Source organism: Microtus oregoni, unplaced genomic scaffold (genome assembly GCF_018167655.1).
Source record: "Microtus oregoni isolate MIOR12 unplaced genomic scaffold, Mior012 000073F_ref0000255, whole genome shotgun sequence".
Lineage (NCBI taxonomy): Eukaryota > Metazoa > Chordata > Mammalia > Rodentia > Cricetidae > Microtus > Microtus oregoni.
The window spans coordinates 1,060,070-1,348,427 of record NW_024543986.1 but is presented as its reverse complement, the minus strand read 5'-3'; the positions used below and the strand labels follow the sequence as shown (position 1 = coordinate 1,348,427).

General features: G+C 39.3%; 1 protein-coding gene across 1 annotated transcript; it reads left to right on the top strand.

Moving 5' to 3' along the window:
* The first annotated feature begins 91,696 nt into the window (after positions 1–91,696).
* On the top strand, positions 91,697–249,606 carry LOC121441149 (EF-hand domain-containing family member C2-like). Its single transcript, XM_041642281.1, has 15 exons — positions 91,697–91,776; positions 99,736–99,924; positions 135,765–135,915; positions 150,393–150,616; positions 153,744–153,995; positions 156,535–156,648; positions 157,718–157,856; positions 165,994–166,159; positions 173,046–173,188; positions 179,108–179,304; positions 183,881–184,011; positions 224,033–224,230; positions 225,596–225,688; positions 238,373–238,478; positions 249,353–249,606. Exons 1-15 carry the CDS (start codon positions 91,735–91,737, stop codon positions 249,452–249,454), a joined length of 2,247 nt encoding a protein of 748 aa, XP_041498215.1. The 5' UTR covers positions 91,697–91,734; the 3' UTR covers positions 249,455–249,606.
* The last annotated feature ends 38,752 nt before the right edge of the window (positions 249,607–288,358 follow it).

The following is a 288,358-nucleotide window of genomic DNA, read 5'->3' as shown; positions in this document are numbered from 1 at the left end:
CAAAAATATCTACCACTCATGGAAACTTATAGTTCTAGCTATTTAAGAGGCAGCAATAGGAGCTCAGCAGGTTGAGATAAGTCTCTAAACAAGCAAACAAAGAAATAAATGTGCATCCTAGAAATTCTTTGCAATATGACCTTGTTATGCCCCCTCAAGAAATGAAACTGCTTTTTATCCTCGTGGGCTGGTATGACATTCAGGTTTATTTTAACTTCTATTAAGTAGTATAAATGATGCTAGGGACTTCTAAGGATACTAAATGCCAGAACCAGAGATTTCACCTTTTACCACCTGGAAATCTGATTACCCTGAGGAAGTTCAAGGTGACCATATTGTAAGAGACCACTTTGTAGAGCACTGAGGTGCTGCACAGGTTGTACTTTCTAGCTTAGCCCAGTCACCATCTGAGTGCAGTGAGCCCAGTCAGTGTCATGTGAGGCAGAACTGATCAGCTGAACCCCTACCCAATTCCTCATAAGAGAGAACTGAGAGAGACCCTTCTGAGCATTCACAGATGCCCTAGGTTGGGCTGTTACCTATGGACATCTAAGCAAACAAGACAACCTTGAGTAAAGCAGTTCTCGCAGCTCAGGCAGTACCCGAAGTCTTGGGGTGGACTGCTGGCAGCAGCAAGCAGCAGCTGTCACTACAGATTCCGTCTAAAAGGAGAGCTGAGAGATGCTTAGTGTCCACAAATATTTACCTGCAGAAGCACTTGATTATAATGTTTTTGCTGTTGATGGGCATTTGGGTTCCTGAGGTCTGACATTCTTTCATATTTTCTAAATGTGCTAAAATTTTGCAGTTCATATTCAAATCTTTTTTAAAAAATTATTCTTGATGTTATAATATAATTACATTTCTTTTTCCCCTTTCTTCACTCCAAATCATTCAAAATGACCCTCCCCACTATCCTCCAAATTCATGGCCTCTTCTTTTATTAATTATTATTGCATACATGTGTTTGCCTGAGTGTGTGTGCATGTTTTAATTAACGGGAACGTGATTTGGTTTTTCCTTGAAGTAAAGATCCTTTATTTGAATGTGTAAATTATTGCTAGTTTGCAATGATGCCTCTGTAATACATCAACTATTTTGGTGCCTTGCTTGACTGCCAGTTGGCTCCTTTATCTCCCTTTAAAGCAATGTCATACTTCTTTAATCAGCATGAATTTGTATGACTTGAACAGGGCTCCTTTGAGGGCCATTTTCTTTCAAAACAAAATACTTCACTCCCTATCCCTCAAAGGCTTATAGCCATATTATAATGCAAAAAAATGCATTCATTCCAACTTCAAAAGTCCCCATAGACTATAACAGTCTCAAAGTCCAAAGTCTCTTCTGAGATTCATGACAATGACTTAACTGTAATCACCTATAAAAAAATAAAAAAAGCAGATCACATACTTCCAACATATAAAGGCACAGGATATACATTACCATTCAAAATGTAGGGAAGGAAGCATAATACGGAAATACTGGACAAAATCAAGACCAAAAACCAGCTGGGCAAACTCCAAACTCTGGAGGTCCATGTCTGGTGTCAAAACACTGTTCAGATCTCCAATTACACTCAGCTTTGTTGACTGCAGCACACTTCTTTCTCTTGGGCTGGTTCTAATTCCTGTTAGCAGCTCTCCTTGGCAGGAATCCCATGACTCTGGCATCTCTAACATCTTGGGATCTGTATCAGCGTAAATAAATGCAGTGCAGATACTAAAGAATATTTACACTTTAATGATAAACTTACAGAACCGAAGTTCCCGCGTGGCACAGGAGGTAGGAAGAAAAGGGCCGGAGCTGCCTCCCTGCGCCCATTTATCTGTAGGCATTCGCCTGAGGCAAACCCCACCCCCTCAAGGGGCTGTCTTAACCCTACATCTCCCCCTTTTGTCTAAATAAGACAGAACTAAACCAAATATAACTATAAATAATAATAAAAAATGATAAATATAACAAACAATATTGAGAACAAAAGTTTAGTTAGGCATTCTATCTCAAGGAGTCTAAATAATGTAGAGAGTAATTATTATTAAATAATCTTCAACTCCATCAAAGATCTGAGAAGGGAATAAATATTATTTAACAAATGAGAGATATCCAAAATGTGCAATAAATGACAGAGACAACGGACTATCTGGGCAATCACCCAAAGTCTCGTTTGTAATGTTGAGTCAACCAACTTTGGCTAAGGCCTAACATAACTGACATACCATTATCAAATGTAAGGAACTTTTTTAGAATTATCCTACCCTGTCTTGGCAAGATAAGACAATCCTGTTTCATATCTTAGTCAGTAGTTGAGGTATGGGTTTTTCTTAACCCAAAGGCCAGTTCTGCCAAGAATACAAGCTCCCAGTGGAGTGTCTTTGGTGTTCAATGTTCTCCCGGGAGTAGAGTGGTGTTGCCAGGAGTAATTGTGTCTCGATGGCACAGAATTCTAGGTTAGATTAAAGGCCATTTTTTACAGTTCTTCAAAGAGGCTGAAGATTATCCTATCTATACTAAAAATAATCTCTATGTATCTAAAAGACCTGATTAACCTAAAAATAAATATGACAAACATATAATTTTCAATACCTATCTAATTTGAAAACTAAGAGAATAAACAACTGTGCAATATATGAAGACAATGATCTTCACCTGTAAACAATGTCATTACATATCAAAATGTAAACAATGTTATTACATAAATAGTACCAGAGGTAGAAATGTACATTGTGATATGATAGATGTATCCATACAATATAAGCATACTCTTATACAAAAATAGAGGTAGGAACACTCATATTTAATATTCAATATATCAATATACAAGAAACAGTACCAATATAATTTTTTAAAAACAGTAAGTCACAAATACCAATCATCCCATCCAAGGTTATCCAGGCTTCAACTTCACAGATTCACACAATGACCTCTCTACTGGACCACTATTCAAGGACACCCTTGACATATACCTGGCCTCAGCAGTGGAAAGTTCCATGCAGAGGTAAATTCCATAACCCATTTCTTCTATCCTTAACTCTAAAGCCAGAAACATGTGGCCAAAGCTGCCAAGTTCTGCTAGACTGGAACATGGCTCGTTCATGCAACTACATCTTCACTAGCTTTCTCTCCTTCACTATTTAATCATGGCTTTCCTGAAACTTCCTCTGTTTTAGGCTGTTTCAGACAAGGCTGGGATCAAACTCAAAACTCAGAGTTCTGTCTGCCTCTGCCTCCCAAGTGCTAGCATTAAAAATGAGACATCACACTGAGCTCTAAGCTTGACTTTAGTTCCTTTTCACAAATTGAAAAACTTAGCTGGGTGAGATCTTGCCCTGAGGTCACTGTTATGCCCAGATTGCAGAGTCCCCCAAATACCACCAAGGAGTCTGAATTCATCTGCAAAAGCAAAGAGCCTTTATTCAAGCTTGAGCTTGGACCCTCCATGTGCCTGACACAGTGGTACGAGATCCAAGAGTCTTAAACTCAGTTGGGGTGGAGTTATTAACACAGCAGAAGTTGGTGTGAGAGGTTTCTAAGGTTCAGAACTTTGGATTGGCTGACATTTGTCTAGGGGTGTCTTGGTGAAAAAGGGTGGATGTATGCTGGACTAAGGGACATCTGGTGATCCTATTTACAATGGTAGGAACATAAGGCATTTCCTTTGGAACGTTAGATATTTTCCCCTTGGTTGTTGATTGGTCCATTCCTGGGTGGTGCCTAGGTGGTCTCAGTTTGTAGTCTTTCCTGGAATCAGGTGTTGCCTTAGCATAAACCAAAACTCAGGCTTACTTTCTGGCTCGTCTCTATCAAGCCTGTCATGGCAGCAGTACAGCCAATCTGCCCTGGGCTTTACAATCACCACTCCATTTATATTCCATTTCTTAATCTGTTTTTCTCCTTGAAGTCAAGGTTTAGTACTATTCCACTTCCTGGTACTCTTTTTGTCCTCAAAATTTATATTTTGTAATTTACCCTGCATTGTCCCTTTTCATTATAAATCTTCATTAGAGTTACCACTAAAAAAATCACATGACACAGTCTATACTAGTCTGTTTTGAGATTTATTCTGCCAAAAGAATTAATCCAAAACATTTCACTTCAGCCTCAGGCAGACTCTTCAGACAAGGGGGAAAGAGGGCCACTTAAAATATCACAAGAATGATCTCTAGGCAGCACATTTAAATTCATCTCCTCTGAAACCTCTGGAGGTAAACCACCACAGTTTATCAACTCACACTCAGAACCACTGTCTTCCACACTCCTTCCTACTACTATGGCCGACTTCAACAGCACTTAAAATAGTTAACTGCTTTTCTAATCCACAGTCCCAAAGTCCATATTGTGATTACATATACTCTTTCCAAGATGTAGCTTCTTAGCTTCTTAATTTTTAAAATAAATTAATTTTATTATTTTGCTTTTTAAAATGATTTATTTCATTTTTATGTTATGCGTTAGAGTGCTTTGTTCATATGTATGGATGTGTACCATGTGTGTGCCTGTTCCCCACAGAGGTGAAAATGGTGTTGGATTCTCAGGAACTGGAATTACAGATGGTTGTGAGCCACCATTTGGGTTCTTAAAGACAAACCAAAGTCTTCTGCAAGGGCATCTAGTGCTCTTAACTGCTGAACTATGTGTCCAGTCCAGTTTATTTGGGTTTTGAGTCAGAATCTCCTATTGCCACGCAGATAATTGTCAGTGTGACTATCACATCTCAGCCTTAGTGTTTTCCTTTTTTAATACTCTCAGGTAAGGGGATTAACTCTGGTGTGATTGATAAGCCCGTCTATCTGATATTTCTGTTATGATTTGGTTTATTCACAGATGTGGTTGTCATTGGCACACATAAAAGGTTAAATGTTTGTGCTTCCTGGTGTGCTGGCTGATGGTAACTGTTTTACTTGTATAGATGGGATATAGAGTCATTATGCCATGATACTTATACTTAAAAATAGACTACTTCAGGTTAAAACTGTTGTTTTATAAAATAGAATTGCTTCAAGCTAGGCATAATTTAAAGTTGCTACTCTGCACAACGTAAGTTATTCAGAGCATGCCCTTTCTGTGTTCTGTTTTTAATAGTTCTTAAGTTCTTAAGTCTCCATCTGCTACTTTCTATCTTCTGTTTCCTTATTGATGCTTTCTGTTTTGTTGCTTAAACATTTCTATCTTCTCAGTGTGTTTCAATTATCATCATTATTGTTCCTTGAAGTACATTTTTTATTCCTGTTGCTTTAAAATTCTTGTCAGAGAATTCCATTATTGTTAACATCTTATTGCTGGTTTCTGTTAGTTCCTTTTTCTTACTGAAGTTGGTATTTCTCTATGTAGAATGAGTGATTCTCAGTTGTATCCTGAATATTTTCAGTATTTCTGACCAAAGTGGTTTAAATGAGAATGTCACACCACATCATTGACCATTTTAATAGTTGCTCCTCAGTTGATCGTGCTGTTTAGGAAGGTTCAGAAAGTATAATAGCCTTATTGGAACAAGTATGCCATTCAGGGTGGGCTTTGAGAGCTTAAAGACTTTCACTATTTCTAGCTCGTTATCTCTGACTTCTGCTTCTGGTTCAAGATGCGAGCCCTCTGCTTCTCACTCCTGCCGTCATGCCTGGCACTTGCTGCCATTTTTCCTACCATGATGGATTCTTATCCTCCTAGAAATGTAAGGCAAATAAACCTTTCCTTCTATAAATATCCTGTTTGTGGTGTTTTATCACAGCAATAGAAAAGTAAGTAATACAGTGATTAGGTCTTACCTAATTTTCTTTTGTAGTCACCCATGAAATCAAACTTTCAGGCTCTATTGGTTACTTCCCCCATTACTGTTACAAAATACCTTACAAAAATAACTTAGGAACTGATTTACTTCAGCTTACAGTCATCCATACTGCAGCATATATCATTCATTACTTCTTTTCTTTTTTATTCCCAAATAATATTGCAATGTATGATTACACTGAATTAGCTATCAGTTGATGGATGGATGGATATATGGATTGTTTTCACTTTGCAGCTGTTGTAAATAATGCTGCTATGAGCATCCATGACCAAGTTTTTTCTCTGATAATTTTTTATTACTTTATAAATAATAGGAATCAAAATTTCCACTTCCTCCCCTTTTCCTACTTCCGTACCCCTGCCCTCTCTTAGGACTGGAAGGGGAGGGGAGAGGGTACCCTGCCCTGTGGGAAGTCCGAGGCCCTTCCCACTCCATCCGGGCCTAGGAAGGTGTGCATCCAAATAGAATAGGATCCCAAAAAGCCAGTATATGCAGTAGAGACAAGTCCCAGTGCCATTATCATTGGCTTCTCAGACTGTCCCAATTGTCAGCCACATTCAGAGGGTCTGGTTTGATCCCATGCTTGTTCAGTCCCAGTCCAGCTGGCTTTGGTGAGCTCCCATTAGCTCAGGCACACTGTCTCAGTGGGTGGACCAACCCCTCGTGGTCCTGACTTCTTTGGTCATATTCTCCCTCCTTCTGCTCTTCAACTGGACCTTGGGAGCTCAGTCCAGTGCTCCCATGTGGGTCTCTGTCTCTATCTCCATCTGTCGCCCGACGAAGGTTCTATGGTGATATTCAAGATAGTCATCAGTCTGACAACAGAACAAGGACAGTCCATGCACCCTCTCCTCCACTGCCCAGGGTACTAGCTGGGGACATCCCTGTGGACATCTGGGACCCCCTCTAGAGTCAAGCCTCTTGCCAACCTCACAGTGCATCCCTTAATTAAGATATCTTCTTCCCTGCTCCCATATCTGTCCTTTCTCCATCTCAACCATCCCACTCCCCCAAGCTCTCCCCAGCCCTTCCCTTCTCCCTTCTCTCTCCCCATCTCCCCTTCCTCCCACCCCAGCTCCACTCCCATGCTCCCAACTTTTGCCTGGCAATCTTGTCTGCTTCCAATTTCGAGGAGGATCTATATATGTTTTTCTTTGTTTTTTTATGTGACATCTGAGCTGGTTAATATAGGCCAATGGGACTGATTTCTCAGCTGATTAACAGAGTTGGTTCTCCCATGGCAATGGTGAGGGGTGGGGGTCATCTCTACTGAGTGCAGGGGGCAGCTCTCCTTTTGCAATGTCCAGTGAGGGGCATGATCCCAGGGCCAGTGAGGGCCAGAGCTGGCTCAGAACACCCATTATATTTCAACATTCACAGTTCCTATTATTCCCTGTAGTAACATGGGCCATAGACATCATCACCGACCCCAGCTGCAGCAGGAACACAGGCATATACTTGGCAGCAGCTCAGGCACAGATGTTACCATGGCCCTGGTGGCAGCACAGGGCACCCAGATCAATATGGCTTTGGTGGCAGCAGGCCTCCAGACACCAACTTGGTCTCAGATCTCAGGTGGCTTTCCAGAGGGCATCTACTCAGGTCATGGTGACAACAGGATTCACAGACATTAACCCAAACCCTAAATACTGCTGGACCACAGACCCAGACATTGCCCATGGCAGCAGCCTGGGCCAGGATGACACTATGGTTCCATGTGGCAACACAGATTTGCATAGCCCTAGTGGCGGCACAGTCCTCAGACACCAACGTGGCCACAGGTTGTGACCCAAACCTCAGGCATCCATATGGCCTCCGGTGGTATCATGAGCCACAGATCTTGGCTGTGGTGGAAACACAGACCCAGACATGGTCCTTAGTAGCAGCCTGGACTTGGATGTCACCATGATTACAGGTGACAGTGCAAGCCACTCAGATTGGCATGGCCCCCACAGTAAACACCAACATGGCCCTAGGTGGCTCAGATCCCTAGCATCAGCATGGTCTTTGATGGTATCAGTACCCATGAACAGCAATATAGATTCTGGCTGTGGTAGGGTCATGGACTCAGACATGGCCTGTAGCAGCTTCCCTGGCCTGGACAATACCATGGCCCTAGGTGGCACTGTAGACCACTCAGATCACTGTGACCCTGGCAGCAGCATGGTCCTCAGGCACAAAACTGTCTACAGGTTTCAGCTTAGACCATGGACATCCATATGGCCTTTTGGCACCATGGGCATGGACATAAACACAGGTCCTGGCTGTGGTACACCCTGGAGTCAGACATGGCCCTAGGTGGCAGTCTAGGCCAGATGCTATAGATGCTATAACACAGGCTTTTTTGGACTGCTAGACCCAAAATCATGATATGGAGACTTGTTATTACTTATGAATGCTTGACTTTATCTTATGCTTGTCCCACTAACTCTTATAACTTAATTTAACCTGTTTCTCCTCATCTACATTTTGTCTTAGGGATTTTTACCTTTCTATCATTCTGTATGTCCTACTTTTCTGGTTCCTCCATGTCTGGTTGGCTGGCCCCTGCCTGCCTTGCTGGCTCCTCATATCTGACTGGCTCCCCTTTTCTCTATGCCTGTCAGCCTTGCCTGTCTCTCCTTTGCCTAGCTATTGACTGTTCAGCTTTTTTTTTAATAATTTTTTTTATTAAGAAAAGAAGAAAAAAACATAAACAAAAAACAAGTTTCCACCTCCTCCCAGCCTCCCATTTCCCTCCCCCTCCTCCCACCCTTCTCCCCCTCCTCCCACCCTTCTACCCCTCCTCCCACTCCTCTCCCCCTCCCTCTCCAGTCCACAGAGCAGTCCAGGTTCCCTGCCCTGTGGTAAGTCCTAGGTCCTCCCCCCTCCGTCCATATCTAGGAAAGTGAACATCCAAACTGGCTAGGCTTCCACAAAGCCAGCACATTAAGTAGGATCAAAACCCCGTGCCATTGTCCTTGGCCTCTCATCAGCCCTCATTGTTCGCCATGTTCAGAGAGTCCGGTTTTATCCCATGCTTTTTCGGTCACAGTCCAGCTGGCCTTGGTGAGCTCCCAGTAGATCAGCTCCACTGTCTCAGTGGGTGGGTGCACGCATCGTGGTCCCGACTTCTTTGCTCATGTTCTCCCTCCTTCTGCTCCTCATTGGGACCTTGGGAGCTCAGTCCAGTGCTCCAGTGTGGGTCTCTGTCTCTGTCTCCATCCATAACCAGATGAAGGTTCTATGATGATATGCAAGATATTCGTCAGTATTGTTCTCGGATAGGGTCATTTCAGGTTCCCAATCCTCAGCTACCCAAGGAACTAACTGGGAACCTCATGTTGGGCACTTGGGAGCCCCTCTAGGGTCAAATCTCTTGCTCACCCTAAAGTGGTTCCCTTAACTAAGAATTGTGGTTCCGTGCTCCCCTATCCACCTTTCCTTTATCCCAATTCTCCTGATTCCCCAAGTCCCCCCTCCTTCCCTTCTACCTTTTTTCTCCCCATCTCCCCTTACCCCCATCCCACCCCACCCCCAAGATCCTAATTTTCTCCCCGGCAATTGGGTCTACTTCCCTTAGCCAAGAGGATAACTATATGTTTTTCCTTGGGTTCACCTTCTTACTTAGCTTCTTTAGGTTCACCTATTGTAGACTCCGTGGCCCTAATTTATGGCTAGAAACCAATTATGAGTGAGTACATCCCATGTTCATCTTTTTGGGTCTGGGACACCTCACTCAGGATAGTGTTTTCTATTTCCATCCATTTGCCTGCAAAGTTCGAGAAGTCATTGTTTTTTTACCGCAGCGTAGTACTCTAGCGTGTATATATTCCATACTTTCTTCATCCATTCTTCCATTGAAGGGCATCTAGGTTGTTTCCAGGTTCTGGCTATTACAAATAATACTGCTATGAACATAGTTGAACAAATGCTTTTGTCATATGATAGAGCATCTCTTGGGTATATTCCCAGGAGTGGTATTGCTGGGTCCAGGGGTAAGTTGATCCCGAATTTCCTGAGAAACCGAAACACTGACTTCCACAGTGGTTGCACAAGATGGCATTCCCACCAGCAATGGATGAGGGTACCCGTTCCTCCACAGCCTCTCCAGCAAAGGTTATCCTTGGTGTTTTTGACTTTAGCCATTCTGACAGGTGTAAGATGATATCTCAAAGTTGTTTTGATTTGCATTTCCCTGATTGCTAAGGAAGTTGAGCACGACTTTAAGTGTCTTTTGGCCATTTGAACTTCCTCTGCTGAGAATTCTCTGTTCAGTTCAGTGCCCCATTTTTTAATTGGGTTAATTAGCATTTTAAAGTCTAGTTTCTTGAGTTCTTTATATATTTTGGAGATCAGACCTTTGTCTGTTGTGGGGTTGGTGAAGATCTTCTCCCAATCAGTAGGTTGCCTTTGTGTCTTATTGACTATATCCTTTGCTTTACAGAAGCTTCTCAGTTTAAGTAGGTCCCATTTATTCAATGTTGCCCTTAATGTCTGTGCTTCTGGGGTTATACATAGGAAGCGATCTCCTGTGCCCAGCTCCTGTAGGGTACTTCCCACTTTCTCTTCTATCAGGTTCAGTGTGTTCGGGCTGATATTGAGGTCTTTAATCCATTTGGACTTGAGTTTTGTGCACGGTGATAGATAAGGGTCTATTTTCATTCTTCTACAAGATGACATCCAGTTGTGCCAGCACCATTTGTTGAAGATGCTTTCTTTCTTCCATTTTATACTTTTAGCTCCTTTATCGAAAATCAGGTGTTCATAGGTTTGTGGGATAAAATCCGGGTCTTCTATACGATTCCATTGGTCGACTTCTCTGTTTTTATGCCAGTACCACACTGTTTTCATTACTGTAGCTCTGTAATAGAGTTTGAAGTCAGGGATGGTAATGCCTCCAGAAGATCCTTTATTGTATAGGATTGTTTTGGCTATCCTGGGTTTTTTGTTTTTCCATATAAAGTTGATTATTGTCCTCTCCAGATCTGTGAAGAATTTTGATGGGATCTTGATGGGGATTGCATTGAATCTATAAATAGCCTTTGGTAGAATTGCCATTTTTACTATGTTGATCCTCCCAATCCAAGAGCAAGGGAGGTCCATCCATTTTTTGGTATCCTCTTCAATTTCTTTCTTCAATGCCTTAAAGTTCTTGTCAAATAGATCTTTCACTTCCTTGGATAGATGTACCCCAAGATATTTTATGCTGTTTTTGGCTATTGTGAATGGTGAAGCTTCTCTGATTTCCCTCTCTGCTTCATATCCTTTGTGTATAAGAGGGCGACTGATTTTTTGGAGTTGATCTTGTATCCTGCCACATTACTAAAGCTGTTTATCAGCTGTAGGAGTTCTTTGGTGGAGTTTTTGGGGTCGCTTATGTACACTATCATATCATCTGCAAATAACGAAAGTTTAACTTCTTCCTTTCCAATTCGAATCCCCTTGATTCCATTATGTTGTCTTATTGCTATTGCTAGAACTTCAAGCACTATATTGAAGAGGTATGGGGAGAGTGGACAGCCTTGTCGTGTTCCTGAGTTAAGTGGGATGGCTTTGAGTTTCTCTCCGTTTAATTTGATGTTAGCTGTCGGCTTGCTGTATATAGCTTTTATTATATTTAGGTATGACCCTTGTATCCCTAATCTCTCCAAGACTTTTAACATAAATGGATGTTGAATTTTGTCAAATGCTTTTTCAGCATCTAATGAAATGATCATATGGTTTTTTTCTTTCAGTTTATTTATATGCTGGATTACATTGATAGATTTTCGTATGTTGAACCAGCCCTGCATCTCAGGAATGAAGCCTACTTGATCATAATGGATAATTTTTCGGATGTGTTCTTGGATTCGATTTGCCAGTATTTTGTTGAGGATTTTTGCGTCGATATTCATGAGTGAGATTGGCCTGTAGTTCTCTTTCCTGGTTGAGTCTTTGAGTGGTTTTGGTATCAGAGTAATTGTGGCTTCATAAAAGGAGTTTGGTAATGACCCTTCTGTTTCTATCTTGTGGAATACATTAAGGAGTATAGGTATTAGATCTTCTTGGAAGATCTGGTAGAATTCCGCATTGAAACCATCTGGTCCTGGGCTTTTTTTGGTAGGGAGGTTTTTGATAACCTCTTCTAATTCTTCGCGACTAACAGGTCTATTTAGATTGTTCACCAGGTCCTGATTTAACTTTGGTATATGATATTTATCTAAAAAAGTATCCATTTCCTTTACATTTTCCAATTTTGTGGCATATAGGCTTTTGTAGTAAGATCTAATGATTCTCTGAATTTCCTCTGTGTCTGTGGTTATGTCCCCCTTTTCATTTCTGATCTTATTAATTTGCAAATTCTCTCTCTGCCGTTTGATTAGCTTGGATAGTGGTTTGTCAATCTTGTTGATTTTCTCCAGGAACCAGCTTTTTGTTTCATTGATTTTTTGTATTGTTTTCTGTGTTTCTATTTTGTTGATTTCAGCCCTCATTTTGATTATTTCCAGTCTTCTACTACTCCTAGGTGAGTCTGCTTCTTTTTTTTCTAGAGCTTTCAGGTGGGCTGTTAAGTCTCCAATGTGAGCTTTCTCTGTTTTCTTTAAGTGGGCACTTAGTGCTATGAACTTTCCTCTTAGGACTGCTTTCATAGTGTCCCATAAGTTTGAGTATGTTGTTTCTTTATTTTCATTGAATTCCAGGAAGACTTTAATTTCTTTCTTTATTTCTTCCTTAATCCAGCTATGGTTCAATAGTTGACTGTTCAGTTTCCATGACTTTGTATGCTTTCTGGGGGTAGCATTATTGTTGAATTCTAACTTTAATACATGGTGATCTGATAAGACACAGGTGGTTACTAATATTTTTTTGTAACTGTGGATGTTTGCTTTGTTACCGACTATGTGGTCGATTTTCGAGAAGGTTCCATGAGCTGCAGAGAAGAAGGTATATTCTTTCCTATTTGGATGGAATGTTCTATAGATGTCTGTTAAGTCCATTTGATTCATTACCTCCACTAATTCTCTTATTTCTCTGTTAGGTTCCTGTCTGATTGACCTGTCCATTGGTGAGAGAGGAGTGTTGAAGTCTCCTACTATTAGTGTGTGCGGTTTGATGGCTGCCTTGAATTTTAGCAATGTTTCTTTTATGTACGTGGGTGCTTTTATATTAGGGGCATAGATGTTCAGGATTGAGACTTCATCCTGATGAACTGTTCCTGTTATGAGTATAAAATGCCCCTCTCCATCTCTTCTGATTGATTTAAGTTTAAAGTCAACTTTGTTAGAGATTAGTATGGCCACACCTGCCTGTTTCTTAGGTCCATTTGCTTGATAGGCCTTTTCCCAGCCCTTTACTCTGAGTAGGTGCCTGTCTTTGTGGTTGAGGTGTGTTTCTTGTAAACAGCAGAATGTTGGATCCTGTTTTCTTATCCAATCTCTTAGCCTGTGCCTTTTTATAGGTGAGTTGAGTCCATTGACATTAAGTGATATTAATGACCAGTGGTTGTTAACTCCGGTCATTTTTTTTTAGTCGTAGAGTTTGTGTGTTTCCCTTCTTTGTTTTGTGTTGGTGAAGGGTCTCTAGATGTCTGAGTTATTGTGGTCATTGTTGGACTCCTTGGTTAGTGATTTTCCTTCAATTACTTTCTGTAAGGCTGGATTTGTGGCTGCGTATTGTTTAAATTTGTTTTTATCCTGGAAAATTTTATTTTCTCCATTTATAGTGAATGAAAGCTTGGCTGGGTATAGTAATCTGGGCTTGCACCCATGGTCTCTCAGTTTCTGCAGTACATCTATCCAGGACCTTCTGGCTTTCATGGTTTCCATGGAGAAGTCAGGTGTAAGTCTGATAGGTTTACCTTTATAAGTAATTTGGCCTTTTTCCTTTGCAGCTCTTAATATTCTTTCCTTATTCTGTATGCTTTGTGTTTTGATAATTATATGGCGAGGGGATGTTTTTTTTTTTGATCCAGCCTATTCGGTGTTCTGTATGCTTCTTGCACCTTCATAGGAAAATCTTTCCTTAGGTTGGGAAAGTTTTCTTCTATAATTTTATTAAATAGATTTTCTGGACCATGGAGCTGCCCTTCTTCTCCTTCTTCTACTCCTATTATTCTTAGGTTTGGTCTTTTTATTGTGTCCCATATTTCCTGAATGTTTTGTGATGAGAGTTTGTTGGACTTGCTGTTTTCTTTGATCAGTGTGTTTATTTTCTCTATGGTATCTTCAGAATCCGAGAGTCTTTCTTCTATCTCTTGTATTCTGCTGGTTATGCTTGTTTCTGTAGTCTCTATTCGTTTACCTAGATTTTCCATGTCCAGATGGCCCTCTGTTTGTGTTTTCTTCTTTGCCTCCATTTCAGTTTTCATGTCTTGAACTGTTTCCATTATCTGTTTGATTGTTTTTCCTTGGTTTTCTAGGGTATCATTCACTGATTTATTCAATTCTTCAAACTTTCTGTTATATTTCTCATCCATTTCTATAAGGGCGTTTTTTACATGCTGTTTAAGGGTGTCAATCACTTTCATGAAGTCAATCTTTTCTCCTTCCTCTTGATTAAGGGGTTCTTGTCCTCCCGTTGTGAGGTCGCTTGTTTCTGGTAGCTTCATGTTGCTTTTCAGCTTGTTGGGCGAATTCTTGCCTTGACGTCGGCCCATCTCTTCTTCCAAATGCTCCCTATGGATCTTCTTTTACCGGATTAGGTCTCCTTGCCTACCAAACGCTGTCTCTCCCCAATGTTGGCTCTCCCAATGCTGGGTCTCCTGGCGCCGAAAGATCAGGCCTCCGTGCTGGTTGGGCAGCTCGCAGACAAAGCGCCTACCCCGCTTGGTGCAGGCAGGCCACAGAAACAAAGGAACTGCTGCCCGCCCGGGAGCCCCGGATACTCGGACCCTGCGCCCAGATAGGCTGGGCTGGGCGATGCCACGCGCCCCAATGCTGGGTCTCCTGGCGCCGAAAGATCAGGCCTCCGTGCTGGTTGGGCAGCTCGCAGACAAAGCGCCTCGACTGTTCAGCTTTTTATTAGACCAATCAGGTACCTTAGGCAAGGTAAAAGAGCAACACATATTTACATAATTAAACAAATGCAGTATAAACAAATACAACACATTTTTCCATAATTAAACAATTAATTATTCTACAGCACAAACAAATGTAACACATCTTTACATAGTTAAGCTAATATTATGCAGCAGGATACCACACTGGTCCTGGGTGTCAAGCTGTTATCATTTATAAAGGTGTGTGATCCGAGGCCAGTCCCACAAGGGGTCATGGTCCCACGAGGGGCTGCAGTGGACCACCCAAGGCCTTGGAGGGTCCCTTTTCAGGTGGGAGACCATGGCGGGTGAGAGACAGACAGATAAATACACCATGCAGAGAGAGCTGGGATATAGAGTTTATTTAGTGGGTTATGGAAAGGGAATGGAAGGGAGAAGGGGGGATGGAGAGAGAGAGAGAGAGAGAGAGAGAGAGAGAGAGAGAGACTAATTTCCCTAACTGAACTGGAGGTGCAAGGAATAACCAGACACAGCTTACACCATCATCACAGAAAGAAAGGCATCTCAGTCTTCTCCATCTCCTGAAGATCTACCCGCATTTATTATACCAAGTATCTCTTAATCCCCCTGCTCAACCGAGGTGGATATCTCATTAATATTCTCTTTCCAGGGAATGTGTGGCTAGGGACCGCACCTGCCATTAGGTCAACAGCTTCAGCAAACACCTCTCCCCAGGCAATCTACATTTATAACAAAAGAGAAAGGAGCAGCACGTCCTGGCTATTGTTGAGGGCAGTGACAGGCTGTCTGCAGGTCTACATGACCACCTCAGGTGGGCCTATGGCTTCAGAGCCTGGCTGCCACACCATATAGAAATATGGGCCTACAATCCACACTCTTTTAACAACCCCTGTTCTTCTGCAATAGGACAGATGAGTTGTGCCTGGCTTGGGCAAAGTCTTCTTCCTATTACCCAAATTTTCCCGTCTTTGGAAAGGGGCATTTGCCAGTTTTCCTGTCTTAGCCATCTGGGGAGGAGAAGCTTTAAACCCATTATTGACTGCTGACCTCTGTAAAGAAAAGAGATTAGTGGAGAGAAATATACTTTTTAGGCCCTGTGTATCATAGCCATATCTTTTGTTAGGATAAATCATAATGCTTATGAATAATTATGCTCCCAAAGGCTATAGTCTCCTATTTTAAAGGAGAAGAGAATCGCCCAAGTTGAAAATGTTTCTTCCACTGGTTCAGAGCATCACTTAGATCTTACATTCCCAGCATGCGCATCAACTCTCAACATTCGCTGTGGGTCCATGGACCCCAACAAGTTGGGTACTGGTGTGGAGGTGAGAGATCCACCTGCAGAAGGAGGAAGGTTGGGAGTAGGTGGAGGTTGTCTCATAAAGGGAAAGGGCACCCAGATGCTAGATGAGGCCAACAGATTACAACTTTCCCATCTTTTAAAAGGTGGGGAGTTAGGCATAGCAGGTTGAAGGAATTGGGATGGTGGATAGTCAAGACTGGTTCCTGCTTATTTGAGGATGTTGAAGTCTTTATTGGGGGGCCTGAGAAAGCTGGGTGCTGGTCACACCCTGAGGTAGCTGATTGCTTTACTCCTGTCCAGGATTTGTGGTGTGGAACTGTCCAGTGTCTCTTGGACCTGACAAGGTGTTGGCAGAGCAGAGGACAAAGTTAAGTTTGGGGAGAAAAAAAAATCAGGCCTAGGGAATTGAGAGGGGAGTAAGGTGAATGCTTCAATTCAGTTCCCTGGAACTCACAAGAATTCTTTGAGTTTGTGAAAACATAAGTTTTAGACACATACATTGTATAAACAGTAGCATATCTATACCATAATGATTGTGATAGATGTTTTTATTTTTAAGACTATCAAAGGCAATGTAAGAAATTTGATAACTTGTATTTGTCCTCATACCTTTATAACTTGCTGGTACACATTTTAATAATTTGCATTTGTATATCCTAAAACACCCGTTATTTAGAACATGTTAAGAAGTTATACTGAAATTTGTTCAGTGAGGTTGTCCTTTAAAACCGAAAAAATCTCTCAGCTGTCAAACTGTATCAGAAATCTTTGAGAAGGATAAAATTTTACTTGAGTTTTTTATTTAAAAAATGACAGAGAAATTACTTCATTGGCTACCTAGAGCCATTTCTCGGGGTTGTCCATGGTCAATGAGGGCAAGGGCATCAGGACTGTCTTCTGCTGTTAGAAGCAGGGCCTACCAAGCTCCAGGAGATCCTGTGGGTTAGGAAATCTGTAGGAAGACAAGCTTTCTTTGGCCAAAACAGCTAGGCAAGTCGATTCCATTTGATTCTTTGTCCACATCTGGAGAGTTTCAGGAGTTTAGATGAAAGGCAGTTCATTCCAATGGTTAGTGCTTTCACTTGATGAAACAAATTACAGATGGATGTTGTTCTGTTTCGATCTGTCTTTGGTCTTCTTTGGAGGAAATAGAATGCTGCTGTTAGGGGCTAACTTGTCTCTGTTATGAAATGTTTTTCAATAATTAAATGTTTAAATGCCCCAGATCTTTAAGCAGTTGAGGGCTGTTTATTGGGTATAGATAAGTTAAAACTACAGTATAGGATCTGCCTGGATAGCTCAGTCCAAGCTTGACCGTACTGGTTTTTAACTTAACAAGTAAGATTTATACTTGTGAATGACAAACAAGAAAAACCTCTTTGCAATAGAAGCTTAATGGTAGAACTAACAATGGTGGAGAACAGCTTAATACATTTTAAATCAGGATTGGATCACATATACAGTATTTTTGTAAGAGATTTAAAAGTACATATCACTTTGAAATGTAAGACTTATTGCTTTCTTAGTCTGGAATGAGATACAATGAAAGGACTATTTAAAACATGTAACAGTAAGTATATGTACATTTACACACAGCTGAATTTAAGTTTCATATATATATATATATATATATATATATATATATATATATATACAGAGTTAAAGCTAACTTATATTCATACATGAAGTTAACTCAAAAGTCACATCCATGTACACACACATATATTAAAAGGAGATGGGTGAAGTGGATGCTTTGGTGGTCCCTAATGAAAGCATGCCACTGAGCAAAACACACATGTAAGAGTACAGTAAGAGGAATTTAGAGACAAAAACATAAGGACACTGTGAGACTAGGAAAGAAATACCTCAGTAAAGATGGCAACATGGTCACCTAATCTGCCTTTAGTCAAGATGGCGGAACTTGGTCACCTGACCTGCCCTGAGCAAAAATGTTGGTGGTCATGTGTTGTATGGAGAAACCACATTTTCAGAGCCACTGTGGGAATTTTAAACAGATACAAATAACAATAGAGACATAAAGGCTTTATAGAACATATATTTAAAACAGAATTATATCAATGTGGCCACACTATTCACACATTATTTCATATGTGAAATAGACAGGAAAATTACTCAGCAATGCCAGCCACCACCAGCTGCCAGGTGCCCGCTGCCACACTGCCAACCTCCACAGGAAGCAAGGGCTGGGAGTGGAACTCAGATTTGGCCAGTTTTGCCAGTTACTGAGGGACTAGCAGCTTTAGCTGTGGCAGAGACAGAATAGAAGGAATTGGAGTGAGAAAAGGAGAATTTACATGCAGGTGGGAGTGGGGCTGCCCAGGGAAAGCACACCAGCAGAGCAGATCATGGCTGGATAAGAAACTTTTTATCTGTCTGTTTGCTGACAGAAATGAGAAAGTTTTTACTTTGGGTTGTTATTTAAGAGCATGTAGGTCATTTGTTAGTGTAAAGGTGGGGGGGATAAGGTAAGAAGTCTGTAAGGAAGACAGAGGGTCTGTAAAAGACATACCATGGGGAAGATGGACAGACAGTTTTAGGTTTATTCCTCAAGGCAAGAGCGTGAGAAAGGCGAGAACACAATGACCTATGTACCCACGAACATCTTTGGGATAGAGCAAGAGTCAAGAGATAGGAGATTAGAGTCAAGAGTTAGGTCAAGGCTATCCTACCACTTGTCAGCTCAGAGAGTAGGGATTAGGGGCCCTCCAAGTGGCCGAGGAACTACAATCCAGGAACAAGACAAGGACTACATTCTAAGAACAAGAAGACAGATCTCAGTCCTCAGCCATGGGGAATATCCAGAGACAAATGTCAACAAAAGTTGACTTGGAGAAGGGGACCTTAACATATTCAGTGATGAAACAGGCACAGGATGTTGGAAAGTGGTCTGAGTCCAGGGTCCCCATGTGTCCTCAGCTGGCCTACCCATTGGGTGGGAGGGAACATGGAGAGAACCTGGTTGAGTCACACACTAATGTTATAATTTATAAACGTATGTAATCTGAGGCAGGTCCCACAAGGGGCAGTGGCGAGCCTTCCAAGGCCTCAGCAGGTTCCCTTGTGGGTGAGAGACAGGGAGATAGTTACATCATGCAGAGAGAGCTGGGATATAGAGTTTATTTAGTGGGTTGTTGAGGGGGAAGGAAAAGGAAGAAGGAGGGATGGAGAGAAGGGGAGAGAAGAGAAAGAGAGAGGCAGAAGCCTCTCTAGAAGGAAAGCAGACAGAAAGAGGGGGGGCAGCTTCAGCCTCTCTATCTCTCTCTTCTCTTCCCTTCTCTCCATCCCCTCTTCTCTTCTTTGTTTGAGTTAGAAGCACAGCAACCTTGAATAAACTAAAAAACAAATCCCCAACTTTCCGACCTTTGGCCTTTTTGGGCCTCCACAACGAATAACCATGGAGTAACCTGGTCTAGATAGCCAATAAGTCCATGTCACTTTTAATAGATCTAGAAGCTGCTTCACTTCTGTTTACTCAGATATAATTTATCCTTCTCAGAGCTTATGGTGTTTGATCACTAGGGTACTGATAGCATCACCAGTTTAACAGCTCTCCCCACCATAAGGCTATAACCACTTTGGGAGTTCATTAATTAAGCTTCTTATTAAAAAAATACCGACAGATTTGCCTTGCTCACAGGCTTCATACTAAAGGAAAAACAGGTTTCAGTTATAAAGGTATAAATAAATGGTGTAAGGTATGTAAAGATGTTCTGAACTTCTGTCCCCTTTTTATGCTATTGTTACACTGGGATTTCAGAGGCTCCGAGTTTCAGCACTGACAAACGCAATTCTGATAAACTGGCAGAGCACGAACTACTCACCATTCAGTCACAAGCTCAAGATTTTACATTTCCTTTGGTTGTCTTCTAAGTATAGCTTTAAAGGTGCATTTCATTGGACTAATACCAGGCTCTCTAGACTCAGGAAAAATGTTCATGTCTTTTCACCCAAAGCCATAGTCTTTGCTACAACACCAAGGGTAAATCTGTTCCAGCTGTTTCACAGCCGCCTACATCTTCCTGGGGAAAGAGTGCTGCCTCTGTACCAACGAATCTGGCCTGCTGGAAACTAATCTGAGTCACTGCACACACTGTCTGAAGAACTTCATCAATCCAACTAGAGCACATCTCCGTTCCTCTCTTACTGTCAATCATCACTCCTCCCATGGCTAGCTCCGCTCAGAGGGCTGGTGGTAATAATCTGCCTGTTTTCTTCTAACAACTTGCCTTTTCTGCTTCCTCCAGGAACAGATTCCTGAGGTCTCCAGGGTGACAATTAATTAAATGCTTCTTTACCCATGACTCTGACTGAACATGAGCCCACCAACTTCCAACTTCCCCTCCCCAAGTTGTCCCATGCCAACAAAAAGTAGCCAGATTTGAATCAGTGCCTTACACAAGAAGGTAAGGATGGAATCTTCAGCTCAGCCCCATTTCTTTCTCTTTCGAAACCCTATCGTCTCAGAAAAACCACCAAAAAGTCCAGTTCTGCATTCCTGGCAGTTGTAGCAACTTCTCCCCTGAAGCAGATAGCTGCCCAATCCCTGCTTAAAGCATTATAATTGGACAAAAACCTAGCTTGTATAGGACACATCATCACTCTGCACCTATAAGGTACTTAAGCTCGATCCTTTAGACTGGGTGTGTGATTCTATCCTGCCCCTTCTCTTACCTTGATCTCTAGGGCTAGAGGAGTTATCAAAGGAGCTGCTTTGCCCAGAATAGACCTGTTCTTTTACTCTTTAATTCAACTTGATATGGCTTACTGTGTAAGCAGATAAACCTACTATTTGGATATAGAAAACCTATTAGATTTTCATGTTTGTGAACTGTGTCAAGCCTCAGGTACTGTTTTTACTTCTATTATTGTGATATTATAAATTCCTGTCATTAGACAGAATATTGGAAATGAGCAATGATATAGCAGCTATTCCAAACAGAAGAAATAAAATATGAGATAAGTCTAGCTTGTGTTAACAGTTTGAGTTCTTATTTGCTTTTATGTTTAGTTTTACTGTTGTACATTTTGCTGTGTCATAAAGTAGGGTCTCTGGAGCTGAGGATGGCATCTAAATCTCTATATAGTTGCAGATGAACTTGATTTTCTGATCCTCCTGCTTCCAGATCCCAGGTGCCAGGATTACAGGCATGTACTATGACACTCATCTGTTTTTATATTCTATAACAGTGAAGTACAAACTATGTGATTTAATACTTTTGTGGGTAAGTAAAAACATTATTTCATGCATGAAATATTTTAGTGTATGCTGTGGAAACTCCTTCAGTCATTAACTTTTAAGATACCAGCCCACTTTGGTGTGGTCTCTTATACTATAATTGCCTAGGTAAAGTGCATGCTTGCTATCTTGCTTCTGACTGCTGGATTCAGGTCCTGTTCCCCATTCATGAAGAGGACTGTGATCTGTGCATCTACCCCTAAATAAATAACCCTTTATTATATACAATTCTGAGCTAGTGTGGGGTTATTTTGTAACTTCCATCTTCTTTTTGTGCCCATGTGAATCCCAACCCCACACCTACGGGAATAGGCCAAAACAGACCTAAAAGGGTCCACAACCCAGATGGTCTCCCACTGGCACTTGCTTGGCTTGATTTCACCTACTAAGTAGCTTTTTTCCAAGCCCTGCTACAGTCACAGTGGGGCTACCATGCAGCGACTTGGCAATTTTCAAGGTTTGCTTCCCCTGCCTGCCACTTTCCCTGCTGTGCAAGCGAATTACACAGCTTCCAGTTTGTGTTCCTTGCTCATGAGCTCTGGGCTCTTGCTCCACATATGGAATTTATTTAATTGTTCTAAATTTGTCAAGCAAAGCATATTTCTCAGTATTTAACCAGGCTCCAACGTGCAGAACCAAAGTAGTGCAAACAGTCCCATGCACCACTGGTTGTGTCTCTCCACCACATGGCTGCGACACCTGCTGGTCTATAAATATTTTTAAACCTACAACAATTAACTAAAATCTAATGGCAATAAGTAAATTAATAAATTTGAAAGTTATAAAATGGTAGACAATATTACCATTCATGAATTTAATAACCTTTTTGCTTATACTATGGATGATATTCTGTAAGGCTTATTTGATTTTCCTTATACACCCATTTATTTGATTTTAGGAATCAGTTTTGCTTTTCATATTATCTCATTAAGAAAATGGCTTGATAACAGGGCCAAGAATGAGGCACTTTAGAAATTACACAGTCTTTACAGACTAATAAATGAACAGCTTAGTTGAGAAGATCAATACTATGGTTAGGGATAGTATCAATTTGACAGAATTATCTGAAAGAATTTGTGTTGTTGAATTTAACAATAGGAATCTGTTGAAATGTTATTATAGACTAATGGATAAGGTATCTCCCCAGGAAGGTAATATGCACACCATCAAAACTATGTCCAAGGATGAGATGTTATCTTTACTGGAAAAAATTCAGTCCTTGGAATCATCAGTGAGGGCATTAGAACAGAACACTGTACAGAAGATTCAGACTTTACAAAAGGCAGTGGTAAAAAGAATTGAAAAGATTGAGGAAACTTATGAGCAGAGACAGAAGGTAAAGGGGTAGTGTTTAGCCTCATCAGTATGTGCCAGACCCCAGGATGACTTACCCAGAGTTTTAACTACTTATCTGTTAATTTCCTCAGAAAGACCATCTGGCACAAAGTACCCTAAAGTAGTCAAAGAATGCACATTGGAATCAATACATATGAGCAATCTAAAAGAAATTAAACAACTAATAGTATCTTATATACTACATTTGCCTTTTGTCATGGAAATGGTGAAAACATGGGCTTCAAGCAATAAGGCTACACCACACGATTGACTTCATTTAACCTCAACAATCCTGGAAGATGGAACTCAGCTGCTTTGGAAGTGTTATTGGAGAAAAAAGGCAAGAGTTTAGAACAACAGGGGAAAGCAAAAGGGTTTGAGACTTCTCAAGATCAAATTCTTGGCGAGGGTCATTACTCTGATACTCAGGACCAGGCTCTCTATGACCAACACACCTTGTCCCTATGTAGCACAGCAGCTTTAAATACTTGGGACAGAATTTAAGATGTCTAAATATGAAAAGTTAGCCATCCAGAAAGAATCAACAAGCAAAGAAAAATCTGACTTATGATGCTGTATCATCTGCATGGTAAATTTGATTATCTGAACATGTATACATTTCTACTTATTAATCAGAGTTGGCTTTGGAGTTGTACAATGGTTGTCCTTCTCTAAATCCAAGCATGTTTTTAAAAGAAAAATTCAGAATTTCTGTCTCATGTCAACAACCATCTGGTATGGGATAGAAAGAAGATAGATTTTAAGGAAATATTTTACATTTCCCCATGCCCATTTTGTCTATATTGTATCTTTCATTAAATATATGTCTATATAAATAATGGTTAAGTTTTCCACAATGAACAGTAGATTTTTCCTGCAGTAATCTGTAAAGTTTCCAGGAAGTAGACAGGGCCTCAGAACAATGACTCCACCTGGTTGATACAACATCATGATGCTGATAGTGCTACTATGGGACTGGTTTTGGGGTATTAGCTGCTAAAATGGTGCACCTTCTTATAATGTTCTGGCCAGAACTCCAAATAAGAACTTCAGAGAAACCCTATTGACTACTCAGAGACAATTTGCAATTATGCAAAACAGCAGTCTTGAAACTTAACCATCATTTTACTTTTATAGGATCCCATAGAAAGAACATCATTCCCATGACAGCTGAAAGCAATTCTAGAAGACAATGTCCTCTCTCTCAACAAAGTTTGTCCTCAGGGTTAGGGACACCATTTAGGGGTTGATCATTACTTGTATAGGGTTGGGGGTTGGGGTGGAAATTATGTAGGCCCAGAGATCTCATAAAAAAAAAAGAGGGAAAACTGAATGGGATAATAGGTAGATTAGTGTGAACTTACACTAAAGCAATAATAGTGAGTAATAGAATTAATATGTATGAGCTATTATTTATGGACAATTTATATTAGTATAGATTCTTGTATATTGATACAAATTCAAATTATATTTGTTATATTGAATATGCTCATATTTCTGTTTATAATATTTGTACACCTATGCAAAGTGTTACGGGAGGTCCTCCCACTCCTCCAACCTATCGCCACTGAGATACCAGCCCATTGGGGCGTGGTCTCTCTCCCTTTAAAAAAGCGGCCACTTCCCTCTCCTCTCTCTTCACTTCCTGCTCCGCCGGCGACTAGACTCACTTCCTGGTTGCGCAGAGGGCTGACAGTGATCTGTAAGTTTTTTCCCCTTTAAATAAATACCACCCTATTAATCATAATTCCAAACTGGTGTGGCATTGTTTATGACTTACGCCTTCAATTGGCGCCCAACGTTTGGTTTTAGAACCTCTCCTTTCCCTGCTCAGCTGCCGGCCACGAGTTCGGCTTGGTGGGAGCCCTCCCTTCCTCAGCTGCCGTCGGCGGCCTTGGCCTCCCCACGTGGATTTAAACTCCACAGGCCCGCGTAGTCTCTGCCGCGTGGTTTGCTCTTTTCTGAGTCGTTTTTAAATCTCCCTTGCAAGCACAGCTCTTAAGTGGCACAAACCAGAGCACGCAGTTGCTAAAAGCTGCAACCCCTCAGGGTGACTCTGTCACGTGGAGGCATAAGCGGCTTCCAGGTTGCTCTTCCCTCTACGCCTGGATTCTGGGTTTCTGGTTCCGTCTCTGGAATTGATTTAATTACATTTACTTTGTTGAGCAACTTACATTTTCCAGTTTTTAACAAATACTAGGCGGACTCTGAAACAGGACTCTGTTTTCGTCGTGACTTGGCAACAGCGCCACCTGCTGGATAATAGGTAATATGGCAGTTTTCGTTTCCAACGCGAATTTTACTGTTCTGGTTGCCAATACAATGGGTTATATCATGCAAGGTTTATATGACTATGGGGATAACTTAATTTACTGGTTACTAGGCTTCAGTATTCTTTTGAATATTCTATCATTTAGGAAGATCATGGCACTCCTAAGAACCATACAACCTTTACTAGAAACTCATGCAGGTCAGGAGATTCAGGATTCAAAAGAGACAATAATAAAGACAATAATAAAAAGACTTGAAATGATTGAAGAAATGATTGGAGCTAGTGAACAGAGTAATAAGGCACAAGGACAGGATACAATGCCAATACCAGCCATTAGAACTGGCTTACCCAAGGTTTTAGCGGCATACCCTATACTTAATTCTGACAAAGCGTCAACTTCTAAAGGCACAAAGGGAGTCAGAGAAGCTAGATGGACGCCAATAGCAATGAATGATCTAAAAGAAATTAAGCAAGCTGTTGTTAATTTTGGCTTGCACAATGCATATGTAAAGGAAATGATAAGGACTTGGGCGTCTAATGCTAGAGCTACCCCCCATGATTTCCATCAGTTAGTGTCTGCAGTTTTAGATGATGGACCTTCCTTGATGTTTGGAATTTATTTCAGAGAAGAATCCAAACATATGGAACAGCAAGGAAGAGCAAAAGGTATTGAGGTTTCCCAAGATCAAATTCTTGGTGCAGGAGAATATGCTGATCCACAGGTCCAAGCTCTTTATGACGATGAAGTACTGTGTCTATGTCACCAAGCAGCTTTAAATGCTTGGAATAGGATACAAGATCCAGCAAAAAGGGTTGAATCATATACCAGAATTAGGCAGGGACCGAGAGAACCCTTTATTGACTTTTTGCAAAGATTAATTAAGGCTCTGGACATAGGGGTAACAGACCCAGAAGCTAGACGAATACTTCTTGAATCTCTAGCTTTTGAGAATGCAAACATAGAATGCAAAAAGATAATTGGGCCTTTAAAGTCTAGATCAGCACCTATGGATGAATGGATTCAGCATACGATGAATGGTGAAAACGGTCACCAGCCATTCAGGCTGTACAAGAACATACAGCAAATACTAAACGTTTAGAGGTACCAACAGCCCTACCTTTAAAATGGCTAACTGAGAAGCCAATATGGATCAAACAGTGGCCTGTAGCTGAAGATAAACTACAGGCATTGGAACAGCTGTTGCAAGAGCAACTAGATGCTCACCATATTGAAGAATCAACCAGCCCTTGGAATTCTCCTGTGTTTGTTGTAAAAAAGAAATCTGGTAAATGGAGAATGGTGACAGATCTAAGAGCTGTCAACAAAGTAATTCAACCTATGGGCCCACTACAATCTGGAATTCCTTTGCCTTCTCTGTTACCAAAAAGATGGCCTCTTATAGTTATTGATTTGAAAGATTGTTTTTTCACTATACCATTACAAGAAAAGGATAGAGAAAAATTTGCCTTAACAGTGCCTATTTATAATAATTCTCAGCCTAATAGGAGATATCAATGGACTGTCCTCCCACAGGGTATGCTCAATAGTCCTACACTGTGCCAATATTTTGTAAGTAAGCCATTGGAAAGAATTCGTAAACAATTCCCCAAGACCATCATTTATCATTACATGGATGACATCTTGTTATCTGATTCAAATAAAGATACTTTAGAAAGGATGTTTGAAGAAGTAAAGAAAGTCTTGCCTAGGTGGGGATTACAAATTGCCCCTGAAAAGATTCAAAGAGGAAATTCTATTAATTACCTAGGTTACAGAATAGGGTTAGAGAAAATTAAAACGCAAAAGGCACAAATTAGGAGAGACTGCTTAAAGACTCTTAATGACTTCCAAAGATTGTTAGGAGACATTTCCAGTCTACGACCAGCTGTTGGGATAACACCTGATCTAATAGTTCATTTAAACAAAACCTTAGATGGTGATAAAGATTTGAATAGTCCAAGAAAACTGACAGCTGAAGCAGAAAAGGAACTGACAATGATTGAGGAAAAATTACAGGAGGCACATGTGGATAGGGTGAACCCAAATCTTAGCTGCATCCTAGTCATATTGCCTTCCAGAATTTCTCCTACAGGGATTCTAATGCAGAGGGAAGATATTATTTTAGAGTGGATATTTATACCTAATAAACCAAGTAAAAAATTAAAACCTTATGTGGAAAAAGTCTCTGAATTAATTATAAAAGGTAAGCTGAGACTTCGTCAACTAGCAGGTATAGACCGAGCAGAAAAAATAGTGCCTTTTACTACTGAAGAAATAAAAAAGTTATGGGAAGATAATGAACTATGGCAAAGAGCTTGTGCTAATTTTTTGGGAGAAATTAATAGCAACTATCCCAAAAGTGGTAGACTTAACCTCATAAAAAGAACTTCTTGGATTCTTCCTAGAATTGTACGTGATACTCCAATAACTGGAGCCCGTACGTTCTATATTGATACAAATAAATCAGGGAAAGCAGGTTACAAGTCAGATGAATTGAGTAAGGTGGAACAAAGCCCTTATAATTCTGTCCAGAAGGCAGAATTATATGCCATTTTTATGGTGCTAAGGGATTTTAAAGAACCTCTTAATATAGTTACAGATTCACAATATGCAGAAAGAGTTATCTTGCATATTGAAACCGCTGAATTTATACCAGATGACACAGAGATGACTTCATTGTTTATCCAGGTACAAGACATAATCAGGAACAGGATTTGTCCGATGTACATAACACACATCCGGTCCCATACAGGTCTGCCTGGTCCTCTAGCCCAAGGCAACGCTGAGATTGATCAATTATTGATTGGAAGTGTGTTGCAGGCCTCAGAATTTCATAAGAAGCATCATGTCAATAGTAAAGGCCTAAAGAAAGAATTTTCCATTACTTGGCAATATGCTAAGGACATTATAAAGAGATGTCTTACTTGTTTTTTCTATAATCAAACACCGTTGCCTGCAGGGAGTAACCCAAAGGGTACTAAGAGAAATGAAATCTGGCAGATGGATGTGTTCCACTTTATGGAATTTGGTAAATTAAAATATGTACACCACACCATAAACACGTATTCATGTTTTCAATGGGCTACTGCCCTGAGCTCAGAAAAGGCTGATTCAGTAATCACACATTTATTGGAAGTTATGGCCATCATGGGTATACCTTGCGCAAATAAAGACAGATAATGGTAATAATCTGTAGGACAAATAATCCTACAGGTCAGGCAGATATAGAAAGATCAAATCGTACTATAAAGGATATGCTGAACAAACAGAAAGGGACCGAAAATACAGCTAGGAATAGATTACATAATGCATTATTAACCTTGAATTTTCTTAACGCTAATGAGAAAGGAACGACAGCAGCAGAGAGACATTGGATAATGGAAAAGTCTGCTGAACTAAATCAACCGATTTATTTCAAAGATGTGCTGACCTCTCAATGGAAGCCAGGAGATGTGCTACGTTGGGGAAGGGGTTTTGTTCTTGTTTCCACAGGAGAAGAAAAATGGTGGATACCATCAAAATTAATAAAGTTTCGATTTGAAGAGGAGAAACCTCTTGGAAAGGAGAAATGACAACTTATCCACAATGATGATATTCATACAGGTGGTAAGAAAAACATATAGAATGAGGGCAGGGTTCTGTTCTTATCTCCACAGGAAAACACTCATCTTTGAAAAATTCAAGGGACCCTGGATATTTGGATACTGAGAGATGGAAAAATACCTGCCCAATAGGAAATATCAAGAAAACTGAATGGGTTTTGTAAGTAAAATTAAACCATATTTCTAAATTTATAAAGCTGGTTTTGAAGTTGGACTCTGGCTCAGTCCCTCTCCAATTCCAATCCTGTTAGTAAGAGAAAAACCCAGAGTTTCTGTCTCATGTCAAGAGCCATGATGTGGGACAGAGAGAAATATGAGTTTAGAAACCATCTTTGCTTTTCTTCATATCTATCATACTTTTCATTGAATATATCTATCATGTCTTTCATTGAATATATATATATGTGTGTGTGTGTGTGTGTGTGTGTGTCTATATGATTAATGTTTAAGTTTTTCATAATGAACAATGAGTTTTTCCTGAAGTGACATTTGAAGTTTCCAGGAAGAAGATGGGGCCCCATAACAACAACTCCACCTGGTTGATATGACGTCATGATACTGATAGCGCTACTACAAGACCTGCTTTGGATACCAGCTGCACAAGACAGTTCCAACTTGGTTAGCTGAAATGGTGCACATCTTATACAACATTTTGGCCAGACCTGCACAAAATACTCAGAGACTATTGGCAATTTTAAAAGACATTGATCTCGAAATTTAACCATCATTTTACTTTCACAGGATCCCCCAGAAAGAACGTCGCCCCCATGACAGCTAGAAGTAATTCTAGAGGACGAAGTCCCCTCTCCCAGTAAAGTTTGCCCTTGGGTTTAGGGACATCATTTAGGGGTTGATTATAATTAGTATACGATTAAGGGTTGGGGGAGGAATTTTATAAGCTCAGAGATCATTTTGAAAAAAAAAAAGAGGGATGATGGGATAATAGATTTGTATTTGTGAGTTACTGTTTTTAGACAAATATATTGGTATAGATTCTTGTATATTGACACCAAGTTAAATTATATTGACTATTGTAAGCATGCATGTTTCTACCTCTGCTTAAAACATATTTTATGTATTGACATATATTGTATTGATATATATATTGTATATATTTACCATATTGCAGTGTACATTTCTACCTCTGATTAAGATACTTATATAATGTTTGTGTATTGATATATATTTACCTACTGCAATGTATATTTGTACATTGTTTATATTTGGAGGCCATTGTCCTCATTTGTTTCACAGTCGTTTATTGTCTTAGTCTTTAAGTTAGATAGATATTGAGAATTATATAGACTAATAGTCATCTAAGTTTGTCATTTATAATTAGACTAATCAGGTTCTTTAGATATATAGAGATTATACTCAGTATAGATAGATAACCTTCAACTTCTTCAAAGAGCTGTAGAAAATGGCCTTTAATCTAACTCAGAGTTTTGCAGTAGTGAGACACAATTGCTCCTGGCAACACCACTCTATTCCCGAGAGAATGTTGAGCACCAAAGACACTCCACCTGGAGCCTTCTTTTTGGCAGAACTGGCCTTGGGGCAAAGAAATGCCCATACCTCAACCACTGACAAAGATACAGAGCATGCATCAATGGATAAAACAGGGCTGTCATATCCTGCCAAGACAGGCTAAGATAGTTTTGAAAAGTTGCTTGCCTTTGAAAAATGGTATGTCAGTTATGTTAGGCCTTAGCCAATGTTGGTAGCTTCAACACTGCTAATGTGACTTTGGGTGATTGCCTAGGTAGCTAGTTGTCTCTGTGATTTGTTGCATGTTTTGGAAGTTGTTTTACTGAACTTCCTAATTACCCAGGTAACATTATTTCCCTTCTCAGATCTTCGATGGGGTTGAAGACTATATAAATGTAGTTACTTTCTCTCATGACTTGGCCAAGTTATTTATTATACAAGACCTAAGCTAATTAGAATAGGATATTTGTACTTATTGTATATAATTTCATAATAGGTTTAGAACTCTCTTATTTAAACAAAAGGGGGAGGTGTTACGGGAGGTCCTCCCACTCCTCCAGCCTATCGCCGCTGAGATACCAGCCCATTGGGGCGTGGTCTCTCTCCCTTTAAAAAAGCGGCCACTTCCCTCTCCTCTCTCTCTTCACTTCCTGCTCCGCCGGCAACTAGACTCACTTCCTGGTTGCGCAGAGGGCTGACAGTGATCTGTAAGTTTTTTCCCCTTTAAATAAATACCACCCTATTAATCATAATTCCAAACTGGTGTGGCATTGTTTATGACTTACGCCTTCACAAAGTTATTTTGTAAGATTGTATGCATGCATAGTTCTACCTCTGTTTAAGACATTTTGTATATTGATACAATTTTAGGATATATTTATCATTTTACATTATACATTTCTACCTCTGATCAAGATACATTGTTTATATTTTGAGGTCATTGTCTTTATTTACTGTACAGTTGTTTATAGATTGTTTAATATTCTGATATGAAGTCTTAATGTTTAAGTTATATAGGTATTAAGTATTATAGGTCAATAGTCATTCCTGTTTGTTATACTTTTAGTCAGACTAATTAGGTTCTTTAGATACATAGAGATTGTATTCTGCATAGATAGGTAATCTTCCACTACTTCAAAGATCTGTACAACATGGCATTTAAATAACTTAGAGTTCTGTTGATGTGAGACATGAGTGCTCCTGACAATACCAATCTATTCCTGAGAGAATGTTGAGTACTGAAGACATGCCACTTGGGATTTGTTTTCTTCTTGGAACAACTGGCCTTTGGGCAAGGAACTCACCATGCCTTGACCACTGGCAAAGTGCATGGTACCCGGTCTGGACAAGCAGGATACAAGAAAAAAAGACTGCCAAACTTTGCCAAGAAAGGGTAAGATGGTTCTGAAAATTCTTCTGCCTCTGAAAATGGTTTGTCAGTTACTCTATGCGTTAGCCAAAGTTGGTTACTTCAACATTGCAAATGAGACTTTGGGTGGTTGCTCAGGTAGCTAGTTGTCTCTGTCATATACTGCACATTTTGGAAGCTGCTTGATTGTACTTCCTGCCTACTCAAGTAATATTATTTCCCTTCTCAGGCCTTCAATGTGGTTGAAGATTAGATCGTCATAGTTACCTTCCTCTTATGATCTAGCCAAGCCATTACCAATACAAGACTTAGACTTCTTAGGATAGAATGTTTATTAATACATTTAACATAGTGTATATTGTTTCGTATTGGGCTTGGAACTCTCTTATTTAAACAAAAGGAGAGGTGCTGTGGGAACTCCTTCATCTAATAATCTTTAAGATATTAGCCCACTTGGATGTGGCCTCTTATACTATAATTGTCGAGGTAAAATGCATGCTCACTGTCTGGATTCCTCTGTTCCTGTTCCCCATTCCTGCAGAGGACTGTGATCTAGGACTCTGAACTGTGAATCTACCCCTAAATAAATAACCCTTCATTATACTCACTTCTGAGCTAGTGTGGGATTATTTTGCAACTTCCATCTTCAAATGTATTTAAATAACATTGTTTCCTTAGTCCTTGAATTGTATTGATTTTTGTTTGTTTTTGAGACATAGTCTCTCTGTATAGTCCTGACAGTCCAGGAACTAGCTCTATAGATGAAGCTGTCCTTGAACTGATAGAGATCCACCTGCCTCTGTCTTCTGAATGTTGGGAATAAAGGTGTGCACCAACACTGCCCAATGTTATCCTTGAATTGTTATTACAAAATATCATATACTGTATAGTTTATATATATAAAAAAACTTTCTAACAGTTCTAGAAACTGTGAAGTTCTAAGCCCAGGGTACCAATAGATTCCAAGGCCAATTTACTATTTCCTGTTTCAAAGTGACTTTAGTGTCCTCACACAGTGAAAGAGGCAAACAATCTCCTATAGACCTCTTTAATAATAGCACCAATCCCACTCAACCAAGCTCTTGAGCTAATTGTCTCCCAACCCTAAACACCACCAGCTTAGGGATTCAGATCTCAACATGAATTTGGGGAGATAGAAAGACACAGATCATATTAATTGTTAAAGTTTAAACATATTCTTCTAAACTATTAGTTGATTATTTTTAAATTAAATAATCAAGAAAAGAATGACAAATATGTTTTCATATATATGCTCCTTTTCACATCCCTCTTCTTCACCCTATTTATATACTTTTAAAAAATAATAAAAGTAGGGTGTGGTACAATAATTTGGAAGGCTAGAGTAGGAAGGGTTTGACTTCCAAAGAAGTCTGGGCTCATAGCAAGGTTCTGTCTCAGAAAATATCTTATAAACAATTCTGTGACCTTCATATCATGGGCTATGTTCAAGTATGCATGGCATTCACAGCCTTTGAATCCATTATTCTTGCCCAACTGTCACAGCCACTACCATTCACTGATCCCCACATTGAAAAGACTGAAGCAGAGCAAAGGAATGCAGCGTGGAGCCTGAGAGAGAAACAATGTCCATGCAATTGCGTTTAGAGAAAAGCAAAAAGTAAAAGTAAATTGCCAGCTTAAATAATGATTGTACCACAGCGCAAGGAGTTGAGAAATAAATGAAACCATTTCCAAATTCTGAAACTTAATCTGTTTTGTTAATGAGAATTTTAACAGAGACATTCCCATTAAGTAAGCCTAGTTAATTTATAGGATCGATCTTGGGGTCTAAAACCAAAGAGGATATAATTAAAACCTGCTATAATAGGTGATTCATGTATTAGTGTCACTGTCCTACTCCTCTGTGAATATGGAGATGATTCCACTTTATGGCTGCCTGAATATCAGTTTCTCCTGCAACATTAGGGAGAGACAGGTAAGTCCCATCTCTTTCTGTTGCTTGGCTCTCAATAAACAAAAGGCATTTCTTTTTTTGTGTCTTTATCTGACCTTTCAACATTATTTCTCAAATGTAATTATTGTTCACTATCATTCATTATGGCATTTTAAGATTTATTATGGCATTATAATTCTACCTTGAATGGCAGTTATTACAACCTGTCACTTAGAGATCTTTATATAGATTCCCCCCCTCTCAAAAGCAGTGAAAGAATAAAATGTATCAGAGTGTGGGTACTCTGTGCCACATCACAAATCCTGATTTGCCTATGCAGCCTATGAGGCCAGAATCTGCAACTATTTGAGATGACAGTTTGGTATCTAAGATGACCAATCTATTCATTCTTTATACACAGCTATTAGTAAGATGCATGGTCTGCAATAGATAAACTATCAATAAGTGCAACCTCCAAATTTCAGAAAAAGTCATTGTGAAGTGACTCCCTCTTTGGGCCTACTATCATGTGATTCTTTGGATTCTTCTCCCCATCCAGAAAAAAAAATAACATAAAAACATTATTCATTTGCTATAAAACCTTTGGGCATAACATGACATTTACAATATATAAAGTATGCATTTCATGTTTATTTATCATGTATTTCCTCTGGTTAAAAAAACTTGAATATGCAATCTACAACATCCAAATAAACAATTTGACATATTTTATACAACACATGCTCAAGTAATTAATTTTTCTCATGGAAATGTCATACCATTTAACTCATAGCAATGAGCCAAATATTTCTGCAGAAGCATGTAATGAATATATGTATAACCACAGATTCCCCTACTAATTCTGCCCTCGTATATCATTTAAAAGGGACAGAAATAGAGTCTGCTGCACTCTAGCCATCAAATGCTTGGTGCAGAGTAGCCTGTCAATGACATGATTGACCCATTTGGCAGATTTTACCACGTCTTATGAATTTACATTGTTGCCTGGTCTCACTGTATTACTAAATATAACTATGTGTGATATTTTTTGAGAATACTTGGTTGCCAAGAAATGTAGAATAATGATATAAAGCCTAAAGTAGAGTAGAGAGCACCTACATCATTTAGGTTGTTTCTAGCAGCAGGTAACAGAAAAAAGACACAGAGTGACTTAAAAGGTGGAAATCCATTACCATGATTAAAGGCGGATCAAACTTACGCTCTGCATAGGCAAACACTTGTTAAAATCATCAGTTAAGAATTATTCCTGGGGGCTCAGTGGTTAAGAGCGCATCCTGTTCTTGAAGAGAACCTGGGCTCTATTCCCCACACATACATCAAGTGGCCAAGAGTCACCTAAAACTCAAGCTCTAGGAGACTGGACACTGTCTTTTGGCCTTCAGGGACCCTTGAACACATGGTACACATAAACTCATGTAGGTACATACATATAATAAAAAAAGTAAGTGTATTTATTGAAGTTTTTTAAATATAAAGAAGCATTCTGTATCATCATAAAGATTAGGACTCATTACCTCCTAAACAATGAATCATCAGCGAACTCAGGAAATAAGGTCTGTCCTCAACAAGTTTTTGAATTTTTAAACTTTACATTCTCCTTGGTTGGCATACATTAAAACCTCATGAAGGGTAGAGTAGGATATTGTTGCTTGTTACAGTGCTTGCCTAGAGCACTGCCCTGGGTTTGATCTTTAGCCTTGCAAAAGAAGTGAGACCCTGAGTTTTGTTTTTGTTTGTATTTTAAAGAGAACCTTGTTACCTATTCTCTCTCTGTTCTTTTTTTTTTTTTACTTTAATTAATTCCAGAGTCTTGTTGTGTGCATAAATCTGGCCCAGAACTTACTTGGGACTTGAACTTGCAATGTTTCTATCTCCATACCCCCAAATACTGGGAATTTCAGGCATGAACCACCTTGTGCAGACTCTCCTATAGGTTCTGTACCGTCTTCAGTTAAACTTGCTGTGGGAAGGAGGAGGAGCTTTATCTTCCTCATCAGTTGTTATTGAAATTAATGTGGATATATTGGGTGAATCTTACAGGGTTTCTATGTCTTCCCTAATTAACATGTTCTGAAATGACTTAGAAAAGTGACTTAGTGGGGTTGAAGAAACAGTTCAGTTGAGCAAGTACTTACATGAAGCATACATGTAAGCATACGTGAAGTCCTAGGTTAAATCCCCAGCCCCATATAAGACCAGGAGTGGTGGTGCATTCCTATAACTTCAGCATTCAGGTGGTAGAGTGTAGTAATATGGGCGGCGGGGCTGCGTCCCCAGCACCCCGGCTGCCTGGCTAGCTTATGCCCGAAATAACAACACACAAACTATATTCATTTAATCACTGCTTGGCCCATTTCTATCTAGCCTCTTCTAGGCTAATTCTCGCATATTAATTTAGCCTATTTCTAATCATCTGTGTAGCGCCCCTAGGTGCGCTTACCGGGAAGATGCTAGCCTATGTCCATCCTGGGTTGGAGCTTCATTGCGTGCTTCTGCCTGGGAGCTGGGAGCATGGCGTCTCTCTGAGGCATCTGCTCCCGAGAGGAGAGCTGTGGAGTCTGAGCTCACTTCCTCTTCCTCCCAGCGTTCTGTTCTGTTTACTCCTCCCACCTATCTTCTAACCAATGAGGGCCAAGCAGTTTCTTTTTATTTAACCAATGACCTTCCTCCATCAGTAGAGGAAAGAGGATTCTGAGTTCAAGGCTAACCTTGGCCACATAGCAAGTATTAGGCCAGCCTGGACTACATGAACTTTTTTCAAAAGAAAAAAAATACTTGGACAGAAAATCCTGTGTGCGAGCTTGGATATCATGATTGAACACCAGGTTTAAAGGACAAAGAAATGGTGGCTGGGTGGGTCATCTCACTGAGGAAACTTTTTCAAGTCTCACTAGTGCAGGAGGATGAAATAAAAACAAACAAAGGAAATATTGAGTGAAGCAAAGAGTGTAGTTAGAGGAAGAAAATCAAGCAGGCCCCAGGCTCCATGCGCCAGTCACTTTTTTTGCAACACAGTATAAGCCTTTGGGTGAGGCTGGAAGATGAATAACTGTTCTTTACAGCTTTCTGAAGAATGATGCCCTTTGAAAAAGTCCTACTTTCCATAAATTTCAGAACCAAACATCAGGGAAAGAAAAGCCACTCATACAAAACAACCAAACAAAAGAAATGGCATTGTCTTTTTATTTCTTTAGCCACCCTATATTTTCCCATGCATATATGGGAAAAGATATATGCTATATAAAGTTTTTCCTGTGGAAAAAAATGGGTCAATCCTTTGCTGTTGTTTTGGTCAGAATTTGAATTTTTATTAGTTATTTTGTAGATATTTCTCATCAAAAATGGGGTCATTCTTGTGTGTGACTCTGTGTCCTGCTTTTTCCATGGATAAGCATTTCCCCCCGTTATTAAACTCTCCTGAAATAAAAACTCTATATTTACATTTTTGTTCATTAAAGCTTTTTATATTAAATTTTTGTTGTTGTTTTTGAGACAGAGCCTAGCTGTGTAGCCCAGGATGGTCCCTAGCATGTTACAATATCCTTCTACATCAGCATCCCAAATGTTCACATTACAGGTGTGAGCCAAGCTATCTAAGCATGGTTCTTTTATTAACACGTATGAATATCACACATAAAAAGAGTTCAAAACAGTATTTTTATATACTCATATACTGGTCAAATCCACCCTCTGCATTCTCCCCCTGCCCCTACACTCAGATCACAGTACTCACTAGTCTATTGAAAAATGACATCATTATATTCTATAATTGCTACAACTGATTTGACAACCTCTTGCTTCTCATTCTTTTAACATATTTCCTTCAAAATGGATTTTTTCAAAAACAGTCTTTCAAAATTTTCAGATCAAAAATGTACGTATCTACAGAATACAATTTAATGAGTTTTGATAAAAGCAAACATACGCTGATCGAGATGAGTGTTTCTCTTTCCATTCAGGCCTCCAGGTCCCTTGCAACTACTGTTAGCTTTTATCACATAGATTTGTTTGGTCTGTTTTTGAACTTTATGTAAGTGCTATTGTATAGTTATACCTTATGGCTGGCTTCTTTTTTATACAGTTATTTTGAGAGTCACCCATGATGTGTCTGTCAGCAGTCCATGCCTTTTCATGGCTAATAATATTTCCCTGTATAGACAGATAGCAATTTGTCTCTTCGTTCTGTCACCAGCTGTAGGCATTTTCGTTCCTTTCGATCTGAGTCTAGTATGAATAGCGCTAAGCATTTTTCTCTGCAAGTATCACTAAGCATTTTTTTTCTCTTCAAATCAGTTTTAATGGAATGTTTAATAATAGTAAAATAATAGGTGGCTTAGTAATAATCTCTCTCACATACACACACACACACAAACACGCACGCACGCGCACGCATGCACACACACACACACACACACACACACACACACACACTTTCATTCAGTGACAGTGAAACCCAAGGCCCCTAAGCCCAATTTTTTCCTCCTCTTCCTCCTCTGCTTCCCTCTACTTTTCTTCTTTTTTTTGTTTTCACCCTCCTCTTCCTCTTCTTTTCTGAGACAGTGTCAATATGTAGCACTGGCTGGCTTCAAAGGTCTGTTCCTCTTTCCTCAGCCTCTCAAGTTCATGTCTTACAGGTGTTTATCATTGTGCCTGGATTTCTTCTCTTTTTATATGTTTATCAGTATTTTACCTGCATGTAATGACTGTGCACCAGGTGCATGGCTGGTACCTGCAGAGGCTAGAAAGAGACATCAGATCTTGTAGAACTGGAATAGATGGTTTCAAGCCACCACATGGGTGGTCGGAATCAGAAAGAGCAGCCCGTGCTTTCCATTGCTGAGCCCTCTCTTCAGTCCTTTATTTTTCTCTTTGCAGAGAAAATGTAGAAACTGCTTGTATGACTCAGAGGTAGTACACTTCCATTGCAAGGTCCTGAGCAGGATCCACAACAGTGGACACAGGGGAGGAATGGAGTTGACAGGCCAGCCAGGGTAGGGATGGAGAAGATGAAAAATGAGAACAAAGGGTCTTTTGAAGAAGATAACCCAAGGGGAAAATTAGTTTTTAAATGAGTACAGAAAAGAAGAATTAAAATTTGGCAAGGAAGAGGCAGTAAACAAGCAAACATAGAGGTCTGGAGCATAGTAGCCTGTAAGGAGAGCCAGGAGGCCTTCTCACTTAAACACTAAATGTTTTTTTTTCTGTCCCACACTCCCTTAATTGAGGCCCCAGCTGGATCTAGGACATAGATTTGTGGGAGACTGACAACTACATGGTCACACCAAACAAGAACCTGGGGTGCATATGCATCAAAATGCAGGATATGCAGAATGGTCTCTCTCTCTCTCTCTCTCTCTCTCTCTCTCTCTCTCTCTCCTCTCTCTTTCTCCCTCCCCCCCCTCTCTGTCCTTATGTCTGTCTCTCATGTTTCTGTGAGTGTCTGTCTGTCTGTTATATGGAAGTTTTCCCAGTGACAGGACTGCAGACTTAGGATGTCTCCATGGGCCTTGCTTCAGAGAAATAGTTGAATCCACATTAGCATTTTTCTGATCTTTTTTGAAAATTTTCAGGAGGAGTTACATGTCTTTGAACAGAGCTAGGAGGAAGACAGGAAAGGCAAGAGCATCCCAGGTGCTTTAAGTTACTGCTCTAATCCAGAGCCTGGCACAATGTAATGGTCTAAATGAAAATGACTCCCATTCACTCAGGTAGTGGCATAATTGGAGGTATAGCCTTGTTGGAGGAAGTGTGTCACTGGGGTCTTTGAGATTTCAAAAGCTCAAGCTAGGACTACTCACTCACTGTCTTTTCCTGTTACAGATCTGGATGCAGAACTCTCACCTCCTTCTCCAGCACCACGTCTGCCTGTATGCCATGCTCTCTGCCATGATGACAAGGGACTACACCTCTGAACTCTAAGCCAGACCCCAATTAAATGTTGGTCTTTATAGGAGTTGCTGTGGTCGTGGAATTTATTCACAGCAACAAAACCCAAACTAAGACACACACTGAGCCACTTATAGAGCCCTAATGTTTTGTCTTAAAGAGATTTTTCAGGAAGCCAGGTAGAGTGATGCATGCCTCTAATCCCAAAGTGATTGCCATGAGTTTGAGACCAAGCCAAGACTTTGTCTCAAAAACCAAAACAAGTGGAACGTGGGGGAATTAAGTGTACTTACTGTTCTTGAAGGGGTGCAGAGGACCCAGGTTAAGTTCCTAGCATCCACATGGCAGTTCACAACTGCCTACAATTCCACTTCCAGGAGATATGACTCCCTTTTCTGACCTCTGTGAACTGCATGCATATGGTGTGCATAAACTCTCACGGGTTCACACACATTAATTAAATGAAAGAAATTTAAACTGAAATGAGGAAACACACACGGAGAGTGGAGATTCTCAATCTTGGGAAGTCTAATTTTTTTTTTACTTTTGATGATATTACTGCCGTTTAAATATAGAGTATTTCTTTTCTGTTAAAACCAGAGAAGAGTACAAAAATAACCCAAAGAAATTGGAGGAAGGTAGGACCTGGAATTCTGTAAGGCACATGGGAAGACATTATTGGTAAAGTTCTATGGGCTTTATGGCATTCTTACCTCATAATGAGTCTCAAGTTAATTGGATGGTTAAAATTGTAAAAGGAGAGAAGAAAAGAGGCTACAGATGGAAATACTGAAAGATGGAGAATGTTTATTTGGTCATTAAATCCCAGGGGAAAGACTGGGGCTGTAGCTTAAGGGGAAAGCATATATTTAACATTTGCAAAGCCTTGCGTTCAACCTCTATCACAACACACACACACACACACACACACACACACACACACACGCACACCAGAGAACTTAACCTTGAGACAGACAGTGCAGTTTACAAAAATTCTGATTATAAAAGAGGACCGATGTCTTGCTATGAGAACTGTAATCAAATATATCTTGATGCAGTTAGAGGAATAAAAGTGCTATGTACATTCAAAGCATCATTATCATTCATTCCTTAAGGGAAATGGTGCAGCTTCACCATTAAAACACACTTGGACAGAAATCGAGGTAACTAACTCCACAATAACTGTGACTCTCAAAATACAAACCCCAATTCCACTGGAGACAGGATGAGACTTGCATGTGTGGGGCCCACAGGGACATGACATATTCTGCCTTCTTTTTCCAATTCCCCAAAGTTTATACCTTCAATTTACGATTGGGAAAATCTCAAATGGTATGTATGAAGGTACAGTATCTGCTTGGTTTCAGGGCATGAGTTAGGAGACACAATAACCCTTCCAGAGACTAGCTGAAGTCAGAGGTGGTCGTGCAAAGCTAGTATCTCAGCACTTAGCAGACCGAGGCAGAAAGGTTGCTGTGAGTTTAAAGATTCTAGTCTGTCCTATGTAGTGAGTTCAAGGCCAGCCTGAGATACACAACCAACATTTATTTTAAAAAGAATTAAAAGGAAGGGAAGGATCCAGAAGCAGACAGACAAAGAGACAGAGAGACAGACAGACACGCAGAAAAAGCTCAAATTTTCATCTATTCAATACCTTGCAGGAATCCGATTGGAGTAGGGAGTGTTTCAAATTCAGGTGTCTGAGATAAATTGGGAGCATGTGTGTGGCTATGAAAAAGGAATGAGATTATTACAAAGTTCACGGGTAATTATAACCCTGGGGAGGTCAGGACAGGAAGATAGTTAGTTTGAGACCAACCTACAATATTATCTAGACATTTTTAGTTATGTTCATTCCTGTTGTGCTGTTTAACACTCACAACCCTCTGGGATAGGGTGTGATGACTATTCTCAGGCTGTACAACAGAATTAAAAGGAATTAACTAAAACCCAAAAATAGAGGCCGCACCTGTGAGGAATTTCTGCTTAATTTGAAGTGGGAAGATCTACTTCTAATCCAGATCTTTGAGGCAGAAAGACACACCTTTAATTCAGATCTCTAATCCAGATCTAATCTGGTCCACACCTTCTGTTGGAAGCCTATATAAGTACATGGAAGAAGGAAGCTTAATTTGTTCTATATATTCTGTTACTCCACAGAACCCTGACTAATGCATAGGGCTTCGCAAAGGAGTAACGTGATACTTGGAATGTTAATAGAACTTGGCCAGTGTCATACAGTTGGAATAGAGGTAATTTATCTGACTCTATAAGGCTTGAACCAGAAGCACTGGTCACCCACTGTCAATTTTCTTTATACATTTGTGATAAAACATTCTAATTAAAAGCAACTTGAGAGAGAAAAGGGTTTAACTAACATGTACTTCCATGCCATAGTCCATCACTTAAGGGAGATCTGGGCAGGAACTAGAGCAAAGACCATGAAGGAATATTGTTTATTCTTCATGGCTTGTTCAGCCTATTTTCCTATGTAATTCAGGACTGACTTTCCTGGGTTGGCATCACCAACAATAGTCTGCAACCATCGATCAAGAAAATACCCCTACAGGCTTACCCACAGATCAATCTGGTGGGGGAATTTTCTCCATTGAAATTCCCTCTTCTTGGATGACTCAAATTTGTGTCAAGCTGACAAAATCTAACCAACACAACCAATTCCTTGTCAACTTCACACACAAACACATCCCTATTAAATTATAACCTTTATTTGCTTGTTAATCCTCATTATCTCATGTTAATATCACAAGATAAAATGCAGTACAATTTAAGTGTCATGGTCTTTAAAACATTCCAACACTTTAAAATCTTAAAGTATCATTAAAATTTCCAAAGGCTCCTGTAAAATAAAAAACAAGTTAAATATGTTCTTACTCCCAGAGAGAGGAACCAAGGCACAGTCATAATCAAATCAAAGCACACCCAAAAGTCAACAGTGTAAACAACTCAGTGTTCACCATCTTGAACTCATGATCTTCTGGCTTTCAAAGGGCTTATGTAGCCCCATCTCTTTAGCTTTGTCATCTGCAGCACACAAAGCTTGCCTTACAGGCTCAGGTTGGCAGCACTTTATACCTACTGCTGTCCTTGGTGGTCATTCCACAGTTCTGACATCTCTTATATACTGTGCTATCCACTCACTGCACCTTCATCAGTATCCTCTCCTGGTCTCTCTTATATTTTTGGTTGTGAGCCTAGCCTTTAATGGCTAAGCCTTCTCTCCAGTCCCCTTGTCTCTATTAAAGGACTCTTGGCCTACCACATGATGCCAAGTCCCAGCTTCTCTCTATGGCCCCTTCAATTCTTCAGCTTTCATGCTGTCAAAACCAGTACCATGTGGGAGACTCTTACACATTGCCAAGTTCCATTGCCAGTTTGAGATGCCCATCAAATCCCTGTGGACCACAGCTTCTGTGTGATAATCCTGAGGAAATTCTCCACAGAAGATTTCATCCTTGTGATACTCTTCTCATTTCTCAGAACCAGCTGAGCAGCAAAGGTTTTACTTCAGTGGTGCTGGTCTCTTCTTAATTTCAGTTGAGTCTTCAGTCCTATCTAACACAAACCACGGATTCTTTGTAGGCGGTCCTTCTGTTTCTGAGTTGCTTTCATTGGTTAATGAATAAAAAAACTGCTTTGGGCCCCTGATAGGGCAGAACTTAGGTAGGTGGAGAAGATAGAACTGAATGCTGGGAGGAAGAAAGCAGAGTCAGGGAGAAGCCATGGATCTTCCGCCTGAGACAGACACCAGTTAGTATCTTTCCTGGTAAGCCACTGCCATGTGGCAATATACAGATTAATAGAAATGGGTTAAATCAAGATGTGAGAGTTAGCTAATAAGAGACTAGAACTAATGGACCAAGCAGTGATTTAATTAATACATGTCTATGTGGTTATTTCAGGGCTAAGCAAGCTGGGCGGCCAGAACTAACAAACAGGCCCTCATCCTCCAACAATTCTTAATACAAAATATCACATGGATAGTTCTAATATATTGTCTTTATTTCCCTCTGAAACTTCTCAAGCCAGATCTCCATCATCTACTTCTCTCTCAAAATTCCTATTTTCCAAATTCCACTCAATGGCCTTTCCAGTACAAAGATTCCAAACCCTTCTGCAATCTTCCCCCAAACAATATGGCCATGGCCTTTTACTACAATGCTCCATGATTCTGGTACCAGTTTCTGTGCTAGTTTGTTTTCAATGGCTGTGATAATCACCATGACCCTTGGGGCAGGAACTGAAGGTGGGAATCTGGAGGAAAGCACTAAAGCAGAACTATTGGGACCACTGCTTAGTGACTTGGTCACCACGACTTGCTCAGCTTGCTTTATATACATATCAGGACCATCTTCCCAGAGTTGGTGGCTGAGTCCTCCCACTTCAATAATTGATCAATAAAATGCCCCTTCAAGTTGCCTACAGGAAATCTGATGGAGGATTTTTTCAATTTTCTTAATCGAGGATCCATCTTCCCAGATAATCCTGGTTATGTCATTGACAAAATACTAACCATCACACTCACCTTACTGAACCATGTTTACATGTGTATGCTTTCATCTGGATTCTCCCAGAACCAACTCGGAGACAAGGATTGGTTTTTTTTTGTTTTGTTTTGTTTTTTTGTTTTTCGAGACAGGGTTTCTCTGTGGTTTTGGAGCCTGTCCTGGAACTAGCTCTTGTAGACCAGGCTGGTCTCGAACTCACAGAGATCCGCCTGCCTCTGCCTCCTGAGTGCTGGGATTAAAGGCAGAGACAAGGATTGGAAAGAGTAAAGTTCAAAGGTGATTCTAGAAAACACTGATGGGGAAATGGAAAAATAAGGCAAGGAAGGAGAACAGTCACAGGGGGCAGATTATTCATTGTGTGCTCTGTGTGGAAGGGAACTTTAGAAACTGAGTTATCTCACTGGGAGGGTAAGAGGGCTGGTATATTTACACTCTATCTGCTCCTATCATTGGATGAAGGCTGCTGGGTTGAGGTGAGGTGGGGAAGGAAAGGGACACCGATTTCTTGGCCTGACAAAACTTACTCTTATGGTAAAAAGACTGGACTTAACCTAAGAAATGAAGATACTGGAAGTAAAGGGTGGACGCTGACTGAAGTGGATATTGTGAGGACAAATGGCATAAATGGCATACGGAATCTTGTGGACCATGGACCTCTCCTCAGCTGTGGGTTGGCTGGCTAGCATAGTATTTAACACAGAGATTTAAGGGCTTGACCCTGATTCCTGTATCCTCAATCCCATGCAAGATGGGCAGGAGATCCAGATACCATCAGGGGGTCAAAGTAGAGACCACTATAAATGTTGTTAAACTCTTTTAAGCAAAAGAATCTTTGTAGGCCTCACAGCTACCCATAAAACAATTGAGCTCACCATCCAAAAAATGTAGTTTGGAACTATTTTTTCCTTTCAGTAAGATATAAATTTATACACATGTATAAATCCAGCGCCTTTCCCACACTAGACAAGTGTTTTACCACCGAGCTATATCTACCTCTTGTTTGGAGCCTAAATATTCCCCCAAATGCCCATTTGATAGAGGTTTGGGCCCCAGATCATTGTGTTTGGGGGTAGTTTGGTGGATGTTTTGGACATAGGGTCCAGTGGGAGGTCTTCAAGTTACTGAGGATATTCCTTTGAGGGAGACAGTAGAATCCCAGTCTTACTCTCTTGCTCTGAGGTGGGTGGCTTTCTGCCACATACTTTCACCATGGTGTGGTTTTCCAGTATAGCCTCAAAGCCATGGAGTCCATTGATCACCAACCAAAATCCCCAAATTTCTAAACCAGGATAAGCATTCCTATGTATAAGCCGATTTTTCTCAGATGTTTGTTATAAGTGACAGAAAACTGGATAACACAGATGAACAAAACCGATGGCAGGGTTATACCAGAAAGTAAACTGATTCTTCCAGCTGCTGTATTCTAGTCACTTTCTCTGAAGATTGCATAACACAATATGAGGCTCCTAGGTCTCTTAGCAATTAGTATGTATCATTAAAATCTTATCTACAATTACACTCTGCAACCTAAATTCTAGTTGCAAATTTGTTTTCTGTTTTTCCTGGTCTTTACATCCCCAAACACATGAGTACTTCAGAGACCCAGAGACTAGACAAATTCCACAGGGGATGTGCTATCTCAAATCACACTGAATATTTACTGAGAAGGTGAAATTTTAAAATGAATCTTTGAAGGTGATGTTCCTTCTCACTGAAACGCAAATTCGCAGGTTGGAGAATTTTATTGTTAGTTTGGTTAATGTGTCTATTTTACTAATAGAAAATTGGCCTTGAAAAAGAGTCAAGGAAGTAATGGGGGTCCAATAATAGGGTGAATGAGTATGTTGGAAGCCATCAAAGCCATTTCTGAGCCATAAATATAAGGACATTTTCAAGCAAAACAAACTGTTCCTGTATTTCTTAGATTATTTGGAAGCAAATTGAGGGTTCCAGCACTGGAATACAGAGGTCTAAGGGTACCACTTTTTGTCTGGGGATATAGCATAGTTGGAAAGCCCTTTCCAGAGCATGTGTGAGGCACCTGGTCCATGGGTTCTATTGCCATCACTGAAAAATGTGAGAGGAACATACTTATATTCATTGACTCTGACCCTTTCTGGGATTAAACTATTCAGCTATAAAATAGTGTCCTGATAGTTTCTGAAATTCTCCTGTTAATTTAGGGAAATCAGTAAGTCATCTTCTCATGGAACAAGTTTTGATCTGAAAATGGCATGAAAGACATATAAGCAGGAAGTAGCCAATGCCGGAAGAGATCTCTGATTCATTTCATATACTGTGTTCATCTTGTGTGAACAATTTTATACAATAGGGATAATATTTGATTTGTTACCTCAACATATTATATTGATTAAACAGCAGAGGATAGATATTTCAGTGTTCAGCGTGAGCAGTGACATCTTAAGGCTCTGTAGTACAGCAATTGTGTGTATTTTTATCATCTCCCTCCCCTTTTCATAGGCACTGAAGTCATCTTCCACCCCAGCCTCTTCTACCCCCACCCAACCCCTTCCACAGTGCCTCACTATATAGCTCAGGATGTCCTTGGACTCTTGATTTTTCTACCTTAACCTGCCAAGTGTCCGGGTTACAAATACATGCCAACATGACTGGCATTTTATGTTTCATTTTCTCCTGTGGTAAATAATACCCACTACAATTGAGGCCTGTGTTTCCAGCACTATTCTACACTTTATCTTATAATGGTATGTTTTGTAATGGATTTAATTCTCATAGCAAGATTTGTGAATCAAACACTATCATTAGATATTTTGTTGTATAAGCTTTTGTGTTGCTGGTGACTTCACCCAGAGTCTTACACATGCTAGGCAAAATCTCTACCACAGAGCTGCACCCCCAAACAAATGATCTCCTTACGGGGGGGGGGGGGAATTGAGGTGAAAAGGTCGATAACTTGACCGAAATTACTAAACAGCTACACCATGTGTATCGCTTCTAAACTCAGCGCCCTTTCCTAGCCTTCTCTCCTTTGTCCTCCCCCTGCTTTTTGACTGCACTCTTTGCACTAAGAAAAATCAATGTGACATGTGACAAGTAGGGGCATCTACTGAGTGCTTTGCATTTCCTGTATGAAGTCTTGAATACAGAAGAGAACATCATGCCAGACCTGTCAGGTTAAGCTGACAACCCTGTGTCAGGAATCACTTGTTTTTAGGTTTCATGGAGTAAGAGAAAAAGCAATCTCTAGTTTTTGCAGTCACTGCGAGTGTGCCTCTCTGTAACTGTAGCTGAAAGCAGTCCTACTTGTTATGTTCTCCCTTCCCTCTGTTCTTCCTTCCTTTCCTAGTGCTGATGATGGAACCTACGATTTTTTGCATTTTAGGCAAGTACTCTATTATTGAGCTATACCCTTAGCACCAGGGTGGATTTTTGTAGTCCAGTAAATAGGACCCTTGATGGTAAAATGTAGTCTCTGGAGTAGGACATGTGAGCCTCTTCTTCCTCAAAGTCATAGTAAAAATGTATTTTTACATGATCTGAATTTCTGGAACAGGCAAGGGGACTTCATAGTATAAGAAAAAAGGGTAGGCATGTCTTCTGAGAATGAGGCTAGGGCTAACTAGGGAATAGTGGAAAGAAGTTTTCTGATTTTGAGAACGCGGTTCAGTGATCAGGCACTTAACCCATGTGCACCAGGCCGTGATGCAGACCCTTAAATAAACAAACAAAAATTGGCGTCTTAATTGGGATTGGGGTTCCTAAACAGTAGAAATTGCAATCAGGCGGTGCCCTGCTCTAAGTTACTGTATATTCCATAAAGCAGTAGCTCTCAGGATGTATTTTGTCCTTGGTAAGTCCATTTTGTAAGCAATATTTGGCTCTGATTTGAGCATAAATGCAGAAGCAAAATGACTCTACACCATTGTGCACATGAGCATCATCACTTGTCCAGCACCATCCATACCATGCAGACTGATAACTTGTTCTAAGAAGTAAGAAGCACCACCTGGAACTGGAGAGACTGCTTAGTGCTTAAGAGCATTACTGCCTAAAAGCATTGTCTGTTCTTCTGAGGGACTTGGGTTCATTTTCCAGCACCCACATGGTGAATCACAGCCACTTGTAACTCTAGTTCCAGGGACTCTGATATTTTCTCTTGTCCTCTGTTGACACCAGCCACACGGATGGTGTGTAGACATATACAAAGACACTCATACATAACATAAATAACTAAATAATAAAGTATTATTTTAAGAATGATGAAAAAGAAGAGAAGGCAGCCTATAAACTTATCAAAATTGATCGGGACTGTAGGGGTGTATTAAAACCACATCAGAAAAACCAGACCTCCAAAGTTATGAAACACATGAAAAGATGCAAGACTCTCACCTGGATCCCATAAAGAAGAGGGTACCTAACACTGCAGTGGTGACAGCTCCCACCAACCTGTCATCTGATCAGCCAATGTGTATATCAAAGTACCAAACTGTCCCTGGTTTGGCGGGATGGTGGATTACTTTAGCTCAGTTCCCCCTGACTGATGCAGTTCATGCAAACTGCTTTCCATCGACCCACCCAACATTCTGGAGCAGTTTTACAGCTTGTCTCTCCATCATGTGTTTCTTCATGCATTTAGCCTCCATGGCTTTCAGTTTCATGGTCCTACACCTTGTCTCTGAAGCTCAACTCAGCGTTAAGGCCCAGCTTAACCCTGTGACCTTGCAGCCTCTGAGGCTCAACTCTGTAGCTCTGTGCCTCCAGCATTTCTCTAGTAGAATTGATGAATACCTACACACTGCACGGACTCTGTTTATCTCTATAAGCTCTCTATCTCTCCTTCTATTGAAGTGTCTTTGAACTCCCTGACCCGTGATTCAGTCATGCTTGATAATCTTTTTGTAACCTAATATAGCTAGCTAACTAGACATACAGACGTATAGACAGAGAGGCCATGGACAGATTAATTGCTGTGTGATGTGTAATGTGACATGAGAGTTCATATTAATAATCAATATCAGAATAAAAGAACTTGTATTTGCCAATAACCAGTTATCAAGGGAACATGAAGGTACCTGGAAAATTGCTGCCAACAAACATATGACACTTGTGAATTTATTATTATTTAATGAATTTCAACATTGGGAAATGACACAAACAGATGCATCTATGTTTCTGGCATAGTGCTCTCATGACAGTAGGCATTTATCAAAATTCAGTGAGTGGATACTGAAGTTCTGTGCATTTAATTATATATCAGTTTTATGTCAGAATAATTAAACTCTGGAATAAATATGAAACTCTAGTAAATTGCATGCAAACTTACATTAGGGGGAGTCCAGTATACTTTCAAGTGCATTAAAACCTAAGATGGAAGCTCACATCCATTAACACTGCAACTAAGTGTTTTAAAAATGTGGAAACATAGTAATTGGTGTTGATAAGACTGTCAGTGGGACCAGAATTTATCCCTAGTGCTTGAACTGGTATCTATTTTGCTCAACCTAGATATAGGGGGGGAAGGACTTGGTCTTGCCTCGAAGTGAAGTGTCAGACTTTATTGACTCCCCATGGGAAGCCTTAACCTTTCTGAGGAGTGGATGGGGGTGTAGTGGGGGGAAGGTTAAAGGAGCAGGAGGAAGGGAAGGAGTGGGAACTGGGATTGGTATGAGAAAAGATTGCATTATAAAAATCTTAATAAAAACAAAACAAAATACATAGACTTTAAGTTCCTGTGCACTATTGTTGGGAATGGAAGATGATGAAACTGCTATGGAAAACAATATGATGGCTTCTCAAAAAATTTAAAATTGGGCCAGGTATAGTGGCACGCACCTTTAATCACAGCGCTTTAGAGACAGAGGCAGGCAGATCTCTGTGAGTTGTAGGCCAACCTTATCTATATAGTGATGGCTACATAGTGAGACCATGCCTCAACACAAAACAAAACAAAAAAAATTGAAGATCAAATTATAGTGATCTAATTGCTATAATACACCTATGCAAAATTCTGCCTTCTCAGTTAGCTGGTGGAGTTTGTCTCCTACTTGGTCCTTAAGTGATACAAAGACCCCGTTTTAAATTGCAGTAAAAGCTTGTAAGGACCTATATTACAAGTGGTATACCTGGTTAACTGTTTTCTTTCCACCAGAATGAAGGCTGTCTGCAGGCAAGGGTTTTCCATTTTGCTTACAGCTATATCATGGTTGCTTAGGTTAGTGCCTGATAATACTTGTCTAATCATCTCTAATGTGTAGGAAAAGATCCAAAGTATAACAGAAGAATTTAATTCATCCTTGCTAGCACTGAGAATGGAGACTACAGACTGAGAAAGCAAACAAATCTCTCCACATGCTTATAAAAACTTCAGGTAGACTCTTAGGGGATTCAGAGAACAGTCACCAAAACAGTTTAGGTACCTAGAGTTAGGTACATGTTACCAGGTACCAGCGTTCGCACCTTTATTCTTTCCAGCTTCCCTCCCTCCCTTCATCTCTCTCCCTTCCTCCCTCCCTTCCCCCTTTCTTCCTCTCATGCTTTTAGTTTTTTGGAAGGGTTCAGGAATATAGAAATATAAAATTGTAAGTGCAAACCCATTTTGAAAAAATAAATAAAGCTGGCAGCCACTGTTAACCTTAAACAAACACTTTCTGCCTTAAGAGCAGACATCCTGGCAGCCACTGTGTACAGAGGTGAACTTTTAACAATTGTCTCCTGCCCTCCAGCTTCCCAGCTAGGCAGATACTGCAGACAAAGGTTAGCTTCTAAGTATTGAATCTATGGGACCCTCTGCTTGTATTCCTTTAATTTTTAACTGTCCCCGTATGTGACTCTATTCTCTGCTTTGCATTCTGTCAGAGACTGAAGTAATAAGAGCGGCGGGGCTGCGTCCCCAGCACCCCGGCTGTCTGCTCAGCTAGCTTATGCCCTGAAATAACAACACACAAACTGTATTCATTTAAACACTGCCTGGCCCATTCTCTTCTAGGCTAATTCTCACATATTAATTTAGCCCATTTATAATCATCTGTGTGTAGCACCCCAAGGTGCGCTTACCAAGGAGATTCTAGCCTAGTCCATCCTGGGTCGGAGCTTCATCCCGGGAGCGGGGCATGGCGTCTCTCTCTGGCGTCTGTTCCCGAGAGGAGAGCTGTGAGTCTCTGACCTCACTTCCTCTTCCTCCCAGCATTTTGTTCTGTTTACTCCTCCCACCTATCCTCTAACCAATAAAATGGGCCAGGGCAGTGCCTTTATTAGCCAATGACCTTCCTCCATCATTTCCCCTTTTTCGGTTTAAACAAAAAAAAAGGCTTTAACTTTAACATAGCAAAATTACATATAACAAAACAGTTATCAAGTAAAAGTTACAATAATCTTTATCATAACTAAGGAAAACTATAACTATAACTAACTATTCTTAACTCCATCAAAGACACCAGAAAGATATAATATTACCTAAGTAAACAAGAACTAAGAAACTTCAAACTCTAGAAATGACAAAGACATCTCGCTGCCTGGACAGTCACCCAAAGTTCTTTTGTACCGTTGGGTCATCCATCTTCAGCCTTCAGGCCCATGGTATCCAGCAGACATTTCCATAAAGCAGGAAAATTCAAAGTCAGTTCAGTCACTATCTGTTGTGTCCTGCAGAATGTCTCGCAGACTCTTTCAAAATGAATCAGGAACCCCGAAAGATCATCTCACCTTAGGCAAGTTCAGTAGTCCTCTCTCTGCGGGTTCTCTGTGTCCAGTTTATGCAATAGTCCAGGCAAGAGCAGTTTCTTGCCCAAATGGCTATCAAAACTCCATAACGAGCCTCTTCGATGCCCATCTTCCTCTTGAAGTAGATTGGTGCTGCCAGGAGCAGAGTGTCTCATTGTCATGAAAAGTCCTCAGTTATTAAAACATTAAATGTCCTATTCTGTAATCTTTGAAAGACATGAAGAATGTCTATCTAACTGAAATACATCTCTATATATCTAGAAAATCTAACTAACATGACTACAAGCTTTACTATTATTGATGATTATCCATTAACAACCTATATTTCTTAATTATACAGTACATATTTAAATGAACTACACAATCATAATACCTTAATCAAAATCAGAAACACTTATACATATAACAAAATTGACCTTAAAATCCATACCAATGCAAATTATTCATACCTATATCATTTCCCCCTTTAAATGTAAAAGAACATTTATAAACTATATTTTTGGGAACATGGGCGCAGTTTTTTCTCTCCAAACTGCTTCCTGCTGAATGGGGGCGTCGTTAATTAGGTCTTTCATGACCTGTGTGCTAGTTTCATCTCAGTTGGCAGTTGAGCGAAGCAATTTTCTGAAGGTGTTCACACCAACCCTTCAGGAGGGCGTGGTCCATCATACCAAATCGGAGTAGAAGAAATGAACAGCGTCTCATCCTCTGTGAAAACAAAATAAGAAACTCCTTTCCAAAGTATCATGTCCTTAGATCCAAATTTCAAAGTCAAGGCATCAAAATATCTATGTCGGATTAGTTCAGCAGCATTTATAAATAAATATCTTTTAGCAGTTGTTTGTCCTTCCTCAGCATTCAAACAATTCAAAGAGAGCATAATAGCATACAGTATCAAAATTCTTTGTTTATTTTCCATCTTATTACACCTTTGTTTTAACCTCTATTTCATTTATTTTTACTTTTAACTTTTTGCTTTTTGAGACAGGTTCTCTGTATCTTTGACCTGAAGTAACTCTGTAGACCAGGCTGTCTTTGAACTCTCAGAGATCCGCCTGTCTCTGCCTCCCAGGCATTCGGGATTAAAGGTGTACACTGCTACACCTTGAACTCACAGAGATCTGTTTGACTCTGCCTTCTAGGCACTGGGATTAAAGGCGTGTGCTACCACAGACAACAACTCTCTTCTCTTCCTTTTTTTTTGTTTTTTACTTTAAGAACTTCAACTTTTAGTCTGCATATATTTTTAACACACTTTAAACCATTTAAAAATTTTCTTTGTCTTTGAATCTCTCTTTACTGTATATCTCTCTTTTTCTGACCACATGAATCTTTAATTTACCAAGCAATCTCAGTAGGACTAAAGGCATGGCTTTGCCAGCTAGATCCAGTCCATTCCTTAGCTTTCCAGCCTCATGGTGGATATACAGGCTGTAGCCATGTTTACTGCAACAACTGTATGGCATTTCAAGGTCCCTGCCAGCAAGTGAGCTACAACAGACAACACTCTAGTCCTCTCTCGGTAGCTGGCCCTCCTGCCTCAAACAGTCAGAGTTTGCCCTGGAAGGATGGCCCAGAAAGCCGGCATTTTTAAACGGCACAGCTTTTTTCCTGCTATGGCTGAAAACCGAAAAGCATGTGATCAGCTTTTCGTCAACACCATTTAAGTGTTTCGTGGCAGGACCTCTTAATGAGCTGCAGGCTTTGCAGCTAAAGCTGAGTCAGGAAGCCTCTCTTAGATGAGGCGCTTGCTTGCCTCTAGCAAGCAGAGTAGAACCGAGAAATTGCTGCTACCAAGAAACCAGGCACAATGCTTTCATTTTGTTCTAGAATTACTTCCCAAGCTGTCTCAGGCTTTATGTGGAAGCAGTTGTCCACGTGGGCGCCATATGAAGTAATAAGAGCGGTGGGGCTGCGTCCCCAGCACCCCGGCTGTCTGCTCAGCTAGCTTATGCCCTGAAATAACAACACACAAACTGTATTCATTTAAACACTGCCTGGCCCATTCTCTTCTAGGCTAATTCTCACATATTAATTTAGCCCATTTATAATCATCTGTGTGTAGCACCCCAAGGTGCGCTTACCAAGGAGATTCTAGCCTAGTCCATCCTGGGTCGGAGCTTCATCCCGGGAGCGGGGCATGGCGTCTCTCTCTGGCGTCTGTTCCCGAGAGGAGAGCTGTGAGTCTCTGACCTCACTTCCTCTTCCTCCCAGCATTTTGTTCTGTTTACTCCTCCCACCTATCCTCTAACCAATAAAATGGGCCAGGGCAGTGCCTTTATTAGCCAATGACCTTCCTCCATCAAGAGACAGTGAAAAGTGACTGTGTCAGCCACGGGCTTTCACAAACATCCTAACTTAACATCCTATCATCCTATAAGCAAAAGTTATAAAACTTAAAATGTAATGTGACTTTAAGCCTGACCTCAAGGTTGTAAAAGCTCTTTGACCCTCACCTGGTGCTTGATTTTACTATAAGAGGAGGTTCAAATCAACCCCCATTGCCACCATTTCAGAAGCCCAATCTCTGGCTGTGTTCACAGCTATAACTGATAAGCTTTGTTTGCCCCATGGTGATTTTTTTCTTTTTCTGAAATAAAGCTTCCTTCCAGTTTAATAGGCTTCGGTGGTCTGTCACCCATCATTTTGTGAACCTGAACCCAACATTTTGTTTGTGGCTGTTGCTGGGACTTGTGCCTAGGACCTTCTGTATGCAAGGCAAGAAACACCCAATCACTGTACCCCCAGTTCTGTGTGATCCTGTAGAACCAGGAAATACTTAAATATTTAAAAAGTTGGCTGTGGTGGGGCCAAGAGAGGAGTTGCTTCTTGAAGATGATAAAAGTTGTAAACATTCAGCGAATGTTTTTCTCTATCAGATATTGTAGCTACCCTCACTCCCTCCAGTGGGAAGTGATTAGCTGAGAGCATTGATCTTCTATCTAGTAGATCCAACACAATAGTTCTCAGAAGAGGCAGACATGGAATAGCCTTACCCAGTGAACTCAAGTATCGCTTTTCCCAGTCTCTTTGCCCCAGGGCCAGCAAATCAAAATGGACCCGGGGACAGAGTAGATGTCAATGATTTTAACAAGTTTCTGAAGTAAAACAGGAAACTTTCTTTCTTAATTGAGAATCTCTGGACAAAGGAAATATCAAATGTTAATTATTAAAGCTAAAATGTACACTCCTAGCTAGGTGTGGCAGCACATGCCTGTAATGGGTGCACTGGAGAGTGGAATCTGGAAGATCAGGAACAAGATTCATTGAGAAAAGGGCAAAGGAACAAAAGGTCACATATGATGTGAAAATGGAGAAGAAACTACTGGGAGTGGGAAGGCACAAAGGAGGGAGTGGGAATAGAGAATATAGGGAGGGCAAAGAAATAATAAACACTCCCCTTACCCATTGCCACCCGAGACAGGTCCAAGAGTGAGATCAGGAGAGTGAGGAAGCTAGCCCTGCCCCTTACCAGCTGCAGCACACAAGAGAGCAGGCCCTGCACCCTACCTGGACAGCACACTAGAGCTGACCCTGTTGTGTGGGTGGGTGAGAGCAGGAGAGAGAGCTGAATGCCCCGCCCCCATGTCCCTTACAGCAATCAGGATAGCAGGCCCTGTACCTTGCCAGGGCTGCATCTGAAAACATGGCAAACCACATTAAGACTCCTGGAGACATTTGTTTTCTTTTACCAATAAATCTCAATTAACTAATCTGTTAAAGATTGAAGTGTTATTGTACTAGGCACTCAGAAACTGCCTTTGCTAAAAAGCATTGACTTTTCATTTGGGCCCCCAAGGCAACCAAAGGTAGATTAAAAGTTGTGTCTCTGCCTTCATCCCGGGTCTGTCTCCTTAATTTGGGTCAGATGCCTGCTTGTCTCAGCAGCTGCCTGTTAATCACTCAAGGAGTGTCTGTCTAAATTATCTGATTTATCCCTTTAATGCTGAAGGCACAGAGATAAGCCAGTAGTATCTTAAACCTTCAGACACCTTAGGTTCCAGAACATTAAAGCCTCCCAGGGTAGACCATCTCCCACAAGAGGAGAGTTATTCATGAGGCTGAGGTCCCATCTTGGAGCATCAGCAATTGTCTCTTGAGAACCAGCCTGTCTTTTGAAGCAGTAAGGAATTCTTAGTTGTCACATCCTATCGAACGAGAGCTCAGACAATGATTATAGCTTGACCAGCTCTGTTCATTTATGTGTATTTCTTGGTCCTTGTACTAATTTTCTTTCAAATTTAAAGTGAAGATTATGCCAGTATCCTGAAGATGGACTTGCAGTCACCGAACACCTTCCCTTGTTCTTCCCAATAAGGTCACATTGATCAAACGTTCCTTCTTGGCCACTCAACGCTACTCATGAGGCAGCCCGGCAGTCCAGCCTAGTTAGCCTGTTGAGGCTGCAAGACCTGGGTCTTTTAATAGAAATTCTTACTTATAAGCCAATTTGAATTCTCTTTGGGAGGGACTTTGTCATGTAAATATACTGCATAACACATATATCTAAAGGTAATATAAAGAAACATATATACAGATAGATCAAGGTGATGTATATAGCCTTTATAGTAAAATTAGTCATAAGGCAAATTAAAACAAACTTGTCAGTTTTATTTAAAAAAGCAGTGGGAACCTAAATTTATCAAAGAATGAATACATTAAAACCACCTGCTTATTTGGTCACACTCAAAACTTTTACTAGAAAAATTTGGGGATTCCTGCCAGAGTCACCACATGTTACCAGGGGAATTGGAGATCTTCACTGGGGATCATAGTCTCCTCCTTAATAAAGCTATTTAAAAATGGGCTCAAAAAGAAGCCAGAGGATAATTCCATTGGAATTAAAAAAAAATCTCAGTACAGGCAAGCTGCAAATCAAGGTATAGGCTGCTTCCCAGGGGAGGGTGGTAGAAAAAGGAAGAGAAAAAGCCATGCCTTTTGAGTTTAGCCAGCATGTGGAGCCCCCTGCCAGCTAAACAACTATACTATAGAGAGGGAAGCCTTAAAGAAAGTGAAAAATCCCAAGTGTTGTGGAGAACATCTTTGAAAAGAAGTAGAAAACAAGAAAGGAGAGTATAATTATCTAAGGAATTCAGAGAGGTAGGCAAACTTAAGAAGTTGTATGGCTGCCATCTAGATGGCAGGAATTCTGGGAAGGAAAAATACAATATCTTTCTAAATAAATAATTATCCCTTCAGCCAATTTTTCATGGCTTAAGGTGAACATACGTTATTGAGTGGTAGTCACTTAGAGCTCAAGTGGGTTAACTCTTTTATATTTGGTGTGACCTGGGATGTTCAGTTGTCATCCAGGGTCTCTCCACTAACACCAGTCAAGACTACTTTAACAAACCTTCTTGCAGGTGGTGATGGCCCACCCCTTTAATCCCATTATTTGGAAGGCAGAGGCGAGTGGATCTCTGAGATTGTGGTCAACCTTTTCTACAGAGTGAATTCTGGGACAGCCAGGGATACACAGAGAAACCCTGTCTCAAAAAACCCTGAGACAAAGCAAACAAATGAACAAAACTTGTTGTTGTTGCTGCTCTAAGTCTTAAATAAAAGCCCTCATATTTCATTCTTAAAAATAAGAATCACAGACACATGCTAATAGACTAATAGACAAAATAACCCAGAAATTGTGAAATACCAACAAAGTATAAAAGACTTATAACAACTACATTAATGCAGAGGTCATTCAGCAAAATAAGGGTCCCAGTGAAAGAGGGGCAAAAGCTCAAGTTTGTTTTGCAGATTTAGGTTAACGTCTTCCACTGTTTCAAGGGTTAATAAGAAGGGATGGAGATATCCTTATAAATGAAAACTGAATGTCACCCAGGAAACACTGTTCTCAAAGATTTTAGTTCAGGGAGTAGAGCTGGTACCTTCTCCTGATAGGCTCTGTCTTAAAAGAGTCCAGAAAATTCTTTTCTTTGGCTGGAGAATTTTGTTCTGCTGAGAAATTACTAGAGAAAAGTAGGAGAGAATGATAAAGAAGTAAAAGGCAAGGTCAGAGAAGATAGATGAAAGGAAAGGTGAAATGCCGGGCAGTGGTGGTGCACTCCTTTAATCCCAGCACTTGGGAGGCAGAGGCAGGTGGATCTCTGGGAGTTCGAGACCAGCCTAGTCTACAAGAGCTAGTTCCAGGACAGGAACCAAAAGCCACAGAGAAACTCTGTCTCGAAAACAAACCAAAAAAAAAAAAAAAAGGAAGGAAAGGTGAAGAAAAGTTAGACTCCTCAGAATTTATCTTTTGTTCTGTTACAACCTCTAAAATGTTTTTTATTAATTTTCTACTCTTTAGGATCTCGTTCCACTTTTATATAGTTTCCAAAGAATGCTTGTAGTATGATTAATAAAAACCCAAAGAAAGATATTGGGGTTCAACCTGAAGATCAGAAAAGCAAAGCAGCCAGTCACTAGAAAGCTGATGATGCAGAACACGTCCAATGGGGGAAATGCAAGTCAAATAATCCCAAGATAACTCCCAATAGAGTATACTAAGGTTCTTCTTTATTTAAAAAAGGAAACTCATGGAAAAGGAATGGGAGTCCAACATCTAGGTGCACAGGCAGCAAGGGGCACATGGGCGGGACTGTGGCTTTTTGGTACCCCAAAGCCACACCTCAACCTGGTCCAGCCTCTCAAGGCCATTGACTGAAGGAGGTTCCCCCATCACCTCCTTTTTTTAGTCTAAATAAAAGAGATTCAAACCCAACAAAAAACTATGTATAAGAAGAACAGATATCAAGCATAAAAATTAGAATTACAACCAGTATAAACAATATTAAGCAAGAGACATATGCTAAATATTTCAATAATCATTCTACCCTAAGGAATCTAAGTCTCGTATTGAAAATGGCTTGGCTAGATCATAAGAGGAAGGTAACTACTACTATCTAATCTTCAACCACAAGGAAGGCCTGAGAAGGGAGCTAATATTACTTGAGCAGGCTGGCAGTACAATCAAGCAGCTTCCAAAATGTGCAGTAGATGACAGAGACAACTAGCTACCTGGGCAATCATCCAAAGTCTCATTTGCAATGTTGAAGCAACCAACTTTGGCTAAGGCTTAGAATAACTGACAGACCATTTTCAAAGGCAGGAAAAAATTTCAAAACCATCTTACCCTGTCTTGGAAAAGTTTGGCAGTCTTTTTTCTTATATCCTGCCTGTCGAGTCTGGACGCCAAGCATTCTGTCAGTGGTGGAGGCATGGGCAGTGGTGGAGGCATGGGCAGTGGTGGAGGCATGGGCATGTTGTTGAAGGCTGTTCATTTGTTCCTGGCCACTTAGACCTGAAATAATCACTCAGAAACCATATTATTTGCAATACTGTTTAGCCAATAGCTTAAGTGTATTTCTAGCTAGCTCTTATATCCTAAACTAATCCATCTCCACTAATCTGTGCATCACCATAAGGTCGTGGGCCTACTGACATTTTCAGCAGGCTCCAGCGGAGGCGTCTGTTTCCTGTACAGGGCTTGTCCCTTACTCCACCTACTCTCTCTCTCTAGCCTGGCTATATTTTGGTAATACATTGGACGAAAGCAGTTTCTTTGTTAACCAGTAAAAGTAACACATATACAGGACTTCCCACACCAAGCTCTTACCTGTATGAAATCTTCAGACTGAAAAAGAGTGAGTTCTTGTCTCATCCTACCTTATATTCCTCTTTAATGCTGGGATTAAAGGTGTGCACCACCACTTCCCAGCCTCTATGGTAAACTAGTGTGGCTGCTGGGACTAAAGGTGTGAGCCACTGCTTCCTGGCCTCTGTGTCTGCTTTGCACTGACCTTCAGGCAAGCTTTTTTGCTAAAACACAACTAATATACCACTATTGATGCTCTTGTTAATCTCTTGTAGATTAGCAACTTTAGCATTTCTTCTCTTCTTTGTTCCTAAATTCCACTTAATGCAGGCTGTTCACTTGCTATCTTCAGTTCTACTGCCTAGAACGTCTGGTTTAGTGTATTAACCATTCCCCCTCCACCCGCAGAAAAAAAAAAACTATTTGAGAATTTCTAATGTTCCCAATTTTCTCAAATACTTGCACATTGAATTAACATAATTCTCAAACATAAAAGCAGCAGAAGGAGCAAATCCTGACTTTTCTCTGAACGTTTCTGCCTTCTTTGCCATTTCCATTTCTCAATTCCATGCCTCTCTTCCTTAAGGAAAATCTCTACCTCTGTGGGAGTTGCAGGGATGTGGGTTGGGGTGAAATTGATGGTGTGCTGATAGGAGTAGCTCTTGCAGGTCACACCTTAAGATCAGGTTTATCTTGCTTGTCTGCAGAAACATGAGAGATCTCAGAACACGGGGGACTGATCATCTCTTATCTTTTCTTCTCAGCTGAGTCAACAAGGTCCCAGTGAGGGTGTTGCATATCTTGGGAAATTCCTCCTGATGCTTCCATCCTAAGGAGAACAAGTTCCTCTTGCTTTATGATTAAGTGCTTACAGAATTTCTAAACTCTGAATTTTTGAATGTTGGCATTTCTCTAGTGAGTTGATTTTGTATTTCAAAAGTACATTTGGTGGCTCACCTAAATTCTATTTCTCTTGCTTACTCTGTTCTGTACACCTGCTGTTTTACTTGTTACATCATTTTTTTTCTTTTGATTTTCCTATTAGACTTTAGCTCCTTAGAGGGAAGTTTCACTCCCCCTCCCCCCTCTCTCTTTTTCTCTCTCCAGGTCTTTGAAGGTTGCCCTTGAAATCACAGTACGCCAATCTCAGCCTCTTAGATATTGAGATTATAAGTATGCGACATCACATCTGCCTTACTTAATTTTATACCCAATATTTAGAAGGCATATGAAAGATTAATTTTATGTTTAGTGCATGAATAAATAAAAGACAAATCATAATCAATTAAAATCAGTAAAGAAGGCAAGCATTCGAAAAAAAAGACATGCAGAGGCCTTAACTTATCTTCTAGGACTAAACATTGAAAGTAACTGAGCTGTGAGATTTAGGAAAGTGATAACACAGAAGAAATTTCAACAAGAGTCTTAATTGAACAAAAATGTGATTGTCATAAATTTAAACTCTTTCTTTGCCCTAGAAGCTTTGGTTTTGCTTTATATAGGACTGTGTGCTACTGACATATCTGTTACCCAGTAAATAAATGAAGGCAATAGTTAGACCTGGAAGCAAATTTAGAACTAAAAAATATAGTCACTGTTTCATACAGATAAGGTGTGGACCTTAAAGAAAAACTACACCTGAAATAAAGACAAACTCCTGCTTGGAGATCCATTTTATTTTTCATTGTGTTCCTGCATATAGAAAACTGATTTATAAGAGCAGTTAGAGCAAATTCTAATGGTTGTGAAATTATTTTGAAATAGAACATTCACAATAGGCCGCAGCACATCCATCTAATTACTTATCTGGGTAAGAGATTTAAAATGCTCCAGTCATTAAGGAAAGATTCTACACAAGCACCTACAACTCTCCAGTGTTCAGACTGTTTCAGTAATGAGGGCCATTTTGGGTGCACATGCACACATGCATTAGCTTCTCTCTCTCTCTCTCTCTCTCTCTCTCTCTCTCTCTCTCCCCCCCCCTCAGTTCAAGGCTTGGAGTAGGACTATTTACCAGTTTCCCTATCATACTGCAGTGTGGGACACTGAGCATCCTTTCAGAAATGGTGGTTTACTGTAGATGTGGAAAAGCCATTTCCCAACACTCTTGGAGGATCCTGTCTACATCTGGAAATTAACCTGACAAAACAGATCAACATGAGAATAATTGTACAAATTTCTTGTTTTTGAATTTATTCTTTCACAGTGTCATAAATATGTAAAAAAAACTTCATATCATATTTACCCGTGTTATCCTCTCTTCTTCCCCTTCACTCTTGCAAAACTCCTCTTTTCTCACAATTCTTCCTTCTATTTTCCTGTCTTTTTTTGTGTAACTAGAGTTGCTTAATGTCAATTTGACATGGCATGTTAGCCTTCCTGTGGAAATGAAGCCCCCAAGAGATGTTTAGATCTGAATGTTTTTGTTCTAGGATAGATGAAAAGTGCAATAATGGACTAATAAGTTAAGACCAAAGAATATTATGAGTTAGGTGTTCTTGTCTACATGATGCTTGATAACAACTGTTTATTTGACCTCCTCTTGGTGTTCCTCCACCTTGGAAGAAGAGTGTATTCCTGTCTTATAAATATAGATAGGACACCTGCCATGGAAGGTTCTTATGATCTGTTTTAGGGAAAGCCCAGCGAGTCCTTCCTGGCCCTGCAGTTCCTCAGATACCTTTGGCTTAAAATATTTGCTATATCTACATGCTTGATTTTTATATAGTATGTTCTGAACTCTGTCATTCCATGAGATTAAATGAATCACAGGTATTGTGTAACTTTTCCTTATGTATATACAGAAACATCTTTTGAGTCCTGATAGAGAGGGCACCAATAGACCAAAGAAAGTATTTCCATACAAATCTAGATGTGTGAACCAATGAGTTTATTACCAACAAAAGTCATAAGTATTATTACCAACAGCTGAGTCATAAGTAGCTATGCCACCAAGAGTGAACTGAGTGACTTAGAGGTAGTCACACCACCAGGAAGTCCCACCTCAGTCAATTGTTCACCTATTAAATTGGTGATTGAAATTTTGAGGAAGGATTAAACATTTGTTTGGAGGGCCTGTCATTAATTATGGTATTATAAGAAATAATTGGGTAGTTTTTAATTGATAAACATTACATATTACTCTTATTATTTATCATCATCATGATTAGAAGTTTGGAATTTTATTAGTATGTAAAAAATACAAGTTTAGCTCTCACCATGGAGCCAGATGATATCTCATGACATAATATTTCTTTGCATACTGATCAGATGTGATCACCAAAAAAATGGCAAAGAGCCAACTTCAAATAAAACCAGATAAGAGAAAGTATCTACTTATCAAATAAAATTTCCTTTCCTGCCTGGCAGTGGTGGTGCACACCTTTAATCCCAGCACCAAGGAGGCAGAAGCACACAGATCTCTGTGAGTTTGGGGCCAGCCTGGTCTACAAGAGCTAGTTCCAGGACAGGTTCCAAAGCTACAGAGAAACCTGATCTCGAAAAACCCTTTGTGAGATCTGTGGCAATTGCTTACCTTGGTTTTGGTGATATTAGGTAGGAATTTCTGTGAAGGACTTATGTATAATTGTAAGCATGAATATTCTTGCTGAGCTACACCTAAAACCTATTTCTTGAGACCCTTCCCCTGTGTTCTAAGACTCTGTACTCTGCTGAGCACCTTCCAGTTCTCTTGCTTCTTCCCAATTTTCTTTCCTCCCACCTCGACCCATCAAATTGTCTGCTCACTGTTATACTATCCACAATCTTCTCCTTGATAGCTAACCAATAACCACTTATATTCATTTCAATCCTCTAAGTATTGGTGATGGTTAACTTTGATTGTTGATTTGACTGGATTGGGAAAGCACCCCTAAGTATCTGTGAAAGTGTTTCCCAGAGATAATTAGATCATGAAAGCTCTGCTCCAATGAAAAGGTTTAATCTACTAAGGGAATCAAACTTTCAGCAGACTATAGGAATGGTTCAAATTCAGAAGGTAGGACCATTGTGGGTTCCTCATTGAAAGTTATATTTTACTCTAGCCAAAACCTATTACTACTCCACTCTGGTGCCTGGCCACCATGAAGTGAAGACCCTTCTCTCTCACATGCTTCAGCACCATCATGTTCCATCCAAGTGCATGGGGCCAAACAACCATGTATATCTTTAGAGCTTTTTCTGACCACATGAGTCTTTAGATCCACATCTAACTGTGAGCAAAAATGAATCTTTCTTCTGTTAAGTGTTATCACTTGGGTATTTGGTCACAGCAACATTGGGCCAGTGCACTGTTATAAAATTTTACTATATGAGACACAAGAGGTTAAGAAATCACTCCAAAATCACATAGCTTCTAGGGGAGTAATCAGAGTCAAAAGTCAGACAGTCTGGTTGGAGTCTTGGCTCTTAATTGCTCTATAACCTTTTCTAGAAAACACATATAAAGTGAGATTTTTTGGTTTAGGGCCTGAAACCTGGTTGCAGTAGTGTGCTGAGTCTGGAAGAATTAAGGAGCAGCCCTTTTCTCATGAATTTCCCAAACAGAACTTGACATCAGCTTACTGCAGACAGAAACATTTACTCTGAAGCTGTGACCATATGTAGTAGAAACAATCTTGGTCACTCTGATCCCACATGACATCCACTTGTGACTTTCCTGTCTCTGTTATTGGTGTTATCATTGATATTGTCATCAGAAACTAAATCAGAGGTCTTTGGATTGTTCTCCTTCATTTTCCAAATCTAATCAGTTTACTAAACCTGGAGATTCTTTTTCATAATTTTTGTCATTCATATTTACCTCAAATATGCTTTGCTATTTCTGCTGTAACAATTGCTTAACTTGTCTGCTAGCTTCATAACACTCTCCCTGTCCTTACTTATAAGCTCCCTTTCAGTCTGGTGCCAATTTACATTCTAACCATTCCTCCATTCCAGTCCCCAAAACTAGGCCAATCCCTCTGTAAATTTCTGAATGAATTTTGACTGAATAAAATTTTGTGCTCTCCATTTTGTGAGAAATTTCTACTATCACTGCCTATTGGAAGTCTGGTCATTTCCTAAGGTCATTCTTTTCTGCAAAATCCATCTACCACCCACCCTTTCTTTCATTCTCCAAATAAAAACTCCCAGTGTTTGGAAGGTAAAGGGAGGATGATCAAGAGTTAAAGGGCAGTCTCTTCGCTATAGAAGACCTCATCTCAACAAACAAAACAAATATTTACATCACAAACCACTCTGGGTTATCAGTGCAAAGACTAAAGCTTTACCTTACCTTCTAGATATCTATAGGTCCATAGTGATGGAACATGGGTAATACACAATCCATATATGTACATGGTACTAAGGGAAGGGAAAGGAGAGACCACGCCCTTCTTATGGATGGGTCAAAGTGAGAAAAAAAATGACACAGGCTTATTTGAGCTCCAGGACTCTATCAGTCCCAAGTGACCTTATAGCACTTATCCTTGGTGTGACATCCACACAACTATCATACATTGACTAACTAGTACTGGGGAACATTGTAATCATTTTTGAGAAATGTTTGAGAAATGAATGAATGCATTTCTACTAGACTTTTAAGTCCCTGAGAAACAGTGTCAGTGGCTTTCTGACAGCCTATTTTGTAAGGTGCTCAATCTATAATCCTTCAATTAGGTGCATCTATAGACCACAATCAAAAGTTTTGGACAGGCACATCTGAATGTAGTGGAAGGCTCACTTCAGGATTTGTGAATTTTTTTGCATCATTTTTAAGGAGTTTATTAAATTCTAAAAAGATTCCATTTAAAAGCCTTTTTATTGAACAAAGAGTGAAAGTAATGAAAACCAATTTTGCAAAGTTAAAGAAACAGTGAAACTCTTAATAATAATTGTTTTTTAACTCCCCATTGCTTAACTCAATACATTTTGTTTCTGAGTGAAAACCTTTCTATTCTCCTGGGAGCTCCCTTACCAATCCTAAAGTTACAGAGTAAATGAAGTTGCTAACTACTCTGTCAAGTGCAAATCATTTGCCATAGTAATGAATTTCTCCTTAATATCAGCCATTAATGTTTCAGTTCCTACAGAAAGGGACTGAAGCTTATGATCCAAATCAGCTGTTCCCTCTTCCATAGTAATGAATTTCTCCTTAACATCAGCCTGTACCTTTTTTAAGTTTTGCTCAGTTGATCGAATCATGTTAAACAAAGATCTGTTCTCTTGCTGGAGAACTTCAAACTGATTCTTGAGAAGATTGTTGTCATTCTCAATTGTTTTTAAGAGTTCAATCTCTGCCTTAAGAATCCTGGATTCGTCTCGTAAAGACTTTATCATATTTCTATTATCAAACCATTTAGTGCCAATGAAAACTACGAATCCCAAAAGGATCCATAGATTTGGGGTGATAGACACCTCTTATAAAATCTCCCACATGGTACAATTAAAAAAACCATTAAATTCTTGAATAGTAACGTGTTCAGACATTTTATTTATAAAAGAAAACTTTTTTAACTGCAATGATAGGTTCCTGCCAGTGGTGGTCTCTGTATTTTTGGAGTCTGTCCTGGAACTAGCTCTTCTAGACCAGGCTGGCCTCGAACTCACAGAGATCCGCCTGTCTCTGCTTCCCGAGTGCTGGGATTAAAGGCGTGCACCACCACCGCCCAGCCAAGTCACTTTGTATCAGACCAAATCTGCCTCTGTGGCGGCTTTTGTTGCAGAACCGCAGGTACTTGAGCTTCCGCTAATTCAGGCAGTGGGGTTCGGCTGCAAACTTAACCAAGCAGGCAGGGAGGGGTTAATTGCTCTGGTGAGCAGGCGGAGCAGAATGGGCCTGTGTGGCCGAGTGTGTCTCGGACTCTGCACTGGGGCCCGAGTCACGAACTAAAAAACAGTACCCACACGGTGCTGTGTTAGCTAGCAGGCTACGCGCTTGAGTTGGGGGCAAAATAGCCCGACATTGGACGCCAAAATGTAACGGCGTAAACGTAAACGAATGCAGACAGATATATATAAAACTTTAATGAAGAAATAGACTTACTCTTCAAGCAGTTGAGGGAGGGGGACTTGATCGGGGGAGGGGGAGGGAAATGGGAGGGGGTGGCGGGGAGGAGGCAGAAATCCTCAATAAATAAATAAATTTAAAAAAATTAAAAAATAGTTTTTTAGCAGTTTTTTCCTTTCTAGACAGAGATGCAATAGATTTTTTTTCTCTGATTGAACAAAGCCATTTCTGTAACAGGTCAAGAAAAAAGAAAATAACACATTGGTTTTCAGATGTGTACAGACTGTAGTGATCTTGGTTGGGAGGAGAGATTCCAATTTCAGGACAATAGTGTTTGGAAAGGCAGAGGGAGTAAGCCCAAAGGAAGATACAAAGAGGACGTTAATAACATACATAGCTTTTAGCTCTTTTTGAAGCAAATCTGTAAACATATTAACCAATCAAGTACATGAGTGATTGTGTTATTATTGCTTGTGGGTTTTTTTTTTTTGGAAACAGGCTGTAATTTGGAAAGTAAAATACATAGTATTTACTGTGTGCTCAAGATAAATCACATTTACGATGAATGTCCTTAGAATCCATTAATGCTAAATTGGATGCTGTAAATTGGTGGCTGCATGCCAGATCCAAACTTCAGATAGAATTATTCCTTGTGTTGTATGATTTTAAAAATGGAACAGTAAATGCCACTGATTTTGCATTCAAATCTTGACTTCTAAATTCTTTTAAAAGATTAAACCATCCAGGCTGGGGATGTTGCTCAGAGGTGGAATGCTTGTTTAACTTAAGTGAGATCCTATGTTTGGTTGTCAACACTGTAACAAAAACAATAGGCAAATCTTACAAAGGCCGATTTCTGTGGGAGGATTTATAGGTGATGATAGTTCATTAGATAGACATATACAGTAGCCACCTGCTTGCTTTTTATTATGACAGCTTTCAAAGATTTTCAAAGATAGATGAAAATAAACCCCCAGATACCAGTTGAGGACATTTAACAATTATAGATTCAAGATCAGGGTCTTGCTTATATTTGTAAGATTTTTATTAAATATTTTTATCTATTCTTTTATTTATTAAGTGCTAGAGATAGAAGCCCAAGCTCTGCTGATGCCAAGCATGTGTTATCACCCTGAGCTATAGCCATTAAAAGAATTTATGTTTGTGATTCTGATGATAGAGCCCAAATCTTCATGTGTGACATGAAGTGTCCTACCACTAAGTTCCATTCCAGCCCCAATTTTTATTTTGTACTTGACAAACAATGTTGTATATATTTATTGCAGACCACATGTTGCTTTGAAATACATCTACTTTGTGGAATGGTTAGGTAGAGGGAATAACAATATTCATTACCTCGCATATTACTCTTTGTGGTGAGAACACTTAATATTTATTTTGTCATCAGTTGTCAAGAATACATTGTTGGTAGCTATAGTCATCATATCGTACAACTAAGCTCCTGACCTTCTTCCTCCTAATTGAAAATTTATATGTTGATCAACATTTCTTTCTCTCCCGTTCTCAGTCCTGGGAACCACAATTATGTTCTCTGCTACTAAGCATTCAACTAATTTAGATTTCACATGTAAGTGTGAGCATGTGTTATGTGTTGTTCTGTGCTGCTCTCTTACACTTAATTTCTCTAGGTTCATTCATGTTGTCATGAATGACAAGATTTCACTGTTTTCAAAGACTAAATGGTATTCTGTTATGTCTATATATTTTTCTTCTCCAGCCCTCTTTTCCCCCAATAAATTACCCAGCTATATGACTTCTGAGTTTATTGAAAAACAACAACAAAACTGAAATTAGTGTGTTGGAGAGACAACTGCATTCTTATGTTCATTGAAAAATTGTTTACAATGAAAAAGATCAGAATAAAGGTAAATATTTGTTGATGAATGAATGAGTTTTAAAATGTGATATATTGACAGTGGTAGTTTGAATGTAATTGCCCCCCATAATCTCATAGAGAGTGGCACTATTAGATGTAGCTTTGTTGGAGTGGGTATGTCCTTGATGGAGGAAGAGTATCACGGTGGGGGTTGGCTTTGAGTTTTTCTGTGCTCAGGATTCTGCCCAGTGTCTCAGTCCATTTCCTGATGACTACAAGATATAGCCAGTATTATGTCTGCTTATATGCTACCATGCTCTCTGCCATGATGATAATGGACCGATCCTCTGTACTATAAGCCACCACCTCAATTAAATGTTTTTCTTTGTAAGAGTTGCTGTGGACATGGTGTCTCTTCATAGCAATAGAAACCCTAACTAAGACAATTGACTATAGTGATGACTGCCTTTAATGCCAGCATTTGGGAGGCAGAGAGAGGCATATATCTATGAGTTCAAGAATAGCTTGTTCTATATATTGAATGAATTCCAGGCCAGGTGAGGCTACATAGTAAGACCCTGTCTCAAAACACTAATCAGCCCCCACCCCCAAAATAAGAGATATTGGCTGAGCCTTGAGCATGGTATCCAATGTCTTTCTAACATGGTAGGTTTGTTTTAAGTTTCCATAATGGTTGTAACAATTTACACCTTCACAATAGTATGCTCAGATTCCTTTTAATATACTCAATAACACTTGTTATCATTTTTTCAATTATGTTCTTGTTAATAGTCATTATGACACATCCAAGTGCTATCTCATTGAGATGATCAGTAATTCTGAGAATGTTTTCAAATGTTTCCTGAAATTTAATATGTCTCCTTTTGAAAAATATCTATCCAAGCCTTTTGCCAATATTTCAGCTAGATTAATTTCTTTTTTATTAAAATTTATTTTATGCACATGGTTGTTTTGCCTATATGTAACTCTGTGCACCATGTGCATGCATTGTGTCTGCAGAGACCAGAAGAAAGCATTAGATTTACTAGGTGTGGAGTTATAGATGCTTGTGAGCTGACAGGTAGGTGCTGGGAATCAAACCTTTCTCAAGAAGAGCATCCAGTGATATTGACCACTGAGCCATCTCTTCAGTTCCAGACTGTTTTCCTGCTGATGAGATGAGTTCTTTGTATATTCTACATGTTAAACTCTTACCAGATATATGATTCGCAAATAATTTCTCCCCCTCCATATGTTGCATTTTCATTGTTGGTTGTTTGGTCTGCAAAAGACTCATTGGTCAGTTTTGTTGTGTTTAGTGTCTCTACTTTTTGGACTTCTGGATTAGTTTTGAAGCAAATCTTAATCCTTGCATCATTTCATCCACAATAATTGCTCTTTATTTATAAAATGCAGGTGGTTTCTCAGAAGCTTAATCATGGGCTAAAGAGATGAGGCAATAGTTAAGAGTGTGTACTGCAAAAATCTGAATTCAGTTCTCAGCATTCATGTTGAATGTTTCACAACCACCTGTAACTCTAGCTTCAGATGATCTAGCACCTTCTTCTAGCCTCTGCAGGCACTTGCCCTTATATGCACATACCCACAGAGATGTACACATAAAGAAAAAGACTACATTATTATTGGCACACTCAAAAATTTTAACAAAAATTACCTAAAATAATCAAATATATTGTCCCTTTAATATTCAAATTACCACAGATTTCTCATCTTTATTTCATAGTTTGCTTAAATAAGAATTCAAAGATGGGAGATATATGGGGTGGATACCCATAATGCCATCACTTGGGAGGTTGAGGCAATCTTGAGATGGGTGTGACTTACATAGCAAGGAACTGTCTCACCAAAATAAAATAAAATAAAATGCCAAGTAAGGCTGATAAATCATGCATTTCTTAAACCTCTGGGGTCTGCTAATATGGGTTAGTGCCACAATAGAAGTTTCTGTGATAAACTATTAATCATCTATACTGTTTTATGTTGTAACAGTTAGTAGCCATGAGTTGAGTACTTGCAATGAGAATGATACAATTGAAATCCTGGATTTTATTTTTGAGACAGGGTCTCAGGATATAGCTTTCACTTATAACAGGGCCCCAGATCTTAGCACAACTGACTCCATGATGGAAGTTTCATTTGTCTTGCAAAACTCAGCCCATAGATAGCACCACCAGCCAAAATGAAAACAAAGATTTATTCTGTCAAACTTCGTATAGTTCTGGGAAAATCTCAAAATTTCCTAAGATTGCTTTTCAGCTTCTATAGTTCTTCTGCTGACTAACTGTTCTTGTTAACTGAAAGGTGTCAACCCAGGACATGATTTTTGTGCTTCAAAGCTCACCCTAAGAGAGTATCAGGATTACATTGGGATCTCAAAGACCTAGTAAAGTTACTGGCTGGCTAATAAAGACTTTCTTTTGGCTTAAACCCATGTCTGAGCAATCTCTGGTGAATATCCCACAACATTTCTGGAGGGCCTATCTAGATCCCAGGAACCAGATCTTGAGACACCAGGAGTCTCAGAGTCCCTTGGGGTGGAGCAAGGAAGAATGCAATAGTCAGGACTTCTAGGGAGTGCCTAACCTGAGATGTTCCAGGTCCAGAGGATTCCCTTTGATCAATCATGTCTAATGCTTCAGAAGGGTCTGACACCTCCACCCCAAAAGGAAACAAATTAGAAAGTCACCTGGTCTGTCATCTCCAGAGGTAACTTTGGTTAAGGCACCTTCTGTTTGGACACAAAGGAGAGACCCAATGGGGCTGCTGATCCAGAGTCCAGAAACCTTGTGAGATGTCCTTGAATCCTTCTATCTGTTCAGGTGTATGAAAGTGTGGTGGCCACCCCTGGTTGTCCTCTGTCTCTATCTGTCTGTTTCTGTCTCTGTCTCTCTGTCTCTCTCTCTGTCTCTCTCTCTCTCTGTCTCTCTCTCTCTCTCTCTCTCTCTCTCTCTCTCTCTCTCTCTCTGCCTTTGAATGTGTTTCTATCGTTTTTTTTTTACCCTGCATCAACCAGTGGATTTCTCTAGCATAAGACCCTCTCTTCATCCAGTTTAAGGCCTGTGCCCCCTCCTTTTGGGGACCTGAATCCTTTTGGCTCTGCCAAACTACCCAGAGAAACCACAGAACCCTCCACCTGCCCCAGTCCAGGAGCAGGAGAACTTGCTTATTTTGTTGTTTGGCTCCTGCTCAAGGTCACAGTTTGTCCCTGTGTGGAGTTGGGAAGGGGCTCTCATCCAGGGGCCCGTGCCATCTAAGCCTCCAAGAAGAGGGAAATAGTTCCTCCAGGTGAGGATTCTGTCTGCCCTGCTCTAAGCTTCTCCAGGAAAGAGGAGAAGTTCCCCTGGGTTGAGCCTGAAGGGATATCTACTCCATTATCTTTCATAATTTATGTCTCTGTTTCAACCAGTAATCTGTAAAAGTCACCATTCTCTGAAAAAAAGTTAAAAAAAAATAAAGAAAACAAAACAGAAAAACCCCGCCCCTGGGCTGGGCTGGGCAGGGGATCGCTGCCAGGCAATGCAGCTTGGACAGATTCCCTTTCTGTCCAGCACTGACCAAGAAGACCTTCAGCAGTTCCCACTAGATCCTTTTTAGAAAGACCGAAGACCACTGCTAAGATTTTCTTCATCACCCAGTCAGCCCCATATATTTAAAAAAATTGTAAAATTTAAAAGTTCCAGTTGCTGGAGGTAGCTCAAAGGGTGTTTAACAAACAGAGAACTCAGGACGAGAACTTTTGCTTAAACTAAAAGCCTTTGTCACCTTTTCTGATGATGAAATGCAGTTAGCCTTACAGATATCCAGAAATAATTTGGTGTCTCACTCTCAATCAGAAGAAACAAACACCTAGGACTGACCCAACACCAAACTCCTATAATTGTTCAACTAACGAGTTCAGCTACCTTCATCCAGATAAACAATACCCAATAACCCGAGAAATGAAAGGGAAAATTGTGGTCTATATTGCCTGGTTTGAAGAGACATCAACCCACAGGCTTCTGGTGCCCTGCTAATCATCCTAGAACATGCCTTTCCTGCCTGTAAAGAAACCTGAGAGCGCTGGTTCTCATGAGTCTAATTCTTCCAGAGAAAGAGCTGTACACTGTCTTGGACCTGAAAGATGCAATCATCAGCTTCCCATTGGCAGAGGTGAGTTAACCAAACTTTGCTTTAAATGAACAGACCCAGAGGGAGGATACTATGGACAACTTACCTGGACAACCAGGTTGTCCAAAGATTTAAAAATTCACCAACCTTGTTTGATGAGAAACTTAAGAGCTGGCCTCCTGATTTTCTATCAGAGATTTTCTGGGAAAAAAAGATTATAAAAGGGCCATGTACAGCTGCAAGAGTTACAGACCATGTAACTAGAAAGCCCAAGTTTTTACACAACAGGCTACCTATCTTGGCTACCAACCAAGGGGAGGCAAAAGGAGCCTGTCTCAAAATAGGATTACTGCCATCTTTCAAATACCAACTCCAAAGACTAAGAGATGGGATCAAGAGTTCCTAGATACCAGTTATCAGATATTGACTGCTGTGAAAATAGCAAGGCCTTTATACACCAACACAAAGAGGTCACTGAATCCTTAATCTGGACAGAGACTAAACAAAAGGCATCTGAGGTTTTAAAAACAGCTCTGACTTCAGCTCCAGCCCTAGAACTTCCAGATGAATCAAAACCCTTTCATCTGTTTGTCCATGAAACAAAAGACAAAAAGGGTTTTAACTCAAACTTTGAGGTCATGGAAACACCCTGTGACTATCTGCCCAAATGGTTGGACTGTAGCCACAGGATGGCTTGCTGATCTAAGAGTCGGGAGTACCAGAATGCTGCCTGTCTAATGACTGTGTGGCACAGGAGTAGTACCAAATCCTACTCCTGGCCCACCCTCAAGCCCACTTTCACCATCATCATTTTGGCTACCTGTTTGCCTGATGATGCAGGTGCTCATCCACGACTGTCAGGAGATGAGAAATGAAACCAGGTACGTGGAAGCTGCAGTAGTTACATCAACTGAAATAATTTGGGCCCAAGCCAGGCACCTCAACCCAGGAAGCAGAACTGATTGATGTGACCCAGGCTCCCATGTGGAGAAAAGAAAAGTCTATATACATGGACCATCAATCAGTATTCTTTTACTACTAGGCATATTCATGATATGATCTGTAAAAAAGAAGGCTTCTCACCATTAGGGAAAAGAACATTAAAACATCTTGGCCCGCCTAGAGGCTATTTGGCTTCCCCTACGAATTGCTGTTCTCCACTGCCTGGCTGCTGACCTGCCTTCCCAACAATAGCCCTAAGACAAGCAGGGCCTATTGATATTCTGATGACACGCCATGACCTGATGCTGCCTGAGACTCCATGGTAAAGAAGAACTAGACAGCTCAAACCCACAGGGTGATGGAGGACACCAGAGGGAAAGATCATTCTCCCAGAAACAACTGGCCTTTCCCAGGCTACTCAACTGGGGTCCATAGAACTTTCAAAGTTTCTCAGACCAAGGTATGTTATGCATAGACTGGACAGCTTAGTGCAGGATGTCTCAGCCAGATGCCAAGTTTGTGCTTAAGTAAATCCAAAACTGTGAAGGGGTCCAAATGAAAGACCAACATGCCAGCTAACTTTGGGAAAGTGACTTCACCAAGAACTGGGCTGCTGGAGGAGGATAAAAGAACTTGCTAGGTTTAATAGATAGCTTCTCTGGGTGGGTCAAAGTGTCCACCATCTGTACTGAAACTATTCAAATAGTAACTAAAAAACTCCTCCAAAAACTGGTCCACTGATTTAGCCTCTACCTAGAAATAGGGTCCAACAGTGGCCTGGATTTCATAGTCAAAATCTCTTAATAGTTAAAGCTTTAGACATGGATTGAAAACATCATCATTCATATAGACCTCAGAATTCTGGCCAGGTAAAAAGAATAAACAGAACATTAAAATAAACTTTAAAAAACTCTCATTAGAGTGCAGCAAAGAATGGATAGGCTTTCTTCCTTTGCTTTGCTTTGGCTCTCTGCACCCCATTCAGAGAGGGATTTATTTCCTATAAGACTGTGTTTGGAAGAACTCTCCCACTGTTTCCCAGGCTCAGAGAGCAGCAGTTGGCAGGACTTTCTAACCATTCCTTTCTCAAGTCACAACAGGCCCTCCAGTCCTCTATACAAGCTATTCATCAGACTACGTGAGAGTCCCAGCCAATCAGAGTCCACCACCTGTTTCCCTTTGTCCATGTCCAGTGATGCTGTCTGGGTCAAGCGAATAACCAAAGGGGCATTGTAACTAATCTGTAAAGGGTCCTACAAGGTGATTCTCTCCTACTACGATGAAGGTAGCTGGCATTACAACATGGATCCATTACACCCAGATCAAGAAAGCAGAAGCTACTTGGACCCACTGAAATCAAGGTTTCATTGGACCCTGGGCCCTTCCACTTCCTATCCCTCTACCTCCTCCTAAGGCTTGAGTTTCGTATGAAGACAGGGTCATGGTCCAACCCCCATGGTCCTTAGGCCCAGACCTGGGAACTAAAGAAGACAGGTAACAGGGAAGATGTTAGCTAATGTGACTACAGATCAGCAACCCATATCCATCTTGACTTCTGCTCACTGATGCTTACTTTAAAAGTTTGGTTGTATTAGAGAAAGAAAAGATATGGGGGGTTTATCTTTTGAGATAAGAATATGAAGTTTGCAATTTTACACATGTCCTAAGGCTGAGTCCCCTAGTTGTCGGAAGAAGCAAGTAAGTTTCTATTGCAAAAATTGGGATTATGAAATTGAAGCTTCCTTTAAAAAAACTTTCTTTAAAAATATTCTGGGACTGGAGAAATGGCTCAGAGGTTAAGAGCATTGCCTGCTCTTCTAAAGGTCCTGAGTTCAATTCCCAGCAACCACATGGTGGCTCACAACCATTTGTAATGGGGTCTGGTTCCCTCTTCTGGCCTAAAGGCATACACATAGACAGAATATTGTATACATAATAAATAAATAAATAAATAAATAAATAAATAAATATATTCTGACCTTTGAGAAACAGGAAAAACCTGGGGAATCGGACTCTATGCCACAGGAAGGTGACTCTGGGCATAGAGTTAACCACTCACAGCCAGAAATCAGCCAGGATTACTGGTCATGCATAACCACCTGCCGCCTGCTGGCTATGCTTAAACACTCTCACCCCATGCTCCATAGCCCCGCCATACTACATAGGATAGGAACTAACCAGACTGTCAGCTCATTGACTGACAAAACTCATCATGACTAGGGGACTTAACCTAGGCACTTCTCCTTATTCTGATGCCTGCAATTCTGCCTTGGGGGTTAATTCATCTGCAATATTACGGAGCAGCTGAAACTAGTTGGTGGGCATGCACCAATGGTTTGACTAAATGCGCCTTTTTTGATGCTTTCCAATCTAAGTAGAAAGGTTGATCAGGACCTGGAGGCATTAAAACAACACTCAGATTTCCTTGCAGAAATGGTCTTCCAAAATTGCTGAGGCTTAGCTTTATCATGAGATAAAAGAAAACTATGTATGGCTTTTGGAGAAACCCGCTGTTTCTATTGATCAGAAATATTTTTTTTAAAAAAATCTTGCTTTGTTCTCTTAGTTATCCACCCCCCACCACCAGCTCACTCCTTTGCTATCAGCACTGACTGGGCATTTAATTCTCATGCTAACTGGATTAGCGAGAAGGCCCTACATCTTTTTTAAGGGTCCGAAATCTTAAACTAAAACAGGATGAGTTATTTTTTTTTTTTTTTGGTTTTTCGAGACAGGGTTTCTCTGTGGTTTTGGAGCCTGTCCTGGAACTAGCTCTTGTAGACCAGGCTGGTCTCGAACTCACAGAGATCCGCCTGCCTCTGCCTCCCGAGTGCTGGGATTAAAGGCGTGCGCCACCACCGCCCGGCCCTAGGATGAGTTCTTGATTTGACTTGTTCACTAAGATTAACGGGGAATGTAACAGACCTTAGTAGGGCCCCAGACCTTAGCACAACTGCTCCATGATGGAAGTGACATTGAGGCTACAAAACTCAGCACATAGACAACACCACCTGCAAAAACTAAAGCAAAGGCCTAATCCATCAAAGCCCATAGTTCTGAGAACGTCTCTAAATGTATCAGCCTGGCTTTTGGCTTCTGTAGTTCCAATTCCAGCTAACCATTCTTGTCAACTGAAGTATGTCAACCCAGAACATGTGTGTGTGTGTGTGTGTGTGTGTGTGTGTGTGTGTGTGCTTGAAAGCTCACCTGAGAAATGCTTGAGGATATACTGGGATCCTGGAGACCCAGTGGTGTGTGCCACCTTGCCCAGCTGTGAAACAAGAAGTCCTCAATTTTGTTTTATTTTAATTACTTGAAAATGTTTTCTAATATGTTTACTAGAGATTTTTTGTTTTGTCTTTTGTCAACTTGAAACAAACTAGAATCATTGGAAAAGAGGGAACCTTAATTGAGAAAATGCCACCTTCAGATTGGACTATAGGCAAGAGTGTGCAGCATTATTTTTTAGATTGATGATTGATATGAAAGGGCCTAGCCCATTGAGGGTTGTGTCATCCCTGGGCATGTGGGACTGGGTGATATAAGAAAGCAGGATGGGAAATACATGGGAAAGAAGAGAGTAAGCAGTGTTCCTACACAGCTTCTGCATTAGGTCCTCCCTGAAGTTCCTTGCCTGACTTCCCGTCATGATGGACTGTAAAATAAACCTTTATCGCCAAATTTCTTTTGATCATAGTGTTTCTCATAAAAACAGAAACAAAAGACGATTAACATTTATTGAATCACGTACAATGAGGTTCAACTTTTCAAGTAAATAATCCAGTGGCATTCTGGCCAGGAAAGAGGCTAGGCTAACTGCAAATCTTACCTCTACCTCACTTCCCCCAAATCCAATTGCACAGTCTCATCCACAGCTCTGCAGCAGAACACTGCTGTGGCCTCTCTCCCAGACCCATCTCCAGTGTCTCACACAGCTCTTCCCCTCCCAACCTCCCTCCACCTACTTTGTTTTATCCCAGCACCCAAGTCCAGCAGGTGCTTCCTGGGAACTCACATCTCACTCTGACCAGGGAAGCAGGTAGGCTAAGTACAGATCTTCACCTCTTACTTCACTCTCCCAAATCCAATTCCCCGGTCTCACCCTCAGCATTGCAGATGTACCTTCTGCATCCTCCTCCTCTCCCCCATGTCCATTTCCAGTAGAACACACAGATCTTCCCTCCAAATTTCCTTTGCCTTACTCATTTCTTGTATAGCATCCTCCAATTCTAGGAGGCATTTCTTGGAAACTCACAGCCCATTCTGGCCAGGGAAGCAGGTAGATTTACTGTAGCTCTTCATCATTACTTCCAGACTCTAGACTCTGCTAAGAACCAGAGAGGACAACAGAAACCAAAGAACAAAACACCCACCCCAAAAAAGACAAGACCAGATATCAGCACTCAATGTCCTAGATGCCTAAATTCCAACACAATATTACAATAACAGACAGAACAGTCTGTCTCTGCTTGAGCCAGCAACGATACTATAGCAGGCACTGAGTATTACAACGCTGAAGCACAAGAGAAGGACCTTAAAATAATCTTTATGCATATTATAAAGGTCCATAAAGAAGAAACTAATAAATGCCCTTAAAATCCATGAAAGCACAAACAATAGAAGGAAATGTAAATACAATCAATAAAGTAAATCCAAACTGAGGGAAATCTGCAAATGACAACCTAGGAACTCGAACAGGAGCCACAGAAGCAAGTTTCACCAGCAGAATACAAGGGATAGAAGAGAGACTCTGAGGCACTGAAGATATGGATACCTTAGTCAAAGAAAATGTTATATCTGAAAAAATTTCCTGACACAAAACATCCAGAAAATGTGGGACACTATGATCCAATCTAAGAATAACAGGAGTAGAGCAGTGGTTTGTGATCTTTTTGAGGGTCAAACCACCCTGTTCACAGGGGTCATATATCAGATATCATGCATATCTAATAATATTCACATTTGGATTCATAACAGTAGCAAAATCACAGTTATGGAGTAGCAAGGAAATAATTTCATCATTGGGGGTCAGAACAGCATGAGGAACTGTATTAAAGGGTTGGAACATTAGGAAGGTTGAGAAACATTGCTGTGGATGGAGAAAAGACACTCCATGCTAAAACCAAAAGTAAGCAGTATCTACCTACAAGTCCAGTCCTACAGAAGGTGTTAGAAGGTAAACTCCAATTCAAGGAGGTTAATCACACTCAAGAAAATAAAGGGAATAGATAATCCCAGACAAGCAAATCAAAAGAGGAGAAACACACACAAACCACACACACACCACAAAAACAAAATAACAAGAACCAACAAACGCTGCTTACAGATATCTTTCAACATCAGTGGTCTCAACTCACATAAAAAGACATAGGCTAACAGAATGGATAAAAAAATTCATCCTTTTGAATCCAAGAAACACATTGCAACATCAGGGATAGATATTACCTCAGAATAAAAGGTTGGGAAAAAAAAAGTATTCCAAGAAAATGGGCCTCAGAAGTAAGCTGGTGTATGAATATTAATATCTGACAAAATAGACTTCAATCCAAAACTAATCAGAAGAGATTGGGAAGGATACTACATACTATTCAAAGGAAAAATACAATACGAGGACATTGTAATTTGTAACATCTATGCCCCAAAGACAAGGGCACCCAAGTTTGTAAAGCAGCTTAAAGCACATATTGACCCTCACATACTGATATTGAGAGGATACAAAACCCTACTTTCATGAACAGACAGGTCTTCCAGACAAAACCTAAGCAGAGAAATGCTGGCACAAACTGAAGTTATAAACCAAATGGACCTAACAGATATTTACAGAGATTTTACCCAAACACAAAAGAAATACCTTCTCAGTACCTCCAAAATGGACCACATACTTGGACATAAAGCAAGCCTCAACAGATACAAGAAAGTTGAAATAACTCCCTACATCCAATGAGACCACCACAGATTAAAGCTGGACATCAACAGCAGAAACAACAGAGAGCTTACAAGCTCATGGAAACTGAACAACTCTTTACAGAATGAAAAATTTGTCAAGACAGAAATTAGGAAAGAAGTTAACAACTTCCTAGAATTGAATTAAAATAAATATACAATATGTCCAAACTTATGGTACACAATGAAAACTATTCTAAGAGGCAAGTTCATAGCATTAAGTACCTACATAAAAAATTATAGAGATCTCATATTAGCAAATAAACAGCACACCTAAAAGATCTAGAATAAAAAAAAATCACCATGTTTTTTTTTTTTTTGGTTTTTCGAGACAGGGTTTCTCTGTGGTTTTGGAGCCTGTCCTGGAACTAGCTCTTGTAGACCAGGCTGGTCTCGAACTCACAGAGATCTGCCTGCTCTGCCTCCAGAGTGCTGGGATTAAAGGCGTGCGCCACCACCGCCCGGCAGCTGCGAGTACTTTTCAAAACAAAAATGATTTTTGTAATGCTGAAGATCAAACTCAAGGTCCTTCTTACACATGCTAGGACCTACGTTTACTCAATGGTACGTTACAATTGAACTACATCCATAGCCTTAAAATGTGACATGTAATAGAAATTAGATAAATAGGAAAGAAACATTCTCTGCGAGTAAAGTTTGTTTTAATGTATACTGTCTGTAACTTTCTTTGAGGGGAATAAATATGAAAAGCACATATTTAAAAAGATTAGAAAAGTTAAAAAAAATCCACACAGTTGGGTCTGTAGAGATGGCTCAGGTTGTAAGAAGAGCAATGGCTGCTCTTCCAGAGGTCCCGAGTTCAATTTCCAGCAACCACATGGTGGCTCACAACCATCTGTAATGGTGCCTTCCTTGCCAGCAGTACATTGTATGCTTAATAAATAAATAAATATTTAAAAAATCCACACAGTTTATAGCATCCAATAATCTTCTATCTGAGCTCAGTGCTAATTAGTGTTGTGTGGTGTGATGGTATGCACAGTGGTGTACATTAAGAACTAAGGTGACGGTGACGTCATAATATGAGAGACATAAACACCTTGAATTCATAATCCATTTGACTTTGAGGTAATTTTTGGTCATTGCATGTTCAGAAACCTTTGACAGCTGCCAATAATTTTTGCAGCCCCCACATTCAGCTAATGTGATGCATTGCATCATTTTCTGTAAGCTGCTAAGCCAATTTTGAAATCTTGGAAAAAAATCCCACTTGTTTTTTGCTCTATAATCCTTTTTCTATGCTGCTGGATTTGCTTTGCTAGTACTTTATTGAGTATTTCTGTTTCTTTTTCATTGTAGCTGAGGATGTAATCTGGGACTTTGTGCATGCCAGGCATGTGCTCTACCACTTCAATGCACTCTGGCCTCTCATTTCTTTTTGAGTCTTTATTGGTAAGAGATAACTGTAGTTTCCTTTTCTGGTGAGAGTTTGTCTGGTTTTGGTGCCAAGGAAATACTAGCCTAACAGAATGAGTTACTATGTGTCTCCAAATTTTTCCTGTTTTTGTGAAAAGGTGATATTAATTCTTAGCTGTACAAAATGAGAAATTGAAATGTGGATGTATCCCTTTCAAGCACTCAACAATACGGAAGAGTGGTTGGTTTTTAGGACCTGAGGAGAAAAGAACAGAGTATTGATGAGAGCACTTAGGTAGAGAGAAACTTACAGGCAAATTTGCCCTAGAGGAGAAAAGGAAGTTTGCATAGAATATCCATCAAAGGCACTTTCTCCTGTTGCATCTTGTACAAAGGACCCAGCTTGTAGGATGATTTCATTCCTCAAAAGAAAATCTCCTCCTGGGCTAATTTTTCTTTTCTTCTAGGCCATTTGAAGCTTGTTCAGAAGTGTTAGAGCTGTTGGCCTCCCTTGCGCTTTTTTTTCCCTATGTGGGTGTGTAACACACTCTTTGAACATCAATAATAATGTTGCCTAGCACTGGTCTTGGCATGCTGCAATATATCTTTGGTTATTTCAGGGGGTGCCTTATAATTCTCCAAATAGTTCACTTTAATTTTCTGTCAGGGACGAATTATATGCCATATTAAAAGACGCTTGATGGTGGATGTATCAGGGAGACAGAATAGGAAGATGTGTGCTCTGGAATAAGAAGAATGGAAGAAGTTACAATTTCTAAACTATGAACGCCTGAGAATCTTGAATTTGAGGTATCTAGAAGTGTCACTCTACTTAATGGAGTACTCACCTGGCAATGCTCCCTGAACCAGGGCAAGAACCCTAGTCACTTATTTATTACAATGTTTGGGAAAGGTCCTGATACATCAGAATGGTTATTCAATAAATATTGATTTAAATATAACCATTGGATCAATAAATTTTTGTTCATATGAGAGAACAGACAGTATGTAGGAGATATTCACAAAGGTGGATATAACAATAGACCATAAAGAGATGGTGGGAATGAACATGCAGGGTGATAGGTGATTGTGTGTGGCAGTCTTTTGGCTTAGATTTTTAGGCAATATCGTCCTTCTTATGACCGTCTTGCATATTAGAACTGTTTTTAAATATGGTCAACATAGAAAGAATAAGCCTATGTGTAGAATATGGTTGTGACAAGACAGTAGGCAGCTTGTGTGGGCATAGTAGAGAAAACACTTCAGATAAGCAGGAGTTGATCACATAGTTGCAGCTTCATTGAGTTGCCATACGTGGGATTGCCATAAACACTAATAGACGCATGAGAAAATAATCCATCGTGAAGGAAAGCCAACCAGTCCAAGAAAGAAAAGTAGTGCCCTGTGAACACAAGAGATTAGTTAGAATTGTTGATTAAATAACCAACAATCTGCCATCTGTACCCAAATCAAATCAGAAATTTTTTAAAAATTGCCATCTACACTAAACATGGATAGACTTTATTCCTTTCCATTATCACCTAAATTCTTAAGTATAACTGTTCTTAAATGTATTTTTTAACTAGAAGATAATAATTGGATATGTTCAGGAACTATCACATGGTATTTCAATATACATATATAATGTATAATAATAATAACAACAGGTAATTGGCATATCTACCACCTAAGACATGATGGGGAAGCTCTATTAACCAATCACACCTAATTAAGGCGTGGCTACCTGGAACCCAGGAAGAAAACTGAGCACTCTCTGCGCAATTCCCACTGGACACAGAGGAAGTCAGACTCCCCATTCTTGTGCCATGAGTTTCCCATTGTAACCATTAAAAATATAATTGTTATCTTTAAGCTGGCCTGGTTATTTCCCATATTGAGCATGTTCACAACAAAGACATTTATCATTCCTTCGTGTTGTGAACATTCAGAATCTTTTGTCAGCCTATGTGAAACATACAATTTTGTTAGCAATAGTTACCCTATTGTATCATTGAACAGTGGGAGGGTATAGCAGTTATTTATATAGCCTCTATATTGTATTAGGTATCATGGATGTTTTAGTTTACTTTCAATTGCTATGATAAAACACTGTCCAAAAACAACTTGGGAAAGAGGGGATTTATTTGGCTTCTATGTTCTAATCTCAGTCCTTCAGGAAGGGAAGTCAAGGTAAAACCTCAAGGCAGAAACCTAGAGGCAGGAACTGAAATAGAAACAATGGAAGAATGTTGCTAACTGAACCCCTTTCCATGGCTTGCTCAATTTCCTTTCTTATACAATGCAGAGTCACAGGGTTAGTGCCACCCATAAAGGGATGCAACACTACTACATCAATAACTAATCAAGAAAATGTTCCACAGGCTTGCCACAGGCCACTCTGTGATAGAGGAATTTTCTTAGTTGAGATTCCCTCTTCCGCGATGACCCTTGCTGTGTCAGTCTGACAATAAGACTAATCAGCACAATAGATAAACTAGAAGGAGAAGAGTCTATGAAAATATTGCGCTAGTGTATAGAAGAGTGTTGAGCACACATAGAGACTTTGGTACTACTTTAAGGGAAAGATTATAGTATTTTTCTCCTTAGAGAGAACCATGTGGACCAGTATAAGAAAATAAGCCTCAATAACAAAAATATGTATGAGATTATACCATTGTTTAACTTTAGGATATTCTCCAAAGGCTCATATATTTAATATCTTTGTTCCTTGTCCCCAGGGTGGTGCTTTCGGAAGGCAGTAGTTGCCCATAGAAGTTGGAGTATAGTGGGAAGTCAGATGTCATTGGAGGCATGCATTGAAAGGAATAAAAAGAACCCAAATCTCTATCAATGGCAAATAGCTCCTCAGTAAGGAGTGGAGCCTAGACAGCATCTCCCTCATCCCTACAGGATGGTTGTCTTTAACTTGTGTAGGTCTGGTGAAGGTAACCACAGCCGCTGAGTTCATAAATTTGATAGCTGTGCCATGTCCAGAAGACAGCATTTTCTAGCGCTTGCCCCATCCTCAGACTTTTACATTATTTCCATCTCCTCTTCCGTAGTGTTCTCTGAGCCTTGGGAGTGGAGAGGTTGATACAGATGCGCTATTTAGAGCTGAGAACTCAGCCTCTTTTTCTCAGCATTTTATCTAATTAGACCTCTCTGTATTAACTGCTGCCTGCTGCAAAAGAAGCTTCTCTGACCTATAGTAAAAAAAATACATTTCTAGAAGACAGTTTGATAACATAGCCATTGTGGTGGTGTGAATGAGAACGCCCTCCATAGGGTTATGTATTTAAATGGTTGGTCCCAATTGGTAGAACTTTTTGGGAAGGATTAGGAGGTTACCTCCTTGTTGGAGGAGGTTTGTCTTTGGGGGTGAGCTTTGAAGTTTCAAAACCAATGCCTTGTTCTACCTCCTACTGTACATCAGGATGTAAGTTTTCAGTTACTGTTCCAGCACTTATCTGACTGCCTGATGCCATGTTCCCTATCATGATGGTGATGGACTTTAATGGCTGAAGCTATAAGAAATCCCCAATAAACTCTTTCTTCTATAAGCTGCATTGGTCATTGTATCCCATAACAAATGTAAAAAAGTAAGACAACAACTGAGCAAAAGAACAACAGAGAGTTCTACACTAGGCCCTATGACCTCTCAATTCATGAGATTTTGACCAGGATTATAGTGTCAGACAAGAAATCCACCCTCCTCCCCATGCAGTTGGCCTCAAATCCAACCAGAAAGCACAATGTGGTAACTAGCCTCATAATGCAATACTATTGTAGCAGTGTTTATACTATTATTTTAATTTTTCAAAAGAACACATACATCCGAAAAGAATAAAAGCCTTTTATAAATATGACTATGCATATTGATATACATTTTTCTATGTTTCATATGTAGTCACTTTAAATGGAGTTTTAAGGACTAAAGCTTCATCTCAGGGGGATAATGTTGTCCAGCATGTTCAAGGTCTTGGGTTCCATCCTTTATATTGTAAGATAAAAGAAATTTCATATTATTACATTGTTTGGAAAATGGGAAATAATCATATATCTTGACTCTTAAAAGAGTAAATAATTCCCATGGAGTTGGAGTTACAAGCAGTTTTTAGTCACTGGCACTGGCTATGGGTGCAGGGAACTAAGCTCGAGTTCTCTGTAAGAGCAGTATGTGTTCTTAACTGCTGAGCCATGAAAACCATTCTACATTGTAAATGTAATAGTGATAATAATCTCTGCCACTGAATAACCATCATTGTCTTATTTTTGCTGGGCATAGAACTTGGGTCCTTAATGCAATCTAAGCAAGAGCTCTATCACTGATTCACATCCCTCTCCCTAACTATCCTTTAAAAGTAATAGCTACGGTTCCAAGGAGATACAGATGAAAACATAGGCTAGTAGAAGTCTTTCAGCACAAAGCAGATCAAGTATCAGACACAGGAAGGACACAGAAATAGCAAGTAACATGATAACTGGACACATTGAACTTTAGAACCCATTTGAGACATTTCTTCCCCACCGCACAAACATTAGATCACAAAGAAAACATCAGTAAGTCCTATACCATTTGAAAAGATTCCAAACACCTCTCTTAGCACAGTGCCATCAAGCTGGAATAAAAACAAATATAAACCTCAGACATTCCTTCCAATTAGAAATTGAAAATCTATCAACAACACTTGGGTTAGAAACAAAACAAAACAAACAAAGAAAAAAGCAAAAAAAGATAATGAAAATATTAGAAATCATAGACATTTAGTGATCACAAGGAAATACATAGTTCTAAACACTTAATAACTAAATATAAATAAAATGCATGAATTGGGTTAATTTTGAAAGTCAGAAAAGCAAATGTGCCCAAAGAAACCATAAGAATAAAAATAATAAGTGTGGATACAGAAAAGCAATAATGATTTCAAAAATGGGCAAAGTTGATGAAAGTAAAAAATAATTTGCAAAACTAACCAGACCAACATAGGACAGATACAAATTATATATTGTAAGACAAAGAATAAATAATGTGGTCTGTCAAAAGATGAATGAACCAAAATGGCTTACAAATAAATAATATAAGTCCCGCAAACACAGAGAGGGAAACAAACTCAATAAAGTTTTCAGCTTGGTATTTTAACTCTAAGCTTTAAGTCTAAAGGAAAGTGCTGTGAACAAAGAGTGGAGCCCATGGTAGACTTGATTTTCACACAGACCTAAGTTATGTGCTTGTAGTGATGAGACAAGCAAGCCTGCTTTTTGTCCCACCCAGCTCCTGCATGGCTAGCTTTCCACCCGAAATAACAACACACAAATTGTATTCATTTAAACACTGCCTGGCCCATTAGTTCTACTAGCCTCTTACTGGCTAATTCTCACATCTTGGTTAACCCATTTCTAATAATCCGTGTAGCACCATGAGGTGGTGGCTTACCGGGAAAGATTCTAACCTACATCCGTCTCAGGTCGGAGAATCATGACATCTGCCTGACTCTGCTTTCTTCCTCCCAGCATTCTGTTAGGTCTACTCTGCCTATCTAAGCTGCTGTTCTATCAAAAGGCCAAGGCAGTTTCTTTATTATCCAATGAAAGTAACACATAGACAGAAGACCCTCCCACATCATGTGCTTTTTACACCCTCTGGGCTGGGAAGAAGCTCCAGGCCCCATGTATATTAAGCAGGTATTCTGCCACAAAGCTACCCATTACTAAGTTGGATGGCTTAAAACTGCTTTTGTGGTTTTATATTGGAAAAATAAGCAAATGTTTTGATGCTCTTTCGAATCAGATTTCTAAAGTATGAGATGCAGAATGGGGAACACCGGGGCTGGGGACATAGCCCAGTAGATAAAGTTCTTGCTACACAAGGTTAAAGACTAGAGTTTGGATTCCAATACCCATGTAAAACCTGAATTGAATCTGTGAAATCTGCAATTATAACCTATAATTGGACTTTTTTGTTGGACAGTCTGCTGCCCGATAATGACATGGAGACTTTTATTAATTATGAAAGCTTGGTTGATAGCTTAGGTTTGTTTCTCAGTAGCTCTAATAACTTAAATAAATCCATATCTTTTAATCTATGTTAGTTTATGTGGCTTGGTTACCTTTACTTTCTACTGCCCATCCTGTTTCCTCTTTCTCTTGGCATCTCCACCTATTTCCTTCCAAGTGTCCTCTGCGCCTGGAAAACCTGTCTAGCTGTTGGCCATTTATTCAGCTTTTTATTAAGCTAAATAATGTACAAAAAGATTATTCTTCACAGTGTACAAAAAGATTATTCCACAACAATACCCTCAAGGGGTAGAGATGGGATCCCCAGGGCAAGCTAGCTAGCTAGACAAGCCCCAACAGTAAGTTCTTTCTTCAGTGAGAGATTCTGACTTAGAATTTAAAGTGGTGAATGTTCCAGGAAAAAGACCATACATCAACCTCTCACCTCTATATACATGTGTACAAGCACCCACAAACACATGTGAACATGAATACATATGCCACACACATATACATGCGCAAAGGAGGAAACATAAATAGGCATTCTACTGTGCTGATTGAAAGAGGAATTATCAGTGGAGACTCCTAGCTTATATCATATTTCTTTCTTTGCATATCTATATCGGTTTTCCTGTCTATTGAAAAAGAAGTTGGTATACTGCATCTTATCCCAAGTGAGCATCAACAGTCATGATAAGATTACAGTATCATCTGTTTGGTCCTTTCCTGAACTAAGAGAACATAGACTTTCTCTTTGTGGCATTTCTGTCCCAAGCCATAACCCAAAGGAAATATTAGTTATCATAAACTGGAGGACATTTTCCCTCTGATAATGAGGTTTATCCTCTCAATATCAAGTCAGGTCAGGAAAACAAAAAGATGGAAGAGTATTCCAAATTACAGGAGAATAATGATGCAGAAAACTAAGAGCCATGTGTGATGTTGGATCAGATTCTGGGCAAAAGGACATTATTGGGAGAGTCAACAAGATTTGAATTTTATATAATGTTAGGGACCATCTTGGGCCTCTCCTTTCTCACAGGGCCTAGAAAAATAAACCTAAAGAGATAAAAACCAAAGTTAACTAAAACATTGTGTGCTATTCTTAGAGACTCAAGCTCCGGACAACACCACAGAGTGTCTTCATTGTTTGCCTCTTATCACTAACAGCAGGTGCTCTAATTGCTGACCTTGCAACTACTCCACTTAGCTGCCAAGCAGCCCAGTCCCTCCTTCCCTTCCCCCTTCCCCCTGCCCAATACCTCACTGGAGGAGTATTTAAGACCAAAGCTTGCTTCAATAAACGAGACCTTGACAACAGAATTTTGCTTGGTCTCATTTCTCTCTCCTGCCCATGATTCTTTCAGGTAGTGCCCCTTCAGGACTCTGGAATAACTGGACCTGCTGGACGGGTCAATATAAGATAATGGTATTATTCTAATTTTCTTGTTTTTGACTGTGACACTCCAGTCAAGTAAGAGACTATCATTGTTTTTAGGAGATAGTGCTGAAATATTCAGGGACAAAGACATGTTTTATCTACAGGTTTACAGTAGGAAAGTTCCAATATAGACAGTATGGTAAAACCAGTGTACCAAGAGACAAAACAGTTGAATTTGGAAGAAGTGTAAATGGGAATTAGTTGTAATATTTGTTAATGAGTGGTCCTGTGCTTCTAGGCAAGTGCTACACATTGAACTACATCCCTAGTCTGGTTTTTGTTTTGTTTTGTTTTTGTTTGCTTGGTTTTTTATGCATTTTTACTTTTATTTTGAGATAAGGGTTCTATAAATAGCCTAGGCTGGCCTTGAACTCCCTTTAACTTGTGCTCCTCTTGCCTTGGCTTCCCAAGTAGCTGGCATCACAAGCCTGTGTCACCAAGCTGAGCTTCTATTGTTGAAGCTTTTCTAGTACATTGAAATTAGTTCACTTTTCTGAGATACCATTTTTCGCCTGTCAGAATGACTAAGATCAAAAACACTTGTGACAGCTTATGTTGGTGAGGATTTGGAGTAAGGGGAACACTCCTCCACTGTTAGTGGGAGTCAAACTTTAGAAATTGGTATGGTGGTTTCTTAGAAAATTCGGAATCAATTTACTGCAAGACCCAGCTATGCCAATTTTAGGCATATAATCAAAGGATTAGCAATCATACCACAAAGACACTGGCTCAGTTATGCTCATAGCAGCATTATTTGTAATAGCTAGAATGTAGGGTTAAGCCCAGCCTTAGGGGGCGTGTCCGCCTTGGGCGAAAGTTTACCTATAAATCTGCCGGGCATGCACGTAGCTGGCCCCTTCTGCTTCCTGTTCTCCGTGGGAACCATGGTACTGTAAGTCTAATTTCCACATTAAAGCTGTGTATATATTTTGCAATCTGTTTGCATTAATTTACGCTGTTACACTAGAACCTGGAAACAACCTACATACCCCCTCAACCAAAGAATGGATAAGGAAAATGTGGTACACTTATGCAATGGAATATTACTCAGCTGTAAAAATGATGACCTCATGAAATTTGCAGGCAAATGAAAGGAACTAGAAAAAATCATTCTGAGTGTGTGGTTATTAAAAGTAAAGGATAGGATAACCAACATATAATCCATAGCCCCAGAGAGGCTACATAACAAGGAAAGCCCAAAGAAGGATGCATGGATTTTCCTGGGAGGAGGAAGTAAAAAGATTTCCCTGGGTAAACTGGGGGTGGGGGTTGGGAGGGATGGAGGGATAGGAACAAGAGGGAGTGGGTTGGGTGGGCTGGGTGCAGGAGGTGGGTTGGAGGCAGGATGGAGGAATAACAAAAGAGACATCTTGATAGGGGCCCCATTTTGGGGTTACGGAAAACCCTGGTGCCAGTGAAACCTCAGGAACCCACAAGGATGACCCCAACTAAGACTCCTAGACATGGTAGAAAGGGTGCCTGACCTACTGTAAACAGATTGGGGACTATCTTAATTGCCATTAATGAGGCAATAAAGAGATACTTTATCCAGTAACTGATGGAAGCAGAGGAAGACTTCCACAGACAAGCACTGTGCTGAGCTTCAAGAGTCTTGTGGAAGAAAGGGAGGAGGGATTGTGCGAGCCAGGGGGCCATGATAGGGGAACAGACAGAGACAGTTGACCTGAGCTCATGGGAGATCATGGATGCTAGACCAACAGTCATGGGGCCTAAATGGGACTGATTTAGGCCCTCTGCATGTGTGTGACAATCTTGTAGCCTGGTCTCTTTGTAAGGCTTTTAACGTTCAGATCAGAACCTCTCCCTGGCACTAGCTGGCTTTTGTTAACCTGTTCTCCCACGCTGGACTATCTGGCCCCTCCTCGAGGAAAGGGGAGGAGCTTGGTCCTGCCCTAACTTGATGGGCCATGCATTGTGCCCTTGGGAGTCCTGTCCCTTTCTGAAGGGAGATGAGAAAGAATGGATGGGAGAGGGGTAGATGAGAAAGGGGAGGAAACTGCTTGGTATGTAAAATAAAAGAAAGTAAGTTATTTAAATAAAAAGAATAACAAAAAGGAGGTATTTTTAGAAAGCATTTAGGAGAAGCTGGCCTTGGTGACATACACCTATAGCCTCAACACTCAGGAGGCAAGAGCAGAAACACTACCAGTTAGAGGCCATCAGGAACTACATGGTGAAACTGTCTCAAAACAAAACATCTCCAAACAAAAGAGGAGATTTAGGTCACTCGCTGCTTATTGTTGGTAGTTAGCAAAACGTTGAAAACAGTCATTGTCATCAGGAGATGACAGTAGATGGGGAACTGATTTATGTTCTAATCACGGAAGGCACATAAGATGAATGAAGTCCATCTGGTGGATGTGTCAACATGTAAAGATCTCAAATATAAAACCCATAGCTGAAAAGAGCAGGGGCTGGGTTACTCAGTGGTTTGACCCCATGCCCATGGCAAATAGCTTGTGTGGGAGGCAAGGAAAAATGTAAGTGCTATAAACACAGAAAATAAAGATGGAGATGGCTGAAGAACAATCTCTGTCTTTGAAGAATTTTCAGGCATTTAAAGAAAATTCAAGTAAATACATGATTACAAAGCAGGAGGAGGAAGGCGCAATTAGTGAGTATTATGCTTAATGCAGACGGAGGAGGGGTGGAAGGGAGCTGAGGGAACATTCATTTCCCAGCAATGGCAAAACCTGTGTCTCTCTCACACAGTAAATCAAGTCCCAGAAGACAAGAACGGTTTACCTCAATAAAGCATAGGAAGAAAGGCATGCTGCTAGAAGGTGGTGTGATTTCTACCATCTGAGCCTGCCTGGTAAAAACAGCTTGAGGTTTCTCGGAGCTGGGCAGAGGAAGGGCGAGGCAAAGCAGTAGAAGAAACACGAAAAGTCAGCCAACAAGAGCTCTAGACCTAGCCAGGGAGTTTGATGGCCTGAGGGGCGAAGGCAAGGCAGCTTCCTGAAGAAGAGTGTAAAAACTACATTTTGAAATCCACAAATGAAGGCCCTGCAAACATGATCGGTTGTTCCCACTGCCATTTCTAAGGGAGAGAATAAGGCCAGCCGTAATTGGGGTTAGGGCATCTCAACAGAATGAGGAGGAGCAATAAACATAGCGGAGTGTACAGCCAGCAGAGATGTGACTAATTAACTGTAGGTTTTCATCCTATGCATCTGGGAGCATGATGGAATAGTCTTGAATTTGTTTGTTTGTGGGGGGCATAATCTCCCAGTGTTGCCCAGGTTGACTTGCGTTACTCAGGTAATCATTTTATCTTTACCTCCTGAGTGCTAGGATTACAGGTGTAAGACACCATGCCAGGTTAGAGTCTCATTTTATGCTCCTTGACCCTCCCCCTACCACTGCTGATTGGCCCTTACATTTCCCACACTTAGTTCATATATAAAATGATCAAGAGGAAGGATTGAAGGCCATGGTTACCGCTGGAATGGGTTTCCCTGTAGGTTGTGAATGATTTTAGGTTTATCTCGAAAGTTTAAATTACAAAATAAAGGTTGATGTAAATGCAACACAGCTCTGTGAGCTCACAGGCGTCCGTCGGATTTCTGTACTTTTGAGGGCATTTAAATTAAATTTAATAACAAAATGGTATACAATTTTGTGGCAAGAATTCTCATGGGAGAATATGAGCTCCAGAAAAAAGGAGTGAAAGCCAAAAGCGATGTGGGTGGAAACAGCAGTTCACTATGTGGGCAGGGAGACCAATGAGGTCTGGATTAGGCTGCTAGTATGGGTGGGCTGGGCAGTGAAACCAGGGACAGGAGGGGCCCTGCGGGCTCGGCCCCGCCTCCGCCCCTGGCCTCTGCTTCGTCCCACCCCCTCCCAGGCCTTGGTTCTGCCCTAAGCCCCGCCCCAAGCCCCCTACCCTACCCCGCCTATTTTAGCCCCGCCTCCCTCAGTGACGCCACCTCCGGTCTCCAGGGAACGCTGGGGGCAAACAAGCAGCGGTCAAGGCTGTAGCCTGTCCATCTCTCTGTGGTCGGATTTTCAATCCTCATCGGACGCTGACAGGCATGGCTCTGCCGCTTCTGCCTGGCAACAGCTTTAACCGCAATGTGAGTAGGCAGGACGCCCGAGGTCCTGGCCAGATCCTGGGGTCCAGACAGGATCCAGGAATGTTTATCTCCCTAGATCGTACAGAGAGCTAGCTCCTTCCCTTTTTTCCTGTGTGCTGAGTACACCCAAATCCAAACTTCATGGTCCCTCCCCTCCTTTCTCTTAAAGTGCATCTGAATGTTTTCCTTAGATGACATCTAAGTGCAGGTAGCAGGGCCATCCAAAGTAGCTGGTGATGGTGATGATAAAATAACCAGGGAGTGTTTAATGTGTGTCCAGTGCTGTGCTAGAATCGCCGTGGGTGTTCCCAACAGCCATTTGAGTTAGATACTCATTTTGTTTTCATTTAGAGTAGAGAAAACTGAGGCCCAAAGCTGGTCTTCGTGGTGATACTAGTTTTCTTTCAGGCAACTGGTCTTTACAGCCCATGAGTCTAATTATTATCTTTAGTACTCTGGGTGGAAAAAAAACCCATAAAATTTGTTATTAAATAGAAGAATCCACGAGGAGGCATGGCAGATAGGGAAGCCTTCCATTTGCCTATAAAGTTTAGTGTCACACTATGGAGACAGACACCTATACCCAGAGTACAGGATGAAAGTACAAACACACACAAAACAAAACAAACAACCCTCCAAACATCATAACCCCCCTAGAACATTAAAGAACTCGGCAATAAGTAGCAGTGTATGTAACAGGAGGGAAACTAGTCAGGCTTTTGTTTCTAGGTGTTTCTGCCCTTTACTTGGGTTTGCCAGTGTCTTTATCAGAAGGCAGTAAAAACGGATGAAAAGGAAGTGACATGGAGCCCATCGAGGTGTTTGTAAACCTCTGATCAAAGTTTACAAAGCATTCAGTGCACCCAGTTGACTACACATTCTGAGCAGTGTCTGTATCTCAGTTGCTGGCCCTAGAGTGGCAGTATTTGTAGATTTTCCGTCTGAGATTGATTTTTAACCCCTCACACCAGTCAATTCAACTTCGAGCGCTGCTTTGCGCATTTCATTTCTTGGCTGATGGAGGTTAAGAGTCTGGCCTCTGAAACATAACATTACTCTTTGGCAAGATTAAGTCAGCCAAATAAGAAAGGCTCCAAGAATGAGGGCATAAAAAAGATTCCAGAAATAAAGAAGCATGCTATGCAAAAGTAATTTTAATAAAAATGTAAGCAGAGCCTTCAGCTTATGGCTCTGCTATGCTTCTGATTACTGATGCCCATTGCCTGCAGAAGTATCTCAGTTCTCATATGCAGTGATTAAGGGTGGGAAGGAAAAAAAGAGTGTTTGGATGAGATATTTTAAAATCAGCAACATAGTACAGAGTGTACTTTTCTTTCTTTCTTTCTTTCTTTCTTTATGCTTTTTAAAAAGATTTTTTTGGGAAGACTAACACATGCAGAACAATGCATAGTGGGTTTTCCTGAGCTGATGGTCCTGAGCTGCACATCACGGAATGGAGTGCTAGCACTAGCACTAGCACTACACTGAACGCGACCCCATTGACTGGGGTTGCCAATTTCAGCAGGTAAAAATCAATATTCTGGATATTGCCTGAGGCCTAGTTATACTAAAATATTACTTGTTTAGATTTTGTTTAGAAATCAAATTTAACTGAGCATTTTGTATTTTATGTGGAATTATATGACCCTTTCCTCCCTCTTAATCTTCTGCCATTCTCTACACATAATCACTACTTTGACTTTTGTCACTATAAACAATAAAATAAGATTTATTCTTGACTTTTTGGCTTTCACCTGAACCTTTTGTATGTGGAAATATTCTGTGATTTTTGTTTTGTGACGTCTTTGGTTCAGCAATATGTTTGTGAGATTTGTCCATGTGGCCAATGTTCCATTGTATGAATATGCCATGTATTTAGATTCCTTTGTATATTTTACTGTTGATAGATAGCTTCTTTGGGGCTTTTACAAATACTCTTGCTATGATTCTCTTGTTCATTTCTTTCAGTATGATTACTGGAGTGTATGGCACCGATATGGGAACTTTAGTGGACTCTGCACAGCAATTTTCATTTCCACAAGCATTTTTATTTATGTTTTTTAACCTCTAAATGTTTGTATTGTTTAGTTTTTTAATTTTACATATTTTTTTGTCAGAGGATGTACTGCAATTCTTTGCAGTCTTAAAAATTTATTTTTAATTTTTATTTACATGTAAACATGTGTGTTTATGTATCTGTAGAAGGCAGATGAGGACACTGGACACCCTGGAGATGGAGTTAAAGGAGAACTGTGAGTTGTTGTGATTTCAGGAACCAACTTGGGTCCTCTGGAAGAGCAGCAACCACTCTTAACCACTGAGCCATCTCTCCAGCCAACCCCATCCACACTTTGGTTGTTTTAATCTGTACTTCCCTGACTTCTTAGTGAAGTTGAACATTAATTTTTATACGCCTTTAATTCCTGATTTAGAGGCAGAAGCAGGTGGATCTCTGTGAGTTTAAGGCCACCCTGGTCTACATAGTGAGTTCCAGGACAGTCTGATCTACTTAGTGGCTCAAGAACAGCCAGGGCTACAGATCCTATCTCAAAAAAATGCAGTAAAATGGTCACTTCTTATGAGGGTTGACACACCTGACTTTCATATAAATTCTCAACTGGTCATATGGTGTATATATATTTAACTTGATAAGAAATTGAATGCCTCCTCTGAGACAGGGTCTTATGTATCCCAGGTTGGACTCAGTTGGAATTTACTATTTATCCAAAAAAGACCTTGAACTCATGATCTTCCTGCCTCCTTTTCTCTAGCACATTGAGAGGCCTGTGTTTGGTGGCCCATTTCCATTTTGCATTGGCAGCAGTAATGAATAAAAATTCAAGTTGTTCAGAGCATTTGATGTTGTCAATGTTTTGGATTTTAGCCTTTTTAATAGACATGTGGTATATCTCATTTTAATTTTAATTTCCCTAATGTCTGGGATGTTGATAGACTCTTAGCCATTTGTAATCTCCTTTGAAATCTATCCATTGGTCTTCTACTTGTTTAAATCTGATTGTTATCTTTTGAGATATTAGTGTTGTTGTTAAATAAACATCTATTATTGCTATGTGGGCTTCTAATATTTTCTCCCAATCTGTAGCTTGAAATTTATTGCTCTTAAATCAAGCTGAGGAAATATGCATATATTTTAAAGAAAAATTACAAGATACATTCAAACTGATATTTCCAATGCAAATTAAGGATTTTAGGATTTTTCTTTATCTTCTTTGATTTTATATTTATAGTTTGCTTGCATTGTCAACAATTAATTACTTGCTAGTCTCAGCATAAATATATATTCTTAGAATTTCTGACACAAATAACAATGACTTTATTGATTATTAACTATTTAGGTTTTTAAAGGGTTCTTTGTAGTATAGCTTTCTCTGTTTTAAGGATATCTTTCACTAGTAATGTATTTCCAAATTACCAACTGAGTACTTTATAGTAATTGAGTAAGGTAAGTAAATATGTAGTAATACTACATATTTGGGGCATGTAGTATTTGCCAATGTTTTGGCTTGAATCCAATACATTGCCTCTACTAAATAAGTGCTCCAAATGACTAGTTTTCCATTTTACTTATATAATTGCCATGAGTTGGGTTTTGTCACCATCTCCATATTCAATTAGCTTCATTATTTTCATTGTGCTTTGTATTCTTATTTTGTTATTTCATTATAATGTAAAATCATTGCATGGTTTCAAAGTCAAATTTATAAAATGAGACAGGGCTCATGACCTCACAACTTTGCTCCCTCCTTCTCTATAACTAGCCTTAAGAGTCATCTTTCTCTCTTTCCACACCTCTTCTCCCCTTCCTTGTTTCTCTCTTTTCTTTTTTGGTTCTGTCTCCCTCCAGTCTGTTTTTAAAACAACAATCTCTTAAAAGTATTTACTTTTTTCTCTTTACTAAATAAACAGTAACCTCTGCTTATGCTCTTAAATCTTTTTATTTCATTTTAATGGCATATCTTGAAAGTCACTTAATAGGATATAGAGCTAGGCCTCATTGCTTTTCACAACTATAGAGCGAACCCATTGTGTGCACTTAACAATAGTTAATTCAGCCCATCCACTTAGTAGTTTCAGCTTTTTGCTATTACAAATGGTGCTATAATACATCACCAAAGTTAAGCTTTAAAAGAGGCCATCAGAAAACTGAAAAGGAAGTCAGCACATAGTATGGAGAAAATAATTTGCAAGTCGTGTAGCTGATAAGGGACTTAGAAGGAGAATTTATTTGTTGTGCATGTATGCATGTGCGAGTGCACACACGCTACTGCCCATGTGTTGTTAGACGACAATTTTCAGGGACTGGTTCTATCTTAAATTAACCCATTTCTAGTAATGTATGTATTGCCACAAAGCTGTGGCTTACTGGTAAGGTTCTGGCATCTGTCTCCATATATGATGTGGGATTCCCTTCTATATGCTGTGACTATGTTTTTATTACCATTGGTTAATAAAAAAACTGCTTTGGCTTATGGCAGAGCAGAATAGAACTAGGCAGGGAAAACTAAGCTGAATGCAGGGAGAAATAAGGCAGAGTCAGGGGAGATGCCATGTAGCTACTGAAGGAGACAGATGCCAGAAGATATAAGAGCTAGTTAGAAATATGCCTAAGTCATTAACCACACAGTTTCTGTGTGATTATTCAGGTCTGGGCATCTGGGCAAAGTGCAGTCTCTGTTTACACACACACACACACACACACATGCCTTCCAAACAATGTCAAGGGCTTTTTGGATTGTGGAAACCAGGATCAATAAAGGAGCTTATGAGTGATTGGGAAATCCCTCCAGGGGATAGGAGATTGACTGTGACTTAATTTTTATGATATATTACTAAGTATAGAGTCTGGTTCATTGACTAGTTCAGCAGCCTAGAGTCTGGTTCATTGACTAGTTCAGCAGCCTAGTGAAAGGAACTATTAAGGTATTTCAGTGTATGACTTTCCATATTACGGACGATCTTAGATATTCTACTTTAGTGTACTTTTCAAACTTGAACTTGGCTTTTTTTTTTTTTTTTTTTTTTTTTTTACTAAATTTCTCATCTTTTGATCCTCACACTGAGAACTGCCAGTCCTGATGGGAATATCTTCCTGTCTCTTCTTTGCCTGATTCGTCTTATCCTCTGACCCCAGAGCAACAGCCAGTTATTCATAGAACCTCAACCCTACTACTTCAGCCCAACAATATTCAGCTGTGGCTAGGCAAGCTTACCAGAGTAGAATGCTACATGAATGTAAACTCAGGTGCTGATATCACGTTACTGTGCAAGCTGGAGTCTGTTCCTTTCTGCTTGATTTTCTCCAGGGAAAACCATAGTAATGAGACTGATCTAATAATGGTTTTGATACAGGAAGTGAGACAGTAAATCTTGGGTCATATTTTGTCTCAGAACTAATCCAAAACACAACCAAACATCTCTCCACAAAAAGCAAACAAAGAACAGCAACAACAAAAAATAGTGTGCTGTCAATGGTGACATGGTGCCTTGAAAAGAATGCTTCTAAAGAGGAACATTGCTATGAAAGTCTACTCTTCTACAGAAGTAATAGGAGCGGCAGCGGGGCTGCGTCCCCAACACCCCAGCCACCTGCCCGGCTAGCTTATGCCCCGAAATAACAACACACAAACTGTATTCATTTAATCACTACTTGGCCCATTCTCTTCTAGGCTAATTCTCACATATTAATTTAGCCCATTTCTAATCATCTGTGTGTAGCACCCCAAGGTGCACTTACCGGGGAGATTCTAGCCTAGTTCATCCTAGGTCGGAGCTTCATCCCGTGTGTCTGCCCAGGAGCCAGGAGCATGGCGTCTCTGCTGAGGCGTCTGCTCCGGAGAGCAGAGCAGTAGAGTCTGAGCTCACTTCCTCTTCCTCCCAGCGTCCTGTTCTGTTTACTCCTCCCACCTATCCTCTAACCAATAAAATGGGCCAGGGCAGTGCCTTTATTAGCCAATGATGACCTTCCTCCATCATTCTACCCCTCCTTTATACAAGCACAGTTTCTTCCTGGCTCTTTGGTGACTTGGGACTGACTTGACATAACCTGGTTGTGTGGGTGTGAATGTGTTGTGATGGAGGAGGTATGACAGAGGTGTTGGCAGTTGATTTTCTAAAGAACAGAGCCAGGCTGCATACATGTAGGTAACAATCTGAATCATTATTGTTCATAAGTTTCCTCCCCCAGCCTTAAAGCTGAGATGTTACCTTCTCTAGGCAGCTGTCATGGTTCTTGGTTCCCTTTGTAGGAGGACTGCCCAGACCCTTCTAACTTATCCCAAACTATCTGCACTATAATAGAAATAAGGTTCTTTTGATCCCTATCTACTGCCCTGACAAAGGCCAGGAACTCACATGGAGCTTTAATTAATTGCTCTTGAAATGTCTGTTGTTTATATAAAGTCATGTTACATGTGGACATTTATTTTATAGCACAAATGATTGTTTTGCATATTATTGTGGATATTATATAATTTTGAATTTTTGCATATCATTTCTGTGCCTATATTATCCATAGTTAATGCTATAATTTTTAGGTTTTTTTCAAGTGTCCGTATATGTGTAAGTATCACTTTTTATGTTCTGCCCTCTGGTAATGGCATGGCCATTTTTGTCTTGAAATCAGAGAGGCACTGCTTACCAGCAGAGACCCTCAGAAGATCTGGTCTATTAACAGTTCTTCTTAATGAGGTGCAGGATGGGATGAGAGACCTACACGTGCGATTCCAACCACTCCAGCCTTCCTGATCCCCACAGCTGCATATAATCGTGCCTCTGCAGCGCAGTTTGTGGCCTGAGGGAATGCTAGAGGACTGGATGTTAGGGAAATGAAGGCTGACTGTGGGAAAGCCTCCGCTCCAGGGATGCAGCTTCCACGAGGCATTGCTCCTATCAGGGTGGGCCTTTTTGGAGATACAGCTGCTCAGGAGTCACCATACTCTTATATGTAACTCCAACAAACTGATTGCTTCATCAAGATGGACTTAGACAGATAAATTTCTTTGGCCTGTCAGTGCCCTATCCAGGAAAATAAATGTCTCTGTGTATCTCCCCAGGAAACGTCTCATAAGAGCCCTTCACTACCTGCCAACTGGGTGTGTGTGTGTGACATATTTTAGCACTTGACCATATCAACATACAGATTATTGTAGACTTTTAGTATCAAACAACACAATTGAGGTATCTTTTGTACAACTGCCAGGCACTGGCATTGTTGCCATTTATCATTCTTATAACATTGAAGGGCATATGCTATGTTTACTGACAAGAGACTGTCTGGGAGAGGCCTTGCCAGGCCATGGAACATACACACTCTTCAGCTTGCTGGGGATTGCTACCTCTGTATTTCCATTGGTGGTTTTCGACTTTGTCACTCGCAACATTTGTCGACTGAATCTGGCCCTCATCCTTCTCACCCCCTGGTATCTCTTGTGGATTCTCTGTCTGCATCACCAGAAACAGTGGGAAGCAAGGTCTCATAGTTGAAATTGTGAGGAATTTCCCTTTTTTACTGTTGATAAGGACAAGCTTTCGTTTTCTGTTTTGGTGAATGTAATGCTTAGGCTTCCATGGAAAACAGTGTCTTTCTTTTCTGATGTAAAGAAGTTTTTCTGCCTTGCATTATTTACAAATAAGTAAAACAGGCCAATCAGCCAACCACTGTTCTAAATGTTCGCTTGCAGTAATCTTTATTTGGAAATATTGAACCTAGCTTTTTTTTCCCTGCTTTTCAAAGTTTTAAAGTAGTTAAAATAGACCTAATTTAAAATGTGACACAATTTTATGGATAGAAATTTCTCAGTTACTTGACACTTCATATGCATTTTGTGATGGGAAATAAACAGGGGGAAATGTATTTATATTGGGAAACACCCTTTACTGTAAGAAAAATCAAAAATCATAGCTTTGGCACATTTTTATTATTGTCTTTTGTATTCACAGTTGGGAAAGGAGAAGTTTCATAAATCCCAACACTGGGGCTTTTGTAACAATGTCAGGATGCTGGTGAATGATGAGAAGCCTGGAATAGGTGGAGACCCGCTACCTGGACAAAAGATAAAGCCTAAAAACACTGTGTTTCCAAAAGGAGATGGAGCCGATGCACCATCCTGGGCAGCTTTTGATAAGCAGGTAAGTCACATGACATTGGAGAGACTTTCAAGTTTCACATGTGGATGTGAGAAAATAAGCTACATATATATATATATATATATATATATATATTAAGGTTTTCATTTTGGCTTTTTATATATACTGCATTTGTGCATAATATTTCTCCCAATTTATTTTTTGCAAGTTGACAAATAGAAATGTGTGCAATTGGCCCTCTGTGTCAGCAACCAACTTGCAATCCAAACTATTTGGCGTCGGGTACATCTGTGCTGAATATGTATAGATTTTTTGTTTGGTGTTATTCTCTCACCAATCTCCTTTGGCAACTGCTTACATAGCATTATATTGCACAAGGTATCATAGGTCACCCAGAGATAAGTCTGAATAACTAGAGTCTGTATGGAGGTTTTATGCCAATATTACACTATTTATGTAATGGACTCCAACATCCTTGTGAATCTCTGGAACAAATTTTCTGGTGATAACAAATAATGATTGTATATTTAGGATGTAAAACGTGGTTTTGAAATATATACACATGTGCAATGGCTGAATCAAGCAAATTAACATGTATCGCTCCAGTATTTTCTGTGGTGAGCAGTTGTTTTGTTTTTTATTTTGTTTCTAAAGATGGAGTGTTACTATGTAGTTCCAACTGTCCTAGAACTAACCATGTAGGCTAGATTGGCCTTGAACAGCAGGTAGGCCAGGTGGGCCTGCCTTTACCTCCAAAGTGCTGGATCAGAGGTGTGAGCCTCTATGCCCAGCTAAGAACACTTAAAATCTCCTCTTGATGTGCCATGGAACTTACTCTTTTCTGTCCAACTTTAATTTTGTATCCTTTAACCAAGGTTACTTCCTGGCTAGCCTTACACACACACACACACACACACACACACACACACACACACACATCTATCCTAAACAAAGAAATATTATCCTTTGTTGTTTCAGACAGGGTGTTTTTGTTGTAAGGTATCAAACGCTTATCTTTCCCAACTAATACTTAATCAACCTTCACCCCATCTTTTTCTCTGTATAGGATAATCTATCTTTCTAGAGATAATAAGGGTTAGGTCACTGTGTCTCTTTTACCTAGTGAATTGGCATTAATTACTTTTGTATGTTCTAAATGTGGCATTAAATAGCAATTGAAAAAAAATACTTTCTTTTGCTGCACACTGATTGTGGTTCTCCACCCCTAAGTACCATAGTGTGAGATGATGAGAATTGTTTAGTAAATGGAAGAAATGCTGTATTAGGCAAGAGTCTGAAGTTTTGTTTGAGATGGGGATTTCATGGAGTCTAAGATGGCCTCAAACTCATTTACATGGCCAAGACTGGCTTTGTACTCCTGATCCTCCTGCCTCTGTCCTCTGAGTGATGGAATTACATATTACATTACACCTGGCTTATGAATTTTTAATGTATATGTTTACAAAGAATAGACACAGATATCCAACCAATAGTTGAGAAAGGGGAGGTCAGTTTTGTGTCTTCTATTTCTCTCTCTCTCATTCTAATACTGGGCATTGAACCCAGGCTCTCAAACTTGTTAGGCAAGCAGTCTACCACTGACTAGAGCCCCAACCTTTTAGTATCTACAGCAGGGACAAAGATCAAAGAAAGAAACCTAAGGCGAGCAGTTATTTTCTATAGGGTGACATATGGACATGCCATGTTTGCAACAATCCTCAATTATAGATTCATGTGTTGTTCTCTAAGAGGAATCTGTTATTTTTATCAGCCTTAGAAATTAAAAAGAAAACAGTTCAGGACCAGATAAAGAATTCAAATTACAATATGCTCAATTTATCAAGTGATTTATTCAGTAGGTTTTAGCATGGGTTGGTTGACAATGTCCTGAATTATAGTAGAAGTGATACATTCCCATGACATCTGTAATATGGTACATCAATTAAAGTACATATTATTCAAAGCCCAGTTCTGATACCTATAAAGAGATCTAACAGACCACAGGGAGGCTTCTTTTCTTGGGAAAGTGACTCCATTTTCAACATGGGTCAATATTTCTTTAGAAAACTGTTTTCCATGTCTGGCTCTATGTTGGACTTAGAGCTTGAAAACAATTTCTGAACTTGGAGCAATTATGCATGGATTCCTGTAATTCTGCATCTTATAGAATATTTAATATGCAAGGACCAAAGAAAGATTTTATTTTTACTTTTTAAGTAAAAAAGAGGTTTTTGATATTTTTAATTCACTATGGAAAAACTAATATTACATTCTCTTGCATGTAATTTTGAAAATTCACTGTTTCATTTTTCTCAATATTTAATATATGCCATTCAAGAAGACTTTGCAGCCCTTTAAGAACTTATAAAATTATGTAGACTATTTCATGAAGGTGAATTATATTAGCCTCAGACTGCTTAAGAAGATGAAGAGCTTGCTCATTTCAGATATGACTAAATGCAGCATAATTCTTTTGCTTATTTTGTTGGTCAACATGAACTAAATATTCATTGAGCTTTAAATGAGACCCTAAGACTATGAGATATTATGTGCCCTGATAAGATTGTGAGCGACACGGCAGATTCTAATTAATACCCAGAACAAATCATAATGTGTTTCCTCCATTGGTGCTTCAGCAAAACAAGTCAACACCTGTTAATTATTTGGTTTCTTCAAATGAGACACTTTCAACTTGTAGCCAGCTTTCCCAATACCTCTAATCCCAGGGATGTATGTAAGGTTATACTTTCAAGTAATGCAAAATAAAAATGAAGGCGATTCTTTGGAGACCATATCCAAATGAGTATCTGTAGTAAATGTTATTGATGACCACCCAGTTCCACATTAGGGGGTGTGTTTCCATTTCCTGGCTTTAGTGACTGTCTTTCTAAGCAGCTCACACTTGTAATCCTCTCTGGAGATTTGCCCCTGGCTGATGGAAGTCGAAAAACCCAGACATATTCCAGCCCTTCTCTAGAAGCTGACAAGATTAACCAAAGTCAAGGGGCTATGCTTCGTTCCCTCAAGGCAAGAAAACTCTATGCAGTGATCCAGGCTCCCTTGTGCACCAGACCAGTGTTTAACCTGATCTGTGAATACATGCTTGTTTGGCTTATTTCCCTTTCCTTTGCTGCTGCTGTCGTTTTCTTACAAAATTCTCTCAAGATAAATCATGTGTGCCTACCCTGTTTCGGGCTCCACTTTTGTCAGTCTCAGCCTAGGATAATATTACAGTTTATATCTGTGATTCTAAAAGTGATGATTAAAATACTTTGGTTAGATAACCATCACCTGACTAACAGAGAAAGTTATATTTGCAGTCACCCAAAATAGCCAGTATGTGCATGGTCTTTGCAGTGAACACATCTTGCCAGTCTCCCTTCATTCATTTGCACATATTTTTTTCCAGGTGGACTATCAGCTTTATTGAGGCTGGAAATGTGCCTATTTAAAACTGCTCACTTCCCAGCTTCTTGTAGCTAGGGCTGTCTATGCAATTCAATTCCAGTTAATGATATATATATATATATATATATATATCATTAACTGTTAATGATATATATATATATATACATATATATGTATGTATGTATGTATATATATATATATTATACTTTGGCTAATGATATGTGTTAAGCTTTATTGGGTGGGCTCCTTGGACAGTTATGTTTTCTAACGTAAAGAGTCAGGCTCAGCTGGAGTGATTTTCCTGTTTATCCTCTATTTTCTTCTCTGTAATTAGTACATAATTCTTCAGCTCTGGTAGCCGTCCTCTGAATACAGTAGAGATAAATGGGCCCTTCATCCCTTTGGGCATAATAGAGATACCACTTCAGGCCCAGGCTGACTTTCTCTAGACTTCTTACGTGCGAAAAATCAGCTTCTATTTCAGGAGTTCTCAGTCTATACAGGCATTTGGAAATGTGGTGGAGGTGTTCTGGTTTGCCACAAAGCTTAAGGAATAAGGTTGGATTAGGGCAAGGTGAAAGAGCTACTTGTCTTGGGTTCTCCAGTGAAGGGAAGCCCTTCATGCTTGATAGCATTTGTTATAGAGTATTTAAGTTATTGCAAAAATGTCATGTTTAACAAAGTAACATTTTTAAATGATGATAGGATCAGTAACTGTGCCATGTGATTCACACTAAGCCTGAGGTGAAAGGCTTAGCAGTATTGATTTTTCCCCAAATCTTTAGAATTTTGGTATTTTGTTCAGCAGAATTTTCGTTGAGACAGGGTTTCTCTGTGTAACAGCCCTAGTTGTCCTGGAACTAGCTCTGTAGACCAGACTGGCCTTGAACTCACAGAGAGTGCTGGGATTAAAGGCATGTGCCACCACCACCCAGCTTCACTAGGATTTTTTATTTTAATTTTGATGTTTTAAACTTCCTTATTCATAGACTAGTACTTACTGGGAGGGGAGGTCTGCGGCCAGTGACTATCTGGATGCCAAAGGAGCATTGCACATCGTTGCCATGTGAACCAGGCAACCCTATGAATAGAATCACTCGACCTAAAATGCCAGTCACGCTTCTGTTGAGAAAGTCTTCTTTGCTTAAAACTGTTAGCACTGCGATGAGTGATATAAATAGCTAAAACAATTTTGTTTGCTGTTTCCTACCTCTGAAATGGCTGTTGATGTCATTGACCTCAACTAAGGAAAAGAAGGCCATCATAGGCCAAGTTAAAAGTCTACTCCGGAGTCATGATGGAACACAGAACATGAACACAGCTAAGCCTGGTGGCTCAGACATACAATTCCAGACACTCAGGTGGCTAAGGCAGGAAGACAATAAGTTCAAGGCCTCTCTGAGAAAGAAATGGAGTGAACTCGTGGCCAGCTTGGGCAACTTCCTGAGACCCTGTATCAAAATGAAAAAAAGAAAAGAAAAACAAACACATGCAAACTAAAGCTAGGAATGGAGCTCAGTAGCAGAATTCTGTTCTAGTATGGGTGAGACCCTAGGTTTAATCCCCGGTACAAGAAACAAACAAACAAACAAAAAAAAAAACAGAAAGAGAATGGTGTTCCAACCATGAAATGCACCATTCATTCTTAATGGTTCCCAGCTATCACCCTAGTACCTTAATTAAGAGGAAATGGAGATAATTGTAGTCAATATGCAAATAGAAGGTCATATTCACAAGAAGTACAGTAGGAGCTAGGATCTGAGATTGAGTGTTAGAGGTGCTAGTTCTAGTAATATGGACCATCAATTCTCTGTGTCCTGTAGCTTAGTCACTTTACCTCTCTGAGCATCAGTTGCCTTGATTTCATGTGACTTAGGGCTTGACTACATGATTTCTAAGAGTTTTTTTGCCTCTGGCCACCAAGAATGATTGTTCATCCTAGAACTGGGCCTAGGGTTTTAATTACCTCAGGCTGAGATTTGGTATTTAGCAGTTTGTGATATGCAATAGTTGGTCACTTTTATATATAATCTATGATTAGTTACTTTTATAAAAAGTCAAAATATTTAGAAATGTGTTGAAGACTAAATGTTTTTATGACTTTGATCTGAATGTTAAGCACCATTTACACAGACTCTACAATTATTTGTTTCATAAAACAATTGAGAACACTCATTTCTCTTCATTTTTCAATAGCAGATAGTTAGCATAATTTGTTTGCAATTTCATAAACGATTCTACTATAGAAAGTGTCAGGATAAAGGTTGATCTTATGGGGGGTATACATGCATTTAAAAGTACTATTTCATTATTTTCCATTTATTAAAAACATAATTATGTTTAAAAATACTGACCACTGAATTAGAATTTTAATAACTTTGCATTAATTAACTTTGAGTTTATAGTGCGCTAATTATATAGTATTTTATGAATCTTTCTACTTTGGAGAATACAAAAGTAATTCAGGCTCTTAGGTCACCTTGATTTTCTTTGTGTGAATGTGTATATACAAGAGCATGCATGCGTGTGTGTGCACATTAGTGCACATGTGTGTGAAGGTCAGAGTCAATCTCCGGTATGGTTCCTCAGGATTGTTTTATGAAACAATCTCTCACTGGGATCTTGAGTTCACCAAGAAGATTCGGCCGGCTGGCCTTTGAGTCTCAGTACTCCCTGCCTCTGTCTCCGTCCAGTGTGTGCCACCATGCTGGCTTTTTATGCTGAAGATAGAATTCAGGTTCTCATTCCTAACAATCATTTTGTTCACTGAGCCCCTTGACCTAAAAAAGAGCAAGTTGGTTTCTTTTTCTTTTTCTTTTCTTTTCTTTTCTTTTCTTTTCTTTTCTTTCTTTTCAAGTTGGTTTGTTATGTACTGCTTCCTTAGCAGGTGTCAGAAAAGACAAAGGTTAAGATTGGGACTTGTGTTGGGAACATCGTGGGAGGGGTTATATAAGACATTTGGTTCTGGATAAGATATTATCAGGAAGAGGAGTACTTTTCTTTTCTTTTTTTTTTATTGAAAGAAAAAAAAAAGAAATTCCTGCCTCCTCCCAGCCTCCCATTTCCCTCCCCCTCCTCCCACTCTTCTCCTCCTCCCCCCACTCCTCTCCCCCTCCCTCTCCAGTCCGAAGAGCAGTCAGGGTTCCCTGCCCTGTGGAAAGTCCAAGGTCCTCCCCCCTCCATCCAGGTCTAGGAAGGTGAACATTCATACTGGCTAGGCTCCCACAAAGCCAGAACATGAAGTAGGATAAAAACCCAGTGCCATTGTCTTTGGCTTCTCATCAGCCCTCATTGTCCTCCGTGTTCAAAGAGTCTGGATTTATCCCATGCTTTTTCAGTCACAGTCCAGCTGGCCTTGGTGAGCTCCCAATAGATCGGCCCCACTGTCTCAGTGGGTGGGTGCACCCCTCGTGGTCCTGACTTCCTTGCTCATGTTCTCCCTCCTTCTGCTCTTTATTGGGACCTTGGGAGCTCAGTCCGATGCTCCAATGTGGGTCTCTGTCTCTATCTCCATCCATCGCCAGATGAAGGTTCTATGGTGATATGCAAGATATTCAGCAATATGGCTATACGATAGGGTCATTTCAGGTTCCCTATCCTCAGCTGCCCGAGGAACTAACTGGGGACATCGCCCTGGGCACCTGGGAGCCCCTCTAGGTTCAAGTCTCTTGCCAACCTTAAGATGGCTCCCTTAATTAAGTTATGTGATTCCCTGCTCCTCTATCCAACCTTCCTTTCTCCCAATCATTCCGTTTCCCCAAGTTCCCCCCATTCTCCCTTTCTTACGTTTCTCTCCCGATCTCCACTTACCCCACCCCAACCCCAAGTTCCCCATTTTTTGCCCGGCAATCTTGTCTACTTCCCATACCCAGGATAACAACTATGTGTTTTTCTTTGGGTTCACCATCTTATTTAGCTTCTTTAGGATCACAGATTATAGACTCAATGACCATCATTTGTGGCTAGAAACCAATTATGAGTGAGTACATCCCATGTCCCTCTTTTTGGGTCTGGGATACCTCACTCAGGATAGTGTTTTCTATTTCCATCCATTTGCATGCAAAATTCGAGAAGTCATTGTTTTTTACCGCTGAGTAGTACTCTAATGTGTATATATTCCACACTTTCTTCATCCATTCTTCTATTGAAGGACATCTAGGTTGTTTCCAGTTTCTGGCTATAACAAATAATGCTGCTATGAACATAGTTGAACAAATGCTTTTGTCATAAGATAGGGTATCTCTTGGGTATATTCCCAAGAGTGGTATTGCTGGGTCCAGGGGTAGTTTGTGTTACGGGAGGTCCTCCCACTCCTCCAGCCTATCGCCGCTGAGATACCAGCCCATTGGGGCGTGGTCTCTCTCCCTTTAAAAAAACCTGCCACTTCCCTCTCCTCTCTCTCTTTACTTCCTGCTCCTCCAGCGACTAGACTCACTTCCTGGTTGCACAGAGGGCTGACAGTGATCTGTAAGTTTTTTCCCCTTTAAATAAATACCACCCTATTAATCATAATTCCAAACTGGTGTGGCATTGTTTATGACTTACGCCTTCAAGTTTGATCCCGAATTTCCCGAGAAACTGAATCACTGACTTCCAAAGTGGTTGCACAAGATTGCATTCCCACCAGCAATGGATGAGGGTACCCCTTCCTCCACAGCCTCTCCAGCAAAGGCTATCATTGGTGTTTTTGATTTTAGCCATTCTGACAGGTGTAAGATGATATCTCAAAGCTGTTTTGATTTGCATTTCCCTGATTGCTAAGGAGGTAGAGGATGATCTTAAGTGTCTTTTGGCCATTTGAACTTCTGTTGAGAATTCTCTGTTCAGTTCCGTGCCCCATTTTTTAATTGGGTTAATTAACATTTTAAAGTCTAGTTTCTTGAGTTCTTTATATATTTTGGAGATCAGACCTTTGTCTGTTGCAGGGTTGGTGACGATCTTCTCCCAGTCAGTAGGTTGCTTGTTTGTCTTAATGACAGTGTCCTTTGCTATACAGAAGCTTCTCAGTTTCAGGAGGTCCCATTTATTCAATGTTGCCCTTAATGTCTGTGCTGCTGGAGTTATACATAGGAAGCGATCTCCTGTGCCCATCTGTTGTAGGGTACTTCCCACTTTCTCTTCTATCAGGTTCAGTGTGTTCAGATTGATATTGAGGTCTTTAATCCATTTGGCCTTGAGTTTTGTGCATGGTGATAGATATGGGTCTATTTTCATTCTTCTACAGGTTGATATCCAGTTGTGCCAGCACCATTTGTTGAAGATGCTTTCTTTCTTCTATTGTATGCTTTTAGCTCCTTTATCAAAAATGAGGTATTCATAGGTTTGTGGGTTAAAATCTGGGTCTTCTATACAATTCCATTGGTCGACTTCTCTGTTTTTATGCCAATACCACGCTGTTCTCATTACTGTAGCTCTGTAATAGAGTTTGAAGTCAGGGATGGTAATGCCTCCATAAGTTCCTTTATCGTATAAGATTGTATTGGCTATCCTGGGTTTTTTGTTTTTCCATATAAAGTTGATTATTGTCCTCTCAAGATCTGTGAAGAATTTTGATGGGACCTTGATGGGGATTGCATTGAATCTATAAATTGCCTTTGGTAGAATTGCCATTTTACTATGTTGATCCTCCCAATCCAAGAGGAGGGGAGGTCATTCCATTTTCTGGTATCCTCTTCAATTTCTTTCTTCAATGCCTTAAAGTTCTTGTCAAATAGATGTTTCACTTCCTTGGTTAGAGTTACCCCGAGATATTTTATGCTATTAATGGCTATCGTGAAATGTGAAGCTTCTCTAATTTCCCTCTCTGCTTCCATATCCTTTGTGTATATGAGGGTGACTGATTTTTTGGAGTTGATCTTGTATCCTGCCACATTACTAAAGGTGTTTATCAGCTGTAGGAATTCTTTGGTGGAGTTTTTGGGGTCGCTTTTGTACACTATCATATCATCTGCAAATAACGAAAGTTTAACTTCTTTCTTTCCAATTCGAATCCCCTTGATCCCCTTATTTTGTCTTATTGCTATTGCTAAAACTTTAAGCACTATATTGAAGAGGTATGGAGAGAGGGGACAGCCCTGTCGTGTTCCTCATTTTAGTGGGATGGCTTTGAGTTTCTCTCCGTTTAATTTGATGTTAGCTGTCGGCTTGCTGTAAATAACTTTTATTGTATTTAGGTATGACCCTTGTATCCCTAATCTCTCCAAGACTTTTATCATAAAGGGATGTTGAATTTTGTCGAATGCTTTTTCAGCATCTAATGAAATGATCATATGGTTTTTTTCTTTCAGTTTATTTATATGATGGATTACATTGATAGATTTGCGTATGTTGAACCAGCCCTGCATCTCTGGGATGAAGCCTACTTGATAATAATGGATAATTTTTCTAGTGTGTTCCTGGATTCGGTTTGCCAGTATTTTGTTGAGGATTTTTGCATCGATGTTCATGAGTGAGACTGGCCTGTAATTCTCTTTCTTGGTTGAGTCTTTGAATGGTTTTGGTATCAGAGTAACTGTAGCTTTAAGGAATTTGGCGATGACTCTTCTGTTTCTATATTGTGAAATACATCAAGGAGTATAGGTATTAGGTCTTCTTGGAAGTTATGGTAGAATTCTGCATTGAAACCATCTGGTCCTGGGCTTTTTTTGGTAGGAAAGTTTTTGATAACAGTTTCTCATTCTTCACAACTAACAGGTCTATTTAGATTGTTCACCTGTTTCTGGTTTAACTTTGGTATATGGTATTTATCTAAAAAGGTGTCCATTTCTTTTACATTTTCCAGTTTTGTGGCATACAGGCTTTTGTAGTAAGATCTAACGATTCTCTGAATTTCCTCTGTGTCTGTGGTTATGTCCCACTTTTCATTTCTGATCTTATTAATTTGCAAATTCTCTCTCTGCCGTTTGATTAGTTTGGATAGGGGTTTATTAATCTTGTTGATTTTCTCCAGGAACCAGCTTTTTGTTTCATTGATGCTTTGGACTGTTTTCTGTGTTTCTATTTTGTTGATTTAAGCCCTCAGTTTGATTATTTCCAGTCTTCTACTCCTCCTAGGTGAGTCTGCTTCTTTTTTTCTAAAGCTTTCAGGTGTGCTGTTAAGTCCCCAATGTATGCTTTCTCTGTTTTCTTTTAGTGGGCACTTAGTGCTATGAACTTTCCTCTTAGGACTGCTTTCATAGTGTCTCATAAGTTTGAGTATGTTGTTTCTTTATTTTAATTGAATTCCAGGAAGACTTTAATTTCTTTCTTAATTTCTTCCTTGACCCAGATGTGGTTCAGTAGTTGACTGTTCAGTTTCCATGTGATTGTCGGCTTTCTGGGGGTAGCATTGTTGTTGCCTTCTAGCTTTAATCCATGGTGATCTGATAAGACACAGGTGGAGACTGAGAATTTTTCGTGTCTGTGGAGGTTTCCTTTGTTACCGAGTATGTGGTCAATTTTCGAGAAGGTTCCATGAGCTGCAGAGAAGTAGGTATATTCTTTCCTCTTCAGGTGGAATAATCTATAGATGTCTGTTAAGTCCATTTGCTTCATTACCTCTAATAATTCTCTTAATTCTCTATTAGGTTTCTGTGTGATTGACCCGTCCATTGGTGAGAGAGGTGTATTGAAGTCTCCTACTACTAGTGTGTGTGGTTTGATGGCTGCCTTGAGTTTTAGTAATATTTCTTTTACATAAGCGGGTGCTTTTTTTATTAGGGGCATAGATATTCAAGATTGAGACTTCATCCTGATGAATTGTTCCTGTTATGAGTATAAAGTGTCCATCTCGATCACCTCTGGTTGATTTTAGTTTGAAGTCAGTTTTGTTAGAAATTAGTATGGCCACACCTGCTTGTTTCTTAGGACCATTTGCTTGAAAACCCTTTTCCCAACCCTTTACTCTGAGTAGATGCCTGTCTTTGTGGTTGAGATGTGTTTCTTGTAAACAGCAGAATGTTGAATCCTGTTTTTGGATACAATCTCTGAGCCTGTGCCTTTTTATAGGTGAATTGAGTCCATTAATATTAAGTGATATTAATGACCAATGGTTGTTTACTCCGGTTATTCTTATTGTTTTTGGTAGTAGAGTTTGTGTGTCTCCCTTCTTTGAGTTGTGCTGGTGAAGGGTCGCTAGATGCCTAAGTTATTGTAGGTATTGTTGGCAATGTTGGATTCCTTGGGTTGTGATTTTCCTTCTATTACTTTCTGTAAGGCTGGATTTGTGGCTACGTATTGTATAAATTTGTTCTTATCCTGGAATGTCTTGTTTTCTCCATTGATAGTGAATGATAGCTTGGCTGGGTATAGTAGTTTGGGTTTGCATCCATGGTTTCTTAGTTTCTTCAGAACATCTATCCAGGACCTTCTGGCTTTCATGGTTTCCATGGAGAATTCAGGTGTAAGTCTGATTGGTTTACATTTATAAGTTACTTGCCCTTTTTCCTTTGCAGCTCTTAATATTCTTTCTTTAATCTGTATATTTTGTGTTTTGATTATTATATGGCGAGGGGATGTTTTTCTTTGATCCAGTCTGTTTGGTGTTCTGTATGCTTCTTGAATATTCAAAGGAGTATCTTTCTTTATGTTGGGAAAGTTTTCTTCCATAATTTTTTTAAAAATATTTTCTGGGCCTTTGAGCTGTGTCTCCTCTCCTTCTTCTATCCCTATTATTCTTAGGTTTGGTCTTTTTATTGTGTCCCATATTTCCTGAATGTTTTGTGATGAGAATTTGTTGGCTTTGCTGTTTTCTTTGATCAGTGCATTTATTTTCTTTATGGTGTCCTCAGAATGTGAGAGTCTTTCTTCTATCTCTTGTATTCTATTGATTATGATTGTTTCTGTAGTCTCTGCTCGTTCACCTAGATTTTCCATATCCAACTGGTCCTCAGTTTGTGTTTTCTTCCTTGCTTCCATTTCAGTTTTCAATTCTTGCACTGTTTCCATTATCTGTTTGATCGTTTTTTCTTGGTTTCCCAGGGTATCATTTACGCATTTACTCATTTCTTCAAACTTTTTGTTATACTTCTCATCCATTTCTATAAGGGCATTTTTTACATGTTGTTTAAGGGACTCTATTGCTTTCATAAAGTCAATTTTTTCCACTTCTTCTGTGTTAGGGTGTTCAAGTCCTTCTGTTGTAAGATCATTGGGTTTTGGTGTTTTCATGTTGTTTTTCAGATTGTTGGGTGAATTCTTGCCTTGGCGCCTGCCCATCTCCTCCCATTGATGCTCTCTAATGGGCTTTTAAAGCAGGAGCAGGTTTTTCTGCTGGCCAGAGTCCCCGCTTACAAAATGCCTTCTCTCCTTTTCCTGGGTCCCACCGCTGGCCAAGATCTCTTTCACCACCCAGAAGGGTCTTCGGGACCAGGGCCATGTTCCCTGTTTGCCAGGGACCTCGCCAACAAAAGGCCTAACCCTCTGATGGCCAGCCACCAAAACAGAGGAACACTCGCTGCCCTCTGCCCTGAGCTCCCTATCCAGCGCCCAAATAGGCTAAACTGGGTGATCCTGTGGCCCTGTAGTAGGGAGGGGGAGTGAAGGAGGCCCCTGGATGCAAGCTGGGATATGCCAGGGAGTGAGAGGTCACAGCAGAGGAGGAGCAGCCCCAGCAGAGGGTACCAGCCCTAGCAGGCCAACTGGGGGGTCAAGGGGGGCAGGGAATGCCCCCTCTCCGTTTCCTGTGTCCCGCCGGGGGCCAAGAACACTCTCCCCACTCAGGGTGGTCTTCAGGGACAGGACCAGGCTCCCCGTTCACCCGTGGACCTCGTCAATAAAAGGTCTACCACTCTGCAGGCCAGGCCCCCCAAAACCTACTTGATTTAGTTGTAGTGTGGCGATCTGCTCTCAGTGTGGGCTTCACTGTTTCATGCTTGGACTATCCCGCATTTGCCACATCTGCGCGCAGGTGTCCGCTGCGTCTCTAACCATATTGTTTTTAAAAGTACTTTTGAAATGATTTTGGACTCTCAAGAAATAACAAAAATGATACAGGGAGTTCTAATGTGCCCTTTCTTCAGGTTTCTCCAACAGTGACATTTTTTTCTAACTGTAACAAAAAATCAAAACACGTCAATTCCCTTAGATAGTTCATTTTTGTCTTCTTCATTTAGTCCTCCTCCCATACCTGGTATTTACAGAGGTCAGAATGCCTCCATTTTCATAGAACTGGAATTATCAATTTTGTGAGCCACCATGTTGATTCTAGGAATCAAACACAGGTCCTCTGCAAGAGCAATAAGGGTTCTCAACTGCCAAGTCATCTCTTTAGTCCCCTTTTTAAAAAATGTGTATGGATGTTCTGCTTGTATGTGTATTTTTGTACCATTTATATGTCTGGTATCTGTTAAGTATTTTTTTTTTTGGCCTACAACCTCTCTGCTGATGCAATAATCCCAATCAGAGCAAATCAGACCAAATTAGAAGATGCCCAGGTTTAATTGGTGCCAGCACTCCCCAGGGGACCCCAGGAAAACATGGAGTGGGGACCAGAGAACTGAAAGATCATGGAAAACTGCGAGACCATGTGTTCATTGGGGGGGGGCAGTTTAAATAGCCTGTGGGAGTGATCTTGACCCTCCCTGGGGAGGGGTCACCATTCGGTGGGCTTTCTTGGAGGTGGAGTTTGGACTGAGGCAATTCCCAGGGGAGGTGGCGCAAAATACATGCCAGGGCCCTAGGGTGAAGCCCCCAGCTAAACATTTCAGACTCTTTGTATAAAGGGGTATTAGAGAGCTGAGGTGATGCTTTTAACCAAACATTCTAGACTCTTTTTTGATAAAGGGGAGGGGCGCCCACAGTACCCACAAAGACCAGAAGGTGTCACATCCCATGGAAGTGGAGTTACAGATCATTATGAGCTACCAGGTGGGAGCTGTGAACTGAACTTGGGCCTCTGGAACAGACTCTTAACAGATGGACTATTTCTTCAGCTCCAAAGATTTATTTTTATTATTTTAAATTATGTATCTCTCTGTGGGTAGATGCACATGAGTGCAGGTGCCTGTGGAGGCCAGAAGAAGACATTGGATGCTGTGGAATTGGAGTTACAAGTTGTGAGCTATCTAATGTCAAGTCTATCATCCAACATCTGCACAAGCAGTGCTCTTAATTGCTGAGCCACATCTCCATTCCCCTCCTCCTCCTTCTCTGAGTTCCTTCACTATTGCTTAGCTTTGTGTGTTCTTGTATTTCATATAAATAAAATCTTATTCTTTGTCTCTTCTGGAGTCTGCTTTGAAGATGTGAGCTATAACTTTGACAATATGTATACATTAAATTCACATGATAGTCAACCATGAAAGATTTCTTGGTATTTGCACAGTGATTTTTAGTCCTCTGAACTGATAACCTCATTTTTAAACATGTAATTATGTTTCCCCTAAAATATATTGCTCTTATCTCCTTCATAGTTTCTTTTTTGAGGGGACGATATTTGAAGGTGTCAAAACTGCCCACATCTTTCAATTTACTTTAATTTTGTTCTTCTATTTAACTTGTTTTGGCATTGGCTTTTGTCGTTGTTGTTGTTTTGATATTTGCTCTTTTGAGGTTTGTTTTTTAAGAGAGAGGTAGAAAATGCAAACAATAGGACATAAAGTTGAGTGGAGAGGGAGGTGCGGAGAATCTGAGAAGATTCAAGGGAGGGAAAAATCAAAATATATTGTATGAAAGCATTTTTAAATAAAAATGAAAAATGCCTGTTTTGACTAGGATAGTCAGTGTGCTGTTTTGTGTGAGAATAGGTCTTTTGATAAAGAATATTCTCTAGGGACATTTATCATTTTCTCTCCCTGCCTCCTTCCATAGAATTTTTTTATTGCATTATCATGTGTTTATAATTTTGGTTGCTATCCATCCCCTCTTCTTCTGCAATTCTGTTTTTCTTCTCTGTTATACATTCCTTCACCCCACTGTTCCCCCTTCTACTTGCATATCATATGTGTTACTTTCCTCACTCCTTGCTGTAATGCCTCCTTGAAGTTGGACTTTGGTTTGTGAGAAGCCTGACATGGGCTGAGATCTGAATGTCAGTCCTCCTGATTGAGCAGCAAACAATCTAAACCTCAGAGACATCTCAACAGCCCCAGGAAATCTTCCCACAGTAGTTTTGAACCTCTTTTCTTACGAATGGCATGTGCTTTTTAATTGCTTTGTTCCATGAATTCCACAAGGGTGTGAAGACCATTTTTATAGAACTTTGACTGTATTCTAAGCTACGAGCTTTGGATCTTACACTGACATATATTATTCAGTATTTAGTATTTTTATGTTTCATAATCTCACAGCTATATTATACACACATACTCTTCTTAATCCTTTAAATACCTGCTACAATATCCTGTGCTTTGCTAGTATGGATTTTCTAAATGTTGCTGAAAGGTGATCAAAAATTACAAGTTGTTTGTATATAGTTAATTGATGATTGAGATATAAGAATATTCCAATAGCTGAGATACTTCCCCTTTTCCTTTCATGCATTATAAAATCCCATATTGAAGCATGATTAATATAAGGTCATGAATGCTTACAATTTCTATACAGATGCATTTCTTCTTAAACCATAGGTTTAGTCACAGAAATAACAGAATTATAGGATTATACTGTTTTTAAAATGTAAAAAATCCTGTGGAAATCATTTTCCTATAACTTATCCTTCTGGTTGTTCATTTATTTAACTTATTGATCATCTCTTAGTTCAACGATCTAAATGAGATTCAGGGTTTGTATAAGCTCAGTTTCCCTATAATAAGTATATTTAAACAGTATCCATAGAAACACAAATTTATCAAAAATGGGGAGGAAACGAGTTGGAATTTAGATATTGTGACTTGAGCCTTAATATTAATATATACTCTCACTTCCACAATCCCAACTGAATTGGCTGCCAAGTTTAAAAAGAAGCAGCTACTTGGAACTAGGGTGAGGAGGTGTAGGGGTTCATCTTCGTGGGACAAACTTCTGAGGAACCTCTACATGACAACTGGGTATAGATGGGAGTGAGCTCACAGAATAGACCAAAACGAACATTGAACTTCACTTCCTTTCTAAAAAGAACGGAATTGGAGGTCAGAATAATATGCATGGAACTTTGAACCTGGTTTGTTTACAAACACTGATAGCCCAAGAAAGCCACCAGAGTGAAGGAAAACATGGCAAGCTGAGATCAAAGCAGAGCCTGCAAATAGGGCCTTTCTGTGCTGCAAGGCAGGACACACAAAGGACTGGTCACTCTCTTCCTGGAATAGAAGTCAGGTCAATCTATGAAATGTTTCAATGGAAAAATTAAAAGCATTTTTCCTCCTTGGGACAGTCCATGGCTCCCTCCCCAATTCTTTTACCATGTTATACCATAATTTGTATTAGTCACATTCCAAGAGGAGGGATTTAAGAACATGAGGATGGATGGGAAAGACTACACTATTTGTCGGGGGGCAGGGGATCAAATCTCACAGACCGTACAAGAATGAAGAAACCCATTATGAGGCTTCTGAAAAGATACAACATAAATGGAGAATAATGTTAGAAAGCCAAAAGGAATCTATTTCAGAAATATGTTTTGGGGGCTGGAGAGATGGCTCAGCAGTTAAGAGCACATACTGCTTTTTCAAAAATCCATATTAGGTGCCTAGCACCTATATCAAAGCAGTTCACAACAGCTTGTACTCCAGTACTCCGGTTCCAGGGGACCTGACACTCTTCTGGATTTCTAGGGCACTTGCACTCATGTTCATAAACCTACAGTCTTTATACACTTGTCATTAAAAACACAATAGAGCCAGGTACATGTCTTTAATCTCATCAGCTAGGAGAGGGGAGAGGCAGAGGTAGATTCTGAGTTTGAGGCCAGCCAGGGCTACATAATGAGACCCTGCCTCAAACAAACATACAGTATGTTTTCTCTAGGAAATGGCTGGTTTGGGTTACCATGTATGTTGTGTTTTCTATTAAACAAATTATACATATCCTGCCTGACAGTTTTTATACTACACCAATGTGAAGAAATGATGAAAAACACTGCTAGAAAAGGTATTTTATCCCCTGAAACAGTGGTTCTTAACCTTCCTAATGCTGTGACTCCTTAATATAGTTCCTAACGCTGAGGTGATTCCAACCATAAAATTGCTCTGTTGCTACTTCAGAACTGTCCTTTTGCTACTGATATGAACTGTAATGTAAATATATGCTATGCAGGACCTCTGACATGTGACCCCAAAGGGGCTTAAACCCACCACAGAATAATTTGTACAACTTTTAAGGGGAACAAGTTTGTGACCCAGATATTCTATTCACCCATCATACCACTTGGAGGTATACTGCAGCCAATTAAGGAATTAAAAAAATCAAGCTGGGTAAGATGGTACACACCTTTAATCCCAGCACTTGGGAGGCAGAAACAGGTGAATATCTGAGTTCAAGGCCAGACTTTCCATAAAACAAGTTCCAGGACAACCAAGGCTACACAGAGAAACCCTGTCTTAAAAAAAATTAATAAATTAAACCATAGTTAAACCATAGGGGGGAATAGAATAGGTAATTAGGAAACAGAAATGAAATTGAAAACATAATTAAACATTTTAAGTATTTATTGAAAAAACAGAAGGATAACAATGAAATAGATTCCATATGCAAATAGGAACAGAAAATAGCATGCTGGTTTTCTTCAGTTTCAGCCATTACTAATTTTTTGAATGCTTGAACTTCTTTTTTTAAATTACAGTAATTGTTAAAATCTGTCAGCCAGGAGGGGGAAAAAATCAATCTTATCTGTATGTCATGTTTCTCTATCACCTTATGGCCTGTAAAAATGTTTGTAACTCTGCTTTAAAAAATATACACTTTGTAAATAAAAAAAAATCAAAAGATCAGAAGCCCAGTGTGGGGAGTGCATGCTTGTAGCATACTCTTGGGAAGGTGAGACAAAAGAATTTGGAGTCAAGGCCAGCCTGGGCTATATAGCAAGGCTTTTTTTATGTAAAAAGGGGGGGGGACCTTAAATAAAAAATAATCAAGAATATTAAAATCCCCTATTGATTACCGATAACATTTTTGTGGGATGTTTAAGTCTTAAGAGAATGAATTCCTTTTATAATCAAAAAAATAAGCTACTTAAAAATATGCATGTTAATATAGTTATATGAGAAAACTTAAATAAAAGACACCATCAGTAGTGGGTCTTAGGTAACAGAAATGGGATATTTCCTCATTCCTCTCTGTCATATTGTTTGGAATGCATTAAGATACTTTATGTATCTTTACAGAAGGGACTTTCTGACAATAAAAACATACGAATGCAGCAGTTATAATTCCAGGCAAAAACTGATGGACCATTTAGCTTAAGACATCAGAGGAAGCACAATAAAACATCAGAGTGCAAAGCAAAAAAAAAAAAAAAGTAAGTTTAAAAGCCCAATCAGCAAACAGAAGAAATCTGAGTAAGTACAGGCAGCCTAAAAATTGTTTAAAACAAACATAACACACTTCAATTTCCTAAAGAAACAAAAATACAGAAAATAATGGATTTAAATCACAACTTCTGGTGAAGTAGGATGCATAGTTTATGTTTGTAGTGAGTTGGCCAATAATTATGGAAATACTAGAGAACTGGCAAACAAAGTCCCTCCACAACTAAGCTGACAGTCTCTAAGTGGCAGGATCACAGCCTTTCATACACTTTACTGGTTCTCCCTCTTTTTTTTTTCATTAGGAATCCTGAAAATTTAACAGTAAGTAGGTAGAAATCTCAAAGTTAGATATAAGTAAAACCACAAGAACAAAATTCTTTTGTCTCTTAAGACTAAGTGGTCTATTTTCTTCTTTTGACATTTGATTAAAAACAAGCTGACTTTAATTTCTTGTTTTACATTTTTGTTAAGTGATGCTGATTTAACCAGGGGTTGTTTGCATGCTAAACAAATACTGTTCCAGAGCTATATCCATACTACTGCCTTTTAAAAATTTAAGTGAGGCAAAATATGGGCATGCCCTAAAAGGAATACCAAGATTCAGGGAGCCTGTTAATAGGCTTGAGGGGGCCCTGTAATTCTGGGCTAACTTAACTAATGGCCTAGGGCTCACTAGCAGTAAATTAAATTTCTATACCATCAGCTGCCCTGATGGATCTGATACCTCAAACAGGACAATAAACAAAGTGCCATCCAAACAAATAAAGGGGAAATAATAATTCTTTGAAACTTAAAGAATACCTATTGACTAAATAGAAAATTACTTACAGGGAGCCAGAGCAATGGCTCAGCAGTTTAAAGTATATACTGATCTTACAGAGTAGAGTTCAGTTCCCAGAACCCATACTGGGTGGCTCATAGCTGCTTACAACTCCAGCTTTAGCAGATCTGACACCCTCTCCTGGTCTCTGCAGGCACCTGCACTCACATGCACATACCTTCACATTAAACAAAGAGGGGTATGACAGTGTTCACTTTTAACCCCTGAACTCTCGAGGAACCAAAAGGCACATGGATCTCTTCAATTCCAACTAAGGCTGTAGCAATAGTAAGATCCTGTATCAAAGGGGAAAAACCCATAGAAAACAACAAAAAAATATTTACAAAGTGCCTCAAATCTCTCATATTTACAGAATATATATTTTTAAGGATTCATTACCCTTATTAATGGACTCTTTAAATGAAGATTGCCAATTTTGATTCAGGTCATTTAGATTGGACTACTCACTCCCATTCTTGAAAGAACAACCCGTGGTGAAGTGTTCTTTTGCATGTTAAGAAAATGCAGAGTATGCTACAGTCATTCACCATAAAAATGTAGAGAATAAAACAAGTTTGAAAAACAGTTTTCCTGTAAAAATCATATTCTTTTGCAAAGGAAAACCACTTTCATTAGGTGTAGACCCTATGTATCTGGCTAAATGTGTCCTTACAAATGCCAGTGCTATGCATTTGCTTTGTGCCTGCTGAGGACAGAACCCAGGCCTTTCAGGGTCAGGCAATTGCTTTCTACTACTAAGCCACGCCCTCAGTTCAAAATACAATTTTCCATTCATATTTATCATTGAAATGCTCACTTGACAGTGTCACTTTGCAAGGTATTATAAACTTTCCTCTTTCATGAAGCTTAGGTAACAAGAAAGGCAAGAGGATACTGAAATACAGTGAGTATATTACTTTGCAAAATGTAATTAAAGGCACAAGCACCCACAGAATACGGCTAAGATAGCATTTCCCAAGCTGGTATTTCTGGAGAATGAGTAGTTGAGTTGCACATCGTATTACTCTCTAAGAAAATAAGAACTGTCTCTTCTTGGGTGTTAATGATGCCTGCTAATATATCAAAGTACACATGAAACCTTAAAATCTAAAACATGGAATAACTACATAAAATTCTGTTCACATTCTAATAACTTCTTTAGCTCTATTAAAATGTATCTAATTTACATTGAAATTTTTTCTTCAAAAGATGGGATTCTCAAACGAAGGGGAAATCTATGATACATTCTGTTATTTATAAAAAGTATGGTATGCCAGTTTTCTGGTAAGACTTGCCACACTTTCTATTTAGCAGCTGAAAGTAGTGTACATAATACCCTTAATTTTTGCCTTAGCCTTTAAGTCAGAGAGGGGCAAAATGACTTATTCTCTGTTCCTTTCCTAGTATCACCTTCTTTCCCACATATTGTAATTAGCTTCCCAAAATGCTGTTGAAGTTAATTATTGGTTCATATGTCAAGAAGTCTTTGCCTACTTTCAAAATATTACTCTAAAATTGAAGATTCAATATAACAAGACTAAAAAGTTTGAAAACTTACAACATAGTAGAAAACAGCTGAAAAACACACTAATCTATTAAAAACGGGCTAAATAAGTGCTGATTCAACTGATAAACACATAAACATATTAAAACATGCTAAATAAGTGTTATGATTCAGCCAATAAACACAAATCTACTAAAAACGGGCTAAATAAATGCATGGTTCAAATAAACAAAAGGATTATGTGTCCCTTTAGATTGGTGGTCAGGGATAACTTCTCAGTGAAAATGACTTCTGAGCTCAAAGCCAGATGGAGGTGAGCCAGCTGACTTCTCTGAAGGCAGTTTTAGAGGGAAAGGATCTTCCATTTCTCTCCAATAATGGGCTTCCTGGATTTGGCTGTGTGTTTTGCTCCACCACGTTAAGCTTCATTACCACAAATATTTTTTCTAAGTCTGAATTTTCAATGTCTGGGAGGACTGCTTTTATTAAGTGAGCAGCTGAAGTTCTTCCATTTCTGACATGTTACTGTTGAAATTTGATGAAGTCTGAAATCTGCATGAACAGCTGCTATGTTACGATGATGCACTGCTGTCTAAGAGCTTCACAATGACATGCTAAGTTCAGATACAAGAGCGACTCAGTGGCTCATATTCAACCCTATTTGGTTCTTAGAACTTTTAGCACCTCCAGAGTCCTCTCCCATCTTACTTCCGTCTACAATTCCAGTCAGAGGAGATGTTAATCTTAAGAGATTTTGAAGAACACATCTTTTCCATATTTTCCTTGCCCATAAACTTTGAATACATTCTTGACTTGAGATACAGGGTAGAGTTCAAAATCCTTCTAACTTGTCAGGCTGTTGGTCTCCTGCCACCATTTTTCAAGACTCTTGACTGTGTCCTTTCTGCTTTAAATACTGTAAAGGCGAAAGGTATTCTCCCTCAAAGTGGCTAAGATGTGAGAGAGTGGCTCATTTCTGATTCTGGCCATTTCTTCCACAATATACAGACCCAAACCTGGGTGTGCATACTGGCAAAGGCTTTTGGGAACCCGGCGAGGTAGAAAGTAAGGAGCATCAGTTTCAACAAGGATTCTCTCCAGAGGAATCCTCTTTAGAGACTCACGTGCCTGCCAGGCAGAAGTGTAAGAAAGAACTGCTGTGAAGCCGACAGACATGTTGGGAAAGTATGCTAGCAGGGGCTCAATGAGTGGATAACTGCCAGTGAAGCAATGCCTGTGGATCTTGTAGTCATAGGGCACACATTTTTTCATGATGTCCATTAGGTCTTCATCAGCATCTCGGCAGTGAATCACCAAAGGCTTTTTCATAGACACAGCTAACCGTAACTGTCGCTCAAATACCTTAGCCTGCTCTTGGACAGGTGTGGTGCATTTGTAAGAGTAATCCAAGCCCATTTCTCCAAAGGCCACAGCCCTGGGGTGGCGTAAGGCATATAAGATGTTTCTTTCTTGATAGTCATTATAGTAACGTGCAAAATGTGGGTGACAGCCAAAGGCCCCCCAAACCAGATCTTCACTTAATAGCTGTTTCCATAGGCCATCTCTTAGGGTACGAGGATCACAGAAATCAGTGATGCAGCCATGAAATTCCTTAGAAAAAGTGCAGTTATAAATTTTCCTGAACTGAGAAAAGCTTCCTTGGAAGGACAACTTGGAAAACAGCATGTCCAAGTGACAATGAGTATCAATGAAACCTTCCAATTGACTTGGATGCAAGCGACTCCTTGGCGGGAAATCAGATGCACATGCTCCATGAATACATGAAAGCTCACCCTCTTGATAGGTGTTTTTTCCCCGTGCTTCTGCATCTCTGGAGGATAAAATTATACGGGAATTCCAGTATTCCTCATCATCTATTCCTTGCATACGACTGGTCATCTCTTCAGAGGTCATTGTATAGTAAGAATAACCAGCTGGGATGTCCTGTGCAACTGTCCCATCAGTGGATGCAGACGTGCTGCTGCTGCTGCTGGGATACTCCACCTTTTCTTTCAAAACCTTGTTACGGATGGCCCAAGAGCTGGTATAGTCATTCCATGGGCTGTAGTATGAAGTAGGCTGTAGGAGCTCTTTCTTATTCTGGTAGGGTCCTAGCTGTGAAATGGCTGAGAGGCTCGGTGAGAATGGCTCATTTTGAATGAATCTGGCTGTGGAGGTCTTAACATTAGACCTGCCACTTCCTGAAGAGCTAGACGCCTCAAACACTCCCCTTTCTTTAGGCTTTAGGAATGAAGAACAGGAGTTATCCTCACTCTGATATTCTGGGAGTAGAAATTTTTTTTCACAACTAAATATATTTCTGCCACCAAATAACTCCTCATTAGGCGACTTATAACGATTCAGAAGCCACTTCCTCTCACCAAAGTTGCCTATCTTCGGAGGCTGAGCTGCAAAAGGAACATCTCTGGACGGTCTTCTAGCCACCTTAGGATGCTCCGTTCTGGCTTCTGAACATTTCCCTTGGGGCACAGTAAACTCTGTAGGGGCTTTAGGACACACTACTCTGGCCTTAGGAACCTCCACTAGGGGATTGATGGGCTCAGCTCTGGACTTTTGAAGGTCTGCTTTGGGCATGGGAAGCTGCCCGCCAGGTTCCATCCTGGGCTTTGGAGGCTCCACTCCGGGCTTTGGAGGCTCCACTCCGGGCTTTGGAGGCTCCACTTCGAGCTTTGGAGATTCCACTCCGGGCTTTGGAGATTCCACTCCGGGCTTTGGAGGCTCCACCAAAGGCTTTGGTGGCTCTACCACAGGCTTTAGTGTCTCCCTTCCCCTTCCAGGTTTTAGAGTCTCCTTTCCAGGCTTTGAAGGCAGTCCAGGCTTAAACTCCACTCCAGCCTTCACATGAGTCCCTCCAGCCCTGGAGTGTTCCACTCCAGGCTTTGCTCCAGCTCCAGTTTTAATTTGCTTGGCTCCTGCCTTAGGAAGCTCCACCCCAGGCTTAGTAGGGGCTCCCGGTCTGGATTTTGCACTAGCACCAGGCTCCACTTTTCCTTTTGGGGTGCTAACTTCCCCCTTTCCTTTTGTGGCACCAGCTTCCCCCTTTCCTTTTGGGGTACCAGGCTCCCCCTTTCCTTTTGGGGTACCAGACTCCCCCTTTCCTTTGGGGGGACCAGGCTCTCCCTTTCCTTTGGGGGTGCCAGCCTCCCCCTTTCCTTTTGGGGTATCAGTATTCCTCTTCCTTGTGGGAGCACCAGTTTTCCCCTTTCCTTTCAGGGCACCAACCTTTTCTTTCGTGACATCAGCCTCCTCTTTCTTTTTCGGGGCGCCAGCCTCCACCTTTTCTTTCGTGACATCAGCCTCCTCTTTCTTTTTCGGGGCGCCAGCCTCCACCTTTTCTTTCGGGACACCAGTCTCCTCTATTCCTTTTGGGGCAACAGCTTCCCTGCTTCCTTTCAGGGCACCAGCCTCCCCTTTTTCTTTCTGGGTATCAGTTGCCTCCTTTCCTTTTGGGGTACCAGTATTCCCCTTTCCTTTTGAGGCACCAGTCATCTCTTTTGCCCTTGGAGCCATCCCTTTTCCTTTTGGGGCAGTCCCTCTTTCTTTCTGTGTTGATCTCCCCAGGATACTCTGGATAGCTTTCTGGTAAATCACAGATGAACCTTGTTCTTGAACTCTGCCCCTCCTTTTCTGTTTTTTTTTTGGCTCCTCAGTCTTATTTCGACCTTCAGCTTCTGCTGTAAATTCAGAGTTGGAGGAGCCATGTTTGTTATGACTGTAGGCGTCCTCCAGAGAAGACATCTTTATGAAACTAGATGGTGATAAGGGATTATCACCTGGAATTAAGAGGAGAAAATGTACTGTAAGATGAGCCACAGGAAAAGTTTCACAATAGAGTTTAGAAAGTCTTCCTTCTGGGTTTTTTTTTTTTTTTTTTTAGCCTTTGGGCCCTGTAGGACCCCTAGCCCCACCTAATCACTTCACAAGTCCCTGAGGCAACTGAATTTGCTATGGGAGAGGTTCTTACCTTAGCACCACTCAAGCGGTAACAGAACTCACCGCTGAGGCTCCTTCTGCGATGCCTCGGGAACCTTTTGGCTCCTTCTGCGATGCCTCAGGAACCTTTCGGCTCCGTCTGCGATGCCTCAGGAACCTTTCGGCTTCTTCTGCGATGCCTCAGGAACCTTTCTTCATATTTTAAGTTTCTTAGGAATTGCCAAAGACCTTCCACCTCACTTTCAAAGTGCTCTGGAAAAGTTAGCGACCAGGAGTCTCGAGAGGCGTGACAGAGCGACTGACCACCACAAAGAGCTTCCTAGAATGAAGAGCGGTTTCACTTTTAGCCCCTGTTTCCTGTTTGCTGAAGTACTTCCGGCTCATCAAGAATGTAACATTTGGCTTGGGGTTCCGGGCCCCTCCTCCTGACTAAGGAGGCCTGGCCTCTCAGGGCTGTTTCCTGTTTGCTGACGTACTTCCGGCTCATCAAAAATGTATCATTTGTCTTGGGGTTCTGGGCCCCTCCTCCTGACTAAGGAGTCTTGACCTCTGGCCCAGCCTCCGGCGGAGGCGTTCCTCTTATTCATAGTAGACAGAAAGAAGCCTCGAGCACCTTCCTCAGCCCCATCCCTTCCTGAACACATTTCTGTTACCACAGTTAACCAGCATTCTTGTGGATAGATATACGGTCCTAGCTAGACCTCCAGTGGTAAGCTAGAGCCAGTACTGACACCATTTAGGATGTATTTGGGTCAGTTACCTTACCATTCTCTACTATTCTCTCTCCCACCTTGCGGCTTGTTGCTCCGATCCCATTAAGAATAGTACAGTTGTGGCTTTGAAAGCATAGTTTACATCTATGATCTACCCCTTTTCTCCTCCTCTACCTCTCAGACCTATGTAATCCCTTTCCCTTACCCCCTTTGTCTCCTTCCCCACTCTTTAATACCACCCTCCTCACCCATTCTATACTCATCCCTGTATATATGTATGTGTGTGTATAAACATATAAACATATATACAGACACACACGTTTTCCAAGACAGGGTTTCTCAGTGTAGCCCTGGCTGTCCTGGAACCTCTCTTGTAGACCAGGCTGGCCGTAAACTCACAGAGATCTGCCTGCCTCTGCCTCCTGAGTGCTGGGATTGAAGGTGGGCACCACTGCTGCCCAGCTGTGTTTTCTTTTATGAAATCCTGAAATGATATATCCCTGTTATAATTTTTGAAAACAACAGAAGAGGGGGAGTTATCATGTGACAGGGCCCACATGGAGGGTATTTTTATTGGGGGACAGAATGAGAAAGGGGAGAGAAAAGGGGGAGACCAGCCTCTGTAGACAGGGATGGAGGAAGAAAAGAAAGAAAGGCAAAGAAGAGAGAGTGAGGCAGAGAGAGAAAGATAAGACAGACTGAGAGGTAGAGAGAGAGAGAAAGGAGGCAGAGAGAGAGAGAGGCAGAAAGGCAGAGAGAACTGGAGAGAGGAGATAGGTGGGTCCTGCCTTTTAAAGGGGGTGTAGTGCTTGTGCACAGAGACCAGAATACTGCCTGAGTACTGGCAAGCACATGGGTATATCCTGCCAATATCCCAAGAGCCAGTCCAGGTACATAAATGCTAACTCCCTATCATTTATGCATTGGTCAAACCAGCCTCCTCACCTTTAAAAATTACACGACTTGTTCTGAGAGATTAACCTTTTGCTTTAGTCCTACCATTATACATCCTATTCTCTTATGGATGAACAGACTTCTACTATTTTGTGTCAGTGCCACACTAGACAATAACCTTTGATAATGTTTGAAGTATAAAATAGGAATAAAAATGAATGTTAAAATTCATTGAACTATGCAGTTAAAAGTGTTATGCCTGAGTCATGAGACCCCTTACCCCCCGTAAAACCACCAAAGCCAACTTCTGATGCAATTACACAAGGTTTCTTTATTGTTCTACAGGCTTGCAAGCAGGGACTTTGTCCCATGCACTGCACCAATGGAGCAGGTCGGGGAGAAAGGCTCAGAGCTCACAGTGCAGGGGATCTTTAAAGGGAAAACGGAAAGCAGGGAGTTACATGCCTTGGTGTTACTGGATTGGGCAGGGGGATAGTTGGCTCTAAATCAAGAGGAGATTTTTGTAAGTTTCCACAAAACCACCCTATAACCATAAAAAAACAAAACAAAACAAGCAAACAAAAAAACCCAAACTTTTTTGTCTAGCTTCTGATTGGCTGTCCTCAAGTGTTAGCTGAGGTTTCTATCCCGCCAGGTCCCACAGCCACTTAGTCCCAAAGAAACACACAGAGGTCTACATTAGTCATAAACTGGTTGTCCCATTAGCTCAGGCTTTTTATTAACTAATTTCTACACTTAACCCATAATTCTTGTCTGTGTTAGCCATGTGGCTTGATATTGGTACCTTTATCAGTGAGGCGTTTTCATTTTGTTTCCTCTGTGTCTGGGTGATGGCTACAGACTGAGCTTTCCTCTTCCCAGAATTCTCCTGTTCTTGTTTCCCCACCTCTATTTCCTTCCTGGTCACTCCACCTATACTTCCTGCCTGACTACTGGCCAATCAGCATTATAAATATACAAGTGACAAATCTTTACAAAGTACAAGACCATTGTCCCACAGCACTCAAGTCTCTGGGCAACCAGGCAGTTTTTGAGCCAGTCATGGATTTTCTCTGAATTCACAGGTACATGGGGTAAAGTGCCTAGGGTGGGGTGCCTGCTAGGTTAGACTCTCACAAAGATGGGTGGGGCCTGGGTTAAAAATGGCTTTAGTTTTGTCTCTTCATTCCCCCTTTTTCTTAGATACTTGGGTGTTGGAGGGAGCTGCTTGTTCATCCCGGCCTCCCAGAACTGAAATAACCACACAGATGCTGTATTAATTAAATCCCTGCTTAGCCCATTAACTCTAACTTCTTATTGGCCAACTCTTACATCTTAGTTTAACCCATTTTTATTAATTTGTACATTACTATGTACATGGCCTACCAGCAAAGACTCAACATGTCTATCTCCTGCGGCAGCTCCTTGGAGTCTCCCTAACTCCACCTTTCTTCCTCCCAGCATTCAATTCTGTCTTCCCCACCTACCTAAATTCTGTCCTATCAACAGGCTAAGGCAGTGTTTTTTTTATTCATTAATGCTAATTACTCCACACAGAGGGGACTCATATCACCTGGGGGCCCAATCTTAGGTCCCAAATGCTGGACCATTGTTTGACCCTATCATAGTGGGAATCCCATACATGGGCAGTATATCTTCCAGCAATTTCTTGACCACAATCTGGGAAGTCTCATGTCTGGTAGGGAGTGCCTTGGTTCATTTAGAGAAGGTATCTATAAAGACTAGAAGGTTCCTATAGCCAAATTTACCAGGTTTGACTTCCATGAAGTCACCTTCTCAATACATACCTGGTTTGTTTTCTCAGAGCCGAGTTCTGGGGTTTTGGGGGTTGGAGATGGCATTGGCTACTTGGCAGGCCTGGCAGCTGTTGACCAGGTCCTCTGTATCTGGTTTTTATTTTCTATTTTTACTTCTGAATGTTTCAGCAAGTCCTGCATCTGATGAGTCCCCATGTGGGAAGTGCGGTGGATTTAGTGCAGGATTTGAAGACCCAACAGCTTGGGCAGTGTGACTTTGCTATCAGCAAATCTCCACCATCCTCCAAGGCATTGTGTCATTGGTTTTCATCCATATAAGATCCTCCTGAGTGAATTTAGGTTGTCCAGCAATGCCGGGGGCCCAGGGTCCACCAAGACATGGGCCAAAGTGGAGGTCATTGCCACTTTCCTGGATGTTTAATCAGCCAAATGTTTCCTTTGTGTATTGGGCATATGACACCCTCAAATGGTCAAGGGCCATGTACCAATGCTGGTCAGGGAGCAGTGTACTGATCAAGGTGTAAGGGTTTGTTACTGTGGGATGGATATCCACTATCTCCTTGTTTACCTCTCTCAGGTCCTGCACTGGCCAGTAATCATTGGAGTAAGGCTTCCCCCCCAAAAAAAGCAGGGGGATTGTTTTAGGCTGGCTGGATGGGTCTCAGGATTTCACGTTCCAGCAGTTTATTTGTGCTTTCATCTTTGTAAGCAAGTCTTGGCCCAGGAGGGGATATGGGTATTCTACTATCACCAGGAAAGAATGGGTTACCTGTCCCATTCCTAAATCCACTGTTCTTTGGGTAGTCCACGAGTAGTGTTTAGTTCCAGTGGCTCCCTGTACCCAGATATTTTTATTAGATATAGCCCCCTCTGGTTTTTAAAACACTGAGTTTTATGCTCTGGTATCTTCCATAAAGTCAACTTTCTTCCCCTCCACCTTTAGGGTTACCCTGGGTTTGGGGAGGAGGGTTGAAGCCCGACTCCCCTAATTAATGTCCACATCGAACTCCAGGACTTTGGTCTTTTGCTGCTTCTTTGGATGTTCTCTTGCCCAGTGTCCTTTCTCCTTTCAGTATAAACACTGATTTCTCCCTAGTAGTCTCAGGTTTTTCTGACCTTTGTTTCTGCCCTCTCTATAGCCAGAAGCTGCTTGTTGTATTCCCGGCATGGGCCATCATCTAACTGTCTTGATATGGCCAAAATCTTGGCCAATTCCCAGTGGTGGCATTCTTCTAACACTTGGGCAACACTTGTCTTTTTTTTATTTTTTGAGTTCTTTTTCCTCTGTACTTTCCCTAGTGTTAAAAATTCTCTCTGCCACCATTATCAAATCTCTGATATTTCTTTCCCCTAGTCTATCTAGTTTTTGGAGCTTTTTCTTTATATCTGGAGCTGCCTGGTTCATAAAAGCAAAAATCAAGGATATTTCTGTCTCTGGAGTCTCCAGGTCCTAGGGAGTGTAGCACCTGAATGCGCTCTGCAAGCATTCCAGGAAAGTTGTGGGGCTCTCCTCAGGTCCTTGTCTCACATCATAAATCTTACTTATATTAGTTGGCCACCCGGCCCCTGCCTTGCGACTCACCAACAGAGTCTAGTCATAGACTTTGAGTCTTTCCTTACCTTCTGCTGAGTTAGGATCCCATTCTGGCCAAACAGTGGGGAACTCTATTATCTATGAGGGTTGAATTCACAGTGAACTCCCTAGTGGGTCCAGGGACAACTTTGTGGGCTACTGTGATGATCCTGTTTCTCTATTCAGTCATCAACAGAACTTGCAACAGCTGCTGGCAATCATCTCAGGTGGGCAGGTGGGTAAAGAGGACAGTTTCTAAGAGGTTAGTGAGGTCACATGGATTCTCAGAGAAGGGAGCATTTTGGGAATGCCAACTGTACAAATCACTAGTGGTGAAAGACCAGTAATGATACTGTTGGTTCCCAATCCTCATTTGGCGGCCCAGTTGGCCTCAATGGTAGGACCGCACGGCCCTGAGCTTGGGGAGTTCTCCCCGCCCTCCGCTTACTGTGGGTAGCCTGGGCTGGCCCTCCACTTGCTGCCTGATTCTCTAATGGAGCTTCTCCAGCATTGTCCTTGGCAGGTTGGAGTGGGGCAGAGGAGGTGTATAGGGTAGAGGAAAGATATCCTCCTCATCCAATCCCTTTGTAGGATTGGGGCAGAGACAAGTCCCCTGGGTTTTTGCTCAGCAGTCAATACCTTAACCTGTTGAGGAAAAAATGTTTTACCCCACTGAAGGGTTTTCTATTAGTCCCCACCAGGCGACTATATAGGTAATCTGATCTTGGTAACCAACATTTTCCACTGCACTTATAAGCCTGGCATTGTTTTGTTTTTGCAGTCACCTTACCATCACCCCAACATGCAAGGCAAAGCTCTAAGGGAGGAAAGGGAGTCTGTCCCATGTTAGCAGTGTCAGGGCCATTGTCAAAACAGTGAACAAAGATACAAAGAACAAGACAAACACAAGGACCCAAGGAGAGGAAAAATACTTTGCAAACAGAGTCAGAGGTCTGTGGTCTTGATGAGCCCTGGACTCCAGACTCTAAAATACCAAAGACCATGTACTTTGGGGGCACTCTGTCCCCAGCAGGGTTGCTTGGTCTCTGCTCCTGTCAGGACCTGGGATGTCTTACCTTGTCCGAGCCGTCCAGTGTGCTGTTTGAGAAAAACCAGAAAAACTGGATCTTTGGAGGATTCCATATCTCTGAAGCAATCAGAAATGTAGAAGAAACTGAAAGGAGAGGGGGGGGATGGGAACTCACCAGTCTGTCTGAAACTTTTGGGGCAGGGGGTCATGGGGAATCCAGAAATCCTGAACAAGCCCCCAAAATGTTATGTCTGAGTGGTGAGACCCCCCCCCAGCAAGACCACCAGAGCTGACCTCCAATGCAATTACACAAGGTTTCTTTATTGTTCTACAGGCTTGCAAGCAGGGACTTTGTCCCATGCACTGCACCAATGGAGCAGGTCGGGGGGAAAGGTTCAGAGCTCACAGTGCAGGGGATCTTTAAAGGGAAAACAGAAAGCAGGGAGTTACATGCCTTGGTGTTACTGGATTGGGCAGGGGGATAGTTGGCTCTAAATCAAGAGGAGATTTTTGTAAGTTTCCACAAAACCACCTGATAACTGTAAAAAACAAACAAACAAAACTTGTTTGTCTAGCTTCTAATTGGCTATTCTCAAGTATTTGGGAAGCCAGGCAGTTTTCAGGCTTATTGTGGTTTTTCTCTGAATTGATAGGTACATGGGATGGGACACCCAGTAGGGTGCCTGCTAGGTTAGACTCTCTGACAAAGATGGGTTGGCCTGGGTTTAAAATGGCTATAGTCTTGTCTCTTCAAAAGCAAATAACTCATTTGACATGAAAATAAGTTTAACTTTTCCATTCAAAGATAAATTTGTACTGTGTGTTAAGTTATAATAAGTTTACCCATCACGATGTACTTTGGACTGCTTTGTATTTCTCAACTTTAATTATAATATGGTCCTGAATTCAGAAATATAAACATTAAATTTTTTCCCTTCCAAATCAATTTTTCCTCATATACCTGTCTTCTAGAGATGATTTCATATTCTATAATCTCTGTGGTCAAAATTCTTCAAATGCCATAGTGGTCAGGCAGGTAACTTCATGTGGTAAATACTACATGGAGGCATGTGGTAAACTGAATATCACACATTCTACCAAATGACATCTCACATTCTGCTTTCAAGAAAATTGCATTTTAAAAAGGGAGGAATAGCAAAATTTCTGAGTGGGTGGAAGCATTTGCTATCACACCTACAGACCTAAGTTTGATCCCCAGGACCCACAGGGTATAAGACAAGAACTGGTTCTTTCAAAATGTATTTTGACCCCATGGTATGTATGTTCATACATACACATGTACATACACACACAATAGAAAATTTCAAAGAATTATATCCTCTGGATTTAATTTAGTCTCTTCTCTGTTTAACTTACAAATTATGATAAACCTTATATCATCATCCCCACTATATTTTATCTGAGACAGGCTCTCATTTTGTAGCTTAGGTTTACATGGAACTCACTATTGCTATGAACTGGTGGCAATCCTTTTGCTTAGCCTCCCAAGTACCAGGATTATAGGCATTAGTAACCGGACCAGATTCACAGCTGTTTCTTAAATTTTCATTTTTAACAGGTTTTAAATCCCTTTTCCTGAATTCACTGGTAGATGGAGTTCATTTGTCTTTGAAATCACTTATTTTTCTATTTACTTCTTTAGTCTAGATGGAGTGTGAGTATGGTACACGTGCAATGGCACTTATTTAGAGATAAGAGGACAATTTTGGAGTGTGTTCTCTGCTTCTATTTTATTTTTGAGGAAAAGACTCTTGTTTTTGTCACTACTGTTTCTGCTTCCTGTTTGGTCATGGGTGTTATAATTACAAACCTGAGCCACTGCATCTGGCTTTTTTTTCTTTTTACCATGGGTTCCAGTGTAAAAGGAGGCAGAGCTTTCCTGTCCCAATTGCCCAGTTCCAAATAATCACACAAGAGCTTATATTAATTACAAAATGCTCAGCCTGTAGCTCAGGCTTATCACTAACTAGATCTTACAACTAATATTAACCTATTTTAATTAATCTACAGTTTGCCACATGGCTTGTGACCACCTGTCCTCTAGCATGTCTCATTTCTCTGGCAGCTGGCTTGTATCTCCCGTCTATATTTTCAGTTTGGCTTTCCTTCCTGCCTTATTCTGCCTTACTATTGCCAAATAAGCTTTATTATAAACCAATGAGAGTAATATATATTCCCAGCATACAGAAGCATTATCACACAGCATTCTAGGAACTGAACTCAGATCCTCAGGCTTGTGGACAAGTACTTTCATCTGCTGAATCTCACTGGCTTTGATATCACTTTTTATCTTTTAGGTGTCTTTTCACTCACCTCATACTTGAACAATAATTGACCACCAAGGCCAGCCCCTTCTTTGGTTTTTATAATTAAAATTGAAAATGTTAATTGTGTATATGATTTAATGCTGTGATTATTCAAAATGGACAAAATACACATCAGTTTATCCAGTAGGAGCATTCAGTTACCCTTATTAAAATCCAGAGTTGTAGGCTGGAGAGGTGACTCAGTGGTTAAAAGCACTTTCTGTTCTTGCAAAAGATCTTAGTTTAGTTCCCAGTACTGACATGGTGGTTCACAAACACCTGTTATTCCAGTTTCTGGGGATCCAATGAACTTTTCTGACCTTGGTAGGCTAATATGCATATGGTGCACATACATATCTTCAGGTACATACTAATAAAGTATATATATATATATATATATATATATATGTGTGTGTATATAATGTTATATACGTACTCATACTCTTACTAAAACAATAAAAGAAAACATAATGTTAAATGATATCTATCAGAAGCACACACTTAACTTAAAGAAGGAACACTGGGCTTACAAATACAAATGTGGGCACACTCAGATTTTGAATCTCCAGCACCCACATTAAAAGCTGAGTGTGGTCACACTTGTGACCATTACCTCAGTGCTTTTTGGAGGTGGAGACAGGAGAATCACTGAGGCTTATTGGCTGTCAGCCTAATTCCAGTTTCAGTGCCAGACCCTCAAGGGAAGGTGGTAGAGAATGATAAAGCAGGACATCAGATGTCATTCTCTGTCCTCGAGAATACAGTCAAGTGCGGTTGCACACGTGTGCATATATACTACATAAACAACAAGGCCAATTAAATGCAAGAGACAAAGGAAATATTTAAAGGGAACTTTCAGTGAGTCTGGCTCACATTAAGCTTAAAATCATAGAAATATTGTTCCACCAATTGTTCTCAATTTCTGTCTCCTTCTATATGAGCAGCTCAACCTGTTGAGAGTTATTTGAAAGGTTAAAGACATATGCAATTCATGCCACATGGCACAAAAGAGTAACTATTAAATGTTGCGGGAGGTCCTTCCGCTCCTCCAGCCTATAGCCGCTGAGATACCAGCCCATTGGGGCGTGGTCTCTCTCCCTTTAAAAAAGCGGCCACTTCCCTCTCCTCTCTCTCTTCATTTCCTGCTCTGCCAGCGACTAGACTCCCTTCCTGGTTGCGCAGAGGGCTGTTGTCTGGGATGGTGATCTGTAAGTTTTTTCCCCTTTAAATAAATACCACCCTATTAATCATAATTCCAAACTGGTGTGGCATTGTTTGTGTCTTACGCCTACAATTAAAGTGGTTTTCCAGAAGAAGCACTTACTTAAATATGTGTTGGGGTGGGAAGGATTTATTTTTCTTGTTGGGAAATTGTTTTCCAAAGTGGTTAAGGAATTTTTCTAGAATATTTTTGTCAGGTTCCAAAGAAACTCAGGGGAAATGGCTAACCATAGTAGCTAATAGCATACAAAATGCATGCTGGCCAACGACTTTCTCAACATCACACACACCTCTTACAGAGTACTGGCTCCTCTCATTGCTTCTCACTGCTGCCCCCCATCTCCAGGCCCTGAGCTTTGCTTCCCTTCCCCCACCTTCTGATTCCTATTTAACTGCCATTACAGCCACAAGATCTCTCTGTCCTCTGGTTTCTTTTGGCCCTCTGTCCTCTCTCTCCTCTTGCTCTCTCACTCCCCCATCTTTCCCCTCTCATGGCCTGGTTCAGTCTACTGGGCATGTCCACTGTACTACTTTCTCTTCCTACTGTGGACTTTTCCAAAGACCTCTGGCTGTTCTCTCTCTCTCTCTCTCTCTCTCTCTCTCTCTCTCTCTCTCTCTTTCTCTCTCATTATCTACAATAAAAACCTTTTCCTCAGCCATACCTTGAATCGGTCATGTCCTCATTTTTGTTCAGTTTTTTACTGTTTTTGGTTTTACCTTAACTACTTTAGAATCCACTCCTTTCTCCACTCACATTGCCAGCTCAGAGCTAGATTTTTTAGCTTCCTGAAGAAATAGCAGTTAGAGTATCCATGCTTTTAGAAGGATTCCATGTCTACATTTTTGAGCTATGTGAAGGAAAGCAATCAGTAAGACTGAGGATAATTTTGCCCCTGTAACCAAGGTAGCTTTGTGCTATTTTTATGGGAAAATAAATGCATTTTTGTTCATCGTTGAAAGAAAAAGTATTTTGTGCCTCTGACACACATTTTGAGTCCCTTTTTGAGATTCCAAAGATAAGCCAAAGTTTACTTATTGTAGAACTGAAAGTTAGACTTATTACTTTATTATAGTTTCTTTGTTGTAACCAGGAGGTGGTAAAAGTCAAATTATCTTCATATACTATTACCTAGATTATATATCTGTTCTCTTAGCTGATATATAGAATGTCTTGGGAAAACCCAACTCTTTTCTTTAACAAAGATTGTACAGGGCATAGATTTATTGATTTTAAGTTTGCTAATATTTTTCACAGTTTCTAATTATGATTCCAACAGGTATTATCTTTTGATGCCTATTTGGAAGATGAAGTGCCTGATAAAAGGCAAGAAAAGTATAGAATAAGATACTTTAAAATCTATTTCTACCTTGAAGATGACACCATTCAAGTAAATGAACCAGAAGTGATAAATAGCGGACTGCCTCAAGGTATTTATTCAAAACAACATTATGGCTCTTTTGCTTCTAACTCATGCCTTTATCTATTGTTTGTCTTTAGCTTTTTGAAAGGCCTCATACTAATACTTGGGCATCTTAGTTATGCAAAGCCATGAATATTAGACATTAGCCTGTAGTTTGTGATAGTGACTTAGCTTATTTCTTTTCTTTTCTTTTTTTTTTTTTTTTTTGGTTTTTCGAGACAGGGTTTCTCTGTGGTTTTGGAGCCTGTCCTGGAACTAGCTCTTGTAGACCAGGCTGGTCTCGAACTCACAGAGATCCGCCTGCCTCTGCCTCCCGAGTGCTGGGATTAAAGGCGTGCGCCACCACCGCCCGGTGAGCTTATTTCTTACTTATAACTGAATATAGGCAAATTTTCTCCTCTGCCTATAGTCTCTAATATAGCAAACTCTCATGTGTTTGTGACCATGTCTTCAAATCTTTTAGTTTCTTTGGCACCAGTGCATCACTTCACTACATTATCCAGGATGCTATTGCTTCTTTTTTTATTGGGAGAAAAGAAAGTGTTTCTTCCCTGCAAATTTCAGGGTGCTATTATTTATTTTTCTTGAATTTTCTGCCTGTTATTTGTGTCATTCTAGCTTTTCTTATCTACTGCTAACTAACACTATTTATGGTAATTATCATGACCTTGATATTGTTTTATTGTGGTTGTTAGTTTTAACATTGCTGTGACCAATTTCTGATTAAAAAAAAAAACTTAAAGGAGGAGCTATCTATTTTGCTCATTGTTTCAGCTCATCATTGAGGGGTATGTAGCACAGTGGAACAGCTGACATTGTGATGATCAGCAAGCAGAGTAGAAAAGTATCAGAGGCCAGGACAAGATAAAACTGTCAATGATATGCCAGTGATCTACTTGCTTCAATTAGAACCCACTTGCTACAGTTCTACACCCTTCAAAATGATCTATTCAAGTTTTGAATCCATTAATGTATTAATTCCTTCATTATAGTCTCAGTTATCCTTTTTGTTAGATCAGCACTGTCCTAATGTAATCATTCTGGAAATGCCCTCACAGTTGTAACCATGGTATGTTTTTCTAGTTTCCTCATGTTTCTGAGTCCAATCAAATCAACAAGATTAACCACCATAGTATCTCAACAGAACCCTGTTCCTTCACTCTGTACATGCCTGTAGTCTTTATCTGTATTCCACTTCTGTTGTAAATGAGAGTTAACCTTGCAGCCACAGAGAAGCTGATACTAGAGATCACAGGAGGTGACATTTCATTTTGTGCTGTGCTTCTTATTCTGGAGTGAGACTGAATTCTGGATGCCATCAGGGGTAGCAATCATGATGGGGACAGGACTGACAATTTTTCATGTGTAAGATAGAGCAGTATAAAAGGATGCCTGTAATAGGAAGACTCAAGTGTCCTTGATAAGTGTCTTTGATATCTAACTGAATGCATTTAGACGTTGCTTTTCACTAATAGTACAGTAAGAATATAGAAGGGGATTTGAGTGTTTGGTGTTGATGTAAATGACTTTCTAGAATCCCTTATTCTCTAAGGAGCCATGATTTTCAACTGCAATAATGTGTGTGTGTGTGTGTGTGTGTGTGTGTGTGTGTGTGTTGTTTTTTTGGAGTATTGTCACCTGAAATATTTCAGACTTTGAAACTTTCCTCTCTGACTATACTGTATCATTTTCTTTTCCCTACTTCTTCACATTTACCCTACTATCCTGTTCTTGATTTTCAGCAAAACAAATACCCATGTCTTTTCTCTTTGTTGTTATTCAAACTTATGCTGTTCTCATTGTTTGATTATAGGAATGGGACAGTCGCCTACCATGGACTCCTTGTCTACAATTTCGATTTCATTCATGATGTGTTCTTTATGTGGCAGCTTAGAGAATACCTTGGAGTAGTGCTGGACTCCTAGAAGTGTGTAGACAGACTTTCCCACAGACCAACAAAGAGAAGGCTCATGGACCAAATTCAAATGAGTGAATCATATAATACATTTATTTAAAATGTGTAGTGAGGGCTGGGAATGTAGGTTAGTTATAAAGCCCTTGCCCAGCACATGCAAGGCCCTGAGTTCTAGCTCCAGCACTGCAAAATCAAACCAACTAGCCAGCCAGTCAGACATTGGGGAAAATACAGTGAGTAATAGGGGGAAAGACACGTTGAACCCAATCTAAATTGAAGGCAAGAACACTCGACCTGAGTCCTGAGATAGACAGCACCTCCATACCCCACTTTATAAGCTTTGCTAGAAGGCAGTGTGGCTTAGAGAGCAATATTGAGGGTAAAACAAGGAGAATTACAGACAGGAAAAGATTGGGCCAAAGGTTCACACTTATACAGATTGCTGAGTATGGAGATGAGGATGCTCGGCCACAGCTGGAGCTCACCAGCAGTCCTATTGAATAGTAATAGGTTTTGTTTGTGTTTCTTGGGCAGGGTGCACTTGGGGCCAAAATTGATGTCACCAATGAATGAGTGATCGAATTAAAGTCTTATGAATATTTAGTACTCATGAATATTTACTGACATATATATTTATTGTACATGAATATTTAGAGCCCAGGTGCTACATATATTTAATATTTACTGAAAGTTTGTTGTTTCAGTCTTTTCATTCTTCCTTTCTATATTTAACACATACGTTTTGTACTTACTACTTTCTTATTGCTATGTCTTATAATTTCTGCCCATGTTGAATAAGATTTTTGCTTACTTGGTACTTATTTATGCCTAGTACCTGCATAGTGATTCATCATGATGAATTTAAAGAGGAAATTGGGGTGCAATCAAGGACTTATGAAAAAATCAAGGAATTTTTTTCTTCCTGATTGTGTAGCTTTATTGTGTTTGGTATATGGGATGATGAATTTGGAGCCAGTTGGCACTGCCAAAAAGTATTTGTTGAATACCTATCTTTGAAAGCCCAAGACCAGAGGATAGAACAAGATGAAGTCTGTTGCTGTGATGCCTTGGGAGGCATTACGCCTTCAAAGAACTGTTGAGACATCTATATGATGATACTCGCCAGGCAGTTAGAACCTTGTAGGGAAAAAGAAAACCAAGACTAGAAATCTGGACTGGGAATCAGGCACCCAGATTATAACCAGAATCAGCCTGTTTCCTTTTGTGAGGGTGAGCAGCCCCATTACTCTGCATCTCAGCTCCTATTCTATCTGTTCTCTGGTCAATATCAATGATTGTCCAGTAAATCTTTTAAGAAATATAAAGATACATTAAAAAGAAAAAGGGTCAGGCAGTGGCAGTACAGGCCTTTAGTCCTATCACCCAGGATGCAGAGGCAGGTGGATCTCCGTGAGTTTGAGGCCAACCTAGTCTATAGAGCTAGTTTCAGGACAGCCAGAGTTGTTACATAGAGAAATCCTGCCTCAAAATAAATAAATAAATAAATAGAAGTTTTGAAAAAAGTTTTCACAGACTTTAAGGGTAAAAATGTGACATTTTATTTTGTGAAGGGACAAGCAGTTTTAGACACTTGGAAAGAATTATTTTCACATGTAAAGATTTTTTTTTAAATCAGCAAGGTCAGGTATAGTGATGTATACTTTTAATTCTAGCCCTCAGAAGACAGAGGTAGGAGGATCTCTGTGAGTTTAAAGCCGGCCTGGTCTATGTAGTTAGCCATAGGACAACCAGGATTCTGTTGAGAGACTTTGTCTCAAATAAACAAACAAACAAGCAAATAAAAAACAAACAGTAACAACAAAACAATCTGCAAATATATATTAGGAATGTTTGAAATATTGAATAAAGTGAAAATTACAACTTTTCTTTTTTGTGATCATGTGTTACTTAGTATATTCAGTTAGTATGTGGACAGTATTGCTTTAGCAAAAAATACATTTGAAACCTTTAATAAATAAATAAAAGATGAAAAAAAGATTTATTTTTATTTGTATGAGTGTTTGCCTGTATACTACATGTATGTTTGGAGCTGTATAGCCCAAAGAAGGCATTGGATACTCTGGAATTGGAATTACAGATAGATGTGAGTTGCCATGTAGGAGCTGTGAAGTGAATTTGTGTTCTCTACAATAGCACAAAGTGCTCTTAACCACTGAGCTATCTCTGACTCCTAAAATATTCTTTCTTCTAGGCTTTTCCTTACTCTTGTATTCCCTAACCAAGCTTTGTTTACTTTTAGATTACCTTTCCTACTGTTATATCCAGCTTGCACAAATGGGGGACTAGAGGTTCCAAGATACCCCAAACTTGCTTGAATTATTTGCTTGAATTGTTTGATTTTTATTATTACTTGTGCATGTGTGCAGGCATGTTTGTCTGTGGAGAGAGGCCACAGATCAACTTTAGATTCTTCTTTCAACACTTTCCTCATTTTTATTATCTTTTTTGAAACAGAGTCGAATTATGTATCTGTAGGTATGGACTGGAAGTTGGTATATAGATCAGGGTGGTCTTGAACTTATGAATGTCCACTTGCCTCTGCTTCCCAAGCCTTGGGTTTAAAAATGTATGACACCATAATTTTTTTTGATACAGGATCTCTCATTGAACCTGGAACTCACTTATTCATCTTGGTTATCTGGCCAGCAAGCACCAAGGATCTTTCTGTCATCACCTCTATAGCTCTGGAGTCTAGACATGTGCTACCATGCCCAGTTTTCTTTTCTTTTGGTTTGTTTTGATTATGGTTGCTAAGGATTGGAGCCTGGGTCCTCAAGCTTGCACGACAAGATTTTTACCTACTGAGCCATCTCTCTACCCTGTTATTAGTTTTAGATAAAAATTTAATATTCTTGAACTTTAGTGGCCCTTGTCTAGTATGCTTTTACTTCATGAATGTGTCCACAAATTGTCAAATGCAACCTTTACAAGGATTTTAGAAAAGTATATTTTTCTTAATTTCAAAACTCACAAAAATAGTTTTCTTGACGAGTTATAATGATTCACTTGAAAATTATTTTTATGTGAGGAGGAGGGACCCTTTCTTGTTTATAAAAAACACGGGGTAAGAAACCCTGAGCAAAAGACTATTTTAATGTCTCTGAAAAAAATAAGAATTTCTGATTGGCTTATCTAGCATGCACAGAGCCCTGAGCTTGAGCCTTGGCATCAGATGGACTGCGTGTTGTCTGTAATCACAATACTAGAGAGGTAAAAGCTGAAGTGGCTAAGACATTTTGTTGGCAAAGATGCAGCTCAGAGGTTGTGGACAGCATACACAGTAATACACATTGAGTTAGTCAACAGAGTGGAGAAACCTGGTGGACTGTAACAAATCCTGTCGAAAGCAAGCACAAATAACCACTCTGCCCTGAGGTTCTGTTTATAGAGAGACCCATTTCTCTTGAAATATTTATTATGATTGTCATTAAGGAAGGTCTGCTCAGATAGTAAATAATTTGAAAACTCATTTACATGACTTCTTCGGGCTTTCTTAAGTAATCTAGGAAAAGAAGGTGGACTTGATAAACTAATGGTTTAGAGCAGCTAGTCTTTGTGTCTTCAATTGCCTGCTACTGCCTCTCAGGCACCTGTGGGGCCTAGGGAAGAAGAGGCTTGGGATCAAGGTTAGGTATTATGCACTGATTGTGTTCCTGTTTGCTCTAAATTATTTTGATATTTTTCTAATTTACTGAGAGGCCAGATGCACTTATTCCATGTGGACCTTATAGTTCAGTAATCAGTGCAACAGTATAAATTATAATGCCCCAATACATACCATTTTAGTTGCTTCTACTATTTTTTATAGAGTGCAAGGCACTTGGGATAAGCTGGAGACAAAAAGAGGCATCCATTAGGGTTATTCAAAAAGATGTAATCAGTTTGCCTGAAGCTTCTATTCAGAATAATGTATTGTAATATATGAGCTCTTGTTGGCAAAGAGATTTGTGTGTGTTATGAGTTAAATAATTCATTGTCACAGTTTAAAACTTGCTTGAATTTCTTGTCAAGACATAGCTCTCTTTGGGGTTATATATGTTATGTTTATAGAATTTGTTGCCTCTGTGCTGGAATGTAGTTAAAACAATTTTACATCAGGCCAGGAATGTCAGGTAAACTCAGAAACTTAACCCTGCTCATCCGACAGAAAAATTGTCAGTCCAGTACCATCATGTCCAAACTAATCTGTGCTAAAGAAAAAGATAATTATTAGAAACATGATTCTGGCATGTTCCAGACCAGTCAGTCTCAGTTAGGGACTCGTATGTTTTGATACTGTAGACCTTCAGTTAACAACTGGCTTGTATGTGGTTGTTAGTGCAGCCTTGATTAAGAACAATGATCCATATTAACTGCTTCTTTTGGTTCCTCAACTGGGTAGTATTGTTATACTTTTTAAAAATAGTAATTTACTTGAGTGAAGCAAATGTGTTTGCAAACTAAATTCCTCATTTGTATGCCATGCATTTGTATCAGGTACATTCTATATCTAAGCATTTTATCCCATAAAGTAGAGGGGGCAGCAGCAAGGTTACCAGATGAAATGTGATCTGAGCAGTTAAGTTTGAATTTCAGGTAAAAAATGAAATTTTTAGTATAACTACATCCCAAATACTACATGGGATATACTTACACTAAAAAATTATTCATTGTTTTTCTGCAATTCATATTTAATTGTGCATCTTGTATTTCATTTTGCTAAGTTTGATACCCTAGGAGGGTACACATTGCGGCAGGAATTAGAAATGAATGGAACAATCTAGAATTTAAAACGGCACAGTCAGTAAAGTGCTTTTTCACAAGCACAAACACCTGAGTAAGGATTCCCCATGAACCATGTAAGAAGCCAGGCATGGTGCTACACATCTGTAATCCTAGCACTGGGAAGGTAGAGACAAAAAGATTGCTGAACCTTGCTGGCCAGCTATTCTTACCAATTCAGTGAGTTCCAGGTTCAGAGAGGCATGCTCTCTGAAAAAAGGTAGAATGGAATAGATCTTAGGTATGACATCTGCTCTACACACACACACACACACACACACACACACACACAAGCATGTACACACAGATGTGTCTCCATGCATACAGCAAACACACAAAAATAAACAATTTTGAAAAAGAATTTAAGAGCAGAAGAAAGTAAAGATGTGTGTTTAATGCATAGTGACTATTCAATAACTATTGTAGAAGCAATGAGATATGAAGAAAGGAAGGAAGAATTGGAGGTGGTATATAATACTTGTTACACAATGCAGATATCATCAGTGGTACTGGATGCTTGAGGGGTCAGAAGTGGGAAAGCCAGGAACCACTTAGGAACTTAGAATCTGAGTGGTACTTCAAAAGCTTCCCTAGTTAAAGGCAGAAGAGAAAGAAAACACAGTCATTGTGTGGTGTTTTATTCTTTTGGCTTTTGAGGGAGCCACCACCCAGTCCCCAAATAAATCACACATTGAGGCTTATTCTTAGTTATGAATGCGTGGCTTTAGCTTGACTTGTTTTTAGACAGCTTTTCTTAAATTATCCTGACCACTTTTGCCTCTGGGCTTTTATCTTTCTCCCTTTATGTATACTGTAGTAAATTGGGGCGGCGGGGCTGCGTCCCCAGCACCCCAGCTGCCTGGCTAGCTTATGCCCAAAATAACAACACACAAACTGTATTCATTTAATCACTGCTTGGCCCATTTCTATCTAGCCCTTACTGGCTAATTCTGATATCCCGATCAACCTATTTCTTATAAACTGTAGCACCGATCTTACCGGGAAGATTCTAGCCTATGTCCATCCTGAGTCGGAGCTTCATAGCATGCGTCTGCCTGGGAGTGGGGCATGGCGTCTCTCTGAGGCATCTGCTCCCGAGGGGAGAGGTGTGGAGTCTGAGCTCACTTCCTCTTCCTCCCAGCGTTCTGTTCTGTTTACTCCTCCCACCTATCTTCTAACCAATAAAATGGGCCAAGGCAGTTCCTTTATTAGCCAATGACCTTCCTCCATCATTTCCCCTTTTTCTGTTTAAACAACAACAAAAAAGGCTTTAACTTTAACATAGCAAAATTACATATAACAAAACAGTTATCAAGTAAAAGTTACAATAATCTTTATCATAACTAAGGAAAACTATAACTATAACTAACTATTCTTAACTCCATCAAAGACTCCAGAAAGATACAATATTACCTAAGCAAACAAGAAAAAAGCAACTTTTAAAACTCTAGAAATGACAGAGACATCTCGCTGCCTGGACAGTCACCCAAAGTTCCTCTGTACTGTTGGGGCATCCATCCAGCCTTCAGGCCCATGCTATCCAGCAGACATTTCCATAAAGCAGGAAAATTCGAAGTCAGTTCAGTCACTATCTGTTGTGTCCTGCAGAATGTCTCGCAGACTCTTTCATGAATCAGGAACCCCGAAAGATCATCTCACCTTAGGCAAGTTCAGTAGTCCTCTCTCTGTGGGTTCTCTGTGTCCAGTTTATGCAATAGTCCAGGCAAGAGCAGTTTCTTGCCCAAATGTCTATCAAACTCCATAATGAGCCTCTTCGATGCCCATTTTCCTCTTGAAGTAGATTGGTGCTGCCAGGAGCAGAGTGCCTCATTGTCATGAAAAGTCCTAAGTTATCAAAACATTTAAAATGCCATATTCTATAATCTTTGAAAGATATGAAGAATGCCTATCTAAAATATATCTATGTACATCTACGCACATCTAGAAAATATTAACTAACATTACTACAAACTTGACTATTATTTATGATTATCCATCAACAACCTATATTTCCTAATTATACATTACATTTTAATAATGAACTACACAATCACAATACCTTAATCAATATCAGAAATACATATACATATAACAAAATTGACCTTAAATCTCTATCAATAAAACAAAATCTATACTAATGCAAATTATTCATACCTATATCATATCCCCCTTTAAATGTAAAAGAACGTTTATAAACCATATTTTGGAACATGGGCGCAGTTATTTTTTCTCTCCAAACTGCTTCCTGCTGAATGGGGGCGTCGTTAATTAGGTCTTTCATGTTATATCCTGTGTGCTAGTTTCATCTCAGTTGGCAGTTGAGCGAAGCAAATTTTTGAAGGCGTGCACAGGAACCATTCAGGAGGACGTGGTCTATCATACCACATTGGGATGGAAGCAATCCACAGACTCTCACCCTCTGTGAAAACAAAATAAGAAACTCCTTTCCAAAGTATCATATCCTTAGATCCAAATTCAAAATATCTATGTTGGATTAGTTCAGCAGCATTTATAAATAAATATCTTTTAGCAGCTGTTGCTCCTTCCTCAGCATTCAAACAATTCAAAGAGAGCATAATAGCATACAGTATCAAGATTCTCTGTGTATTTTCCATCTTTGTTCGTTTTATTTTAACCTCTATTTTGTTTATTTTTACTTTTAACTTTTTGCTTTTTGAGATAGGTTCTCTGTATCTTTGACCTGAAGTAACTCTGTAGACCAGGCTGTGGTGGCGCACTCAGCAGCACTCAGGAGGCAGAGGCAGGCGGATCTCTGTGAGTTCGAGACCAGCCTGGTCTACAGAGCTAGTTCCAGCGGAGACCAGGAAAGCAGAAGCAACAGCTGGGAGCATGCTTGCCAAATTTATAGGCAGACATTAGCCTGAGGCGAACACGCCCCCCAAGGGGCGGGACCTATCCCTACATGTATACCTTTCTTTGCTTCTTTCTCCATGGCTTGCTGTATAGCTGGGTGGCTGGCCCCTGATGTCCTCCTCTTCTTGTTCTTCCTCTTCCCAGATTACTCCTATTTATACTCTCTGCCTACCAGCTCTGCCTATCCTTGCTTCTGCCTCACTATTGGCTGTTCAGCTCTTTATTAGGACCATCAGGTATTTTAGACAAGCAAAGAATCACAGTTTCACAGTTAATCAATTCAGCATAAACAAAAGTCACATACCTGAAAATAATATTCCACAACACACAGTCTAGAAGGATAACATGAATTAAATGTGTGGGAAAGTGCTGGGATAAGACATTGGGAGATATTTGGGAATGGATCAGAGAATGTGTAATGACAAGTAGGCACAAAGGTAGCAATGCAAGAGGATGTTACAGAATTTAGCAGGCTATATTTTTTGTTTTTTTTGTTTTTTTTTTACATCTTTTTTTCCTTTTTTTGAAAAATTTATTTATTTATTTATTAAAAATTTCTGCCTCCTCCCCGCCACCACCTCCCATTTCCCTCCCCCTCCCCCGATCAAGTCCCCCTCCCTCATCAGTACAGGCTGTATTTTTGTACTAATGAAGTGGGTAATGGGGACTTGCGTATGTTTATTAGGTTATTTCTCATTCTTTTCAAAGATGTGGGATATTTAACATTTTGTTCATTCATTGCTAGGTATGTATCAGCATATGAAAAAGTTATTCTTTTAAAACTCATACTCTAAAGGTGATATTTTAGAAAAATAACAGTAAACCTGGAATAGTCACTTAAGTGGATGAGCAAAGTGAATGCAAGAGAAAGGAATGATGCTTTACCATATCTGATCACTGGATATAAATTTAGTAGACACAGCGACAAGTGTAATTCCATTTTTATATTCATTCACTTAAGTATTTTCTTATTCACCCTTGGTGTGCAATGTTACTGAAATAAAGTAGATATACTTACAATTGAAATAAATGTCAGATATTTAATTCTGAAAGGTAAATTCTACAAAGCTAAATTTTGTGTTATGAGCAAAATTTAAGGCAGGTCCTAGCTGAATGGCATGGATACATGTTAAACCTAAATGGATATATGGTCAGTTTGATCTACACCATAGGGAACTGTTAGAAAGTTAAGGCTTGCATAGCATAGTCAGATAGCAGGGCAATAACTTTTAAAATATTGAAATGGAGAGGAGATGAGGAGGAACTGGAAGGCAAGCACTTGATGCCTGGATGTATGTTCCAGCTAGTTTATGGGACAGCTGGAAAGATAAACACCAGAAAAATTAGGACAGAAATGGTGCTTTCATTTCTTCTTTGTGTGTGTGTGAGAGAGAGAGAGACATTTTTATTTATTTACCTTCATGATTTCAACTGCTCTTCAGTATGTGTCAAAGGCATGGCATCCTGCCCATTTCTTTGGTATTCTAGAGCAAACTCTCACTGGTAGAGTTCTTGACATTTATCATGGAAAACAATAAACATGCAAATCCCAATAGCTAGTTGTCACAATTCCTAGAGCTACAGTTGAGAGATCGCATACATTTCAAATGGTCCACAAAGGATTTCTGATTCAAGCAGTATTGTGACATTAGATTTTATTGTTAGTATTTTCTTCTTGTTTCTTAGTAGACCCACTCTGTTTCCAGCCCATAGATAGTCAAGACTATTTTCTGTTACTTTTCAAAAGTAACAGAATCTATTGGATGCTGAGATAAGGAAGCTGAGAGGTCTGAGATGCAGGCTCTGAAGGGGTGGAAATGCTGTGATTAAGGGATTGTTACAGTAGGCAGGTGAATGGTTCTGGAAATTCACCCTTATAAGGGGGTGGAGTGGGCAGGCTGCTTTGAAAGAGCATCTCCACCATCAATTTCTCTTCTTTTCCTTATGGCTGGCATCTCTCTAGCCCATTTTTATTCAATTTTGCTTATGGATCTTCTTCTTTTCCTTCACATAAGTACTTTCTGGATGAAAACTGTGGAAAATAATAGTGTTTTGTGAGTCTGGTATCTAAAGTTCAAAATGCTTTTCTCTCATTCATTAGGGTTATAGCATTGGGCTAGACACTTCAACATTCTTCGCTTTAGTTCCTCTTATATGAAGTGAATATTGATGCTTCATTTACTGTCTGTCTCAGTGGAGGATTAGATGAGAAACTATCAGTGGAAGTCTATTCTAGGACTATGATGGTTATTGTGGTTATTATTATTTAGAAGCACTATAGTCTACTTCATACCTTGAAAGTGATAATATTCCTATTCAGAGTCATACTTAAAAACATAGCTTATTTGAATTTTTATAATGAAGTAAAAATTGTAATATATTCATTACTTACTATTTTATTGCTGAGATAAAATACAATGACCAAAACAGCTACAGAAGAAAGGTTTATTTGAGCTTATAGTTCCAGAGAGAGTTCATGAGGGTGGAGTGAAGGAAAGGCAGCAGGAAGGAAGCTGAGGGCTCACATCTTGAACAGCAAGCACAAAGCAGAATTAACTCAAAGCCTGCCTTCAGTAACATACTTTCTTCAACAAGGCCACACTTTCTAAATATCCCAAATAATGCCATCATTTGGGGACCCAGTATTTAAATGCCCAAAGCGATGGGGGACATTTATTATTCAAATCATCACAGTACAGGTGTAAGTTTTGCATTTGTGTGTGCACAACACACAAATTTACACACATATATAGTGTGTGTATGTCTGTGTGTGCAAGTGTTTGTGCATGCACATGTGTGTGCAAGTGTATGTGCAGGCACGGGTGTGTGTATTTGGGGTGAAGTCAGTGCCAGGTGTCTTCCTGAGCGCTCTCTAGTTCTTGAGGCAGGCTCTCTCACTGAACCCACAGCTCACAGATTTGGTCTAATCTAGCCAGTTTGCCTGGCGTATCTGTCTCACTTCTTGAGTTCTGGCATTCCAGGCAGCTGCCACTGCTGCCAGCCATTTATGTGAGTTCTGGGAGCCTGACTCTGATCCCCACATCTGTGGAACAAGTGGTTTATCCACTGAGCCATTTCCCTAGTTCCATAGAGGAAAGTTTTGAAGAAGTTCCAGATTGTTGAGTGTTTAATAACCTGCCAGAATGCTAGTATTTTTAAAGAGACATATAATAGTTCCTGGAAATATTTGAAATACCCACCCTTTTATAGATTTTAAGTATGCAATTTGTTCGAAATGTCTAACCTTGAATGCTTAAATAATTTGCATACTGTTTTCAATGGCATGAATTAAAGGCTAATTGAAGTATAATTCTTTGCAGTAAAATTATATCATCTTTTATGTAGTACATTTAAAAATAGTCTATGCCAGTTCTAATTTTATAGTTTTATTGTTTTAATTTAATGTACCAAGTAATTAAAAATTGCTACAAAGAAAGAGGAAAATGATTTTACTTAATTTCTCCTCAACAAACTGAAAAGATAAATGGAGTAATGGAATAGTGCCCAACACAGTTCCTGGCACATAAAGATTGTTCATTAGCTGTTCTTTAATGAACAAGAATGAGTAAGTTTTAAGTATTTCTAAACTTTGAGAAAAGGCAGTATTGTCAATAAAAGAAGGTAAATTGACATCTTTATATTAAAATCTTTCCATACTGAGGTCACACAAAGCCATGTGTTACTGGACCATTAGCAATTTGGTGTGCTTTGGTTCTTTTTCCCTTTGCCCTGAGGGTAGATTCTCAGGCCTAAGTCAGTTACACATATTGAGAGACAACTCTGCATGAGTGGTTTCCAGTTCAGTACATCTTGTCATACTGCTCTTTGCTTGGAGCTTGCTCTTCAAGGCTGTTTATATGCATAGACAGCTTTAGAAAGACAGAAATGGCCTTGCTTTCTAGTGCAGGTCGGCTTATAGCCTTGGAAGATAGAGGCAGTGCTTCCCTGCAACACAAAAGGCAGACATGGTTTTTATTTAGTCTAGTAAGACTACTAAGTGCTCACAGGAGTTTTAGGTTTTCTATTCTGTGCCACTTGTGTTTGCAGAGGCAAGCTCATCCTCATTCTATCTCTCAAGGGGAACTTGCAAACTGGGACTTGGGGAACTGGCTCAAAAAGGGATGGTCCTTTTTGCTGCTGCTTTCCTCTGTTGAACAACGAACAGCAAACTATCTCCTTGTCTCTACCAGGAGAGAATGAACAACATAGGGTTGTTTATGAAACGTGATAAAATCAAGAACCCATGACCCAGAGTACTGGCTGAAACCATGAAGTCTCTAGCATTCCTTATTTGATGGAGGTAGTTGGATGCAGATAGGCAGAGGTAATGGAGGAAGGAAGAATAAGTTTCTAGATGAGAAAGGATTCTATGAAGCTTTCAAGCTGCATAAAGTCATTCATGCTTATTGAAGCTATAAATAAATATAAACTAAAGCTTATTAGTTTATTTGCTTATTTATTGGATTTTGAACCAAGCATTGGCTTTTTAGGAGCACTTTAGTTTTGGACCTCAATGCCTTGTTTAGTTGAATTCATTGAGCTCTATCTGGTAACTAAAAGCAAGCCTATTTATTGTAGGAGAGGTACATGGCAGAGTGGCATTTTTGCTCACTGTGCTAACTCCACCCCTCTTTTATATCCATTCCTGTCCTCCAGTCTTTATGGTTTATATAAATGTTTCCCTAACAACACTTAGGAAGCTCAAATCTCATTATCAGACTGGTCAGAGAACTCTGGACCTAAAAAGTATTGGTTTACTTTTACTTGAATTTGAATGTATAAAGTTGCCTCCTAGAAATATGGCTCCTTACCTACTACCCCACTGTAGAGACGCCTGGAGGGCTGTTGCTGAGATCCACTGTAACTTCCTACTAGCCACATGGTTTAAAAAACTGTGTTATTTATTCCCCCAGGCACTTCTATCAAACGCCATCGGATTGCGCTCCCACCTCCTGATGAGGATCAGTTTTATAATGTGTTTCACTTCAATATCAACACAGATGTTGTCTTCTATGGGCGCAGATTCAGGATTTATGATTGCGATAAATTCACAAAGAACTTTTTGAAGAAAGTAGGAATCAAACTGAATCCTCCATTACCGCGCCCAGTAGATCCCTACATGAAGATGCGAAGAGAGGTGAGAAGTGGCACATTTGTGACTTCTTGTGACCAGGCGAACGAGTGCTGGCACTCTTGTTGCAGACACAGAAGAACATTGGAAACTGTAGTTATATCTTTTTCTTTGGATAGAAAGGAAGACTGAATGGTGGTTGCAGAGCAGGAATGACCCCCCACCCCAACCCCTCCTTGCTGACTCCCTTCACCCTCACCTCCAGTTCTCTTTTGGAGCCCCCTTTTTAGCTATAGGAGTATTTAGTGAGCTGCTTAGGTGAGGTAATGTCTAGGTGCCCATAATTAGCTTTGTGGTCACCAATAGTATATGAATTGAATCTACATTTTTTTTCTGCTTGTGCTTTCTGGTTTTAGTCGCCTCCTTCTGGCTGGGAAAAATCTTTCTTCTGTGCCTACTGATCAAATAAACCAAAACTTAAACACTTTCTTTCTCCTTGGAACCCTGTGAGATTGATGGTGAAATATTCTCAAAGAGTGAAGTAGCCATGATTTTTATTTTTCTCTGTTATAAAACATAATTGCATTTAAAAATCTGATTCTAAAAAAAAATCTGATTCTATTGTAAGGAGCAAAGAGTCCCTTGACCCTAGTTTTCTATTTCCCAGAAGTCTTTGAATACCCAGAAGGCTTTGCATACACAAAAAAAGAAGTATCACTGGTTAGGTCACATACCTAATCAGACTCCTTATTGGGACTAGAATGGAAATCTCTAGATTCTTACCTTGATTTTCATTATTATCATTTGTTTCCCTTTTTATTTTTACCTTTTATATTTATTCATTTACAGATTCTTGAGAGGGATTGTCACTATAATAGCACAGACTAGATTGAATTCACTGTGTAACTCGGGCTGACCTTGAAATCACTTTACTCCTGATTCTTAAATGCTGGGATTACAGTTGTATACTACCACCCCTCACTACATTTTGTTGTTGTTGACATATAACTGCACATGGCCAAATATGCTGGCATTAACTATACTTAAGAGTGAGTCTTAACTTGTATTTAAACTCTGATGATGAGTAGTTCCTTACCCCCCCTCCCAGAAAATCCCCTTATACACTTTCTAATAGGCCTTTCTCTCCACTCAAGCACAACTATCGTTCTCATTGCTGTTTCCAGTAATTAGTTTGCTCTGAATTTTATTGTTTCCAAACCGTAGAATCCATTTCCTTTCAGAAAACAAAATTTTCAATGAAATTCTCCTTTGATTCTGTTTTTATCTCTCATTCAAAACTACATATAGGATCATCCCCCTGAACCTGCGTCTTCGCCTCAGTGGAATTATTCTTTGATGATGTAGTCATACAGTCCTCCTGTAAAGTATATGTATTATTACTCCTGGAATGTCTAAGATAAAATGACTTTGTACCACTGTAAAAGGAGATTTGTAAGTTTGGACTCACTTTTACGTCTTGTATATGTCCTGGATGATGAATACAAAGTCTTTAGATGTCCCAGAGAGAATCTGAAGGAAAAAGATCCAGAGTCACTGCTCCTTGCTTATAGCTGTATGCATTTACCAACTGTTATTATTGCACAGTAGTGATTGAGAATCATATTTATTATATGAGTTTCACAAAACATTGTCAAATTGTAAAGATTTCTAAAGAAGAAAAAGTTGGTGCCAGGAATTCAAAATAGAACAAGGACAAGCAAATGTTTTAAAAAATTTCTTTCCAGACTGCAAGAACCATTTTAGCATTCCATTATGGCAAAGAAAACTCTTCAATAAATATAGGAATCTAGGAAAATTAAGACTTTAATAAGAGTTTTTTAAATAGAATTTTATGGATTTAGATTTAGTTTTTAAGTGTTTGCTACCTTGATATGTGAAGTTAAATAACGTCATTAAACTGAATGGTATATGATCAGTAATGCTTTTCTTAACAATCTTATACATTGAAAGCATTTTAATGAATGAAGACAGAAGCTCCATAATTTCATTTAAATAATAAGGATAAAGCTTGAAGATCCTCTATAAAGCTGTTGTGTTTTCCTCTTGGGATAAGCTTGTACCTAGGCTGTTCTAGATAGGTACAATATTTCAAGTTTTACAAAACAATTATATAATTCAATTCAAATAATAACACTTCTCAAGTGAATTTTTCCTTACATAACAATATCATTTGCTTATACCAGTTAGGATGGAGGTGGCTATACTCCAAGACAGGGCTAAGAGGTTACAAATCGAAGAAAAGATGCACCAAGAAGACCATGGAATTCACTGTCTCTAAAGCAGAGTCCAGGCAAAGAGGGTTTCTATGTGGGCTCTTAGTAGTTCTCCATTTGCTCTGCTCCTATTTCCACTGGGCTTCTGTTTCTTGGATATCTGAAGTTTTCGTGCAAAATTAAACCATAAATACATTTCTTCCTCTTCGCAAAAAATATAAGCAAATGAGAAACATGCACAACACACATACACACACACGGGGAATTTCTGGTCAAAAGACACATTTTAAAAATTAATATACAATCAGTTTAGGAGTGAGTATCAAGATTTTAAATCAGTGCAAGTCAGTAATTTGGAAAGTGTACAACCAAGTAACCAAAATGAAAATTTTAAGATGTAAAATATTTGGGGTTAGGGACGTAGCTCACTAGTAGAACATTTCTCCAACATGTATAAGACTGGGTTAAATCATCAGCATGGCCCCAAAGAAAAGATACAGAATATTTCCCATAATTTCATAATATTCCTTTGTTCACTTTTCTTTTCAAATCCCCAGATATTGCCCTTTCTTGTTTTATCCCTACACAGAAATGATTACTCTTCTGGTTTCTGTCACCATAGATTGGGTTTGTCTATTCATAATAAAGTTGTAAGTCTTTGAGAAAAGTCAGCTTCAAACATAGCCCAGGAATATAGTTTGGTATGTTAAAATAATCTTCAACAAGGTATGAAAAGCTTTCCAATGTTTGTCTATATTCTTAAGGTTAAAATTGACTGTGAGTACATATATCTGTACGCCTGGATCCATATATCTGTACATTATAATATTTAGTTAAATCTTTTAGAAAGTATGGCAAAATAGTCTACAGAAAAAAATTATCTTTGTATTATTGTTTGCCTCCCAGAAATGACTATATAAACCCTGCAGTATTTCTGACATTTTTTTTTCCATTTGTAGACATTAGAGTTTGTGGATCCCTTTCGCCCTTATCAGTCCTTTGACACCCTGAAACGGTTCCTTCAGTTTGATGGAAAGGTTTTGCGTTTCTTCTGCCTGTGGGATGACTCACACTCACTGTTTGGTGACCGTAGAGAATTAGTCCTACATTACTTCCTGTCTGACGATACTATTGAAATCAGAGAATTACTGTCAATTAACTCAGGCTGGGATGCTATGTCATCATTCCTTCGGAGGAGCAAGCTGCCCAAGGTAAGCAGTTTGAGGATGTCTGTGGATCAAGAGACTTGTCATTCATTGTTTGGAATGTTGTGTGATGGCTCATGTGACACAGTTACTGTATGCTACTTGGCTAAGTTATGGCTTCTGTTGCTGTGCTAAAACATCATGACCAAAAGCAGCTTATGGGGGAAGGGACTTTTTTCTAGCTTACAGTTCCACATCACAGTTCATCACTGAGAGAAGTCAGGGAAGGAACTCATGAAGGGCAGGTATCTGGAGGTAGGAGCTGTTGCAGGAGACATGCAGGAGTGTTGCTTATTCATTTGCCCTTTATGGCTTGCTTAAATTATTTTCTTGTATCACCCAGGATCACTTACTCAGGGGTGCACTGGCCACAGTGAGCTAGGTTCTCCCATATCAATCATCTATCAAGAAAATGCCTTACAGGCTTGCCCACAAGCCCATGTGATGGAGGCTTTTCACAATTGAGACTTCCCTTTCTCAGATGACCCTAGCTTGTGCCAAATTGACAAAAACAAATGAAGGACAAACACGCCCCCCTCCCCCACGGGAAAAAGCTAGCTAGCCAGCACACTTACAAGGAAATGAATAAACTTTTGTTGTTGTTGAATTCACAGCAATTAGTAATAAGAAATTTGGAATACTCTTGAAGTTAATTGATTGGCTTTGAGTGGGACATTGCCATCCTGCATCCTACCAAGGAGACCCCATGGGATTGATCATGGTGTGAATACATACACGTACATACATGTGTGTACTGTAACATACACACAATATGCAAAAGAAGTGAATCACAATTCTAAGTATAGTGACTAGCCACCAAGTAGCCAGCCACCACCACAATGATGACCTTGGCATTTTCTTTACTATGAAAAAGTTTTGTCAGGCTTGTTTCTACAAACACTTGTCAGAATTTGAGAAGGAAGGGAACTGGCACAGCAGTAATGACACCGAGACAGACCGGAATTAGACTTATGGATTTGTCTATTGATAGCCATGTGAGCATGGGCAAGCCACTTAACCTCTCTGAACATATATTCCCACACCTTTAAAATGCAGATAGCAGAGCTTCCATAACTAGAAGGCTTAAATGAGATGATATATTGAAAGCCACTCTCTGAGGACCCATTTCTTAATACCTATCAGGTTACAGAGAACCGAAGCTACTTTTCACAGGTCTTTGTTGCATTTTATTTCTGATTTGGATAAAATATTTAAACTTCATTCTTGCTCTTTCTAAAAAGGTTACTAGGAGCACTTGTTTCTTAAGCAAACAACCGCTGCCATTCAGTCCTCACAGGAGGCTCGCCCATTGTCTGTGCCTACTGCCAGAAGTCCTGCTGTGTTTCTTCAAGGCTGGGGGGAAGAGGTAGAATTTGTCCCTGAGGGAGCTCTAGAATATGCACAGCAGGCCTCCAGGAAAAGCCAGGGAAATCTCTTATTAGAATGTCTTTGAAAAATAGGTTAAATATGAAATAATGATGCGCCTGACATTTGTAATATGTCTTGCAATCAGTAGCTTCATTTTATTTACTTATTCAAAAAATATTTGTTGAGTTCTGTGTGCCACTTCTTGAGCTATAATGAAAAAGAAAATGGATTATGTCCTGCTTTGTGGAGGATAGATTCTCACTGGGGTGAAATCCAGAAGGGATGGGTGTACCCTTGGCTCTCAAAGCAAGGAGTAAGTAATGCTGCAGAGGCAAGAGAGTTAAGAAGCTGAAGTTCTGAGAACAATTTAGGCTGCCAGCTGTACTCCATTTCCTACACTCAGGACTGGATAGCCTGTTAGACAGAACAAAGAGAGGTGGTGAGGAGCTAGACCTTCTTCCTTGGAGATGTTTGCACTTAGGGGATAAAAAAGATGACTGCCGCCGGGCGGTGGTGGCAGATCTCTGTGAGTTTGAAACCAGCCTGGTCTACAAGAGCTAGTTCCAGGACGGGCCCCAAAGCTACAAAGAAACCCTGTATCAAAAACCAAAAAAAACATAAAAAAAAGCAAAAACAAAAACAAACAAGCAAAAAAGGATGACTGCCTGTACAACAATTGGAAAAATATTGAAAGTGGCCTGAGTTCATGGTGTATATTTTGGTCAAGTCTGGAAATGGAAGCAGACAATGGATTGAGTCTGACCAGACATCTCCATATGTCTGGTCATTTAATGGAGAACTAAACAGATAGCTACTTGCAGGATGGAAGGTTGGCTGTGGTGCCTATAATCCTATCAGGTGAGAGGTAAAGAAAGATCGGGAGTTCAAGGTCATCTTAAGATACTTTGAGTTTGAGGTCATCCTTTTCTACCTGAGACCGTGTCTCAAAAACAAAAGAACAAAAAAAGATGAAAACCTATAGGATAGAGGTATTTGAAAAAAAATGTCTATTTATCAGGACTGTGAAGGACATGTGGTAGTAGAACAAGAGGTGGATAGACTGGCTTCTCACAGATGTTAGAATAGAGCTGTGCTGTGCCCATTTCTGGCATGTATCCTGGGACTCCACAATCTCTGTATCTGGAGACATGGACCATGTTTGGATTTTATCTTACAGTATGGCCCACCTGGAATATTTCAACCAGGCCAGATAACAGACCGAGCAGTCCTCAATGTGTATGGGGGCTTGTCAGAATGGCGAGCAGATGGCTATCTCTTGGATAAATACCAGGTGAGAAGTCTGGGGTTTTGCTACTGATTCCTATGTGATGTCTGAGAAATCTGGATGTTGGGGTGAATTGTATAGTCTTGCCTTGTGAGCTAATAAATGAAATCAAGAAATATATAATTATATTCATTCTATTGCGCTTTGTTAATAATAAGCTTATTTAAATGCATATAGAAATATATGCATTAAATTGCATTGCTTGTGCAAGCACTACAGTGTTAAAATAATCCTGAAAAGATGCCTGGGAGGGGAAAGTGCTTGCTGTGCAAATGTAAAGACCTAAGTATGGGCCCCTCCCCAGAACAGATGTAAATTTAGGCATGGTCAAGTTCATCTGTAATCCCAGTACTCTGATGAGTGATATGGGAAACTGGGGAGTCCTCAGCTGCTCAAAGGCTAGCTAGTGTGGCATACACAGTGCCTAACAACAAAGAGATCCTGTTTCAAAGGAGATGGAAGGTAAGCATCATCACCTAAGGTTGTCCTCTGACTTCCATGCACGATCTGTGGCATGTGTACATCTAAATTCAACATGAATCATGCACATGAACACACATGTACATACACAATGCATCACACATAGGCACAAAAAGATAAAAAATTAATTCTTAGAGTTGATTTGATTTTAAAATTTAGTTGTAAATGATGATTACAAAAATCATAAGGTGACTTTTTGAAAGATTTTGCTCAAGAGAGACCTTGGTGAGTCCCATGGTGGGTAGGAGACCATGTGAGAAACAGAATACATGCGATGGAGACAGAGTGTGAAGTTTTATTAAAGGGGGAGGAAGGGAATGGAGGAAGATAGAGAGAAAGAGAAAGAGAAAGAGAGAGGGGAGAAGGAGGCAGAGAGCTGCGTCTTCACAGGAAGGGCATGAAGAGAGGGAGAAAGCAAAGAGAGCAATGGCAGGAAGGGAGAGATTGGGAGTGGGCAGAGCTTATCTCTTAAAGGGACAGGGTACTGACAGGGAAGTCCAGTATAATTATAACAATTTTAATTTCTTTCTTGGGAAAAGGCATGTATTCTTGGGCAGATTCATGGGGCTAATGCTATTTTTCCTCTGATTATCAGCTAGGAAAAGTAGAGCAAGAGTTTTACACAGATCGAGACCTGAAAATAGGTGCCACCATCAATGTGTGGGGAAGGACAGTCCTCCTCTGTGACTGTGATGAATTTACCAAGACCTATTATAGGACAAAGTATGGAGTTGGTAAGTGATGCTCACGCTGGTTAGGAAATATTTTTAACACTTTATGCCCTACTTAAGATTTCCTTTTGTTCTTTTCCTATTCCTAAAAACAGGCTTCTAGGAGCAGGGTCATTGTCTCCATGTTAGAGGTGAAAAAACTGAGGTCCTTTGAGCTCAGTTGTCCAAGGGTATGTGATAGAGAGAAAAAGCCAAGAATTAAACTGCCTCATGTTAGTGGCTTCCATTTCCCTTTAGAAGCCTCTTTCTCTCTATAGTGTATGGTATTCTGGTAGAACACTTGAACTAGAAGTGTTGGATCCCTTCTCTTCATTTAATTCTTGCTTACCACAATGGACGACATTCACTTGAGTTCTCTAGGGAAATCTCTTGTGCCAGTTAGCTTTGCATTTCCTGGTGAGATCTAGCTAGGCTTCCTGTTTCTCTTTCCATAGGTATAAATTCCATTCCAGGCAAGGAAGTTGAGTTGAGTGAAAACTAGTGATTTATTATGTATGTACTATGTGTAGGTCAGTGTGGTAGGCCAGAGGTAATGCAGAGTTATAGAAGAGGCTTGTAGTCTAGAAGAGGGGATCTGAGACCTGCACCACATTACGCAATATTATGAAAGTCTAGAAGCAGGCAAAGGATGTGCTATAAAATCTAATATCGAAACCTTCATTTATTAAACTCCCACTTCTACGTACTTTCTAAACCTTGTCTGTACTCATGATCCATATACCTGCTTCTGCTGTAACTGGCAGGATTTGGTGACCTAACTGGATGGGGTTTGGAATTGTGATAGTGTCTAGTACTCTATGTAATCCTCCTTCAGTATCTGCAGGGAATTGATTCTAACCCTTCCTTCATAGCTACCTCTGAGAGATGCCTAAGACTTTCACTGAAATGATGTATCATTTGCAAAAAACCTATACACATTGTCCTATATACTGTTTTATGTATGCATTCACTCATTCATTCATTCATTCGTTCAATTTGAGACAGGATTTCATCATATTTTTCAGTCTGACATTGAACTTGCCAATACTTCCTCCTTAGCCTCCTATGTAACTTGGGTAACAAGCAGGTGCCTTGCTACTTTAAATCAATTTTATATTACTTGTGATACCTAATTCAATATAAATGCTATGTAAATATTTGCTATTGTTTATGGGAAAATGACAGGAAAAGAGACTATACATGACCAGTACTGATACAGCGCTTTTAAAAATCCATGATGGGCTGAATTGGGTGTGTGTACTACATATCTGGAGAATTGATGTATACTTCTTTGAACTATGGCTTATTCACTTAAACATGCTCTGTGGGTGATAAAATGAAGCTGAGCCCCTGTAGCTTCTTAAAAATAAGGTGCATTAATATTTTGTTTCATTTTGACCTGTTTTTTTTTGTCTTATTGATTTTTGCTCATTTTTCATTTTGTGTTTCTTGTGGGGGTTTTTGGTGCGGGAGAATTATCTGTAATCTGTCAATCATGTTTTAAGTAAACATGGATTGGCCAGGCAGGAAATATAGGAGGGAAAACCAGACAGGAAGTAGAAATGATGTAATGAGAACAGGAGAATTCTGGGAAGGAGGAAGCTGATCCCTCCCACTCCTGCCCAGATCACTGAAGCAGCAGGATGTGATCTGCCCCACTGAAAAAAAGGTACTGAGCCACATGGCTAACATAGATCAGAAAAATGGGTTAATCAAGATGTGAGAGTTAGCCAGTGAGAGGCTAGAGCTAATGTGCCCATCAGATTTATAACTTACAGAGATCTTTGTGTGATTTTTCTCTGGGACTAAGCAGCTGGGGGTATAGGCAGAACAGAAACCCAAACAAACAAGCCGCCCCCTCCATGCTACAGAATGGTGCCCAACGTGGATAACTGCATCCACAGAAAGCCTGAGTTAGCTTGGGAAAGACTAAACATTTTGGTTTTCAGCTGTAGCAGGAAAAAAGCTGCTGTTTTAAAATGCCGGCTTTCTGGGCCTTCCTTCCAGGGAAAATTCTGACTCGTTCAGGCAGTCCTGATGGATACGCTGTCGCAGCTTGCTTCCTGGCAAGGACCTTGAAACACCATAGAGTTGTGGCAAAAAAAAAATTCTCCATATTCCTTAGCAAATTAAAGACCCATGTGGTCAGAAAAAGAGAGATATACAGTAAAGAAAGATTCAAAGAGAATGAAAACCTCTAAATGGTTTACAGTGTGTTAAAAATATATACAGACTAAAGGTTAAAGTTCTCAGAGTAAAGAAAAAAAAAGAAAAGAAAGAAAGAGAGTAGCCTGGGAGGTAGAGACAGATGGATCTCTGTGAGTTCAAGGATAGCCTGGTTTACAGAGGGAGTTCCAGGACAAAGATACAGAGAACCTGTCTCAAAAAGCCAAAAAGTAAAAGTAAAAATAAAAGAATTAAAGGTTAAAATAAAGCCATGTAAAGATGGAAAATACACAGAGAATCTTGATATTGATACTGTATGTTACTATGCTCTCTTTGAGTTGTTTGAATGCTGAGGAAGGAGCAACAGCTGCTAATAGATATTTGCTTATAAAGCTGCAGAATTAATCCAAGATATGTATTTTGAAAATACCTTGACTTCACAATTGAAGTCAAAAGGTATGTTACTTACATAAAGCACACAAAGCAATTAGAATGGAAAGGACTTCCGATTTTCCTTTCAGGTTCATTAAGGAAATTGTTCTACCACATCTTCATGCTAGATTGATGAACATGTCTGGGTATGACAAGAGTCAACTTGGTGGCTGTACTTTCACTTTAATTTCTAAAATTGGTTCTCTTTAGTAGACACAATGAACATATTTATTTTGAAGATTATAAACCATCATCCAGGAGGTTTCTAGTGGCCCTTAAATCATTGGGGAAAAGAATTTGCCATTAGTGAGTATAGATATCTGTTTAGAATTAGTACACCTTCAATGAAGATGGAATATTTGATGGTGATTCACAGAAAACCATTACATACACATAAAGATTACCCTCATAAAAGGATGTAGTAAAAGATTACAGATTATCATAACAACTCCAAGATAGCATGTGATTTCCCAAACTGAGTTCAAAATTTGGCTGTTTGTCAGCTTAATTTGAGAATGCAGTATTTACATTAAGGAAAAATGAATGCTGTAGTAGAGGAAGTTGGTCACTCATCCATTTCTTTCATAGCTTCTACAGGGAATTTTATGAGGTAGTGTGAATTTTCTGGTATGTCCCAAACCTAGCTGTTCTGGGTAAATGTATTGGTTTTAAATTCTCTCTACTCCATTCCACCAATCTGTCCTTGTATTTAATTTCTTTTAGTCCATTTTTCTTTGTTCCCTCTAGACTGTATTATATTATGTAAAAAATGTACTTTGAGCCTTCAAAGTTAACACAGCAGCATATTTTAAAGCAGAAAATTATAGAAATACAAATTTAGGAAGCATTTCATAGTCACACTGACTTTTTAATACTTCTTACAACATGCTAAAATGTCCAATTTAACAAATACTATTACAAAACATGTTTTGAGTTTTAATATCATACTTAATGTTACAAATGACTATAGAGTATATCCATAGTGAAATCTGGAGAAGTGGATTCACATTTTCTAATAATCTTTACATTTGTTTTTTTCTGACTTTTGTGAAGTTAAATTTATATACTTCCTGTTACTTAAATTAGTTATTAGTTATTTCTGGCATTTAAAATATTAAAGAAGTGATGTTTATTTTTCTTCATTACTGGCTATGACACATTGGTCAACATATTTATAAGGATGAGAAACTTTTCCATGTACTGTAACATTTGACATAAACATTAACAACAATTTTAATAGTATTAATGTGATAATAAGGGTGATAATTTTGTTGGTAATTCATGTGGTCTTAAAAATTGATAAGATAGAATTTTATATATTATTTTTTACTGTTACTGAAGCCTAAACCAGAACAAAGTGCCAGCAGTAACTATGACCCTGGAAGAGGTTCTTTGTGTGTATGTGTGTTTCTATCTGTCTGTCTATCTGTCTCTGTCTGCCTCTCTGTCTCTGTGTGCAGGTGTGTGTGTGTGTTCCTGTTGGTAGATGCATGTGTCTGTATGTGGTAGCAAAAGATCAATGTTGGGTGTCTTCCTCAATGGCTCTCTACCATAATTTTGAGACATAGACTTTCATGGAACCTGGAGTTCACCAGTTCTGCTAGACTGGCTGGCTAGTAAACCCAATCTCCCCATTGTTGATATTATAGGCAGATGTTGTCATGCTTGCCTGTTTTTTAAGTAGATGCTCGGTAGAGAACTCAGATATTCATGCTTGTGTAGCGACTTTGCCAACTGAGCCATCTCCCTAGCCCCCAGGGGCAATCTCTAATGCATTATTCAGCCTTAGTACTTTAGATCTCTGTCTTACATAATAACATTCCAACTTATTTTAGGAAAGAAAAAAATGGTAGACAAAGAAAAAGATTTGGCCACAATCCAAGGAAGATGTATGGCTATCTTTTCTGTTTGTGTAGAAGTATAGGGTTTGATAGAATTCTGAAAGACATTTAAGCCTCTAGATAAAAAGCAGTCCCATAGAAAGATGAGATTCTTTCATTCATTTTAAGATTCCAAGGAGATGGTAATTTCATAGATGTCTTACACAGCTTTGTCCATTTTAACGTCTACATCAGCCAGTGTGGCCATCTTGCTGCTGATGGCTTCCCTGACAGGATGGAGTATTCCACTCCCTCATTGTTGACGTGGACAAAAATAGATGGGCAGGTAAAAGATTGTTGGTTTTTCCTGTAGATGAAGATTTTAAAAGGTTCCAGGGGCCTAGTTTGTCTTTCTTGGCAGTAAGAAGACAAGATATCTGAATTTTAACTATTCTTATCTAGGAATTTATGCCTTAGGTTATTTATTAATAAGATTTTTCTCTACTTTCTACTCTCTCCTCCCATTCTTTACTCTCTCTCTTCTGTCTGCTTTCCTCTAACAGTCTTGCTGTGTAGTCCTGACTGACTAGGTACTCACTATGTAACACAAGCTGGTCATATGTTCATGGCAATCTTCCTGACTCAGCCTCCCAGCACTGGGATTTAAACGCATGTAGCACTATACCCAGTTTATAGGACCAATTTCTGATCATCGATTTTGGTGATTGGTAAAACCAAAGCAGTAACAATCATTCATTCTCAAGGGTTTTGAGTCTTTCTATTGAGACTAAGGTTAAGATAATTTTAAAGCACCTTTCATTTTCAGTAGTCAGTTCTGGCCATCTCTGCACTCTCAGGAATAGAAAGAAGAGAACATGGCAGAGGACAAGTCAGTGGTTACTTGAGGAAACGAGCAGCAGAGACAGAACTTGTGTATGGCTTACCACGTGGCCTTGATGGACTTCCCAGGTTTAGTTCTTTCACTCCCCCTGTAGAGATAGTAAGGATGGTTGAGAAATAGAACTTTGAGTTCTGATGGTGTAATTCACTAATTGTTTAGTCTAGGTATTGACTACAAGCAGAGATGGATTTCCTTTGAAGCTAAGGAAGGTTTCATAGTTTTCAAGGTTCTTCTTTTATATAGGAGGTCCTAGTCAAAGGCTCTGGCCTAATTTATCTTAGTAATTTGGCATTCTTTGGCTTGAATAACTTTTTTTTTCAAAATTACATAAGCTTCGGATTTCCTAAAGTCTGGTTCTATCTGTGGGATATTAGATCACATGAGATGGAAGTTGAGATATTTTGTGCCTTTTACCAACAATGCTTCTACCAGAAATGGCATATAGAATCATTAAACTCCATTTCTATACACAATCTCTCTGAAGTTTGTTTGAATCTACTCAGTCATGGATGGGCATTCAATTCATGTGTACAAGTCATTTGGAATGAGAAGAATCAGTATATTTGGAAGACATGAGTGTTTCAGTGTCTACCCAAATTTTAGTTAGAAAATACATTTGGGAAGATGCTTTGCACAAAAGGTGTGCCTTTTTATTTGCTCAACATTTCTGAATATCTTGAAATAGGCAGGGTAAATGGGGTGATGACAACCCAATGGCAGCCAACTTCATGTATTATTCTGTGGCTTTGTGAACCTATGTGAGCTACCAGGGAGATGCAATTTAAAGTTAAATCTTGATCCAGAGTTTCCAAAAAGGATCTCTATGATGTTATAAAAGTCAAGGGTGCTAAAGTGGAACAGCTGTCATTTTTTATACACTAGATGGCACTGTGGGTGCAGAGGAAAGCCCTAAATTGGTTCTTTTGTTTCTTAAATCTGTTGCAAAAATTAGGTAGTTGAGAAAACAACACCATGTTTTAAGACTTGTAGTGAAGGCTATAGAATATATTCTTATTGACTTTGCGATGAAGAATTGAAATCTTCGGTTAGTGCACTAAGATTAGTGTGTAGTATAATCTTGCGGCCAGTGCTCTCTGATTAGTAGGTAGAGTTGTATGTATATGCCCTTGTTAGAAGAAATTGCTCAGGCCCCAATTTTCTAATTACATAAAGCTTTCCTGCCATTTCTATGGTACGTGCCCTGGAACAAAGGTAGCAAGCAGTGGTGGTTTTGAGGTAATGGTGAGCAAGGACAGAGTCTACTGCAGTTCAAATTTGAAGATTTGGGCTTTTCTCCTTTACCAAGATGTCTCTTTAATCACAAAATGAACATTAAGAAAGGTTGATGGGATTCTCCATAAGAACACACTGGTTGTCTCTTTTCACTGGGCCACGGAGAAATATTTTCTGGCAATTCCTTTGTCCACATGTCTGCTGTGAGCAGTTTCTGTTAAGATGAACCAATGCTCTTCTGGGGATTGTGCCTCAGGAAATCTCATACAAAGGCAGCTAGGAAATCTAAGAGTTGAAAGCTGAAAAATGTTTTCAAATAATAATTAGAAATGGCCTCATACCTTTTGATCAATTAAAAACCCACTTAACATTGGTGTGCATTTTTTCTAATGATGTGTACCAAAATCTTGATTATTTCTTCTCTTAGAGGTTTGACTATGGAGAAGGAAATATTTACATTTGTAGAGCTCTTTTTGTTCATAACTGAAACACCTATCAAGCTTGGGGAAGAAAGAAATACAAAGAAAGAAATCTGTTTTAATTTTATTTTGGGAAATGTTCTAGAATCTCTTTTGCCATTTGTAGTAGGTCAAACACGGTGACTTGGATAGATTGGGTCAGTATGTTGTTTGTTCTAGAAAGCACACTTGGTTCTTAAAGATGACAACACCATAAATGATTACCTAAGAGCTTGCCCCACTCTCTCATTTCTAACACATGATAAGTAAAAAACAAACTCAACAGTATTGATCATATCATGCTCCATTTGAGAGTGTAGGCAATTGGGTATCCCTAACTGTTTGGGGTTTTACTTCATTATGACTACAGTTGCAATCTTATCTTGAGCAATAACATGAGTGACCTGGAACATGGCTGGTGACAGGAAGGGGGTTTTGTTTTGTTAACAGAGAGTGAAATACAGTGTTTTAGAGTTGAATTGGAGGCAAGGAAGAGGGCTTAAAAATGTGGATTCAAGGAGGAGGAACTAACCAATGGGTAAAGTTAAAAGGGAGGCAGTTGGAAGCCATTGCTATTGGGAAAATAACTTTTTTTTTTAAAAAAAGATTTATTTATTATGTATACAACTTTCTGCCTCCACACGCCAGAGGAGGGTGCCAGATCTCCTTACAGATGGTTTGGAGCCACCATGTGGATGCTGGGAATTGAACTCAGGACCTCTGGAAGAGCAGACAGTGCCCTTAACCACTGAGCCATCTCTCCAGCCCCGGGAAAATAACTTTTATTAGTGAATGTTGTCTGAAGATAGGAGAGGACCAAATTGCAGGTTAAACTGATAGGATAAATTTTCAAGTTTAAATTTTCATATTGTTGAAAAATCAAGGGAAGAGCAAAATAATGTTCAGAAATGGGGGTGTGAGGTTATTTGATAAAGATTTCTGCTTTTTTTTTCATTTGAACCAATGACTAGTAAGTGAGCTCTGTGGTTGTTATAAACACGATTGAAACCTACTCTCATTTTTTGTTTGAAAGAGTTTAAAATAGTCTACAAAATCTTCATGTTCATCTTGAAATAATAACAGACCTTTCAAAACAGCCATAATCAGGGCAAAAAAATATTGATGTTTTGTTTGCCTGTGTTTTGTTATAGATGATTTTACCGCCATTTCATGCAAGCCTCCTCCTCTTCCAAAAATAGAAAGGAAATACCCACCTTACACTGGCTTTGGGTCTGAAGAGGATTCTTTCCGCTCCTGCGTAGGCCTCAAGCCCACACCTCATCGGAGGAACTTCAAAAAGTTCATGGAACTAGACAGGTGCCTGGGGGGACCTCGATTATAGTTCTATCTTTCCCAAAGATGTTATAACCTAACCCTGTCACACAGCTCATTCGATTTTGAGCCCAGGGACAACTTATTGTAGCTTTCCAATGAGGTTGAGGAATGCATGGGGATTGACAGTTTCTCTCTTGAGAGTTTATTTTAATGTGTGATTTGGACACCTCTAAAGTCCTGTCATCCCTGGCCTGATGTCTTTCCATATCTGTCTGTCTGTCTTTCTCTTGGAATAATGCAGGGGAGAAGTCACCTGATTTCAAGGGTCAGAGAGTACATCGCTTTGAATTTCTGGGCCGTAAGCCCTCCATTACAACCACCAGATATGCCATTATAGTGTGAAAGTTACAAGAACAGAATGTAAACACATGTGCAACTGTGTTTCAGTAAAACATTTTATGGACATTAACATTTGAATTTCATAAAACGTTTACATATCACAATGTATTATTCTGATCTTTTTCTTTTCAACCATGTAAAAGTGTACATTTAGCTCAAAGACTTACAAACACAGGTGGCCAGCTGGATTTGTCTCACAGACTATGGATTGCCAACCCCTACTAGAGAAATTTCAATGGTTTGTTAGTGTTTTATAACATGTAATTTTAGAAAATTCATGTTGCTCTGACTTGAGAGATTTGGTTTGAGTCCAGTAAGAATAGACTACTTATATTGCTGAATGTTAATTTCAGAAGATAGATTTTCCAAAGTATCCCTAATATACACGAGGCACAATCTGATCCTGAATTGTTCATGTAGAACATGGGCACTGGTTGTGGCCACCTTTTGATTCTTCAGGATGAGCAGGACTTGAAGAAAAATCTCAGGGAAAAATTGTGGGAGAACCTTGCAGATGCTTGAATAGGATGTAAACTAAAAATTGTGGCTCTGTGTGAGGGAGATAATGGATTGGGAGATGCTGGGAGAGAATAACAAAGGGAACATGTGTTAAGACTTGAAGAAGAAAAAGCACTCTTAAGTTGGTCAGATTGAATGGGGTCCCATGCTGTTGTCAGAATTTGAAGGAAAGCGAACAAAGTGTTATGCTGTATCTATAAAAATGGTTTAACTCGCTGTCTGCGAATAATATGGAGTGTGGGAAGGTATGCCTTTGCTGCGACATGATGTCATTTGTCTTTCAAGAACTCATTGTTTATTTTTAAGAACTTTAGAGTTTTATTTAAATTTCAAACTCCCATACTTGGGAGAATTAATTAATTAATTCGTGTGCTTCTGGATGGATGAGAAAGAAATGTTGGGGCGGGGCCCAGCAGTCTCTTTACACAGGCACCCTGGGGCATCCTACGGCATACTAGTGTCTGGGAATCAACTGCATTTTACATGGAAGAAGGACATCAGTGTGGCCGTGTTCTTTTGTTGGCATTAGGCTAGCTTTCAGGGTAGACTTGGATGGCCTCTTTTTCAGTAACTACTGTTTGTAAGGACTTCAACTTGGAGGGTATGTACTAGAAGAATGTCCTTATTTTAAAAGATGAGGAACATTTTCTTATAACTAAGTAATATGAAATATTATTCAGGATGTTGCTCTGAAACCCAGGGAAATTAGTTCTTTGTGAATAGTTGACTTAGTTTCTCTGTCTGCTGTGTAAAATTTGCCTCAGGACCCTAACTACAGATGGAATCATACATGTAAGTTGGACTCTTGGGTTGAAGGATGGGGATATAGGCACACATGTCTCGAATTTCATTCCTTTTGTTCACTGCTTGTTTTGTGTCAGGAATACACTTCCCTCTAGGTCCTGATATACAGTGACCTTGTTTCCATGGTAACTGGCACAAACTGGATGCACAGGACTGAAGTGCTTGTTCTCTTTGTACCCACAATACTCTGCTGATCATACTTCTAATAATCATAGCACTAGTGATAGCAAGCAGTTAGTAGTTTGCTTTGGATTAACTACTTTATAGAATCTGATTTCACCTAATCCTTAAAACAACCCTAGAAGAAAACAGATTATATTCTTGTGCCTACTTTACAAATGAGGAAAGCAAGACACCAAGAAGCTCTGCAACTTGTCCAAACTCACAGCTAATTTTTAGTTGAACTAGGAAGTGAATCCAGGAAAATTTCACTTCTGGAGTTTACCTTCTTTGCCATAGAATCTGTACTTATCACATGACTTGGGGATTACTCACATATGTAATTTCTGCACTCCCCCAGGCTGAGAGTTCCTTGATGTAAGAGACTGATTTTATTGTTTACACGAGAGTTAGAAGAATGCTGGCGAATGTTTCATCCAATAAAAAAAAATGGGCATATGAATAAGTACAGTGGTAGACAAAATGTTTGCTAATCCTGTTCTTTTGAAAATATGTCTATTGTAGAAGTGTCTTGTCTGTCTGTATGTATGCTCACCACATCCATGCTTGTGTGTTTCTGGAGGTTAGAAGAGGCCATCAGATCTGGAACTGAAGTTATGGGCAGTTTTGAACTGCTATGTGGGTGCTGGGAACTGAACCTGGGTCCTCTTCAAAAACAATAAGAATCCTTAATTGCTTAGCTATCTATCTCTCCAGCCCAACTAATCCCGTTTTTAATGATGGATCAAAGTAGAAGGACCAGATAGCTTCCTAACGGGAAAGTTATTTCATACTCCTACTATTCTGATTCCAAAAAGTCATGGTTTTTAATTTTATTATTATTCTTTCACTGGTTTCAGGTCTTGTCCATCTTTTGTTTCCACCAACAGCCCCCTTAATTTTTCCTATCATTACCTAACAAAAAAGGTCTTCACATGCTTTCCAATATGAAGACTTATGTATCTCTAGAGCAGTGGTTCTCAACCTGTAGGACAATTCCTGTGGGGTTATATGACCCTTTCACAGGGGTCACCTAAGACCAACAGAAAACACAGATTACCTTTCATAACAGGAGTGAAATTACAGTTATAAATTAACAATGAAACTAATTTTATGGTTGGGGTCACCACAACATGAGGAACTGTAGTAAAGGGTGACCACATTTGGAAGGTTGAGAAGCACTGCTCTAGAGCTTTTATTCTTGCTTGCTTTTGATCTTTAGAAAATTCTTAGTTATAGGTGAGCTTGGGGTGGGGGTGGAGGTCAACAAATATGTCCCAAGAACCTGCTGTGTGACTAGCATTTACTTAGGTATTTGTGATAGATCAGTGAACAAAGTAGCCATGCAAGCACATCTTCCCTCATCAAACGTCATTCTAGTTGAGGGAAATATGCACGAAAGGCACCTAAGTACATCAAATAGTATATAGAATGTGGTAAGTACCACATTAAAAAGAAAAAGCATTACTTTTCCACACAAAGGATCTAGGAGTACATAAATGATGAATATCCCTAGTTGAAATTTTCAGTGGTGCTCTGATAGATTTCTCTGAGGCAAAGGAACATAGTACATAGTCCAAGCAGAAGGAAGTGTCAGTATAAATGCTCTGAACAACGCATCTGACTAGAGTGTGTAGAAACTCTCCAGAGACCAATGTGGATGGAGAAGATGAGGGAAGAGCAAAATGTACCTCATGAACATCAGGTAAAAGATGTAACAAAATGTGAGGTCATAAGGTTTTGCCGGCAATCATAGGGACTCCTGATATTTAGAAAGATAAGGAAGAAGCATTGGGAGATTTGACCAGAGAAATGACTTAATTAGGCTGACTTATTGGAAGAATATCTCCGTACAGTGTTGAGAATGGACTATACAAAAATGATAGTAGATTTATGACAACCTATGAGATTACTTCAATAGTCCAAGAGAAAAGTTATCACATCTGGATGGATACTGTTGGAGGGATGAAATGAAATGGCAGGTTCTGACTATATTTTGAATGTAGAGCTAATAAGATTTCCTGATGGATTAGATATGAGGTGTAAGAAAAAAATAGTGAAGAGTTATAGATGTCTCAAGATTTAGACCCAAGTAATTGGAATGGTGCCATAGGTAGAATGGGTTTGGGGACTAGAACCCAAGTTCAGTTTTAGAACAAGTTGAGATGGCAATTAGGTATCAAGTAAAGATGGGTGTGGTCTGTATTGAGGATATTCAGGAGACAGGTCTAAACTGGAGATGTAAATTTGGAAATCAGCAGCATATATTTATCATTTCAGTTAATAATTCCAAATTATACCAAAGTTTCAGACTGTAAGATCACCAAGGATGAACAGATGTCAAGAAGTACATGAATAAACCTTGGGACATCCCACATTAAGAGTTTGGAGAAAAGTGAAGGAACCATGGAAGAAGGATGGCATGGGGCAAACAAGGAGATAGGAATAACATAGAGCTAATAAATGCATAGTGCTTTGAGCCCAGTGAATCAAGAGTGTCATGGAAGAAGTTGCTGATTAGTAAAATTAGATGCAAAAAAGGACTAAGGTTGGGATGTGGCATTTTGGAGATGACTGTTAGTTTTTGTAAGAACAGTTTGGGTAACAAAACCCTTTACCATTAGAAATGGATTTAAATGAAATGAGAAGGGGCAAAGAATATGACTTACTGGCTTATTTCAGGCCTTGGGTGCCATTCCCAGCAGGAGAAAGACAGAAGGAAAGGGATGGTGGGGGAGAATTAAATGCAGTGAAGATAGGTAACATTGGGCTCTATGTCAAAAACATTAAGACATGCATCCTAGATCTAGGAATTTATAATTTGTTTTGGGACAATGGGAATAAACACATTTTAAGACAACCAACTAAGAGTACAGGACTGTATAGTGTTAAATTGCTAAAGATGACATCATGGTTGATACAAGAGATATGAGTAGTTAATCACCCGGAATGGTGAAGATTGTGATCAGAAGTCAGGCATTTGAAAATTGATTTAGATGAAGGAAATATTTGAATACACTTTCCTACAATTTTCCTTGGGGACCATCTTGTAGTTTTCTGCAAATATAAACTCACTTGTGAGCCCATATCTCTAGTGATTATATTATGGATTCTGCATATGTAATAAGTTTTCTGGGTGACTTTTATGTACATCAAACTTTATGAATGGCTCAATTTTATTGAGTAGGTTTATATTACCAATTGATGAGATATCCAGAATACTACAATTAAGGGGGAAATAAATGATATATTCAAATATTCCCAGTAAATATATGCACTTATAAACTTAAGTTCTAAGAAGTTATATTTAAAATAGCATTCATTTGTACTTAGATTAGACCTAATTAAATTGCTTATTGATATTTTAGGCATCTGTAACTTTATGAGTCTTTCATAAGAGGGGACGTTGAATATTAACCTGTGAGTTCAATTAAGTACCAGAGAAGGTAATTCACAGAGTATAGCTGGCCCAAATAGTCTATAAGGTCCATCTGAAGCCTTGGAACTAGGCACTTCGGAAAATCCAAATTATGAGCCCACTGGTGGTTTTGTCCAGACTACCCTGGGATGAGATTTCCAAACTGCTGTGCTCTATCTCATATGAGGCCTCAAATTGGCAATCTTGCCACTGTGTTTTCCCAGATCACCTTCCTATACAATTCAAGAAGGGGGTGAAGAAGAGCACTTTATGTCTCTGCAAATTAGAAATACTTTGTTGTGGTTTGTATCACTGTGAACACAAAGAATGGATTTCAGGACAGGAGAATCTACAAGTTATAGGGAAGTGATGAAGGGCATGGTTGATTTTAGCGGACACTTTCAAAGGTAATGGTTTTGATTATCACAGACCTCCCAAGGCCTTACTATTTTTTGGAGGGCTGACTTTCACTGGCTAATAACTGCAGCTGTGCCTTTACTGAAAGACCATGAGTTACCTAGTTCACTGCTCAGGCAACCAACTTTGGGAACTATTTCTTTTATTTTTAAGATAGGGTCTCACTGTGTAGCCCAGGCTGGCTTCAGACTCATAAATTCAGCCTCCCCAGTACTGAGTCTACAGGTGTGTGTTACCATAGCTTACCTGAGAAAAATTTTAAATTTTATTTCATTCCGTCTCTAACCCCCTGTTCATTTATATAGTTCTAAGTATTTCTTCTAATCATTATGGGTATAACTTTCTGCACATAATTAGTGTAATACAGTATAATATAAAAAGTGTCATAGTGGATAATGGTTAAAATAAGACAGGACTTTCTCATGAAAACAGGCATGTAATGGCTACATACAATGCAAATAATAAGTGTATTAAAATGGAGACATGGGCACGATGTTTATGAAGGGGAAAAGTTAATGTTTTCCTTGAAAGTAGTTAAGAATGATTGTGGAGAGATGGGAGTGATAGAGAGGGCAGAAAAATCCTGGACTTGAGACAAATGCCTCAGGGCCCAGTAACGTATGTCATCTAGATTGACTCTGGACATTGTGCTAAGTGTTTATGCCTCTACCTGACAGAATTACTGTGATTGTTGACCAACTATATGATCAGAGGACAGCTGATTAATTCACCTGCTTTGAGCAGGTGTTTATGGATTTTTTTGGTTGTGTACAACATGTTCATAAGGGTTCATGTCTATGTCTGTGCACATGGAAGGCAGAAGGGCAGAGATCAACCTTAGAACTCTCCTGGAGTCACCTAGCTTGTTTTTTAAGATAGGGTCTCTCATTGGTCTCAGGATTCAACTCAGTTGGCTGAGCAGTGTGCTCTAAAGACCTGCCCATCTCTTCATTCTAATGCTGAGATCTCAAGCATGTGCCACCAGGAATGGTTTTCAGTATATTTCCCAGAGTATGAAGAACAGGAAAGATTTTAATCTATTGAGAAAATTTCTTCAGTGTTTAGATTTAGAACCTTAGAAAGAAGATGTTTAGACTGTTTAGAAAAGCATAAATTTCTTTCTTAAAGCCATGACTCACTTTTTGCAATATATATATAATGTTTAGGGTATTGCTTGTACAATGCTTTAACTCTCATTTCTCTTCTATTTAGCTATGGAAACATAAGTAACACGCTCCGGTATTTTGCAAAACTAGTCACAGAAAAATGTGCTGATTTTGACAGGATGTTTGTTATTGCGTTTTATCTCAGTGATGACACAGTTTCAGTATTTGAACCTATAGAGAGGAATTCCGGTAAGAGACATATGTTACTCATCATTTTCCTCACACCATTAACCAACTTTCCCTTTCAAAATTAGGGAGTATAATCTGATTTGATAGCCTAGAATATCTGTGATGATAATTTTCTAACCAATAAATTTCTTCTTACATCAATGTCTTAAATATGAACCCAAATATATAAAATGATAAACAAAGAACAGCTGGGATCAGTTACCCAAAGGAAATCCCCTTTGCCATTATCATTTCTTTTTCCGAGGCATTCCTATGGAATCTCAGGGCTTCAAAATCATGGTTTGACTACCACCAATCACACTCCCAGCCAGAAAGCCAAGAGAGTATTCCATTGTCCCACTTACAAAAAATCTTTGCCTGATTAAGAAAAGAATACAAGATATACAAATTTAATCTTCAGGATCCATTTTTCTGTGTTACTTCTGTTTGTTCTGGCTGTTGCCAAAGGTCCTGCCCCCAGGCCTGTGGAATGTTATCCAGTATGTTGATCTCATGACTATTGCTAAGGACAGTCATTGACTTACAAATTTGGAAATGTTCTTTGTTTCAACATGTGTACAACTTTTATCTGTGCTGAAGACATATGTTTGAGAAGAATAACCAACTCAACTAACTCTTTGGGAAAAAAATAAGTAAAAATTTGGTTTGTACCATTTGCCAATTTACATGTTGTGAATATCCTGATCAAGACCAGTTTCAAGAAACCAACAAGTTTTTTTTTTTTAAAAAAATGACATGCAAAAGTCTGAAAATGTAACAGTCAAGTCATATACTTGAACTTCTTTAGCCACTTAGTATGCTGATGAATAATGGATAATTTGTACAACTAAGTCAGGCCCTCAGTGTAATTTGAATAACAGAACATCTTAAAATATAAAACTAAATAAGGATGAGCATATGCCATGTTCTGAATGGTCACAAATAACAATTCTGTACACTTAGAAAAGTAATTATTGTAAATGGAAATTACTCTTTCATTTCCCGGCTGCCCAAACCCGAATAATAACACAGAAACTGTATTAATTACAACACTGTTTGGCCAATAGTTTAGGCATATTTCTAACTCACTCTTCCATCTGAAATTAACCCTTTTCTATTAATCTGTGTATCATCACGAGGCTGTGGCCTACCATACATGGCACCAACTGACTCTACCTACTTTTTCTATATATCTCTGTTTGGATTTCCCACCTGGCTTTACTCTACTAAACCATTGGCTGAAACAGCTTCTTCAATAACCAATGGTAATAAAACATATTATAGCATACACAGGGGAATCCCACATTATCTCCTCTTTCTGTCTAAATAAATAGGAAGGTTTTAACTTTAACATAGTAAAATTACATATAACAAAACAGGTATCAAACAAGAGTTACAGTTATAATATTTATATCCACTTTATCTTTTATTATAATTAAAGAAAACAGTAGTTATAGCTATCTCTTTTCAACTCTATCAAAACCTCCAGAAGGATATATTACCTAGGTAAACAGGAAGTGCATTGTAAGCAGCTTCCAAAACTCTAGAATTGACAGAGACATCTTGCTGCCTGGACAGTCACCCAAAGTTCTTCTGTAATGTTGGGACATCCTTCTTCAGCCTGTAGGTCCATAATATCTGGCAGATTTTTCCATGAATCAGGAAATTTGAAGATCTGTTTTGTTTTGTAATGGCACCATACACGTTCATAAGATGCTTTCTTCTGTGTCCTACAAAATGTCTAGCAGCTTTTTCATGAAGCAGAAACCCTAAAGGACTGTCTCACCTTTAGGCAAGTAATTTTTCTGTGGATCCTACATGTCCAGTTTATACAGCATGCCATCAAGCAGTCCAAGAAATAGCAATTTCTTGCCCAAATGACTAACAAACTCTTTAAGGAGCCTCTTTGATGATGCTCATCTTCCTCTTGAAGTAGTTTGTTGCTGCCAGGAGCAGATGAGTCAATCTCGTTGTCATGAAAAGTCCTAAGTTTTTAAAACATTTTAAATGCCATATTCTGTTAGTCTTTAAAAGGTTTGAAGAGTACCTAACTGAAATACATCTCTGTACATCTAGAAAACCTAACATGACCACATGCTTGACTATTATAGATGACTGTCTATTAACCTGTATTTCTTTTTTTTTGTTTTTTTTTCTACGTGTGCCGTAATTTATACGAAGATATGACCAGTGTCAATCTTGGAACTGATTTCTGTATTTCTTAATTATACATTACATTTTTAAATGAGCCACACAAGCACAGTACCTTAATCAGAGTAAAATATACATATAACAAAATTGGCCTCAAATATGTATTAATAAATCAAGATACATACCAATAAAAAGTATTTATCTCTATAGCATATCCCCTATAAATATAAACAAATTTTCATAAACAATCATTTAGGGAATTTGGGCATTGTTCTCTAGACTACTTCCTGCTGATTGGGGGTGCTGTTAATAAGGTCTTTCATGGGATATTCTGTGTGCTAGGTCCATCTCAGCCAGCAGTCCTGAAGCTGTCATGGATGTTGCACCATCTGGGCCATTGCTTCAGGGGGTCTTATTTGATCAAACAATATTAGCCACTAAGGAATCCATAGCTTTCTATCCTCTGAGGAAACAAAAGCAAAACTTCTTTTTCAAAGCAACATATCCTTAGACCCAAATATTGAAGTCAAAATACCTTTAAAACATATATGTTGGTTTAGCTTAGTAGCCTGTACAATGAAATGTCTCTCTGTACTTAGCTTATATACAGTCAAAAAATTCAAGGAAAACATAATAATTTACATAATCCAGACTCTCTGTGTATTTTCCATCTTTACCTGCCTTATTTTTCTTTTTTTTAACTCTATTACTTTTTAATATTTATTTTTATTATCTTTACTCCTTTAATCTACGGCTTTCTCTGTCTCTTTAAATACTTTGTTTTATTTTTTAAAACTATTTATTTCTTTTTATAACTGTCTATACTCTTTTTCTTCTCTGTCCCAAACCTATGTACATTTTTAAAACACATTGTGACCCATTCAGAGTTTTTTTTTTTCATCTGAATCTGTCTTTATTGTGTATCTGTAATCACTTTCTGACCAGGAGCACCTTTTATTTTTAAATGCTAAGTGGGCATGACTAGGACTAAGGCTGCTTTGCCTTTTGACTCTGCCCAGTCCAACATGGCAGAGGTATATTTGCCACCAGCTCTACAAGCCATACTTTCTACACCGGTTCCAGCAGATCCACTTCACTATCAATCAACCTTTAGCATGCTGCTCACAAAGCCCATTCAAATCCTCCATAGCAGTGTCTCCCAACAGAGGCAGAGCCTTTCATGCCAGCATGAACCAGGAAGCCCTCCCATAAAGAAGGCATGCAGTCTTAGTTGCCAATGCTAAGTCAGGAACACCTCTCTTAAAGGAAACTCAGAACCCCTGCTTGCCACCAGCGAACAGAATTTACCTGGAAAAAAAATGCAGCTATCAAGAAGCTGCACTAAACTCATTCTTTTGTGTCTAGAACTTCTACCCAAACTCTCTCAGGTTTTATGTGGATGTAGTTGCCATACATTAGGCACCATTGTTTGTTTCCCACTCACCCAGACCTGAATGATAACGCAGAAACTATATTAATTACAACATTGTTTGGCCAATATCTTAGGCATATTTCTAGCTAACTTTTACATCTTAAATTAACCCAATTTTATTAATCTGTCTATTACCATGAGTGGCCTACAGGTAAAAGTTCCAGGGTATCTGTCTCCTTGGGCATCTACATGGCATCTTCCTGATTATGCCTTTCTTCTCTCTATGTCTCTATTCAGATTTCCTGCCTAGCTGTACTCTACTAAGCCATTAGCTGAAACAACTTCTTTAATAACCAATGATAATAAAACATATTCATAGCATACAGAGGGGAAGCCCACGTAAAATTATGGAGCCAAGAAAATTGCACTTGTAAAATAGAAAGTTTACAAAAATACTGACCATCACTGAGGACTTACTATTATCCTTAAGTTTCAAAGCAGGTTAGGTCCTCTAAAAAGAGGCAAATCCAGAGACAGGGTTAATGTAGAAGAGATTTATTTAAACAATGAAAACAAATTAACAAACAAACAAAATCAACAATAAAATGCTGAAGGAATTAGAGGAAGCCCAGAGAACCATCAGATTGCAGTGGGTTCTCTCTTTTTTCTTTCTCTCTCTCCCTCCCACGTCCTCCCACTCACCCCTCCTCTGATCTTCTCTCCCCTTGTCCCTTTCTCCATAGTCTCACTATATAGCCCAGGCAGGGACTAAAACTCATTATCACCTGAGTGTTGGAATTATACATATCTAATACCACATCTGGCTATAGTAGTTACTAACTCCTATGAAGGACAGAGGAAAGGGAGAAAGTGATAGATCTTAGATCTTAGTGTACTTATAAGGAATTTCTGATAGACATATCCAAAGCTGCCAGTTGTCTATGCAGGAATGGACCAGTCTCAATGTTCCTACTTTGAACTTTCATTTGTTGGTAGCAGCCTGTAGCATCCTGTAGCAGCTAGGGCCTTTCTATGGTAATGTTCCCCACAGTAAGAGGTGATCTGAGAGTAAATTTTTATGACTTCTCCCACATACACATCTTAAAATTCCTATTTTACCAGTACCAACTCTAGCAGTTTAGAGAGCTTAAAAAAGACTTTAAGAGTATGCAGTAGGCAACTGGCAAAGCCAGTATAGAATGCAACTCAATTTGGCTCCAAAGCCTGTATGTTTTCACCACTTCTCCTGTCTGGTCTCATCTGGTCTCAGTTATAGTCATAAGTCCACATCAGAAGGTGCTAGAATCTCCTGTTCAGCTCTGCCTTTTGATTTCCAAGAAGTCAAAGAAAATAAACAAGCATCAGGTAGCTATGCCCAGAAGAGAACAGAAAAATGATGAGAATTCTGGAAAGTAAGCAGCATAAAAAGACTACTAAAAGAAGCAAAGATATTTTACTACGGTGTGAAAGAGGAAACACAAAGGGAACCCGCATACTTGCTTTCTAACACTTAATCTAAATCTTGTCTCTAGATGTGGGGTATCTTGCCCTTAATCTGAATGCCAGGTTAAGTGTGAAGCAGTTCTGTGGAAATAAAGAAAGAAGGTGTTTCACTCATGCCTTAGAGAAGAGGAACTTGCTGATGTCCCACTGTTCCAGCTTGCTGTAGAACATACACAAAAGGTCCTTGCTAAATGTTTTTGGAATTTGGAAGAATGAGGAAAGAAAAGTTTTGAATACCATATTACTTTTTTTCTTTAATGCAATCAACCTGTCATTTAGAAGTCTACAAAGTAATGGGTTCATTTTTATTCATGCATATATTTTGATAGTATTCATTTCTCTTATCTTTTCTTATATCTGCTTTCTTTAATTTCATATCCTTTCCTCCTAAATTAAACTTTGAGTGTGGTTTATTTGGTTTCACATGATGATGTCAATTTCCTACAAATGACATGATTTCATTCTTTATGGCTAAATAAAATTCCAGTGTGTATATGAGACGTATTTTCTTCATCCATCCATCCATTGATTAATACCTGGGGCTGATTCCCTAACTTGGCCACTGAGACATACCTGAGTGCAAAGCTATCTTTGTAGTATCTTGGAGCCTTGTACTCAGGTTTGTTATATAGCTAGATGATGTGCAAGTTCTATTTTTAATCTCTTCAGGAATTATCTTATGATTTCTATAGTAGTTATACTAATTTACATTATCTCCAGTGGTGTTTAAGAGTTACACAAGAAAAAAAATGCTGTTTCTTTGCCCACTTCCCTATTCTTTCCTCCCACAGTGTGCAACATGGCTTTACAGATAATTTGTACAGTCTGTGTTGGAAGAGAAAATAACTAAAGGCAAGTTGTGGTTTTTGTAAGAATGAAGCAACTCATGAACTTTTTTTTTCATGTTTCTTTAGGGAATGCTGGTGGAATGTTCTTGAAAAGAAGCCGTGTGAAAAAGCCTGGCCAAGAAGTCTTTAAAAGTGAATTTTCCGAATACATCAAGGCTGAGGAGCTCTATATTGGAACCACAGTGAATGTGAATGGCTACCTGTTTCATCTGCTTAATGCTGATGAGTACACCTTAAAGTACATGGAGAATAACACAGACAAGGTGAATACACTGTGTATTTCTTGACTCCCTACCTTCTTCAGTGTGTGTTTCTCTCCCTCTAGGACATTTTCTTCTGCATCTTGCCACTGGTGTACATTGCACATTCACACATGTGGGCATGAATAATGGATCTGTGTGACTTGGCCACAGGTCCCATCACAGAGGCCCGGCCCTTGTCTCTGCTATTTACAGCTTAGCTCTTCACTGCCCAGCATCACAGATTCCAGACCCTGGCAGGAGGCAGACCCAATACTGAATCAAGTTTCCTGGGTTTTTGCTGATGCCAACAATGTTGTTAGAAGGCAATGCAATAACTATAGGAAAGGAAGAAACTCTGATGGCACACACTGTACCATCCAAATTAATTGACACAGGGTAGCAAAGGAAGTTATGGGTAGAACAGACAGAAATTCCAAAGGAAGCTGTAGTTGCTGAAGTTGCTGGTCTGCTTAACAGTGACACCTGAGGCTGAAATTAGAATCGAAGAAGAAATTTGCTTCAGTGAACTCATAGAAATATCTTCTTCTTGTTGTATTTTAGTTCTTGAATTAATTTTATTTTTTTTTTGAGACATACCTAGCCAGATACCTAGGTTGGCTTTGTCCTTACTGTTCACATGCTGCTCTCTTCCCTGCATGTTGAGATTTTAGGTATGTACCACCACACCCAGAAACAATTTCTTAATTGTTTATATTGTTTAATTGAAAATACTGCAGTGGCATATGGTTGCTGTTACTAAAAGTGCTGTGCTGACAATATTGTTCTGTAAAAATCCATGGATATAACTCTTAGTCTTTAAATGTAGACTTGTTCAGCATATAAGCTAGTTGTACTTAGAATTCATTGCTTGTAATTTTGAAAAAAATCAGTCTGAACAATTTTATTTTAAGATTGATTAAATAATTATGCACTATTTATACCCACACAGTGCATACTTTATCTCATTTATAAAGAAAATGACCAGGGATGAGTGGCTAGGTTTCAAGACAGAGTTAGACCCACACTAGGAATATTAGAGGAAAGACCTCTGTGGGATGAAAGGAGAGGCTCAAGAAGATGCAGGGAATGGGAGCTACCTTCAGAGTGTTGTGCAGGTCAGGTCTCATCCTTGTGAAATGAGAAGGCAAAGAAGGAAGGGTGGGTAGGAAGAACGTAGGTGGCTCAGAGGTTAAGAACATTGGCTGCTCTTGCAGAGGATCTGGGTTCAATTCCCAGTACCCACAAGCATCTGTAATGAGATCTGGTGCTCTCTACTGGCATGCAGGCATACATGCAGGCAGAAAACTATATGCATAATAAATAAATAAATCTTTAAAAAACTAGCTAGTACAGTTTAGAGAAAGTCTTAACCAGGATGATGGGGACCCTAGAACAGTGTGCTTATCAGGTAAATTCAGAGTTATGCAGAAGTGACGGTTGAAAGCTGGTAGTTCACAGTGCTCTTCTAGGTACCTCTATTGAGTATAGCATCTTCCACAGTCACTACACCACCTCTCTGTTTATAGTTTTAGAAATGCAGGTTATTCTAAAACTATAGACCTAAACTCATGTGAGAAACATGGTGATTAAGCAGTTAGATTTCCAGAGACCACTAAGCCTGGGCACAAATATGGTCCCCACACTAATAGGTGACAGGGTTTTGTAGATGGAAGTTTCTGTCCACTTGGTCCTGCAGTCGTTCAGTCCCAAATAAACACACAGAGTCTTATATTAATTATAAACTATTTGGCCTATAGCTCAGACTTAACAACTAACAAACTCATATTTTAAGTTAACCTATAATTCTAATCTATGTTTAGCCATGTGGTTTCATACCTTTTCTCAGGAAGGCATTCTCATCTTGCTCCCTCTGCATCTGGCTGGTAAATGTGTCTCTGCCTTTCCTCTTCCTAGAATTTTCCTAGTCTGGTCACCATGCCTATACTTCCTGCTTGGCTATTGGCCAATCATCATCTTATTAAACCAATATGAGTGACAAATGGTTAGAGTGTATAAGAGTATAACCCCAAAACAGACTTTAGTTATGTATGATCTCTAAGCTTCAGTCTCCTTGTCTTTGAAATAAGAGTAACAACAGTGCTTGTTTGATAAAGTTGCTACAGAGGTTAAATGTGATAATTTGTGTGAGGGGCTTAGCCATATAGGACCCATGGCAAGCTTAGTCATTGTTGCTGTTATAAACCAAAATTCTGGTTTTGAACAGAACCTCTACCTTAACATAAAACATATACTTCTTAACTTAGAATTGCTTGACATAGGAGTTTTGACTTCACTGTCATGCAAAAGTGATATGCTTTCTAATAGAAACTTTAAAATTCTGGGTTTTGCTCCCCTTCCAGCCCCCGGCTAGTACATACTATATAATCCAGTCTTCTTACATGCCATTGGGCATCAGCAGTGAGCTGCAGACCTTGAAAACACTGTGATCATGAAGTGAAATGCTCTCCAGTGTGCTGTATTGCTAAGCTTGAGATGATCTGTAAGTTAGTTGTAATTGGTACATTTTCAGCTTACAGTGGGTGTATTAACACACAAATTACTGTAAATTGAGGATTATCTGTGTATATTAAACCATTCATGTGCCTTTTGCTTTATTCGATAGGAATTGAACTCAGGCCTTGAACATGCTAAATGAGGACTATTCCATTCAGTTATACATCCAGCCAAAACACAATATATAGTTTTAAGATATAAGGGTTTTTTTTTGTCTTTCAGTATGAGAAAGCATTATAAGACATTACCTAGTATCAGCATCTCAAGTGAAAATTGCATTTCTTTAAAAATGCTCTTAATAAAGGTATTGTAAGAAGATAAAGATTAATACACTCCTTATTACCAGCCTCAGTAGTCTTTTCAAATGAGCTATCAAATAGATGCTATCATGGAAACACATGAAAGGAAATGCAAAAAAGGAGGGGGCTCAGTAGGTGCCAAAGCACCTGAATCATTTGATGGTGGAATAGAGGCAGCTTTATACTAAAATAGCATCAGAACTTTTTTTTCCTAAAATTTCATCTTCTCACTTTTGATCTCTTGGCTGTAATTATTTACAAACTTATGCTTTCTGTAATTGAATAAGAAGTATTCTTTCTAAGTAAAAAAAGCTAACCACAAAGTAGGAGACAGAAACAGTGGAATGCCTAGACAACAAATGTATTTAGGTTACAGTGCTTTTGCAGAACTTTGACACCCAGCTTTGTTATGGTCAGTACTTTGCCTGGTGGCCAGCCATTCTAATGATCTAGAGAAAGTAGGTGTGCATTTAGCCAGCTCTAAATCTCTTTTTCTTTCCATCAGGGTCGGCTAAAATATCAAGGTTATGTGTGAGAGTTAGAGGAAGGCTAAGATTGTTTAGTAAACTTTGTTACCTGCTATCCCTTAAGTTCAATCTTTCATTCAGAAGATAACAAGGCTAGTTATTTCTTGTGCAGATTTGTTTCTAGGTAAAGACATGTATAGTTTACATTGGGTTTACCATGTAGTCTTGTTGGTCTCCATTACCCTCCTAAGGTACAGGGAATAAGAAACTTCAGAATGTTCAGCTGTGAATGGAACATACATATCAGAAGCCTTCCTCAGGCTCAGGCATCATTGTGGAAGGAGGATGAAAGATTGCAAGACCCAGTCAGAGACCGTGGATAAGTGGGAACCAGTGTCTTCTGGGAACAACAGAGCAACTTCACTGTGAGCTCACAGTGGTTGTCATATGTTGAATTAGGAGCAGCGGGGCTGCGTCCCCGGCACCCCCGCCGCCTGCACGGTTAGCTTTAGCTTATGCCCCGAAATAATTACACAGAAACTGTATTCTTTTAAACACCGCTTGGCCCCTTAGTTTCAGCCTCTTAACCCATTTCTATTAATCTATGTAGCACCACGAGGTGTGCTTACCAGGGAGATTCTAGCCTACGTCTGTCTGGAGTGGAAGAATCATGGCGACTCCTGACTCAGCTTCTTCCTCCCAGCCTTCTGTTCTGTTTACTCCTCCCACCTATGTTTTAACCTATGAGGACCAAGCAGTTTCTTTATTGCTTAACCAATGAAATCAACAGATTGATATATGACACTCCCACATCAGTCATAGCATTCATAAGACCTGTGCAAGCCCAAGGCAGACCAAATTCCAGCATGGAAAATGGAGTTGTGCATGAAATTCTACCACCAGCTCTGGAACTATTGATAACTGTTAGCTGCTAAGAGGAGAGCCAGTCAGGAGAACGGGAAGAGGGGAGGGAGGGGAAACTGTGGTTGATATGTAAAATTAATAAAAAATTTAAAATAAAAAGTATAGTCTCTGGTAAGTCAGCCACACTTGAGTGTAAGGTCACAGATAAAAAAATAGATAGCACAAAATGGTTTTGATTAGTTAGAAACAAGAAAAAGAACACAGTTGGGTAAGTAGGGAAGACAGGAGGACTTGAGAAGAGTCAGGGAAGAGGTAAAATGTGATCAAACCACAGTGTATGAAATCCTCAAAGAAATAATATTGAGAATGATGGTTATGGTTGCGGTGATGGTGATGATGATGATATAATGACCTCCTGGTATCATGCGTATGTCTTGTTTTTACTCCTTCAAGTTTCCATACAGCAACTTTGAACTTGCCATACAAAAGCTGAAAGAAGAAAAATCTAAGTCAAGAGAGATCAAGCAGATATTTTCGGCTGCTGACCATAACCACACAAAGGTGTTGCCTTTTAATACATTCAGGTAAGCTGTATTCTTACTAGCATGGATCTTTTTTTCCCAAAGAATGGAAAGAACCCTTTCATTCCTAGTGTTTCCCAATCAGTTGGCTACATGGGTTTTTATTAAAGATTGGTATTTATTTGTCTTTGTATTACTTTGTATTTAAGGTTTGACTGTGATGTCTTAGTAAGTTTTATGTAATTATATACAAGACATTTAGAGGGAGGAATGGAGACAAAAGCCAGTTGCTGATGATCAGAGAAAAGGCCACATTTTATTTGAATGTCTATCTTCAATTGCATCTGAATTCCAAAAGACAAAAGACAGGCATCAGAGACTTTGTCTCAATTCCCCTCAATTTTCCTGTCATGCTATATATAAGAGTAGTGAGAAGTATCATATGAAATCATGAACAATATTTTCTCAAAGGTAAAGTTGAATTCTGAAAATTCCCAGTAGCTGACCTAGGCAAATTCCCAAAGAACAGAAACACAGGGAAATTCAAGTTCAGGGTCTAGTACAATTGTGAGGACTCTTTGCTAGAAAACAAAGTGAATGGAGTGTTTAGGAGAATATAAATTAAATCATGGATGGAGGACAAAGAGGACTTTCTCTTTAGCTCGAGAATTCTAGCTTTTGAAAAGAATAAGTAGTTAAAAGCTATATATTGGGCTTAATACAGTCAAGATGTAGCCTGGGAAATGAAGATAGGAACTCAGGTAAGAATGGCAATGTGGACTTTCCAAATTTGTGTTTACAGTTGCTTGTTGGAATCACTACATGGTAGTCTGGAGCCTATAATGAGGCCTTATGTTTTCTAGGAGTTTATTTGTTGTTATAACAAAGTTCTTTTGTATCTTCCAAGTGTTCTTTTGAGAGGAGCTTGCAGAAGGCATATTTTTATTGTTTAGAATTGCCAAATTTCTGGGATCAATAAGAATTTACAGTTCTTTATTATTCTGTATTATCATATACATACAAGGAATAAAAATGGAGACAAAGCAAACAGCGAAGACAATTACTCAGACCATGAACTAATGGGAAACACTGGAGGAGAAAACAAGAAATTTCCTTCATAAACGAGGGAGTGCTTTTGTTTTTACTATTTTGTGTCCTTTTACAAAAACATTGGTCCTCCTAGTACTCTCAAAAGACTATTGGAAATATTTTAGCAAGTTCACAGGGCCTTTTGGGAAGTACTTTGGCCAGGAAGGATTTCCAAGGAAGAGAAATTGGTCTGCAAATAGAGGCCTCATCCTAATTGTAGATATAATAAAGGAACACCAACTACATAATTAGAATAACAGCTACCAGGTACTGTGGGCTTACAAAAAACAACCACCAACAACAAAAAACCACCAGCCTCTACATCCTAGACATTCCATAGCATGAACTCCAGCCTCAGGTTATCAGAGGCCTGAAAAACTTTTCAGTGGCTTGCTTTGACTGCAGCCAACAGAACTTGAGCAATTGGACTGTTTATTTTATTTTATTAGTTAGAACTGGGAGGGCTATCCAGTGAAGACTGAATATGCCTGTGTTTATTTTCCATATGCTTATACATCCCAATCCAAAAATTGAGGAAGAAGGAAAAAGAGTGTTTTAACATGACACAAAGTACAAACAGAACAGTCACCTGCTTCAATACTTGCGACATCAAGCCACTATTTCCTGAGTTAAGCATTCTGATGTTTTAGACAGGACATGCAGTGACTACACCTTAGGCCAAGTTTCCTGTCGGCAGCCACTCCCTGGGTCAAATCTCCTGTCTTATCCTTGTAGGAGCAAGAATAGGTTTGTATCCTCTTATGTTTGATGACCAAGGTGGAACAGATCCACTTCCATGGGCAATCTTAATACCCAAACACCAAGTAACCACACACTAGGTCAAGGGATGTTGTTTGTAGCCACTCCTTAAGTCAGACTTCTGTCAATGACTTTGAAAGAGCAGGAGTAGGCTTAAGCTCTCTGACCTTCAGTCAACATGGAGCAGACCCACTTCTATGGGCCCCACAAGAGGGTTTCCTTTTTGTTTGTCCAAGAAGGGTTAGTGATTGGTTCTAGGCCTGAAGTATAAGTCAGATTTCCTCATAACCGACCTGGAGTTTTAGCTAGAGTGCATAGTGTGGTTAGTGGCCATCGTGCCAGCTTCATAAATACACAATGCAGAAAGGGTGAAATATGGTAAAAAAAAAAAACAAAACACTACCAAATCCACTCATTAGCCAGGTAGTGGTTGCACACGCCCTTAATCCTAGCACTTGTGAGGCAGAAGGAGGTGGATCTCTATGAGTTCAAGGCCAGCCTGGTCTACAGAGTGAGTGGCACAGCAACACAAAGAAATTCTATCTCAAAAAACCAAAACAAATCCGTTCATTAAAAATATTGTCTATAAAGCAGGCTGGCAATACCTATTATTTTTATATTCCATGCTATCACTTCTTTTTCTGTTGGCCCCACTGGTTACCTTTTAATTTTTCAAACATATCAAGTTCTTCCCTGCTTCCAAGTATAGACACAGAGTTCTCTCTGCCTGGAAGGACCTTACCACTTTCCTTTCCAGGGAAAATTCTAGGACTTTTTATTACCAGAGTATTTGTTTCTGTCCGACAACCCTAAGTAAATACCCACGGTTATTCTTAGCCCTTTGCTTATATTTCTTCACAGCATATAACACAGTTTGTAATTATTTTACTTAGAGAATTGTTTACTTGGAGGAGTGATGATGTGTGTGTGTACTTGGGTGTTTTTTTATTTTAATAGAAAATGTAAGAACCTTGATAATCTTGTACACTACAGTATCCCTGGGCTTCCAGTGCTAAGCTCCATTTAGACACAGTCACTGAATGACATGAGCCACTAGGATTATTTCTGTATGGTCTAGTTTGGAGGTGGCTGCATGATCCTTATATTAGTCAGTTTTCCATACCTGATGCTGAGTAATATATGAAGAAAGGAAATTTAGTTAGCTCCTTAAAAGAGCTCATGAGAAATCCATGAAAACCATATCTTCTCTTCCTCAGGCAGTGCCTTCAATGACCTAACCACCTCCTATTAGGCATCATCTTTTAAAGATTCTTACTACCTCTCACATTATTGCACTTGGAAAGGAATCAAACTTCCAACATGGAGAATATTGCATCTAAACCAAAACAGTTTCCAAATTAGAGCATAGACTTGGAGTCAACATGATCTGGTCCAAGTTACATCTTTAGGTTCCACACTGAGTTCCTGGGCATAGACATCTTCCATCAGTACTTGGTTTGCAAGTGTAGGTCCCTACCCATCTTCATCAGTATGCTCTTTTGCTTTCCATATCCTAGTCTGGGTAATGACAAAGGAACTCCATAGCCAGTCATTTCATATCAAACATTTTAATGTTTTACTCCATGCTTTTACTAGCTAGTATTTTTATGTGTGTATGTATTTGTATACATTCTGGATTATTTCTCTTTTAGCTAACCTCATAGAGAGTAGGAACCTTTGGTTTCTTGCCTTCTACTTTAGCCATGGCATTTGTCATAGTGTTGAGCAAATAGTAAGGAATTTATAAATGTTAAGTGGCCACCTTTTCTCTAGTCATGACTTCTTTGCTTTTGACATAGAGATGTTCCAGTTGACATCTAGGTATTAATTAATTCCTCAAACTTATTGGTCTCTTGAACTGTACAGACCTTGAAATAGGAGTGTCTTTGAACCTTCTCCTATTGGATGTTCCTTAGGCATCTGCAGAGAACCTTTTTTTTTAAGATAAATTTATTTATCTGCTTATTTCTTTCTGTGTGTGTGTGTTTGTGTGTGTGTGTGTGTGTGTGTGTGTGTGTGTGAGAGAGAGAGAGAGAGAGAGAGAGAGAGAGAGAGAGAGAGAGAGAGAGAGAGGAGATTATGTATACTATACTATGTAGCATACAGGAGCCCGTGGAAGCCAGGAAAGGGCATAGGGTCTCCTATAACTGTACTTACAGGCAGTTGTAAGCTGACTTGTTGGTGCTGGGAACTGAACCCAGGTCTTCTATAAGAGCAATAAGTACTCTTGACCACTCAGGCATCTCTGCAACCCTGTGACTTTATTTTTCTCCATTACATTGCACCTGAGGACTATATTCTAGTAAAGGCCACATTATGTGTTGTAGGGACAGGCGAGGGATCTTCCTGGTGTCTTTTCTCCATCTAATCCCTGTGTTTCCCCCTCATCTTTGGAATTGCATTTCTTACCCTCTAGAATGGTTCCTTACTTTCTATCTAAAATCCCATCATTGTCCTGATGTTTGGAGAACTGAGAAAGTCATCTTCCATTTAAGAGTTCCATTCTGCAAAGTTTTCCCAAGTGACCCTCTTCAGATGTGATTAGGCCATTCCTCTCTTTAAAGCTTGCTTAACTCCCTGTTATCTCTGGGACAAATCTTAGCCACTCAGTGTATCATGTGAGTTTGGTCACAGTCTGTTCCTTGCCTACCACTTTATTTTCAGCTCGTTAGTATAAAATTTTTTAGAAGCCACCATTTATTGAGTACTTAATGTGGGCTAATAGATGTACTGAACTGTTTTCAATTTCCTTTGTACTGGGAGATCCCTGCTGTTCCTTATTTCATTTGCTTCTTCCATGGGCCTGCCAAGTACAATAGATGTTTACTGAATAATTTAATGAATGATTCCATTTCTCTATCAATGTTAAGTCTAAAGCTTCCTGAAGATAGATAAATAATTGACATCATGGAAGGGCCATATGTCTCTGGCTAAATGATGGCAGGGAAACTTAGGCCTATCCCTCACCAGAAAAGCAACCTCCTTGCATCTCCTCTTACATCCATACTTTGGTTCTAAGGTTCTTTATATACTCTGACATCCTGGAACTCTTACATTGTAGGTTTACAATGAACTTGTTAAATGTTTCCTTTTCTGGTTCATGCATGGAAACAATAAAAGATAATAGAAACTTCTAGGCATCATTTATATGACTCCAGTACTCTGAAATAGAGGCCTACCTACTCTACTATGTACCTGAGACCTTAGGGCCCATACCTGTTGTATTGCCCAACGGACAGGTCAGGAAGTCATAGGTAATAGTTCTATTTAAAAAAATAGGTTTAGTTTATTTTACATGTATGAGTATTTTGCCTGCATGTAAGTTTATGCACTATATGTATGTTTGGTGGCCAAGGAAGTCAGAAAAGGTATTCAGTCACCTGGAACCGTAGTTACAAGTGTTTGTTAGCTGCCATGTAGATTCTGGGAATTGAACCTGGGTCCTTTGCAAGAGCTCTCAGCACTCTTAACTGCTGAACCATCTCTCGAGCCCCATGATTCTCAGTTTTTCTTTAAGTGGTGAACATTTCTCTTTTGCCCTATAGAAATCATCAGTTATGCCTCTACACTGGACCTGTTTCTCTGTGGCCCTTTATTCTCTGAGAGATTCACCTGTAACAGCTACTGATTGTTATCCAAGATAGTGCAGAGGGCCATTCTCAGAGGGAGGGCAGATATCAGCAGGATGCAGGGTCAGGTCTAGGCTTAACAGGCATAGAATTTCATGTATTTGGGAACACAGGCAGGGAGAACCTTTCCAGAGTGGCCTCAACACTCCCAAGCACAGGTGGCAGCAGCAGTAAGAGCTCTCTGCCAGGGAACGTGCAGCTCATCTCTCCTGGCTACCTCTCTGAGCACTGTGCTAACTAGCCATCAGAGATGACTCCTGATACTTTGTAGCTGTATAGACTTTTGATACTCTGCATGCTACTATTTTCTCACTACTTAGATGACAGCTGTCCAAGTGCAGAGTCCATGCCAGTTCCTCCTGTGTCTTCCCAAGATCCCTTTAGAACCGGGTATATGAGGCCTCAATAAATGCAGAAAATAATTCCACAGCTCTTCCTTAGACTCCCATTATTGACTGAAAGGCCAGTGGTTCTTTTGTGAACATTGTATAATCAAATGCTTTTAAGATTTAGAGCCTTGAGTAAATGTTCTCACTTATAAAACTGAATAATGCTCTCACTCATATCCTGAGGGAGGAGGTAGTGTGCTATAAATAGACTAGACTGCTGACTTTGGACTTGGCAGACCCATATCCAAAGTTAATCTCTTTCATTTACAAGCCTGGTGGCCTTGGGTACATTACTAAATATTTTTTCATCTATAAAATATGTATAGCAATACCCACTGCATAGAACTCTTGTGATTATTAATAGATTTGTTACTGTTTGTAAAGTTCTTATTGTAGCCCACCAACTATTTCATGGTGAATATTTAACACAGTGAAAACCTTCATTCTTATTTCATTCTCATAATTGCGACCTGTTGTTCTGGTAAAGGCAGTAATCTATAATGTTTTCAGTATTTCAGTAAACTGTCCTTTTACTCATGGTGGCCTCATTCAAAGCATTCTTTTTTTTTTGTTTTGTTTTGGTTTGGTTTTTTTTTTGGCAGGGTTTCTCTGTGAAATAGTTCTGGCTGTTCTGGAACTCGCGATGTAGACCAAGCTGGCACCAAACTGACAGAGATCTGCCTATCTCTGCCTCCCAAGTGCTAGGTTTAAAGGTGTGTGCCACCACCACCCAACTCATTCAAAACATTCTTAAGTGAGGTTGAAATGGAAATCTTAAAATTTTTTTAGTTCAAAAGGTAGAAAATACTGAACATAATCATTTGTGGATGTAAGGTGGTAATATTATTACGGTCTACTCTCTTAGTGTCTTTTACTTTAAGGAAATAGATTGTAAATGTAGTGTTTTAAATATGGCAGTGATTTAAACCTGGTTTTCTAATACAGTTATGTGTCACTTTATTAGCTTTTGCTCTATTTTTATTTAGATTAGTTTGATTGCATTAGTTTTAGGTTATTTCATGCTTTAGGGTACGTGTATGTGTGTTGTGTTTAAATGCTGTGTGTGTGGTACTTGAGTACATGTGCCTGTATATATGCCACTGTGTGTGCAAAGGCCAGAAGAGGACATTGGATGGTCTCCTCTAACACTTCTTATTTATTTATTTGTTTGTTTACTATTTATTTGTAGTCTTTTACTAAACCTGGAGCTAGGCTGGAAGACTGCAAGTCTCAAGAATCCTCTGGTTTCTATCCTCCAGAACTGGAGTTACAGGCATGGAAGCAACTGTGTCTGGCTATTTTCATAGGCATGGGAATTTGAACTCAGATCCTTATGCATGCATAGCAAGCTCTCATATCCCATGAGCTATCACTTTTTTTTTCTCCATTTGAGATATGGTCTTTCTGTGGAGCTCAGGGTAGCTTTGACTTTATGATCTTTCTGCCTCCTCCACCCTCCCATGCTCCAGTGCTGAATAGATTATGGGGATGCATTTTTTGAAAATAATATTTCAAACCTTCCTGAAAGCATAAAATGTAAGTGTGATGGGGTAGAAAGAATGCTGGCCTGAGAATTGGAAAGTTGAAGATTTGATTGAATTCTGTCATTGCCTGATGGCGCTGTTTGCATTGGGGAGGGCTTACTTTTATAAAGCAAACTCCTCTCTGGCCAGTTAAATAAAAGGAAAATTTATTTAAAAGATCCTGTGTCTTTGTGAGTTTGAGGCCAGCCTGGTCTACAAGAGCTAGTTCCAGGACAGGCTCCAAAGCTACAGAGAAACCCTGTCTTGAAAAACAAAAGCAAAACCAAACCAAGACAAAACAAACAAACAAAAAAGATCCTGGGTGGTTCATTATATCTTCAGAAAGGCTGGAGAAACAAGCGTGGAGCTAAATTTTAGTTACAGAGCCCTATACCAAGCTGTAGGACTTATCTGATGGGAAAATGACCTATTACTACTGATACCACCCATAAGACATTGCTACACTTTGCGTTCTTGCCAAGAAGTAGATTTTACCATGCTACTTTTTACTACCTTGACTTCTTTGTTAATCCTAAGAATCAGACCCCTCTAACACAAAGTGGTGCTTGCACTGAGCTGGCTTTTCATATGAGCCAAATTCTTTCTTTCTTTCTTCCTTCCTTCCTTCCTTCCTTTCTTTCTTTCTTTCTTTCTTTAAGATTTCTGCCTCCTCCCCGCCACCGCCTCATATTTCCCTCCCCCTCCCCCGGTCAAGTCCCCCTTCTCGTCAGCCCAAAGAGCAATCAGGGTTCCCTGCCCTGTGGGAAGTCCAAGGACCATCCACCTCCATCCAGGTCTAGTAAGGTAAGCATACAAACTGCCTAGGCTCCCCCAAAGCCAGTACGTGCAGTAGGATCAAAAACCCATTGCCATTGTTCTTGAGTTCTCAGTAGTCCTCATTGTCCGCTATGTTCAGAGAGTCCGGTTTTATCCCATGCTTTTTCAGACCTGGGCCAGCTGGCCTTGGTGAGTTCCCAATAGAACATCCCCATTGTCTCAGTGTGTGGGTGCACCCCTCGCGGTCCTGAGTTCCTTGCTCGTGTGTAGCCAGCAAGCGAGCTTCAACAGCCTGTGCTTGCAAGCCGCCTGCGTAAAAGAGTCAGAGTTTGTCCTGGCAGGACAGCCCAGAAAGCCGGCATTTTTAAACGGCGCAGCTTTTTTCCTGCTATGGCTGAAAACCGAAAAGCATGTGTTCAGCTTTTCGTCAACACCGTTTAAGTGTTTCGTGGCAGGACCTCTTAATGAGCTGCAGGCTTTGCAGCTAAAGCTGAGTCAGGAAGCCTCTCTTAGATGAGGCGCTTGCTTGCCTCTAGCAAGCAGAGTAGAACCGAGAAATTGCTGCTACCAAGAAACCAGGCACAATGTTTTCATTTTGTTCTAGAATTACTTCCCAAGCCGTCTTAGGCTTTATGTGGAAGCAGTTGTCCACGTGGGCGCCATATGTAGTATTAGGGGCGGCGGGGCTGCGTCCCCAGCACCCCGGCCGCCTGCTCGGCTAGCTTATGCCCCAAAATAATTACACAGACACTGTATTCTTTTAAGCACTGCTTGGCCCTTTAGCTCTAGCACTTACAGGCTAATTCTCACATCCCGATCAACCCATCTCTAATAATCTGTGAGAACCGGTCTTACCGGGAAGATTCTAGCCTAGTCCATCCTGGGTCGGAGCTTCATGCCAGGAGCGGGGCATGGCGTCTCTCTCAGGCGTCTGCTCCCTAGAGGAGAGCTGTGAAGTCTCTGAGCTCACTTCCTCTTCCTCCCAGCATTCTGATGTTCTAAGCTATGAGCCTAAGCAGTTTGTTTATTACTTAACCAATGAAATCAACAGATTGATATATGACACTCCCACATCACTTCCCCTTTTTCTGTTTAAACAAAAAAAGGCTTTAACTTTAACATAGCAAAATTACATATAACAAAACAGTTATCAAGTTATATTGTAACAAAATTACAATAATCTTTATCATAACTAATGATAACTATAACTAACTATTCTTAACTCCATCAAAGACTCCAGAAAGATACAATATTACCTAAGCAAACAAGAAAAAAGCAACTTTTAAAACTCTAGAAATGACAGAGACATCTCGCTGCCTGGACAGTCACCCAAAGTTCCTCTGTACCGTTGGGGCATCCATCTTCAGCCTACAGGCCCATGGTATCCAGAGACATTTCCATGAAGCAGAACGTTTCAAAGTCAGTTCAGTCACTATCTGTTGTGTCCTGCAGAATGTCTCGCAGACTCTTTCATGAATCAGGAACCCCGAAAGATCATCTCACCTTTAGGCAAGTTCAGTAGTCCTCTCTCTGTGGGTTCTCTGTGTGCAGTTTATGCAATAGTCCAGGCAAGAACAGTTTCTTGCCCAAATGGCTATCAAACTCCATAAAGGATCCTCTTCGATGCCCATCTTCCTCTTGAAGTAGATTGGTGCTGCCAGGAGCAGACATGTTTCATTGTCATGAAAAGTCCTAAGTTATTAAAATATTTTAAATGCCATATTCTGCAGCCTTTGAGAGATATGAAGAATGCCTATCTGAAATATATCTCTATATATCTAGAAAATCTAAGTGACATGACTACAAACTTTTTTTTTTTTTTTTTGGTTTTTCGAGACAGGGTTTCTCTGTGGTTTTGGAGCCTGTCCTGGAACTAGCTCTTGTAGACCAGGCTGGTCATGACTACAAACTTGACTATTATTCATGATTATCCATCAACAACCTATATTTCCTAATTATACATTTCATTTTAAAAATGAACTACACAATCACAATACCTTAATCAAGATCAGAAATACATATACATATAACAAAATTGACCTTAAATCTCTATCAATAAAGCAAAATCTATACTAATACAAATTATTCATATCTATATCATATCCCCCTTTAAATGTTAAAGAACGTTTATAAACCATATTTGGGAACATGTGCGCAGTTTTTTCTCTCCAAACTGCTTCCTGCTGAATGGGGGCGGCGTTAATTAGGTCTTTCATGGTATAACCTGTGTGCTAGTTTCATTTCAGTTGGCAGTTGAGCAAAGCAATTTTCTGAAGGTGTTCACAACAACCCTTCAGGAGGGCGTGGTCCATCATACCAAATCGTAATAGAAGAAATGAACAGGGTCTCATCCTCTGTGAAAACAAAATAAGAAACTTCTTTCCAAAGCATCATGTCCTTAGATCCAAATTTCAAAGTCAAGACATTTTCAAAATATCTATGTTGGATTAGTTCAGCAGCATTTATAAACAAATATCTTTTAGCAGCTGTTGCTCCTTCCTCAGCATTCAAACAATTCAAACAGAGCATAATAGCATACAGTATCAAAATTATCTGTGTATTTTCCATCTTTGTGCGCTTTATTTTAACCTCTATTTTGTTTATTTTTACTTTTATTTTTTATTCTCTGTGTATCTTTGTTCTGAACTAGCTCTTGTAGACCAGGCTGGTCTCGAACTCACAGAGATCCATCTGCCTTTGCCTCCCGAGTGCTGGGATTAAAGGCGTGCACTACCACCCCCTGGCCAGCTTCAAACTCACAGAGATCCGCCTGCCTCTGCTTCCCAAGTGCTGGGATTAAAGGCGTGCACTACCACCGCCTGGCAGGCCTCAAACTCACAGAGATCTGCCTGCCTTTGCCTCCCAAGTGCTGGTATCAAAGGCGTGCGCCACCACTGCCCGGCCAAGTCACTTTGTATCAGACCAAATCTGCCGCTGTGGCAGCTTTTGTTGCAAAACCGCAGGTACTTGAGCTTCTGCTAATTCAGGCAGTGGGGTTCCACTGCAAACTTAGCCAAGGCAGGCAGAATGGGCCTGTGTGGCCAAGTATGTCTCGGACTCGGCACTGGGGCCGGAGTCACGAACTAAAAAACAGCACCCAGGAGGGTGCTGTGTTAGCTAGCGGGCTACCCGCTTGAGTTGGGGGCAAAATAGCCCACGTTGGACACCAAATTGTAACAGCGTAAACGAATGCAGACAGATTGTAAAAATGAGCCTGCAGCTCATTAAGAGGTCCTGCCACGAAACACTTAAACGGTGTTGACGAAAAGCTGAACACATGCTTTTCGGTTTTCAGCCATAGCAGGAAAAAAGCTGCGCCGTTTAAAAATGCCGGCTTTAACACAGCATGTGTTGTGGCGAAATGGGTACACTCATCCATTGCTGGTGGGAATGCAAACTTGTGCAACCACTCTGGAAAGCAGTGTGGTGGTTTCTCAGGAAATTCGGGATCAACCTACCCCTGGACCCAGCAATACCACTCTTGGGAATATACCCAAGAGATGCCCTATCATACAACAAAAGTATATGCTCATCTATGTTCATAGCAGCATTGTTTGTAATAGCCAGAACCTGGAAACAACCTCGATGCCCTTCAGTGGCAGAATGGATGAAGAAAGTATGGAATATATACATATTAGAGTACTACTCCGCAGTAAAAAACAAGGACTTCTTGAATTTTGCATACAAATGGACGGAAATAGAAAACACTATCCTGAGTGAGCCAAATATTTTGTAAGCTTCTTGATTGGTAGAATATGGGTCACCTGCACACTTCTAATTGCTCGGAAGGCTGGAAAACTGAGCTCTGACTTGAACATTGCCTATGACAGGGAATATGTTGTGGGAATTTCCCTAAATGTAGAAAGGTTACTTAAAAGGCTACCCATTGTCCAAAGTTTTAGTTGAATGAGTAAATTCTCGAGATCTGTTGTATAGCATGGTGACTATAATGAATCATAATCTATTATGTCCTTGAAAACTGCTGAGAAGATTTTAAATAGTCTCACCACATGCAAACACACACACACATATGCATGTATGCACACATGTACACAGTTAACTGTGAAGTAGTGCATGATTAATTAGCTTAATTTAAATCATTTCACAGTGCATATTATATAACTGTAATTTTTATTTTCAGTTATACTTTAGCAGCTGGATAAATTAAAAACTACAGAGATGATGTCTTACTCATTGCCACACACACTACAAGGACTGAAAAATCCAAGCCAACATGAGCTAAACAGGCATCACAAATGTATTAGGGGGTAAACTAGCCTACACAAAACAACGGAACACCTTGTTTCCGTTGCTTGAGAACTCTATTTGGATATACTGACTAAATAGGACACAAAGCCTTCCACTATGTTTCACTACTTTTTTGGTGTTTGAGAACCTAAGCTTTAATTATCTAAAATGATAGTATCAAATGAGATATATGCTCCAATATTAAAGCTAGCAATTATTTTGGTTGGTTTTATTTTTGTGTTTTTATTTGCTGGCTATTTTTAATACTTTAAAATTAGAAGAACATAAAAATAGACACCAGAATCTACTTATCTGAGACCCATTGGGAAATAGGCATTATACAGTAATCAGGTACCACCAGTTCTCCTTAGACTTGGTTGTTTTTTAGTTCATGATATCATGCATGACCACAATATATTTTGATTATGTTCACCCATTTGCACACTTACTCTTTTGAGCCAAGGTCTTACTATGTATCCCTGGTTTGAAGCCAGGGTGCCCTTTAACTTAAAGAATCCTGTGCTTCTGCCTCCAAGTGCTAGGATTAGCAGTGTGTACCACGACATAGAGCAAAGACTAATTTTTAAATTATAAAGCAAATATTATTAAATACTTGAGAATCTCTCAGTAATCAATATAAAAATGTAATGCTTAAGAATATCCAGGCAAGTTTCTAAATAGAAATATTTACACAAAAGAGTAACTTTATACCAGAAATAATAAGCTAGGGAATGGTTGCAGGAAGATGCAAAATAGATTATGAAATCCTTAAAAATGCATTGGACAAAAAGACTAAAATATATGTTTTTACACTGTATGCCATCTCTAAAATAATATAAAAATTTTATCCTGTTCAGAGTAAACTGTAAGTTTTAAACAGTTCTAATCAGAATTACAAAATAGATCTTTGTTGTTGCTGTTGTTAAGGTTGATTTCATTTCTCAGGATTAAGGAGAAGAAATTGGCTCATTGATTAGGAAGAATAATATGCTGAGAACAGCCAAAAATATTGATAAGAATATTAGAGTATAAATCCTGGGGATTTGCATAATTTACAGGTATTTTAAAACATAGCTTTATAGTAGAGGAATAGCCAGTGAAGTAGAGTACCAAGACTATAAAAGACTCACATTTTAGGAGAGGAAGCATATTTCACGTAAGTAGGAAAGGGCTTAATAGTAGTGATTTTGGTGACAACTCAATAGAAAACATCATTACTTTTATTTTGTAGTAGGGGACAACTTTTAAAAACCAAAATAAAAAATATTAACTGTAATATATATATATATATGTATATGTATACGTGTATATATATATATATGTATATATATGTATATTAGAACATACCATAAGCAATTTTAAAAGACTGGGGAAAGACTGAGAAAACATATTTATAATTTGTATAAGAACCAAGAGATTGACATCAGAGGCTCATTTTAAAAAAATCTCTTTAAAACTAATACCAAAACAGGTCAAACACAAGAAGAGGCAATTCACAGAAGAAATACAAATAGTCTTTAAACCCATGTAAAGATGTCAATACTGATGCATAATGAAGCAATAATGAGATATCCCATCAATGTTAGCATCATTTTAATTTTAATTTTTTTAAGACAAGGTCTTCCATGTAGCCTAGACTGGCTTTGACTCTGACTCCAGTTATCCTCTTGCCTCAACATTTCAAGTGGCTGGACCTCAGGTGTATACCTCTATATCCAGATTATTCCCACCATTTAAAATAATTTATTTTGATAATTCCAGATAGCTGGGGAGCAAATATTCTAACATTTGAGGTATAAATTAGCTCACAATTCTCGAGAGTAACTGACAGAATTGGTCTCTTATTTCAGCCCTTATTACCTACTACTTAGACTTTAGAATTTTTTTCATTTGGGAACTTTTAACAAATGGATTGATACAGTATTGAGTATATAGAGGTGCTTGTGTTCATGAAGATATACCAGAACTTAATAGCAGCAAACTATAATAACAAATGGAAAATCAGAACTCTAATTGTAGACTAATTAGGTGCAGTATTTCTTAGTCATTAAAAAGACTGAAGTAGGCCGGATACGTACACCTGAAGAAATTATTAGTATGCCAGGGATGGTTGAGTAGAAAACAGCTGCATAATGTTAGGGAATTAGAATAACAGGAGATGATTTCTTATTTACAGTTTCCAGAGATTACTAATGGTAGATGCTGACAGAATACTATGAGCGAAAGTTTGGGTTTTTCAGAATCACAGAGCAAGATACAAATTTTTCTGGCCAATATCCTCCTCTGATTATTGAGTAGAATCAGATACTCTTAATGTGCTACTTATATTACAGTTCTTATATTACAGGACAGAGGGGCTTTTTACCTTTTAATTATCAGTTCTTTACTCTTAACAGCCAGTCTCCATATCAGAATCATCATTGCTTTGTGCTTTCCTGAAATTATATTTTTTAATATGGATCAAAACTCAAACAGAATGAGTTCTAGGTCACAAAAGGGAACTTATTTTTGTACCTTTCTTTTATGTCTTTTAAGTTAATTCAACAAAAAAATACACAAATGTTGACAAGACAGGTTATTTTATATTGAGCATGATTGCACAATTCTAGAGATTTAAAATTAAATTTTGAGATAGGTTACTTTTTCCCCCTCCATTTTCAAATTCTTATCAGATTAACCTCCATTTTTTTTTACCTAACATTTTCCCATATATCTTTTTCTTTTCTTTTGGTTCATTTGTTTGTTTGCTTGTTTTTGTTTGTTGTTTGTTTGTTTTATAGTCAGGGTTTCTCTGTGTAGCCCTTGCTGTCCTGGAACTTGCTCTGTGAACAGGCTGGCCTCAAACTCAGAGACTGTCCTGCCTCTGCCTTCCGATTACTGAGATTAAAGAGAAGTGTCATGACATCTGGTTTTAACCATATATCTTAATTCATTTTTAATTTTTGCTTCTATTATTTTATTTTAAAAGAATGGGGTATTTAGTAGGACAGTGGTGACATATGCCTTTAACCCCAGCACTCCAGAGGTAAAGGCCGGAGGGTGTCTGTGTGTTCGTATTGAAAAATGAAATAAAAAAATAGGGGATTTCGTATTTATACATGTATATAATGTATTCTGATTAAACCCACCCCCCTTATTTCTAGTTCCTAACTTATCATCCGTTCCCCACTTTTTTCTCCAAACTGTGCTTTCTCTCCCTCTTTATACCCTGTGTCTGCTCTGCCCCTCTCATACCCACTGAGTCCAATTAACATTGCCTGTATATTCATAGTGTAGGACTATCTACTGTGCTGTGGGTAGCCTTTCAGGGTGTACATTCCTGAAGAAAACTCACTCTCTCTCACCCAAGCAACCATCAGTTAGTTGCCAATAGCTCTTCATAAAGGAGTAAGACTTCAGGAACTCTTCTCTGGTCCATATTGGGAGTTTGGCAGTTTGATCTTGTGCATGTAGCCCCAGCCATGAGGAGTTCATGTATGCTGTCGTGTCTTATAAATACTATTTTGCTATAGATGTCTACTCCTTCTGAGTCTTACATTTCTGTCCCCTTGCCTGCAATGATCTGTAAGACTTAAGGGAAGGAGATGTAATATAGATGTCCAATTTAGACCCCAGTAATCCATAACCTTTTATTTTCTGTATGTTGAACAACTCTGCGTCTTTGCATTAATCCCCATTTAACTGCAAAAAGATGCTTCTCGGATAATGGATGAGAGGTTCCCATAGGAGTATAAAGGTAAGAATTTAGGAGGCAGGTTATCACTATTTCCATTTATCTTAATTCATTTAAATTTTGGTGTAATTCAAAGAAAGTCAGATATTGGTTACTTTTCATTAAATATTTCTGTATGCTTATCATTACATCATTTTCATTTGATACAAAATTTATGTTTGGTTAAATGTACAAATTTAAATTGTATTTAGTGAGCTTTGACAGATATATATATATATATATATATATATATATATATATATACAGATATATATATATATATATATATGTATATATTTGTTCCTGCCCAACTTCCTACTAAGAAATAGAGTATTATCATTACTCCAGAAAGTTCAACTTGTCTCATTCTAGTCAATCCCAGCTCACATAACCCATTCAAGAAACACCCATTGTTCTGATATTTTCTCCTTAGATAATTTTCTTGTTTTAGAATTTTATATAAATGGAAAAATACAATATGTACTCTTTCGGCTTATTTTGTTCAGCATGGTATTTTGTATTCATTTTATACTATTCAGTGTATCAGCTCTTATAAAGTTATTACAATTTATTTGTTTGTTGTGTCTTCAGCAATAGGTACTTGCCTTCTACCTCTGAGGAGAGATCAAGGGCAATTGATGCAGTCTATAATGAGTCATGATGATGTATAGCAAAGGATTTTTTTCTTCAAGACATCTTTTTCTAGACTTTTAACTTTGGCTATCAATTTCATGAACACCTCTTCTATGTTTCTAAAATGGTTAATTGAATTTTGATGACTTGAGTTGAACTTGTGTATTAGTTTAAGGACAGAATTAGGGCCACAATGAAATAGAAACTTTTCATTTATGAATATAGTATATCTGTTCTATAATATTTTAGTTTTGCTGCTGTTATAAATTTATTTTAAACTTTGATTTTCTAACTGGTTGTTCTTGGTGTGTTTGAATATTATTGTAAATTACTTTTCTTGTTGGTCTTTGTTTTCTTTTTTGAGTTCATGAATTCTGTAGGTTATCTTAGATTTTAATTTGAGACAAAATATATAGTATAAAGACAGATTTGTTTCTTTCTAATCAATATATATGTGTGTGTGTTTTAATTTCTCTTATAATGATTCATGCCTACAATCCCATATGTAAGAAACTTTTTTCATTATTGAGTGCTTTCCTTGTATAGACTTTTGGTAGATGCAGATTTTATGTAGGATTTTTATATCTTTGTTCATAAAAGAGAGAGGCCTGTATTTTTATTTTCTTGTACAGTTTTTTTTTCTATTTCAAATGACAGTGCCTTATAATAGCTTGGTAAAGTCAGTTTCAGAACATTTACTCTTGGTTTCTTAGAGCAGTTTGTAAAAGGTAGATATTTGTCAGCTCTTTGAAGGTTTATCTAAGTAGTCTGTCAAATCATAGGGTAGATTGCATACTGATTCACTCTTTCAGTGTGTTACATCTTATTTTAACTTTTTATTTCTTCTTGAGAGTATTTAGGAAATTAGCTTCCAGAAGCTTCCATTTATTCTAATCTTCCAGTTATCATTTTTAAGACCTGTTACTGTTGATTTATGCTTCTTGTTTTTAAATCAATTTTATCATTGTTGTTTACTGGTTTTTAGAAGAACCAGATTTCAACTTGTCTTCTTTTAAAACTTTGTTCTTTATTTCATTCATTCCTACCTACTCTTTTTTTATTGGTCTATGTACCTTCCTTCCCTCCCTCTCTCCCTTTTTCCTTCCTCCTTCCCTCCTTCCTCCCCTTCCCCCTCTTTCTTTCTTATCTTTTCATTGTTCATTTCAGAATAGTGAACTTTTTTCAGGGATTTTGTTTTTGTTATTACTTTTCTTTTTAAAGGCAAGGTGTCACTCAGTCCAGTCTGCCTTGGAACTCACTGTGTAGACTAGACTGGCCTCAACCTTCCGAGTGTTGAGATTATAGACATATGCCATCACACCCAGCGTGGATATTTATTTTTACTGATTTTTAATATTCTATAAGGTAACACTTAAGATTTTAACTTTCCTTTTATGTACTACATTAACTTTCATATGCAAAACATTTGTCATAACTAATCGCTAGTACCTTGGCCAATCAATGAAACAAATTCTTATAAGTTATAAATATGTATGAAGTTTGCTTGCTTTTAGTTCTTGATTTCCTTTTATAGCATTTACTTAGAAAATACATTTTTATGATACTGATTATAGTGGGAGCCCTTGTTTTCTGAAATGTATTTCTTTTTCTCTTTTTAACTTTGAGCAATTCTAGATTTCCAGTTATTTTCCTTTGAGTTTTTGGAGATGTTGTGCTATTATCTTTTCTCCTGTACCATGGAGTTTTGTCTCAAACTAGTTCACACAAATGCTTCTTTGCCACCATTTGCCCTCTTTTCTCTGGTTGCCTTTTTCTTTCTTTAGCTTTCTGGAGTTTAATTAGAGTATACCTTGAGCCTATTTTACATTTTTTTTTTTATATTTTGAAAGACCGTCTTAGTATGTTGCCCTGTCTGTCTTATGTAAACCAGGCTGGCTTTGAACTCACAGAGATCTATCTGCTTCTGCTTCTGGAGTACTTGTAATAAAGGTAAATGCCACCATGCCTGACTTAGAGCTATTTCAATTCTTGGGCTTGCGAATAAGTTAATCTACATCATGTATCTCTTCAAATAGCTTCTCTGTTTTCTTTCTTTGCTTCTCAAGCTGTCACTCTTTTGCCATTCCCTTAATTTCTCTCTGGCCATGCATATGTTCATATAGTTTTTCCTCCTGGGCTGCACTCTTGGCGTATTCCTGAAACTTTCACTGTTTCTGTGACTATACTTTCTAGGTCCTTATGCGCCATTCAGTCTATCATCTGTCTGTTGTCCATTTGTTATCATGATCAGTCTATATATGTTTCCGTTCTTTCGCATGACACTTAATGCTTTTCTTTGTCTTTTTTAACGATTTTTTAAGCTGTAGAGTGTTTTACCTGCATGTGAGTCTGTGCATCACACAGATGCAGTATCAAGAAAGTCAGAAGACTACATCAGATGCCCTGGGACTGAGTGCTGGGAACCAGACCAGGATTCTTTGAAAAAGCACATGTGCTCTCAAGTACTGAGTCATGTTTTCCTTATTGTTTCTTTATGTCTTACATTTTGGATAAGTTTACAAGCATAATGTTAGAGGCCATTCTGGAGTTTTCTTCTTTTGGTCCCCACTTAGGGGTTCCGAATTCTTCCACCACATCTGTTGACTCTTACTCATGAAGGTTTATTTCCTTTTATGTTTTATGAGCTCATCTGAAACTACTTTCTTCTTCCACTGTGGAGTTCTTTGTTGCTTGGGCTGGTTCTACAAGAGTACTTTCTAAAAAGCATTTTATTTTGAACTAATTGTAGATTTACAGAAAAGTTTTCAAAATACTGTAGAGCTACCTCAGGCTTCCTCTAATGTTAACATCCTATGTGGCATGATTATCAAAATAAGGAAAATTCACTTTGGGATAGTACTATAAACCAGAAGCTTTATTTGAAGATCACTGCTTTTCTTCCCTCCACTGAAGCCCTTTTTTCCTGTTCCAAGAGCCTTTCCAGGATCCTTCTCTGCATTTAGTCAATGTTTACTCTTAGTATTCTGCTGGCTATAACAACTCTAACACCTTACCTTTTTTTTAAATGACATTATGTTGTATGACAATGTATACAACCGTCTCCTCTCCCCAGATAGGGATCCAACGACAGACCAAAGTGCAAATATACCACTGACGTCCAAAGCTTTAGGGGGTGGGTTACTTATGGGAATATGGGTAAGGAGTTACTTATACGGGCAGAAATGACTCACAAACAGCTGTGTCACTAAAACCGCCTCCAGCATGATGACAGCTCCTGAAAGATGGAAACTTGCCTCCTCCAGGAAATTCACCTGTTCTCTGCTGCTTCCTGGGAGCTCAGGTGTTTCAGCAGTCCTCCTGCTTATATATGCTAAGAAAGGGACTTGGTCAGTGTCAGGGGCTTCCTCAAGTCATTTTGGTTGTTTACTTCCTGGGCTTAAGAAGTTAACCTACAGGACTGGATACATATGTATCCCTTAGGACTTCTTGATGTTTTTACCTCCTTGTGAATATTCTGTGTCTTAATGAGTTTCCCTCCAAAGATGGAGAGTTTTACATTTGGAGGAAACTGCTACATAGCACTTTAACACTAATGTTCCTCAGTTTAGGATAGAGTGGTGTTTTCTCATGGTTGAGCTGAGATTATACCACAGAAATAAAGCTTTCTCGTTTTCAATATGTCAAAGAATTCCTGGTGTCAACCACTGGTGATGTTGAACTTGGTCACATGATTAAGGTAGTATCTGCCAGATTTCTCCATTGTAAAATGACAATCTTTATTTTTTTGATCATTGTCTTTGTGACTAACAAATACCTCAAGACAGCTATTGGAGACTATACAAATCTTATATTCTCAAACTCACCTAATTTTACTATTCAGAAGAATTTTCAGAGTGGTTTTGTGTTTGCTTCTCTAAGATGGCTTATACACCAGTTAGATTTCATCTTAATTTTATTATTAACCTATCACCATGGAGTTTTACTCAGTAGTGGTTAAAAATAAATTAGTACTCCAAATTGTAAATAGCCAAAATAACAGTTTTGATTTCTAGTAGGTTGTTATTTTTCTGTGCATATAAATATATACTATTTAAAAGCTGTACATACTCATATATATGTGTGTGTGTACGTATGTATTTTACATGCACAGACATAGCCAAAAATATTTCATTGTTAGATTTCTAGGTCAGTGGATAGAGTTTACTAATCCTTCTAAGCCTTCTTTGTGGCCTTTTGTACTTTTAGCTTTCTACACAGATTTCACAAGTGGGAGATACAAACTGGTATTTTCTGTGCTCAAAGGCCTTGTCTCACATGCCTGAGTGACTGTTAAAACAGAAGCTCTTACATTCAGGGGATTTGGTTCCACATCTGGCCTTAGCTGCTACCTATTAAGTCATACACCCTCTTTGCCTGTCAGAATCCCCTTTGCCTTGATACCTGGGGCAATTTCTGTTTTCTTTCAAGCTCAGCCAGGAGTTTGAACTGCTGCCTACTCTATAATTTTTACCATACGCGATCTCTAATACCTTCTAAAATCACATCTGGAAAAATACTGACTAGATACATTATTCTTAGGGACTAACATATTATTATTAATATGGATGCTGAAGTGGATTTGGTAGTAATTAAAATGAGTACCACCATTTAAAAATCATAATCACTCTCAGATATATTTCTTTCCTTTAAAAAGGCTATCCATTCTTATCAGATTGAGTTTCATGGGATGGTGGAAAAAAATACTTGGCCTTTTAGAATAAATAAACCATATAATGTTGTGCCAAAGCAGATAGGATTTTTCTCGTTTCTAAAGAGTGGAAAAAGGACCAGCTCTTTTGCTAGGTTGTTCATGAACATATACATTTATCTTGTTTATTTTATTTCTTTTTTCCATGATTATGTCCTTGTGGGAGTAAGTAAACCATTAACAGCGCAACTACTATTTTATCCAGAATTACAGTGTGCTAATGATCTGTTTTCTAAATGAAGTTTCTGTGATTTAAAAGCAAGGCAGCTATGCGGCCACATAGTTGCTAGCAAATGACCCAGTTAGTGCCACCCATGCTTCCCTCTTTAATTAGAGTCCGACTTAGTTTTACAAATTGAAACAGTAAGCAAATGCTAATTTGTAGTTCCTCAGACCAAGAATTATGATGTAAAATTGAGGGTCTAAAATAAGAGGCTATTTAGAACAAAAGGGCCACTATAGGGCAGGATCTGCCCGACTGTCTTATATGCAAGTAAATTTTGCACTCAAAAGTGCTGGGTGTAAAGGCATGCCTCACAATGCTGTGCTGGTACATGGTTGTCTATGAGTTATACATAACAGACCACATGGTGAGTGAGAGAGGTTCAGAGTTAAGTATGCTGTCTTTGAGAGTTTCAGCCTCATCCATGGTCTTAGACTGCTTGTTTTGGGTTTCAGATCTAGATTTTATACAGTATTTTGGAGTGGGTAACTCTTTGGTGGTAATGTTTGAATTGTTTTCACGCACTTAGTAGCTGTAATTCTCTCTGTATGTGTGTGCACGTGTGCACACACGTGTGAAGTGTATGCATGTCACTGTGCTAGTGTTCATAACTATGTGCATTCATGGAAAAGCATAATAAGACATTGTGTGTCTCCCCCCCCTTACTGTCTTGAGACCGGAAGTTTATTATTTTCGCTAGGTTTGACTGGCCTGTAAGATGGATCTATTTGTCTTCAACACCCCAATGCAGGAGTTAGAACTGTGTTTTAGCAATGTCTGGCTTTTTACATGAGTGCTAAGGATTTGAACTCAATCCCACATGCTTGTATCTTAATTATCCTTAGCCAAAGAGCCATCTCATTAGCCGTTGTTATACTATTATTAATATCTTCAATAGAGGACTACTCTAGTGGCACTTTTCCTTTCTTTTCTGTTTGAGAAGAGGTCTCACTATGTAGCCGAAGCTGGCTGAGAACTCGCTATCTTTTTGTGTCAGTCTCCTAAATTCCGGAATTACAGGTATATACCACTATGCTTACCCTTATTTTGGCCTTTGTTGAAGGACAAATCATTCTATCACTTATTACTAATAGTAGATAACACTTATAAATAGCTCTTTACTATGTAACAAGCACTGTAGGAAATACTTATACATTTTTGTGTATATTCATTCTACATAGCACGTCAACAAAATTGGTATGATTATCACCTATTTTGAAGGTAAGAAAACAGAGAAGAGGACATAAGGGTTAAGGATACTACATAGAATTACATTCATTTATAAGCCTAGAATTTACACCATGGAGTTTAGCAATTCCATTGTATGCGAACATTTGATCATGCTAGCTAAGGTTCTTATTTGTAGTGCCTTAGATTCTTCATCTGTGAAATGATAGGTTACTGGGCCCATTACATGAATTAATATATGCTGAATGCCAAGCAAGGAAATGTCGTTAGTTTCATTCACATCCCCTTTCCACTGGTCACATGAAATTATACTCGAGATGTAGAAAGGAGACCTTTGCTTTTCCTGTTATCATTTTGCTTGATTTTGTCTTTTCTGGAAGGCTGTTGTTTAGAATGGGACTAGGATTTTTAAAGTTGTCCTTCCATACTTTTAAAGTATAAACCCCTTCCACTTTTGTTGGTATTGTATTTATTTTTAGATTAATTTATATTTTGTCTCATTTTGAAATATTTATTTTTATTTTAGGTGCATATTATATGTATTTACCTGCATGTATGTACGTGTGTGTGTGTGTGTGTGTGTGTGTGTGTGTGTGTGTGTGGAGAGAGAGAGAGAGAGAGAGAGAGAGAGAATTAAATAGAAAGATTCTTATACATTGTGTAAAGAAAAAATGAAACTAGGAAACAACAATGGAGTCAGAAATTAGCTGATGCCCAAAGTCTACTTGACTCTAAAATCACTGTTGTTAACTACCAGTGAGCCACAGGTTGGGCTCTGAACTCCATAGGAAGCAGACTGACAGGAGACTGACAGTACTTACATGATGCCTGGGGTTTTTAAAGCAACAGTAAGTCAAGTGATAGAGGAAAAAGAATCCTAATGAAGAATCCAAGCATGGCATCTTCTTGGAGGATTCACAGAGAGGAAGGTGGTAGGTGAGTGGTTGTTTTAGTAGCTTGCCTGCTAGATACTTAAAGATGAGCACCAATTAGCTCTTTCACATCTTATTACTTTGAAGAAAGCAATAGCTTCTTACCAGAATGGTGTAGTGTTGAGCGGCAGGCTACATTCCTGGTATCCGGCCGCCCGCACGGCTAGCTTTATACCCAAAGTAATTACGCAGAAACTGTGTTCTTTTAAACACTGCCTGGCCCATTAGTTCCAGCCTCTTATTGGCTAGCTCTTACATATTGATCTAACCCATTTCTAATAATCTGTGTAGCCCACGAGCTGGCTTACCAGGAAAGGTCTTAACCTGCGGCTGTGTCTGGAGTGGGAGAATCATGGCGACTGCCTGACTCGGCTTCTTTCTCCCAGCATTCTGTTCTGTTTACTCCGCCTACCTAATTTTCTGCCCTATCAGGGCAAGCAGTTTTCTTTATTAGTTAACCAATGAAAGCAACAGATAAGATACAAGACCCACCTCCATCAGAATGGTGTTCGGTCCAAGTACTTCTGCCAGCAGCATCATGCACCCATAACTTAGCTTCCCAATTTCCTGAGGCCCAGCTTCATGTGGCTGAAGAATATAGTCTGTGGGGTAGAGTAGATTGAATCAATAATTCCTAGCCACCAATCTAGTGTGTAACAGATGGTTCAGAGCATCAGTGTTGTGCCAGATATGTATTCTCTTAGATAGGTCTGTAGCTTAGCTGGGTGTCAGGTAGTTTGCTCTAGGTCCAGCAAATATCGCTTTGTTTCATATGGTTCCAATGTATGAGAACCAACTGCAGGATTCCATGAGACTAAAGAAAGAGAAAGACATATCCAAGATTGCCAAGTGCAATTTATTGGGGGGGGTGGATTGTGTGCAGGAAGATGTCTTGGGCAGCAGCATGACAGGTAGATCCCTGCATTATGAGTTAGTAGGAGGGGGCTTATGTAATGGCCAGGACAAAAGCGACTTCATGTAAACCAGAATGTACCTGGTTTATCTCAAGCTCCTATCATGGATGTCAGGCATTTTTGTGGTGCCTCAGTCTGGGTCGTAAAGCTCCTCATACCACTCTAATGATTGTGTCTATTTATAGTGTTCTGGGAAACTATGTGGAGAAAACAGACTAGAGTTGTTCAGAGGCAATCATATTAGTTATGCTCAAGATGGCTGTAGCCAGATCCTGCGGTGAATCCCTTTTTGTCATTCTCCTCTGAGGAGCAACAGGTTAATGGACATGTATTCTTGTCATGATGCCAAAAGTGACATCAGAGAATGGGAAACATAGATGTCTTCTTAAAGACTCAAGTACACTTTGAGTTCTACATTCTTCTATTGGTTAAAATTTGTTCCGTGACCAATTCCATTGTCAAGGTGAAGAAACAAAATTGGGCCCCTTTCGAAGTTGGGATAGAACACACAGGCAAGGGCACAGATATAAGCAGAGTGAAATACTGAGTGAAGTGATCAAATATATCACAGAAAATTGAAACTGACTGTAAACAAGGTTCATCACCTCCACCCATACACACCCTTACCACCAGGCACACTCCTGCTGCTGCTTTGCAGGTTCAGTTTGCCTCTGCAGTAGATTTGTGATCACACAACTATGGTTATAGCTATTCATTGTTGCAACAAATAAACTTTGTGCAAATTGAAGACTCTGAGTGACAGTTCTGTGACCTGGGAAGAACTAGAGGGTAGTATTAACCAAAGCTGCTTACTCCTAGGAATAAGGCTAGGCTCTGAAATAGGAAAGAAGTTAATGCTATGACTGACAACCAGATTCCCCATTTTGTTTTATTTTAATTCACCCATGCTGTTATTTTTCTTTACTTTTTAATAAAAAAAAATATTATTGTGGCTGGACACAGTGGTGCAAGACTTTAATACCAGTACTCAGGGAGCAGAGACAGGTTAGCCAGGGAAATTTAGTGTGTCCCAGTCTAAAACATGTCTATTATTATTGTGTGTGTGCATGAGTGTATACATGTGTGCATGAGTGTGTGCATGTGTGTACATGTGAGCATGTGTATGTATATGTGAGCATTGTGTACATGTGTGCATGTGTGTATACATGTGTGCAAGCCTGGGTGTAAATGTGCCTTGACATGAATATGGAGTTCAGAGGACAAGTTTCAGGAGCTGGTTCTCCCCTACTGTGTGATCTAGAGAGTGAACCCAGGTTGTCAGGCTTGCATAGTAAGTGCTTCTACCTGCTGGGTCATCTGACCAGCCCATTTATTTCTTTTTGTGAATAAAAATGTAAATACCTAATAGATAAGCATCTTTTTTATGTTTAATATAGAGCCGTGTATGCCTTTGAGAAGATACAATTGGCGTGTAAAAGTCTTCTGTTACTTTTAAAAATTACTATATTTAGGAATGACAACTTTTGTGGTTACATGCTAGGGTTTATTACAGAGTCTTTAATGCAATGTGTTGTGTTGAAAGGAAGGAACAAGTTCTTATTAGGTTATCTGGACTAAAAGTTATTTCTTTTTAAAAAGATTTATTTATTTATTACATATACAACAGTCTGCCTCCATGTATGCCTGCATACAAGAAGAGGTCAACAGATCTCATTATAGGTGGTTGTGAGCCATCATGTGGTTGCTGAGAATTGAACTCAGGACCTCTGGAAGAGCTGTCAGTGCTTTTAACCTCTGAGTCATCTCTCCAACCCAAGTTATTTCTTATAATATTGCAAAATTTAAAAACTTCCCAGAAAATGCAGGTGGTTGGTCTCCATTGTATCTGTGACTTCTGATGGAAATAACCAAGTCTGAAGCCTAGTGCTGCCTTCTCGGAACCTCAGAGTCTTCATCAAAGACTCAAATCATAAAACTGGCTGTGATAAAAAATTTTAAGAAATGTTTCTATTGATACTTAAAATTGTAAGTGTGCACATGTGCCTTTGTACATGTATATGCACATGTGTTTTGGTGTTAAAAGTTAAAAGCATATCTCCCTTTTTAGGCCAGGATTGATTGAGTCCTTCCTTTCCTTAACTACTACCAACTGTGTATTCACATATAGACATACACACATATCCGCACACATACACACAAATATACAAGCACACACATACACACAAACATACAAACACACACACACACACAATCTATGAAAGAGTACATGGGATTTTGTGAACCATGAGCACCTAGACTATTCTATAGACCTCTTTGTAAAGTTGTACATGCAACAAAAACTGACTCTGGGTTTATATTCTCATGCAGATGCTAAAGTGATTTGTTGTTATAATAAAATACCTCACAGTCTCAGCAAGAACTGACCATTTTGAGCAACAAACATACCAAAATAAGGGAAAGACTTACTTAAAGCCTAAAAAGTACATATGTTTAATTAAAAACTAAAAAGTTGGTGCTAATGGGAAACTGGACAACAGAGGAAATGTGATAGTATATCATGGAATTGGCTTCAGAAACATAGCTTAAATGCACTTAACCAATGAAGAAAGCAGAGATGGAGTTAAAGATAGAAGCAACCAATGGAAATAAAAGAATAGCAAATCCTTCTTCATACTCTTTTTATTCCCTCCTTTTTTTCCGAGGGGAGTGATGGGAGATCGAATCTAGTGCTTGATGCATGCTAAGGGTATGCTGTGCCATAGAGCCACACCGCCAGTTCCCAAGAATTCCCTTTCTAAATTGAAAAGTGGTGGAGGGGATTGTATTTGGAAATCAGGCAAATTCACCATCCAAGTAAAATATAAAAGGAGAGATCACTTTACCATAGTAGGGGCTTAAAGGACATAGAAAAGACTCTTACAAACATCAAAGCAAGATAGGCATAAAAGCAGCACCCCAGCAGCAGAGCCATTGACCTAGAAACCAGGAAACTGTGACTGCAGGTAATACAAAGACGTGCTAGATCAGATCTTCAGTGCTCTGAGGTAAACAAAATGGGGACAAGCTGGGTTTTTGTTTGTACATGGGTCATAAAAAATGCTTTCAAAACTTCAAGAAAATTAAAAGCAATTGTTCAATGTAACAAATTACTTTAATAAGTTTGTAGAGAACATGAAAAGAAAAATGAAAATAACTCAAGGGGAAATGACCTCTTAAATGGAGTAACACTGACCATTCAAACAAGTTTCATTGACACATGTATACTCGTATATGGAAGTGGAAAGCTAAAACATTTCAGAGAAGTTAATGATATCATTAAAACAGTTAAAAGTGGATGATGTGGTTTACGCCAAGACTGAATTTCTTCCTTGTCATCTGGGTGTAAAATTATTTTTCACCTTTATCTTTGATAAGTAGGTAAATAATGATTTATGGTATTTTAAGACAATTTCAAGTTAATACACAGTCAAATTTGAATAGAGCTACATATTTTATGAGCAAACCACTAAGTATTAATTATAGTCTCTTGCAAAAAATGAGCAGTATTAGGAGATAATAACAGCCAACTCATGAAAAGCTGAAACAGTCAGGTAACAGGAAGAAAGACAATCTTCGACATTGTGATCATGTCAACTCCCTGTGTTCCACTGGGAATATCATAACACATTCTACCTGAATTCAGCCAGCCACTGTCTTCTCTCCTCACTTAATTTCTTGGGCCCCATTGGCCCTAAAGTATTTGGGAGCAGAAAGCATTTCAGATCTTGACATTATGTAGATCAGCTAGTATTTGTGTATGCTTTACTGGTTTACCATATCTAATCCACAAACCTCAAATCTGAAATATTCCAAAATCTATAGTTTTTTGAACACTGAATGGATGATTTTAAAATTTTGGATTTTGCCGGGCAGTGGTGGCACATGCCTTTAATCCCAGTGTGACTCAGGACACAGAGATAAGTGGATATTTGTGAGTTTGAGGCTAGTCTGGTTTACAGAGAAAGTTCCAGAACAGTCAGGGCTACACTGAAGAAATTGTTTGAAAATAAATAAATGTTTTGGAGTTTGGAGTACTACAGGTTTGGAATTTTTCTAATTATGGATTGTTGGTGAAAGTTTCTGTCCCACCTGCTCCTGCAGCCTTTGGTCCCAAAGAAACACACAGACACACTAATTATAAACTGGTTGGCATATTAGCTGAGGCTTATTATTTACTAGATCTTACAACTTAAATTAACACATAATCCTTGTGTATGTTTAGCCACATGGCTTGGTGCCTTACTCAGTGAGGCATTTTCATCTTGCTTTCTCTGCATCTGGCTGGTGAGTGCAGACTGAACCGTTCCTCTTCCTAGAATTCTTCTAGTCTGGTCGCCCCGCCAAACTTTCTGCCTGGCTACTGGCCAAGCTGCATTTTATTAAACTAATATGAGTGACAAATCTTTACAGTATACAAGAGCATTGTCCCATAGCATCATCAGAAATTACACATGTATTTTTTTCTTCCTTTTCTTTCATGCCCCCTAACTTTCCTAGGTCAAACACATGCAGCTCTAGTTGATGTGTTTCAACTGTTCTCTTTCACCCTCTCCTCTCTGTGCAAGCAGTGCTCAATGGGGGCCTTCCTTCCTATGGTGTCTTGTGTGTGTGCTCTGATGTCTAGCTCTGTTTTCATTAGCATCTTGTTCACTATTCTTCAAGGTAGCTTTTTCATCAGCAGAAGAAAGCCAAGCTGTTCCACCATGGCTCACAAGCATGTCTTTCCTGACTGGGACTCACTTGTCAGTTCTCTGGTTCTTCTCTTGCCTTGTTTCCGCTATGGCCTAGTCATCTGAAGAACTCTGACTATCTTGGTTCAAATCTTGGCTCTATCAACTACTGTATGTGTGTTCTTGAACAACTTACTGAAGCTTCCTGGGCTTTAGTTCCTTATCATTGAGATGGAGTCACTTAAAATGTGCTGAGAGGATTGCTGTGAGCAGTAACTTGAATCCACACTGGTGAATCACTTGAGAACGCACTTGTCAGCGATAATTAACACAACTCCTCTAGTGTGCCATCTTCTTGCTCTCTTTCAGTCTTGGAATATATGGTTTTTTGTCCTTTTCCTCCCAACATCATTTCTGTCTCTGCTTCTTATTTCCCTGGTTAGCAATTTGCTATTTGTCCTCAAGGTCTTCTCCCCTAGGATCTCTGCTGTGACGTCTTTCTGAATTTCCCTGTGCCTATACATGTGCCGGACCAGATGCTGGATGCCCTCTCTGAGCTTCTAGTCATGCTTTTATTGAAGCCAGTTCGTTTTTGTTCCTTTTACTTGGCTTTGCTTCTGGACTGTGACCACCTCCACGATGCAAGTAGTAAGAGCTAGGAGTTCAGTCTGTTCCATTCCTTGCTTCTATGAAGTTGCTTGCATGAAGTTTGGTATTTAATATTTGTTAATGAAATGAATATGTAATAAAGAATACATGCATCCAGAACATATCAGAGTAAATAGAATCTTGTAACAAATAAAGGAAGATATTTTTAAACTATTTTTCACTTAGTTATTAAAGTGATATTGTCTTTCATGTTGAATTGGGATTTGGTGGGGTTGCTATGGTTGAAGCCCAGGACCTTTCAATTGTTCTACCACTTTGCCCTGATGTAACAATGATGAAAGAAAAATAGGTCAAGAATTTGAGAGTGAGCAATTTCGTGGGAAGGGTTCGAGGGAGGAAAGAGAAGGAGGAAAGATGTAATCATATTATAATTTCAAACAATAAAAATAATATAAAATGATACTATCCTATTGTTATAAGCTCATTCATTGGTGAGTCACCATGTGGTTGCAGGGACTTGAACTCAGGACCTCTGGAAGAACAGTCAGCGTTCTTAACCTTTAAGCCATCTCTCAGCCCCCAAGCTCATTCATTGGTAATAGAAGGGTAGACATAACTTAGAGCCATATATGAAAATCCTTTAAAATTTTCCTTTCTTTTGTCCCATGAATTATATTTCTAAAACATCATCTAAATGGAATACTTGTAAGTATAGACAAAAATTATATATGCAAATATTCACTATGACATTATCTATATAATATTTGAAATAAAGCTATGAAATATAAAGTAATGGAACTATGGTGTAGCATTTTGATTTAGAAAGACTGATAACATTGATATGTTGTATTAGTTGTGAGGATAAAAGCAGATTATAAAATATATTACCAACTATTTAGAGAAAAATGAGCAAAAACCCTTTCTAGAAAACAGATTGCAAGGCAGTGTACCGTGCTTATTTGGTTATATTTAAGTGACAAGAGGCATGTATATATCTTTCTTCCCTTCTGTCCTCCTTCCCCCAATCCTTTTTTACCTGTTTTTTTTTTTTTTTGACAATAAGGACATCAGGTAAACTAAGCATTTTCTCCTCCACTGAGTTTAACTCTAGCCCAAATTTTCTTTTTTAAAATCTCATTTTTTATATATTTTCAAATTATTTAAAATTGCAAGTATATCATTTTCTATTGGATAAAGTCTTTAGAATGAAGACTCTGATCATACCATTCTTAGTTGTTTGATAGGAGTAAATTTATGAATTTCTGAGTTGCTTATAATTACATAGAGGGCACAGGCCCCCATGTTATATTCAACCTATGTGTGATCAGTTAGTACTACAGGGCTTATGTGGGCTCACACTCCACATAACTTGTGCTAATTATTTTAAATTAAAATAACTTAAAACAGCTAACAATAAAGTGAGAACCAGTCACAAGACAAGCAGGGTGGCACCTCAGCACTTTGGGAGGTACAAACAGGAACACTGAGAAGTGGGAGCCTGCCTGGGCTACACAGTGAAACTCTTCCTTCCGTAAAGCTAAGTAAGTGGGGTTTACCTGGAGACAAATGATCCCTAAAAAACAGGATAGTCTCAGTACGAAGTGAGGTAGCAGAAAATGAAGACCTTTGCTACAAAATGAAATGCCTATTTATCCCTTTCTACCCACATTGCAAGCTAATCACCATCCCCAAATTTTCCATTTCCTTTTCTAAAAACGAAGCGTTCACACAATTTAAGGAACAATAACAACAAAAATAATTGTCACATCAGTTCATTTAAATATATTGTCCCAAATGGTGTAATTGTACCTGAATGTTTTAAAGGCTGTCGAAAATTATGCCTCTGTGAAGAATAGACTGCTAATGTACAGCAATTGCTCTTAAGTGCATGAAAATATTTTTTTGTTTGGCTACACCCAAACAGCTCTTGAGTTTTGAGTGCACCAGGACATAGTGAATTTCAAACTAAATAAGTTAAAATTACCAGGTATATTCCACTGCACATCAAAACAGGAAAATCCATAGCATTTGATGTAAAATAAGATGAGAACAGTAATAAATAAAATATAAACTGCTTAGTTATTTAAAATAAGAAATCAGAATCAATGATTTTTAATACAGATGCACCCTTTCTTTAGAAAATATCCCAAAACTAGATTTACAAAGCAGATTTATTTGGCAGTAATTATACTTTCATAAGATTCTTTAGTTTCAAAAGGATGTATTTCAAGGTTCAGTGTGCTTATTGCCTTTAAGATCTTGACAATCATGTAAATTGGAGGGATTTACAGCTAAGATGTTGAGTGTCACTGCCAATTACAGCTGAACAGAATGAAGATAGCCTGTCTTTGTGTGTAATAAGAAATGAAGGAGGGCATCTAATTTGATTTCTAAAAATTCCTAATTGGTGGTGTTTTGAGATCTAGCCAGTAGATAAAAGAAAGTCCTCCTGGAGCTTGTTAGTTTAACCCTATATTTTATTTTTTTAATTAAATTTGTTTATTTATTTATTTTTAATTTATTTATTTATTAAAGATTTCTGTCTCTTCCCCGCCACCGCATCCCATTTCCCTCCCCCTCCCCCAATTAAGTTCCCCCACTCAGCCCGAAAAACAATCAGGGTTCCCTGTCCTGTGGGAAGTCCAAGGAACCCCCACCTCCACCCAGGTCTAGTAAGTTGAGCAATTATTTATTTATTAAGGATTTCTGCCTCCTCCCCGCCACCGCCTCACATTTCCCTCCCCCTCCCCCGATCAAGTCCCCCTCCCTCATCAGTTCGAAGAGCAATCAGGGTTCCCTGACCTGTGGGAATTCCAAGGACCGCCCACCTCCATCCAGGTCTAGTAAGGTGAGCATCCAGACTGTCTAGGCTCCCCCAAAGCCAGTACGTGCAGTAGGATCAAAAACCCATTGCCATTGTTCTTGAGTTCTCAGTAGTCCTCATTGTCCGCTATGTTCAGAGAGTCCGGTTTTATCCCATGCTTTTTCAGCTGGCCTGGGTCTGAAAAAGCATGGGATAGTTTAACCCTTTATACTTATTCTATGACTATGACGACTTAAAATGAGCAGACCATTTTCCCTAGCCATTATGCAGACAAGTTCTGAGATTTCAGAGTCATTCAAAATAGTTCCCTGTCCTATAAAATAAATTTACTTAAGAGGAGTCACCTGTTCCATTTAGGACAGATCGAAACAACCTCCATTATAAGATATGGATACTAGAAATTGCTCATCTATCATTCAGCATTCCAGTCACTATGCTAACTGCTTTTCATTGCTTGCTAACTTAATCCTAAGTTTTCATGTCTTTAGTATACAATTTATTATTCACGGCTTAGGACATACCTGGAACTATGTAAAGTATTGTAGATTTCGCACACTGAAGTAGCCCCTGGTCCTTGTATACCATACATTTTAAATGGTATCAAAGTCACTAAGAAAATGATTCATAGGCTAAGAGATGATAGATGGTACCAGCAGAAACAGTAGGGAGGAGGAGTCAAACTTCTAACAGAGTTGATCAGGGAAGGCCTTATAGAGAAGATGGCATATGAGCAGATGAGAAGAGGATTCCCAAGGTCGAAGCTGTTGGAATTTTCTGGGAGAAAAGCATCATGACTAGAATGGCAACTGCAGAGGCTGCTGCCTGACTTTGAGGCAGAGCAAGAATCACAGTAAGGTACAAGGGGGCAGAGTTAGAATCATAGGGGATGAGTTCTAAGATACAGCAGAAGAGAAAGATCAGATCACCTTGTTCCTTGAGGCTATCATGAAGCTTTTGGCTTCTTACGTTGAGAGATGATAAACCCTAGGAAGGTTTAACAGGATAGTGGCATGGTCAGGCTAATATCTTGAAAGGATCCTGAAGCAAAACAAATTTCTCTGACATAAACGCTCCTGCCCAGTCTCACTGAGAGAAACTGAGGCTCAGAAGGTCGTGTATTTGTGTTAGCCCCATTTTGGTGTATGTTTCCATCTCTCGTTCCCCTGACATGTATTCTATCAGCTACCTCTGCCACCCTCTACATACTGTCTATGTCTTAGTGCAACAGTATTCCATGCAGGAATGTAAATGACAACAAGGTGGAGATTTCTTTGGCCCTCAGATATGAGAGGAAGCCTGAGGGAGTGCAGGATGTGAGCAGCCAAGCATGACTTCTGATTAGAGGAAGCAAAACACATTTTATTGGATGAATATCAAATGGAAAGAAATAAGAAATGGTTCTAACAGTCATCAAAACTGCTGTTTGATTTAATTTAGGCTCAGTTGGGTGTTTATTTATTTTTATTTTTTAATTTTTGTTTTGTTTTGCTTGTTAGCCTTAGAACATAAAGCCTAGGCTTTTGAGGTCTTATTTATGCTGAAACTCATGTTTTAAAAGTTTATTTAAACGATATTGCTTAGACTTTAATGATTTGATATGTAAGAAAATGTTCTGAGCTCTGAAGGTTTAAAACGAAGTTTTAGATTATTATTACTTGACTAGATAACTCTAATGAAGTGAAAGCTTGTTAAGATGCTTCTCATTTCGAGTTTCCGAATTGGCACAGTTACTTTCCTACTCTAAAACAGCGTGGCATTCCTTTTTTTTTTCAGTCTTGTGATGTTAGTTACTGTAGACAGAGGCTTTTCTGTCCCTCTGGGTCCTCCAGCCACTTTAAAATAATCACTCAGAGGCTTAATAAACATTACAAATTGGCCTATTGCTCAGATTGATTACTAACTAGCTCTTACAACTTAAATTAGCCCATTTATTCATCTATATTTTGCCACGTGTATTCATGGTGTTACCTGTTCTCTAGTACATCTTGTTGCTCCATTGGTTCACTGGCATCTCTCCTGATTCTGCCCTTTTTCTCCCTGTATCTCTGTTTGAATTTCCCACCTGGCTCTATCCTGCCATGGTATAGGTCAAAGCAGCTTCTTTATTGACAAATAGTAATAAAACATATTCACAGCATACAGAGGGGCTATCCCACAGCACGTTACAAAACCAGAATTGTGTCAATATCTTTTATTTCTTTTTTCTTTCTTCCTATCTTTTCTTTTTGAGATCTTCTCTGTATTATAGTTCTCTTTTTGTAGACCAGGATGGCTTTGAACTCACAGAATTCTACTTGCCTTTGTCTCCTGAGTGCTGGTATTAAAGGCATGTAGCACCACTGCCTGGCTTTATTATCCTTTCTACTATTAACTAAACCACACTGTTATTAATACAATATTAAGCTATAGAAAATGTTGCTGTTATAAGTGTAATACAGTGTTGGTAAAGACAAAGGTAGTTTAACATTAAAATATTTAAAATAGTTAATATTAACCAGTGAGATAAGGAATAATATAGTTAGTATGTGAGGTTTTTCTTTTTAAAAATTTTATTTATTTGTTTATTTTTGTAATTATGTCTGCTTGTGTATGGGTTTGTGTGTAGTGCCCATGGAGGCCAGAAGAGGGTATCAGATTGCCTGGAGCTGGAGTTACAGTCAGCTTATGTGTGGTAGGAGCTACATTTGGTTCCTCTGCAAGAGCAGAACATGCAGCTGCTGAACTACCAAGTTGGTAGTTTTTAAAGTAAGTATATTTTTATTTCTCCTCAGTGAATAGACAGGAAATTCTGAGGTGAGATGTTGGTATCAGGTCTCATTTTAGTTTCTCTGGAATTTTATGTGAGGACTAGCTGTGATTAGTGGAAATTAGATATTTGTTTCTCTTGTAAAGCCAAAGTGGAGTGTGCAGAAAATAGATTGGTGGCTCTTTAATAGGTTAAAAATTGATTACTATGTAGCCCAGACATTGCATTCCTGAGTACATGTATCCTCTCCAGGCTGAAACCAGGTGCCCAGGTTGTCATGGTGACATATATCCAATACTTAAGAGACTGAGGTAGTAGGATTAGCATGAGTTAGATACTAGCATGAACTACAAGTAGATTCGAGACTAGCCTGGGAAGGGATGCTAGAGAGATGGCTCAGAGGTTAAGAGCATTGCCTGCTCTTCCAAAGGTCCTGAGTTCAATTCCCAGCAACCACATGGTGGCTCACCACCATCTGTAATGAGGTCTGGTGCCCTCAATGAGGTCTGGTGCCCTCTTCTGGCCTGCAGGCATACACACAGACAGAATATTGTATACATAATAAATAAATATTAAAAAAAAAGACTAACCTGGGTTAAATAGCAAAACTCTATCTCAAAGAAAGTAAGACAAAACAAAAAAGGTATTCAAACAAAACCTTGTACGCAAATATTAATGACAGCACTGTTTATAATAGCAAACCATGGTAGCAGTCTAGATATCCATGATTACATATAAGAAAAAATTTAGTATATTTACACAAGATATTACACCATAAAAAAGAATAAAGTACTTAAACATGGATGAACATTGTGTTACATGAGATAACCCAATAACAAAAAGACCACAGATGATTCCATTTATATGAATATGAAATTGGGAAATCTGAAAAGACTGAAAACAGATTGGAGACTACCATGTAAGGGAGAAGGCTGGTGGGAGGAAGGAAAGGAGAATAGCTACTTAATGGGTTCGGTGTTCTTTGGGGTGATCTAATGTTTTTTATCTAGAGAAAAGTAGCAGTTGTATAGCATTATCACCTCCTAAATGTCAGGAATGGCAAGTTTCATGCTGTTTATACTGTACCATGATAAAAAAAAAAATAGAATGTCCTACTTTTGCAAAGATTTCCTAATTTTTCTTGTGAAGTTTGTTGAAGTTTTGCAAGATGATTCAAATCCTAAAGAACATGAGACATGCAGGGCAAAACAGTAGCAGCTAACATTTGGATGTCTGAGTGGTGAGGCTTGGGCGTCTGGGTGGAGATCCTAGGGTGAAGACCCACCCCTCGCTTACAGCAGCCACACAGGCCTACTGCAGGTCTCTGGGGCTGGGTCTCTGTTTCTACTCTGGGGTGGCTTGGTTGTGACGCCTTTACATAAAGTCATGGAATGTTGTGGGATACTGAGCTTTTTAAAACAAGCATAGAGGGAAACCAACAGATATAAATTTGAGTTGCAGTGAAGCCAGGATGGATAATTTCAGCTTATGCAATAAAAAGGAAATAAACTTTTATGATCTGAAAGTGCTATAATGAGTTTAGTTAAAGGTGTGTGGAAAATTTCTAGCTACTGCTGTGCATATTCTTCTTTCTTTCCTTCCTTCCTTCCTTCCTTCCTTTCTTCCTTCCTGTTGTGGTAGTATGCCCCTTCTCCTCTTCATGCTGTGTTTTACTTTCAAATACTTTGAATTTCAGATAGTGAAAAGGATATTTTCATATGCAGAAACTCAGAAAAATTTAAAATATATTTTATAAAAAGGAAGAAATACAAGATAATGTCCTTGAGGTTTTGGCATGTATTGTTCCATAATTGTTGTTTTTCCCATTATTGTATGTTATTCTAGATCATGAGTTTTATTGGAATCATTTTATGCTTATCACAGAGTATCAGCAATAGTATCACTGCTGCTAGTAATTATTAATGGTATTTCATTTTATATGTGTCATTATTCCATTACCAGTGCAGAAAATGATCCAGGTTTCTCCTTGAAAACCGTTTCCCATGTTCAGTTGGTTTTCTGTCAAAGATGCTTAGTGACTCAGAGTTTCCAAAATTGTGTTAACTAATTTCAGTTTTCAAAACAGAGGTTAGTAAAATGTCTTAGTCCACTTTTCTGTTTCTATAATGCCTGGGACTTAGTAGTTTACAAAGAAGCATGTTTGGCTCAGACTTCAGGAGGCTGGGAAGTCTGAGAATGTGATGCTGCTATGTTATTACTGTATCATGATATGACAGATGGGTTCATATCATGGCAGACAACTATGCTAGCTCAGGCTCTGTTCCTTCTTTTATGAAGCTACTAATGCCTTCTTGGTAGCCCATCCTCATGAGTCTATCTAACCCTAATTCCCTCTTCATATACTAGTAGCTTGAATTTGGAGATTTAAGTTTTCAACCCATGAATTTGCAAACAATTGAGTGGACTGCAAAGAGAAAAGACCGTACAAAGTCAGCTCAAGGCTGGGAATCATTGATAGAGTTCTTGCCTAGTATATGTAAGGAACTAGCTTTGATCACTAGCTCCATAAACATAAAGTTCAGCTCAAATCTCATGTCCTTCAAGCAAGTTTTTTTCTAAGCCTCTCTTCTATCCTTCCTATCTTCTGTCCTAGATGAAGAGTGCCTAGTGTAGTACACAGAAACATAGGCTTTGAGGCTGGATGTTTGGGTTCACATTTGAGCTTTTGGAAAATTGATTGAATTCCTCAATATTTTGGTACCTGCATATTCTCATCTGTAAAATGAGTACCAACCTTTTAGGTCAGGTGAGATAATCCATGCCAAAAGTATCTGTAACATAGGATCTGGCATATAGCTAGTGTTCAGCAAATGATAGAAGTTGTTATTACTATTACTTCATTCATTTGGTCTTGCTAGCTTGTGCTTTTGAGAGCTCATTTCATGCTTGGACAGCCTAACTGCAGTATAGAGTCAGAAAAATTCAGATGCCAGTGTGCCTTTCAGAGGGTTTTCCCACAAGGTTATCCCTTGCCAATATTGATTGGCCTGAATTACTGACACTAATAGATCCTTTGTGTTGAATTTGGCCTTCAATAAACATACAAAAGCAAAGCAGGAAAGCTCAATAGCCTAAGCTGTATATAAAATGAAGTTCATTTGGATAAAGGCAAGATCATGGATCCAGAATAGGCGATTCCTGATTAGGATAACCTGGCATTCATTCATTCATTCATTCATATATTATTATTCATTTTCCCAGCCCCTCCCATGACTGTATGTGTGTGTTTGATATAGGGTCTCTCTATGTAGCCCAGGTTGGCTTTGAACTCTTAGCAATTCTCCTGCCTCAGCCTCCCAAGCCTTCCAAATGCACCACCATACATAGCTTACTGAGATCCCTAAATGATAGTGATAATGATCAGAGATAGTCAAAAGGACTAAAGGTCATTACTATTCTGAAAGATCCAACTATAGTAGAACAAATAAAATCTCATTTTCCCTTGTTTATTTGGGACTCTTGAGAACTGAATTAGTTCCAGTAAGTTAATTTTCTTGTGGAAGTTTATTCATGTAACCACCATGACATTTTTCATTTTAATGATTTTGATGTAGTTTTTCCTAATGTAGGCTTCACAATTTATAGCTTTCATATAGATGATATATTGAAAAGAGTACAGACAGTGTTTCGGACTTTGCATCCTCATCATCATTAATATGTTGTTGTTTGGATTTTTAGCACTGCCAAATAATCTCAGTGCTGTTTGTCTTCTAAACACTCAGACAGCTGGACTCTTAAATGACTGTTTTAAGTTTTCTTCTCATTGCCAGAGTGTATCATTTTTTACTTTGGGCAACAGAAATGTGAACAACTGCTTTTCCTGTCTACAAAATATCCCTCTAATTTATTGACTTACAAATCCCATGCCCTGGCAAAACAGAAACCTAAGTCAGTTACTATTTTTTTTAAGAAAGATGGAGACATTAAACCAAGTCATGCACTTAGTGACAGGTGTTCTTACCTTCCAAGTACTTAACAACTAACTATCTCATTGCAGAGTATTCTCAGGGTGAAGACATATATTTTATTTTTATACTGTGATGCTTATTATTTTCCATCCTAGCTTTGGTGTCTTCTTGGTGCTCTTAATTTAGGTATATGAATTCAGTTAAAGCGAACAATTGCTGGGTCTGGTAGCACAGGTCTGTAATCCTACCTAATTGAGAGCTAATGCAGAAGAATCTCAAGTTCAAGGTATGCCTGGGCTATATACTTAATTCAAAACTATGCTGGGTAAATTAATGAGTCCCCCATCTTGAAATAAGAACAATGATAACAGTAACAAGAGAATTAGCATTATAGCCATATGAGAGACCTGGATTCAATCCTTAGTGCTGGAAAAGGAAGAAAAAGATATTAAAATAATTAACAATAATCTTTCTTCCCTGAGACACGATGGCAGTTTTATAAAATAGAATTTGAACTTGCTTAATAGAGAGAAAATATTCTTCTATGCCATTTTGTGAGTGTTGTTCTACTTTATTTTGCAGAGAAATCCTGATAAACATAACTAGGGGGAAGCTCATAGAACAGGAGCTCATAACCATTGCACGTCACTACCAAGTGCCTATAATCATGGATCCTGACATAACTTACTTAATTGCACAAGCCCATGAAAAGTTCAAGAAAAATATATATGAGAATTTCGATGTATTCATTCATAACTGTGTGTATGAAGACAGACAAAAGTAAGCTTAATTTTATTGACTCTAATAAATCATTTAAGTTTATGTGAACTTAAGTAGTAAAGGAATTTATTTATTTTCTGCAAATGAGAAAAAGAAAATTGACATGTTTCATCATACTGAACATTTCTAGCAAAACTTTCTTAAATCATAGGAGATGGGGAGGGATATAGAAGATATCTATCTTAAAAAGAATAGGCTGCCCTCTTGAATTTTCATTTGTTTCTAGGTGCTTTGACTAAAATACAGTAAATGAAGATGGTACAGAGTTTAATAATGAGGTGTCATCTTTATTTTATTTTGGTACTAACTAGGATTATAAACTATGGCTTTTGTAATACATAGGGCAAAAGACCTTGTAACTAAAATTTCTACAGATCTAGTAGGGGAGATATTTCATCTTAAAACTAATGAAAGTCTCTGTGATCTACTTCTAAAACAAAGCCCATATATATTCAGTTTCATGAGTTCATTTTCAAAACCTTTTCCTTTTAAAAAGGATTTTTATTTTAATTTATATGTATGTGTATGTTGTTTTTCTGGGCACATATGCATATCACTACAATGTCTTTGGAGATCAGAGGAGGGTGCTGAATCCCTTGGAGCTGGAGTTCTAAGTGACTCTGAATCACTGGCATGGGTACTGGAAATCTCTGGAAGAGGAGCAAGCACTTCTAACCATTGAGCCATTTCTCCAGCTCCAGATCATTTTTTATACACAGTTTGATATAGTGATCGTTATATGTTTTGATTATACATCTAAACATCTTTAATGCAAAGAAAGACCCCACTTTCCCTTTTGGTTTCTAATGTATGTACATGAAAGATTACTGTTCGGCTGAGAACACAGAAGAAATTTTTTCTGTATAAAGTAACCTCTGAACTTCCTGTAAAGAACATGACTTGATTCTGAGAAAATCAAAGTGAAGGCCCTAGTTGGGTTTGGGTCCAAGGAAAAGTCCATAAAAATACCCTCAAGTCATATTATAGTTGTGTTGGAGGCTCTAAATGCCTGTCAAATTAGGAGATGTTTTCAAATATCAAAACCATTTTGACCAGTGGTCAAGAATGCAGATCAATTACTTAGAGCAACACTCATGGCTACAGATTTAATATGCTGTACTATCACCAAGCAGGAATTGGAATCTGAATCTTGAAAGGCTTTTCTAAGGACACTCTGGTTACCCCCGAAGTGGAAAATATTGGTGAAATGCAATATGATGACTCTTTTTCTTTACTTTCAATTCCAATGCCAGTTCATACTTGCATTTTAGAATAGATCTCCCTTATATTTTCCTTTCTATAGCATGCAACTGTTGTTAACAGGACAAATAACACAAAAATCCCATTTACTTTCTTTAAATACAGAAAAGGTGTGTTACCCACCAAAGACATCAAAAGGATGTGCAAATCTTCCAGGTTACCTTTGAGTGATGACCTTCTAGATAGCTTACTGTCCAGGTAAGTGGGAAGTACCCTTTGAGGGAGTCTGCTCTTCATAGTTTTATTTGGGGGACTAGATTTATTTTGACTATTTATTTAAAACACGCTATAATTATTTATAAAAGTTATTTTTACATATATTATACCAAGAAAAAGTATTGCCTTTGCAAAATTCTTATTGGATCCATTTCTCTACTAAATAATTGTTACCGAAGAGTCCTTTGTGCTGAGAAGTACGTGGTTGAACATATGAAACAAGTAAAATATACTGATAAATTTCTGACAGATGATTCTGATGGCTGAAAATCTTTAGCATAGACCTGCACTTAAATCAAAGAAACTCAACAGCAGGAAAAATGAGAATCAGCGGGCAAGCTGTTTTTCTTCTGGTTGCTTTGTGTAGGGTCATTTAATCATGGTTCTGATTACTGTAATCAAAAGTGTACATGATATACCGAAAAGGTCTGCATTAATCCTTCTAGACCCTACTATCAGATAATAGGCCCAGAAAGTCCTTCCAGCTCCATCCTGTGCCAAACAGTCCCTGTGTTCTACTTACCAAGGAGCTTATTTAACAAGCATACAGTTGTGGGTTTATTAAATCTGTTCTCTAAGTATCATCTTTCTTTAAAATTCCTCTTTTGTCTGGCTGTCAGCAGTATGGGCAAACCTCCCGAGGGTCCAGATGTCCTAGGAAGTACCTCTGACTTACGGCATGAGCTTCAGCTTGCACGAGGAAGGCCTGTGTGCCCCAGTGACTGTCACTGGGGCAGTGGGTGCATATTTGTTTCATCTGGGTTTCCTTTCTTGTTCAGTTTGGGGGACTATCTTTGAGTATCGTTGGTTTACTCTTGACTGTTCTGATCACATCATTGATAACTCACTTCCTTTTAAGTATTATGAAAAGAAAACTTTGTCATGATTTTCATTTATTTAGTTAATTCAATTCTTTGAATTCTTTTTTTTTAATTATTTATTTATTATGTATACAATATCCTGTCTGTATGTATGCCTGAAGGCCAGAAGAGAGCACCAGACCTCATTACAGATGGTTGTGAGCCACCATGTGGTTGCTGGGAATTGAACTCAGGACCTTTGGAAGAGCAGGCAATGCTCTTAACCGCTGAGCCATCTCTCCAGCCCTCTTTGAATTCTTATAATACCTACTGTGAATTATTTTTCTTTTGGATATTAATGTTTATATGCACATGGGTTCCTGAGACAAAGGGAAACTTACAACTTTATTGGTTATAATATTTCCATAAAATTTACATCAGGCTTTCACAACAGTAGTGCCCAGTGGCTTTAGATAAGCACTATGAAGACCTAGGGTTATAACCATTTGTTTGTCTCCTCCTCTAGAGCCAGGTGAAAAATAGCGATGATGGCACCATGAAAGGCACCGTCTATACTGTCACCCATATTTTGGTCATTTATGATTTCTATGCCTTAGTCTGAGTTCCCCTTGCCCTCTGACTTACACATCTTGATAATTCTGATGTTTTTCTTTTGTGCCAGTATGATAAATGTTCCATGTACACTGATCCATGTACTTTTTGAGAACAACTTAGAGTGGAAAGAGTTATTACCTCTCCTATTTCTACATGAGATATTAAGGTTTAGAGAAAGATGGTATTTTGCTCAAGATCACAATATTCTAGAAGAAGATCTGTAACGTTAGCATTGAACCTTCCAGTTTTAACACCTTCTTTCTAATGGTTTTGAATTATTGTCTACTAATCAGCATACTAAGATGCCTTGACAATTCTGCAGCTTCCTTCCACTGCCTGCCCCTACATATTCAAGCTGCACAATCTTGCCAGTTTGGACACTCCACATTGTCTCTAACCATCTTTGAACTCACTTAAAGCTGTGCAATCTTATCCAAGGGAAAGCTCGACTTTCCCTTTCCTCTAAAAAAGGATAACCAATTTACTTTCTAGTATTTACATCCTCTGAGTTCTGAGGAGTCCCTGAGATAACATACGGAAAGTATATGGCCCAACACCTGGTTCTCTTGGCTGAGAACTAGAAGCAAGGCTGAACAAGAGGTCACAGTTCATATCGTGAACCTCAAAACCAAACTGGAAGGAGTCTGCATCTTTTATGGAGGGAGCCCTGTTTGTGACAGTTGGAGGCTTTTCGTACATTAAGCTGTCTTTTAGTCAGGAAGCTGCAGATCTTTATTAGATTATCTCTTGATGGGCTTGAGGATGAGTTCTTCTGGAAAGTTCAGTGATGTGGGAGCCTGGCCCTTGGAGGACTCAGAGTGCTTACCCAATGCTAAGGCCAGCAACCCATCATCCTCGCATTCTCTTAGCAGACTATTTTGTCTTTGCCTTTATGATTGGACATTAAATTTAAAAAGACTATTCTGCAACTTGTTTTGGAATCTGTCTCAATCTCTGTATGTCTGCCTCCAAGCCTGGCTTAGCTTTGAGGAGGTCATGCCTCTCTGCTGCTGAGCAGCCCATGTTCAGTCTTGCTTTGCCTATAATTGTGCAGTGACCCTTCTCCATACTCAGGGGAAACTTCAGACTAATCAGATTAGAAAATGGCTCATTCCCATTCCTCCCTCCATCCAATGTGCCCTGCCATGATTTGGGTCACATGCTTGGTGTTTTGCGTCATCTCCACAGATTCCTTTCAAAGACTGCCCTAATTCCTAATGGGCCCATCAGCCTGCAGCTTACATTTAGATTCTACATTCTTATTGTTCCCCACAGACTGCACAAGGCTTTATAGAGCCTTGACAAGAGTCTCTGCCTGCACAGCCCTACTCATGGCACGCTAAACCAGATCCCACTTTGACGTCTGCAGTCTCCCATGGGAGGAAGGCATGGAGCTTGTTGTTTTCATTCGATGCACACTGTGCCCAGGGTAGGAGGGAAATTTACCTGCCTTATGATGAGGCTGAGTAGCTGTTGTGCTGTGTGAATTCAGATCACAAACTGAAAGGCACTATGGCTAAACAGTAGGGTGCATCTTTCTACCTAGTGACAGTTATCCAGGCATTTTTCTTACCCCTCTGTTTGGTGGTAATATTTCTCTTCTGTTTCATTCCCTTTGTCCTTAGAACTCAGCCAGGTTTTTTTCCTTATTAGTACAACCAAAACTTCAATGTAGACTTTACAACAGTCTTCTCAGGCAGTTGCTTCAGGCCCTCCAGTTTGCGTTGTAAGAGCTGGTATGAATTCATCTTAGTCACCACCCTAGTTCATTTCACTAATGGGTAAAGTATTAGGTTTCAGCTGTGTGCAGTGGTGGCTAGTACCCGCTAATAACAGTGGTGATACTGCTTTGTGAAGAGCATGGTAATAGCTGTATTTTACTTGATGGTGGGCATTAGTCATTATTTCATAAGTGCAAGCTTTGAGATACGAGGAGAGTCCCTGAAAACAGGTTCTCAAGGCCAAGGTGAATTTCAGAGTTGCAACTCTACATGATAGCCTAAACCTTGCTTCCATCCAAGCTCCTAGAGATAGGACTCTGGCGCCTCATCTTTGAAGCCTTGGAATCTTGTTCTACACTGCTTTGTCATATGTGTGTGGAACCCACAATACATGACTCTAAAATCTGACTCAGCTGCTCCCTGGCTATGTAGTCTTTGCTTATTCAACCCCTGTGAATCTGTGTTTAGATGAGCATGTTTCTTAGTATTTTGCTTCTTAAAGCTCAAAAGATGGAGGGAACTATGAGGTCATTCCATCTTGTGTTCCTTGTAGAACTAGAGAGTAAAAAGGTGGCCTTCTCTTATTCCGACCTTCTGAAACTAGATGGGGAATTCAAATTCAGTCTTATCCCAACAGCTCTGCCTCAAGCTAGTCTTTTATGGCTGGCTTTGGGTTCTATGGAATGCCTCAGAACTGGCCTCCCAAGAGAGCTGGTGCCTCATCCAGAAAGATCAGTTAAAATGGAAAACGTTAACAGGGCTTTAAAATCATCTCATTACGCTTTGCCCAGCTTTACCCCCACTTGGAGGCAGGCCTTAGCCTCATGCAGTTTTCCCCAGCAGTACCTAGCAGCGAGGCTGAAAGGCAAGCATTGAGCCATGTGGCTATTGTTTTGCAATGTTTTGTGTGCTTGTGAGGGTTTCATAGAGGAAGACTTGCTTTCTCTTTCTGTTTCTCCTACTGCTCTTTTCCCTCTGTGCCTGTGACTCCTTCATCCTCGTGGTGTTATACATGCATACCCAACTAGAGGCTTGCAGGTTCAAATACAGGATGATTTGAGGTTGAAAAAAACGTGAAAGAATCTCACACCATTTGAGTTGATCAATAGAGAACTGACTATCTGTGCAGGCCATATTTGGCAGCTGCTTCCTACTTCACCAGGCACCCCTCTGTTGCACACAGAATTTCAGTGTAGAGACCTGGCTACTTAGAAGTAACCAACTGCTTCCTGTCAGCCTGAATGACGATGTCTGGTCAACTGCACCCCCCATGGTTGTCCCGACCTTCTGTTTCCTTGTGTATCTGGTGTCACAGACTTCCACCAGGTGTTTCAGAGTAGATTTCCTGGATTCTGTGGTAATGAACACAAACCAAGAGCAACTGTAAGTCAAATTGGGACTTCACTGCCTTTTTCTCCTAACTGGACCATTTCCTAAGCACTGAGGTAGCTAGTGCAGCAGAGGAGGGCAGGTTCCTCTTCAAGGCAATACAGCCTCCACTAAGCCTTCTACCTCTGTGGAGGGTGGAAATAAAGCAGCACAGCATTATTCCCTGTGGCGAGGGGGTGGCTGGCTTCTGCACTTTTTGAGCTATTCATCATTCTTGGGAAGGGGAGCATGAACATCAGTCAGATTATCCCGTTAGACTCGCTTCTAAGAACTCCCACCTCGCAAGGCCTCAAGAGGCATGTTTGGGGCCATTATTATTTAGAGAGGAACCAGAGAGATTGCCTTCCCTCCCCCTTTCTCCACAAACATGTCTCTTAGTTTGTGTAGGGAAGGAATTGGTGGCTTGCCGGAGCATCAAAGGGAAAGAAGAATTTATGGCGGCTTTAGGAAAACACTTTAGCACTGTGAGCTGGCACTTGAAAGTAAGGAGGCTGACTTTTTAACAAGCATAGAAACACTTAAAAGCCAGAATTAGCCTTGCCCTTTAGGGCAGTCACCCTGGAAGGCTGTGCACTCATTCCAACAATGTTGCCATAGAAAGTTCTTCTTTGGAATTGGCTTCAAAGCCCTTTCAAATGAGTTTCTTCCTGAGTGGCACATCTTCATCCTTTGACTGTAGGATCAGAGTTTTAGCAAAAGCCAAATGTCTTTTGGTGAGGAGTGAAGTAGAAAGCTCAGGTGGAGAATCTGGACCATGTTTTGGATAGAAAGCCTGGTGTGTGACTGTAAAATGAAATCTATTTTCTATAAGGTTCAGAGGCTTTTCCAAAATACTTTCAAAAGATGTTTGAGTGTTGGCAAGTGGTTTCATTAGTTATCAGGCAGAGATGCCTCCATGATGAGTGTATAGAATCAATAACTTTCAGGGGCAACATTTTGGTTCTGACTGACCAGCTTGGCCTTACTCTCCTGACATTCAAACCTTTTTCCATTTTGGAATTGTTTGTTTCTTGTCTCCTTCTCCAACCTGCTCTGCTTTTAATGATGAAAGGGGCCTCATCTCTGGGTTTTCTCTTACATTCTTATACAACAAACATGATAAATATTGAATGGAAGTATATGCTATATTAACAAATGATGGGATGAAAAAAAATCTCACCACATCAGTGGTCCAAGGAAGAAGCTATGTGCAGAAGTTAGGAGCAGGAAAAAACACTAAGAGACTAATGCCAAGTGAAGAGGGTCCCAACTGGGAGTGTTTCTTTTTTTTTTCTCCCAGGACTGTTACTCCTAAATTTGCTACTGAGATAAGCCTGCTTTAGGGGTTCTACATCTGTTCTTAATCTCTATAAATTTTTATTTGTATAAAACTGTTACATGCTTACAAAGTAACACATGCTCACAAAGTAACACAACCATTAATGGTTTTCTTTAAAAAAAAAACAGCACTCTGTGTTGGCAGCCAAGTTCAACCGTTCTAAATGCTTCTGAAATTAATAGAGTAGCATTCATAAACCATTGTATTTCGATTTATTGAATTTGTCAATAGCACCTACTAACTTACTTTTTTGATGATGACTGAGAAGTTACCATAATTGTCATTCTATTACTATTTTTATTTCTGGATGTTCTGAGGATCTTCTCTTTACCCCTGGTGTACTGGAAGTTTATGGTAGGTCTTAGTATATGTATGTTTATTACGTATACTATCTTTTGAGGTCTTCTAGCTTTGAGACACTTTCCTTTGTTACTGATAAATTTTCTACTAATACTTTCCTCCATTCCTGCTATGAGGCTTTTAAGTCTATCAAATTTGGACATTTTGGATCGGGTCCTCAGTTTTCATATTTTAATTGTGATTTTTTTATTAAATCATTTCTTTCATTTTATATTCCAACCTTTCTATAGAGTTGTCTTATTACTATCATTTTTAATTGCAAGAACATGTTTTTAAATCACATGTTCCTTTCTTGTAGTCTTTTGTTTTCTTTTCAGAAAGGGAATATATTTGCTCATTTCACATCTTGATATCTGCTTTCTGAACAGTTTTTGTTTCTCTGTTTCTTTTCTTTTCTCTTGTCATCCTTTGACTTCTGTCCTTAATGTTGGATGTTTGGTGGGGACAAGGAATGCCTTGTTGGCAATGAGCTTCATTGCACAAATTAATTCCTGTAGCTTCATCTTCAGTAGGGAACACCTAGAAATTAGAATCTGGACATTTCTTCAGAACCGTTCTGAGTATTAAAAGAACCATCTTGTTTTCTGCTACGGTAAAAAGGATGGATTTGGAGAAGGAAGGAGTGTTTAAATGTGGTCATTGATGTTCTAGAAGTAGGGAAGGGGTGGGAAAGGAACTGATAATTTTTAAATTCAGGGTGTAATGTTCTCCATAATGCTCTACCTCCCTAGGACTGGCACTTCTTTAGCTTCTTTAGTTTCTCTGGAGCTAAATCTTTGTCCCTTAGTGAGTGCCTAAAGAAAGATACTCAGAGCTTTAACCACTTGTGTCTTCAACTAATCCTTGGTTTCAGTATTTCTGCTTGATTGATATATAGAGTGCTTATTCCATGAGCCACTTGAGATTTGTGGGTCGCTGAATATCTGGGCTCCCCTCCATGGTCACAAAGTGCTCAGCTTCCATTCCTCAGCTCTGCTAAGTGTGATATTAATCCAGGCTCTGCTTTTCATCTTTACCCACATTTCAAAATCCCTTTTGTGTTGTCTTCTCCCCCAGTCCCCTGCTGTCTTTGTCATTGTTGTATATATTCCATTTGTATTCCTGTCTTTATTTCCTTATAGATAAAAGGGGCCACTTAGTATAAAAGGGGGAGAAAAAAATGTGTTGATCTATCCTTATTCATTGACTACTTCCTAGGAACAAAATATTCTTTCCAGTAGTTTCAACCCTTCATCTCTTTAAATTAAAAGGTTATTTGTTCTTCCCTCCTTAAACCCTTTGGGATATTCTCACATACACCAAAGTTGTCTGAGAAACAACTAGAATGGAAATCTTGGAGTATTCTACTACATCAGCTAACTCTGTCTTTAAGCCTGACTTTGGGACTTGGGAAAGATGAAGCTTTTCATTTCTTTACAGTTTTTTTCATACATATCTGAGATGTGTACACTTTTATTTATTAACATTTTCATCCTTATCATTTGATCAGAGATATTTTTCATAAATTTCCTTCTAAATAGATAAATAATTAGATGTATTAAATTTTACATTCAAGGTTGACAGGGAAGGAGGGGTGAAGTTAGGAGACAACCAGGAAGCATGAGCAAATATCAAAATTAGTTATGATAAAATCTAATAGGTCTTCCCATAGTAACTTCTAGAAATTTTTCTGACTGCCAGTGTAAATCCAGGGTAAATACAAATCCAGGCAAAGAACTTTAGCTAAGATGTGCTTTGGAAAGATCTTCCTAAGAAAGCAGTTACTTGAACAGAAAGTACAACTGCCTTGCATTTCTGGGAGCCATCTTGGCATGATCAGGGAAGCAGAAGGCCACAGACCTGAAATACCAGACAGAGAGAGTTTTAAGGTGACATTTGTGATCAGAGATGTCAGCAGGAGTCAAATTAAGTTGGTTCTTGTATACCCGGCTAAGGATCTTAGATTGCATTCTAAGTCCAATGGGAATCCACTGGAGGATTCCAAGCAAGGAGGTAAGAGAATGGCTCTGTATTTTCTAATGAGCTTTCTAATGGAGGGTGAACTACTGAAACCTAAGAGCAGCAGGAGGAAGAGGCTCAGGATGGGAAACTGTTGCTGTAGTCCCTATGAGTGGTGAAGGTGGTTTAGATTAGAGAGTAGTGAACGAAATGGAGGGGTTAGGTAGATCTGTAATATACTGAGGTAGTTTTAAGTCACAGGACTGCTCAGTAGATTGTGTGTGAGGAGTGAAATTGGAAGTTACCCTAGAGCTATTTAGTAAGGATATTGACTGGTTCTCAAATTAGTGAACTACTATGACTCCAAACTCTAGGACTGAATAATTGCCCTCTGGAATTCATGTTATAGAAATTTCTTGGCAATTATGTTCTCTCTAAGAACAAATAGAAACAATTATTCTTTGGTGATGTGATTTCATCCAGTTTTCCTCCACTCTTGTGCTTTTAAAATATCATCTATATAGCAAATGACTCTCATATCTTCAATTTTCAAAGGGGCCTCCTCCTCTATCTTCAGACCCATTGCCTCTGTTTCTCATATCTCATTAAAAAGTAGTGTATCTAGTCTGAGACATGACTCAGAAGTTAAGAGTACTTGCTGATCTTCTAGAGGACCTGAGTTGTTTTACCAGTATTCATGTTGGGGAGCTTACAACTGCTTTTATCTCTAGTTCCAGAGAATATGATGCACTCTTTGGGCCTCCATAGGTATACATACATGTATTACACCCTCACATAAGAAGACACATATACATGTGTACATAAACAAATGTAGTTTTAAAAATAATCTTCTCTAAATGTAGCATATTTGCCTCCCTCCTGAAGCCCAGTTTAGCCAGTTGTTCAATTAGAAGACTTCAAATAATTTTCAAACTGACCTCCCTGTTGACAGAGGTTTCTGTCCTGCCCAGTCCCGCAGTCATTCAATTTCAACGAAATACACAGTGGTCTACATTAATCATAAACTGGGTGGCCTATTTGTTCAGGCTTGTTATTAACTTTTACATCCTACATTAACCCATAATTCTTGTCTGTGTCAGCCACATGGCTTGGTACCTTTTATCAGTGAGGCATTCTCATCTTGCTTCCACTGCTTCTGGTTTACAACTGCAGACTGAGTCTTTCCTCTTCCCAGAATTCTGCTGTTCTCATCACTCTGTCACCACTTCCTGCCTGGTCACCCCACCTATACTTCCTGCCTGGCTACTGGCCTAAGAGCATTTTATTAAAGCAATACAACTGATAAGTCTTTACAGGGTACAAGATCATTTTCCCACAGCACCTCCCCACTACCATTGTGCATGTGTGTATTTGGTATTTGTGTGTATATTCCAAATATACATAGTGTGTGTGTGTGTGTGTGTGTGTGTGTGTGGTCTTTCAGGAAGCCTACATTCAAAGTGCATTCAGAATTGACAATTCCTCACTGTTACTACCTTTGTCTCAACCACCATCATTCCTATCTGAACTACTTGAAAAGGATCACAAACTACTTCTGCCACTTCTATCATGCTCCAGCATTTAACCCATATCAGTTAGATTGTTAGAATAAGTTTTAAATATATGTTAGAACCTGTTTTAGTCTTGTTAGGTTGCTATAAGAATATGTCATCGATTAAAACTACTGTTTACAATTCTGGTGGTTGAGAAATTAAAAAAAAAATAAAAGGAAACTGCCAACACATTGAATGTCTAGTTGACAGCCCTTATTTGTTTTTTGAATGGCTCCCTTTTGCTGTGCCCACACATGGCAGGAATAAGGAAGTTCTTTGGGGTCTCTTCCTTCTATCATATTTTCTTATTTATTTTCTGGTAGTTTGAGATAAGGCTCTACTATGTAGTTCAAGTTGACCTCAAACTCCAAACTTTATCACTGTTGTTTACCTTCCAAGTACTGAAATTACAGACATGCTACTGTGACACGCTGTAATGAATTTATTTAAGGAAAGCTTTGCCCTATGGTCTATTTACATCTCTTCCTAATATCATCACCTTGGTGATTAAGTTTCAGTAAATGAATTTGAAATGAACCTGTTCATTCAGAATGTTGCAGGTTCTATAAGTAAATTTTCTGTAGAATATAATCCAATAGCTCCTAAATTCCCTTAGAATGAAAGTCAAAGATTGTGTATGAGCTCCTTCTCTGACATCAAGTCCCACTCAGAATATTAAGAAATGTTTTCTTTAAGACTCTCTGCTAATGGAATGCTTCTCATCAAAGATCTTTAGTTGAGTTTTAGTTGTTCCAGAAACATATACAAATAAAAGGCATAATGGTCCCGCAATCGACTATAAATATTCTCATAAACAAAGGATGGCTTTTAAAAGAGTTGAAATGATGAGTGAGCCAAAATTCAAAGGATAAACAGTGGTAGGGGGCATCATGTTGGAATTGTGTCCCAGAATTCTTGGCCAAAGGAAATGTACACAAAAGAATCACAGAATTCCGTTTCCTGTGCTCTGATGATTCTGTTTATTCCACTCTGTTTTGATGGATGAAACCTATATTACTTCAGCTTGTAACATTTTGGGTGCTGTGAATTTTTATGAATTTGTAAATACTAGCTATTGTTTTCTTAACACTTTGGAAAAAATAGAGGAATATCTTTTAACTAGTTGTGCATATGTATTTTAAGAGTAGAATCCTGGAGCAGGGTGCTTGGAATGATATCTTTTCGATGACTTTATCATTTCCCAAAATATTGGTATAAAGAGATCAATAAATAATTTGCCTGAAAATTTGTTAGCATGTGGCCCAATTCAGGAAAATGGCTTAAGGTATTACATCAAGAAGTAGTTAGACCAGGTGGTGGTCATGCATGCCTTGAATCCCAGCAGTTGGGGTGCAGAGGCAGGTGGATCTCTGTGAGTTCAAGGCCTGTGTGGTCTACAGAACAAGTTTCAGGACAACCAGGGCTGTTAGACAGAGAAATCATGTATCAAAAAAAAAGAAGTTAGTTACTATTTGGGTCATTACAACAATTATGTTGAAATTATCATATCTTTGTGATCAAAATTCTGTTATGTAAAGTTGAGAATGAATTTAAACCAATATCCATAATTTAAGATTCAATAGATTTTTCCTAACTTTTATGGTATAGGATAATCATTTGTTATTCTTTGTTCCAAGTAAAAAATGACTTGGTTTTTATTATAAATTTAAATAAGTTCAGATGATACAGATTAGTAGTAATAAGGCCAAATAATCATTTGACTTTCTAGAGAAAGTTTTCTTATTATATAAGTGTATTGTTGCCATTTTCTATTGTTTTATATAAATATAAGCCTAAAGCCAAATCAGGACTGTGCATATGGGATTAGAGAGATGGCTAAGCAATTAGAAGTATGCATGTAGCATTCTTGCTACTGAGTTTGCTTCCCAACACACACACACATCAGGCAGGTCACAGCTGCCTGTGACTTCAGCTCTAGGGGAGGTGACACCCTCTTTTGAGTTTTATGGATATGGTACTCAATACACATACCCATACACAGACTTAAACACACACACATAATTATAAATAATAAAAACAAAATAAAAATCTTTTTAAAAAATTATACATACTGTTTTATAACCTTCTTTACACTCTATGTCAAGAACATATTTCTATCACTTCTAATATGGATCTAAATAACCTCTTTTAATAGCCACTTAATAAGTGACAATGATGCCTTTTACTTTTCTTAAAAATATACTCGTAGATAAAAACCAGTCCAGGCTTATCTTAATGATGTGGGATTCTCCTCTATATGCTGTGAATATGTTTTATTACCATTGGTTATTAAAGAAGCTGCTTTGATCTATGGCAGGGCAGAGTAGAGCTAGACAGGAAAACTAAACCACATGAAGAGAGAAAGAAAGCAGAGTTAGGCAGACACCATGTAGCTAGCTGCCAAAGGAGACAGACACAGAAACCTTACTGGTAGGCATCAACCACATGGTGATACACAGATTAATAGAAATGGTTTAATTTAAGATATAAGAGCTAGCTAGGAATACGCCTAAGCTGTTGGCCAAACAGTGTTGTAATTAATATAGCTTGTGTGTGATTATTTGGATCTGGGTGGCCAGGAAACAAACGAGCAATCTTCAGTTACATCTTAAATATTTAAATGACATGTAATTTAGGAACTACATGTCATTTTATTGATATGTTATCAAACACTAAAATACAAAGACCTTCAAATATTCTGAATTAAAGGTGGTAGTGTTCTTAGCTACCAAAGAAAATTTGGTAGCTACATCAAAAATTTATTGAACTTCTACCAACCCCCTGGAAAATTAGATAGGTGAGATTTCCTGCTTTCAAAGAATTTCTATTCTGAGAGGGTCCAAAGTAGAACTAGTAAGAAATGAAGATAGCATCAGCTTCTGAAGCATACAGGATAATAAGTTTTAAGGTACAATGTAAACTGGAATTGTGGTTCTGAATTCTTTAAATGTAGTCAAATTATATGCTTCCAGGTTTGAAGACAAAGAACAACAAATCGATTACGGGATATTTTTCTCTGTCCTGAACTGGAGAATGAATCCAACACCTGAAATACAATCCCCACCATACCTTAAAGAGGTAAATTTTATGCTTGCTTTAGAAATCAGTTTTCTATACCTCCCTTATATTTCTAAAATCTTGTGTCTTTAATTTCCAGTGGAATATAGCAACATCATTGTTTATGGAAAAAGTATAATCTAGGAATTTCTGTTGAAGGATACCTCACTTTCCATGCTGAGCAAACATCTGCCCTAGAAGAACAGGACATTTCTTTTACAGTTGAATAGTATTTAGCCTCAGTTGTATCCAGTTATATAGAAAACGGGATAATAGGTTATAGTTAAAATGGATATAAACACCCCTATCAAGGGATTCTGGTAATGCCATCATAATCCATAATAGCAAATCTCAGATGGTATCTATGTCAAGAACCCTCAGTATAGTGTATGGAGATTCAAATTTTATGGTGAAGCCATTTTGAAAAGAAAAATTCAATAGAAAAATGCTTGGTTTGGAAAAACAAAGTTCACGTGATCAGATGGGGCCTCAGCATTGTGGAATCATCTGACCTCTCTAAGATCTCTTCAGCTATCTTTAAGGAGTGGGTGGGTGGATAGTAGTTTGTATTTTAACATGCTCCAGAAATTTATCTTCTTAGGAAAGTTCCTTGATAAAGCAAATGTCAGTGGTTGATAATTCCAGAAAAGAAGTATTTATTCCGTCTCTGCTGACCAACTCATTCTGGCCCGAGCTTGCCTAGTGCCTCTGGCAGTAGGCCTCTCAAGCACACAGCTTCTCTGAAGTGTCAGAGAACCTTAGACCTTCCAGTTGGTTGAAGGACAGACAGTATTGGCCATCATAGTCTACAGAGGTGGGGTTGAAATCTGGTTCCTTCACTTATCTGATTGATAGCAGGTAAATTAAGTCCAAAACCTCATTCACTCATAGCCCATAACCTTCAGATAAATAAGGCTAAGGATCCACTCTCAGCATGCCCTCTGCTTTGTGCATTCAAAGATAACTACCCCCCTGAAGGAGCCCATTTCTAATGTGGAATCAATGCCTCCATGATTTGGGGTCTGACTTAATACAACCTGCATAGGATGGTGTGAAATAAAATAGTTTCTTCTCAATCAGGATGAGGAAGAAGGTCTCATTTGACATATCAGCGATACAAAAGTTAGTAAGGGAGGAAAGTAACATGATACGGTGGCATAGCAAAGACATTACTAACAGAGCTCTGGGACCTGAGGCAGCCTGGCACTGGAGACTGCTGTGGATGGAGTGAAGGCCTATAGGAAAGAGTGGAGAAGGATGAGGTTGGAGATGCCTGCAAGGGTGGGTGAGGCTTTCACTATTCAGATTAGGCTGACCTCAGAACTCATAGCCAGCCTCTGCCTCCTGAGTGCTAGGATTAAAGGAATACACTACCATGCCTGGCAAATCAGTGTTCTTCTCTCTCTTTTGACAACTTTTTCAAAGTCATTTCTAAAACTTGTGGTAAAATTTAACAAGTGAAACACAGCGTTAATACTTGTTCTCGTTATGTTAAAAATACCTAGTAAACACTTGCTAATTGTCTAAAACCAAACAATAGCCTAGTAGAAAATGATATTTTGGGGATATGCTATGATATAAAACATTGAGTGACATCTAATTGAATCATATGCAAACCCATCACTAAAGTTCACAAAGAACACATGTTTTTTTTTTAAAAAAAAAAAAACCTTCATTTTGCCTGTAATGCATTTTCAAGGAAAGAGTCCTTGCTTGGAACCCACAGCTCAGATAAGATGGCAGCTCAGCCAAAGGAAAATAGTTATAGAACACTGACTATAAGAAGACACAAATGAATAGTAATATTAGTGAATCTAACTTCATACATGATTTTTTTCTCATGTTTTCAGGATGCTATTGATTAGCTCAAGAAGTATTTAGAAAATCCTCTTTTCAAAATGAACTTCCATTTGATTTGCTAAAATTTAATTCTTTTATGGTTTTGCACCTAATGTGATTATTTCTAAGGCTGTGTAGCACTTAGTAGAAGACATAAAATAAAAAAAAATAAAAGGAGGAAGAAAAAAGGGAGAAAGGAAAGAAAAAAGTTTATTCTATGTGTAGTATTGGATTTCTACATATTTCCAGATATGTCCCATAGAAATACTCTTTTCTGAAAAGGAAAAGAAACAGAGCCTTTTCTAAGTAACTACAGGGGAATAACTTGGTGAAACATTAACATGAGTCTGTCAGCCTTACATTTGGGGAAAATAAAAATAACCCCATTGCAGTGAAGCATGGAGTTTAATAGGCTCCTAATCCTTTTCCCTCATGCATCTGGTGGCCAGTGCTACAGTAGAAATTTTTAAGCTAGAAGAAGCCATAATCCAATTAAATTTCCTTTTAAAAATGTCAAAGCAAATACATCCAGGGTCTATTAGTTCACATATAACTTTGCTATTCCTACTGGGCAGCTGCTGTTTACTGGGTTTTCATCTATTGCCATTTTCACCTCTTATTTCAGGATGCTTGGTATATGTACACACACACGCACACACGCACACACACACACTCATATACACACAGAATAGCAGCTATAGTCTTCCCCATTGGTGAATAAGTAATTTACTGCTAACTTCTTTGACATCCTAAGAAGCTCTGGTCAATGGAATAGAGATGCTGGCAGTTGGAAATCAGGCTGCTGTGAGCCAGACAGGAAAGGGTAATAGGCTAGGGAGGGGCAGTGGCAGAGCCTGTCACACATACTTAGGATTCCAAAAATGTACTGTCAGGGACCTGTCTTACAGAGACACAAGCAGACATGTCTTGTCCTCATCTGGAATGGGAGGCATCACTATTTGTGGATGAGCTGTCTTTTTGTCATAGGATTGCCACTTGCATAAAGTTGTTCCCCTGTTCAGTTCACTTGCATGGGCTGGGAGTGTAACTCCAGGGTAGAGCACTTGCCTAAGGTGTACAAGGCCAGTGTTCCATCCTCTGCAAGAAATAAACTACCTCAAAAGCTTACTACTGTGAAGACCATGTGCTCTGTAGTTTGTACTGAGTAATTTAGTAGGAATAAAAAGTCAATAGTTTAACTCAACACCCACATTTTTATAAACCTTCTATGATGTTTGGAATGCTTGCAATTTTATCGGAAAGAACAATAGGAGAACAATAGGTCAGTGCTAGTTTGGGGTTTTCTCAGATACCCCCAAAGTTTCTGAAAAAGAAAACAAAATGACCAGCTATGTGTCTGAGTATAGACAAAATTATAAAGGAGGTACCTGTCCTTCTGTCGCATCAACACCCCCAATCACATTGCCTGGGTGTTTAAAAATCTTCCTGCATCCAAGTCTCTCTTTCAATCCCAAATGTGGTCCCTTAGTCTATTTTCAGCAAATACTTGAGAAAATCCCCCTAAAATTGGTGGATGGCAGTGGATGAATCCTAATCCATTAGGCACTGCGTGTGTCTCTGTGGTATTTATCAGAAGCCACTACAGCTAGCAACCTAGGGATTGGGAATAAAGGAGAAAAAGAAATGATGGGGGCAAATGGTATTGAATGGAAACAAAGAGCACAGCATGCCAGGAAAAGTCAAAAAGCTCTGCAGGAGTCCTAGGGTTCAAAGTGGTCAAGATGGAAAGAAATGAACTGCTGTTATCTTTTTGCCTCAAATTACCCTTCTTTTTAATTCTGGCTATTTTGCTTGACAGCCTGTTACTAATAAATTTGGTTCTCATATCTAAAGTTTTGAGTTATTATTCAAGTATAAATTCTTACCATTTTATCTTTTATTGGTAGCATTTAAATCATAATTTCATGCTAAAAACAATATAAACAACAGCCACTTTTTGTGCCTAATAAAAATGAGGGAGGGTGCTAGAGAGATGACTTAGTGGTTAAAAGCACTGGCTGATCTAGACAACCAGGGTTCAATTGCCAGCAATTCCCTTGTGGCAGTTCACAACTGTCTGTAACTTCAGTTCCAGGGGATCTGGCACCGTCACATAGACATACATGCAGACAAAACACCAATGCATATAAAAACACAGATAAATAAATTTTTAAAAAATGAGGGAAAATCGTTAATACTGACCTGTTTCATGAGTGTTCCTGTAGTAAGTCCATCATAATTATGTGAGTGGCATACTATGTTTTATTTCTTTTTGTATTAAATTTTTATTGAAAAATATCCAATGAGGGACTAATGATTTTGAATATGTATGATTTTTTGAACCATTTCTCTGTGCTCAGATTAAATGCTAAAATACTACCTAAAAACAGGCATTGGTTTGAATTTTGAGGATGTATTGAATATTGGAGTTGAATGACATACTGAGCTCAGCTTTCATTGATTAAAATACCATGTTTACTATATCCAGATTGACTTCCTAATTTTTACATTGAGGCATGGCATGTCACTAAGGTCCATGTCATGTGAACTGTACAGAAGATCCTTAGGAATCAGTGTTACTATCATCTCTCTGAAGCGCCATTTATTGCCAGTTGGTGATTTGGTCTCTACCTCACAGGTGACAATTTTTAGACAAAAGTATCCTTCAAGAGCCACATTATTAGGGGCTGGAGAGATATCTCAGCAGTTAAATGCATGTACTGTTCTCTGTTCTACCAGGAGACCTGAGTTGATTGAAAGCACCCATGGCAGTCAGCTGACACCTCTCTAGAACTACAGCTCCAGGAGATCTGATGCCCTCTGGCCTCCTAAGGCACCTGCACTCACATTCACCTAGCCCCACCCCCATACTTAGTTAAAATGAAGTTGTTTTGTGTTTTAAAAACTATATTGTTTTCCACTTAGCTTTTCTTAGAAAATGGCAGGACCAAATGTCATTATGTAGGATGAGAACCAGCTGCTTGTGAATAGGCCCACTCTATTGCATGGTTTTGGAAAGTAGCACGGTACATATATACTTGTAGAGCTTCATTGCTGGGGAGAGAGTTCAGGAGTTCAGGCTCCTCCCCTGCTGACTGGTGATTTGGTTGCAAAGGGTTACTTAATCCTATGCCTCAGTTTCCTTTTCTGTGAACATGTATCACAGTAACATGTTTTCTTAGGGATTTTTCTCTGAAAATTGGGTAATATAATGCACATAAAATACTTAATAGTTGCCGGGCTGTGGCGACGCACGCCTTTAATCCCAGCACTCGGGAGGCAGAGGCAGGTGGATCTCTGTGAGTTCGAGACCAGCCTGGTCTACAGAGCTAGTTCCAGGACAGGCTCCAAAACCACAGAGAAACCCTGTCTCGAAAAACCAAAAAAAAAAAAAAAAACCTTAATAGTTATATCATATCGTAGATATCTAATATATTTCTTCTTACTTCTGTTACATTAGGCATTTATAAGACACAACCCTGCAAAAATCTGCAAGCAGTTCACGTACATAACTCATCTTTCAGATTCAGATTTGTGTCCTAGTTAAAGATGCAAGCACTTGGTGTTCTGATTTTATGTTAGTGTTATTGGTTGGTATAGCTTGATAGATCATTCACGTTCCAGTGACGCTGGAAGTTTTGCACAGTTCTGAACTCTAGCTCTTGCTACATGGAACTTTTTTTGCAGGATTACTAGGACCTCCCTTTTTGGTGCGCATTTTAGTTAGGTCTTTGAGAATTTTGTACAATGTATTTTCATCGAGTTCACCCTTTCCTCAACTCCTCCCAGATCTACCTCACTTCCCTATCCAACTGTGTGTCTTCCTTTTTAAATCATCAAATCAAATTTATATTGCCCATATACTCTTAGATGTGTGGCCTTGCCTGGAGCAGTCCACCTACCAGGAGCCACAGACTCTCTTGTTGCCAGTAGCTATCAGTAGTCAATAGATCCTCAGCCAGGAGTAAGACTTGGTGCCCACTGCCCCTCTCCACACTGGGAGTCTGTCTGGCTTGAACTTGCAGGTCTTGGGCATGCTGTCACAACTACTGTGCATTCACATATACAGCTGCCTAGCTGTGTCCAAAAAACACCATTTTCTTGTAGTCATCCACTGTCTCTGATTCTTATTGGCTTTCCATCCCCTCTTCTTCAATGATCTCAGAGCAATAAGAGAGGCAGATATGCTATGGATGTCCTATTTCCGGCAGAGCATAGACTCTACCTTGGTATCCCATGAGCATACAAAATAAAGTTCAAGTTTGTACTATTTTTTCTCTCTCTGATCCATATTTCTTCACTTAAAATAAGTAAAAACTCCCTTCTATCCTGCTTTACTTATTTTGCTTATTGACATTACATGGGGTTGCCTATTATTAATCCCCAAATGATATCTATCCAGAATGTTGGAATATGACCTGATTTGGAAATAGGGTGATTGCATTAGTTAAAATGATGCAATAGTAGGTCAGGGTATACTCCAAACCTAGTGATTGCAATCCTTATGAGATATTTATGTGAAGACACAGAGACACACAAAGAACACAATGCAAAGGCAGAGGCTGGGACGACAGTGGCATTTCTTGAAGCTGAAACACTGATGATTGCATGAGCCAGTGCTGTTGACAGTTTGATTATGGACTCTTGGATTCCTAAACTGGGTGCGAATCCATTCCTCTTGCTTAATGCCTCCTGAGCTGTGATAGTTTGAGACTGTCAGATATTAAATTTAGAATTCTTAAAGCTGCTCTGCCTGCATGTGTTTGTTAGGGCTGACCTAACAAAGTACACAAAGAACCACAAACTTGGTAGTTCCACACAGTAGAATATATAATCCCATAATCATGGAGGCTAACAGTATAAAACAATGTTCCAGCAAGGCTTTGGGCCCTCGGATGCCTTTGCCAGACTCCTTCCACTGGTCCTCCCAGCTCCTGGCTGTTTGCCATCCATTTTCAGTGTTTCTTGGTTTACAATTATGTAATACTAGTCTTTACTTTTGTCATAACATGCCATCCTCTCCAACAGGTCAGTTTTCCCGTGAACATCCTTATATAAAGATGCCAGTCATACTGGATTTGGGGCTAACCCTATGCCAATATGACTTCATCATTTTTGGCTTATCTATTTACATCTGTAGTCACTTTCTGAGGTAAAGAGGGTTAAAATGTCAGTGTTTTTTTCTGGGGGCATATAGTTCAACCCTAACATTGCTCTCTTTATTTTCCTACCATTTCAAATTTCAAGTCTTGCACTTTTAGGTGTTCTGCTCAGAATCTTTCTGAGATGGCTCCTGATTTGAAGCCCAGCTACAGCCGCCCCCCACCCCCGATTCTGCTATAGTCATCTCTCCCCAGGATTACTGTTATCACCATAGAACTGCTTTGTGTATTTAACACTTCATTTTCCCAACATGCAGCAAGTTATCTAACCAATTTCCAACCACAATACTATTGTTCTTCTGGCCAGTACTGACCAGTGGCTTCCTCTCAAGTATGAAACAGTAAGGAAAGCTTAAAGTTTGACCCCAGATTCTCTTTCCAACCTCCCTTTGCCACTTTGTACTGTGCCTTAGGCCAAACTGGACTACTCACTTTTTCTTGCAAAGAGGTTTTGAAGTCTCTGGGCTTTTGCTTATACTTTTGACTATGGATAGAACACCCTTTGGTGCTTCAACCCCTGATGAATTGCTGTTGTCATCCTCAGCTGTATCTGCATTGAGCCAGGATACTTGCAGAACACCATCACATAAAATCACCTAGCTGTTCCTGTGATACTTTGTGATTCAGATATTAATGGAATGCTGATGAAGGGTTAGAACCTTTTCTATAGCCATGAATGTAAGTTAGTATTTATCTAGTATGCTCAAGGCTCAAAGGTGAAACCCAGCATTGAAAAAAAAAAGGAAAAGTAAAATGAAGACAAAATAGAGCATTGGATATAAAACAACCTTGTGATAGGACCAGTTGTGGACTTTCTTCGTGGCTGGAACTAGCATTAATTGACCACTATAGCTTATACAAAAAGTTTGTGTGTGTGTATATAAATGTGTACATATATATATATATATGTGTGTGTGTGTGTGTGTGTGTGTGTATGTAAATGTGTGTGTGTGTGTAAGTACACAGACAAACAGTATCACTTAAGAATGAGCGATGTTCTGAGAGGTATGTTATTAGTGATGACATTGTCGTAAATACCTAGAGTAGGCCTTACATGAACTGTGATGTTGCAATATAGCACATACTAGATCATATGGTACATTTATATTTGAATACATATGGTAGAGTTTGTTGTTCTAGGGCCACAATGAATACAACAACACAAGATCAAACATAAGAGAAAGTTATGTATAAACAAGATGTATAAACACAGGTTTATGGGGCTGTTGTTGGCCTGACAATCTGAGTTCAATCCTTGGAACCCACATAATGGAAGGAGAAAAACAATTTTCCCAAGTTGTATTCTGACCTCCACAAGCTTTCCAGGCCATGGATGTACGTGTGCATCTGTATGCACACACACACACTCACAAATAAATTCAAATGTTTTAAAAGCGAATTACAATCGTGTAGAACTTTTATCTGACGAGCAGAGGGGTTGATTTGCTTACTATACACATATGAATTGTTATGCTTAGATCCACAAAATTCCCTAAAATCCAACAAGGAGACCAAGTCCCAAATGTAAAAGCAAAGAGCCTTTATTTGATACAAGTTTGCAAACTCGGTCTCTCCATATGTCCAAGGTATAGGAATAACTGAAGAGCCCAGACCTCAGTTCGAGTTGGGTTTTTGTAGTAGTAAAGGTGGGGGTGAGGAGTTTCTAAGCTTCAGGACCTCTGATTGGCTGACATTTGTCTAGGGGTGTCCTGGTGAGTGTGTGCTGGCAGGTGATTTTATCTACAAGGGTTGGAATGTTAGGCATTTCCTTTGGATGGTCTGTTCTTGGGTGATGCTCAGGTAATCTCAGTTTTTGGTACTTACTGTAACCAGGTATTGCTTCAGGGTAAACTACTGAGACTCAGGCCTCCATTAAAGCTACCATGGCTGAGTCCTACACTGGCAGGTGATAATGGTTGGAAGTAAAGAACTGTCTTTGGGTGGTCTGGTTCTATTTAGCTTATCATGGCTGGTTCCTACATGAGCTATGTCTTGTGCTACAATAGCACTAGGCCATAAGAATGAACCAGCTCCATCATCATCCTCCAGGGTGTGGCTGGTGTTTGTTTTGTTTTCTTGGGGTTTTTTGAGGAGAGTGGGTGTTTTAGAAGGTTTTTGTTGTTGCCATTTATATTTCACTATAGATATAGATAGTGCAGGCTAACCTGAAACTCACTCTGAAGCACTAACTGACCTCAAACTCACAATCTCTCTGCCTAAGCCTCCTAGGCACCGAGGTTAGAGGTATATAGGACCAATCCTGGCTGCCAGCATAGTTTTACAGGACCACTGCCATTTATGCCATACATTATTGATACAAAGCACGTTTGTAGCACCCGACTGTATGTAAGATACCTTATGAGTACCTTGAGCAACCTACTACTCTTCATGGTTTATTGAAGGAACAGTAACCAAGCAGGTGCTAGAAATACCATCTTGGTTGTAAAACGTGAGGTCTCAATACTGTTTCAGAGAACATGCCACTGCATTAGTACTGCCTAGCTCCCAGAATTACAGTGTTTCAACAGAGAAGTTGATTTTTCTTATCTGTGGGTCTGTAGGTCAGCCAGCTGGGCTTGGCTCATGGTTATAAGTTGGACCTGATAGTCTCCAACTTTGTCATTCTTGAACTTGCCTATCTGTTTTTCATGCACAAGCCATAGCCATTCATGTGGCCCCGTTCCTTTCAGAGGGACAGGAAAATACTCCTTTTCCTATTCCTTCTTTCTATTCTCCCTTTTCTTCCCTTCCTTGTACCTGGAGGTTTCTCATCTTGTCCAGTTCCACAGCTGCTTTTAAAATAACCACTTGGAACTGAAGAACAATGGCAATGGGTTTTTGATCCTACTGCACGTGCTGGCTTTGTGGGAGCCTAGGCGGTTTGGATGCTCACCTTACTAGACCTGGATGGAGGTGGGTAGTCCTTGGACTTCCCACAGGGCAGGGAACCCTGATTGCTCTTTGGGCTGACGAGGGAAGGGGACTTGTTTGGGGGAGGGGGAGGGAAATGGGAGGCGGTGGCAGGGAAGAGACAGAAATCTTTAATAAATAAATAAATTTAAAAATAAAATAACCACTTGGAGGCTTAATATTAATTCTAAACTGTTTGGCCTATTAGCTCAGGCATATTATTAACAAACTCTTATAATTAATAATTAACCCATTTGTACTAGTCTTTATTTTACCATGAGGCTCAGAGTTTGTTTCTTCACATCTTGGTTCCCCGGCAGCTGCTGCTGTCTCCCAGACTCCACCTTCCTTCTTCCTCTATCTCAGCTTAGATTTCTTGCCTGGTTCTATTATGCCTGACTACCGGCCAAATCAGTCTCTTTATTAACCAATGGTAATAAAACTTATTCACAACATATAGAGAGACATCCATATCACTTCCTTTCATCTTCACTCATCCATCCTTTCTTCTTTATCTTTCTCCATGGAAGGGGCTGCAGTTATATGGTAAAGATTGGGAACATATAATTCTAATACAGGAAGTAAACCAATAATTAAGAATAAGAATATGCTCTTCCTCAAAGTCCTTCTGATACCTAAGTAGAATGTACAAACCTCTACTCTTTTTATTTTAAATGAATATTGTGTGTGTATGTGTGTGTGTGTGTGTGTTATGCTAAGTATTTTGCCATATGTATGCAGGAACCCATGAAGGTCAGAAAGTGTTGGGTCCCCTGGAGCTAGAGTTACAGGCAGTTGTGAGTTACCATGTATGTGTGCTGAGAACCAAACATGGGTCCTCTGCAAGGGCCAGCCCCCAAACAATATCGCTAAAAGTTTATTAAAAGATTATAAGGCAATCAAAACAAAGCAATGGCCCCTGAAATTTCAAAACTGAACTTTGAAACATGGCTCCAATTATGTCCTTCTTTGTTTTCTTTCCAGAAATGTGAAGACATTTGGACGGGAATGCCATCACCTATTCCTGTAAAATTCGTTCGGTACTTAGACTTTTTGGAGGACGTGTATGGCTTACAGGACAACTGACTGTGAAAGCTTCAATCAACTCTTTGATTTACTGTTCTCATTCTACCATGTTTATTATACTAGACATAATTTCATTAAAAACAAAAAGGAAGCAAGGTTTATTTTAAATGGAAATCCAGGAACTACATTTAATCTCCTTCTGTCACTGTAGTTCTTCAGAACAGCCTGCTATATTGCTGCCATACCAGCACTATTAAAACTACCATTGAAAACAATGTTGACCATTTTTATTGTATGTATTATTTATGAATACCAAATAATCTTATAATAATTTCTATCTAATATAATTTGATTCATCACAATATGAAAAGAAAATGATTTTTGACAGCTATGCATGACAATATAAAATCAAATTATATCAGAGCAATAAGTTGTGATTCTGTTAAGCATTTTTGAAATCCTTTTGACACATGTTTATTACTTACATAATTAACTTTTGTAGCAACACACCTCATCAAAAATAATTCTTAAACCTCTCTAGAGTGAGTGTTTATTTTCTGAAGTTAGTGAAGTTATGGGGAAAAAACCTCTCTGCACACACACACACACACACACACACAGAGAGAGAGAGAGAGAGAGAAATTGAAACATATGCTGTGTTTATATTTTTAGTGCCTTTTTATATCTAAAATCAACTTCTTAGCTTACAAATATATGCATGTGTATATAATTAAAGCATGACCAAAAATGTATTATGCCTAAATATGCCTAAAATATTTAGAGATGTGATTGTGGACGGTTTCAAGGGTTTGTTTTGGTTTGGTTCACGTACTACTAACCTCTCAACCTCCAGGCCAAAGGTATAACTAGTTTAAAATTACACTGGATCTCTCCTGCATTTCTCTGCTTTGATTTTTTTTCCTCACACAGAAGAAATCTTATCATATAGTGTGTATCTGATTACAACCTATCACCATGGAGCTTCAGTGTCCAGAATTCTTCTCTAGGCCATGCCAGACTCCCAGTGATGGGTACTGGATAACATAAATCTGCTTCTTTCAGAGACAGTGGGAGTCTGTCAAAATGGGACTGTGCTAGTCAGGGATCATCCTAGGAAGAAGAGGAACCAAGGACATTTCAAGGATCCCCTCTTATCTCCGTATTCCTTCATTCTGCATTTCTAGCATCCCCTTGTCCCAAAATGAGTTGGCTTCTACTTATGTGGTCCAGTTTACTTGACAACAATGGCTCTTTCCTTTTGTTTTAATCAAAACTAGTCAGTAAACTACTTCTCTCCAAAAACCTAGGACGTTTCATGTGCACCAGTAGAACTGACCCCATAGAGCTTTGCATTGAACTAGTCTTCACAAGAGATACTAAAACAGTGGGCTCATAAAACTCTAATTTTTATGGCTTGATTTTTGTCCTTATTTTTAAAAAAGACAACCAACAATGCCAAGCTATTTTGTCACTTTAAGATTTTTGTACTTCCCAGAGAGCAAGCTTTTAGAAGGTGTGATACTTGCCTAGAAGTTTTCAAGCTGACACATCTGTCACCTACCTATTCAACCCTTCACTTAATTGTCTTTCCCTCGAGTATAACTGTATAAATAATTTAGCCTTTGTACGAGCTTGTAATGTAATTCACTTAAGAAGCAAGAAGAAAAAGGAAGCAAACCAATGATAATGTTCCTGAGTCATGGGGGTGACGACTATTCATTCTGTTTCATGGGTCTGTGTCCCTGTCCTGGCAGTTCCTGGTTCAAGCTCACAATTAACAATAAAATGGCCATTATAGGATTCATGCCGATAAACATGATACATTGCAGGCATACAGACACTTTAAATAATTATTTGTTTTATAACTAAGCCATATACTAAAGGAGATTTATAATTTAGAGATAATATCCCCATTAGTAAAGTTTATGACCCAATAAACAGCTCCCACTAGTTAATAAATGCCAAAGCCATAAAAACAAAGACTATTAATGTAATAGAATTTCTGTGCCTCTCTCTCTTGCTGGTGGTCTTAAGACACTAAAGGGAAATGCTATCTTAGGAAAAACATTTATTCTCATTATGTAAATATCAATGAATAGTTTTACACTCGAGTTGGAAATTTCCCAGCTCTCCTTGGTCCCAGGTGGTTCCAAAATGCTGATGTATTCTGCTTAAGTTTCAAGCAGTAGATAACCAATTTCAGCACAAATAAACTCTGTGACTCAAACCTTCAGGGCAGATGGAGTTGCCACCTCTCCTCTTTCCTTCTGGAAAAGAAAAACTCTAGCTCGTGTCATTGTTCCAAGGTAATACTTTTAAAGTTTCTCAACCTTTGTATAGACCTTTTTCTAACTCCTAACATTTTCTTCCCTGTGGAGGAAGGCAAATGTTACATGTGGATGTCGGGGTGAGTTGAAGGCAAACCTTTTGTCCTATGAATTAATTGTTTGTTAGTATTCTTGGAGTCTTGGGAATGAGTGATAAAGTCATTTGGAAACCCAAAGCAAGTCATGTCTCTTTGCACAAATCATTAAAAGCCTTTGAAGTTCACAGTAATGTCTTGCTGAATTACTGTGTGAAGTATGGTTATTGTCAGAAGATGACTAATTTGCAGGATTAATTGGCCTTTCGTTGTCATTTTTTTAAATCAATTACCTAACCATCTCTACTGGTTGGCTTAGCAGTTACTAAAATGGTTAAGATTTTAGACAATAGAGAGAAAGTGAAGAACACTCTAACTTTTGAACACATACTAGTGGAAACTGTTTTTTTCTATGTATTAACTTTGATTCAAATTAATGCCATATATAACGTTATTGGTATTTTTATACAATGCTGCTGAATTTGTTTCCTTGGAGTTGTAGAGCTTCTAGGCTTTCTGTATGCGGCAATCACAAGTTTAGAATATTTAAATTGCCCTTCCTTTAGATAGCAGGGAATGATTGATGAGTAAAAAATGAGTAAAATGAGACCTCAAGTTTTTCAAAAACAAAACAAAATACAAGAAGAAGAAAAAAACCTTGCCTTTCCAACTTGAATTTCTCTCTGTTTGAATGGGAGCTGCTTTCCTAGCCTTTTCAGCTCCTTTCTTTTCAGCTGCTTCTTCCTTCACCTTGCTCTTCTTCCCCGAATTATAAATCTTCCAGTTATGAGTTCAGTGCCTGGAGTTTAAAGAACTAGTCAGGTTCCCCACCAAGTATTTATGATATCAAATAATGTAGAATCCATCCAATAATAAATGCCAAGATCTTAATGTTACATGTATTCTCTTCAGTTATTAGTATACATCCTTCAATTTTGAATATCCTTCAACATTGTTCTGTAAATGGCCTTTTAGACAAACGGCTTCCAAGTGATGGTTAAACCTGCGTATCCTAATGTTACATCCATCTCAGCCCTCACGTTTGCTTGGCCAAAGACTGAGTTGCTTTAAGCTGAAAGCAGGTTAAGACCTTTTCAAAAACGAGTCTTTTCAAGTTCACTAAGCATCTTCAGACACACAGTGCTTTTCAATTCCCAAGAGTAATGTGTAAAAACTGGAAAGCATACTGAGGCAAGATCAATGAGGCCACTGAGCAAATCATCAACCTGGAGCAATAATGGAGCAAATTATTACAAAGGGTAGCACTGACTGCAATTAGTTTAAGATAATCTTGCCGTTTCTCTCGGCTTGCCTTCTACCAGGTTATATGTTGGTTTAAATATACATTCATATTCTGCATCAATTAAGCACCCCCCCCGCCCCAAACACACACCACCAAGTAACAGTTCCAAGACACCTTTGTCACAGAGTAGCCAGCATGGGCAACTTTTTTTTTTTTTGCATCTGTTTCCTGGTCCTCAGTAAAATTCCTTCTGAGGGAACTTTAGAAACTATTGTATGACGTGTGTGACACACACAGAAACCCTGGGGGTCAGCTCTGCTGCTCAGAAATAACTGATAATGGCTAAGAAATGTGGCCTATGAAAAACTCCACAGTGGCTCTGCAAGTGGAAAATTAATGGCTCCCAGGAATCAGTAGGAGCTTTGACTTCTAAACACTCATTAGTTAAAGCAGTGAGGCCTGATGTTATGCAAGTTAGAGAGGGAAAGGGGGACTGCCCCTCCCTATTGTCTATTCTGAACAGAATATGCACATTTAACTCAAAGTGCTGAATGGATCAAATACATCAAACCAACTATTCATCAATCTCCCAGCTTCCTGAGCACCGCTTTGCACCTGTGTTAAGCCAACAATAGAGAAAATTCTTGTTTTGACCCCACTATAATATTAAAATCCAGAGGAGTCCATAGCTTGGTGAAAACATTCACACACAAAAAAATGCTTTCTCCTTTACAACCAGTCCACCAAAGTCATCCTTGTGTTTCCTTTTTCCGACATTGCCTATACAAGAACTGTCATGGGTATGTGATAGAAATTACTTTTGCCTGCTTTTTCTTTCTCATACCACTCTGGTTCTTCATTATTATTGTGAGGCCACCCATGGAATAGGAAACAGGAACTGAAAATATCACCAGTTTTTACTATGGCTAGACCCTGCAGGGGAAGGAGAGAGGCAGCAAGAAACAATTGCATGAGGGGCATCTAGGGGTGAATGGAGGCCACCTTGTCTGTGTGGCTCACCTTAAAGAACTGATCTCAGTCAGCCCCCATTGTCAGCCACATTCAGAGAGTCCGGTTTGATCACAGGCTCATTCAGTTCCAGTCCAGCTGGCCTTGGTGCGGGTGAGTGGGGGAGTGAGAGGGAAATGAGAGGAGGTGGAAATTTTGAATGGTATTATTTACAAAGCAAAAAAATTAAATTAAATTTTAAAAAAAGAATCTGATCTTCATCCTGAAGGATGATGTTACTGGAAGGTCTGAATCTTCAGCCTGAAAAGATCATTCCTGCATTTGAAAACTGGAGCTCTTTTGTGTATGTGAACTTGTAGGGCTGAGTTTGGGAGGTGAGAAGCCATGATTAACTAACTGTTGTGAGAAACTTGATGGGTACCTTGGATTAATGATGGTAAGTACATTGAGAACTTGAAAAAAATCATGATACATTTGGGATGAAGATGAGAGGTGAAATCACAATTATGATGGAGCCATTTTGGCAGCTGGGTAGATGTTACTGTTCAGTGAACTGGGATATATCAGAGAAAAACTGGATTGAAAGAAATTAAGAATTTTGCCTAAGGCTGGCTGTGCATAAAGGCACTTGTCACCAAGCCCCAGTATCCCAAGTTCAATCCCTGGAACCTACAAGATTGAAGAAGAGAAGCAACTCTTGAAAGTTGTCCTCTGACTTCCATGCATGCAGATACATGTACACACAAAATATTTTATAAAGAAATAAGGAATTTTGTTTGAAGCCAGATGTGCTGACATACACAACAGTTTCCACCCCAGTGAGTTGAAGGCCAACCTGGGATATGAAATACAATTCTGATTGGAAAAGCCAACAGCAAAACAAAAATAGAGATTCTATTTTAAGTCTAGGTAACTTGGGGAACATTAAAAATGATAGTTTTGATACGGCAACCTGGTAAACAGGTCTGATTTCTTTTTTTACAAAAATAGTGTGGGCTGGGGATACATTATTTGAGTCATCAGAGAGTTGATATAAGAAACACAGTTCTTATTTTAAAGGGGTTATTAAATAAAAATCTCATAGCCAGACATGGTTACCTTTTTACCACATTTTGGTTATATAGGCCTCAGAGGCTTCAAAAACAAAACAGGCTTTTGCTATTGCCCTTGGTTACCTACCAGAACTACATGGTAAGAGCCAATTGCTGAAGACACGACAAACTTTGGTTGCAGAACATAAAGAAGTAAACCTTGACTTGACCAGAGAACTCTCACGACTGGGGAGCTTTAAAATTCTGGAAGGTGCTATGCAGGTTGCTGGAGAAAATGTCATAGATGGGCTAATCCAGCAATGGACCTTGTGTACACTACTGGCCTATTTGGCAAGATGTGCCCATTGGTGCAAAACTGTATATGGGCGACCAGCTGCTTTCTTTATTGGATTATAAGCCTGTACCTCAGGAGGGAATTCATGCCTGGTACGGTAAACATGGTCAAAACCCAGACCTTGGGAAATCACAGACTTTCAGAGAGAAACTTTTGATGTTGTTTTTCTAAATGGTCATGTTGACAAACTGCCTTTTTTTTTTTGGCTTTTCTAGGCAGATTTTCTCTGTAGATTTGGAGTCTGTCCTGGAACTAGCTCTTGTAGACCAGGCTGGCCTCGAACTTACAAAGATCTGCCTACCTCTGCCTCCCAAATGCTGGGATTAAAGGCGTGCACCACCACTGTCCGGCTTAACAAACTGTCTTCTAAATATTGGTTTATACCTGCAGGTTTGTGCTGCCCCCAGCCTTGGTCAGAGAAGCTTCTTATTGCAATGGGTTTTAGTTAATGCAGAGATCCACCACTATCTGAAATGCTGAGTATAAGTGATTGTGAGAGCTCAGCTACAGATGGCACATCTATTTCACCACCCTCTCAAGGCTCAGGAAACATAGATGAGGGAATAGAATGAAGAGAAGAAGCAGAGGAAGGGGGAAAGTGCTATGGAGTCCTGTCCTCTAGATGTGACATGCTGTTACACATATGACCTCATAGCAACTGTGATTACCTACATGCACCTGCAAAGATCAAGAGAATTAAAAATTTGAACACGAGGGGAATGAGCTATCAAAGCTGTATCCCTACTACCTAAGGAAGTATTGGCAGTTGATGATTGCTGGGGAAGGTAAAGTTATTTTTCTTTAGGAGTGAGGCCACTGGTACATCCCTCTTGTTCCAGAAATAAACCCCACTCCAATATGCATATGACCAACACTAATTTGACCTGGTGACTCAAAATAAATAATTATTAAAAGAAAATATAAAAGTGAGATATAATGTGTAGGCCGCCCTGGCGGGTCAGTTAGTCTTGGGATTGTAACCCGCCTGGCAGGTCAGTTATTCCAGGGTCCCGAAGAGGCGCTATCTGAAAAAGACAAGGGCAAGAGAGAGGAAGGAGGCCAAGGAAAACTTGTTGTCAAAGCCTCCGTTAATTAGCATCGTGGTTGCAGCTTATATAGCCCCTGGATGAGGAATTTGGGTTGGGATGGGGAGCAGGGGCATGACCAGGGCAGGAAGGGATCTTGCAGTGATAGTCCAGACCATAGGTCAGGTCACGATTCCTCGGTCAGGAAGTCACGAGTTGGCACACCTAGTTCTCTAGATAGTTGGAATATGGGGCGGGTTCCACTAACAGATAGCTCTCAAGATAGTTGGGTGTGGGGTAGGCTCTGCCAATAAAACAGCTCTAAATACCGTTGGGGTGGGGGGCTCTGTGCAAACTCCCCAGGACAATGGTCCCTGCAATATTTTTTGGGGGGAAATGGCTCCTGATAATAATGGGGGAATTGGGAACTAACTTTTTTATTTTTTAAAGACAAGGTCTCAGTGCATAGCCCTGGCTGGTCTAGAACTCACATAGTGAAATCGGCAGTTGAGGACTGCTGGGTCAGGAAAACTCATTTTTCTTTAAGAGTGAGACCACTGCTATGTTCCCTGTGTTCCAGTTTGTCTCTACCTTCTGAGTACTGGGTTTAGAGGCATGTTCTACCACATACCTGGTGTTATGAATTTGCTGTGGGTCCCTGGCAGCTTGCTGCAGGGTCGAGACCATATGGCAGGTCCACAAACCAAGGTGGCTGTTCCCCAGCCATTTGGCAGCTGGCTGGTCTTGGCAAGCGGTATGGGCAGGTGGCAGGTGGGAGGCACAGATACTGCGAGTCTCCTGGACTGCTGGGGACCCAAAAGCAGCCAGTCCCAGAGACCATGCGTCAGGGAAGGTGCCTGGTCCCTGGCAGCAACAAACGGATAGGCAGCGGGCAAGAGAGATGGATAGGCACATCATGTAGAATAAAGTTGGACTTTTATTAGGTGGGTTATCGAGGGGAAGGAAAAAGGGGAGAACAGGGAGAGAGAGAGAGAGAGAGAGAGAGAGAGAGAGAGAGAGAGAGAGGAAAAGAGGAGAGAGAGAGACATAGAAGTGGGGAAGCAAAGAAGTGGGGAGAGAAGCAGAAGCTGCCTCTTCCAGAGGAAGACAGGGAGAGAGAGAGAGAGAGAGAGAGAGAGAGAGAGAGAGCTCAGGCCGGAAGCTGAAGAGCAGCCTGCCTCAGCAGATGGGGGAGGGAGTAGGCGTGGCTTGTCTCTTAAAGAGACAGAGCAATCATTACATTCCCATCTCTTTTTTTTATAATAAAAAGCAGAAGATTAGGCACCACAGGTTGAAGGAATTGAGTCTGCAGATTCTCAAGACTGCTTCCAGCTCATTTGTGGGCATTGTCTTTCGGGGAGGACCTGAGAAGACAGGGTGCTGGCCACATTCTGGCATAGCTGGTCTCTTTGCTCTTGTCTGGTGTTTGTGGCATCGAAATGTCTGCTGTCTCTTACACCTGGTTAAGGTATTGGCAGAACAAAGAACAAAGTTAAATTAAGGAAAAAAAATTAGGACCAGAGAATTGAGGGGGATGTATCTGACCTATTTAAGGTGGATCCTTCAATTCGGCTTCCTGGAACTCACAAGAATTCTTTGGGTTTGTGAAAACAGAAGTTTTAGACATATATATTGTATAAACAGTAACATATTTATGTCAGAATGACTGTAACATATATTTTTGCATAATTAAAAGTATTTTTAAGACTTTGGAAGGCAGCATGAGAGAGAAGTTTGAAAACTTGTATTTGTCCTCACACCTTTATAACTTTCAGGTCTTGCATTTGTATTTTACTGAAATTTGTTTGGTGAGGTTGTCTTTTAGACTGACCAAACCTCTCAGCTATCAAACTGCATCAGAGATCTTTAAGAAGGATAAAATTTTTACTTGAGATACTGATTAAAAAATGACAGAGAACTTACTTGGTTGGCACCTAGAGCCCCTCCTCAGGGTCTTGCATGGTAGCTGAAGGTCATATTGGCCTTCTGCTGTTTAGTTCAGGGCCTGCCAGGCTCCAGAAGATCCTGTGGGCTAAGAAATCTGTAGGAAGACAAGCCTACCTTGACCTGAGCAGCTAGGCTCTTGATTACAGCGATTCTGTTCACTTCTGGAGATCTTCAGTTTAGATGAAAGGCAGTTTTACCCTGTGGTTAGTGCTTGGCAGTTGAAGCAAATTGCAGATGGATGTTGTTCTGTGCCCATTGGTGTTGTCTTCTGACTTCTTTGGAGGAAATAAAGTGCTGCTGCTAGGAGCCAACCTGTCTCTTTTTGTTATGAAATGTTTTTTAATAATTACATAATTATTAAATTATGTAAATGCCATATTCCCCAGATCTCTGAGCAGTTGAGGGCTGTTTATCAGATATAACTACAGTATAGAATCTGCCTGGAGAGCTGGGTCTGAGCTTGACTGTACTAGCTCTTAACAGGTAAGATTTACACTTGTAAAAAGACAGAAAGAAGAAAAAACTGCTATAGAAGGTTAACGGCAGAACTGACAATAGTAGAGAACAGCTTAATATATCTTAAATGAGGGTTGGATTAAATATAAAATATTTTTGTAAGAGACTTAAAAATACATACCAGTTTAAAACATGAGACTTATTGGTTTTTTAGTCTAAAATGAGAAGTAATGAACAATTATAATATTAAGCATTTAAGTTACATGTGTGATCACACACAGAGAGTGAATAGGAATTGGGCAAAGTGGATGCTCTTGGTGGGCCCTACCAAAGGCATGCCACTGCACAAAACACACATGCAACAGAGTCAACAAGAGGAATTTAGTGAAAAAAAAACATAAGTAAACTGGGGGACAAGACAGGACATGCTTCAGTAAAGATGGGAGAACTTGGTCACCTGACCTGGCTCTCAGTTAAGATGGTGGTAAGGTCACCTATGTAATAAAGTTAACACTGGAGAACCAGGCAGGTTCCTCAGGAAAGATGGCAGAACTTGGTCACCTGACCTGGCTCTCAGCCAAGATGGCAGCAAAGTCATCTGACCTTAGTGAAAATGGCAGCAGCCACATGTTGTATGGAAAAGCCACTCAGTTAAGATGGTGGTGAAGTCACTTGACTTCAGCTAAGATGGTGGTAAGGTCACATGACCTCAGTCAAAATGGCAGCAGTCACATTCTGCATGAAAAAAAAAGCCATAATTTTTTAGCTGTAGGGGTTTTAAGCTCAATAAGAGATGGAAAAGCCACAATTTTTGAGCTGCAAGGATTTTAAGCTTAATAATAAGGGAGACCTAGAGGCATGATCAGCCCTGTCGCTGAACTGCCATGCCACAAGTCTCCATGCCACAAGTCGCCATGCCATAAACCGCTGCGGGGAGCAAAAGGCTAGGATTGAAAAAAGCTGCACCATGCCACAAGCTGTAGTAATAAGGGCGGCGGGGCTGCGTCCACAGCACCCCAGCCACCCGCACGGCTAGCTTATGCCCGAAATAACAACACACAAACTGTATTCATTTAAACACTGCTTGGCCCATTCTCTTCTAGGCTAATTCTCACATATTAATTTAGCCCATTTCTAATCATCTGTGTGTAGCACCCCAAGGTGCGCTTACCGGGGAGATTCTAGCCTAGTCCATCCTGGGTCGGAGCTTTATCCCGGGAGCGGGGCATGGCGTCTCTCTCAGGCGTCTGCTCCCGAGAGGTGAGCTGTCGAGTCTGACCTCACTTCCTCTTCCTCCCAGTGTTCTGTTCTGTTTACACCTCCCACCTATCTTCTAACCAATAAAATGGGCCAAGGCAGTTCCTTTATTAGCCAATGACCTTCCTCCATCAACAAACCACGGCAGGGAGCAAAAGGCTGGGATTGAAAAAGCTGCCTGGTCGATCGGACCAGTCTTATTGGCAGCAGTAACCATGGCAGGGTCCATTTGCCTGTGCGCTGAAGTAGTTAGAAAGCTCCACTGACAGTAGTCAGAAAGCTCCCATAAAAGTCGAGCTGGCAGGACACAGGTGGAATGAGGGTAAGAGCTAAGGCCTAGGGTTTTGGGGCCTCTAAAAGTCTTCCACGTCAGGGGGATAGAGCTGGATGGCTTGCTACCCACAGCTAAAATTGTGAAAACCCGCGAAACAGCAACATCAGAGGCCTATAAAGGTGACATCACCCCTATAGGCAGGGTGCAAATTGGCGCAAACACCACAGGACCCGTGAGCTGGGAGTCCTCTGACCCTGGGTGGTGTGCTATGGCCTGGCTGGATATCGTCAGGGTGACTCAGAAGCCAGGGAAGCCAGAGACTGCTCTGAGCAGCCTTTTATGGCAAGGGGGAAAAAAAGAAAAGAAAAGAAATGGGGAAAAAAAGAAAGAAAGAAGGATCTGAGGAACCCTGGGCCAGCAGTCACAGGTGATTGGCCCCGGGCTATTTCAAACAATTTAAGCTGAGGAAAGCAACCATAGCAGAATGGGAGTGTAATGATTGTTCTGTCTTGTTAAGAGACAAGCCACACCCACTCCCTCCCCCATCTGCTGAGGCAGGCTGATCTTCAGCTTCCTGGCTGAGCTCTCTCTCTCTCTCTCTCTTTCCCTTCTTCCTCTCAGAAAGGCAGCTTCTGCCTCTCTCCCCATTTCTTTCCCTCACCCCACTTCTGTCTCTCCCCTCTCCTCTCTCTCTCTCTCTGTTCTTCTCCCCTTCTCCCTTCCCCCTCCATAATCCCCTGAATAAATATTTAACCTCACTCTGCATGTTGTGCCTATCCATGTCTCTGTCTCTTGCCCGCCCGCCATGTATCTCCCTGCCTGGGACCAGCCACTGCTCAGGGACCGGAAGGTGTCTCTGCCCGGGACTGGCTGCTCTCGGGATCCACTGCCAGCTACCACATGGCCCGCTACAACCACGTGGGGACCTACAGCATTTCTGCTGCCTACTGCCGCCAGGGATCCTGCAGCATTTTTAATTTTTCCATAACATTTTCAGTGGATGGAGGAGGGAGTGGGTATGGCTTGTCTCTTAAAGAGACAGAACAATCATTACACCTGGCCTTCCAGGAACTTCCACTGACAAGACTGTGGGTGACAGATGTGAACTAGGATCACTCACAGAGCATATTGCTGGAAAACAACAGGACCAAATCATTTATTTTTTTTAAATCAGCATAATTGAAATACAACAAATTGCACAAACTTGTATATTTAAAGTGCTATATGAAGTTCCACTTCCTCTACATTTTTTATACAAGAATATGGTGGTGCCTTTGAGAATGATAGAGCTTTTTTCAAGAAATGAGGTTTCCAGAAATTCAGTTTCACCAAAGATCCCCTTTCTCTTTCTTATGTTGCAAATTCAAAGAATGAAATTCACTTACCACATAGGGTTAGTTCAAAGAAAAGGTTTTTTTTTTTTAGATTTCTGATCTTAAGAGGTAAGAAGTAAGGGAGGTAGGGAGGGAGGGAGAGAGGGAGGAAGGGAGGAGGAGGAGAAGGAAGAGGAGGAGGAGGAGGAGGAAGAGAAAGAGAGAGAGAGAGAGAGAGAGAGAGAGAGAGAGGGAGAGAGAGACTAGGCCTGACAGGGGCTTTTGAAACCTTAAATTCCACCCCCAATGACACACTTTTTCTAACAAGGCCACACCTACTATAATAAGGTCACAACTTCCTAATCTAATCCTTCTCAAAAAGTGCCACTCTCTGATGACTAGCCATTCATATATATGAACATATGGGGGGGGGGGGTCATTCTTATTCGTACCACCACAAATACCAACAAAACTCAATGGTTCATCAAGGTGGACTTGGTGCATCCATACTTTGGTAGGCCATGGTCCCAGGAAATGTCTGTCACACAATACCATATTTCATCTGATATTTTTAACTACCATTTTGTATATGCAAATTCAATAATCATAGTACCATCTGTTGAAAATTTTCTTCAGTGAAGTACCTCTGCTGGAACCAGTTGTCACTATATGGATGGAGTAAGTTCTGGACTTTCTATTCTGTTCTACTGACTAACACATCTATCTTAACAGTAGTATCAGACTGTCTTATTTAATGAAGCTTTGTAGTAAATCTGGACAACACTATGCTAGTACTTTAACTTTGTTCTTTGAAGAATAGTTTTGGCTCTTGTAGACCATTGGTGTTTAATATGAATGTTGGTATCAATTTGTCAACTTAAAAAATCTTGGTAGGATTTAGTTTAGAATCACAGTGAACCAAGAGATGAACTTGAAGAGGATCATTATCTTCAAAACTCTGAGTTGTCTGACACATAAATACAGAATAGCATCTCATTTACCTAAGGCTTCTTTTTCTTGGTAGTGTTTTATAACGTTAGTATATAGGTATTGCACATATGGAATACAAGCTTTTGCTGCATTTGTTGTTATTGTAGTTTTTTATTTTTTATTGAAATAATATAGTAAATGACAGTGATCTTTAGGGTGTGTTATTAAGATGAAACTCACATCATGTAAAAATAGTCATTTTAAATTGCAACATCCACTGGAACTTACATATTTTCACAACCACTGCCTCTAGTTCCAAACATTTTTATTGCCTCTAAACAGAAACCCTGTCAGTCATTGTAGCTTAATCCTTTAAGCCTAGAACTTGGGAGACAGTGGTAGGCAGATATCTGTGCTTTTGAGGCTAGCCTGGGATACATATTGAGGTCCAGAACATGAAGGGCTACATAATGAGTGAGACCCTGTCTCAAACAAATGAAAAAGCCAAAACTATAAATCGCATATCCATTAAGTTGACTGATACCCTCTTCATCTAGCCTCTGCCTACCACCGCTTTGACTTTTGCCTCTATTAATTCATCTATTTTAAATAGTTGTTATAAACAGAATCAGAATAGGACCTTTCATTTTGGCTTCTTTCAGTTAAAACTTGGTTTTGTTTTTGTTGTTTTAAATAGTGATAGAGAGAGAAAAACCAAGACCTCTGCTACTGAGCTACACCCTCACCCAATGTTTTTGATGTTATCTATGTTAAGCATATATTGGCACTCTATTTCTATTTTGAAATAGTTTAATTTCACTCTATGACTCTATACTATTACCCTTATTGGCTACCCCATAATTTCAAACTTGTTCATTCATTCATCCACTGATGGACATATGGGTTATATCTTAGTTAGTTCTGATAAAACACCATGACCAGAAGAAAACTGGAGAGAAAGGGTTTATTTGGCTTACTGTTCATCACTGAAGGAAGCCAGGACAGGAACTCAAACAGTGTAGCAACCTTGAGCAAAGAGTGGCCACAGAGGGGTGCTGCTTGCTGGTTCACTCAACTTTTTTTCTTATAGAACCCAGAACCAACACAGGCATGGTCCCGCCCACAATAGACTAAGATATCCCACATTAATCATCAATTAAGAATAAACTCTGCAGGCTTGTCTACATTCCAATATTGTGGAGGCATTTTCTCAATTAAGGCTCCCTCCTCTTCAGTGACTCTAGCTTGTGTCAACTTGACACAAAATTAGCCAGTACAACTGACCCCTTGTCAATTTGACATACAAACACATAGTTATTAAGCCACATTTTTTTTACTTATTCATCCCCAGGATCACACATTAATAGAAACATCACAAAAAATATCACAAATGTTAAACATCCCAGTCTCTAGAAATTCAAGAACTTAAAAGTTCAAAGTCTCCATATATCCAAATTTTCTTTTAAAAGTTAAAGCTTTAAAAAAAAAACTCAAAAACTCTCTTTAAAAGTTTAAAGTCTCTCAACTATGTGCTCCTATAAAATAAAAAATAAATGAAATACTTTCTTAATTCAAGAGGCAAGAACAATCAAATCAAAGTAAAACCAAACTCCAAAAGTGTAAATAACTCAATGTCCAATGTCTGGATTCATTCACAATCTTCTGGGTTCCTCCAAGGAAGGGGCTTGGGTCACTTCTCTGGCTCTGCCCTTGGCAGCACACACAGTTTGTATTCTAGGTTCTAGCTGGCTCCACTCCACTGCTGCTGCTGTTCTCGGTGCTTGTGCCATGGTACTGGCATCTTCGAAATGCTGGGGTCTTCTGCAGCAACCGGATTACACCTCCACCAATAGCCTCTCCTGGGCTCTCTTCATGGGGCCAAGCCTCAACATCTCTGCATGACCCCTTCAGTCCTGGGCCTTTATCTGTCACTGAGGCTGCACCTTCACCAGTGGCCCCTCCTGGCTTCTCACAGTGCCAGGCCTTGGTTGCTCTTCATGACCCCTTCATGCCTTCAAAACCAGTGCCACCTGGTGACTCTTAAACTACCAAGTTCAGCTGCCAGCATGAGGCCACCTCTGGAACACAGTTTCTGTAGCTGACTCTCAAGAAACACTTCCCAGAAGATTTCACCTCAGTGATGCTGGTCTCTTAATCACAGCTAATTTCTCAGCTCCAGTTAACCAGCACTGAGTATCCCAGCAAAGCCAAGGTTTCATTTTAATAGTTCTTATTTGTCAAAGCTGATTCTTCAGCTCCATCTATCCATAACCACAGATTACAACTTAAAATAGCAAATAGTCCTGATAGAGTCTTTAAACTTCCCTCTGAAACCTCACTAACCAGGCCTCCATCTTCTGCACTGCTCTTAATTATCTTCCAAGCTTTCAAAGAATAGCTCACCAAACTTTGAATACTCGATGGCTTTTCTCACCCAAAGTTCCAAAGTCCTTCTTCAATCTCCCCAAGATGGTCAAGTTTCTCACAGCAATACCCTTCTATCCTTGTACCAACTTGTCTCAGGTTAGGGCAGGGCTCTCCGTAAGGTGCTATATGCTTTGAATCAGCATCTAATATATGGTACGGATTCTCCCAAAGTCAATATCCACATTCAGGACCCATAGTTTAGAAATTAAGGGGTGGATAAGGAAATAGTTCTACTCATTATCACCCCCTAGTGACCTACTAGGAAAATTTTTGCTTCCTGTTTCTGTGACCCTTAATTTCTACTGGTCTAGAAGTTTTGGTTCCAGAAGGGAGGAATACTCCTGCCAGCAGCCACAACAAGCGGTTGGAGGCCTGTTTCATCCTTGTAACTTTGGGCTTCTAATGCTCTTAAGTCTACAGGCTAAGAAAGAAATGACAGTGTTAGTGGGGACGATTGATCCAGGTTGTGATGGGGAAAATGGGGGAGGTAAAAAAAAGTTTATTTCTGGAGATAAATACAATAAAAATAAAAGCTTATTTCGGGAGATACTTTCGGGTGTCTCTTGGTTCTACCATGTCCTGTGGTTAAGTCAATGGGAAACTACAACAGCCTAATTCAGACAGGATGACAAAGGCACAGACCCTTCAGGAATGCTGGTATATGAAGGTATGGGCCACTCCTCCAGGAAAAGAGCTTAGGTCTGCTGAGGTTCTTGCACAGGGTGGAGGGAATACAGAATGGGTAGTAGAGGAAGGTAGTTCTAAATACCAGCTGAGGCTACATGACCAGTCACAGAAACGGGGATTAAGTTGACATGAGTGTGTCTGTTGTATCTTGATAACAATGCATTTGTACAGGTATTTGTGTTTTCTTTCAATTTCTTTATCATACATTGTAACATCAATTAAGACAATATCAATGGTTATCATATTTAAGTTTGAGGTACTGAAAATATGTTCCCCAAAGGACAATGCCACTTACTCTAAATTAACAATACATTTGTGGTTGTTCGAAGGTACAAAGGATAGTTATTTCATGATCAGCATAATTATGACCTGGTTATTGTTTTCATTTGGAAATTCATCATGACATAAGGAGACACAATTGTTTGTCAGGTTGACAAAAGGTAGGCTTGTGATGGCTAGTCTTGGTTGTTCAACTTGACTACATCTGGAATTAACTAAAACCCTCAAATGGAGGGCAGGCCTATGAGGGATTTCTCCTTAATTTGAAGTGACAAGATCCACTTCTAATCTGAATCTTTGATGTGAAAAGACATACCCGTAATCCAGATCATGGACTGGGAAGATACACCTTTATTCCAGATCTTTAACCCAGATCAACCTTGGACCATACCATCTGCTGGAAGCCTATATAAGAATATGAAAGAATGGAGCATTAGCTCTTTGCTTGCGTGCTTTCGCCTTGCTGTCACAAACATTCCTTCACTGGCATTAGTGTCTTCTTCTTTAGGATTCCAGGCTAGACTGAAGATATGAGACATACAGCCTCGTGGAATGAGCAACTACTGTATACTTGATACTTGGACGTTTCCCTCACAGACAGCCATTGTTGGAATAGCTGGGCCATAGCTTGTACATTACACTAATAAAGCCCATCCATATATAAAATATATTATATATAATATACAAATAACTATTACCATTAATATATTATTAATAATTGAGGCAATATATGAGTGTATTAGAAAATATAAATTATGAAATAAATATTATAAAATATAAATAACAATAAATTAATATCTATAAAATATGAAAAAAATCATTCCATAATTCTAGAGTCTAGAGTACCCTGCTAATACAAGTTGTATATTGTAAAAAATGATGCCATTAATATATTTTATGTGTACTCGTTTCAATATTAGTTTTCCATATTTTGAGTTTACACCTTAGTGGTGAAATCATCAGAACAAATAATTATTGTGCATTTAACTTTTTGAGGGACCTTTATCATTTTGCATTTTTCACAGTGGTTGAAGTAATATGTTAAATTTCCAGTGGCTCCACCTTCTGGAGAACATTTTGTTATAAGAATGTCTGTGAGTCCGGTTTTATCCCAGGCTTTTTCAGACCCAGGCCAGCGGGTCTTGGTGAGTTCCCGATAGAACATCCCCATTTTCTCAGTGGGTGGGTGCACCCCTCGCAGTCCTGAGTTCCTTGCTCATGCTCTCTCTCCTTCTGCTCCTGATTTGGACTTTGGGGTTTCAGTCTGGTGCTCCAATGTGGGTCTCTGTCTCTGTCTCCTTTCATCGCCTAATGAAGGTTAATATTCAGGAGGATGCCTATATGTTTTTCTTTGGGTTCTCCTTCTTATTTATCTTCTCTAGGATCACGAATTATAGGCTCAATGTCCTGGGATAAAACCGGACTCGCTGAACATAGCAGACAATGAGGACTACTGAGAACTCAAGAACAAGGGCAATGGGTTTTTGATCCTACTGCACGTACTGGCTTTGGGGGAGCCTAGGCAGTTTGGATGCTCACCTTACTAGACCTGAATGGAGGTGGTGGTCCTTGGACTTCCCACAGGGCAGGGAACCATGATTGCTCTTTGGGCTGACAAGGGAGGGGGACTTGGCCGGGGGAGGGGGAGGGAAATGGGAGGCGGTGGCGAGGAAGAGACAGAAATCTTAAATAAATAAATTTAAAAAAAGAATGTTTGTGGGTGTGGACTGAATCTCATTTGAGCTTTGATTTGTAGTTTCCTAATGATTAATAATGTTGGCACATCTTTTCATTTAGTTTTTCTGTAAGAGGTTTTTAAATTTTTTTCTCTCATATATTATATCCCAAGTGCAGTTTCCCCTTCCTCTTCTCCTCCCAGTCTCCCACTCCCCATCCCTTCTACCCCAGATCTACTCCTCATCCTTTCTCTTCAGAAAAGGGCAGTCCTCCTAGGGATAGCAAACAAACATAGCACAATTTATAATAAAACTGGACACAACCCCTCATATTAAGGGTGGACATGACAACCCAGTAGAAGGAAAGGGGTCCCTAAAGCCAGTAAAAGAGTTAGAAACAGCTCCCACTGTTAGTAGCACCACAGGAACCCCAAGCTACACAATAGCACACATGCAGAGGGTATAGGTCAGACCCATAAAGGTTCCCTGATTAAAAATTCAGTGTGATTTCCAAAGCTTCACAGAGAAACTCTGTCTCTATAAAATGAAAAAAACAAACAAACAAACAAAGAAACAATCAAAGAAAAATATCTTTTGAGCCTTTGAGCTGGGATTCTTCTTTCATTCCTATTATTCTTAGGTTTGGTCTTTTCAAGATATTCCAGAATTCCTGGAGATTTCATGTCAGGAACATTTTAGATTTAACATTTTCTTAATTTTTTTATTGTTTTGAGACAGGGTTTTTCTGTAGCTTTGGAGCCTGTCCTGGCACTAACTCTTTTAGACCAGGCTGACCTCAAACTCACAGAGATCCACCTGCCTCTGCCTCCCGAGTGCTGGGATTAAAGGCATGCAACACCACCGCCCGGCAGATTTATTATTTTATTTAACTGATAGATCTATTTCTTCTATTATATCTTCAATGCCTAAAATTCTTTCTCTCATCTCTTGTATGCTGTTGGTAATACTTAGTTCTGTGGTTTCTGTTCACTTACCTAGATTTTCCATTTCCAGAATTCCACCAAGTTGTGTTTTCTTTATTGCTTCCCCCCCCATTTTAAGTTTTTGAACAGTTTTATTTATTTCTTTCAATTTTTTTTCTTGGTTTTCTTTAAGGGATTTATTCATTTTATCTTTAAGGACTTCTATTGTCCTTAAAGGTTTTAAGGTGGTTTACTTGAGCTTCAGCTGTGTTAGAATATTCAGGGTGTTGCTGTGGTAGGATGGCTGAGCTCTGATGGTGACATATTGCCCTGGCTGTGGTTGATTGTCTTCTTATGCTGGCGCCTAGGCATCTGGGTTTGGGGTGAATATAGGTCTAGGTGCCAATTTACGAGTTTATCTTTGTTGGATGGGTGTTTTGTTCTTGGTTTCTGTTTCCTCTCTGGTCTTCTTGTCTGTGGTTGAGTAGAGGGTCTCTGCCTAAGTTGGGGGCTGGACTTCTGATAGCCACGGTGGCCTCTGCTTGAGCAGGAGATTCCACCCAAATTGGGGACTGGGATTCTGGCTGCAGGAGTGGTCCTGGTCTAGTCAGGGTTCTCTCAATTTTGGGGAGCTGGTGTGGTCACCAGGGATCTGTGTGTTGGTATGGCCTCTGGCGATATAGGTGCTGCTGTGGCTTCTGGTGGAGTAGGGAGTTTCAGATGGAGGGGTGGGCTGGGGATCTTGGTACTGATGTGGATTCTGGTGGGACAGTGATCTTTCTGTTGGATTTGTGGGTGGGATAGGGTGACAGAAGCAGGAGGAGCTGTTGTAGTTAGGTTGGGAGGGTTCTGGGGGAGTGTTGGTGGTCTGTAAGCAGGGTGGGGGGTCCTTATCTGGGTGCTGGCCTGGCCTCTGGTTATGCAGGGGGATATAAAAACATTTGCATCAAATTGGTCATTTGTATTATTTCTGTGGAGATGTGTCACTGGGCATGGTGGGAACATATTTACTATTTTGGCACTTCGAAGAGACAGAGACAGGAGGACCAGGAGGAGTTCAATGTCATCCTTGGCTGTATATCAAATTTGAGGCTAGCTTGGGGTATTTGAGACCTGTTTCAAAAGACAGAAGTGGGGAAGAGTGTCTTTTCAAATTTATCCACTTTTAAATGATCTTGTTTCTTCATGTTAAAACACCTTGTATTACTGGCATAGATCCTGCAATGTGTTCTCCTTCTTATATATCGTTGGATTTAATTTGTTAAAAATTTTGTTTCTCCCATGCTGATGAAGGATATTGGTTTGTAGTTTGCTCTTACTGATTTTGTTTTCTTGGTAATGTTTAGTCTTTTGGAATATGCTGTACAACATTCTTTCCTTATAATTGTATGTTACGAGTTAATATATGATTTGTGTTATTACTTCCTAATCATTGATAAAATTAGCCAGGACCATCTGGGCTTGGAGTTTCCTTTGTAGGATGATTTCAAAGATTTTAAAACTCAATTTAATAGGTATAAAGGCTTTGGGGTTTATATAGTTCTTGTGCGGTGAGCTTGGTAGGTGAAGTCTCAAATGGAATTTCTATTCAGTGTTGCTTGTTAATTTGCAATTATCCCAAAATAAGCAACTCTGAAATTTTAATAGTTGAAGAATCATTAACATTACCTCTATTCATTTATGGATTAAACTGGTAGGAAATTATCAGTTTTATTGATCACAGCAAAAGCAGTTTGCTATTATATTAAATTTCTATATAATCTTTTTTCACCTTGTCCTGTTCCCTGATTTTTTACTTCCCATTCTTTTCCTTTAGAGAGAACTGAAACAGTGTCTCACTCTTAGCCCAGGATGGTATAGACCTTGCAGTGATCCTCATGTCTCTGTCTCCAGGGGCTGAGACTGCAGAATGGAGCCATCACACCTGGCTTATTTTTCAGGTTTTCTATTTATTTGGTTTCTGTTATGGTCATTATTATTTTCTGCCTTCTGCTAACATTGGTTCAATTTGCTTCTCCATGTCTAGTTTCTTAAGAACAGAAACAGAAGTAATTCACTTGAAGACTTTTGTGTTTTTTTTTTATGTCAACTTTTAGTTCTAGAAAACACTCTTAAATCCTGTTTTGATGGCAACCTGAACTTTCCTTAGGCTGTGTTTTTATTTTCATCCATTTGTTCATTCATTTACTAATTGCCCTTTAATTTCTCCTTTGACCCATAGTTACTTATGAGTATTTTATTTAGTTCGAAATATTTAGACATTTGCAAAGATCTTTCTGTTGATTTCTAGCTTAATTTCTTCTGGGTCAGGAAATGTGCTTATGTGCCTTTTATATTTTAAATAATCCATTCAGACTATGGGGCTTATGACCCAGAATATAGCCTATCTTGGCAAAGGTACCATGGGCTCTTGGCAAGTCTGTGTGTTCCAAACTTCATTCATGGAACATTCTGGGAATGTCAATTGGGCCAAGGTATTCAGATTTTTTGTGGCCTTATTTATTTTTCTGTCCTATTATTGGAATAATAATTAAGAGGAATTGAACTTCTGACTATAATTATAATTCTTAGTTTTTGTTTCATGTATTTTTTCTTAGACTTAATTCTTTTTAAAATTTATTTATTTTGCATCCTGACTACAATTTTCCCTCTCTCTTCTTCTCCCAGTCCCTTCCCTATTTCCCCTTCTGCCTCCCCATCCACTCTTCCATTTCTATTCAGAAAAGGGCAGACCTCCCATGGATATTATCAAAATACAGTATATCAAGTTGTAGATAGACTAAGAACCTCCCTGTGTATTATGGCTGCACAAGGCCACCCAGGATGAAGAATAGAGTCCCAAAAGCCAGCAAAAGAGTCAGAGACAGCCCCTGTTCCCACTGTTAGAAGTCCTTCAAAAAGACCAACCTACACAACTGTAACATATATGCAGAGGGCCTAGGTCATTCCCATACAGGGTCCCTGGTTGTCAGTTCAGTCTCTGTGAGCTTCCATAATGCCAGGTAAGTTGATTCTGTGGGATTTCTTGTGAAATCCTTGAACCCTCTGGTTCCTACAATCTTTCCTCCCTCTCTTCAGAAGGATTCTCCAAGCTCGACCTAATGTTTGACAGTGGGTCTTTGAATCTGTTTCCCCATGTTACTGGACGAAGCCTCTCTGATGACAATTGGAATAATCACCAATCTATGAGTATAGCAAAATATTTTTAGGCATCATTACATTGACATTTTTTTCTCCAGTCATGTTTGGTTCTATCCTAGGTCTCTGAACCACCTAGTCTCTGGTCCTGCTCTCCAGGCAGTGCCAGGGGTGGGCTCACTCTCGTGGATTAGGTCTCAGGCTGGACCAGTCATTGGTTGGCCACTCCCACAATCTCTTGACACCCCTACCCCAGCATATTCCATAGGAACTGTAGATCAAAGGTTATGTGACTGGTTTGGTGTCCCAATCCCTCTACTGGTAGTCTTGCCAGGTCTCAGGAGGTGGCCAGTTCAGGCTATGTATCCCCTTTTGCTTGGTGTCTTAGCACAGGACATCCTTGTAGATTCCTGGGAGTTTCCCTTACACCTGGCCCTGAAATAACCCCCTTTTCAGTTGGCTTTTTCAGTACTCTCCCCCACCTCACCCCACCTGATCCCTCATGTTCTCATCCCCATCCACCCTAATTCTACCCACAAAACTTCTTTTATTTCCCCTTCCCAGTGAGATCCATGCGTTCCACCTTGAGTCCTCCTTGTTACCTAGCCTCTCTGGGTCTGTGGATTGTAGCCCAGTTATTCCTTACTTTACAGCTAATATCCACTTATAAGTGAGCACATACCAGCTTCATATATTTTTAAATTATTAATAAATGCACAAATATTTAGAACTGTATATTATCTTGAACAATTAATCATTTTATCACTCCAGTGAATTTATTTACTCATTCCTGAAAGTTTTTTACTTTAGAGTCTAGATTATCTACTAATGAACCCACACTAGCTTTATGTTTTTATTAGTGTTACCATGGGTGATAATAAAGCCACCCCCACCTTTTCATTAGTGTTACCATAGTATACATTGTTTTCGTTTTGTGGCAGAATTTAACACAAAACTTTTTACATGGTAAATAAGTACTCCACCAACCAAACTAAACCACCCACATTAGCTCTGTCCTTTTCTTCCCCATTTGTTTACAACTTTTTTGTTGTTGTTGTTGAAAATAGATTTTTTCATGCAATATATGATTAAAGTTTCCTGTCCCCAACTCCTCCCAGATCCCCCCCCATTTCTTTACCTACCCAAATCCACACCTATTCTTTCTCTCTCATTAGGATTCAAAAGATATCTAAAAATAATAATAAAATTAGATAAAATAAAAACAAACCGGAATAGGACAAAACAAACAAACAGAAAGGGCCAAAGAGAAAGCTCAAGAAATACAGATTAATTCAGAGACACACCGTTCACTCTCTCTTTCTCTCTCTCTCTCTCTCTCTCTCTCTCTTTCTCACACACACACACACACATTTCCCATGAAAACACAAATCTGGAAAGCATAATGTATATGCAAATGACCATGTTGTGGTTTGAATAGGTATGCCCCTATAGACTGGCTGGCCCATATGTTTGATTGCTTGGGTTATAAGTAGTGGCACTATTAAGAGGTGTGGTCTTGTTGAAAGAAGTGTAAGTGTGTCTTGTGGGAATAGGCTTTGTGGTCTCATATGCTCAAACTGTTCCAGTGTGGGACACAGTTCACTTCCTGTTTCCTGTATCAAATCCTGATCAAGATGTAGAACTCTCAGCTGCCTCTCCAGTACTATATCTGCCTGCATGCTGCCTTGCTTCTCACCACGATAATAATGCTAAACCTCTGAAAGCATAACCTGTTATCTCAATAAAATGTTTTCCTTTATAAGAGTTGTTGTGGTCATGGTGGCTCTTCACAGCAATAGAAACCCTAACTAATACAGACCATTAAGTTTTTTAAAGTGTTGGCAAAGCTTAATGAGATGAGAAACCTCCAAAAATTCATTTTGTGCTGGCTATCTACTGCCAACAGTTGCCAATTGGAGATATCTTGTGGGTTAGGGATTTGTGTTTGTGTCCATTCCCCTTCTCATCTCTAGGATCCATCTGGCCCAGACAGGTGCAAGCCCCATGAATGTTGCAACATGCGAATTTAGATATGCATTGCTCCTGCTGTAGTTAGATGGCCCTCTTTCTTTGGTAGCCTCCAAGCTCTTTGTCTCTTGTCATCTGCTTCCTCTTCAGCAGAGTTCCCAGGTCCTTGAGGGGAGGAATTGATGGAGACATTCCATTTAGGACTATGTCTTCCAAACTCTCTCACTCTCTGCACACTGTCCATCTGTGGGTCTCTGTGTTTATTCCCATCTATTGTGAAAGCAAGCTTCCCTGATGATGGCTGAGCAAGACACTGATCTATGCGGATAGGAGAATGTTGCAATTTGATGTACTTTATTTATAAGCCACATGTAGCTTAGTCTTGTTTCTTAATCCATTTGATGATTTCTGCCTTTAAAGTATTTTTTATTATTTTTAAAATAACTATTATTTTATGTGTATGGTTGTTTTGCTTGCACATATACATGTATACCACATGCATGCCTAGGGCCTGAACAGGCCAGAGGAAAGCATTGAATTCCCTAGAAACTGGAGTTTTGGATGTTTGTGAGCTTTCATGTTGGTGTTGGGAACTGAACTTGGGTCCTCTTGAAGATTAGTCTGTGCTCTTAACTACTGAACCATCTCTTTAGCCCCTTGATTGTATTTATACCATTCTTGCTTAGTGCAATTTTTAATATGGTTAATTGAAAACTTGCCATAATGTTATTTCTTATTTATCCAAATTTTTGTTTCTTTTTTCTATTTTCCTTCCTTTTTTTGCAGGATTGGTCAAATTACATTTTTTGCTTATATTATTAGACATTGTTGGAGTGTTGGAGATAAAAGGTTTTCTTCTATCTCTTTGTTCTTAGTTATTGGGACCTTGAGAATTAAACCAAAAGGGACAGGTTAAGAAGAGAAAACAATAGATCTGATTATGTACATACACAAGAGTTCACAAGAAAATAATACTGAAGGACATAATTAGAATTTGGAGTGATATCTTACCTTTATAATGGACAAAGAAGAGAGCATGTCTAGATAAACAGCACTGATTCAAAGGAAGAAAGAAAGGTTATTTACTGAGAAACAAATAATGTTTCAGAAAGATAAATGGGTCCTACACAGAATAGCTGAGAGATAGTTTCACTACCTTTTCCTTCCAGGGCATGAAAGCTATACAGAAATGCTTCTAGCTGCTTTATTTAGAATGGCTCAAACAACCCTGCTGTCCTGAAGTGGGTTAATAATTAAACTGTGGCACCTAATATTATTTATCAATAAAAGGAAGTGACTCATTTATATTGTCTGATAACTTGGGTGAGCTGCAGAAAATTAAGCTGCGGGGAAAAAAAAAACAACAACCCCACAATGTTACCTACTGCTATTCCACTTACATAACATTCTTGAAATGATACAGTAATAGAAATCAGCAGAGCAGGGGTTGTCAGAGGTTACAGAGGCAGTGTGGAGAGTGAGAGGAAAATAAGTGGGATGGCTACAATGGCATCAGAAATAGTACTTGTGCTGATGAGAGTGTCTGGTGTTTTCACTGTAAATGTTCTAGTTGTGATAGAGTAATGCATTTTTTTAAGATGTTATCCTTGGGAGGATTGAATAAAGGATACAAAAGATTTCTTTTTCTTTTTTCTTCTCTCATACAAAAGCCTCCCCTCCCTCTCCTCCTCCAAGTGCCCCCATCCACTGCTATTCTTTGCAATAGTTGTTCTAAAGGAATGCCAATCTACTATTAAGTGAAAGGAAATGATTTAAAGGTCCAGCGAGATGATTCAGTGGGTAAAGATGCTTTCCACAAGTTATCTTCTGAACTCTTCATGCATGCCATGCCACACACTTGCTCATGCATGCATGTGCATGCACGTGCACACACATAATAGATAAATATAATCAAAAATTAAAAACAATTTTTATTTTTTAAATGAAGGCATTAAATAGAGAAACAACTGAAAGCATTCTTCAATAGCAGTTCTCTCTGACTGGCTGTATAATCCTCCTCACAATGTGACTACATTTTTGTTGGAATTGACTAACTGATTCTAGGTTAGCCCTTCAAGCAAAAGAAAAGTTTCCTGAGGGAATTATATCAAGCATTTAACAAAGTAGCAGTGTGTTAGGTCTCAACCCCTGGGACAAATGGCTGACGCACTAATTTTACATATCAAAGCAGACACAGGCCTCCAGGTTCTTCCTGAACCCCTCAGTCTCTGCCTGTTACAGGGCCCTTCTGGCTGGCATACCTAGTTCCTACCCTAAATTTCTTCAGTCCAGGGACAGGGTTGTCCTTTCCCCAACTCCACTTCCCTATATAATCCAGTCATTTTTGGTTATCCCTTCTCTTTTGAGCCTTCTGGCTGCACCTAGTTCCCCTCTTTCTCCTGGCCCCTCTCCTCACGTGGCCCAGCACAGTCCAGTCATGGCTACCAGGTACTCATCCAGATGTCCCTGCCTCTGCCTAGCTCTTCCACATAGCTATAATAAACCTTTCCATCCAGCATACCTAGGTGGGATGTGGAGCACACCATGCCCTTGCTTTTTCCATTTATTTCTTTTCCCCCATTCATAGTGGCCCTGTAGAAATTCTCCCAGAAAAGTAAAAAGAGTATTTCCTAATTCATTTTATGATTTGATAATCACTGACACAAAATGGTGGGAAAAAATAACTAGCGGGAAAGAAACCACAAAATAAAGCCCTCATAAGCACAGGTGGAAATTTGTTTTAAAAAAGCTTAGAAAAATCCAGTATTATTAAACATAATGCTTTACCATTATCAAATAGAATTACCTCAGGTATTCAAACTTAGTTTGACATTTAAAAATCAATCCTGGCTACTAGTAGATTAAAAAAAGATAGCTATATGATAATTATAGTATTTTTAATAAAATAATTTGGCATAAATCCAAACTTCTGTTTTTTAAAAGGTGTAAGCAAAGTAGGAGTGGAAGGGAACTTTTCCCTTAGGATAAGAAAGCTCTTCTGGAAAAAAAGAAAAAAATGTAAAAAAGCCTCCAGCTAGCATCATGGAGTGAAGGCTGTTTTCTTTGTAAGATCATGAAGGGCTGGGAGAGCCCCACTGCTGCTGGTCGCCATTGTACTGCATGGAACACATGGCAGATCCATCCAGGAAAAGATGTTTAACATGAGTAGTTTGGGGAAAATTAAAAATCAGAACAACACCTATAAATACTTAATAGAATGCCTAGAATTCCATCTCATTCAGTTTTGGCAAGGATGCCGAACAACTGGCACATTGCTGGTAGGCATGTAAAATTGTGGTGACAACCTTGGGAAATAATTTGGTAGTTCCTTTAAAAGCACACATTTTTTTCTTAGATTTTACTTTAGTTTTAATTCTGTTGTATATTTGTATGTCTCTGTGGGTTTGGGCATATGAGTACAGGTGTGTGCTGATGTCAGAGAATCCCCTGGAACTGGAATTTTGGGCAGTTGTGAGCCAGCCAACATGACTACAGAGAACAGAACAGGTATAACACACACACACACACACACACACACACACACACACACAAAAAAAAAAAAAAAAAAAAACAACAGAAAACAAAAAACAAAAACAAAATAAACTTCCAACCTGTGACATATAGAGTGGTGATATATGCTGGGGATTCTAGCACTCAGGACTCTGATGTAAGAGTTCAAGGCCAGTCTCCAAAATAGGTGAGTGAAGGGAATTCAACATGTATCTTCACAGTAGGGTATTTATTTACTCAAGAGAAATAAAAAGGCATTATTTACTCAGAGGTTTGCATACTAATATCAAAGGAGCTTTATTTATAATAGCCAAAATTCAGAAGCATCCTAAATTTTCATCTAGTAATATAAGTAAATGAAAAGTTGTAGTTAATTCAGAAACAAAGTGATAATGACACATTAGCATGAGTGAATCTCAAAATAAACATGCTGAGTGAAAAAGACAATCCAGAAATAAATGCATATAATTTATATGATTTCATTTTCATGAATTTTCAAAGAATTATTTATACTGACAGAATGTACATTAATGGTATTGGCTGTGTATTGATTTTTTTTTACCTCAGTAAAGTTTGAAAAATAGCTCTGCACAGTGGTATATGTCTATAATGTTAGATACTTCAGGAGGCAAAGGTTGGAATGAAATTACAGATACCCAGAAATTTTAGTTCAATTTGGGCTACATAGTGACACTGTGTTGTGATAGGAGCGGCGGGGCTGCATCCCCAGCACCCCAGCCACCTCGCTACCCTATGCCCCAAAATAACAACACACAAATTGTATTCATTTAAACATTGCTTGGCCCATTATATCTAGCCTCTTCTAGGCTAACTCTTGCACCTGGACTAGCCCATTTCTAATAAAGTGTGTAGCACTGAGGTGCGCTTACCGGGAAGATTCTAGCCTATGTCCATCCTGGGCCCGAGCTTGATCGCGTCTGCCTCAGAGAGCAGAGCTATCGCATCTGCCCGGGAGAGGGGAGCATGGCGTCTCTGAGCTCACTTCCTCTTCCTCCCAGCATTCTGTTCTGTTTACTCCACCCACCTTTGTTCTAACCTATCAGGGCAAGCAGTTTCTTTATTTAATTAACCAATGACCTTCCTCCATCAAGACTGTGTCTCAAAACCAAAACAAAATCCCATGCAAGTTTATTTGTATTCCATACATTTATTTTAAATAAATTATAGCCTTAGATTTATAAAAAATGTATAAACAAAGTTTAAAAGTTGAAAAAAGGAAGTCACAATTTTTGAATAAGGGAAAACAGTCACTAGAATTTTCTAACCAAATTTATGAGTCACATCTACAACTTACAAAATAAACAACTTTTCTTATGAGGTGGAGAATCATGCTTGCAATAATATATAGAGGAGGGAACTATAAAAATATAGAAGAATATATGTCAATATACATTACCATATGAATGCAAATAAACTGGAAAAATCTATTGTTTTCCATATTTAAGGTACTAAAGAGGGAACACAGGGTCCATGCTTGCTAAGCATATACCGTACCACTGAGATCCACCCTTAACTCTGTACTTGATCTTGATGTTGCTTTGGCCCATGATACCATCTCATCCAACAGTCCCATTCAGGATTCCCTCCCAAGGTACCTCTTTCCACTGCATCCTCATCTGCAGAAAGACTTCGAGAATTAGAAGCAAGAGCACAAATATTTTGAGGTGGCCCATTTGCTGCAGAGATGATTGAAATTATCTGGAAATTCTTTACTAGTTAGTCTTGTCAAAGTACAAAGTCTCCCTCATAGATGTCTAAATAGCTCAGTGTGAATGGTTCCTTGCCTTCAAGGATCTGAAAACAGTCACATAGGTTCCAACCTCAGGGTGTTCTTCTAGTGTCCTAGTTTTCAGATCCTTCGTGATCTTGGTACCCTTAACCATACTACCTGAAGTGTAATACCTGGGCTATTGCATTCACATCTACCAGGAGCTTGTTTGGAGTCTCTTGCTCCTCCCCAGACCTAAAGGAGATTGGCATTTAACAAGATGAGTTGTGTGCGCATCAGACTTTTAGAAACATTCCCCTTGAGGAGGGCACATTCACATTTGTCAACATGTCATATAATGGGTGCTCTCCAAATGTAAGATGATCCCAGTATTCCTGTGGCATAAGAAGAAATGCTTAGAACTTCATATAGAATCATTCACTGTGGAAACAATTATTTATGGAGATTGTTGCTTTCTGTGAACTACTGTTACCAGGCACTGTGCACTGGAAGACAAAGGTAAAAAATCAGATCACCACTAAAGACTAAGAGTTTCAGGCTCCAGTAGAAGAGTAGTCATAACACATAAGTGATAAACAGTAAAAGGATTATATGGATGATAGATTTGATTGCTCAGAGAGGAAAGCTCATTTGGGACAGTGGTTCCAGAGGCATAGACCTGTTTCTGGACTTGGAAAATGAAAACCAGCTCATCCCTGGATACAGTTGTGGAGATGTGGCCTAAGAGAAGGAGGCCTCGAAATTTAAGAAGCATTCACATTATTATTAAAATGTACTCTCTAATGGAGCTATTTTGAACTTTTAATCTGATTAGTTGGAAATAAAGCTCAAGAATGCATTTTTACAAAGTTCCGGGTTATGCTGATGCTGCTGGTTTGTGAATCCCATGTGGAGAGCCATTGATTTTTGAAGAAATCATGTGGGTCTTTAAAGCAGTTTGGGTTCTTTTACTTTTCAGTCTTTAACTTAATTTTCTTTTTGATGGTTCTTTTGAAGAAACAGAGTGACAATAGCCATCTTGCAAGTTGTTAAGAACCCCTTAGTATACTGTCTGGTGCTCTGAATTCTGTATGAGTGAAAAGGATAGTGTTATTTACGTAAAGGCCGCTTGAGAATGGGCTCAGGACTGCTTTGGGGAACTTTGGGTGAGTCTTCTATATTAATGACTAATAGTATGCAGTGTTTCTTGCATGGGTAGTGCTGGTCCATTTCTTATTCTGATGACAATTCATGTTCCCTTGCAGTGAGTAAAAACAGTGGTATCTAAAGGCTTAGGCAAAGACCAGTGTCATCCTAAAGTCACCATGAAAAGGAATGATTTGAGAAATGGAAAGTGAAATTTGTATTCCACTAGGCAAAATTAAAACAATATTTCTCATTTACTAAAACTTTCTTAGACTTGTTTTTTTTTAAAAAAAAAAAAACCCAAGTAACTCAATGTATTTGGAAGAATATGGGACTAGATATTTGTCTTTTCTCTAATAGCACTCCATTAATTATTAAATACCATGTGTTGTGAGATATTTTGATTTCACTCTGACACCCCAAGACTGCCCAATGATAAAGTTATAGCTTGAATCAAGGGGCGAAGACCTTGATTGAATTGGCCATAGAGATGCCAGCAATTTGATTAGAGAAGATGCACAGGAAGGAAAGGGTAGGGGGATTGGAGTTTGAGCTCTCTTGGTTCTGGGATGAGGGAAGAGACATGTCTTTTGCTATGTCTCTGGCTAAAAAGCAAGGTCAGCTAGTTGTTACTCAGTCTCTCTGAGCTAGCAGTTTTTCATCCAGCCTTTGACTTCTGATCTTATTGATAAATGAACAATAGATACTTAATTTAAATCTGGTAAAAACCATGTCATGATGCAACCAGAATGGCAAGTGGGGCACTGACTGAGAGGCCATGGGATTGCAGACAATAATTAAAATATCAGTATATTCTTGTGCGGCCACTAAGCTGATAGAAAAAACAAAAACCATGAACAAAATGATTTGGCAACTGAACCTGTTATCCTATCACAACTTCTTTTTTTGGTGTTTTGAAACAGGGTTTCTCTGTGTTGCTTTGGAGCCTGTCCTGGCACTAGCTTTGTAGACCAAACTGGCCTCAAACTCACGGAGATCTGCCTGCCTCTGCCTCCCAAATGCTGGGATTAAAGGTGTGTGCCACCACTGCCCGACTTCATCACAACTTCTTATATGATTCCTAAATTAACTTGGGAAATTATTTTCATGCCAACTATGATGGAGGAAGGTCATTAGCTAATAAAGAAACTGTTTTGGCCCATTTTATAGGCCAGCCTTTAGGTGGGTGGAGAAAACAGAACAGAATGCTGGGAGGAAGAGGAAGTGAGCTCAGATGCCATGCCTCTCTCTCCAGGGCAGACACGAAGGAACAAGCTGCCAGGTCAGACATGCTGAATCTTTCCCGGTAAGACTGGTGCTACACAGATTATTAGATATGGGTTAAGGCAAGATATGAGAGTTAGCCAGAAGAGGCTAGATATAATGGGCCAGGCAGTGTTTATATGAATACAGTTTGTGTGTTGTTATTTCGGGGCATAAGCTAGCCAGGTGGCCAGGAGCCAGGCAGCAGGAATGCAGCCCACAGCTCCCTACTACACAACTAGTACTTGACTCCAACATAGAGATGCATTGTGTTATAGTTGGCAGTTAATTACACAGCAAAAGTTTAAATGGAATATATTAATTGTACATAGTTGTGGGCTTCATAAAGAATTTCTTTCAAGTATGACATGTATTTTGAAATATTCTCATACCCTTCTTTTCTTTCTTCAACCTCTTTCCATCTTTAGATGGTTTCCACTAGTCTTCTTCATTATGCAGTCTTCCTTTTGATTGCACTGTGTGTGCAATAATGGTTTTATGTATTTGTAAACAATAGTTGAATTCACAAAGGAGAGAAAACATAATATTTGTTTTTCTGAGCATGGTTCATTGTACTTAATATGATAATTTCCATTTATATCAATTTTCTAGCAAACCACACAATTTTGTTCTTCTTTATGAATGAAATAAAATTTCATTGTGAACATATACTTAATTTTTTAAAAATCCATTTATCTGTTGATGGATACCTACTATGATTCCATAACTTTCAACAATAAACAAGACAGTACAAGTATCTCTATAATATGCTGGCTTATCAGTGAAAGAGGTATCTTGATTAAGGAAGCCATTATGGAGTTTGGGAGAAACCTGGTTCTAAGGAAATTCCTAGGAATCCATAAGGATGACCGCAGCTAAGAATCTTAGCAATAGTGGAGAGGGTGCCTGAATTGGGACTTCCCTAATTGTCATCATAGAACCTACATCCAGTGACTGATGGAAGCAGATGCAGTGATCCACAGCCAAGCACTGGGCTAAGCTCCTGGAGTTCATCTGAAGAGAGGGAGAAGTGTTGTTTTTTAAATCGTGATTTCTTTTCTGCACTTATTGAACTTCATCTCCTCTTTATTTTCTGATTTGGCGAGTGCCTTGGACCAGAAGAATAAGAGTTGTGAGTCTGTCTTTTCATTGCACCCCTTAATAAATTATTGACCAAACCTTGTAGGTTCTCACTTCAGAGGAGAGATCATATGAGCAAGGGAGGGTCAAGATCATGATGGGGCAAACCACAGAGGCAGCTGACCTGAGCTACAGGGAGCTCATAGAATATGGACTGACAGTTGGGAAACCTTCATGGGACTAAAAGAGACCCTCTGAATGTGGTTTGATCAGTTGGGGGGGACCCTGACAGTGGCACCAGGGTTTACCAGATGCATGAACTGACTGTTTTGAGCCCATTCCCTATGGTGGGATGGATACCTTGCTTAGCCTTGATATGGGGGGGGTCTTGTCCTGCCTCAACTTGGTATGCTAGACTTTGTTGACACTCCAAGGGGGTCTTACCCTCTCTAAGGAGTGGATGGACTGGGATAGGGGTATGTGGGGGTGGAAAAAGGGGAGGGAGGGAAGGGAAACTAGGGTTGGTATGTAAAAATGAAAAAAAAATTCAACCATAAAATTAAAACAAAAAGAAAAATACCAAAATTGCAAATAAAAGCAAAAAAAAATTGCTGGCTTATAATCCTTTGATATATACCCAGGAGTAGAATAGCTAGGTCATATGGTCATTTAATGTTTGGTTTTCTGATGAACCAGCATCATGGCTGACTATTTTATATTCCTACCAGTACTATGTAAGGGTTCCTTTATCCTGCACCTTCAATTAACATTTATTGTTTTTTCTTAATGATAGCTATTTTGATTGAGGTGAAATGCAATCAAATTACAGTTTCAATTTGTATTTCCATGATGGCTAAGAAGTTAAACCATTTTTTCATTTTTATTGACTATTTGTATTTAAACTTTTGAGAACTTTGTATTCATTTCATTACCACTTTTATTGATTGAATTGTTTGGTTTTTAATGGGCATGTAATTTTTGAGAACTTGGTGTATTCTAGATATTAATCTTCTATGAGATGAATAGCTGGAAAAGATTACTTTCCTGTTGTAGAATTTATCTATTTTCACTATTGTTTGGTTTGCTGGGCAAAAGCTTTTAATTCCATGCAAGCCATATGTCATAATAAAACAAACTTGATGATTAAGACTCAGAAAAACATAGCATGTGTGAATTAGGACACATGTGTATGCTCCCATCCATGACACACATCTCAAAATAATCAAACAAATTCAAAACCCACACAGAACAGATATGTTCCAGTTAATGTAAAGAAAAAGCATAGAGTAGAAATCTTTATCCAGTGGAGTTCTGGATGTTTGGAACCAAAATCAAGATAGTGAACATATGTCACTTCCCATATTATGTGTCCTTACTGGCTCCTCTGTTGCCTTCTGGATCAAATTTAAATAACCTATTTCAAGAGCAGTCAACATCCCTTCATTTTAGTGGTTCATTGTATAAATAGACATCATGGGCAATTAGTGTCTCTGACTTTCTTCTTTCTAAATAATATGGTTGAGGCATGTTTAATATATTTTAGTTTTCTCTCCCCAAATCATGTCAAGTAAATTATATTTTCTTATGCCTTGCAAAGTTCATGTATATATCACTTAAACCATGATCAAAAAGGATAAAGCAATTTTAAGAAAAAGGATACAAACCAGCTATATTTTATGAGCCTAAAACTGTTTTACTCAGAAATTCCTGAGGAAAAATGTCTTACATTTTTAAGAAAAGACATTTTATTTTTTGATATAGTGAATGCTAGGTTACCATATAACATTAAACAGGAATTTTTGGTTTTCCTATTTTTGTGTTTCTTGTCCACCCACACAGCCAATTTCACACACATTTGGTATTTTAAGTCACTTTGAATAAACCATGTTTCGGGACTCCCAGAGCCCCAGCAGCAAAATTGTAAGCATCCCTGCAATTTGCTGGTTCAGGTACTTTGTGCTATCTGATTCTGAGACCAGAAACAAAAGGGTTTTATCAGAATTTGGAAGGGATAGCACCCCCAATAAGTATTAGGGTCTTGTCAAAGTGGCTGCATTCAGTAGGTTTAAGGGAGTCATGAATTTAGTGAGGGTAGGAAACATAGGAGGTGTAGGAGGGTGGAGGGAGAAAGGATGCAAATACAGTATTCATGAATGAAATTCTTTTTTCCTCTATCTTTTTCCTTTTAATTTTTATTATTTTTAAAATATATATATATAATTAAAATTTTCCGCCTCCTCTCCGCCTCCCATTTCCCTCCCCCCACTCCCCTCCCCCTTCCTCTCCAGTCCAAAGAACAGTCCGGATTCCCTGCCCTGTGGGAAGTCCAAGGACCTCCCTGCTCTATCCGGGTCTAGGAAGGTGAGCATCCAAACAGACTAGGCTCCCACAAAGCCAGTACATGCAGTAGGATCAAAACCCAGTGTCATTATCATTGGCTTCTCAGTCAGCCCTCATTGTCCACCATGATCTGAGAGTCCGGTTTTATCCCATGCTTTTTCAGTCCAGGAAGGTTTTAACTTTAACATAGTAAAATTACATATAACAAAACAGGTATCAAACAAAATTTACTGGCTTTTAAATATCATTAAGTGATAAAAATGTCCCTCTAAACAAACTATCATTCTATAATTCTGCATCTGAGTGCCAAAATGTTGGCTCAGCTGAATCCAAAGCTGAGCTAGAGTAGATGAAGAGAGCATGGACCCTGTCTGTTTAGAGGAGCCTCTGTAAGGAAGAGTTGAGAGTAAAGTATAAGATTTACACTGGTGGAGCAGAAGTTGTTGGTACCTCATCAAAGAATCCTCAACTTTCACCATTCCCACATGCCTAGATATATCCCAGCGCCTGGGACTTCTCCTGGGAGCTTTCATTGGTCACTAGAGCAAGATACATTTAAACATAGAATATAGTGGAAGTGTTGTTGAGTTAATGAACGGAGTATTTCTAGTGGCTAGCAGAAGTTGATGGGAGATTCCCACAGTCCTCATTCCTTCAAGGAGGACAACTTTGAGGCGTGCTCCATGAGTGAGACATACTAGGAATGAGCTTCAGCTGCCACCACAGTAATTTGCTTATTAATTCAGCATGTACTGCTTTCTCTTCTTCCCTATCTCACCCACTGCCTTTTAAACTGCTGCTTCCTGGCACATTTTTCATATATTTGTCACAGCTTTTGTTTCTGAGAGATCCAGGCCTTAAGAGTTAGAGTTTGGGATGTATGAAGCTGTAGCTGCTCACACCAGATGGGACCACGTTATAGGGGCTGCTGATGCCATCATGGTGACTCTGTTCCATGGTGACTGAGTTTAGTAGTTCTGCAGTAGAAGTAGTTATTTGATTAGACTTCTATGTACCACTTGGGAAAACAGGGAAGAATGAATTAGAGCAATGGTTCTCAAAGTGGTACCATGAGCATAAGGATAACATGAGAAATTTTTTTTTTTTGCTTTTGAGGCAAGGCTTTCATTGGATTTCTGATTCTTTTGCCTCAGACTACAGAGTAGCTATGATTAAATTACAGAGTAGCTGCATCACCATGCCCTGGGCCGCCATTCCTGACTTTGGAGACCTCAAAAATGTAAAATTTTGCTTTCCCTCCAAGGCTTACTAAATGCGACAATTTGGGAGTGAGACCTGAAAACCTGTTTTTTAACAAGGTTTCCAAGGAATTCCAATGCCCCCAAAGTAGAGAGAATTGGCTGCCTAGAGACTATTTACAAGGCTATATACCAAGAGACCTGGTAAAAGACTGTAAGAGCCTGAGCAATTGTATTGGATTACTGTCTCCCATTTCTTTTTGCCTTGGACCATGTTCAGCATGCACTGTGCTTAATAAGTGCTGGAACCCTGATGTGTCTGTCCTGTGCCATCATCAAGCAAGTGAGAATTGTAATGGAATGACTAGAGAGGAGGAACAGTGGAGTGAGGAGGAGGTAATTGTTCATATGAGGTTCAAGCACTGACCACATGGCAATGAAAACATTGTCCCCTTTTCAGTTCCAGGGACAGAGTCCCTGGGCAAATTGGAGTAATGCTCCAATTTAGTGAAATCTGATGTCCCTCTTTGAATAAACAGCAGATATTCCCTCTTCAGACATCAAAATCCAATGACTCATGTACATGAAACCCAAAATGTATTATAAATATCCATAAAGAAGGCAATAAAAGATCTTTAACAGAAATTATTTCCTGAGAAAAGGAACTGTCTGTATGTGGACAGGAAGGGGTAGATTTTGGGAAGATAGAGGGTGATGGTTAAGTGTCCTAAAATCTCAAATTACATTATGTTAACTTGAGACTTATTCCACATTTTGTATTTCTTTTTTTGTGTTCAAATACAGTTTGTCCAGGGTCTAGTTTCTGTCATAAGTTTTGGGATCCCATAATTACTCTTCACAACCTTTTCCATTAGCATCTAAACTCTAAGAGCATGCCTGTGGGTCTGTGGGAAACTGAAGTCTCCCAAGAGTCCTCAGGGCTGGGGTGAGGTGAGGGAGACAAGGCTGGCAATGAATTCCAGGAACAAGAAGGTCTTTGAGGCCTGTGCTGAAAACTGGACCACATTCTTTAGGCCAAAAGGAGCAATTGCAAGGTAGTTTTGTGGGTTGATTTCTGAGCCAGAGTTGAAACCAGGATGAGGCTGCAGGAAATCTGAAGGAGACCTGGCAGAGGAGGAAAAGTCTTTCCCTAAGCCAGGAACTGCATAACGCCATGACCAATCGCAGGGCACTAGAACTGAGTGAGACTGGCAAAGATGGCTCCGATGTCTGGTGATTTCCTGTGAGTAGTGGCAGCCAGTGTTCTGCCTGCTGGAATGTGGTCTGTGGAAGAACCTGGCTGGAGTTATTGGTGTGTTATTTATCTTTGACCAGGGAAAACAAAGGAGGTCTTTTCAAGAGGAATGAAAGAAGACAAGCGTTTTGTGACCACAAAGCCTTGAAAAGGCACTGTGTGCCCTTCTTACCCAGCGGGACTTGAGCTGTGTCATACAAAATTAGTATGAAAATGAAGAAGTATGTACATAAGCATTTACTAGGGATACGGAAATTTTTCATAAACAAAGAAGTCATTAGTGTACTTTGAAGAATAGGCTATGGTTGGCTACACCAAGGGACTTTTCAAGTCAACTAGGGTTTCTTTGTAGGTTAAACACTAAACTGTCATAAAATGAGTAAGCACACAAATCTCATGTCAGATAGAGAGACTAATGGGGCCAATGTCAGCACTGAGCTAGAGAGAACAAATCCACAGGGCAAATCCAATATCTTCAAAGCTCCCACAGTGGAGGGGGCCCTGGACACATGTATTTCTCTCCACTGAGTCCTTGGCTTCAGTAATAATGTATCTGGTTGCCATAACAACCAGTGGTGGAATGATTAATGTGGTTACTGAGTAGCCTACCAGTTCAGCTGTTAAAAGCTGACAGGGGTTTTAATGATTGCATGGCTTGCTTCATGGTTTAGTTATCAACCGGAGAGTGGTAGAAAAAAAACCCCGAAACAAAACAGATATTGGCTCTTGTGCCTTCTTTCCCAAGATCTGAGGTTCAGAGGGAGAAGGTATCACCCAAATCACTGGCGTGTGGTAAAACTCCCAAGCCAGATTCTCTGCTTCTTTCTGCCATCTGGTCAATGTACAGTACCTACTCGATTTACAGAAATCAACCAAAGCCACTTCAAAACTGTCTGCTCGTTGCCAAAAAACTTTAATTCCCTAAAGATGTATCTTAATTAACTCAGTATAAGAAAAATAGCAGCAATAACTATAAAATTGACAGAAGATAAATACTGGCATTCTTTACAGCTAAATTTATTAGGACTTTAAAAGGGTTGCTACAGCTTTCCTTGATTCTGTGAAACATGGTGTATTTTTGCAATTCCCTTTAGTCATAAATTAATATAGGCCATCAGGGATGAGACTAATGGTGGATGAAGACTTTCTCATGGGGAATCACAGCACCTGAGGAACGACCTC

Bases quoted from the DNA above. Each gene is read 5' to 3' on its own strand.
- LOC121441149 (XM_041642281.1), top strand. From the start codon at position 91,735: ATGGCTCTGCCGCTTCTGCCTGGCAACAGCTTTAACCGCAAT. The intron at 91,777-99,735 runs GTGAGTAGGCAG...TTGTATTCACAG, and splicing joins GCAACAGCTTTAACCGCAAT to TTGGGAAAGGAGAAGTTTCA. The intron at 173,189-179,107 runs GTAAGAGACATA...ATGTTTCTTTAG, and splicing joins ACCTATAGAGAGGAATTCCG to GGAATGCTGGTGGAATGTTC.